This window comes from Hesperophylax consimilis, chromosome 4, assembly GCF_061612785.1.
Source record: "Hesperophylax consimilis isolate HC1 chromosome 4, BYU_Hcon_1.0, whole genome shotgun sequence".
Taxonomy (NCBI): Eukaryota; Metazoa; Arthropoda; class Insecta; order Trichoptera; family Limnephilidae; genus Hesperophylax; species Hesperophylax consimilis.
Genome location: NC_142839.1, coordinates 25,501,337 through 25,770,168, shown reverse-complemented (window position 1 = coordinate 25,770,168; position 268,832 = coordinate 25,501,337). Strand labels below are relative to the sequence as shown.

The 268,832-nt window shown below is 34.5% G+C and overlaps 3 protein-coding genes, 2 non-coding genes and 1 pseudogene across 6 annotated transcripts; 4 read left to right on the top strand and 2 right to left on the bottom strand.

Annotated features, from left to right (window-relative positions):
• Positions 1-7,595: 7,595 nt before the first annotated feature.
• LOC149424428 (tribbles homolog 2-like) lies at positions 7,596-51,256 on the bottom strand. Its single transcript, XM_089631348.1, has 5 exons — positions 51,062-51,256; positions 50,282-50,813; positions 42,404-42,693; positions 11,708-11,899; positions 7,596-9,691 (listed from the first exon to the last, which is right to left on the bottom strand). The coding sequence occupies exons 2-5, from the start codon at positions 50,573-50,575 to the stop codon at positions 9,430-9,432; spliced, it is 1,038 nt and encodes a 345-aa protein (XP_089487474.1). The 5' UTR covers positions 50,576-50,813; positions 51,062-51,256; the 3' UTR covers positions 7,596-9,429.
• A 34,205-nt stretch (positions 51,257-85,461) lies between these two features.
• TfIIB (transcription factor IIB) lies at positions 85,462-96,110 on the top strand. Of its 2 annotated transcripts, XR_016302115.1 has the most exons (6): positions 85,462-85,500; positions 85,789-85,899; positions 86,381-86,681; positions 91,766-92,122; positions 93,055-95,043; positions 95,080-96,110. XR_016302115.1 is itself a non-coding variant. In XM_089631347.1 (5 exons), the coding sequence occupies exons 1-5, from the start codon at positions 85,484-85,486 to the stop codon at positions 93,214-93,216; spliced, it is 948 nt and encodes a 315-aa protein (XP_089487473.1). In that variant the 5' UTR covers positions 85,462-85,483; the 3' UTR covers positions 93,217-96,110. The 2 variants fall into 2 exon arrangements, 1 of the variants encoding a protein (XP_089487473.1); XM_089631347.1 differs by having other exon boundaries at positions 93,055-96,110.
• A 21,082-nt stretch (positions 96,111-117,192) lies between these two features.
• LOC149424423 (uncharacterized) lies at positions 117,193-265,931 on the top strand. The gene is made up of 9 exons (XM_089651552.1): positions 117,193-118,228; positions 137,647-137,923; positions 173,587-173,690; positions 183,955-184,122; positions 191,588-191,785; positions 217,925-218,101; positions 259,508-259,606; positions 261,710-261,794; positions 265,525-265,931. The coding sequence occupies exons 1-9, from the start codon at positions 118,084-118,086 to the stop codon at positions 265,634-265,636; spliced, it is 1,365 nt and encodes a 454-aa protein (XP_089507678.1). The 5' UTR covers positions 117,193-118,083; the 3' UTR covers positions 265,637-265,931.
• LOC149424426 (small nucleolar RNA U3) lies at positions 170,817-171,030 on the top strand. Its single transcript, XR_016302151.1, has one exon. It is a non-coding gene; the product is annotated as a small nucleolar RNA U3 (small nucleolar RNA).
• LOC149424425 (5S ribosomal RNA) lies at positions 184,876-184,997 on the top strand (annotated as a pseudogene).
• Positions 188,324-188,442, bottom strand: LOC149424424 (5S ribosomal RNA). The gene has a single exon (XR_016302130.1). It is a non-coding gene; the product is annotated as a 5S ribosomal RNA (ribosomal RNA).
• Positions 265,932-268,832: the final 2,901 nt, after the last annotated feature.

Below are 268,832 nucleotides of genomic sequence, written 5' to 3'. Positions count from 1 at the left end.
CCGTGAGCGAGACAGCATGATGAATGTTATATGTTTTAAGGAGATAGTAACACAAACATGTCGGTTTTTCATTTTACACACTTCTGTGTGGAACAATGGTTGTTTTTCAATTGGGAAAAGGTTTGGAACACAGACATAGGAATTAATAGACGAGAAGCTAATGGCGAGGGGTAAAATCAACTGTTGAAGAACGAAGGGAGTAAGGCTGACTGTGATTCGTCAATAAATCAATCTGACAGTAAATAGGCATCTCGCATTATAATATCACCATTTAGTTCTTAAAAGTAAAATCTGCTTTTGAATGAATAGACATTTCTACATGGGAGCGCAAATTACTCGCCACGTTATGAACTAATTTGCGAAGTCCAAATTCGGCAAAGTAAGGCAGCTTCTATTTTCAGAGTCGTAGTTAGTTTCAGAGTATTTAGTTAAGACACTTTTACAAATGTCTCATAATTTACTTACCCCAGTAAACAACGATGAGCACACTTGAGAATCGCTACATTGTTATGTGATAGTATATGTTTCTAAAACTGATCCATATAATACGGTGTGAATAAGCTTAAAATAAAGTAAAATAATGCTTACTTATGGAATGTAATACGACAATTGGGTTTATTCTCTTTTTCACATCTATTTTTACAAGTTTTCATATCACAAGTCAACATTTTGCCGTTTTATTTCGTAAAATGAACCGATGATGCCTCGACCATAGTTCGCACAAGAATGATGACGTCACGTTTTCAAATTTCACTTGAGGCCATATGCGAGCCCAGCCGGCTCAATGGAACCGGTATGGGGAGTGGGGATAATACGCTTTTAATCACTTAGGGCAGGTCTACTAATATTCATATGTCTATGGTTTGGAATAATTATTTATGTTTTTATTATGTCTAAATTTAAATGGAATTCATGAGCGTCGCCTCGCTTCGCACCACGGAACCACAATACTCTTAGCTTCGCCCCCAGTATCTTTGGATACTGCGAAACAAACTTTCAAACTCTTATTTTATTTACTTTAATGTTGTGCACTACATCAAAAAGTAATCTCTTTAAAATTATTTGCCGTAAGTGCATGGATTGGGTAGTTATTTCCAATTTACTATATTAACATAATATGTATTTTGAGTCGCGGACACGTGATAGACCTACCTACAAATTGATATAGATAATAATATATGGGTATTTTTCACAATGTCAAATAAAGATTAGTCACACGCCTGGATTCCTAGAGCCGCCTCTGCTGAGGACCTGAATGTGAGAAAATTAGAAAAACTCTGTTTTGGACGCAAGGTCTGCTGTTGTAGACCGTGCAGAACTACTAGTAACTCACAATGAGTATGATGGATTATAACTACTATGGCTCCCTCAAACGAGAACTACTATGACTCTCGGATCGGCAAATATACTGCAGGGCACGCAAACCCCTACTGACTGAAATGAAAAGAATTATCGTGTTTATTATGACGTATTGTGCTTTCTCCTACTTTTACCCAGCATTTTGTCCATTATCAGGGCAGATGGAACTACTGATGGCACTAATGCTGTCCTAAAGAAGAAGGAAGCACAACACGGCATAATAACCCAAAAATCAACAGCGATAATACTTTTGGCCGTGAAAATCTTAAAGAATATCTGAAATGAAAGACGTTTCACATAAAAAAGGTTAAACATACAATCGTTGCCTTAGTAAAAGATAGTTTCCAAATGCCAAGTGATAGCACAACATAACATAAGAATTGGAAGAGGGGCCGTTGAAGTATTACGTAAGCAGATTTATTACAATTATTTACCCCCTCTTCCCCCTTGTCACCAAAAGTAAGCAAAGCTCTTACCCCCCCCCCCCATCCCATGCTTACGTAAAAATTGGTACCTATATGCATTATTCTGTTTTTTAAGCGAGTACCTAAACGTATTAATTATTTGTGGGAATCCCCGAATATGTATTCGGTTTTCAAACATAGATAATGTGTGGGTTGCCAATGTGTAAAAAAAAAATAACTACTGCTGAGCAGTGCTGACGTAATCACTATCTCGACCCCTTCACCCCCCCATGTCATTAAAAATAAGCAAAGCAAAGACCCCCTGCCCCCCTATAGTGCTTACATAATACTTGAACGGCCCCAGAGTAAAAGTAGTCAATTCCACAACACAATAAAAAATAGTTTCAAATTTTTATTTATTTGCTACCGGTGTGGACCGTGTCATTCATTAGCAATCTTAAAACTAACTAAATTATGTAAGTACAGAATGACTTGGATGTGTCGAAATTGGTAGCAAATAAATAAAAATCAAGTAACAAATGTACATGTCAAATGAAACTGTTTAAAACAAAATGTCTAGAAATTGTTACATAGTTAATGTACAAAAAATAAAAAAAGAGTATTCATAAGAGTAATATCACAGAAGACAAAAGTACCCCCTTACTAATAAACGCGGTGTAAATATTATGCGGCGCGCGAAGTCAGAACAGTAAAAACTTTACTTATTACCGTGATGTTTGTGTGGTTAAAACGGCCTTAAACCAGGCGTAAGGCCAGCTTTACCACACCAACGCTGAACGGGCGCATAAGATTGTAATTAGTAAGACTGGAAGTGTATTATCTTTCAGTGAGTTATAAACAGGTGTATTAGGACGCGTCCGGCAAACTTTAACCATTGATTCCAGAGCTTAGTTGAAGTTAAAAATGCAGAGATGTGCAAAATGGGTACCCAAAACCATTTGAAATGCAAAATGGAAATGGGTCGAAACTTTTCCATTTGAAAATGCAAAATGCAAAATGGTTTCTCAGGTCAAACAAAAAAAATAATTATAGAATTTTTAAACAATTTTGTCATTTAATAATGGACATCAATGTAGAACAAACATATTACATGATGGTAAATCCAAAAACACCACGACTACAGATTAGGAAACCACAAAAAATTTGCTCGGGACTAATGTTGCCAACTTAAAAACATAGAAACTGCTATCTAACATTTAATATTACAGCGTCATGGCCATGTTCAGTATTTTTTGTAATGGTATCACTCAATTGCCAGGGCTCCTACCAGGGAGCAACTTGACAAATGTAAATTATCTCTCATAGCGAGGTTGAGGACCGACTGATATTTGGGGCTTATGAAAAAAAGATGAGTGGAGATACTAGGAAGAATGTTGCAAAAAAGCATTTAAAATGGAAAATGCATTGAGAAAAGCATTTCAAATGCAAAATGCAAAATGGTTTTTAGAAAAGCATTTAAAATGCAAAATGGAAAATACCCATTTTGCATTTCCATTTGAAATGGATTTATTTGAAATAAAGCACATCTCTGTAAAAATGTAGATGTCATAATGGTTTAACAAAAACAGAAATTTTTTCACGCATCTTCACCGGTCACTCAGCTGAATAACTGCCCAAACTCCCGCCACATTCAATTCACAAATTCACCAGAGTCCAAAATGCCATCTACATCTTTACGCCAAATAAGCTCAGGAATCACTGGATAAAGTTTCTTGGGTACAATCCAGATATATCATGTTCTGTACACTTCTTTGAATTATGCTTTTAAATTTTAAATATGTAGAAATAACTGGAATGGCCCAAGAGCTCTGTTTCATTGTGTGCAATGTGGATAGTTACGCTATGATAGCAGGGGTCAGTATGCAGTGGCGTGCATAGGTAAAATGATCAGAGGTAGTCAGGGCTGTCCCGATGCAGGCACAATTGGAGCTGTCCGCTCTAGGCGCCGAATTGTCAAGGCGCTGATAATACCTAACACCTAAACAGTTCTAACATTGTCCATGAGATTATTTTTCACAAAAATGGCTCTACACAAAAATACAAATCATCCGAATATTATTGATTACAGTGATCACCTACCTAGGCGTCTATTGGTTTTGACAAGGTGCGTTAAGGGCGCCGTTTGGCTCAGGGCCGGCCCTGGAGGTAGTTTTCAAGTTCAGGTATGAAATATACTGAATATTTGAAAATGGCAATTATATTATCTGCTTCTACTGATTGCTGTGGCCAAGGAATAAATAAGCATAAGTTCCAACCACAAGCTAACGCCAAGGAAGAATAGTATTAAAATTTCAAAATATGTTTACCTTTTGTAAATGCTATTTCATATGCATTTCTTATATATTACATACCTTATTTCTAACTATAAAAAATAATAAATAAAAATTTATAGAGTATACAGGGTGTATCGGCACGTACCCGACAAACTTTAACCAGCTATTCCTTTAATTCCTTAGCATATTTGGAGTAAAAAATCTTATGTGCACTTTGCTGTCCGGTAACGTTTTTTTTTAATAAAAAATTTACTATTCCTATTTTCACCACATGTCACCACTGTTTTATCCTTTGTCAAAGTTTGAAAACCCGTCTGGCAATATTTTATTCGAATTCCGTTGAACAATGTACGTGTGTACCTATATTGGCGCGCTTTTACAATCACAATGAAATGGCACGGCACCATTCGTCTCATTTTTAACTATTATTATTTAGTGTGTGCGAAAGAGCGAAGACGCTTTTGGACATACTTGCTTATAACAGCTGTTGAACACGAAAAGCAATGCCAATGACAGTGATGGAGTGTGGAAATTTTTTTATTTTTTGTTTTTAATTGAAAAAAAAATGCTACCGGACAGCAAAGTGCCCATAACATTTTTTACTCCAAATGTGCTAAGGAATAGCTGGTTAAAGTTTGTCGGGTTAGTGCCGATACACCCTGTATATGTCTTGTTTTGTATTTTTATCATGTTTAAAATTGTACGCTCCAATATTTTAGGTTAGGCTTCGTTCAGATCTTTCAGTTTTAGTTGATCAATCCTTGACTTGCCTATCAACACCCAGACATGCCTCGATCTGATGTTTCAGTTTTGGTTGGTCAACTTTAATTGAACAACAAAAATTCCGAAGATTTCGTTTCAATTTAAATTGAACCGATATTGTTAATCGAGATGGCATCAAGTGAAATAATTGGTGTGCTAGTCTCTATAATTTCTGACATTTTTTATTCTCATGTTCAGAATGAACATGAGAATATGTTGTTGAAAAAGCTCAAAAACGTTGTGTTGAGAAAATGAGTTCCAAGAAGAATTGAATTAGGTGCATCTAAATGCTATACAAAAAAACGTTTCATTAGGATATTAGACGATTCTGAAGGGTATTGAGATCACTTAAGAATTACGGAAGAATCTGTTATTCTGTTATTCAAGATAAATTTCAAAAACAGGATAAAGTTATGCGAGCAGCTATCCTGGCAAAAACGAAGTTACAAATACCATTGAGATATCTGGCAACAGGAGATACATTTTCAAGTCTCCACTCTTTAGACAGGGAGGATGTATGTCCCCAGTACTGTTTAACTTATACACGGACGAATTAACCCACAGGTTAAACAATGCTGGAGTGAGCTGCCACATCGGAGGTCTATGTGTTAACAATATGAGCTACGCAGATGATATGGTTCTGATGGCACCGTCAATACGGGGATTAAGAATTCTCCTGAAAATCTGTGAAGAATTTGCTCACGAAACCAACATGATCTATAATGCGAAAAAAACAGCACTGTTGGTCATAAAACACGGGGAAGGCCCAAAAAAAATTCCCCCAGTCTTTTTGAATGGTGAGATTCTGAAAACAGTAGAAACCACAAAATACCTAGGACATGTCATCAACAACAAGTTAACGGATGATGAAGATATTGACAGGCAGAGGCGTGTACTGAGTATAAAATGTAACATGCTCAGTAGAAGATTTCGGCCTTGTAGTCCACGAGTGAAAAGGACGCTCTTCTTAGCCTTTTGCACCACCCTGTACACATGCGAGCTCTGGGCTAATTTCAAGAAAAGAACAATGGAAAGGCTTCGGGTGCAATATAACAACGCTTACCGATTGATGTTCGGACTCCCCAGGCACTGCAGTGCCTCCTCAATGTTTGCAGAAGGGCGAGTTCCAGGATTTACAGCTCTGTTAAGAACCAGGATTGCAGGACTGAGGGAAAGGATAAACCATTCCAGAAACATTCTTATCATAGAATCCTGTCTGACTTCAGGATCGAGCATTGAAGACCATTGGAGAAAGATACTTGCTCCCACAATCTTAGATCTGATGGATTCCCGTGCTTCTCTGCTTTTATTTGATTTTCAATTTAATTTTTAATTTTTTAATTTCTTTTTATTTATTTTACTATATGTAAATACTATCTGTACTTATATCCTCTATGGGATGTGTGGGATTGCACTAATCTCCCCACATCCTGAAATAAAGAATTTATTATTATTATTATTATTATTTCATTACTAATCCTAATTCCTTCTTGTACACGGTTCTGATTGTTTTTATTTTATTTTTCATGTCTACTGGAGTCAATCCCGCCATTTCGCAACAGCCATTATGCAATTATGCATTTCGCAACAGCCGTTCATGTATAATTTTTACTTTTGACCCCAAAGACAGGAATGGCTTGGGTATAAATTGTAGATGGACAAATCTAAACTTATCCGACCTGATGATATTTTCATTTTTCCATTGAAGAAGATGTCATATTGGTAGGTATTTCTAATGTCTTCTTTCGCCCGCAGGGAACTAAATATCACAAGCGAGTTGAAACATGTGTTCACATGTGCCGATTCAGTGTGAAACCTGAACGTTGACTCATACTTGAAAAACTAAAGTGACGGGCTTTCAACTTTAGTTGTTTTACTAAAAACTTGATCAACTTTGTTGAAAGAGGGTCACACTTGCCGTTAAGCTTTCAATCTGTATAATCTAGCAAGCTAGTAACTCCAGCTAAATGTAAGCAGAACTAGCTTTGTTTTTACCTAGTGAACTAGTGAGGAAGCCAGTAGGTTAGTGTGATGTATGGTAAAAAGTTGGGTATTCAAGCGATAGATGGCACTAGTCAGAAAGCTTACTCCAGAGTCCGACAGATGTCGCTAGAGTGTAGCAATTGCCTGTGGGGTATCATTGTCAGACTTCAAGCTTCTAGAAACAGAGAATTACCAACCCTCGGGTAATGAACAGTGTAGCTAAATCCAGACTAATTTATTGTAACATAAATAAACACAATTATTGTAAAGAACCTTTTACTTTATCAAGAGTTCCCAACACAGAAATCTGCAAGTAAAGGCAGAGATATAACATCTCAAGCAGAATAGTTTCAATAGGATGGTGTTCCATTATTTGAGCTAGTAGCACCGCCCCCCACCACTGAACTTACAGGCCTGGCTTTGTGGCCGATGAAGCCAGTGCATGATTGGCTAGTGTAGTGTATTTTTCTCTAATGTGTTGTTACTTTAGTCACTGCAACGATACTAACATAAAATTTCCTAGCATGTAAATCACTCTAGCTTGATCCGAGCCATGAGTGTAAGCAAGGATCTTGATAGGATAGGACGTCGGCATAGTAGCTTGCTATCCCGGCTTGAAATACTAGTCTTCTGTGGATCGGGTATTATGGACTGCATAGTGCACGCCACTGCCAGTTATGTGTAGGTAATTTCAGGATGAAGTTGCATAATTCACCATTAAACTGGCAACTTGCACAAGGAATAATAAGATGGAAAAAAGTCGTAATATTTCATTTTAAATAGGTTTATTTTCATTGGTTTTTTTAAACAATATCTTGTCTAGAATTTTCATTCTCACAAGGAAAATAATGCTATGTACAACTTAAATGTTTTAACTAAATATACAGAATTAGGAAAAAATCAACTTCTTACAGTCAATTCATTACACTGGTAAAAAAACAAATCTAAAGACAGCGAAGTAATTGCAAATAAATATCTAAATATAATATTAATCTGTTGACACATATTCAATTATCTAGTAAATACAAACAACCTGAGTTGTTCCATTAATTACTGACAGTTCATCTGTTGACACATTAAAACATCTAGTAAATACTAACAACCTCAGTTGTTCAATTAATTACGACAGTTCTTCTGTTGACACATTAAAACATTTAGTAAATAACCTGAGTTGTTCCATTAATTACTGACAGTTCATCTGTTGACACATTAAAACATCTAGTAAATACAAACAACCTGAGTTGTTCCATTTATTACTGACAGTTTATTTGTTGACACATTAAAACATCTAGTAAATACAAACAATGTAAGTAATTTACTTTAAGTGTTGACAGTTAACCTGTTGACACACTCAATCACCCAGTAAATACAATTCCTTTCATTACTGACAATGCATGCAACGTAACTTTATGACTATTTTTCTGCATCAAAATGGCAATAATACAAATAATAATATATCCAAAAGACCTACAGTAAGAAATCATTCGGTGGAGATCAAGATACACATTAAATTATAAATATACAAAAGGTACATTTGCAAACATTAGCGATTCCTGATCCATGAAAGCAAATTAGCACATAACATTTCATAAATAACTTAACAATAACATTTGGAACTCCGAACCTATGACTCGTTAGCTCTTGAGTAGCGATGGTTATCTGCCGGCGGACACTTGGTGGCCTGACGTCAGTCCACATCTCTCTATCCAATAAATACCAAACCAACTCTGCTTAAACCTAACTATGTACATTACATCTATCTTATCTGTCTCACTCTTCTTAACAATAACTAAATCACAAATTATGGTGTAATAAGGCATCTCTCTCAAAATGCCACAGAACAATAATTTTTTAACAAAAACATCAATCATACTGTGACGTGTCAAGCATACTTATTTTTACAATAAATATACATTTTTGGCCAATTTTCAAAAACCCTTCCGATTCACAATTTATTCAATAATTTCACTTAAAAGTTGTAAATTTATTTTATTACTGTAGCTGATGGATTCAATAAAAAAAAATTAAGTTATAAAAAACATTTTCAACGATTGTGCTGATGACAAAATAATGCTGATTTACAAAGGTATAATCAATAACATGATCTTATTCAAAGAGTTAAAACACTTTGCAGTCTAATAATAGTAATAAGTACACATTTATCTGAGAACAAAAAATAAAAGCATAATTTGTTTTGATTTTTAGTTAATGTAAAAAGTTTTAAAAATAAAAATAAAATAATTAAACGAGTGGAAAAGTTGATTGTTACTAATATCTAGAGTTTGATACTGTACTCAGAAATTTTTGATATAGAAATGTTGTATGATAAAAAGTTCCTATACACAATAGAAATTTAACACATCGAAAAAACTTCGGACAATCATTTGAAATTAAACATTTTTATCGATCAATGTTATTAATAGTTTATCATAATAATCAACATGCTTTTTATCGAATGGTCTTATGGCGTAATTAGACAGAATCTTTCAAGTGAATTTATCTTTTTCCGATGTCGGTTCTTCATCTCGCAGGGAGGGGAGTGGGTAGCTGCATCTCGAGGGTCCTCTGGGATGGGGCTCAGGGCGGCGGAGGCTAGTGGACTATTAGCGGGCAGCGGGGAATGGGGCTCAGAGGTAAAAGTCTCTGGGCAGCTGCACCTGGGGCACGCACTGGTCGGGCGAGCGCGAGCGCGGGGGCTCGGGCCGCTCGGGCTGCGCCAGCCAGGGGTGGCTCAGTACCTCGTCGGCCCCCAGCCTCTCGGAGGGGTCCCTCCTCAGCAGGGAGCGGATGAGACACTTGGCGCGCGATGACAGGCTCTCGGGTACCACAAAAAAGCCTCGAGAGATCTTCGCAAATAGGGATGCGTGCTCCGAATCGTTGAATGGATATCTGAGAAAAAATAAAAAATAATCGTTAGTTACAGTAAAATACATATTATTACGAATCTCTGAATAGAATTAAATTAAATTCGCTTTCCGCGTCTCTCTGTTTGTGCGCTTAGTTCTTCTAAACTACGCAACGGATTTGTGGGGTTTTCACTATCATTTAGAGAATTCCTTCCGGAAGGTTTGTATATATAAAACATGCATATTACATTTATAGAAAATAGAGAAAAGTCGATGTTTTAATATCAAGTCGTAAAAAAAATATTTCGGGCGCTTCCGAAATATTACCAATGCTGGCTAAACCTTATAAGATACATCAAAATAATGTACTACGGAATTGTATATAAAGACCTACAGAAAAGTCTCCTAAGGATAACTCCCAGCAACTCCAGGTTCACGACAGCTAGTTGTACATAAATTGACCACAGAAAGATCATGCTTAATGGATATTCTTTTCGCGAAATGCTGTGGTTGCAGATTACTCCGCATTTAAAAAAATAACAATAATGGAATGTCTTTAAAATATCGCCAGTTAGTCATGCTTGGCGCGCAACGATAGCAAAATATGAAACCGCTAACGACTATTCCCACAGTCCCGGTAGCCCCTCGAATTATAAATTGCTCTACAAGGATCCAATAATTAAGGACGAGGAAATGTAAATTCCATAAACAAAACAACCCCTTTGTTACAACAGGTGAACCCTTCTCCACGATCGAATTGATTTGCCAGTCCTACCTGCCGAATAATAAATATACAACACACTGCACTGCCCTATGCGAGTCCACTAAGACAAGAATACGAAAAAAAAGACGACCGCGGCAGGTGAAACGTTTTTTTATGTACGAAAGTTATCGCAGGGTATTTTTTTTAACATTCGCCCGTAGTCCGTACGGCCGGGAATGCGGGGCGGAGGTTATAATGACGAGTGTAAGTGTAGAGGTAAAGGATCCTAAATAAAACGTCTTCCGCACATGTCGTGTCCCGCGGCTGGCCACGCGAAGCACGAAGGACAGGTGCAGCTGCAGATATCAGAAAGGGTGGCAAGATTCCTAAATAATACCCGCAACAGGTCACCAACGTCTTACCCGTATGCCCTTTCGAGCGTAACGAACGTAGCAGGTGAATCGATGGGCTTTTGATGTAATTATAATGATTTTATTTTTCATTGCGCGGCCGCGATAAGGATCTGACGGGTGAGCTAGCGGAAGCGTCCCTGGGACCGGATCTTCCGACTACAAAAAGGAGAATTCGGCGGCAGGTGCATCCCAAACATCGCCACAATCACCATCAAAAACACGGACCCGTTTACCCCACCCGTATTATATTCCACCTATATGTATCAAACGCGCCTTTAAACTGGATTATTAACGATCCCTCGAAAATATTTGGAAGTTGATTGGTTGTTATTCGGTTGATTGGTGAAACAATTGATTATGCACACGGAGAAAAATGAATAATGCTGATTTAGTAAAAAAGCTCTTCAAATTATTAGTAGTCCTGTTAAAAACGGGACTGCAAGCCGCTATCTGATTAAATGTTAGTAAATTCGTAATCATATCGGAACACGTGTTCATACACCTGCGTTTGTCTTAATAATATATAATGACGAAATGCAAAAAAAATATGAACACGTGTTCGGACACCGTGACAAAGCATTGGTATTTTGCTTAAAGTTTATCAGGATACCTATCAATTCATTTGAAGAGATTCTTAATAAATTAGCCATATTTTGTTATCAGGAAGTTATCTCCATGCAGAAGCATCGCGTGCACCTCGAGAAAATCGCTCACGTTAATGCTCCCGAAGGCGCTCGTGTCTCATTACCCGACACGTGCTGCAGCTCTTCTGCGGTACAAATCGATATTACGAAGGTGGTCGCTGGTCGCTAGTTGCTAGGCGCTACCTGAGAAGCTGCGAGTTTAAACAGAAGCGACAGAACTTTTTTTGGTGAAAGCCATCTTGATATCGTGATTTAATTAAACGAAATTAGTGTTAATATAGGATGGATGGATATCTTACCTTCCAACGAGCATCGTGTACAGAATGACTCCGAGGGACCACATGTCCGCAGCCTTCCCTGAATAGGTATGGTGGGCACGCAGGATCTCGGGGGACACGTAGGCCGGGCAGCCTCTCTTATCTTGCAGCAGGTCATCTGTTGATTTCTCTAACACTACGGCATCTTCTAATGATTCCAATTTCAGGGTGGTTCTGTGGACAAAGGGAATGAAACGTTAATTCACAATGCTAAAACTTAATTACAAAAAGTTTATTTATAGATGCGCTAGATAGCGTTTATAGATCGGAGCGTATTGTTTACCTTCCATAAAACCTGTTACGGTAGCAAGCTGCAGTAAACGGCAATAAATACACCCTGCCTACAGAGTATATAAGCTACCTACATAGTAGATATAACAAGATACGTAATTTTGTTAACTTAATATGTTGCTAAAGCTACTCGTACGTAGGTAGGTACAGATGTTAAAAAGACATGTGGCGAATAGTAGCTTTAAAAATAATGTCGAACAATTGCGAATAACAATTCAAGGTGGGCGAATGTGGTGAAATGCATTATGAAACTTCTATGGAACAGCCTCAAACGCAGGAAGCTTTTGTAGCAACTCGATGCAGATATGTAGGTACATTCTGTTTGAGTTGAATTAAGACAATCGGGTAGTGGTAATTTATATCAGTAGATTTTGCGCGCCTCCGCGTGGCCCCCGCCAGAAGTTGCTGGTGCTGACAATGTAGGAACATAATCATACGAAACAATACCACACAAAGAGGAATTAGCAAATAATGTAGCACTAGTATTTGCAATAGCATTCCGCCAGTTTTAGCTTGGAGCCACAGTTTGGTTTCGAAAGAGAGCAAGCAGGTGGGTGTGTCGCGGCCATTGCTACAGAAAGCCATTGATAACAACTAAGCTGTCGATTGAGAAAAATCTTGCGGTGGCGTCATATACTAGGTAACTAGGTACCACCCACCTACATAGAATACCAACACTTAATCGCACTTTGTTCGAGCAAGACGACAAAACGGTAGTAATGATCGAGGAAAAAGCGATATTGACAAATCTTTCTTCAAGCAGACGTTTACAAGTTTAGCAAGTTAAATCAATGCAAGCCATTAACTCACTTTGGCAATATGGAGTTTGTACGAGGTATGCTAATTATTATTATACTTCATGCAAATTGCTTTACCAAAATTATCAAAAGTAAATGTTGAGTACCTTTACTATACGAAATTACGACATTGAAAAGCAATTCGACGAGGTCAGTGTTGAATGGCGCAACTGCATCGATCATTTGCCATGTCAAGTATAAAAAAGTATTCAAAAATCGACTGCAACTCGAGAGGAATATCGAGTTACAAAACAGGGGAGTGTCGCATGTCGGTTGCATAGCTTAAAGCATATATGAATAACACAATTGAAGGCGATATTGCAACAAATACACGTTAAGATAGCCCTCGTAAGGTGATCCAGTTTTGAAACAAAACTCAACATGATCAACGAGCAACAAATAATATGGTTGCACACACTTTGCGCGGTGCACCTGACGCAATCGACGGGTAAGACGACACGAAACATATTTTAATACATGTTCAGGCCAGTACCGAGCAGCTGGCATCAACCAACCAACCCTGCAGTAGACAGGGGAAACCACGACCAGGACATTCTAGAGGAAATGCCTCTGACTCGTCTGTCTCGTCTGATTTCTCGTTGAGGAAAAAATTTAAACCACGGTTCTGCTCTATCGCAACTTTGATACGATAATGAAATCATTTAATAATTGATGCATGCATTACAGCATTGCACACTTAAATATGAAGTCATTTAAGAACTCAAGTTCAAATCGACATCCCAGCATCGTTACGAAAATTAGAGAAACGAAACACTCGAAGAGTTGGGAAACCCTCGGATGATGGTTGACAAAGGCATGTGTATGAAGCGGTCTTTAGTATTGTATCGCATTGAGTAATTGGTTAGTACGTTGAAACACAGCAATCGCCGACTAGTCACTAGTACATACCCAGCAGAAGTACGACTTCTCGAACGATATCTCATATCACCTAAACGGATGATAATACAAACGTAAAGCCACGTTCATATTTCACGAGAGAGAAAAAAACTAAAAATATCTTAACGTTGCGTTGATCCAAAATGTAACCTTGATGGACAAGTTCCGAAGGAGACTCGCTTGCAGCTTGCGTCACAGACGTGGTAACGCAACTAGACAACATTGTGTTTCAAATCTTCTAAGTGGTAGATACTATTACCAACTATTTCGACACAATCCATGACAACTTTTCAAATATTGAATACATGAACTTTACTAGTGATGGATAAAATATTACGATAGAGCGTAGTAGACGCGCAATCGAGTATGTTAAGAAATGTAATTTATTCCTGGCGTACGTGAGCATCTTCTGACGAGATAGGTCGAACGGTGTTATCCGCAAACGCTGGATTATTGCTTTAATCTTCTCAGATATATATTACTACATTTACTTCATTACTAGAACAGGACGCAGTTACAGCATTGATTTCTTCAATACGTTTTGCCAATGTAGACATCCTCGAAGCAAGCGCATTACAAAATAAATATGCTCGACTGTAATTTTAAATCGAACAATTTAAACCACAGTATATTTTGTTAATTTATGCAAATTAATGTGACTACCCAAAAAGGTGTACATAAACGCCGGAGAAGTGAACAATATGCAGTTGTAATCAATAATAACGGCGTGGGATGTTCCATTGTGTTGGTTTGCTTGCAACAGGAAAACAGCGCATTTATCCCCATCATCCAGAAATGTTATAAATGTCTGAGTTAACCCATCACTACAGCAGACGGTTAAAAATATTATTTTCCTGTAGACAGCAAGCCTCATCATACTAATGAGGAAAACATTCAGAAACAAACGCACAGGGAAGGACGCCTGCAAATCACTTGTGCTAGATTCTTTGAAATAAATTAGTAAGTAATGAACGCATTTTGTCACAGTACGGTAAAAATATTCAATAATTTATTAATCAGAAAGGTATAATTATTCAAGGATTTTAAAAATCACAATAGGGCCTACGTCACTCCGGCGGAGTTGGGGAAATAACAGAGTAGAGTCAGTAACGGGAGTGAGGCAAGCTGGCGAGCCGGCGAGCACAGGCAATGGCAGGCGGGCTTATGTATTTTGAAACCAAAATCTATGAAACAGCATAGCTCGCTCACTGCGAAATATGGCAGGTCAAGTGTTGCGAAAATGCAAATGCGTTGTCTGTTTGCTGAAATTTTGAAACGACAATTGTGTTACATGCTGACATTATGTATTGGGTCATATAGTGTTTCCCTGCAATGTTCAACTATGTCAGATGATATATTGCCTAAATGAACACGTAATTCATTTCAAAGAACAAATAATTGAAAAGCATGCAGGGAAAGAATGATATCGATATACGCAGAGTCAATGGACCGTAGGTGCATAATATAACACGTAACAAATCAGCCGTGACAAATAAAATGCAAAACCGGAAGCTGTCGGTGATGGGGCACGTGATTGGGTTCGTGAGATAGATGCAACTAGCATCAGAGGCGGAGATGGTCATAGCTCATAGCTCATAGCCGACTACAAGGGTAATGACCTCGCTACTTCGTATTCACTATTAAACCACATCGACACCACCAAGCAAGCATTTAGCAATCCTCACAGCTTACTGATTACTGCCCACTGCCCACTCCTCAGTGCTCACTGCTCATTGCTCACTGGACAAATACAGATCTGATGCCATTGCGATATTAATAAAAAACAAAGCCCGGCAAAAAATGCAACAGGAAAAATATCACAAACAGCGACAAAAGAAAAGTACGATTAATCTAACAATAAAGATTTCTCAGAACTTTCTCCTATTCAGTATCGGAGCTGTTTAGGTAACAAATATGTACGTAATCATGTTCGTTTCCATCGCTCAATAATGGCACTGTAATAAGGTTGCGAAAGTATTCCTTTGTGTACTAAGTATTTGCAATCGACTGTCTTTCAGCTAAAACAACGATCAGATGAAATCGTTACTTAGAAAGTAAACATGCAAAAAACTTAAAGCATTTCGATTGCATTTCATTGCATGCAAGTTGCGCCACTGGCCGTCCCCACTAGCGCCCGCAGTACCTCAGTACTCCTACTAGGTGTAGGTACTAGGTACTTCTTCTTCACCAGTGACGCTGATTACTGACAGTGATAGCTGATAGCAGAGATAGACGATAGGAAGAAAGCGACTAAGGGAAGCCGAGCGTCTGCTGTCTGTTGGCAGTTGCTTGTTGCGCTAGCATCTACACCTAGCTTCTAGCTCCAAGAACGCGTTCGCATACGCACTTATGTCCCGGGTACTGCTAGTATTGGTGTCAACTTCTATGGTACTACTGGTATATCATAAATTAGTCATTTGTTATTCTTACTAATAGCATAGTGCACACCAAACTAATGTGCATACACCTAACTACTTCCTGTGGAGATAGCTGTACGCAGCGATAAAAGACAAAAGGAAATTTTTAGGTTCGCCGTTTCTTCAATTTTTATGTCCGCTCGTCGAGGGCCGTAAAAGAATCATTACAAAGAATTATCGAGAACGGGCTGTAAAATCCTGACAGGGTAGATTTATTTATGGCTCTGAAGAACTAGGGACCCTTTAGGATGGCATTAAATATGGACTATTTAAGGGACGTTAATTGACAGCTCGTTAAATGGACACCAATAGGAACTCTATTCGCTATTGTAGATTCAAGCCAGTAAGCCGGTCTCTGGCCGAACAGGTGCAAGTTCCTGCATTGTGCTTGACATCTCCGAATTGCAATATTATACTAATCAATCCTTTTACTTTTACGAGAAAACACGAATACGCATAAAGGTAATTTTTTAAAGAAAAGTGTCGCTCACGATCCATTTATTTGAATTCTAATTATTTACTTTCTATCCGAGGGCAATGATCCAGCGATCTTATTTTTGTGAAATCGTTAGAAATGCAAAACTCCCTCCTCCCTACTGCATAGCTCCGTCTCGCACGTTCCTGCGATGTTACTCAATTGGTTTGTACAATTTCACCTTTCTCGTGCTCTTGCAACAAACGACAACAAATCGGCGGCAGCGGCTGGTACGTCCCGCGTGGGACCGTGGTGGAAGAAAGCGCGCGACCTCCGCGCGCCGGCGCCGTGCGTTGCACTCGAGGTTTTGCAATAGAAAAAGCGCTCGATCGCTCGACTGCGAGAGAAATGCGATAGAATCGGACGAGATCCGCACGGGGGAAAGCACGGGGGCGATGATCGGGTCAACGAGGAGCAAGATCGAAGCCGGATGGCGGATTGACTGATGCTGGTGTCCGACGCGCCGCCCGCTGCCGCCCGGACGAGAAGTGTGACGCCCGACATCCGAAATAGACTACACGTCGTTCTTGAATGGCATTCCTTTGGCGCATGTCGGACGCCAGACTCCGAATCCTTATTGGGCTAATTATTGCTTCAAATGAAAAACATCCAACGCTCGTCACGCTTTATTTACTATCACATCGCGAAACTAATACCTAGCTCAACAATTTCCGCATTTCTCGGTATAATTCCGTTCGTTTCGAAGTTACAAATTTCACGAGAAACGCGACAATCGGAAAGAAATAAAGACCATCTATCTGATGCCCTCATTAGGCAACCTACCAAAAGTAAGAAATTCAACTAAGACAATGCCATATAAAACGGGAACAAGCAAAACTCTAAATACCGACAGTGAAAGATTAAAAAACTTCAATCTTTTTTTCTTTAAATGATGTATATTACAGATCAGTATAAAGATTTAATCCTATTACACATGACATAATTTACATAACACCAAATAAATAAATGAAAAATATATTGTAGAGTCCATATGAAGAGACCTAGAGACTTCATTTAGCAGCACCATACCTCTCGTCATGCTATGCTAGGCCAGAACGTCCGCTCTGCCATGTGGAATATAGAGCATGCCGTGATGTCGACCCTGTCGGTAGTAATTTATAGAATTCCAGGAGGTATGGGCAGTCCAAATAATAGTTTATTCTTTTTGAGTATTGCGCAATCAAATAAATCTGGTTGTCACCAGTGAGTTGGGAGTTGGTCGTACAGAAACCCTTCCTACTTATGACCAAAAGTGTGTGCTGCAACCAACATATACATATGCGCCTTAGTAAATTAATTACCTTTTCGTTTAAAATACCAGTTAAAAATCGGCCGCAATGTTAACGGAACTTAAGTAGGTAGGAACGTGGATAGAATGAGGTAAAGAAACAGTAAAACGATACGTGGGATTGATAAGTATGATGAAAATATGGCGAGGCAGCGACCGGTGAGACACGCCGAGTAGGTACTTCCGTTATTTAAGAGAATTAGGTGAAATGGTTCAGGAAGAGGAACGACCGCCAGGTGATGAGGCAATAATTTGTCTATTTGCGTCCCGCGACTGTTGCCGTAACCGGAGTGCTGGAATGCTGGAGGAGTTGTCGCCAGTCGCCACAGTAACCAGTATGCAGTAAACAGTAGGCAGTCCCACTGGTAAATATGAATATGGGTCTATTAATACGAGTCAGGGGGTCTTGGGGTGTTGCGGCCCAGCTTACGCTTGTGGGAAGCCCTTAGCCCAGCGTGGCGCCCGACAGATGGAAAAATACTTCATCCGAATCAGAGATTTGGCCTATTTGATTACTTCAACGCGTCACTCACTCGGATTTGTGTCATGAAAAAACCTAACTTTTCAGGAATACGTCCTTGTTCAGAGATCGTACTTGTAGATATTGTAGATCGACAGGAAGCCAGAGTGCAAGCTGGTCGGGAAGATAACATCGGATTTGGTAAAAGTCTTTCGATGAAGATTCAAGATTCACATTATGAGAGTGTTAAAAGCCCAAGGGAAAGCTGTTAGAGCAATGGTAGAGTGCAATCTGCGTACTCTCCTCTGCATAAGTGTGGTTGGGTGTGTGTGTGTATGCGTGTGTTGTGTGGTGGTACAGTAGGAGTGGGAGGGTGGATGGATGAGGTGAGGGGTGTTGGTTGGGTAACCCGGTGCAATGCGGAAAAGCTCGCCAGTTTTGCACGTTGCAATAGCAAATATTCTAACGCGTGCGATGTTATAATCCGTGTCGTTAATATAATTGCGAAGGTTCCCAGCGAGTGAGTTACGAATCAATCTCTTGCCGATGTTATTATACAACAGAGAAAAGCGCAATCTGCAGTCAATGCGAAATCTAAAATGCATTAGCAAATAGCCATCTCTCGTCAATCGTTAAGTACTTACAATCAAGCTACTCCATTATAAAGAACTCAAGGTTGAATGTGCATTCGTCTCCGGTATTGCGTCATAAAATGTACTAGCAACGACAAGTAAATATAAACAAGGAAATAAACTTTTGTATGCATTATTATTCCAGTATAGTGACGTAGAACTGGGCAAGTGATGATAAGATACACTGATGACCGTAAACAGGCGCTAATGACATGTGGAAATTGGTTTAGAAACAACAAAGCAATTGCTCAATGAATGGGTCGTAATGTCATTGTGTGGGCAAAGGGTAATGAAGCCCACGCAATGAACTGTCCCTGTTGCCCTATTACTAGTATTTAAATTAATAAAAATACATATTACTTTGACTGGGAAGACTTTATTGGGAATTTATTACAAGATAAATATTGATAAATTGTAATCGCGAGACGAACAAATGATTCTCTCCAGATGATGATATCAATGCCCAAGTCGAGACGTTGCAACAATTATCAGGTGCGACATGATCACAGAGATATAATATTCCGCAACTTGCACCGTTACATTCTCGGTACGTTGGTAGTTAGCTTTAGCTTGTAGTCGCAACCACGTCACGAAGTGATGTAAGTGATCGCGTTATACAACCGAAATCCATCGATTACGGCTTCAAACTCCTGTCGATCTCTCAATGATCTTACAATGCAATTATTGAATAATGCATGCTGTCCTACAAAGGCCCAAAGAAACCGCATAATATAACAACTGAATATGTTGACGCGGATAACACTGGATGTACGCAAATCTCATCGATTTTACAGCTTGTGTAACTTGGCATGTTGCCGTTTGCCAAAAACATGGGCGACAAATTAAATTGTAAGAGAAATATGTACTGAGAAAATTATTTTTTTTACATCATAACAAGTACTTCAATGTCAAAAATCTTATTAGGAATTGTTTATCGGATTCAATGGGAATGGCAAATATAAAGTCAAGCAAGTGTGCCTAACTCGTAAGGAGTAATTACTTGCAATTCAAGACATTGAATACAGCATAAACACAGAATTATTATTATTACAGTAATAACGGGCGATGAGAGCAGTGACCGCACGAAAGGTTACATCAATAGGATGCTTTAAAATCATTGTAAACATAAATCACCAGTAATATATGGAGTATTTATTACATCAGTTTTTCACTAGAAACATATTCAAGGGTTAACCCCGAGGAGTTAACCTATGTAATATATACGTAATAATATTTGCGCAGTTCTGTAGCAAATCCCGGTACGATTATTCTGAATGGAGTTAAAGGGAATGAAAGCATAGATTTGAGCGAAGATAGGCGCAACCGAGCTCTTTGATATCGCCGTCAAAGGAACAGGCGACCTATTCAATAAGATCTTTAGCGCATATAAATGCTAATCTAATAGACTCTGTCAAAGCTTCTCGAGCGTCTTACGAAAGCTTAGACATTCATGATGGCGATACGAGAATGTATCTTTATTTAAATAACTTGATAAATAGCTGAGGATATTATTTAAACACCATGTGGATTGATATTACACGCGTATCACAACTCAAGTGAAGTATTTACATTCGTGGCGTCTTCTCGAAAGCTGCCCGGCAAATAAACACACGATTTCAGAAGCTGAAACAATCGTAGCACGTCTGCAATAATAAGAGGTAAACAATAAATCGTGGGTGCATTGCTCGTATCGTCACACCACTTCCACGGTGCACACTGCACACTGCATGCTGCACTGCGAAACCAATTTGTGGACACTTGCCTTTAACTTCAGAAAGCCCCTTCAAATTGATAAAGATATATGTTATGAACAAAACACCGATATATTATCATATTATCTCTTATCAAACCACTTCCCGGGCAGGTTGTTTTAATGTTTTCGTAGTACTGTTTACGTTTTCACAAACGGAAGTGTTTGACGCAATATTCTCACGAAATTGTGAAATGTCAACTGTGTTAATGTAATATTTTCAGGCTTCCTGGTGCACTAAGTATAAACAACCGTCGCGTTCTAACTAACGCTGCATTATTCAATTCCTGTTTACGGTATTATTGCTTTATCACTCGTTAGAAGAAACCAAACAAACAATAGTCATGTTGTCAACGCTCAAATTCAAAATAATATACATTTTCTTTCTCCAGCGAATGAAAAAGTTAAGCAATAATAATATTGTATTTGATTTCAATCCCTTTCTAACGATTACGGAGAAGCGATACCTAAGTAATTGTTATTAGTTATTATGAATACGATAAGAATTCGGAGAACTAAAATGGTAATACTTTAGTATTATAAAGGTTTAAAAACAATACATTCAAAATATAATGTTAGGAACGGATTAAAGCCGATGGTTTTAGTCATTATGATTTCAAAACGTTATCAAATACACATAAAACTAAGTAGGCTACCGTTTAACGCTCAGGGGTAAATACAAATTAACCCAAATATTGTTCAAATTCTCGGAAGCAATAACCATAAATGGGTTAGTGTCATATAATTATGTCACTGCAATTTTAGAAAAACCTGTGGAGGTATATATGTATAAATATTTTTCTGTGACAATAAATAAGCCCTTGGTAACAACCCAACAATCGGGTGAATTGCTATTCGGAACAATTGCTACTACAAGTTAAAAGCTATACTGAAGGGTTTCTCTGATAAGAGTTCTCCGCTGTAGCGAGACGTGCGCCCCAGCCGGCAAAGGACGACAAAGGTCATTCAGGAGGGCCCCGGGTTAGTACAGTCTTAATAATAATATTACTCGCTGCTTGTTGTACCAGTGTTATTCTCGTGGAGTAAACACTGTGACAACGTGAAAGAGAAATGGGACGCAAAAAGAGAAAAACCTGTTCGGCCTTTGCGACTTACTACGTAATTTGTTGACGATAAATTTCCCAGAAACTTCCAGGCTTCATTTTATTGTTTGGTAAATCAGTTAGTTAATAATATTTATGACTCAAGAGGAAAGAACGAACATAACATTATTGTCTGACGAATTATTGGAAATCATTCGAAGTAATAATTTCTTGCCGAGATTTCTTTCTAGGAGAAAGCTGCGCACGATACAAGAGATGGCGTGAATGTGCGGATAATGTAATACAATCCGATACATTTCCTCATAATTCCCTTTCGTAATGCCCCATTATAATCGCGAATAATCTATTTCGAAAACAAACATGTACATAATTTATCAAAACATATCGATCAGTACGTAATGCATCACGTTATACAATACAACCAGACCGGCTGCTGTAAATAATAATATTTCAATATCGTTACTCCAAAACCTGAATTTAGAGCCGAAAAAAAGGCAATATTAGAACGGGAGCACGAGCGTGGAGATAAATAGGCACCTACAGGAAGTTTCCGTGACGAATGAGATTTAAATACACATCAACAAGATGTAATATTATGTTATATATCTTAATGAAAATACCTATTATTAGATTAGACTATTGTTAGATCAATCCACCGAAAAAGTGAAAAAATGTGTAGGTAAGTCTGAATCAATCGTAACACAGAAGCCGATATAATACCTATACCTACTCAGAGGAAACTGTAAACCCGCGGAGTCAAGCTCGGTCGTTCACCTAGTCGGCAAGAACTTTCTTGGTCCCCTTCTCCGCTCCAATCCGAGTGACAGAGGTGTTGCGCTAAAAAGAAAGTCTCGCTAAATATCGCAACACCTCGGCACAATAGGAAGTCAGTGGACGGACATGCTAGTGAGGTACTGGCGATGCGCGTCCTCCGGTGTGGGTGACCTCTCCGGTGTCCTCCCCACTCCTCACTGCCAGAACCTCGCGACACCACACGTCCGGTGTGGGTGACCTCCGCAAATCCTTACTCTTACCCCCTCTGACCTCTCCCGATATAACTAGTCTCGTGGATAACCTCCTGCGCCCTGGGTCCTATCCGGATGGCATAAGATTTGTGTGTAATTTTTTTGGGTAAACATCGTTTGTCTTACGATGTACACTGTAGTAAATACGATAAATACAGCCGGTGAGGCTATTATTACGGATAAAAAACTGGCATTACGTACAACGTACACTCGATGATTGGAAGGAAATACCAAAATTAATAGAGTAAACAATGATGAACTTTTTTCTCTGAAATTATATATTCTAGAGACTTGAGAACTAAAGTGGCGGATAATATGAAGTATACATCTCCGAGCTACAGTAACGTTATCTCAATTAAAGGTTGACTAGACAAAGAAGAAGAAAAAAAAAATACAATGTTTAAGAGAGATTATTAATGTTGAGTGAACTTCGGCTATTGCTGGGGCTATTATTAAGTTACCGAGTTCAATATTTTTATCTGAACAGTAATTATTATTCAGAAACATTAATGGCAAAGATAGATTTGGAATGTTTTCAACTTGTTTTTCTCGACATGGGGGGGCCGAGTGTCCTTTAGTCCCAAGCGAAATAATTGAACACGGCCAGAAAAACGAACTGTTAAAACATTTTCGTAAGCTGAATGCTAAATCGATTGCCAGGTGGATATCCGGTGCGCGTGTCGTCAGAGCTATAAGGTTAACACCGACACTGGGAGGTGGCGAGGTGGTGGCCGAGTACACTACGGCGGCAACTGGGTTAAGGTTGAATGAGGATTTCCCAACATCTCATGTGCAGGACCAACTCGGGCCACTCTTCCACTACAGGCACAGACTGTGCAGTCAGCGGTGCCACCGTACAGCTAAATATTAATTTATAATCACTCTGTATCGCCCTTATGCCAACAATCGGCTGTTCCGTGCGATCGGCGGCCAGATAAGTAATTACCTCGATGCGTGCGTACCTACTAACTAGTACCCAGCGTCGCGGTTCACGTATGGGCCGAGGTTTCCTCTCAATGACACGAGCTATAAGCGGGTCTGTTTCAGCGAGGCTTTTCATCTATTGTTAAACAAGTAATTGTTAGTAACGTGAATTACACCATAAATACACTCCACAGATCGCAGCAAAACTCATACGCTACTTGCTTACATCCGATTGCAATTACCTGATCATGCTAATCGTCAGCCGATGAGTGGGACATATTACGTTAAAATGTAAATAACGCACCGGGCACGTAGGAGTTTATTTTTTATGTTGTCCGTAGCCTTTTTCGGTCATCGGAAAACAACCTGCGTGTAGGAAGAAGTAAATCACTCTTTACTAATAAGGCAACAGGCTATTTATACAAAATTATATCCTTCGGCGACCAGCGGTGTTCGAAAAAACGAGGATACCCTATATCTATAATAAAGACCTTTTTAAGGATGAATAAAAAAAGTTTGCGTAACAATAATTTAGCTAAGCGAAATATAATAAGTCCCTCCACAAATTACACGTTCGGCCTTATCATTTGGCAGAAATAATAATGCCTTTGCATGATAACCTGCGCGAGCACATTGAACAAAGATAAAATCAAAAAATTTCTACTAAATGACTAAAATATTATTAATTTTCTTTGTGCTTATATTACACCATAACAACTAATAATTATAACGTTTGAATTATAATTAGTTGTTTATCTTGTATTGCCATCATCCTATATCTCACATTGTTATTGCAATAAAACGTTATTAGCGGTCAAATTGTTTATCCGAACGAATAAAGACAAAACGCGAACACTAGCTATTTTAATATTATGAAACTATCATTTTTACTTGTGATGATTTCAAATTTCATCTGCCTATATTCTATCCACTCCCTACTCACTACCTATCTAGCCTGAGATGGCATTATGATGATAAACGATGTGGTTTCCTTTCATAGGAGATAAAATTATTATTCTCTCCAGTCGACGAATTCGAGGTAAAAAAATGTTCGTATTCCTTAAAAATTTAAGATAATCAAAACGGCAGATGCTTGATTCGAAGGATGCACCTTGTGTTGATTTAATGGGAGATCAGGAGAGCAGGTAGCAAAAAGGACCGGGTTTCGCCGACGTCAGTGAATTCTATAATAAAAGACCTCTCGATAAATCCTGGCCGGGGATCATCTCGGGTAGTGCGAGGGAGAGACAGATACACCCACGGGGGATTTCTGCAACGAAAACCAAGTGAAGGGATGCGTGATATGACCGTTCGCCTATCTAATCGCTCACGAAGAGACATACAGAGTTAAAAGCAGATGTTTTGCGATGTATTCACTTTAGCTTTTGTGCAAGGATCGGAGCTCTGAATGCCTTGGCCAGGTAGGGGTACCTTATTACCCAGCTTTAATAACACGAATCAGATGCCATTTGACCCGAATTCAAAAGTTTCACTATTTTTCCAACTGGAGACTTCATTCACTGCAACATTAATCAAAGACAACAAATCCCAGATTACTAAAACAACACGTTTTAGTTATCATAATTTTGAAATTTCTGTTAGTCTAAGGGGTGTTTTGAGTTATGACAGATTTTTAGAAGTCCGAGACTGATCGGAAATGTTTTTATAAATCTGGAAAGATATCGAGTTACCGGTCTATTGACTAATGTTATGTGAATTAAATACGTACGTCAGCTGGCTCGGGAGTCTGTTTAAATAATCCCCGGTAAACTGGGAGCAGGGACGGGACAGAACGCAGGACGCCAGGTGAGAACCATAGCAGTTGTCATCTGCATGCGCTTTACCCACCCTCCGCCCTACCCACCCCACCACACCCTATCACACCTAAATATACATTCTGATTATGGAGTAGCTACTTAGTTCTAACGTGTTATAGACAGCTACAGATACATATTTTCGGATACAAAAAAATCTCACCGAGTGACTGTAAATAATATTGAAATCCAATTGTGGAAGAACGGTGGCAAAGATCTAATGTGTATACATTTGATGAATGGGAAGAATATCATAGAGTGACTGTAATAATAATTCAAAGCGTGCACATATTAAATTGGGGACCAAATGAAACGAAGTTGTTCCGTGCTATAGTCGGGTTTTTTAAGTCGCCGCCGAGGTATAAATCAAGATTTCTGCCAGACAAATAAAAACTGACAAAATAATGAACTAGCTTTATGCGACACGTGACAGCGGGAATTGTGCATGTGACAAAACCGAGAATCAACAGGTAATCAAAAGCCATTTCAACAAAGAAGTTTAAAATCATAAATTCTGTCCAAGAAAGACTGACGGAATAAAAAGATAACGCAACAATGAAGCATGTCCCATTCGCAAGGCCAGGTAATTCTTATTTCGCAGGTGATGGAAACTGGGAACAATGAGCCGCGGGGTCCATTGTTACCGCTTGCCGCCTCACCCTCACCCTTCTCGGTTAACTTCTCTTCACTCGGGCTCGGGAGGAGCGTAATCTATACAAGCCACTGCGCTGCGTACTTTATACCTACTAGCTGGCAAGTTGCATTTTTTGCGGATAATTCTCAAGGTGTTTGCACAAAAATTGTAAGGTCCGTCTCGATTCGTTTTTTTTGTCTCGCAAGTTGTCCCGAAGCTAAAGAAAATAATGACACAATAGAGGTGCAGCGTAGGAGTAATATTCGTATAACATTTGTATATATCGAACATCTGCCAGCTTTGGCTTTTCAGTTTTTGTGTGTAAAAACGTATTCTCTCCGGCGGGTACGGTTCTATCTGGCAGTTTCGATAAGGACAAAGGATTTTGCTGGAAATGTTGTGTAAAGGTCCGCCAGGTGACGAGCGAGCGGCTAGGTACTAATGTAATGTACCAGTTATTCTGTATGGGACCTTCGTGTACTCCTGCGTCCTAGCGTCCTAGCCAGGTGGGCGCTGTGTCCTTTCCTATCCGACAGGACCTAGGCTAGGATTGAGACAGCGAGCAAGGCATGCCACATGTTCATTTCAATAAATTATATCAAAGCATTTAAAAACATTCAACATAAATTGTGTATAGGTTTGTTTTTTTTAGAGGCAGTCGATTAATTGACAGAACCGACTGAAATAAGAATGCATATTTAAAAAAATAAATACATTATATGATCGAAGATGAAGAGAAATAGATTATCAACCGCAAATAAAAAAGTATCTTATTTTTTATAAATCATCACATCATCAAAGATAAACAGATTTTATTTAAAAAATGGTGTTAATTTAGATTATTACAAATATATCATTTTTATATTAGTATAATATCTTTTAGCAGTCCAAAATTGCATTTATTAAACAGGATCTTATTTTACTTTGTTATTTACACAAGTTATTTAAATGGGGCAATTTAGCTATAAATATCGTGGGTAGTAATTTTTTTAAATTTATTACCAGAAAGTATCTGAAATATAAATAAAAATTAATATGTTAAACATCACGTTAAAAAACATACTTAAAATACAAACTGTAAATTATGTAACATTTTTTTTTTAAAGTTTTTAACTTGTCTTTACTATCCTTTGGTGTTTTACACGCTAATAAGGGCCATTTATTATTTACGCATTTTTAATTTCTCATGTTATATAGTTTATGTCTTGTACTATAAATTATATTAAGTAAAAGCCGAAAGGCGTTGATGATGAAAAGAAATGTACATTGAACGCTACAACACGCACATTGCCAATACGACCGGCAAAGGTGTTCATTACAGCGAAGAGTATTTGGACAAGCATTGCGGATAGCATCGTGCGAGCGTCATTATTCATTAGAGAGGATGGCGGGGTACACCGGGTACTTGGTTACTTTGTTGGCCATATTATTGCATCTCCGGTTAGCCTACTGTAAAAAGATGAATAAACAAGGGACCGGATATAACGGAGCGAGCGGAGGCTGCTTACTCCGAAACGAAAAAGAAATTACAGAACATAATAAGTAGCGGAACCATCTGGCAAACGAATGGTTTGTTCGCGGATCAAGGACCTAAAACACGCCCGGCCTATTGTCTGACTGAACCGATGTTCTTTTTTTTCGCGCAGGAAATAAACCAAACGCTTAACTCTTATGTGAGAAACAGGAACTGAAAAGCTCTACATATCGAGCGGCTAAATTAAAACTAACAGCTGGATACGAAGGTCCGCACTTAGCATAAAATAGTCGTACAGCGATTAAAAACATTATCTGCAGGGTTTTAGAGTGGATGGCGGGCTAAAGATTACCTTAGTAAAGCATTTCGAAACATTTAAGATAATACGATAAAGGCCAGAGATTACCTACCTGAAAATATATATGCGCTAATTTACGACTGGCAAATTTCATTCTCAGATAAGTGAGCAGATTTTGAAAGTTGGCAACAAATTCCTAACTAATGGCTCGGGTACACTAATAATAAAGGCTGGTCTCAGTGGTCTAAGTGCAGCACCGTCACAGTCACAGTCACCGTCAGCCACAGTCACAGCCGTCAGTTCGGGCCGCGGTGAGACGTGACGCAATGAATCACGCCGAACCTTGAAAATGATTTTTGAGAAGGTTGCCTCGTGGCGCTCGCGGCCAGCGGCGCCGCGGTAACAGAATCCGTGGAAATCACGACGTCCCGAGACTTGTAGTAAAAATTGTAAAAGTGCCGCATTTGGCAAGTTCAAAATAACTTTCACATCGCCTGCTGCCTTAAACATGAGCAAGCAACTTAAAATAGTCAAAGCACGAAATGTATTTTGGCGCTGGAATGTTTTTTTTAACAACCGGATCGTGAAACAAGTTTACGAGAAACGCAGAATTTGCCACTCTCAATGAAAATGTAATTAATATAATATTTCGAAGGTTAATTGACTAATTCGTAAATTATTATCGCCAAGAGCCACTAAACATTTTTTAAAGATAATGTAAAAAATAATAATAGATCAGGATTACAAGTATAAATATTAGTAGGTAGGCAGGTACCTGCAGCCGCAGTGAGATATCGGGCATCTCAAGGCTTCGCACACCAGAACACGAATGTAATCAGCCAGTGTTGGCTTTTCGCATTTGTTATAGAGGACATTGTGAGCGTTAACTACAAATAAACGATTCGATCAATAAACATCTCGTATAAACCAAGGTCAGTTTTAAGAACCACGACACGGAAATCGCCGCGGAATGAATTATCGCAGTAACGAAATTATTCAGACGCGAAAAAAATCCCAAGAATCAAAATATTTATACTGAAGTGCGTCAGTCTCCGACAAATGGTGGTCACGTCGTGAAAAACAACATATTTCTCGTGCCTCGTGCGTCACAGCAGGTAAAACACGACAAGCAACAAAACATCTATTCACGCAAATTTTCCGCCAATCGTTGTGCGGTTTGTATGGCCTGAAAAGGGGCCTTTTTTCTCAATGTCATTTTCCTTGCCCAACGATTGCCCATAAGGAAAATGTGAGAAAGATCATTCACGAATGATGTTACTATCAAATTAATATAACACATTCAAACATTACACTAAAATAATATGTTGATGGCCTCTAGTAGGCGATTGTGCAAAGAATTCTAAAGCAGGTACTTCTATATTCCTACAACTTGATTCCGTTAGTTTCCGCGTTATAAGACAGCCACATAAGTTCACTTAGGCCCGGTAGGTCAGTTAGTCCGTATCCTCGCTAAGTGCGACATTCCCCACGTAAATTTAAGCGGGCTAATCAGCCGCAGAATAGTTTCCTTTTTAGAGACGCTAGCTGTAACAAATATCAAATATGACGTTTATGTAAAAATGTACGTACTCAATTCTCACCGAAATATACGTAAATTGTATAATTATATCAGTATGGACTGTTACATTCATCGAGCGATGGGGTATTTTGATTTTATTAATTGATAATCAATCTAAAATAGACAAATAGTCTGGTAAGGTAATACCTAGTGTTTTTCGGCGGTTTGTTTGTCATACTACTTAAAATTAGTATCCTCGAGCATAACACCATGCTGATAGAAGTGGGGAACTTTATCAAAAACTCAACTAGTAAATTAGACCCCCCCAAAACATTTGACATTTTGAAAGCTCTCGATCTCCCGATGACGTAGGAGCATAGATATACCATTCACGCAGCATAGAAAATCGAGTACTTTCTTCTAATAAAATCATAGACAGTACGTGATAACATTGCTGATATATAGGCTTCCGACCTTTATACGGATTATTTCAAGAATAAACTTAAAATACACTTTACCTCAAACTAATTTGGTTGTGTGATATAATATTGTATACAAAAATCAGTGTTAAAAATATATGTATATGTACACACATAGGAATTTTATTTTCTAATATAATACATTTTTTAAACTTTGTAATATTTAGCCGTTATTTTTTACACATATTTTCATAATTTTAAGTTAATGTGTATGGTAGTAATCTAAAATTATTAATAATTTCCCTCCCTAAACACGAGTTGTTAATTAACAACTTGGAACATATTTTATATACTTACTCTAAGCAGACCTTATGCAGATCATTTGAAATGACTTACTATTGTACACTGTCATTGGACGGTTGGTTGTACTTTGTCATTACTTTGTAATTTTCTTAATATTGACCCCTGTCTACTGTACACTTACTGATGTTCTTACATACTTACTTTTATCAATATTTATTATTTGTTATCACTTTGTTAATAAATAAAAATAAAATATATATTTTTTTTTTAGTTCCAAGCCGCGCTAAGCTCCACATTCCAACCAAGCCGACCTTTATTAAGTCAACCGATATACCGGACCTTAGGAAATATTGATAGTTGGTAGCTAGTGCAAACGAGTACATGTACTTAAAACAATGATTGCGTGATTTTTAATTATTTACAGTTAGGTAAATATTATCTCGATTCAATATTAACTATTCTTCGTTCAGTTTCTATCCGACCAATCCGGCTATTATGATTTCTCTATTCTCGGTGTTCTTGATAAGATCGGAGTTCGGTGAACAATAATATGTAGGTAGGTATTTATTACATCAATAATCTACACACAAATAAATAAAAGATATTATAATATGTCTGTGGGCAATGAATATCTACAATATCCCATAATTATTGTTATCGGTAGCAAATTTAAAATGCTATTCGCGTTGCATCTAATCTTTGATTTTCAACCAGATGACCTCTGGGCGTGTAACGAGCAAAGGACACGGTGTGAATGTAGATTTTTCTCGTATGTAGCTGGCGTACGAAGATACAGTCTGTGAAGACATGTTCAAAAAGCCACGGCCGTTCAGATTCTTGCTGCTTTTTCTAGGTTGTTCTGCCGGGTGAAGTCAAAACAAATCACCTTGCGGTGTTCAAAAGCACAACTGTAGCGAATCAGTACAAGAATGAAGAAATCAATATTTTATTATTACTTTGTCAACCAGAAATTTGTCTTGGCAACCAACCACATAAGTCGGTTGGTAGTAGGTACACACTCGAGCGGTTGTTTGTGAGGGGTGGGTGGGTGATTGTGTACTGAGGAGAATTGCACCGAATTGCGGGAGAATGTATTAGCCTATTAGCGTAGTAGTTTGGATTGCAAATGTATCGCCCGGGGCACAAGGTTGGGACACGCCGGGCGTGTGGGGTGTTGCGAAACTGATCAGGCAAAAAAAATGCTCAGCCATTCTGCAGCGAGGCGACGCGGGTTCTTGCCGAGCCATATCATGTTGCTAACCCCCCCACAAGACAGACGATGACCGGGGATGTTACGTATCATAATCCTTTTAAAAACATTATAAAAATAAACATCTGTGTCGATACTTAAGCTATTTCGTAAAATTACTTAAAACACACAATTGAAATACTCATCGCTTCGAATATTGAATAACTTTTCCGGGTTCGGTGTTTTGAAGCCAGTCGAATACGCTGCGTCTGAAGGCGTGGGCGGCACTTATTACTGTCCGAGTAGTTGTACCATCAATTAGATTACATACTTAGCTTCTTTCTTTCAAACAAAGGTGGGCCTCATCTATGCAGTAACAAGCGGAAGAAATTAGAATACTCTTTATTTTAGTAGTCAGAGCACAAAGACTCGCGGTCATGCAACAGTTATTATTTATCGTTTTACAATAATTGTTTATTCACCCTTTATCGGGTTTTAAAAGTTTAAAACAAAACAACAAATTATGGCTTTACCGATAACGAAAACTCGTGCTATTAAAAAGTGTGATTGTTGTGAAAATTATCTATTAAACTTACCGACATGTCGTCATAATAATACGTACCGATACAAATCACAAATAATATAAAATAATTCAGTAGGTAGTTATTTATCATGATATGTCATGTACAGTGTGTACGAAATATAAAATGTTGCCAAAGGAACGCTCATATAACATTTTGCTCGGTTTCGACAGAAACTCTTTTGTAATGGTTTCAATTTATAATTAAGGTCAAATTTATGGACACAGTCTTGTTCTTAAATTTAAATTGAAGTCTTCTTAAATGCAATAGCTGTGAAGCAACGCCAACGTGCAAACGTGTTTTTGTTTTAATTTCGAGTGAGAAATAATAATATACATGGGTAGATAATAATGGCGAAGTTGCATTGTTGGAGTAGTGGTTAGAGGGCATCATTTGATTAGATCTCTATTTCCTACACAGTAAGTCTTCTGGGTAAATCGAACAAATAAAACCGTATAGCTGCAAATATACGTACTATGTATTGAGTGCGGTAATCAGAACCGCGAACTCGGGCAGCGCCAGCGGTCTCACTCGCTCCCACTTCCGAATCATATTATTTCCTCGGGAGGATTAGCCAAAACCTCCGTTCCCAGATTCTAAGCAGTTTGCTCAGTTTGCTGGTTCCCCTGAGGTGGCGGTGGCGGGCGGCGTTGGGAGGCGGTTTCGGCTCTCGCTCTGGCTCGGGCGGCAGCAGCGGGCCCGAGGGAGAGATGAGGATGGAAGACTGTCAGTGCTCTCCGAACTGGAAGTTCGGTGAACTCTCCCACCGAATTGCGACATGGCGAATATTGCATCACTGCACGCACTCCGGGCCACGGCCAACCGTATTATATGTACCACTCGTGCATGTATTCAAACGCTTCTTCCGAACGCTGATCATACATACTCCCAATATACGCTAAAATATACTTCTAAATTGCTTTGTTCACAAAGCGCAACAAATAATTATTTGCACTTGATTCTGTGCTCGAGTTTAATCGGTTCGCTGAAATGAGAACTGCGCTAGGAGGTTCCTTAGTGTTAGGTCTATCATATTTCAGAAGTGGTCTTGTGAAATTCAAATCATTTGAAAAATAGACTATGCAGTATAATTGTAGCGTGGCAGGGCTTGTAATTTGAAAGGGCAGTGTTTCGCAATGTCACTCGGCGTGTTTCTCACGTTGCACAATATGGGCACACGGTGCACGGTGCACGGAGCGCAGAGCATGAGGGAGTGATAGCGCTGCAGCCCGCAGCCATGGACCATGGCCGGTGGTCGGTTCCCGTAGCCAAACCGAACCGAACCGAACCAAACCGAAGCCAGTCAAGTCGGATGACCGACCGGAACAACGCAAGGCAATTTCATCATTTACTATTTCAGCAATCATTATTATTAACCTTCAGCATTCGGATGGCCCAGAGAGGGACCTGGTTTGTTTCATATTTAGATAAATAAAAATATTACTTGTAATGAATATCGTACCTATAATACTTGATATAATGGCATTGAAGGATACTAAATCATTGAGACACGTCCCGACAAATCAAATCACCTACAACACACATTCAACATTCGCATGGTAGAGTGGTACCAGGTTTGCCTTTCAAAATACATCACAATTAATAATATTATAAGCACGACTTTTAATGAATAAGCATTGAACGTTCTTGGCATTGAAGGACATAAAATGCGCGACGTTTCACAGAGACCACATCACCTAGTCACTGCGGACTCGCATCAGCCTCTGATGGATGACGTCATCCTTCTCAGTAGACATTCCACAGACACCACAACAGGTTATCTTTTATTTTATTTTATCCCTTGAATGATTCATGCCAGAGGCATCCGGGAGGATACTTCCTTACACGGTTTATGCGGGGTTCAAAAACCAGAGTCAATTGAATGAGGGACAGGCAATGCGACGGAAATAACACTCATACCTTATAATCTGTAAATACATGTTTTAAGGCGATGCACTACGTCGTGTAATATTTTAAATTGAGCCGCTATCAATAACAACCCTTACGTAGATGGCGATAAGGTTTAAATTCCCGCTTAACACCATCCGCCTGTTTTGATTTATGCAAGAAAAAAACATGGCCAAAAAGTGCCTTTTATTTTATTTAGTGGATGTTCAGGCATAAATATTTAATTTTTTCCGATCATTTTATAAATAACTTAATTTGCCACATTACACAATAAAATCATAACCGAAAATGGGTTCGTAAGTGGGAGATTTTGAACTTTAAAGCAGTTTTCATAGGCCTATTACATTATTTTTTTCTGGGCTTATAAAAAGACTTATCTAAAAAATAGTGGATTATTTCAAAGGCCAAGATGTATTCTACTCGCAGTATTTAATTAAATCATCTGAAACATTTCTAGGCGACCAAATTTTCAAACCAAAAACACACGTATGGCATCGCCTTAATTCGTTTCTCAAGTCCACTTGAGATTTGGTTTTTAAGGTTTGTTTAATGGTAGTTAAATTATCTCGGATAGCCAACTTTGTCAGGTTTTGCATTATCAGTTAGAAAAAAAATAACAAGAATTGAGAAAATAAAATATGAGTTGAAATATTATTTCGTAACTTGCATCCTTGCTAGTTACCTTCAGATAGAATGAATCGTTTGATTCTAAGGTTGATTTGAGTTTGAAAACCGTTAAAAACAAAGCGATTTGACACATGACCATCGAACTGATTTGAGTGTGTCCATCACCGGATCTGACTATAAAAAGTATAGTTTCGACACGGCCAGGCGAGAACCTCGCGGCTCGCGGCTCGGGCAGAGTTGGGCAATCCTGGGCGACCAACGCGCGACTTGCAACACAACACCAGGGCCGCACTCCGCATCGTTCTTTCATCATCTCCCGAATATCATCCAGCCAACCAGCCAGCGACACTGCACTGTGGACCAATGTCCCTCTTGCAAAACCCCGGCAAGCAGGCCTCATAACCATAAGCTCACCCGGTGTCCGAGCAAAGACACGAAGACGAGAGGAATTGGGAAACACACCAGCCCATACGCAGAGTTAAGTAAATCAAATAAAACGGTACCATACGCAGTTAACCTTACTAATCGAAAGATAAGAACCAAAAATGATTATTATTATATTATAAGCCGTTTGTTTACATTGTTGTTGTTGCGATTGTCTTTCAATGATTATACTTTATCGAAATTAAGCAATTAGCGACAAAACAAATATAGCACAATTTTTTTAATATTAAGTTAAAAGAAATATACATATTTCACGTTTTAACTTAAGGCGTTGCACTACGTCGTGTAACATTTTTAATCCAGTCACTCACAATAACACCCCTTATGTAGATAGCGATAAGGTTTAAATTCCCGCTTAACACCATCCGCCTGTTGTTATTTATGCAAGAAAAAAAACATCGCCAATGTGGCTTTTATTTTATTTTGGGGACGTTCAGGCACAGATATTAAAATGTTTTAAGATCATTTTATAAAGAACTTAATTTGCCACATTACACAATAAAACCATAACTTTACTTATGCTGGTAGGATGAGCTATTCTACAAAATACACCAATTAGTGGGATATTTTCTTTTTTTTTTTTTAATTTTTGTATGTGCTGCTTAAATGACGAGTGTTGATCGATATGAATTATTATTATTAATTACTGAATGCATTTTTCACTATCTGAAGTATAATTTGTAGTTTTTTCCTTCTGTTTGTAATAGTTTTGAGACTTTCCAAACTTCATAATATTTACAATTAACTAAAATTGTGAAACTGCATTTCAGTGAATATTTTTGGCTCAGCTGCTTTTAGCTTTATAATTCATGTACGTGCATATTTCAATAATAAACAAATATATTATATACGTAGTGGACTTGCCAACAAATTTTATATGTACAAACACTACGTATAGGTATACCTCCTCAGCGAGTAACACATTTTCGCAATATTGTATGTACTCACTACACTCGATAGGTGACACGACGGCGATTAAATTAAAAATAATCTTATCGCTTAAAATATTAATTTTGAGGCGCAATAAAGCGAAATAAACGTGGAAATAAAAATATTCGAGGACAATGACAACGGCCTACCTTAATCCTTTGTCATCTAAAGCCCTGTTCAGGTTGGCAGTAAAAAGACTCTACGCGTAGTTTATAGCTTTCGGGGGTAAATAAGTGATTTTTAAAGTTTATGTATACACGGAGAACACTTTCTGATCTCTTCAAATTATTCGTATTCCTGTTAAAAGCAGGATTGTAAGCCATTAAAGAATGAATAAATGGGTATCCTAAAAACCTTAAATAAAATACGATTGTTTTGTCATGATGTCCGAACGCGTGTGTTCATAAAAATCCTAACATTTTTGCATTTCGTTATGACTAATTCCGATATTATTATGAATTTACTTGAACACTTTATCAAGAAGCGGCTTGCAGTCCCGTTTTTAATAGGATAGCCAATAATTTGAAGAGCTTTTAAATAAATCAAGACTTTGTAGTTGGATATGCATGAATATGAGATGTCGGCCATGAGACACCCCGAGCATTCCGCAAATCATCCGTGACGCATCGCCTGCAGCCCCGGGTTAATAATATAATAAAAGATATTCCAGTAGCCTTCTAGACTTCTAGAAGGAGGCAGAGAAGAACGGAGGAGGGGTGACGTAGGACGTAGCGCAGTGCTCATCCAGGATCGGGACCAGGTACCGACTGCGACTACCAACACCCACGCGGGTAGACAGTACCAAACCGGTTGGAGACGCTAATCCAGGGGCGATAATACGCAACCGTGCAAATATACATGTACTCTCGTATTTGCTGGAGGACGTGCGAAAGCAGCCACAGTGTTTGCACGGCATCAGCTGTTAGTTACAATACGCTGTTTTACACAATTTTTATCATTAAAATGTTTTGTTTACATTAGTGCGCCAGAGATAAGATACTAAACATCTCAAGTACCTACTCATGAAGCAATACGCGATGGCAATGTGTATTTTGTGATAAAATATCAAAATAACAACCTTGTGGTGTAAATTGAACCTGCATCGTTACTTGTTACAGACTTGAGACAGGTTATCAATAAATTATTTTCCCCTAAGAACCCCACCTTAGTTGCAATACCTGCATTTCTTAAGAGCGCCAAACAAGATTAGAAATAGCCGATATATATATAGGGGTGACTTGTAACAATGAAAGGGGCTCTTTGTGACGCTTGAACTTCCGAGGGAATGTGGGAACTTTTCCTTTACGAATGAGGGTTGTTGCTTCATAATCCACTTTGCCCGATATAAGGGTAGGTTAGAGGTGCATTTAACCTGTCATGTGTCAGGGTGGCACAAGGAACCCTTTCATCCAAGTGTGGCTACTCCCTTCCATGCGTGACCCCAATACAGACAAATATTACCTTCAAAATGCAGTTGACAAGATGTACAACGAACACAAATGTAAGTATATTACAGCGACACAAATAAGGTATGTCTCTCAGTGATCAGAAATCTCGGGTCCGTTTTTTGCTTCATTGGGTGTTTATGTAGAAAAAGGTGTTGCTTAGAATTTTAAAGAGATTACGATTTTCATTCAGGCGAGAATTTCCGTTCCATTGTAATCAACAAAAGTATCCTTTTATGCTACCCAAAACAAACACGACAGAGATGATGAGGGAGGGAGGTAGGTAAGTACCTGCTCGCCGTAATATCGCAATCTCCCAGTTTCCTAAACCCATCCGTCATCCTCGTGTCTTTGTCCCTTACAAAAATATTTCCGTCACAAATTTAACATCCGCTTTCCGCAGATTGCATTATGCATTTGTCAATGAGCTGAATTGCATGCAACTGGACGCATTTCCGGCTCGGCCAAAAGCGGTCACATTCAGGAATAAATCACAATAGGAAGTTGGACAATTCGACCAATCATAAACACCGTCAGCAAACGGCATTTCAAATGTATTTTTTCAATTTGGAAATAATGTACAGGAAGAAGCGTTCGTTTGAAGGTCCGAGAGCCGCGAATATAGCACGTTCAGTAAACAAGAGCGGTGAATCACAAATTAAATGTTGCAACTTCCACAGGGCAATGTTAGGAAGCGCAGAAATATTCATAAAACAATGAGCCACACATCCGAGCAGCCAATTTGTTCACCGCGTCAATCAATAGATTTAGATCCGGTCGGGAGACGTAATGTCCGGTTGGCACCAACCGACCCAGACCCGAGCCAAACGAGATCAATCCACTAACAATTTAGACTTCTATGACTGACTATTTACTGGGTTTGTATTAAGGCTTAATTTGGTACGGAGGTACTCTTTATTAATATATGCATAAATCGCATTTGAAGTCGACATATGAAGCGCGGGGAGCCAACTACAAACAGGTTTGCAGATAATAAATAATACAAGCGGCAAAAAGAAACAAAACAGCTCGGGCGCAATACCAGAGCGTGTTGCGGGGAAGTAGGCCGGCTCCTTTGAGAAACTTATTCCGCTAGAGAAAGGCTTTTATCCTATTGTGAGGCAACAGTCGTATTGTACGGGTGCGTCTGCTATAGTTGCTTTGTTTGTATACGTTCCTCTTCCTGAGGTCCTCGGGAGATCAAAGGGGAGAGGGTCGGGGCGGCACTAACAGGCAGAATTGTCCCTTTGAGATAATCCTCAGGCTCTTAAGACTTCTCGAGTGCCCTCCGTCTCCGACTTCTCCAAGAACCGAGTGACGGCGACACGATGAATCAAAATGCCGACTCAAACGTGTGACACATTATTGCTTTTAATTGACAACTGATTGTGAAACATAACACATGCATGACGTAGGTATAACGAAATAGATCACAGAAAAGAGGATTACAAAACACGATAATAGTTGAAAATCGAGGTAATTGGTAAGCTACTGCCCAATTTCTCCGCCTATTAATGTCCCACAGGGCACCAATTCGAGCCGGCGCAAAACATGACGGAGCGAAAATATTCAAAGTTTTCGATGAATGAGCACGACAAAAGTCAGCATCCAAAACTCCCCATGAAAGAAAACAATTAGCTCTACGATATTAAATGTGAGTTTAATGAAGACTTTAAGAGTTAAGTGAGACGTTTGGGATTATTGGCATGCGCGCCTATGGAGACTTCCGGCGGATAACCTCCCGAGTTGTATGGGAACTTGGCGACGAATCAGCAATTCTTAATTCTTACGCTAATATCGTGAAACGCCGAAAGATAATGGAGGATGACTAAGGTTCAACAAACCGACAAATTGTGCATGACATTGAACTCGAATAGAAAGCGGATATTGAACTCGAGAAATTCGTGTGACGGTGTGGTAATCAATGATTCTACAGTCAACACGTACCAATAATATGTTTGAATAATTTATCAATAATGAAAGCGCTGTTCCTTTTTTTTTGCTTTTAGTGTTTCAAAACCCATAGATGTAAGCGATTCCTACATTAATATCATGTGGAAATTTAAATGAAACATTATTCTGTTTATTCTCATATTATCAAGTTACAGTAGTTTTCACTGGAATTGTGCGCATATTTTGCATCATCAAACTGAAGCTATGTTTAAAGTTTCTAGAAACACGATGAGAGCGTTTACATTTCTCATACAATATGAAGACCACATTATCAACAAGAAATATGACGAATTGGCGGGAAACAACGTCACTGCGCGACAGTGGAATTGTCTTCCATACGTCTACTGACGAGCGTGTTAACCTCGCGATTTCCTGTTGCCCGCTCTCAGGATGTTTTTAAAATTAGGCATTCGGGATTCATCTGACAGACGCATCCGCCGCCAAATTTACCGCAGAGATACGAAACCCGCGGCGGGGAAAAAATTGACAATGAATTAGTTCAGGTTGCACCGACCGCGTTCATCAAGGTTTCAACGATTATTGGGCAAAAGAGAGAATGAAGCATTGCATACACACATTTATTATCAATTGAGTTCAAGTTAAAATTTAAACAATGGAACAGTAATTGGTTGTGAGCTTGAATGGAGACAATCGGCTACGTAATAAAATGCCATCGGTTATAATAATCCGAGATATAATCAGCGCGAATTGCGCCAAGGTAGATCTGATATGGCAGCAGCCGCTGAGGACTTATTCGCGGCAGTTTTCCGACAGCCGCGGCCGATTAAGAAAATCTCACATGAAACAATGAGACTATTTATTGCACGTTGCACGGCGCGAGCTGTGGCCACCAAAATCGCGGTAATGTCATTTACATTGTACAATTCCGACAGCCGAACGGAATTATGCGTTACGGTCCCGTGAACAAGTAGCAGACAGGTTTTATGAAAACGTCACTAAGAGATCTTGGCCTCCTTACCCAAATCTAATAAAATAAATCAATAATTACGTGGAACAGACCTTGCGTATTTATTTTTGAACTCGAAAATTTGTAAAATTATTTGTGCCGTTTATAGAAACTTATACACAAGAGTGATGTTAGAAGCTGACTTGTGTTGGCAGAAGAGAAGTGGGCGCCGAGAGCTGTGACATTACATTGACATTCATTTGAGATTTTGAATCCTAAAATAAACCACGGTTCCAAAGTAATTATCTATAATAATTGCGTATTAATTTTTCCCAATAAATATATTTTGTCAATATTTGACTGAAAAGTGACAAAACAAACGATAGCGAGGGACTTTACTCTCTTCGCTGTTCTGCAGCATTACTATGCAGCGACGACCTCGTTTGACTTTCAACTTGAATGGTCTGTTTATTTGTTTACGCGTTGATACAATATCCACACCAAACCAAGGCATTGACAGAATACATTAACGGCATTTTATGCTAAACTTCTGTATGTAAATAGAAATAATCAAAATGGCTGAAGTCGAAGTTCGGCCAAAGGTGGAAGGATGGTGTTATGTAGTCGGTCACAACTCCTCGCTAGAGAGACAGAGGACCCGCCAAGAACCTTGGCAGCCGCGGAGGTCACCTAGGCCAACTCGTTTAGGCAGACACCCGGACCTAACATTCATCTCATAATGCGACTTCTCTTCATGTATCACCGGATGCTACGGAGAGTGCGGATCTCGCAGTCTTCTCATAATGCGACTTCTCATCATATATCATTGGGTCTACATGCTGCAGATAGTGCAGATGAGTGTGGAGCGGGACAGTAGCAGCCCGATCTCGCAGTCTTCTCAGTAAAATATAAAACAAGAACTGTTGAAAGCCGAGAAGGTCGGATATCGTGACCTCGATTTCATTCAATGGACGAGCGTTGTTGGTGTGCCTATACAAAGTAGCGTACTCCACCGCGTGCTTTCACAAAGGTAAGGTGAACCGACAAGTTTTCCCCTCCCGATCCCAAAACGTGGGTACCTAGGACCTACTCATTCTTCTCCTCGCCCTTGACCCTAAATAATTGATAATAACTCTTTGAAAAGATGCGCGATGGGGAGGATGTGCTATGAAATTTTCCCATGCAGGTAGCTCTTCCAGCATTTGTCAGAATTCGATATCGAGATCGTGAAAGGAGAAGCAAGGTATATTAAAGGCAGCTGTAATTTATTATAATAAGATGCGTTTCGGGGGGTGCATTTTAATGAGAAACTAAGCAAACTTAGTATAAATATTGAATCAATATTTGTGACACCATGTCTTGAGATATGCAACGTGAAACAATCTATACTTTGTTCGATGTAGAAAGTCTTCCAAATCGAAGCAAAATGTACAATACATATTGGTAAATAATACTTATGCATATAAACAACAAACCCTTCGAGTATAATATGATATTATTAAAAAAACGGCATTATGTAATACCACAACGTGTTTCAGAACCAAGGTCTCGCCTGAATTACCGAGGTTACCAATTCAAGAGTTATTGCAACACGCCTCTGATCAGCGAATGGGCTGACGTCACCTCTAGACATTCAAAAATAGCGACGATTACTGGTATTTTGCTAATATTAAGACCTACGAAAGGAGCAACGCCGTTAAACGTAACCTTTAGATGTTGAATATTATAGCAATACCGGGCTATGTGCAAGATCTCTGACCGATGTTGGAACTCATTCCGCAACGATTTCACGAGAATATTAAACATTTCCATAACTACCAGCCAGCACATGCCAGACTCAGAGTGCAATAGTTTGGGCTGAATAATTCACCGGACAGCATTTCATGGACTTGAGCAGTTTTAGAACGGGAGCCTATTACCTGCTGCCCGCTGCCCGCTACGAGCTATGGAGTATAGAGTACATATTTATAGAGTACGGAGGGAGCCGATCAACGGCCGTATGTGTGCCGCGTGTGGCAATCGTCCCTTGCTCAAGATTTGTTAATCGGTCAAATTCTCGCCAAGGAAAATAAAACGTTTTACAATTGAGAAATATTATGCTGAAACGTGTGAATACAGACCGACAGCAAATTAATATAATAAAAGCGCGTGGTAAGTAGAGTTGCGAACCTGCGAATAAAACAATACAAACGTGATGAAGAGTGAAGTCTTACCTTTGAGAGTCGGCGAAGACGAATTTTCTTAGTTTGAGATCTCTGAGGACGATGCCGTGGTCGTGGCAGGCGCGGACCGTCTCCGCCATCTGTCTGAACAGTCGTCTCGCTTCGGGTTCGCGCAATCGCTTGCGCGCGCGCACGTGCGAGTGCAGGTCTCCGTGCGCGCGGGGGAACACCAGGTACGTGTGCTTGTCTCCCACCAGCACCTCGTGCAGCGGATTGACGTGCGGCTGCGCGTCCAGGCGATAGTGCGCGGCCAGCAGCGCGCTGCACTCTCGCCCAACAACCTGCAATACAAACAAACGCATCACAATCCCGACTTCCCTGAGAATTTGCCCAATACGTCACGTTTGGCCATGTTTAGATAATACAAATGGATTTCCTTTTCAAAATGAATCATTCTCCTTATCGGTAACCTGGGTGGGTTATCGATACATTATGCGGAAACAAAGATATACCAGGATAGCTTCACGGCTTGGTTGACTTTTTCAAATGAAATTCCAGAGTCAAGAGTCATCGGTGAAAAATAGGTCGATTTTTGGCTGCTCTTCATTCCGTATTCGTGTCTGCCACTGGGTTGCTTACACGGCAGAATCTCATTGGAAGCGTCGCTTTGGTCACAAAGGAAACACTCTGGAAATAAGTGTAGATGATGAATCCGAGATACAAATATATTTGTTCAATTCGTGATGTCATCAGTCTTATAATATACGTAGAAAATACTTTGATCTTAAGCCAAATGAGCCCTTAAATAAATTATGCTTGCCTTATTAGATAAATCAATCCTCTCGTTCTAATCAATGATTTTCCTTTTATGCACTACATACTTAATTTTATTGCGGATCAATGGAGACTTCTTGTGTAATGCTTAATAATTAGTAGAAGAACTTAAAAATGAATAAATCGCTCTAAAGATCACGTTACAAACAAGGATACGAGTAATTTTAAGATCAATCCGACAACACCTACACGAAAATTGTATAATGTTATAAACGGTAACGAACCATAAACAATAAGCAATCAGTGTGTAATAAGGTACCTATGCTGTGATTTAGCAAAACACTGTTGGTTTCATACAACAATCTATCTAATAAACCTGTTCAAATATTATTTCAGAATAGTGTAGGATGGCATCGCGATCATGTAACGAGATAAGTTGCGAGATATTTGGACGAACAAGGAGGCATCCAGATATTTAAACATTTATTCTGGCTGCGCTAGTTATCCTACACACGAAACTGAGGCAATCTGCTTTACATTTGCAATAATGATTAATCTGTGTCGCTGATGACATTAGTTAATGCCATTACACAAGATCAAACCGAGCATAAGCAACTGTAAACAGTTGCAAAATTCCATAAATGGAGTGTAAGTCACGTATTGCGCTATACGGCCAGAAGGCGCTGCACTATTTCCAGGATAGTTTAGTTGGCCGATGTGGCCATTTACTAAATAAGGTCGTCGGATCCACTGTTCTTCAGCCCTGCCTCTCTACTCTGTAGTCTGCAGTGTCCTCATTCCCATTCGATTGGCACACTTTGTTCTGCGATAACGGCTCTTTGCTCAATATGGCTACTCGTTTGCTCGTTGACTCACTTTGATAGCAAAACAGTGCTCATCCTGCCCAACCTGCATCGGTGGAAATTTATTTCAGGGTTATCCCTCGACTATAGATAACCACATGAAATACCACGCATTCGCGCATTTCGTTATACTGGCTATGCAATTAAAACATTAAAAAAGTTAATGAAATAATATATCGTGTTGGAAAATATTACGAAGAATTATTGTCCAATGGTTTCATCGCGGGTGTTCATAATATTGCAGAGTATGTTGTAAAATACATATTTGCTCAAGAGCCCGAGTGGAGCCGAGTGAGCAGTGAGCACTAAGCTGGCTAGCTGGCCGGGAATTATTGCGCAGCGATCGCTTTACGAAATGTGCTATACACTATACAGTACTATACACTCGGGCCGCTGAGAGGTGGGCTGTGGATTTGTATCATGTAACCTTCCGCATTAGTGGCAGAGTTAATAGGTATCCGATCTGTAGACTCTATAAACGGCATGCAGAGCAACGTCTGATAGAACTTCCGTGATTGTAACATCTTTAATAATGATTACATATTAACTCGGGAGCAACACGCGACCCTTGGCGGACATGCGGCAGACAATGATAATTTCCCGTGTTATCACGAAGAGCGACGCGTCTCTAGCGAGAGTCCGGTCTGCAATCTTTACTACATACTCTGCTCTGAAGCGAGGAGCCCGCGGCGAGACCATCCGAGTAGGTATACGATATACGAGTGACTCCACAAGACCGGTCAAACAAATCGCGTGTAAGCCAGATTCGCCGGAGCCGATCAAATTTTGATTTTAAATTGAGGTGTGCTGAATTACGCACCACCGAAACGAATCCCCGTTTATAAAAACTCTTCCCAGACGAGGTATTTGCATTAATATTCCATATAGCGTGGGGGTTTTACTGTATCGTAATGTTTAATGCCCTTATAAATGAGCAGGCACCTAAAATGATCGCTTCAACTGAGCGGAAACAAAGGGAAAATAAATAATGATATTAAAGTTGCATTCCAACAGGGAGATGGGTTTATGCTCACCTATTGAAATAATCACTGAAGAGGAATAGAATATTACAGGCGAGCCCGTTTTATTGCCGAAGCAAAAGATGAAATGTGCATTGATACTGGAGAAGGGTTGAATGACTCGCTGGTCGGTGCTCGCTGCTAGCTATATGCATGCTGGCTGGCCATGGCGGCTGTCTGTTGCAGGACTGGTGGCGCGGCGGCAAGCACTCCGCACTGGGAGTAGGAGGGGGAGGGGAGGAGGAGGGAGGCCAGTGGGCGATCATATTATATCTTATACCTTGAAAAAGAGCGAGGGCCGGTCTTTAAATTTCGACGCGACATGACATTGAGAAGATGCTGGTTGACATTGCACACCGGTGTGTGCGGAATATCGTATGGTCCTCGGACAGTAACGTACACTTCACACTCCGGCAGCTGATTTGCATAATATTGTACATTATGTATAATACACACACAGACAGACAGACCGGCTCGGGGATTTGTGGCGCCACGGACACTCACCCATACAGACAACCGAGTCATGCAAATAATCCCGACATTATTTTACTTCTTCATAAAACGTCATCGATCTTAAGCGACCGATCCAAATATAAGTACCGCATTAAGTCAACCTCGCCATAAACCAATGCAAGTTTTAATAATGTACCTTTATTGTGCCGGCACGTATCCACACATCATGGAGTGCGGTATTTGGTAAAAACGAGTACGCTTTTTATGCTATTTCAAAAAACCTTCAAAGCGAAACCACTTCAAGGTCCAAAGAGAACGAACCGAGCGTGAGACGAGATCGTTACCGTTTTTTTTAATGACTCCTCCGTAAGTTCACATAATTGTATGTATCGAACTAGGATGAGTCTACTGCATTTAATGAGAAAAGGGCAAGATGGTTAATTTATTAAAGAAAATGAAAAATAAATTGCCGCATGTAAGAGCAATTTTATACAAATCCTCAGACATTCAACATAGCCGAGCGAATAATAAATAGTGTAAAAAAATTCAATCTTATTGTGTTTCTTAATAATTAATTATCTGATCCTTTATGTATAAAGTAATCATTATATTACTTCTAGTAATTTAATAGGTAATGAAATAATTATTGTTCATAAGGCACAGCTCGCAGAGAGTTAAATTCAGAGAAACATTTAGCAACATAACATTACCAAATAACCTTATTGCAAGTTCTCACATTATATATTATGATAAGTATTTATAGTATAGCTAAGGTAACACGGGTTTGATAATTCTCGATACGTGGGTCGCGGCGGAAAGCAACCACCATGGTCACGGATAGCCAACAATGTGAACATACCTTTATATTATTATTTCGTACTAAAAACCAATTTTATCAACTTCCTTTACTTTTTTAATTATATATTTTTAAATGTGTGTAATACTAATAAGTCAGAAATATCAACACTGAATTATAAAAGCTAACCCTCAGTTTCAGGTTAACCGGTCAGTACACCTTGAATGTGAATTTCTCGCTAACTAGGTTCACCATACAATATTCATACATACACACAAAACAAGGCCAGTGTATGTCGGTATTGGTTTCTCTTATACCTTTCCATACATTTGTATTATTATGTAAGAAGGATCTTTTAACTAAAAATTATACACAACATAATGAATTAAATTAAAATATCGCTAAGTTTACACATTGAAAATTAACTCTGTCGAAATTGCACGATATCTTCGCACGTTTCATTTCAATCTTCAAATTATTATACCACATCTGATTGCCAATGTGAAATTAAACCACAAAATTGACAATACGCATTGTAATCTAGATGTAATTTAAAAATATCGAAAGATATTTAAGCAGTGCAGTCTTCTATATTGACCAGTATGATTAAATAAGTACCTAAAATGTAATAAAAATATCATTATAAAATTTGGCAATTTCAAAAAAATGAACGACGAACTGTTGTTGTACTCGTATACACGTTGTCTCAATAGATTTGTTGAAACATAAAACCAAATTATAGAATAAAAAAAGGAATGATGTAAGATCGGTTATGGAGAGGCATCATATATTCAGAAAGGGAGTTGTAATGGTAGACCATTAATCGAAGCCGGGGGATAAAAAACAGAGCAGTTAATAAAAAGGTGTAGAACAGTAGCAACCCAATGAATAAATAATATCAGACCATGAAATTAAATTACATACATATAGGACATTGTATTATTTTATGTCATGGTTAGATTTATGTATTTAGGTAGGTACCGCTTATAAATATCTTAATTTTAACGTGTAATGCCATAGATAACACGGTATAGATAGATATAAAGCAGGCTCGATTAGGTAGGTACCCAATTAAAATTATGCACAAATTACTAGCCTCACCAATGTTGCTTTTGGCAAAGCGCTAAAAACGAATGGGTTGGTAGGTACCTACTTGATATTATAATAAAATTAATTCGGATGATAAATGAGTAAGCGAAATGATCTTTGTATCTGAACTTTGAAATAATTCACAAAAAGAAAGGTCAATGTCGAAATTACGAGAAAGATTAACATAAATGTTATTTTAAAATGAACTGGTAGGTGCATTATTAATATTGCGGTAAATAATAATGATCTCCAAAATATATTAGAATTCTTTGTGAATTTGTATACCTGGGCCGACCCTTATTTCGGAATAAATGGACGGAGAAAAGCAGGTAATTTTGTACACCTACATTAATAATTTCATTCAGTAAGCTTTTCGCTACTGTTCCACTGTGGGGAGATCGCCTTCAAGACTATAAAGCGTTCTGATATGGGTATGGTGACCGGTTGTTGTCGGGGCACAGGGCCGTAGATGAGGAGTTTTTTTTTGCTGAACTTCATTATTATTGAAATAATTTAACTTTACAAGAAATGCGGACAGTAAACAAACTAACCACGTGTCCCAATATTCAATAGGTAGGTTCAACGGTACCTACTTTCTTATGCCGTCAGCGAGATGATGTCAGGGGTAGGCAGTGCCCATCATGCTTAATCGCTATTTCGATATTTCAGGTTTGTTTTATACAATTTTGCATAATGACTCATCGCACTTCATGCCACAAAGACAACACGGTGATGATGATTCATAATATATGTGATAAGTGATAAATAACCCAACGTCAAAAAGCTTTCCAAAAACATAAACGATCAAATCAAGATAGATAATAATATTGTGTCGGAATTTTAGAGCCGTAAAGGACACGAATTATTAATTTGCTGAATAAAACGATTGCAATAGGTAATTTAATATACCGTTATAATGTTAAAGGCAACTTAACACCATGATACCTCTCACAAGTCGCTTGCAAGAGAGGAGAACCGACCGCAAAGGCCGTGACATAAAAACTCTTCAAATCAGTGCTAAAGAACTGCGAGGTAATCTCAAGCCACTTATTCATTGCTATTCATGGCGGATTACGGTAAATGAATACTTGCGACTACCACCAACGATTGTCCAGCCGATTGTCCAACATCTAGAGAAGTAGATTGGTCAAGTTTGGCCAGGTCCAGACTTGTAGGCATCGTTTTGAGACTGGTTATGGCTTATCCTGCGCGTCACCACAAGAGTTTTACCACCACTTTACTATGTTTTCTCCCCGTTGTTTTATAGCTATTATAACTAGCTAGGTTCGTAATTCGCTTCAATGAAGAACATAAATCTACAGCGCACCAACCAGCCAGATTAGTTCGCTTACAAACAGCGCGAATGCAAATTGGAGAATGGGATATCAGCTCGTCAAGTTAGCGTTTGAACTATGTCATTCGAGCTTGAAACAGTGTCATTGACCGAAATTGCTTCAATGACAGAATGGAAGTTAACCGAGAATATGCGTCGGTGGTCACTGGACGGGAACATTACTCCGCATTCTACCAACTGAAGTACTGAATTTAGTACTGCGGGCTTGAGAATAAATTGTGAACCTGTGTCCGTGGCTCGACACGGTAATGCCTAATTATAATCATTGTGAGAACCAATTAGGACCAAATTGTGTATTTTAAATCAATTAACTGGATTCGTGCAAGGCATGGGAAAAGATCAACTGCATAAAGGTACATTTATAATTAATCTGATGAGGATAAAATAGCACTTACTTTAAATAAACATTACTGTGAGAAGTTCAACGAGATGTCTTCCATAAAAGGCAGTGGTCAACAGATCATTATGTAGGCAAGGCACATAAAGTGCGTGGCTTGGGAATTCGAACATAAAAAGTTGATCATAAGTCAAAGCCGAGATGTAGACCAAAGAATAAACCGGTACAACAATACATACAGACGGTCAGGGCCAACCCTTCGGTCGAATCATTTGGGATACTGGGAGTATTCCGAGATTTATCCCCGATTCGCATAATACGGCAGGACGTGTTATTTTAAAATAAGAATACAAAGAATAAATTAAGCGATAAATCTCTCACGAACTTGAGGCAATTCGATGCAGCAGGCTGGACAAACCTGCTCCGGTGGGGCCACACTAACCAACCAGGTGCTTTGGGAACAATCTCCCACGAGACTCCCAAACAGTAGCCCCCTACTTGTTCCCCGTTCCCCAAACTCATTAATATTAATAATACTAAATAATATGCATTTTGTGAAATGAGAAATTGGAATCACAACAGTACTACGGGCAAGGCGTAGTCAACAGAAACCCCTGCTGGGTTAACATTGGAATCATTACTATACAAAAAGGGCAGCTCTTACAATATTGGTATTCGAGGACCATTGACTATTGGATACCCCTAGCTGGGCTAACTTTTCTCACAAAATCAACACGTGGGAAAAGGCAAAAGCAGTAATTCTAAATTATATGCACAATGCAATATAGGTTGGTAGGTATTATATCGTATTATTGTTTTCCACGTGTCAGGTTCTTCTAGAATAATAAAACAAATTCCAGCACGACGACGCAAATAATATTGTTAAATTAAAATTTGAAACCTGGTAAAATGGAAAACACACGGAAAATTTTATACAAACAACGTAATTTGTAAAGAAATAGATGCTGTAGATAGAGATGATGATTTATTTGATAGGTAGATATTACAAATAATGTGTAAAAGACAGCAACTTTTACAATATGTTTATGACGCTTCTAATCACTAGGCAGGCGCACAAAGTAGGTACCTAGCATAATGACAATGACACGATACGTTCTAATGACAATGTCAGTATTCGTTGTAATCGTTCTCTAGGAAATCGGGAAAAGGGGAATGGAAGAATGAGTGAACAAGTGAACGTATGGAATAGGTATTATCTGACGGTGATGATATTGTATTCTTACCTTGCAAACATATTCGTGTTGTGTTCTGACGTCCACGCAGCGACAGAGGGAGGAACCCTCGACCTGCTCCAGCAGCAGGTACTTATCTGCCACGAGGGAAGCCTGGAACGGGGGCTCCGGCAAGCAGGGGCTGTGCGCTGGGCTGAGTCTGTCCAGGGGGCGCGGGGAGCCGGCCCTATCCTCGGGGCACAGTACCCCGGGCTCCTCTTCCCCCTCGGGGTGCTTGCTGCCACCAAGCCGGGCCACCAGAGTGTTCATCCAAGAACCCTGATTAACTTGAGTTACGGTATCCATTATTATTATTCGTTTTCACGGCACTTCGCACTTCAACACTTGATAGCACGTCACTGTGTTTTATTCTGTACTGTTCACTCGTCACGTATTGAAGTAAAATTATTGACACAGTTCACGAATTAATTATAATAATAGTAAATTCACTTTTAACCAACTATTGTCAACGGAGCTGCTTTACAAACACAATTAATTACTTAAAGGAACCTAGGTATTTGTTAATCCTATAACAAACGTCAGTCTGAAACAAAATAAAAATATATTTTTAGCATTTTGTAGTAAGGACAGGAAAAAATTGCGTAAGCTACTCACGTTGCGACAAAATAAATGTGTAACAAGAATCGTGTTAAAGATTCACTAATGAAATAATATGTCGAAACGGATGTTCATCCGATGATTTCAAATCATACGAATACCCACACGACCAAGAATGACATTCAAAAAGTGGCTTAATAATTAAATTAAGATATAAATTTAGAAATGACAAACCTTCGTTGTTTCTTTTTGAGGGATATCGAACCAAAATTTGACCGTCTTTTCCGAAAACGGTGATAAAGACGACGAGTTGATAGAGCACGGAAACTGATGAAAATTAAATTCGATCAGTTGACAGGCCAATATTTTGGGCCGGTGTCCGCTCAAATCAAAACTAGCACTGACAAAACACACAACCAAACGCGACGGCCGCCATTACGATACTGAAATTTTAAATAAGCTGAATGTGTCGTCACAGAATCGTGCGCGCAACGTGAACTTGCGTGTCAGAATGAAGCGGCATCGGGTTCTATGCTTGTCTCTCTCTTGAATGCTTCCTAAAAGCTCGGGTGAAAATGAGATGGCGCTACCTCGTTGTAATATCGAAATGTAAAGAAAAAAAAATCTTTTGTCAGTGCTGAAAATAAAGGATATAATAATGCATAGAATGTCAGGCCACGTGGTTGATAATAATAATTATTTACCTGAGAAGATTACCTAAGTAATAATAATATTGGCAATTATTTTATTGCTTTATTTTTATTTTCCGATAGGTACGAATACCTAGTTGGAGCAGATTTTGTTTATTATTTAATATTTTAATTTTAATTACACAAAATATTATTTATATTCTTCACTTATGTATGTACCAAGTGATAAACTAAAAGCTTATCATTCCATGACGTGTCGCTCGGGGATTGGAAGAGAGGATATAGAGCCACGGTTCTGGCAAATTCTTTTATCACTTTAAATTTTCTGATGAAATAAAAATTATAATGTCTTACAAGTTTACAAGACCTACAAGAAACACAATAAAACACACACACACAACCTAACCTAACCTAACCCACCTTTAAAATAATACTTATTTATTTATTTCGCCCTTAGGATTTTTACAAAATATATGTATACAAATTTATTCTACAATGTATGTATGTACTTTACATAAATATTTTTTCTTTCGGATATTATTGTAAATTATATACTTGTTGTATTGTACTTAATTACGGAAAATACCCAAACCATACAACCTGATTTGAAGAAAATAAAATAAACGCTAAAATATTACAGACAGTTACCTAACCTACTACCTATCTATAAACATAATCATAATGAGATATAAATAATAAAACAATACAGGAATTATAAAGTCCTATATGGATTGCCTAGTTTTGACCTCATCTTGTTATATTTCTTTACCATTTTCTGTAATTCTAATCTTTATTTGGTTTTCCCAAGTAATAATGCGTCCCCGAGTTCCTGGTGGAATTTCCCAAAACAATAACGAATTTATTATGTTTTCTAAAGTAAGTAAGGACTATCCGATACTACGTACTCGTCTAGTACATACCCTATCCTAGATAGTAAAAAAAACCCCACAATAAGTAGGTACCCACTCATCTGATATTCTAAATATTTATCTCAGTATCTACCTAGTTAATACTTAAATAACACGTTAACAACCGCGTTTTATGGCATATTCGCCAAAGTTTGTAGTTACATGTTTTATGCATTCCGTTCCAATACGAAAGTGGAATTAAGTATTCCACTTTTGTTTGTTTTTACTGATATCATGGAATAAAGAAGAAAACCATAAGTTTCTTCCCTACTAATTTGAATGGAACCAAATGTGCTACTGACATTTAGCACGCGGTCTCTCTCACACATGCCTGAAATTGTATATCGTCATCCCATCTGAAATTCGTAATCATGGTGAAACACAGTGAAATATATGCTCAAATTGGGCTTATATTTAGATCTCCTTAGATATTCTTTATTCTGTGACCCGTAAATAATTTCGGAATGGAAGTAATGGACTCTATATCAGAAATTATGTTAAAATTGATTTTTTCAATGTTGGTCCTAATTAACGTAAAAATGTATACCTTCGGAAAAATATAGAATGTAAGCTATAAGGCACAACAAATTTTATCTTACACACCCAAAATTAATTATTGCGAAATCAGACTTAATTGAATGAATGCGAAAATTTAATTGAGAACTGACCAAATAAAGTACAGGAATATATTTGCCTGTTTTAAAATATATAACTTTAAAATATTCTATAATAACCATAAAAAAATCAAAATCATGGGATACTGATGACAAACAAGCAACGTACAAAATTTTATCAAAATGCCCCTTAGAGATTAGAATCATTTTGACGCTCAACAAATAAAAAAGTACCTACTTAAGTATTACTTTCATTACACTACCTTGACCAGTTTTTACAAGGGGTGAATTTCCGTTCAACGGGTGACCTTTATAACTCTATATCAAATGAAAATACGAGTGAGATTGTTCCTAATCTCTTTCGCAATATTATGCAATAATTTAGATGGCATCTTCAACATCTACGCTACATGCTATCATTTAAATCATTCCAACAACCGATTTGCTGGGTATTTTGAATCATAATGTAATTTATTAGTAAAAAAATAAATCATTTTGCGTCACAAGCTATAAACAATCTAAAGCTTTTTCCAAAAATGAATGTGCGATAGACAAAATTTATTTTGGAGAAATTTTTTCCCGCGTGTGCATTACAATAATTTTGAAATAATGTGAAAATATATTGTTTTACTTAGGACTTATTTTTAAGAGTTTATATATTATATCGAATTCTAGTTTCTGTTACCTGGGCAGGGTGTAGACAAGGTGATAGTGTATAGAGTCCTCTCGCTGTTCCTCGGGTAGTCTCATCTGCGCTCGCTCCCGTGTCGGTTTTTACTGCCCAAGAGGACGGAGAGCGAGTGCCTGCCACACTATCCCCACCAAAAATAATCCAACCATTGATATTTAATAATTAATAATTACTTGGTGGATGAATCACAAGAGTAATGACAATAGAACTCGGGCTGCCTCACCTCGGAAAGTGTAAAATAAAATTGTTGATAACGGCACCACGGCAGAGTGTGCATTATGTTTGCTCAAAATTTTTTATACTTAAAAAAATGTGAACTGTGTACATAATCGGCCAATGATTTTAATGGCTTGAATACCACGTGAAGGAGGAATTTGCAGTAGGTTCAATTTACACGCAGTGCATTTATCAGATGCATCAAAATAATTTCCAAAAGGGGGGGATGTCCGTAGAAGAAATCAGAAAATTAAACATATCCTTTGGTTTTGTCTCTGAAAACAGGTACCTATATAATATGTGTTTTACCATATCTAATGAAATTTAACAATAAAATTATAAAGGTTGCAACAAAACTTGCAAATATTATGCAATGTTATCACGCTGTTATGTGAACTTGGTCAGGGGAAACACCATTACCACACAGAAATGAAACATAATAAAATTGATATTATCTTTATATTATAAATAAATTTGACCCCTTATTCTGCGAATTTTACATTAGATTGGGCTACAATTAAATTAATTAATTAATATTATTATTATGCCGGCACCCACCGAATAGCATAGATTTATCCTTATTTTTGTGGCTTTGTGTTCTAGCCAATAGATTAATTCAAAATAAATAATATTTATGACGTGTTGTACATGTAGGTACCTACCCTCATTCGCCAAATTAATACAAATGATGACATTATGCAGGTACGTATCTTTCTTTGTTCGAATGTCAATTTTGTAAAAACCGTTTGCTTCACTCTACAATAAAATTCATTTTAACATTTAACAATATCTCGGACCTACTACATGACCATATGAATTTCATTCGAAATATTTATTGGCTAAATCCTGAAAGAATATAAGTCAGATTTAAAATTGTGAGGGTACCTACCTAGATAACAGCTGATTATTTCCCCCTATTTTGTCCCAACACTATTCTAAATTCTACAAGTGAGTGCTTGCTTATCAAATCCGCACCCATGACTTTGTGCTGCTTGAAATGTTTAGATTCATGATTTGAAATGTTTTATTATTTTGCATTGTGGTGAAATAGAAATACATGAATAAGACATTCGATTCAAGTTAATACGTGCACATAGTCATGTCCATGGATGACCATATTAAACTATTTATTCGTTTAAGCTAACACTAAGCACCTGAACATGCAGATTTCTCAGTACCTACCTATTTCACAATGTTGCGTCACATCAAATACTTTGTGATTCCAGAGTTATTTTTTTATCAACAAAGCATTGTCATCGTGATATCTACGATTTTTGTTCGCTCTACGGTTTTCCTTTACTGGCTACGAAATAAAAACATATACATTATTATTATGTTATTGCGGTGCGAATGTGAAATTCATTTAACTATTATGAGCTGGCTCATCACATTGATTATAAAAAGTCTGTAAACTACAAAATTACTGAATACGTATTTTTACGTGTATGAAATTGATTAATATTTTTGTTATACGCTAGTAGTTCTGTGAATAGCCAAAAAAAGTGTGTTTCCAATTTTCTCTTATTTAATTAATTAAAACCAAAATTTCCTCTGAAATCATAAGATTTATAAGTTGGTAGGTACTTTACTAGTATATATTATTAGAAACAAGGATTTTTACAATTTGTCCAAGGAAGCGACACTATCTCTTATTTTATTCAGGGCCTCCTGTGTGGAGTTAATATAAAAAAAATATATCTCTGTGATAATTCTTTTTTCAAACTTTCTTCTGGCAGGTAGGTACCGTAATATTGAAAAATGTAAATAAAAAGGTTGAAATAAACACGACGATTTTACATTTGAAAACGGATCTTTACTGCCATCTTGAAACGAAATCGGAAGATACAAAAAAATTTCGAGACAGACAAAATGCAAAACGGTCGAGTTAAAACAGGAGATCGCTACGCTCAGTCAACAACAAAAGTAATAGTTTTCATAGATTGAATATTCAACATTTAAAGACAACTGTAAACACCTAACGACGGGTTGTTTCATAGAATTTGAACAATTCATCAAATTTTAAAAGTTAATTTTCAAGTAGGGAAGGGAGCAGAGGCGGTCCCTGCCTTAGTGCATTTGTGCACTGCACTGCCAAACATCGATATACATCAGAAATGTAAATTCGTATATCCACTCACGAAGAATTCCCGCCAGATAATTATAATATTCTTATTTTATTTTATTTTTATTTTTTTTTTTATTTATTTGGGAAAATCAACAGATTATTTACAAATATAAGAATAAACTAAATAATAAAGATAAAATCCAATAACAGATTTTCACTTAAAATTATAATAATAATAAAGAATATTAAAAAAAAAACTAAGGGTTCTGTACCCGTGGCCTGAAAGATTTACAAAAAAATACAATATTGTAAATAATAAATAAAAAATAATAACAGATCTAGGAACACAAATAAATAAAAATTTAAAGTTAACTGATATACTAATAACCAGCTAAATTTCAAAAATTTAAATTTAACTGATATACCAATAACCAGCTAAAATTAAAAACATAATGTAATGTAAAATTTCAACACAGCAGCAATCAATAAAAGCACTACACAATAGCAATAATAACAATATAATAAATGTATACCTACAACTAAATTGAACACATGAGTATAAATTGGAAGGTAAGTAACTGGAAAGGATTCAAAGCAATAACATGATAACTTCCAGTAGAATATTTAAAATTATTTAATGTTAGTTATTACATATCTTTTAAAGGTTCCTAAATTACTTGTGAATATGTCCATATCATTAAAATTCTTATTATATATACTACAGGCTCTGAATATAAACGCATTTTGTCTGATATTAGTAGAACATTTATGGAGATGAAAAAGTTATTTTTCTCTAGTTCTAACGCTCGGGACTCTAAAATTAATTTCAGACAGAAGGGGAGAACAATCAATAAAGCCATTGATAATTTTATGGAGATATATTATATCTGCGGAGTCTCTTCTAGTTTTTAATGGCTTAAGTCCATAAAGGTCCATCGAGCTGTTTACGTCAAGGTTTGAATTTAATTTGAAATTTAAATGGTGGACAAATTTTCTTTGGATGGCTTCAATGCGATTTATGTAAATATTATATTGAGGATTCCATATGGGAGAAGCGAATTCAAGATGACTGCGAACATAAGAAAAATACAATATTTTAAGTGTTATGATATTATTAAATTTTTTCCAATACGGAATAAGAATCCTAGCATTCTAAGGACTTTCTTAACAATCATATCAATATGAGCCTCAAATGTAAGTTTACTGTCAAGTATAACACCTAGATCACAAATTTGTGTAATTTTTTTGAGTAGTTGGCCAGCTATATGATAATTATGGTCAAATTTAATTTTATTTCTAGTGAAGGTAATTACATAACATTTAGAAGTGTTCATGTTGAGACGATTGCGGATACAATAATCATTAAGCCTATACAGATCTTCTTGTAGTTTAAAGCAGTCAATTATAGAATTAATAGGCAGGAATATTTTCATATCATCAGCGAAAAGTAGAACATTTGCATAATTAAAGCATTTTATAATGTCGTTGATGAAAATTGTAAACAGTAACGGTCCCAGGTGAGATCCTTGGGGCACACCTGAGGGTATATTTACAATCTCAGAGATGAAGCCATTTATTGTTACTCCCTGAGTGCGCCCATTAAGATAGGAGACTAACCATCTATATAAATCCCCATGAATTCCCAAAGCTAGTAATTTGGACAAAAGAAGACTGTGGTCAATTTTATCAAACGCTTTTGAGAAGTCTGTATAGATTACGTCAACTTGGATTTGATCATCCATTGATTTAGTAATATTTTCAATGAAAATGGCAAGATTAGATACAACCGATCTTTTTTTCATAAAGCCATGTTGGTTCACGAGTATTACAGACTCGATGCAGTTATATAGTTGTTCATGAACAATTTTTTCAAAAATTTTACTATAGATTGGTAATTTAGATATCGGTCGATAGTTCTGGACATCATTTTTAGCCCCAGACTTAAAAACAGGTGTGATGAGAGCACTCTTCCAACGATCAGGAAAGATACCTTCTTTCAATGAGGATTGAAAGAGCAATAATAGGGGCTTCGAGATTACCTTGCTACACATTTTGATAAAGAAAGCCGGAATTTTATCACTACCCGCACCCAGTGAGCTAGAAATAGTATCGATTATTTTTTCTATTTTTTGTTTTGAAACTGATACCGAGGAGATATTAACTTGATTGTCAAAATGATAGTTGGTAGAGTGTACATCGGAAATAGTGTTGTAATTAAAGGTGGAGACGAAATGCTGTGAGAACAGGTTACATATTGCGAAAGGATTTTCAGCAGTCACTTCGCCCAGTATCATAACATGAGGTAAACCAGAATTAATTATTTTTCCTTTAACATAAGACCAAAAGTTTTTAGGGTCACGAGATATATTAAGTTCAGCCTTTGTTATAAATTGTTTAAGACATTCTCTAGACAATTTCTTTTGCCTTGATCGAAAGATACAGAATTCATGGTAGTCTAAAGGATTGGACCACCTTTTCCACATTTTAAACACTTAATATTTTTCCTTAGTCAGTTTTATTAGGGCTGGACTAAACCAATAGGGATAAGAATTATTAATATGAACTTCCTTTGACGGGACGTTTAATCGAATGATTTCATATAAAATTGCATAAAAGCGGTCAATAGCAGTATTGGTTGATAGGTTTAAAAATTCTGCATCCCAATCAATACTACTGAGGACGTTATTTATTGTTTCAAAGTTAGCTTTCCTAAAAAGATTGATTGTTCGTTTGTTGTCCACCATAGGAGTTTCCAGAGATATGTTAATGTCAACAAGAATGCTTTTATGATGTTTACATTCAGGGATGAGATACTGGTCAGTATTTGATACATTTACAGGGATCAAGCTAAAAACAAGGTCTAGGTATGTATGATTATTATTTGGAAAGGTGCAGTACTGTGATAGATCAGTAAATGAAAGGGTGTCAGATAGTTTGGAAATAATTTCAGATTTAGAGCCATTCGTAATTTGCATACTATTACCATTACTTAAAGACCAGTTAATTTGAGGTAAGTTGAAATCACCCGATATGACAAAATGATCATCGTGATGTAGTCCTCGAAGTTCACATAATTTATCCATGAATTCATTTATATTTTCTGAGTGATTGCCTCCTGGAGGTATGTAAACACAGCATAAATGAATTTTTATGAAATTATTAATCGTAACAGTCACCCAGATGTCTTCAGCATTCGTGTTAAAATCCTTACGTTCATGAGCTATGAGGTGCTTCTTCAACGCAATCATTACACCTCCTCCCCGTTTTTGTTCATTACGGTCACGCCTAAATACCAGGTAACGGTTGTCAAATAGCTCTTCACTGGCAATGCTGTCGACAAGCCAAGTTTCTGTTATCATAATAATATCATAGTTGCTATTGGTGACATTAAAATGGAAACTATCTGTTTTTGATCGCAGTCCGGTTACATTTTGGTAATAAACATTCAACATTTTAGTTCATTTTGGTAAAATATATAAAATATAAAACTTTTAAAGTTGTAGGTATATTTAAGTAAATTGAGTTGTAGTAAAGCAAGAAAACTATTAAGAAGATAATATTGATTAACGTTGGTAGTGTTAGAAGAGTTATTTGTTGAGACAATGTACAAAAAGTGAAAGGATTGCATTGGTTGAAATTTTAAATTAGAAGAAAAGACATAGTAAATATGAAAAATAAGTTGTAAGTATGTAGAAACCATAGGAGACGGTGCTAAAACTAAGAGAATGATCAGCAAAAAACCTTACTTAAGTCAGATTCAAGTGTCACTTGAACAATTGGACTAGTTTCATTTTTGCGTATGAATATTTTACCATATTTAATCCACCTGAATTTGAAGTTTTTTTCTTTGCTTAAATCTCTTACTTTCTTGAAAAGTGCACGGGTTGCAGCCGTCAGATGCTCGTTGACATATATGTTATTATCACCTGGAAGCTTCAGGTCACCAGAGTTGAGGCTGCCTTTTTTCCTAATAGCAGCAAGAAAGTTGTCTCTGCAGCGGCTGGTTGTGAACCTCACTACTACTATTCTTACCACTAAAGTTTGTAAAAGACTCCCGCGCATGCGAAAAACAATATAATTTATCAACCCGTGCATCTTTCGCTTTGCCGAGACATTCCATGTACCTTCTATAGGCACTGTCTCTAGAGGCCGGAACCGTGAAATGAGCGAGACAAGTAGAGACCCATAACGGCTGTTTATGTGTTAGAGCAGTGGAGATAGAAGATGGTCGGTGCATTATCGGCGTATGCGCCGAAACATCATGATCCATATCAAATACCTTAAACATGCGTAAAACGTTTGGAATGCATTAGTTAGGATTGACAGATTTCGAACTAATTAACAATGTTATAATATTCTAGCGTTACCGGCGCGATCTACATATCTGCAAACTTGACAGTATTCAGTATTGGCGATTGACGTGACGTTTTAACGGTTTTTGCGAGTTTTTCTCTGCAAAAAGCTTTTTATAAATGAGTGCTAATGAAAACATTGCGGTTAACATTGATTTTATCAAAAGTAACCGAAGTTCATTTGAAAATAAATTGTTTTTGAAAAATAATGGCCCTCCCAAACCATTGCTGAACATAATACAAGTTTGTAAGGATAAAGTGAAACTTCCAGAGATGTGCTTTATTTCAAATAAATCCATTTCAAATGGAAATGCAAAATGCAAAATGGGTATTTTCCATTTTGCATTTAAAATGCTTTTTTAAAAACCATTTTGCATTTTGCATTTTAAATGCTTTTCTCAATGCATTTTCCATTTTAAATGCTTTTTTGCAACATTCTTCCTACTATCTACACTCATCTTTTTTTCATAAGCCCCAAATGTCAGTCGGTCCTCAACCTCGCTATGAGAGATAATTTCCTTTTTTAAGTTGCTCCCTGGTAGGAGCCCTGGCAATTGAGTGATACCATTACAAAAAATACTGATTCAAATACTGAACATGGGGCCATGACGCTGTAATATTAAATGTAAGATAGCAGTTTCTATGTTTTTACGTTGGCAACATTTGTCCCGCGCAAATTTTTTGTGGTTCATAATCTGTAGTCGTGGCATTTTTGGATTTACCATCATGTAATATGTTTGTTCTACATTAGGTCCATTATTAAATGACAAAACTGTTTAAAAATTCTATAATTATTTTAATTGTTTGACCTGAGAAACCATTTTGCATTTTCAATGCATTTTTAAAATAGGTATTTTGCATTTTGCATTTTAAATGCTTTTCTAAAAACCATTTTGAATTTTGCATTTTCAAATGGAAAAGTTTTGACCCATTTCCATTTTGCATTTCAAATGGTTTTGGGTACCCATTTTGCACATCTCTGGAAACTTCGAAACGAATTACGTGTCCTTTACTCTAGAGATGCGAATGCTGACGGAGCAATATCAATTTTACAATTATTTTACAAGTGTAACTTGGTGGAGTGTTTTAGTGAAATAGTGAAACTGTTAAAAATAATTTCTACTATTCCGATGACAACTGTCGAGTGCGAAAGGTGTTTTTTACGTTGAAACGTGTAAAAACATTTCTGAGGAATACTATGTCCCAAGATCGTCTCAATGCTTTATCAATGATGAGCATCGAAAAAAGTTTGATCTCGGCTATACCAGACTTTAATAATCTTGTAATTGAAGAATTTTCTCAAATGAAAGAGCGAAGAATGGATTTTCTATACAAATGAATTATTTGTACTGGGTATGTAGATCCCTTTAAATCACTTTATTTTCCTATTTTACATGTTACCATTATTTGTGAAATGCACTGCTGGCAAATTCTGTCACGAGCCGCCTCTGGAAGGGAGGGAAGGATGGAAGGCTTAACTTTAAGGTGTAAAAAAATTAGAACAACATAATATTAATCCTTTATTTTAATAAGTCTTCAGAGAGATCTTACATGCTTATAAAATTGCGCTATTAAAAATAATTAAAATTGAGTATAAAATCTGTTAAGACTCATAAAAGAAAAACAGGAATAATTCCATCTTGCCCTAACCCTGAGGGCAAAATGGAAAGCTTATAAGGGCAAGATGGAATGAATAGGATATCCTTGCATTTTACAATTGACACATAAAAGACAACCGTTTTCTATTTCTGAACATAGTTCAAGTGCCCAACCACAACACTCTGGACATTGCACCCAGTCCTCTGTGGGCGGTTCCACATATGCTTCTCCACATAATACACACAACACATCGTCTTGTGTTGACTGCTCCGGATGTTGTAGTATATTCTCATCTTTTCCTGTCCTTTTCCCCTTTTCTTTACCCTTTTCTTTGCCCTTTCCTTTGTTTTTCTTGCCATTGATGACCGGATTAAGGACTAATTTTGGTTTCGCTTTCAGCTCCTTATTTTTTTCAATAGTTTCTTTGATTGGAGAACTAGTTAGGATTTCTGATTTTTGACATCTCAATTTTCGTTTCTTTATTGTAGGAGTAACTTTTGGTGATGGAAGTATTTTAATTGGAGAAACTAAGTACGAGGTGGATGGTTGTACCAAACTCTTATCAATAACACCTGAACTTGTTTCTTCTGACATCGTATTCTGTGTATTATCAAAATTAAGTTGCACTTCTTCATCCTGTATTTTTTCATAACCATCATGGAAAGTAGATGTTTCATTGGTAATATTGTCCGCAATATTGACGTTGACGTGAGATTGGTTTTCAATTGCTGAATCATTTGTGTCGGTATTTTTGTCTCCCTCATCAGTCACATGAGGGAGACAATGGAATTTTGTTCGCCTTCAATTACTGGAGCGTTTTCATAAACAGTGGCCGGTGCAAAGTCTAAATCTGTAAACAAATGTCTATTATATGGGAAGATGCCAGCCTTTCTGAACCCACTAGTGGCATTTTGCACAGTAGCATTTTTTTAGGCGATGCATACTAGCCTAGCTATATCAAACTGATTTACTCTTCTTCCAGGATGATTATTTTGAAAAGTGTCAGGGCTTACTCAAAAGCCACTTTGAATGAACGGTAAACCGAGACGTCCAATGGTTGCAGCTTGTGGCTTGTGTGGGGGGAATACTGACCATGATTATATGTTTTTCTCGAGCAAAATTTAAAGTTTCTAGATTTTGATGAGTAACATGATTATCTAAAATTAATTAAACAGGCCTATCTTCTGTTGGTCTTGTTTTCTCAATAAATATTGAGTTGTTAAAGGTTAAAGGTGTCATTAGTTATCCAGCCCGAATCAGAACACCAAGCTTGAGAGCCATTGAGAGCTCCACCCAAAAGACGTTCATTCATTCTCTTATTGTGTCCAAATATAAAGAAAGGTGGAATGAAGCGACCAGTTGCACTGCAAGCACAAATCATTGTGGTAAGTTGCCCTTTTTCTGCTGTTGCTACAACGCCTACTTGTGTTTTGCCTTTTGTAGAAATTACTCGAGGAGGTTTAAAGGCACTAGTATTAACACCAGTCTCATCCATATTATAGATGTCGTCGGGTCGTGACATAAAGGTATTTTCAGTAATAACCATTCATAGGTTATCATAGAACCGATCCACTTGCGTGCGATTAAAAGCAGAACAACGAGCTAAAGCTGTGGGTCCCGGTGTTCTGTAAGTTAGTTTGTGATGCCTTTTCATAAATCCGTTAAGCCATGCTTCCCCAGCCTTCTCACATGTAAATGGATGCGGTATTTGTTTTTGTACCGCCACCTCATAAGCAAATTGCTGTAGGGTGTCCCGTTCAATGGCAAGGTCACAAATTTTTCTCCCAAGTTCTTTCGACAAAACAGTTTGAAATCTACCTAGGTTTTTGGACGCGATACCTTTTTTGATATAGCGGTGTAAGTTCCGATCGCAATTACATATTTCTATGAAGCTGCGCGTATTGTAGTAGTTACAGCTTCGTCCATCGCTATCTGCCAAGTCAAGATCCAAGATCCTATGTTGCTCTTTCTAATATACTTGAACACCATCTATAAAGAGAATCATTCTCAATTAGTTGAAAAAAATTAAAACAAATCAAAATAATTGCACGCGGGCAAAATGGAAACTATTCCATCTTGCCCTAAAATGCAATTTTCCATCTTGCCCATAAGCTAACTGCCAATAATAATATCAATATCTTAGAAAATCCTTTAATTTTTTTCCTCTTTAAATATCAATTCATACAATCTATCCCTTATAGTTAGTGTTTATACAAACAAAATGGTATTATTACTTACTTTGTATGAGTAATCACACTTTTAAGTCCACTGATTTTGTAATAATTCATCGCGAAAATACAAAACACGCGTGTAAGTCGCTTGGTGGCGCGAGCCGAACCGAGTCACCGGACATAAATATAACATGGGCGCTTATATCTGTGTGCGTAAAGACACGGGCACTTTGTCGCGCGGTTTGCGATAGGTAGATAGTTTCCATCTTGCCCGCTCCTTCCATCTTACCCTCCCTTCCCCTACTTTAAAAGACCTATCCATGTTCGGTTTAATATCGTTATTATATAATTATTGGCCAGTTGATTCACAGAACTGAATAATTACAGAACTTGAATAGAACTTTCACAGAGCTTTGAAATTAACATTTAAATTTTATGAATTGTTCAAATTCTGTCCTTACAGTCCTAATACATTGCCCCTAGGATTAATTTTCACCAAAACGGCGCTACACAAAATTACACATCGTCCTAATATTATTTATTACAGTGATCACCTACCTAGGCGTCTATTGGTTTTGATAAGGAGTCAAAATTTTACTCGCGCCAGGCGACGTTTGGCCAGGGCCAGCCCTGTTACTTCCTCACTGTCCCCTTCCTTATCTCCTTCCTCTTTCCACTATTTTCAGCTTTACAAGATACCCCAATTGGGGATGCCATGGTTCCAGACGGAGCAGTTGGAATTCTTGTGCGGTTCTTACTAAAAAAATACTATTAACTGTGACAGTTGAGCTTTATTTATGAGATGTATTATAGATGTAGGTATAGGCGTAGAATAAAGTTGTATTAATTCTTCAATACACCCATAAAGAACACTTTTCATTGTTCATAAAAATGATTCAGAAATCGTGAAATTCTGGGATTACTTTGATAATTGACTGAGCGTAGTTCTGCTTTGACTCGACAACTTTGCCTTATAAGTCTGTAAATTTGTTTTGTGTGTTCCGTGTCTGATAAATCCTTCCAAGATGGTAGCTGTGTTTGTTAATACCTTTTTATTCCGCCAGAGTGCACGAGCGTTGCGACTGTTGTGAGCTTTCAACTAACAGCGCGTTGAGCTGCGAGTATCCAATATACGAACAAATTTTGAGAACATTGTTGATTGCATTCGAAGTTATAATTTGTTTTGACAGCATCGCAATTCCATTGTAAGAATATTATGTACTAAATACACAATTTGGCTGTCCTGAAACGGGAATCCTTCCCAGTTGGACAGACAAAGGATCATTTTGTTTGTAATTTAAATATATAAAATAAATAAATTATTGTATATACCTTCTAACAAGAGTACAAAATAAGTACTCAATGTACTATGAAAGTAGTTGCAGAGCAATGTGTAGTAAAATAAAGAACAGTTTGTTGTAAAGCATGTTTGAATTTAGCAAACCTTTATTACGCCAGATTGAGTGTTTTACAGAACATCGCTAAATTAATACAGCGATGAAAGGTGCACATGAAAAGGTGGTTCGACAATGGAGTTTGGTAAGTGTGTGTTTTGTATTGTAAGTTTGTTATCATAATTATAAAAATAAACACGAACAATTCGTTGTAAAGCACATTTGTAATTAAAAATACCTTTTTTCGCTCGTATATTGGATACTCGCAGCTCGACGCGCTGTTAGTTGAAAGCTCACAACAGTCGGCACAGTCGCAACGCTCGTGCACTCTGGCAGCATCATGAGTTGGTTCGTTGGCCCATTGCCGGAGTCCAAAACTATCCAGTAGGTCAATGAATTTGATAGCGTTGGGTGATGTGTCGCGCTCGAGGTGAATATTTATATCACCCGTGATGATGAGAGTTTCGGAAAGACCCACTGCCCATTCCAAAAAACACAAAAACTCCTTAAAAAATTCTACACAGATCGTTTTCGAACCGGGTCGGTACAGTGTTAATAGTATAAATGACGATCCCGCAGAAGAAACACGGCAGCCAATGTACTCAAATGTACTGAATGTGCCATTTTCGACCCTGGTAAGCCGCAGTCCTTGTCGGGCCATTATCACGACACCCCCATGATTTACGTATGATATACTATTAGAGTGTTCCGTAGCTCTGGGTCGAGCCTGCTCCAGAACGACATACCCAAGAGCTTGAAGTCTTTTGATTGAATAAGATTCACTGTTTTCATGCCAGCTTTCTGTGATGGTGAGTATGTGGAGTTTTTGATCTTTAAAAACATCATCCACCTCCTCTAACTTGTTGTTCAGAGAACGCGCATTCCAGGAACCCACCGCAAGCCGTCTGCTTCTAAAATTCGCATGTCGTTCTGATCGAATTTTATTCAAGTTCAGATTGTCACATTTATCAGAATTGCGCAGGGCTTCAGAAGCTAGGATGCTCCGTTTGTCAGATGGTATGACCACTTGAATACCCTGTTCTGATAGAGAGTTAATATTATTAGAGTTATTGTTAGTTTTAAGGGCTTGTTCCTTCCTGCATAGATATTTTTTCCTGTTTTGTCCTCCACGACAACCCCGGTACCTAGCTTTCACATTTGGGTCACGTTCAAGGTTGTACACTTGGGATTAGCTGCTAGGTCCAGCCACGTGCGGTATGCACATGTGTCCAGTTGACCATCGGATGGAAGCGGACTGTGTTTTAAGAAACGAGAGTTTTAATATAATATTGACTGTCCTAAAACGGGAATTCCTCCTAGTTGGGCAGTCAAAGTATTTTTATGTATTGTACATGTGTATTTGCATTTCTTTCAAGGATAAAGAAACCATCATAATTTATTACCATTTAAAATAACCATTTTTTCTGGCGCTCTCGAAGCTTGCCGGCTGCTTTTTTCTATCGCTCCTAGATATATTTTGAAAATATTGGGAAGTCCTTGTTTGTTAAATTGTGTAAATATCTAAAAATAACCGTAATCATTTTTAGGTCAAGTGTACATAGTCAAAATAATTTTAATATCGCAGTTTCTAGCTTAATTGAACTTTTAATAAAATAACTCATATATTATATTAAAACTCTCGTTTCTTAAAACACAGTCCGCTTCCATCCGATGGTCAACTGGACACATGTGCATACCGCACGTGGCTGGACCTAGCAGCTAATCCCAAGTGTACAACCTTGAACGTGACCCAAATGTGAAAGCTAGGTACCGGGGTTGTCGTGGAGGACAAAACAGGAAAAAATATCTATGCAGGAAGGAACAAGCCCTTAAAACTAACAATAACTCTAATAATATTAACTCTCTATCAGAACAGGGTATTCAAGTGGTCATACCAACTGACAAACGGAGCATCCTAGCTTCTGAAGCCCTGCGCAATTCTGATAAATGTGACAATCTGAACTTGAATAAAATTCGATCAGAACGACATGCGAATTTTAGAAGCAGACGGCTTGCGGTGGGTTCCTGGAATGCGCGTTCTCTGAACAACAAGTTAGAGGAGGTGGATGATGTTTTTAAAGATCAAAAACTCCACATACTCACCATCACAGAAAGCTGGCATGAAAACAGTGAATCTTATTCAATCAAAAGACTTCAAGCTCTTGGGTATGTCGTTCTGGAGCAGGCTCGACCCAGAGCTACGGAACACTCTAATAGTATATCATACGTAAATCATGGGGGTGTCGTGATAATGGCCCGACAAGGACTGCGGCTTACCAGGGTCGAAAATGGCACATTCAGTACATTTGAGTACATTGGCTGCCGTGTTTCTTCTGCGGGATCGTCATTTATACTATTAACACTGTACCGACCCGGTTCGAAAACGATCTGTGTAGAATTTTTTAAGGAGTTTTTGTGTTTTTTGGAATGGGCAGTGGGTCTTTCCGAAACTCTCATCATCACGGGTGATATAAATATTCACCTCGAGCGCGAGACATCACCCAACGCTATCAAATTCATTGACCTACTGGATAGTTTTGGACTCCGGCAATGGGCCAACGAACCAACTCATGATGCTGGTGGAATTATAGACATTTTTGTATCCATGTGTAATAGCCCACCACTGACCACTAAAGTCTGTGATGTAGGCTTATCAGATCATCGACTTGTCCGCACCGATATTCATTTCAACCCGCCAAAAGTGTCATATAAAACAATAGAATCGAGGGAATGGCGTAAATTTAATTTCGAAAATTTCTTTGAAGATCTCAAAAATTCTTCTTTATGCATAGAAAGCAACTGGGAAATTAAGACGACGACAGAACTCATCGAGGAGTATAACACCACTCTTTCAAATTTATTAATAAAATATGCTCCAACCACCTCGAAAACGCGGAAAGTTCGGAAGTCTGACGGCTGGTTCGACGAAGAGTGCCGAAGCCAGAAAAGGCGAATGAGGAAACTAGAGAGGTCACACAGAAGAAACCCAGATGTTACTACACGAGATGAGTGGATAAAGGCTCAAAATGAGTACAGAAGCAAAATAAGTGCCAAAAGATCCGATTATTGGATCAATAAAATTGACTCTGAGCGGAAAAATCCACGACGTCTCTGGAACTCGGTCAAAACTATCATCGCTGGTAATACTGTTCCAACTGCTACAGAAATTACACCGCAGGCCTTTTCTAAGTTTTTCTGTGAAAAAATAGAAACCATACGCGCCTCCACATCTTCTGCCCCTCCGCCAAGATTTGCAGTCAATTCCACAAGGATACTGTCATCTTTTGAACCTACAACGCTGGAAGAAGTAGGAAAGTTGATCCTTAGTTCGCCAAACAAACAATGTACTCTTGACCCTATCCCAACGTGGCTTCTCAAGAAATGTTGCAACGTGTTATCCCCTTTCCTGGTTCACGTGTTTAATAAGTCCCTAAGCACAGGTGACTTCCCGGAGCCACTTAAGTCTGCTTTAGTTACCCCAATTATTAAAAAACCACAGCTTAATGCCGACAACCTGGGTAATTATCGACCTGTATCAAATCTGCCTTTCGTAGCTAAACTACTAGAAAAAATTGTGGCTTCTCAAATAATCTCCCACTTAAATCTTAATAAATTAATCATCAATCTACATATAGGAGGTTCCACTCAACAGAAACTGGGTTACTTCGTGTCCTGTCAGATATAACCCTTGCCATAGAGTCAGGTAAGTTAGCACTTATTTCACTTTTGGATATGAGCGCTGCATTTGATACCATTGACCACGACTTTCTCATTAAGAGAATAGAAGTAACGTTTGGTTTACATTCTAACATCAAATATTGGCTAGAATCCTATCTATCCAATCGCTCGCAAGCAGTAAAGGTTGGAAATAAACAGTCCAACTTCACAAAACTCTCTTCAGAGGTACCCCAGGGATCCGTTTTGGGTCCACTTCTCTTCATTCTTTTTACAAATGACGTCGCAAAAATTATCGAGTCATTTGGTCTTTTATCTCACTGTTATGCTGACGATCAGAAAATATACTTTTACTGCTCACCAAATGAGATCGACGGCCTAAAAATTCGCACAGCTGAGTGTCTAGAAGCAATCAATCTCTGGATGTCCTCAAATAAACTTAAGCTAAATCCTTCAAAAACGGAGTTTCTCTGGGCAGCCACACATAAACGCCAACATTTAATAGAAAACTCACCAATCGCTATTTCCGGCAACGACGTAACTGCTAAAACAACCGTCAAACTTCTGGGAGTTTATCTGGATTCAGACCTTTCTTTAAAAAGTCAGGTAAATAAGACCGTTAGCACGGGGTTCTTCTACCTTAGACAACTTAAGTCAGTTCGTAGGAACCTTTCAACAGGGGCAACTAAATTACTTGTGAACTCATATATAGTATCACGTCTTGACTATTGCAACGGCATTTATGCAAATCTTCCTAAATGCGAAACTGATAAACTACAATCAGTGTTCAACGCCGCAGCAAGGCTTATCACCGGGGTACCCAAGTTTTCGCACATTTCGGAACACCTCCGAAATCTTCACTGGCTGAAGTGTCCTGAAAGGATCCAGTACAAGCTATACTGGATGGTGTTTAAAGCTATCAACGAAATGGCGCCATCGTATATTACTGAGGTATGCATTCCGGAAAATACTGGTCTAAGGCAGTCAACTCTTAGATCAGCGACATCATCTGCAATTGGAAGGTTGAAAGAGCCTAAGCGAAATCCGAACACTAAGTTTGGTGATCGTGCATTTGGAGTATCCGGCCCCAAGGCTTGGAATAAACTTCCTATGGAATTGAGATGTATAACCAGCCCAACAGAATTTAGATCCAAACTAAAAACTCACTTTTTCAGACACTCATTTCCATAAATACGTCATTATATCCAAATATTTCTTTTTTTTTCTTTTTTTTTTATACCGTAATTGTTACATTATCTAGCGATTCCGTTCATTCAATTTTGCTATTGACTTGACCAATGGACAATAGACAATATCAGCGGGAACATAACAAGTCTAAACAAGTTTAAGATTGATGATTGATTGATTTTATTCATTAATTTAACATATATATCCAGCTAACAATAAAACCACCCTAATATAATAGAACTTCCTTCTTCTTCTGGCGTTAGTAAGATTAGATTGTTAATATTAATTATAGTTGTAAGTTGCCAAATATGTAAATACTCGTATATATGTCGTTGAGATAGTAGTTATAGGCCTTAGTCGTAAGTAACTTAGAGATAAGTCAGTAGTTCTAGTATTAACTTTTTGAGAAATATATGTGTACAGCGCCCTTGAGGTGATTTCTCACGAAAACGGCGCTATATAAATTAGCCAAATATTATTATTATTATTTTTAAACTTGAAATAAAAAGTGACTTTAGATGCTTATCTCTCATAAGTATAATATAGCCTTTTGAAAGATAAAAAATAAAATTTGACATAATATTATCAACGCTATTATTTTTTTTTTCTATCTAAGTACTCTCTTATACTAATTTTTGAACTCTTTTGTACAACTATATTCACATGTCTGTGGTTATGTACAATACTATTTTTATTTTACTTCTGAACAACTTGCCTATAACAACGTATACATGTTAACTTCAAGGCGTGAATAAATAAATAATAAGTCAACTGTTCACTTCTAGTAAATGTAATATATGTTTCTGCCAGTGACTTACATATTCTTTGACTCATTATAAAATTAATCAACAGTGTGAATTCAGCGCCATGACTGAGCGCTATCATGCATTCCAATATAAAATTTACATATCTTCGGGCGAGAGTTATATTATTATCAAATCAAGAGAAATAAATCACAATGGTAATAATTTATTACATGTGGCATGCAGGGGTGGTGCAATGAAATTTCTTGCAAACTTTGATAGATTCAAAGAATAACTGAAAAGTACGTAAGTATTATGTAGGTACTGTGTATCATTTGAAAAGTGGTATGTACTTAATAATATAATGCAACAGCTTGACACATTGACACAGTTAATTTTGTGGCTAGTGGTGTCGCAAGGGTAGGTTTTGAGCACATAATCTATATAGCTATATGCTACAAAAATTAACTTTTATTTACATTATGCAAAAATATTTGCATTTAACATATATTGTCGCGAAATTAACGAATTACCTATATACCGCCCTAGATTCTAATGAAAAATGTCTAGAAGAAATTTTAGACTTTAAAAAGGCTTTCGAAAGTATATCACATGAAAACCCTAATAAATATTTAAGAATCTACAGGAATACATGGAAAAGTCTTAGGATGGATAACTAGTTACCTAAATAAAACCCAAGAAGTTAAATTAATTGATCAAATTAGTAACTCTGAATGTAGTGAATTCTCAATACCTCAAGGTACATTATTAGGCCCTTTGCTATTTATCATATGCATCAACGAATATTTAATGTCTCTAAATATGGAGAAATTCTCTTCTATGCAGACAACACAGTACTACTACTAAAAGCCAATACATGGATGGAAATAAATAACACAGATATCAATGAACAAAAAAGTTGTTTGAAATGAACTTAGTAACAATAAATAAAAATAAACTTATTATTTACCATTTAGCATAACAAGAAACAAGAAAAACCTAAATAAATACAAATTATTATTTACTCCAGGACAAATAAATACACAACAACATAACTGCAATATCTAGATATAAAACAAAACCGAAATAAAATACCTAGGCACTACAGTAGAAAATTCATAAAATGGTCCACACACATAAACATACTCAAAGACAGAGTAAGGAAGCTAACATAAATGTTAAGATGTCCATATCCTAAATAAAGAAAGATATACTTTGCCTTTTGCAAATCAATAATACAATATTGTATTATAGGTTAGGCGGAACCTAAAAAACGCACACAACCGTTTTTTACAAAACACAAAAATGAATATCAAAAACAATTCATCAGAACTTCTGTTTAAAAACCAATTTCATTATACTTCTACCATGCAGCATTACAAATTTACATAATATTCCAAATAAAACGGCACAATTTAAAAAAAAAACTCAGACAAACTTCAATTTCTCAACTCCAAAATGTAAAAAACAAAGGGGCAATTTTACCATAAATATGGAGAAATTTTTAAAAATTCATTACTAGAAAGTATTAGAAATATAACAGCAAAGATTTTAATCTTCATCTGAAATTGAATAATTTGATTTATGCCTATACGTCGATACCTAAGTATGAGCTGAGTTGACATCGCGTTTGTCAAAGTCCTCCATCACAACACAAGCAACATTTTCTGCTTACTTTGGTGGTAGTAGGAAATTTTCAAATATTGAAAGGTTATTCGCAACACGCTACGCCTGGATGGGACCCAAACGCGATGTCAAGTCAGCCACCGACAGGTCATTTTTAATTTTTTGTATTTCTTGGGCATTAACTATGTAACAATTTCTAGACATTTTTGTTTTATTGAGTTTTATTTTCCAATGTACATTTGTTACTTAAATTTTGTTTACTTTGCTACCGGTTTCGACACAACCGTGTCATTAACTAGCAACCGTGTCATTTATGAAATTAATAAGTTTTAAGATTGCTGATTAACGACACGGCTGTGTCAAAACTGGTAGCAAGGTAAACAAAATTTAAGTAACAAATATACATTGGAAAATAAAACCCAATAAAACAAAAATACCCTTTTTAAGCCCCGAATAGAAGACGAAACCCGAAAATAGCCAGATAATAAAAATAAATGCTAATTTCAACAGAATTTTGTTCATTTTGGAGGTAAACGTATTTGAGGGGAATTTGAACATAATATTGTGGGTATTTTAGAACATATGCATTGGCAACCCTGTACATGTCATAACAAAATTATGACTCATCACCTGATTAAATCACTCTCTTAAAAAATTATAACTTAAACCTTCTATAAGCATTTAATTTTATATTATTATATTAGCATATTACTTTTCTGTTGTAATCAAAGATTTGTTTTATGTAAGTACATAATACAAAAAATATAAAATACTTTTAAATTCTGTGTGCTTTACTGACTTTAAAATAATCTTACAATGTTGTGGATCACAAACGAAGGAATAATTATTGAACAACAGCTTGTTAAAATAACTGACGTTGATGAAATTAATAACCAAGTATATGCAGTGCCTATGCATATCAGTGAAATGTAATGTACATACGAAGTAGAGGTGAAGCGTATTTACTAGAACAGATGTTTGGAACAGATATTTCAAAGAGACTTTCGTACTTAGTATTTGTTCTTAAGTATTGCGCGTCTTGCGAGTCTTGCGCGTCTTGCGAGTATTGCACGTCTTGCGAGTCTTGCGAGTATTGTACGTCTTGCGAGTATTGCACGTCTTGCGAGTATTGGACGTCTTGCGAATCTTGCGAGTATTGCACGTCTTGCGAGTATTGGACGTCTTAGGCTAAGGACTCACGGAGCGATTTTTACCCGCGCCCGCCGCGGTTGCGGGCCCGCAGCCTCTGTAGAATGCAGATATGTATGTAAAAAATTAAAGCACATTTCACGACGCGTTATACGCCCGCGGCGTGTGCGATTGTTTGCGGGGCCCGCGGCACCCGCGGTTATCTTGTACCGGCGGGCGCGGGCGCGGCCCCGCCGCCGCGGCGGGTTGCTCCCGCGCGCTCTGCGATCGGTTGGCGGGCGAGTTGTGGAACTCAAGTCTTGCAACCGCCCGTCTTGCGATAATCAACCGCCAAGATTGCGGGCGATAACCGCGACCGCGGCGGCTGCGTCACCGCAAAAAAGAGCGGTCTCGTGAGTTTTGAAAATAAAACTCCATCCCGCCACCGCAGCGGGCGCGGGTAAAAATCGCTCCGTGAGTCCTTAGCCTGGGGCTAAGGACTCACGGAGCGATTTTTACCCGCGCCCGCCGCGGTTGCGGGCCCGCAGCCTCTGTAGAATGCAGATATGTATGTAAAAAATTAAAGCACATTTCACGACGCGTTTTACGCCCGCGGCGTGTGCGATTGTTTGCGGGGCCCGCGGCACCCGCGGTTATCTTGTACCGGCGGGCGCGGGCGCGGCCCTGCCGCCGCGGCGGGTTGCTCCCGCGCGCTCTGCGATCGGTTGGCGGGCGAGTTGTGGAACTCAAGTCTTGCAACCGCCCGTCTTGCGATAGTCAACCGCCAAGATTGCGGGCGATAACCGCGACCGCGGCGGCTGCGTCACCGCAAAAAAGAGCGGTCTCGTGAGTTTTGAAAATAAAACTCCATTCCGCCACCGCAGCGGGCGCGGGTAAAAATCGCTCCGTGAGTCCTTAGCCTTACGCGTCTTGCTAGTCTAGCGCGTCTCGCGTATTCATACCGAGGGCGGGGCATATGTATAGGCATCTCGTTACTCGCTTACATAAGAAGAGTGTTTCCCTAATCTTTGAATATTAGGGAAACACTCTTCTTATGTAGGTGAGTAAGCGAGAAAGGATATGATACTGAATTTAGTAGATCGCAATCAGCGCGATCTCGACTGGTATTGTCAATAAATTCCGACAGTATGCGTCCACCAGTTAAAAAAGGTTTTAGCAAGAGTACAAAAGCATCGCCGTAGACGAGGTCCGGCCGGGCGCTTCCTACCTAGTGCACATAATTAGTGCACGGCTAATGTATTATTTCTCGCTTTCGAAAATTGGAAGCTATCTTGTGCGAACTGTGAACGAAAGTGGCGCCATCTAGAAATAAAATATTAGGGCTTTATAAAAAAATATTTTCACTGTGTTCTTTGTTGGCATTTAAAATCTTTGTTGTTGAGATGCACCACCATAATAAAGCTTGGCTTGTGTATGTGGGGGTGTAATATTATGTTCGTTATTTTTACTATGAGTATTCTGTTTATATTTTCAGTGTATTTTTAAGGTGGTATTTAAAATGTTTATTGTTATTTCTAATACTTTCTGATAATGTATTAAAAAAAATTCACTCCAAGATATTTATAGTTGAATTGCACTGTTTTTTTAATTACTTTTTCGAGTTGTGAGAGTTGATGTTTATCTGGGGTTTCTATTATTTTAAAAGGTGCAGTTTTATTTAGACTATTTTCTTTGTAAATTTGTAAAATTACGTGATATAAAAATAATGCATTTAGTTATCTGACTTCTTTAAACAGAAGTTCTGATGAATATGTACCCATATGATTTAAGTGGAATTATTTTTTAATTATAATTTTTTTGAATCTATGATGTATCTTAAAATATGTATCTTAATCTTATCTTGTATAAAGACATGGAAAGTGATGAAACAAAAACTTTATTAACTTTATTAGGTTAGGTTAGGTTAGGTTTAAAAAAAATTCATCGTTTCTAATGACTTATTATAATGAAAGTTAGTTAGTTAATTAAATGAGTTAATCATGAAGTAGCTTGAAGTTCATTTTCCATCTAGAGATTAGAATTTACTGCAATACATTGGCGTCAAGTGATTCTGAATGCATTTGCAAATGATTAATTTAAGGTACTTTGGTACTATCCCACTAATGATTTACGAATGTTCGGAATAAAGAGGAAAAATCGCAAGAAAATTGACCGGTCGGTGGCTGAGTTGACATCGCGTTTGGGTCCAACCCAGGCGTAGGGTGTTCAATTCTAAGCGAAGTCCTTCATCACAACACAAGCAACATTTTCTGCTTACTTTGGTGGTAGTTAAGCTATTTTCAAATTTGGTTAAGTTATTCGTAACCCGGGCATGTTTGTCTTTCTTTAAAAAATAAAATAATAATTACAGTGGTACTTCTACCAAATACCCTTTAATATTAATAATACTTCTGAGGTTTCCCATACAATCTGATGGCAACATGCTACACTAGCGCCTCCTAGCACCTTGAGTTGGGCGCCTGGGTTTTCTCGCATACATTAAAATAGATTTTATGTGAAATCATATTCTGTATTTTACTTTATTTGTCTTAAAAAATTATGTTGAACCGCATAAGAGTCCCAACTGCTCAAAATATTAAATCTCCCAAAACTCTGTCTTTGGTTTAGAAAGGTAATAAAATATTTTTATAAATTGTGAGAAATTCTATAAAAAGATTTAAATGTATTTTTTAATATTAATTTATAAAAAATATTTGAAAATTTAATTTAATACAAAATTCTGTTTTCCTCCTTCGTATAATCTGGGCCTCACAAGGCTACCCAATCGGGTGGCGAAATAGCTCCCTGCCTTAACACTGTGCAGACAGGGGCACTCTTGTGCGGTGTCACATAAAAAAAATACAAAAATGAATACAGACTTGAACACAAATTGCTACATGGAACCAGAGATGTGCAAAATGGGTACCCAAAACCATTTGAAATGCAAAATGGAAATGGGTCAAAGCTTTTCCATTTGAAAATGCAAAATGGTTTTTAGAAAAGCATTTCAAATGCAAAATGCAAAATACCTATTTTCAAAATGCATTGAAAATGCAAAATAGTTTCTCAGGTCAAACAATTAAAATAATTATAGAATTTTTAAACAATTTTGTCATTTAATAATGGACATCAATGTAGAACAAACATATAACATGATGGTAAATCCAAAAACACCACGACTACAGATTATGAAACCACAAAAAAATTGCTCGGGACTAATGTTGCCAACGTAAAAACATAGAAACTGTTATCTAACATTTAATATTACAGCGTCATGGCCCCATGTTCAGTATTTTTACCAGGGAGCAACTTGACAAATGTAAATTATCTCTCATAGCGAGGTTGAGGACCGACTGATATTTGGGGCTTATGAAAAAAAATGAGTGGAGATAGTAGGAAGAATGTTGCAAAAAAGCATTTAAAATGGAAAATGCATTGAGAAAAGGATTTAAAATGCAAAATGCAAAATGGTTTTTTGAAAAGCATTTAAAATGCAAAATGGAAAATACCCATTTTGCATTTTGCATTTCCATTTGAAATGGATTTATTTGAAATAAAGCACATCTCTGCATGGAACTAACACAGCTTTGCTGAATTAACCTTGAAATGTTTATAATTATATTTTCATGGTGTAATCCACGTTTTACTTAATCAAGCAAATTTTAATTCCTAGGATTTAATGAAATCATTTCTTCAACTATACGTAACCTGCCATCTTTTTTTGGCACCTTGAAAAATGACTTGGGAGTGCTTTTGTTGTTTCTTCGTAAACTGAATCATAGAACCTACCTTTTGAAACATTTTCATATATTTTTATCGATATTGATCAAAACACAAATTAGAAAGCGCAAAACACCATGTAATGATCTGCCCTTTCGTACTTTTCCTTCTCTTCCTTCTACGATAAATTTTCTTTAAGTCCCATAGGTAACTTTTCCATAAGGCTTTGGTTATGTATATATCCGGGGTAGGAATATCCTCCCTGACGTCTTTACAAGCCTTTGCTCCTCTCTTTATTACACACTCCTTCAAGTGTGTACATCCTAGTTTGTCCACGTGACGTACGACCTTGAACGTACTCATTTCACGTGACGGTTCAGTATAAAAAGGCTTCACCGAACGTAGTGTTGGTTTTTTGTTTCTCGGTATAGAAACCTAGTTATCTATGTATGTGTGGTATCCCTCGGTTCTTTTGAGATAGAGTGAGTTGAATCCATTACCGCTGTGTTTTAAAGCTATTTCATAAACCTTATTTTCTAAGTCGCCTGCTCCCCAACTAGCTACGCTATTCTATCTATCGTAGGGTAATGTGAATATAATAAAGTGTTAGATTTTATATATGTGATATACATACGATAAATTTATGGTGTTAGTTGTCGGCGCCATCCATGTATATATTTTGGGAGGGAAGGGAGAGGAACGGGAATGAATTTTTTCAAATTAAAGTTGGCTTCTCCTCTTTACCAAACAAAACCGATGGATGATAATTTGAACAAGGCGATCGATATCTGCGTGTCTGGATATCACAACCGGCCGGGTCTCCCCTTGTTCCAAATCGGCAACCGTCACGCCAGAATAAAGAAAACCAGGTCTCATCACCAATTTCAGCATTGCCCCAACCTCATGCACCTCCAGGAAAATCTACTTTACTGAGTGTAGAAGGGGAAAACCATGACATCCCTTGTCACGAATCTAGTCGCGAAAATGTGACACGTAAGGTCCTAAGTTACGCGCCACCTCCAGAAAACGTTGTAACTTCCTCGTCGTCGGGAATTCACATCCCTTTCTAGGTCAATAACATAGATAACACACGACGATCTTGTCGACATTTAGCCTGCTTTTATCGATAGGTTGTGTGCCTACCCATTCAGCCAATTATCATGTGAGATATATGTAAGGTTTACTCGAAATGCCAAATTTAGGATGAGGACTGTCTGTATTTTAATATTTGGTTCCAGTAATTATTTAATGAGGTTACTAGCATCCTCGTGTATTAGGTATGGGGAACTTCTACTGAATACCTATCCTCTCAGGTAGGTATAAACGGATAATTGGTTTGATTTTTGCATTTAATTTAAAGAGGCTGCCTACCTCTCGAAAGGTACCTGTTGAGAAAAGTTGTTCGGTTGGTAGTTTTATTTCGGAGATTACCATCTCCCTCTTTTGACTCTAGATTTGTTTTTGTGCATCCCAATTCGTAAATTAGAAAGTCAAACAATAGATGAAAAGTATAAAAATTTTTTCTGTCTGGTTGCATCCGATCGCTTTATATTCGGGCGGTCATACGCTAGCAAAACTTCTCCTTCGACTGACTGTACACTGCCGTAGCCTAAACGCCTCTATCCCTCATAGTGTTCGCTGTTTCAATTGTACGCCAGTGTTGTGGTAGGTACCCTGTAGATAGGTATTTTTATACTGCGAATTTATATTGGTTGGCCTAATTTGTAATAGGTATTTAATGTTTCGTCGGCGATTCGATACCTACCGCAGGGACAACGTCATGATTTGATTCGTAATGTTTTAAAAGAATAACAGATCGGCAAGTAGGTAAATTCTCGATATGACCCTCGGTCCAGGGCGTTCCCCTAAAACAAAAGTTATCGGCCTACATGTGAAAAGGTCGTTGGCTCGTCTCTCGCTCACAGCTGATTGACAGTTCGCCTAGCACATTCCTTTTAATGATAACATTATTTGGGCGGCAGGTGTCGTAAACTTAGTTCCCGTACCTCGGTTGTATCCGTCTTTTAAAAGGGTCCTCTGGAATTTAATAAATAATATTAAAAAAAACTCACCCAGTTAGTCATCTCTCATTCTCAGCGTGAAGCTTACCTGGTTACACTATATAGCAAAATCAGTTTAATTTTCGATCTCCTCCCTATCGGCTTCTTTCCTCATTTTAGCGAAATCCTTGCAATCTGTTCAATTTTGGTCCCCTCCCTAAACCTATAAAAGGGTAATTAAATAATTCTGTAAATACAATTTTTATCTCCCTAATCTCTGTCAGGATTCGAACCCGAGTTTTATGATTTGTTTGATCCTCTGGTTTACGGTCTCCGTGGGTAGAACACCATCTCGCCAATCACTAACCCCCCCCCTAATCTGATCACACTTCCTGCCTTTAAATACGTTCACTCTGTTTTAAACGCAATCATTATCATTATTTTTTCCATGTTTTTAAGACCAGCAATCTAGTTCGAACTGTATACGAAATCACGCTTAAATCAACACAACTTTATAACACAATCGCGATTGCACAACACCTTGCGCCCCTGAGGTGATTTTTCACAAAACGGCGCTCTACAAATCATCCAATTATTATTATTGTCATTATTATTAATTGTATTCTCACTGAGTCCAATCACTTTTTCACTTCACCGGTTCAACAATATTTCACTTTAATTTAGTATTTCACAATTTCTTAATACCATCTGAATTCACTGACCGAACGTAATTTCACACATTATTTTAAATCACCAATCATTCTAATTCATTTCTCGGAGCTCTCTCCATCTCCAAATTCAAAATCCAACTGCCTGTATTTCTTTCTTCCTTCCCGTGGGAACGTGTTTACGGCCTGCCTGTCAATAAATCTTCTCATATTCTAAACAAAATTTTTTTTGGAGTACGTTTGTCTCGTTTATTTTATGTGAGTATTCAATTCATCACAACCACCAATACGTATCAAATAAATTCAACTTACCACCATTGAAAGGAATGTCAAAGTAAACGTGCTACATTTGCTCCTTCTAGCGGCTAGAGTTGTTGATATTGCTACTATTTCACTGGAGTTGAACGTATTATTAAAATTATAAGCTATTTGCTTCTGCATTTCTGGCGTAGAATTGAAGTAATTATGTATATATATGCCCTGCCTTTATAGACATTCAAATAAAAGTCTCATATAGGAATCTAATATGACAATGATATGACAGGGAAAGTAATGAGAGTAATTTTTATTCATACAAAGAGTCGCACATGGTAGTAGGTACTGTTGGAAGTGAACTGATTTGCCTGAAATGACTTGTTATGAGTTGCCCATAACCTCCATTAATCAAGCTTCCCCACTGCCACAAATCATAGAGGACACACCACTACATCGATCATGTTTATTTTATTTATTAATTTTATTTCAGTAATTTGTACATTTAAGTTTACAAATTACTGAAATGAACTTGAATTTTCCAATTGTTACGCAGCAATAGAGTGTAAAACATGACTGGGTCACGTGCTATCAGAAAGATCACCTTATATGGTGATAGACGATAAACAGCAGTAAGCGCTAACGCAAAAATCTTGCCCATGAAAGGAATGATTAACTACGGACGAGGGGGAAATAAGAGAGGCAGAGACAAAACACCAGGGGAAGGAGGAAACAGAGCGGGAGACGTAACAATTCAATTTCAAAAACCCGACACTTCAGTTCCGAGAGCCGTGAACTTCATTTGTGGGAGTGAGGCTTAGAGTAATAATATACTTTCTCTATATTATTACTCTAAGGAGTGAGGAGACGAGCCGCCATCCGCTGTATGGGTGATCACCCACATATAGCGGCAAGGCCAAAAGCTGTTAGATTTACTCTAAACTCGAGGGTTGAACCACGCGATTGAACCAGAGAAGAAACCCAAACGTCCCACATGGTTCACAGCAGTAAGAGCTTTAAAAATATATGGTATCTTTAACAAACGTAATGAAACAGAGCCAGTAACTTCCAGCATACAATTCTTCCGTGCAATAGTTTTAAGATAATTTCGTAATATTATGCATAAAGTGTTTTCATTTTGATGGTTCCTTGAGAGATGGCCTGAACTAGCAATCCCTGAGATAACAATAAATATGGCTAGCGTGTTGTACATTATATATTTTTTTAACAGACTTTAGCCGTATTTGGTGGCCATGTATATACGTAGTCAGGTACTTACCCACATTCCTCTTCCACATTAAATTTCCTCCCTGTACCGAAATATCTCAAACTCTTTTCACAGCTATATGGAATAATACTATTTATTTAAACCAAATTTTAAAACGGATAAAGACATACGTATTTTTTTAAATCAACTCCACGGGGGTTGCTGTGTTGAGGGTCTTTTTGGGAATATGTGGTTGTGAACATGGGTCTTGAAGAAACCCATGTTGTAAGAGGGAGGAAACGAACCTATCTCATGAGATAAATAATGTCAACCATGTCTAAATGTTGGGCACGAAGGAATAAATGAAACTAGTTTCTAGGAGCATCTTCCATCGAAATGTCGTTAGAACTGCTGCCAAATTCAACAGTGGTTAATGTTTTTTTGTTTTTTGTATTAGGCAATTCACCCTAAAAGTGTTTAATGTTGATATAGCTGACGTGTACCCGGCGTAACTCTGGGTTATTAACGATTTGGAGTAAAATTTTGAGGTTGTGAATTCAAGTATATATGAAAAGTGGGTGTAGTTTGGTGGAAAAAGTTTTATTATTAGAATTGAAAAAGTTTATTTAAAAAAAAATAAGAAGAAAAATATAAAATTACAAGATTTTCAAGAATTTGATTTTTTGCGGGGAGAACATTTTTGTGTGGCTGCCAAAATCAGGGTCATGTTTTCAAAGTATTTACAAACCCATGTACCTAAGTGCTTGTGAAGATATACCAAAAATAATATTTAATGGCTGAAAACTGGGTCTAGCTTTAAGAAAAGTGAAGAAATTTATTATTTGTATTTTTGCTTTCGGACTCCAACTGGACTTAGAGGAGCTAGACAAAAGCTCACGAGTTTGTGAGCGGTTTCTATACGTTTTTCTCTCCAAAAAGTGCCTATATGAGCGAACCTTGTTCAATATAAATATTTTCTACGAAACTCGATCTCTCCGGACGTAAATAGTTGTATTTTATAGTAATTCAGTTGAATGGAAGCGTTATTTAAAAAATCTTAATAAGCGTGTCAGCTACTCTCAAGGATTCCCAATGAAATTTATGTATACAAATTATTAATTACCTACTCTAGTAATGAGTTTAGCCCCCGCCATATTTATTTCTGTAGACTTGACGGGAACAAAAAATTAAAAGTAAAGAGACCTATTTACCGAAGAAGGCAAGAAGTAAAAACAATATTCCAGTCTCGATTAGATTTAAATACAAAATTTTGGCGAATTTAACTTAATTTAGACTGCATGAGAGCTGCATGGTTGTAGACCAAGTTAAATGAAATATAAGTTTTGAGATATAGCATTTTGAATGTATGGATGCGTAAAAAAAACTATTATTTTATTTATCATTGAACTTTTATTATATGAAAATACAAAGTTATGTTAATTGTAGAAATATGATTTGAAACAAAATAATTAAACTTGAAAAATTGGAAAAATTTTTGGTCATAATTCTTTACATCAGGGGTCGGGAACTTTTTGCCGTCGGGAGCCATTTGGATGTTTGTATATATCACCCGCGGGCATAGAAATATTTACGTACAAGTGTACCTAGCCTTGCTCAGGGTTAAGAACAGGGCTATTTTAAGCCGCGAAGAAGCCGAAAATATTCCGTTTCATTTGGAATGGTTAAATAAAAAAATTATATTTCTTTTATTTTATCTAGATATAAAAAAAGACTTGCGAATAGTGCACATTAGTCCCAATTACTCAATAATCTCAGAGCCCTACAGAACTATGACATCCCAACTGGAGTAAGTGTCGAGAGCGATGGGAGTGGAATTATTGATTATTGATATTACGATTAGTAACTCCCACAAACAAATTTTACCATTTTTTCCCTTTAGGGTAGGAATGTGGTATGTCTGAAGGGAGTGGAGTATGCATGTATTGTTATGTATGGCAAAAGCACCGTAGGCGAAATTTAAAAAAACACTTTATATCAGATAAATAAATAGTGCGTGATACAAAATAGTGGCCATGAATCTATTTGCTTAATACAAACCTATGTATAAATACAGTAACATTTTATTATTATCATGTATTCAACTAACACACATATTAGAAATATTAGATTTCAGGTCCAAAACATCTATCTATCTAACAAGCAACTAAAAATACAATATTTGGGCAAAAAAGCTACCTATACTATGGTACTAAACTCTACAATAAAATCCCACTCTATTTCAAAAATTAAAAAAAATATTTTAACTTTTAAATCTTGAATATAAAGCTGAATTTAAAACATAGGGATATCAGAAATAGATAATATACTGATAACAAATAAAAACTAAAAATGAAACTTGTCAATTGAAGAAAAAAAACACAATGTGAAAATTTTATAATTATTTCAGAAAAAAACTATTTAATACGTATATTTAATTATTTCAGAAAGAAATACTCTTTAATACACATATTTATAATTATTTTATATTATCCATACTACTAAATTTTCATAAAACGTAAATGAAATCCTCAGCAATGTAGATCCCAGTGAGGATATCATTATATCTATTTGTTACAAAAAAAGAGAAAATAATAAAACACTTATTTTTATATTCATATTGTGCCCTCTCCACAAGGCGGTTTTCATTGTGTCGCCATATTGAAAATATATTATTTGAGGTGCAACACCATTGCAACACTGTTTACGAAGGGCTAGGATTTGCCTAGACCTTGATAATAATCGTTTCTCTGTGGTAAAGTTCTCCCACACAGGTGGTAATAAAAACAAAAATAATATGTTAAATGATTAATTTGTGTTTGTTTACAATTAATTCATTTAAAATAAAATAAACCTAGTATATTCGCGGCACGTTCCAGAGTGAAAGATACTCTAAGTATTGTCCGGGTTTTAGACCACCATTCAGAATTGAAACGTTGCATGAAATGGCTTTGGGCTGTTTGGTGACCAGATCTGAATATTCGGGTATTTTACCGTCTCCTTCTCCTCCCCATTACCTTCAGATTCATAACATACCCTGATAGGGGATGCCAAAGTCTTACTGGCTCCAGATGGTTTTGTCGTATTGGTGGCTTTGAAACCCATAGACTCACGAAGCCGGTGTTAGGAAAAGGGTAATCGGTTCAGTTTTTATATAAAGATTTATTACGACTTCTTTCTATGTTTCAATGTTTTCGCTGTGCCGATTATGATGAATAGTATCACACTGATCACAATTTGTTGCAAACGATTATTGAAAATAGAATTTTCATAAACATCAATCCTAGATCTCATATTTCAATAAGTTTTAGCCCGTCGTCCCACTGGCTTGGTAAGAGTACCGAATCGTCAAAAAACGGAGACTGCCCAGAAAAGTATAGTTCACTCCGGCTGGCGGCCATTGTGGGACTTTTCTGTACTGGTGTGCGGTTTTTTTCGATTCGGTACCGATACCGAACCAGTGGGAAGGGTTAAATTTCATCTAAAGAGTAAACAACTGTAATTTATTGTTTTTGAAATTGCATTCATAATATTACAAAAGTAACGGCTAAAACTAACTAGTATATAAATTGGTTTGTTTTTTGTTACTTTTTTGATAAAAAAATTAAGCCATAAATAGTACCGTGTGTGGATCTTTTTACAAGTTGGTTAAATGCGGGTCAGTTTTGTGTGGCAACATATATTTAAGATCATTTCAGGTGTGTTTTTAGCTGAATCTGGTGATCATGTTTTGCAGCCGTTAGTTGATGTGCCAATGTTGCATAGAAAAACAATCCATTGCAAATTTTTAACATGGCTAGCTCATCAAGGTCTGTTTCGATTTTTCACATATTTTGTTAGAAACTCGTGTTTCCTCTACTACATAATACTATCCGAATTGAGTTTTCGACCTGCCGAGCTGAATTTATGTCTTTGAGTTCAATTTTGGGTCACCTGTCTCATATTGTCAAAAGTCAAAGATTGTTTTTCACAGTTTGTTTATTGTAGGATGATGTCAAACATTATTGTGTACATATAATAGTTAACATCAGAGTCTCTTTGTTAGAAAGGTGAATTTTGCTTCTAACTGATATTTTTTTTGTACTTTTTCTTTGTAGAACTGACACCAATAAGGTGTGTTGCTATGCTCACCCAGAGGCCCCTCTCATCGAAGATTACAGAGCTGGAGACCAGATATGTTCTGAGTGTGGCTTGGTAGTTGGCGACAGGTATTTTAAAATTATTTACATAATATTTAGGGGCATTTCAAACTTACCTAAAATTTTACACTTTCTAAGATTTGCTATCATAAAAAAATATTGAATGCTGTCATAGTTTGATTCACAGTTTGATAATGCTATGTGAATAAGTATTGAATGCTGTCTTACAGTTTCATAATGCTATGTGTATAAGTATTGAATTCTGTCATACAGTTTGATTCACAGTTTGATAATGCTATGTGTATAAATAAGTATTGAATGCTGTCATACAGTATGATACACAGTTTGATTATGCCATGTGTATATATATATATATATATTTTTTTTTTTTAAAGCGGAGATGGTTTACATGTAGTTCCCGTGAGCACTTAGGCCATAGGCCCATTGTGCTATCTCCCATTTTACCTCAATCCTAACAACAACCCAGTCCCTTTAATAAAGCTATGTGTATAAGTATTAACTACTTATAATAATATGTTTCTCTCTACAGGGTTATTGATGTGGGTTCTGAATGGCGAACCTTTAGTAATGAGAAAGCTGGAGTCGACCCCTCACGTGTTGGTGGTCCCGAGAACCCGCTGCTTTCCGGAGGTGACCTATCCACCATGATCGGCCCAGGCAGGGGAGACGCATCCTTCGATAGCTTCGGAGTCTCCAAATATCAAAACAGAAGAACCATCAGCAGCTCCGATAGGGCGCTGATCAACGCTTTTAGGGAAATTAACACTATGGCTGACAGAATCAATCTACCCAAAACAATTGTGGACCGGGCAAACATATTGTTCAAGCAGGTAAATTAATTAATTGTCATATTCTGCTGCATAAAAGCTCTTTCAAGAAATAACATTTGATTTCAACTTAAATATCTAATGGAGACAACATAAGTCAGGGGTTTAAGTAAACATGCACAGCAAATAGGTGTTTAAGGTCTTAGTTTGGGTTAGTTTAATAATTTACGCGTATTTCCTAACCTTCAAACTTAACTTTCATTGAGAAATAATGGAATTTTATTTATTTTTATTTTTTTATTGTATAACAGAACATTCATTCCAGTTACAGTACAATTTTACATCATATCAGCATTTAGCTAAGTGACTTTTCAATAATTGTTTTAGGTCATTTGGAGAACAGTCACTTACATCCAAATTCTTTGCTAGTTCGTTCAACAGCATAACTCCCCTCTGAATAAGTCATGGTATCTACTTCGTCTGTAGTGGTCTGGTACATATAAATCATAGCGTCCCAAGAGGAATGGGCTATGGATAAAATTGTTCCAAATTTTGAAAGACATAATAGTTAGACTTGCTTTCCGCCTTCCGTCTTACCATCTCCCATGACATAAATAGTTATTTCTTGCAGTAATTAAGTTAAAACCAAGTGCTATTATTATTTTTTTTTGCATATTAAGTGTGCAGTGGAATTCGACAAGTTTATAAATTTATTATTAGATTAAAAACAAAATTATTTTAGTGGTTTAAATTTGAATTAATCTAATATTATGGTAAGCCACAAAGTTTAGACCAGTGACTGGATTTTCAAAGTAACGTGATAGATTGATGATAAATTGGTACTGTTTTTCTGTCATTTTTGTTGTTTAGAGCAGGTTGACAAAAAAAAACATTTTCTATGATCTAGTAATATCAGCTACGAGTAAGTTGTTTTTAATCTGAACTCCTGAACAGTAAAAAGTGACACTTAAGGCGATGCCATACGTAGTAATGCAAAATCATGTGTTTTTGGTTTGAAAATTTGGTCGCCTAGAAATGTTTCAGATGCTTTAATTAAATACTGCGAGTAGAATACATCTTGGCCTTTGAAATAATCGAGTATTTTTTAGATACTCCACTGGCTCCAGACGATTGGGAGCAGTTGGAACTCTTCATATATTTATTGTAACCAGGTACAGACAGCGCACGATATGAATCAAACCAGCATCCTCCAGAATAAAATGTACCTACTTCTTAGCTAGACTGTTGGTCTTTAATAAATGAATAATTCATATATTTTATAGGAAAATATTTTAATTATATTCTGTTATAAAACAAACATATTAGCGCTACAATATAGCGCTTGATTTGAATCAGAAACTCCACAACAACACGACATACGTAACTCTAAAAATATTTATCCATTATTAATTTGTTTATTAACTTTACCGTAAATAATTCTTGAAAACAACAACAACAACGCTTCAACTCAACGGAAATATTTGAATTATTAAGCCTTCCTTCTTAAGGCCCTGTAGTAATCGTTCAAAGATGGTGTGAAAGAGAGATGTAAATACGAAGAATATATGAATATGCGCGTTCCCTCTAATATTTATTAGAGAGAACGCGCTAAAATTATAAAAAAAACGATAATAAGGTGAAAATATTTTATAAAACACGACTCGTTTGAAATAGAGCAAAAATCTCTCGAAAAAAGGCTTTAGTTGCATTTAAAGATGTACTGTGAATTTGTTCATGCCTATAACATATTAAATAATAGAAAAAAAGGTGTTTTTAATAATTTCCGAAGCTTACTTTGCGATTTTTTTATTATCGAGGAAATTTCCGAATGGAGGTCTTTCATTTTGGGATTAACGTTTCGGCATAACAAATATATAGATATTATCTTTAAAAATGACTTTTCGTTTAAATTTAAAAACTTAAAGACTTAAGGCGATGCCATACGTAGTAATGCAAAATCATGTGTTTTTTGTTTGAAAATTTCGTCGTCTAGAAATGTTTCAGATGCTTTAATTAAATACAGCGAGTAGAATACATCTTGGCCTTTGAAATAATCGAGTATTTTTTAGATAAGTCTTTTTATAAGCCCAGAAAAAAATTATGTATAAGGCTTATGAAAACTGCTTTAAAGTTCAAAATCTCCTACTTACGAACCCATGTTATGATTTTATTGTATAATGTGGCAAATTAAGTTATTTATAAAATGATTGAAAAAACTTAAATATTTATGCCTGAACATCCACAAAATAAAATAAAAGGCACTTTTTGGCCATGTTTTTTCTTGAATAAATCAAAACAGGTGGATGGTGTTAAGCGGGAATTTAAACCTTATCGCCATCTATGTAAGGGTTGTTATTGATAGAGGCTCAATTTAAAATATTACACGACGCAGTGCATCGCCTTAACGAATATTACCGATGCACAATAATGTGCTTTCCGTAATAGACTTCTTTGGAATATTGATCGATGTGACGAGATAGGAGAATCTCTCCTATTAGCCTATTATTCACGTGGCATTCTTTTCGTTGATGAAATGAGCATAATTCTAAACCTGCATTGTTAACAGTAAGCTCTAACGATTGTTTAATACAAGCAACAAACAAGCCCAGGGAATACACATTTTATCAAGACTAATGCTGATGTGACAATGATAAGATAACATAATAATTAGAGTGTGATTGAGTTTTTTCTAATTGCTGTCAATGAAATGTTGATATTCAATATAACATATTTTCTGCAACAATGACTTTCCAACTGAACTGTTTTGGCATTGAACGGGTATTGTTGGATTGGAAATAAAGAAGATGCAAAACCAAATACAATTGCTCATAACATGTGTCCCAGGAGTATTATGAATAGATTATTATGGATCATTAAAATTACCAGGTCACATACACTCACTGCTTCCTGTTATATGATGTAGCATAAACTGTTTATTATTATTTTTAATATTTTACATACTTTGTAACTAATATTGACAACTACTGTTACCTGTTTATGATCTTGCGTTATTTTAATATTGGTTAGATTGCTTGACGTAAGGCCCCGTATTAATCGTTAAAAGATGGTTTGAAATGGAGATATGTAAATACGAATGTTAGAGGGAGCTCGCTAATATTAATAAACAATAACACGTTTGATAAACACGTTGAAAACATTGTCACCAAAGCATCAAAAAGTCTAGGTTTTGTACTGAGAACATGCAAATTTTTCAAACATACTAAGACATATCTGACTCTCTACAATTCACATGTTCGTCCTCACCTGGAGTACTGTTCACCGGTTTGGAACCCGCGCTATATTGTTTATGTTAACAGGTTAGGAAAAGAGTTCAGGAACGATTTCTCAAATTCCTCAATTTTAAGTCATTTAACATATACAACTCTTACGACGAAATCGAGAAACATTTTCGAATCACGAAACTACTCGACAGGAGGATTGTCGCTGATCAGATGCTCTTGTATAAAATTATTAACTCAAAAGTTGACTGCCCGGAGTTGCTGAACAAAATAAATTTCCATGCGCCAATTCGAAATAGCAGACAAAATACCCTTTTCTACATTGATAGATGCAATACCAATTCCAACCAAAATGAATTTATGCAAAGGACATGTAACTACTATAATAATAAATTTGCAAATATAGACACTCGTGCTGACATATTCACTGCTAGTTACTATCACTACAGAATTTCATTGTATCACATTCTAACTCATATTAACGACTGTTAAATTGATTGTACCTAATATTTTAATATTACTTGCGTGGCAACTTTTCCATATCCCTCTCCTCCCCTTTCCCGTTCCAACCCAAGTCCATTTAAGTATAGTTATAATCACTTTTATTTATTGCTGTTTATGGTAGGCATATTATAGGTTTATCGTTTACAGGTTAGTTTTATGTTTCTGAATATATATCTGTGAACATTAATAATTGGTCTGTTTTTTAGTTATCCTCTTATGTACATACATATTGTATTACTAAGACTGTTTATGTTCCTTAAATAAATAAATAAATAACAATTAAGCGAAAATGGTGAAAATATTTAAAAAACAGATTCGTTTGAAATTTATTTTAAATTTCACAATATTTTAATGTTTTAATATTTCATATTTAGTTGCATTTAAAGATACACTGTGAATTCTTTCATGCCTATAACATATTGAATGACAGAACAAAACTTGTTTTTAATAATTTTCGGGGGTTACTTTGCGAATTTTTTCTTTCAAGGGAATTTCAAATAATTAAAAATGCTTGGGAATGAGCTTAACAATTTTATAATATGAAAGTTCAGAAACATAACTACTTCAATTGGTTGCTGCTAATAATTTATACCACGCTGTAATTTATGTTAATTCATAAGATATATGGTATGTGCATAGACATATGAATATTAGTAGACCTGCCCTAAGTGATTAAAAGCGTATTATTCCCCACTCCCCATACCGGTTCCATTGGAGCCGGCTGTGCTCGCGTATGGCCTCAAGTGAATTTAGAAAACGTGACGTCATCATTCTTGTGCGAACTATGGTCGAGGCATCATCGGTTCATTTTACGAAATAACACGGCAAAATGGTATCTTGTGGTATGAAAACTTGTAAAAATAGATGTGAAAAAGAGAATAAACCCAATTGTCGTATTACATTCCATATATAAGCATTATTTTACTTTATTTTAAGCATATTCACATCGTATAATATGGATCAGTTGTAGAAACATATACTATCACACCGAGATACGTCTGGACGCGAAACATAAAGCTGGTTGGTTGCTGGGAAGTAAATTATGAATATTTATAAAAGTGTCTTAACTAAATACGTAGGCGAAATATTCGACTCTGAAAATAGAAGAAATTTATTTTGCCGAATTTGGACTTCGCAAATTTGTTCATAACGTGGCGAGTAATTTGCGCTCCCATGTAAAAATGCCTATTCATTCAAAAGCAGATTTTACTTTTAAGAACTAAATGGTGATATTATAATGCGAGATGCCTATACATATACTGTCAGATTGATTTATTGACAAATCACAGTCAGCTTTACCCCCTTCGTTCTTCAACAGTTGATTTTACCCCTCATCTTTAATTTCTAATCTATATATTCATATGTCTGTGGGTATGTGTTAATTTTTAAATTGTATTGTTTTAGGTCCACGATGGTAAAAATTTAAAAGGCAGAGCTAACGATGCAATCGCCTCGGCGTGCTTATACATCGCTTGTAGGCAAGAAGGTGTACCCCGTACCTTTAAGGAAATTTGCGCTGTGAGCAAAATAAGCAAAAAAGAAATTGGCCGGTGTTTCAAACTCATTCTGAAGGCTCTGGAGACTTCAGTGGATCTCATCACAACGGCAGATTTCATGTCCCGTTTCTGCTCAAATCTTTCTCTCCCCAACATGGTCCAGCGTGCGGCTTCACATATCGCCCACAAAGCCGTTGAGCTGGACATTGTTCCTGGAAGAAGCCCCATCTCTGTGGCGGCTGCAGCTATTTACATGTCATCACAGGTATGTTTCATCTCATCATTCATATTTTTTTCTTACCGGCCCCTTAACCACTCAACTGGTTTGCAACTGTGCTCGGCGCTCGCTCACATGTGAGCGGTCTAATGACATCCATGCTGGAATTTTGGCTTTGAAAACTGTACAGAATACAAAATAAGAATTGCTCGCGCTAACAGCACAATAGTTGCTACTTTTCTTAACTTAACTGTCTAAAAAAAATTTTATCTGTGCGTACAATGAAAATTTTAAATTTTCAAAGGAGTATAAACGTCATTATTTCTTTGAAAACACCTTATGATTATTGTTTTTCATGAATGTTATCTATTCAAGTTTAGGTAGAAATAATAATACCCATTTATATATTCGTACGAATACAGTTGTCTTGCAAATAGGAGATTAACAATTTTTTTTAGATACAGTTAGCTCTTCTGGGGAAATGTTTTACAATATAAACATGAAATATATATGAATAATTAGATATTATTATCTGGTAAACAGAAAAAATTTGCAAAGAAAATCATATGTTTTATCCCGATGTTTGAACGAAACTCATCAAGGTAATTTTCATGCAGTTCTGCAAATTTTCGCCCGACAGTTGGGGTACTTTTCAATTTTCCTTCTCCAACGTTCAAGAGGTTAAAAAAACATTACAAAAAAGGTTTGATTGCATTCTAACTAACTCTATGCCTCAGCCTTGCAATTTAAATTGAATCATACTACCTATTCACAGAAGTATTACAGTACTGCTTAAAAATTACAAACTGTTATTGTAAACACAGGGTTTACTTTATTTGAATGCATTAGTGATTAAAGGTCGTCTACGATATCATACTACATATAGGCTTAAAAATAAGTTGTTTCAGTTTCTCAAACCGTACACAACATGTAGATCTATATCTATGTAATACTCATGTGAATTTGTTGACCTGTTCCAGGCATCCGAAGAAAAACGAAGCCAGAAAGAGATCGGAGACATAGCAGGTGTGGCAGACGTGACCATCAGGCAATCTTACAAGCTCATGTACCCCTCTGCCGCCAAGCTGTTCCCCGAAGACTTCAAGTTTGTGACCCCTATCGACGAGCTGCCGCAGATGTGATCAGGCAGACCGCAGCCCCAGAAGTTTATAAATTTATTCCATGCATGGTCGCTATTCCTCCAGCAAACTAAACTAAGTGTCTTCATTGTCTCGTACATTGCATATTTCGTAATACATAATTACGGGAAATTATTGCTCTATACGCGAAAAATATGTTAAATTGATAATTTTTATGGCATGGATTTGGTTTTTATAGATTCTCCCTAGCGGTAGCAAAATGAACCACAGATCTCTTGAGATGAAAAGCAAACACTTGCGCAAATCTAAAATGTTACATGTGCTAATAAAGGGACCAAGATATAGGGACTGATTGCCAAATAGGCTAAGGCGAGCGCTCCCTTTTATGAAATTGGTACTTGCGCTGCACTCAGTGCTTCTTTACCAACTTGCAGGGTTGTGGTTGTGTCAACCAGTCAACCTGATGCCCTATCTAGGAATTCTATATCAAGGAGTTATGGTATTTAATGTTGCCAACAACAAACTGTTAAACCATTCATTTAGTATATTTTGAGATACTTTTACCAACATTATTTTTTTAAATTTTCTTATGGTATTATTATTTATTTACGTTTTATAATAGTAGAACCTCACATAGCATAAAAGTATATTTGCTGAATTTTCCATCTAAATCACACTTAAATACATAGTTAGGCATGTCAGTGAGAATAATAATACATTTCATTGTACTCAAGTTGTAAGCGGTAGGAAAGGGTCCTTGTTGAATTTTAACATGTTCCTAGAGTTTGAACAAAGCTCACTTAAAGTGCCCTTTCTTCATAATTATATTATCATTATAATATATATATGACTACTTGAAGTAATGAATATACATAATAATTGTTTTTTATTAAATAATATACAGAATGATTAATACGCATATTTTTCATATTGAATTTTATACCGGTGAAACATTCTGATTATAAGTAAATTGCTGACCTGCGTGAGAACTATCGAACTTCATAAGTAAGTTGTGCATGAGATTCTGGTATGTATGGGATTGTGATACCAGAAAGTGGCCATGTAGCCTTGGCTTGATCAAATCATTTTGAAACATTATATTTTGTTGTCATGTAGTGAATTCTAATGGCATCCCAACAGATGCAATCAAATTAGTTCAATGTACCAACCGATTATTGATATATCATCCCTTCACTTGATCTGACTAATGGTGGTACATTTTATATTATTTAAAAGCACATTATACCTACTTAGTGTAATCTTGTTTAAAGTAATTACTACTGAAGAAGTGTGTGATTGTTAACTTCTCTAATTATAAATAATAATAACCTAATGTTCATATTCAGATAAATTTTTTAGTTATAAATTAATTAGTTTTCCATGATTTTCTTCATCATATATTTGTTGTATTAAATTAAACCATCTTAACCCCTTCAGTAATCATTTAAAAATTAAAAATGGAAAAAAAAACACCTTTTTTTATCAATGAATTTTATTTACTCAAAATATATATCCTCATATAAAAGCCATTTCGGGCCCAAAATGGGACTGAATATTGATGTTGTGGTGCATAGTGTGAAAAAATAATTACAAATTTTCTTTAGTATGAATTCCGAATTCTGGCACATAATAGCCGCCCGAGTATACTCGGGCGTGGTCCTTAAGAGGTTAATGTTCAAATTGATGTTTATGAATGTCTGTGTAAGTGGAAAATGCACTATCAAAGTAATCCATCCTTGTGTTCAAAAATGCACTATCAAGGTAAACCATCCTCGTGTTCGAAAATGCACTATCAAGGTAAACCATTATCGTGTTCGAAAATGCACTATCAAGGTAAACCATTATCGTGTTCGAAAATGCACTATCAAGGTAAACCATCCTCGTGTTCGAAAATGCACAATCAAGGTAAACCATCCTGGTGTTTGAAAATGTTTTGAAAAGTGAAAAAGATGCACAATATAAATTATTCACACATATTGAAATTGATGTTTATAACTCTTTGTAAAGTGTAAGTGGTAAATGACACATTGTAATAATGATTATATTGTATTATGTGAGATTCTATTGTCTTATTGTTTGTTGCTTTTACTGTTGAATTATATTATGAACATTTTGTTTTTATGTTCATGGTATATCTGCAGTAAATAATGTATTAAAACAATTTGTTAAATAAAATATTACTTTAAAAGTATATGTTTGAAGTTTGAATTAAATGAATAATCTTATGCAACTGTCTCTGGGCAGTAAATAAATAAATTGCTATTTTTGGCAGTGATGTTATCACAAAAATTCCTTACAGGTGACAATTTGCATGCAGACCTTTTGGTTATAACTACCCCATTTAATGTAATGACATTGAAGCACAGTTTTGTATTGAAAATGTAAGACCCGATTGGTCAGACTTTTGGATAACGAAACACATCCTCATCGCATTTCTTGTGTTCTTTTTTATTCTGTGGGTAAAAAGAACTGTCAAATATGTACAGGTTTTTATTAATTTGAAATAACTTAGTATGAACAGTGGTGGCTGAACTACATTTCATAATATATATGATCTAGATTAGCGAATCACAGATTTTTTGATGACGGATGATACAATTTTTGGCTATTTCTGCTAAATATTTTTATGGAATGATAAAAACTAATTTCCAAAGTTCATGCATATGCAGCAATGCGGAAATAGAACGTAAGTATTAGTTTTTAGCGTTTTTACAGCGTGTTCATTTTTCGTGAAAATTGAAAACATTTTTTTTACATCCGTATTAATATATTTTTTTTATTGATTAATTATAAAAATTACAATTTTAGTGATTTTCTCAACTCCCATACTAGGCTGGAAACAAATAATAAAACATAAGGGAAAAGGACACATTATGGAAAAAAAAAAAAAAAATTATATTATTATATTGAAATAAAAATTAAATTGATCACAGACATATCGTCGCTGTGAAATCAAACCGGCATATCTGCAAAATGCTTGTTTTTCACCAGAGCGCTTTAAAGATTTCGCATATGATATTTTCCTTTTAACGTCCGTTTGGTTCACCTCAATGCCACCTTATGAATGAATAAAATTTAGACGAATACTGCTTATTGAAGTAGTAGTTGCAAATAAATCGAAAATTGCTTAAATTAAAAGTAAAATGCAGATATGCCAGTATGGCTTTAAAAACAGTGTAATATTTGCATTTGTGTCACAGTGGCTTCTTCTTTTGGAACCTGTTTAAGGTATAAAAAAAGACAATGTTGTCAATGAAAAAATAATTTATTGCTTCACAATTTTTTTTATAAACAAATAATATAATACTGCTTTTTCCTTTGCTGGTAACTTCAAAGTTTCCCAATCGTTTATGGAAATCTGAATAAATTGACGATATTATCCCGGCGGTAACTAACTTTAGGATACCATTTTTCTTCTTCTCATCAATGGTCTCTTGGAATAAGCTTGCATCAGAACAGGATTCTCGCTCCCATTGCCCCGTTTGTTCCTTTTCTTCTCCTCCCAGGCATGTGATCCGTAGGAGGTTGTGAAGTAAAAGTTGCCGTCGTAAATGAGACAAACATCACACTGATCTTTCTTCGGTGTGAAAGTTTGTATGACTTGAAAAAACCTCTGTACTGGTAGTAGCTGATTCCTGCAAGATTTGACTCCTTTCTTTCTTTTAGATAATCTCTGTGATCGGCGATAGATTTTCCACCATCGATATACTCCCGAGAACTTTGAGATCTGTAGTAATGACTAGGAACACTTGAGTTTACAGTTGTGGCAAGGAGGCTTCATGCTTCGTTGGTTCACTCTTTCACGGGTTTTAGACTCGTATTCCTCACCGCAGTTTCGCATCTTTCAGTTTGCTAAAGTTTTTTTTATTAAATTTGCCTATTTTAATTTATTTTTTTAACCGGGAGAAATTTTACCCGGGTCAGACATTTTGGCATATATGCCGGTTTGTTTTAGTTGAGGCTGCTATAAACGCTTTTGTTAAGTGCAAACCGGATTATCTGCCAATAAGTCATATCTGGGTAGTAATAAAAATGTACTATTGTGAGATAATCCAGTTTTACTTACATGATGGACGCATTTCCCCCTTGAAAGTTTTGAAGAAACTGGCGTATTGCGGAATAGGTCTGTCTTCTGCTAAAAAAAATGGCAATTCACGCCTAAATGCATACCGGCCCAACGCCATCTGACAGATTTTTATTCAACTATACGACATGCCGGTTCGACATAAAAATAGAAGGGAAAAAAAGAAAATTTTTGACACCAATAACTCAAAAGCTCCATTTTTGCATATATGCCGGTTTGATTTAACAGCGACGATATGGTTCATATGTCTATGAAATTGATTGATTAATAGATATTTCTAAATCAAAATATTTAAAGTTAGTTTAAAACACATGGAAAATTATATCAATTCTTTTATATCAAAAATTTTAACACGGGTTGATCATGGTACGTAACTTTCTAGAAGTGTACATGTTTACGGTCACATTTGAATTTAGTGAAATGAAAAAAAAATTTTAAATGACTGACCGAATTTTTTCTTTACAGTATTACGAACTCATGTATTCTTTAAAAAAGCTTGTCTCCTTTCAAGTAGCTAATGTCAAACACGGATAGTAAAAAGGGATATTAAATAATTTGACTTTATATTGGTACTCAATGCATTATTCTCAGATTGTGTTTTTATCGTGAAAAAGTAATTCAATAAATTATTAAAATATTTTTACGTGTTTCAATTACAGTTGACGTAAATTTTTTTGATGATGTACTTTTGTTAAATAAACTCACCTGTATAGAACTTAAGGTGGTCGTTTGAACGGTGACCGGGTATGTCGTCAAAATGACAATTCAACACACCTCAAAAAAATGATATAAAGTCATGAAAAGTGATGAAAAAAAAACTAGGTTACATAGGTAACTATTAAACCTACTTTTTGTTTCATCACTTTTAATGACTATATCACTTTTTAAAGGTGTGTTGAATTTTTAATTTGATGAAATATCATGGAACCTGTCTGAACAAACAAGCACGGAAAAGCTTGACGTAAGTTGTCTCATCTCCATTCCACTGTGTTCAATCTTCTTATAAATAATTCTGATGGTGCATTTTTGTTCAATCTCCATTTTAAATAAAGCATCAAAAATGATAATTAGTCACTTTACTAAGAATTACTTATACTAATGTGACCTTTACCTTGACTGAAATAGCTTCATCTCAAACACATAATGTTTCATTGAAATAAATAAAGAAAACCTCCACCTGTAAAACTTGCAAATGGTCATTTGCACAGTTAAGATGACTTGGAAACCTTGTAAGTAGAAAAATGCGACATCCAAGATTATGTTACATTCATAAAGAAGACATTTTCTAGATTTTGATTATAATTTCCGAAAAAGTTTGTGGATCTAGTCTTCCTAAATGCAAAACTCACGTAAGTACTTACTCCAATCATTCACCAAACTAATATACTATGTATTTCAATTATTTATCCAACTAATGTATACAGGGTGTTAAGGAACGTACTTGACTTACTATAACAAGTGATTCCCAACGTTATTTGGAGTAAAAAATGTAAATGAACTTTTGGTCTCCGGTGACTTTGACAATTTTTTTTTCTTTCTACAAAACATAGAAAATCAATAGGAATTGAATAGCTAGGGTCGTTGTGAGGGGTTGGGCGGTTACTCGGCTGAGTGTCGATATGTGGAAGAATTTTTCTAATAATTGTTTTAAAAACAAAAAAACCTTAAATGAGTAACCGGAGACCAAAATTTCAAATACATTTTTACTAAGATTCCAATCATTCACCAAATGTAATCTCGTCGACTGAATAAATATAACGATTCGTGCAAGATTCACCTTATTGTTAGATACTAATTGACATGCGCTCAAAGGATAGCTAGCTGATAAAGATAATAAAAGCGATACTCTCGGGGGATATAAATTATTGAATGAAATTGTTCTCTTATTATGTTTATTTTTATAAAATCTTGTTCTGTTTGCAAATTGTTGAATTTAACTACGTGGATACTTCAATTACTAGGTGTAGTTATTGTATAATTGGATTCATTTTGTGTAGATCCCTGAATAAATGATGAATCTTCATAAACATATTTAACCATAGAAGACTAATTCTATTTTTTATATGCTGATGACACTCATAACAATCGAAGGTAAGGATTGGAATACTGTTAATAACTTGGCAAATGCTGATATTAATATACTGAAAATTTGGTTCGTTAAAAATCTTCTCTCCTTAAACACAGAAAAAACAAAATTTATCCCATTTTCAATCAATAAATTTAAATCAGAACCAGAGTTAAACATTATAATACACCATCGCACATGTGGCAGAACTAACTGCAATCAAACTTGTCCTATCCTTAGTCCAACATCCAAAATCAAATATCTTTGTGTATATATAGATCAATATTTTAAATGGAAAACACATATTTGTGAACTCGTCAAAAGGATTAGGAAATGTATTTATATATTTATAAGACTAAGAAATATTCTTAGACTAGAAAACCTAAAAAGAGTGTACTATGCGATTGTTCAATCTATATTACAATATGGTATTATTGGTTGGGGAGGAACATATATTATAATAAAATTTTGAACCCACTTAAAGTAGTTCAAAGATTGGTAATCAAAGTAATTTTGAAAAAACCGTCAAAATTTTCTACCGAAATTCTTTTTACAATTTTCAAAGTACCTACGGTAGACAAAATATATCAAAAATATTCAATACTTCAAATTTACAAAGAAATACAGTCAAATACTCATAACTTGCGATTCAATACATCAGCAAGATACCAGAAAACTATTAAAATCCCAAAATTTAATACTAAGCTCATTCAAAATACCTATCTTTATCTAGGCATAATTTATTTTAATAACCTTCCATTAAATTTAAAAAATATCGAAAACATTCAGGAATTTCACCTTAAATTAAAAAATTACCTTAAACTATTATAAGTCCAAAATATGTTCACTACTTTTACATCTAGAAGTAATATTGTTTAAATCTTGTGTTGTTTCTTAAATACTAACATGTACATAATTGAACTAGAATTCCCTCACCAAACACAAGAGCATTGTCTCTTTATGGTGAGGAAAGGCTACTTTAATTTCTATTGTTTTATATCTTGTTAATATCCTGTATTTATCTATGTAAAAAAAATATTTTTTTCAAATATTAAATAAAAAAAAAAATTAAAAAAAATGTAAATACTAATCGTTTGCCAAATTTACTAACACTGCTGACCCTCACAAAATGCATATTTTGTTATTTACAAAAGTTTCAAATTAATATTGCTTTTAAAAATAACTTTACATCAAGTATAATAAATAAAAACATAGATGTTTGTAGTTTATGGTATTTATTTAAACATTCTTTAAAGTCTCTAAATTTTTTAGATCAAAATTATTTGTTCCTTATTAATTTCACATTATCTATAACTAACTTCATTCTCTCAGAAAGTTCATTCTCTTATAAAGTATATTTTAAATCTTTGGTGCAACTGACACATTCATGTACCTACCCTTTGTTCTTCACAGACTGAACTAAAAGGGGTGTCTTATACCTTATATCTTTTCACAAACCTATCCCCATAGTGCGGTCATTCCCTGCAAGACCTTGTCGGCGACTAGCCTAAACTAGCATTCGTTAGAGAGATACAACACAAGATACACGCAGTTTTAGTCGAAACGACTGAGATTAGTATTCTATGGTTAATAATGGTACCGCTATTCAAATAAATCACATTTGCGATGAAATATAGCATTATTTGTTTTTATTAGACACTTTTATACACCGCCGCTCATTTTGGTGATATTATACAGATAAACTTTTCATGTTTTTCATTTGATTGTTGCTTTTTTGTATAAATATGTTGTGAATGTTATTTTAAAGACTTTTGCGAATCTTGGATCTTCTGTCATTTAGTCCAGTCAGTGGGGGATAAAAAAGGGCTCCACCTTGCAAAAGGTTAGGTAGTAGCGATTTTCACATATGTTGTTAAGATTGGGACTCTAAAGAAAAAAAAAAGTTTTCGACCTTGAGGGGGTCGAGCTCGACCCGCCATCTTGGATTGAAGGTGCCAAAATTTGGTTTTTTCAAAATAATTATGAAGTGGTTGATTTTACAACCAAATTTTTTAAAGCAAACTTAAAGACAACTAAATTACCTACATTTTTTGTGGAAAATTTTTTTTGTAAGTCTAATAGGTAACGAGTTACAGCGGTTGAAAGAAGAAAATTTTGACAAAAAATTGTAAAACTCCAGTTTTCTTGATAAATTTTGTACGAACATATTTATCATTTTAACGTATTTCTACGTTACAATATACTTATATAGCATCATCCGTGTGCTCGATGACGTTGATTTGTTATAGTGGGATCCTAGTCTAAAGCTTTCTTAAATTCGAACTCGCCCCATTTCCTTTGTCGCTTTTCACTGAAGAAGGAATGCGCAAAGGTACGAAATCATCATTTTATGGTGTTTTCGAACAACTTCCAGAAGGCGTGCAACTTGAAGGTAGCAAAATTAATGTTGTGGATGAAGGATATCTTTTACATAAAGTTGTATGGAATCCGAATGATTATTTTGGGTCAATTTGCGAGAAGTACGTTCACTATGTAAGAAATCACTATGGATCACATGCAGTCATTGTTTTCGATGGATATCCGCTTGATGATGGCGAAAAAAATACGAAAACCGCAGAAAGACTTCTCCGATCGAAGAAGCACATGTCTGCAGATGTTCTTTTCGAGGAAACAATGCCAGTTCAAGTTTCACAAGAACGATTTTTAGCCAATGAAAATAACAAAGTCCGTCTGATTTCGATGCTTACAAAGCAATTTATACAGGATGATTTTACAGTTAAGCAGGCTGAAGAAGATGCTGATGAGTTGATTGTCAATACTGCGATTTCCTTGTGTTCATCATATGACGCTGTTTTCATTATTGGCGAAGACGTTGATCTCCTAGTTCTGCTGACAGCATTAGCACCACCCAAAAGTAGTATATATCTTCGCAAACCCGGGAGAGGCAAAACTTTTGAAAGACTGTATTCCGCGAATAGTGTGAAATACAAAGAGGCGGCTGAGAATATTCTGTTTTTTCATGCCTTTAGCGGCTGCGATACAACATCGTCCTTCTTCAACCAAGGAAAAACAAAATTTTGTTTGCTTGTGCAAAACGACACAAGACTCAATGCCATGATAGGAATCTTCAAACAACATGATGCAACACCAGAAGACATAGCAGTTGCAGGAACACGCTTTCTTGTTGCTATGTACGGGGGTGACATGGATAAGGAAACCTTGGAAGAAGTCCGCTACAAACGTTTCGCAAAGTCGACAACAAAAAGCAAATTCAATCTTGCCTCTTTGCCACCAACGAACGACGCTGCACGATACCATGCATTTAGAACGTACCATCAAGTCCAAAAATGGTACGGAATTCGAAAAAATCAGAAAACTGGGGCTGGAAACGTGACACCAACGGGCTTGTTCCAGTAAGAATGACAAAGAAACCAGCAAGCGAGACTTTATTAAAATTTATTTCATGCAATTGTAAAAGAGGATGCGGCGTTGCATGTAGCTGCAGGAAAGCTGGATTGAAGTGTTCTATTGTATGTAAGTGCTGTAATGGTCACACATGCCGAAATTCGCCAGAAGTTCACATCGATGTCGAGGACGAAGAAGAAGAGATTTTTTCAATGGAAGCCCAGAATCTCAGTATCACAGGCAATGAGTTAGATGATGACATTGATGACGAAGACTGTTATTAAGTAACATAATTTATAGTAACATTATTCATAGTAATGTAACATAATTTTGAAATCTACCATCGCTGGTATATCTGTGAGTAGACAATAGCACAATAAAAAAATGCGCCATGTTCTTGACCTCATGGTGGTGTGGAAATGAGTTAACAAAATTATTATAATTATGTAATGAATATCCTGAAAAAATTACAAAGTTGGGAATTTCATCATTTTTTAGAAAAATATTCACATTTCCGCCACTGTAACTCGTTACCTATTAGACTTACAAAAAAAAACTCTGTGCAAATAATGTAGGTAATTTAGTTATCTTTGAGTTTGTCTCCAACAATTTGGTTGTAAAAACGACCACTTCACAATTATTTTGAAAAAAACAAATTTTGGCACCTTCAATCCAAGATGGCGGGTCGAGCTCGACCCTCCCAAGGTCGAAAACTTTTTTTTTTCCTTAGAGTCCCAATCTTTACAACATATATCAAAATCGCTACTACCTAACCTTTTGCAAGGTAAAACTCCCCACTGACTGGACTAATTTAATTCTATTGATATTTATGGTCCAATACTTCGTCGCAATTTTTTTTTCGCCTTGTTATAAATAAATCTATGTAAATGGTATGTTTTTATATAATTATTGTCAAATTTAGTATGATAGCCTATTCATTCAGGCTTTGTTATTTAGTGTGTTAGCGGTGGGGTGAGTTCACTTGTTTTGGGATTTTTTTTGTAATTTGCCTTTAAAACATAATATTTTTATTTATTTATTTTAATTTCGACATTTGCTCGGCAATCTATGTAGGTAAAACCGTGCATCACTTAATATTAGAGCAGGGGTGCCCAACTCAAGTCGTTTGGTAGGCCAAACAAAATATTACTGAGCTTAGGTGGGCCACGGACCAAACTAGTCTAGGTACTCCTACCAAACAATGTACCCACTCAATTTCACAAAACCAAACTAATTATTCTCAATCAATTATGTCGCAGTTCAGCTCATCACGGAGTATTTAAATGTTGGCAATTTTCAAAACCAAAAGCATCCAGCAATTTTTTGCTCGATATTATTAAATTAAACACCATTAAAATAATAGATAATAAATATCTTATGTAGCTGTGTATTCCTGGAAACTCCAACCTCGAAGTAGCATCCAAAATTTAGCCTAAGCTTGGAACAAATAACAATATTTATATCTGCACTGAAGTAGAAATTAAATTAAATGTTTCAATACAGAGTAATGATTCGGAACTCGGATGATAGGGGTACGTAATGTCTATTACAAAGTAATGTAGGGTGTCTAATGCTATTTTTTACACTAATGCACACGCATTTTATTTTATTCACAATCAACATACTTGTTAAAAATTGTAGATATGTAGTAACACAAATAATAACGATGTTCATGCTCCACGCCTGTCGCATAAATAAACCACTCACGCCTGTCGAAATTAGAATCCGTTACGTATACAGCTCCCATGTTATGCAGATTGCCAGATTGCATAAGCAAAAGCTTTGCGCGGGAAATTTCATCATCCTGTCAAAATGTACCTAGGTACTTTTATTTATTTCTTAAGTACTTATAAAATACTATATATATTCATAATCCACCACGGTACATATTACACAGAACAATCGTGAAAAGACGAACTCGAAATATCTTAATAATCAGGTTCGGTCGGGCGCAGGTCGCGCCACGCGCCAAGGGTAGCATTATTCGCTGACTGGGTGGATGATTTATTATTATTGCCACCCACACCTTCACCTTTCTTACTGCTACTGTCTTGAGTTCGAGCATTGCTACTAAACGCTATATGGCAGTGATTTATTAATAGATTGTCTGTTTTATGAGCTAATTTATGACATAATCTCTTCGATTATCATGTTTTAAAACCTAAGAGGTTTTCCCATTTATATACATAAATTAAAGTAGGTACCTACTTTCAAACGCGTAATTTTCTGGATCGCACAATTAGAGTTGTGGCAATTAACACTTACATTACTTACATTAAATTACTTTACTTGGTAAATATGTATATGTTGCAGTCAAATCGTTTTTTATAGTTAGAACGCGTTATCTCTAGTTAAAACTAGGTTACAGTGGAAGCCTTTGTTATAACTAGAATATCCTAGTTATAACTAAAATCTACTGATATACATCTTCGAATTTTAGATAAAACTAGTTTTAGCTAGAAAAATTTGTTTGGGGGAAATAATTCAATCAAAAGCAATTAAGTGTTGATTGGGATTAAAAGCTAAATGAACCTTGATCTGGGTCCAAACAGTTTTAACTGAGTCATTTTGTCAAAACGCGTCTAGTTAAAACCAGTTTTAACTGACATTCATTTTTGACCAGCAGTAAATTCTAGTTGTAAAAAAGTTATTCAGTACAATCTAGTTTTAACTAGAAAGAACGTGTTCTAACTAAAAACGGGTTTTCACTAGAACATATACACTGCCGGCCTTACTTATGCCTACTTCGAATTTGAATATTCTTAAATATTATTCGTGCTTCTCTGCTTTAATTTAATTTTTAATTTTTTAATCTCTTTTTATTTATTTTACTATATGTAAATACTATCTGTACTTATATCCTCTATGGGATGTGTTTTGTTTTGAATCTTTATTTAGTTGTACGCAAATTAATTGGATTGCACTAACCTCCCCACATCCTGGAATAAAGAATTTATTATTATTATTATTAAACCTTTTTTTCCTTTTAATATGAGTTTTAAGTATCGGTAGTTAGGTAAATATTATTTTAATTTCGAAAAATATAATATAAAAATATAAAGGTGAATAACAAGTTTGAAGCAATTCATCTGCGTTCGCATCAACTCTCGCTGTAAATAGGAACTTTTTTCAAAAGGTTTAAATGCTCAGAAAAAATACGCCCCTGTTTGAAATTAGGAAAGTAATTAACAGAAAATATTTGCGTTTACCTACAAAATTTAAATAAATCTGTGCAAATCCCACGACGCTGGGGCCGCCATTCATGGCGTTTCGCTATTTCACCCTGATTTAGAATAAAGATTTCCGAGAGAACATGCTGAGAACGCGAAACTTTTTAATGTCACTCTCATAAAAACCCAATGACCCAAAAAAGTTGCGAATAATAATTTGGCACAGGGGAATTTAGGAAAATCAATGAAATATGTACATATAGGGTGGGTGGCCTTATTAAATATGGGTGAATGGAGCCAATGCCAGTGCCAGTGCCAGATGCACCCACCTATGTGCATATTGCCTACGCGCCTCTGCACTCTGCACTCTAGGCAGCCTGGGCGCTATGCACGTGTTTATTGTGTATTGTATGCAGGCAAGATTATAATAAAATTATACAACTACAGGGTGTTTCTAATTAATAGGAAAATTATGTTCGTTAACGTAATGTTGGTTTTTAAATCTGAAAAGTTGCAACATCCATCCATCCACAACAGGAAAATCGATATATCTTTATACAGAATCACTAGTTTGTCGGTTATGTCGGCGATGCACTACGTCGTGTAATATTTTAAATTGAGCCGCTATCAATAACAACCCTCACGTAGATGGCGATAAGGTTTAAATTCCCGCTTAACACCATCCGCCAGTTTTGATTTATGCAAGAAAAAAACCATGGCCAAAAAGTGTCTTTTATTTTATTTTGTCGATGTTCAGGCATAAATATTTAATTTTTTTCTGATCATTTTATAAATAACTTAATTTTCCATATTATACAATAAAATCTTAACCGAAAATGGGTTCGTAAGTAGGAGGTTTTGAACTTTAAAGCAGTTTTCATAGGCCTTTATACTATTTTTTTCTGGGCTTATAAAAAGACTTATCTAAAAAATACTCGATTATTACAAAGGCCAGATGTATTCTACTCGCAGTATTTAATTAAATCATCTGAAACATTTCTAGGCGACCAAATTTTCAAACCAAAAACACATGATTTTGCATTACCACATATGGCATCGCCTTAAACCTTTTTTTATATTTCGACCTTTAATGAGTTTTGTTCTAATTTAACATTATAATTAATTAAATGATGAACATATTATTTTCACCTAACACTAATTCACATTTCACCCTTAAGGTTGCCATTAAAAACATTAAAAAGAATCTTGTGTGAGTTGATCCAAAAGCTCTAATGTTTACTCAACTTTATATTTTTGTGGTGTTTTTCAAATATGAATTAAATCAGATATGATTTGAGATTTTCATGGCTAAAAGTATTACAGTATTTATATATTTACAGCAGATATCCTGATGATGAACACCGTAATGTTGTCAGAAACGTTCGGTAAAGAAGGAGGTAGCGTAAAAAATAAATCACCATAATGAATCAAATCGTAAATCCTTTGCTTCAATAAACGTAATTTTTGTATTTCTTAACTCTTTACTCCAACCAAAGCGTGTCTTTGTTTACTAATTGAAACCTTTTGTTACTCTTCCCACATTCTCATCGCATACAGGTTATGTGTTTTATTTTTTTTTGTATTTCTTTGGCATTCACTATGTAACAATTTCTAGACATTTTTTGTTTTTAATGAGTTTTTATTATTCACAATGTACATTTGTTACGTATAAATTTTTTTATATAATTAGCGAGCGGTTTGGACACGTCCGTGTCATTAACTAGCTATTTTAAAACTAAATTTTTAAGTGCAGAAATATGGGGTTTTATTTAGTTTGGTTCTTTGGTGGGAGGGATTTGAGGGAGGGGGAGGGGGTTGAGAGGGAAACGGAGGGAGGAGTCAAAATAACGGGGAACATTGTCAATAGAGGTGATTTGCAAGGTGCTATTATTTTATTTACTATATTAATGCTTGAATTAATTTTTTTGTTGATTTCTAATGTTTCTAATGCGCACAAATTAAAATATTTATTAATGTTAGAATGTTTAAACTTAGTTTTATCCCGGTTGAAGCTATGTGTTTTATATTTTTGATTCCAGAAGTTTAGTGTGAACGATGTAAATTACGCTGTGAAGCTGAATCTCTTCAATCTTTGTTGAAAGAAATCAGTAATCTGGACTTTTATTTGTAAAGGACATACGACATGATGCAGTATTTGAAAAAAATGCAATATCAATAGATTGATTGTACTTATTTAGTTAGTATTAGTTAGGTAGTGGTAAAACTTACTTTTTTAAGCTGTCGTACCCTTAAATTAAATATACCATGTAATGTTTCACCTTTTTGGGTGTGAGAGTAATTTTAAATATTTCTTTTTTTTTTTTTTTTTGTTTAAAACAATATAGAATTTTCTTCTCTCTTGGCTATGATCGATGTTTAATTTTTTTTTTTCTAAGGCTTTGCATATGTGTTCGCAGGGATGGAAAATTCCTCCCCTACAACACATAAGCCTCCATGAAAATTGGACCCTCTTCTTTGATATCTACAGAAAGCTACTTAAAGCTCTCTTGTACTATATATCTTTATAGACATATGTACTTAACTAATTAATACGTTATTTACGATCTTGAACGCAAATATACCCGTATTTATATTGTAATTAAATTCCATCAAACGTTGTGTAATTTTTTTGATTTATGATATAGGATTTTAATTACTTTCATTTTTGTGGTAACCCCCTTGGTTCTGATCGAGGTGTTGAGTTCAAAGTTGAATTAGTCTTTCTATTGCAAACCTAGACTTAAATGAATTTTCTGAATGAGCTAACTTTCCTATTGTAATTATTCTGATTCCCTGCACCCTAACAAAATCGTAGTTAAACGCTGATAAAAGATATTATACATGTTTATTTGGACAGGTAATTTAATATAACTCAAATGGTTAATTGTTAGTAAATTTGATTTTGGTGAACTTTTGTGTCTGTGTGGTACCACTCCTTTATGATTCTGCTGCTAAAGGGTGATTTTTTAAGAGCTTGATAACTTTTTTTTTAAAAAAAACGCATAAAATTTGCAAAATCTCATCGGTTCTTTATTTGAAACGTTAGATTGGTCCATGACATTTACTTTTTGAAGATAATTTTATTTAAATGTTGACCGCGGCTGCGTCTTAGGTGGTCCATTCGGAAAGTCCAATTTTGGGCAACTTTTTCGAGCATTTCGGCCGGAATAGCCCGAATTTCTTCGGAAATGTTGTCTTCCAAAGCTGGAATAGTTGCTGGCTTATTTCTGTAGACTTTAGACTTGACGTAGCCCCACAAAAAATAGTCTAAAGGCGTCAAATCGCATGATCTTGGTGGCCAACTTACCGGTCCATTTCTTGAGATGAATTGTTCTCCGAAGTTTTCCCTCAAAATGGCCATAGAATCGCGAGCTGTGTGGCATGTAGCGCCATCTTGTTGAAACCACATGTCAACCAAGTTCAGTTCTTCCATTTTTGGCAACAAAAAGTTTGTTAGCATCGAACGATAGCGATCGCCATTCACCGTAACGTTGCGTCCAACAGCATCTTTGAAAAAATACGGTCCAATGATTCCACCAGCGTACAAACCACACCAAACAGTGCATTTTTCGGGATGCATGGGCAGTTCTTGAACGGCTTCTGGTTGCTCTTCACTCCAAATGCGGCAATTTTGCTTATTTACGTAGCCATTCAACCAGAAATGAGCCTCATCGCTGAACAAAATTTGTCGATAAAAAAGCGGATTTTCTGCCAACTTTTCTAGGGCCCATTCACTGAAAATTCGACGTTGTGGCAGATCGTTCGGCTTCAGTTCTTGCACGAGCTGTATTTTATACGGTTTTACACCAAGATCTTTGCGTAAAATCTTCCATGTGGTCGAATAACACAAACCCAATTGCTGCGAACGGCGACGAATCGACATTTCACGGTCTTCAGCAACACTCTCAGAAACAGACGCAATATTCTCTTCTGTACGCACTGTACGCATTCGTGTGGTTGGTTTAATGTCCAATAAAGTAAACTGAGTGCGAAACTTGGTCACAATCGCATTAATTGTTTGCTCACTTGGTCGATTATGTAGACCATAAATCGGACGTAAAGCGCGAAACACATTTCGAACCGAACACTGATTTTGGTAATAAAATTCAATGATTTGCAAGCGTTGCTCGTTAGTAAGTCTATTCATGATGAAATGTCAAAGCATACTGAGCATCTTTCTCTTTGACACCATGTCTGAAATCCCACGTGATCTGTCAAATACTAATGCATGAAAATCCTAACCTCAAAAAAATCACGCTTTATAAGGTACATGTAAAGATTGATTTAGTAGGTTAATGTAATTAGTTAATTGCATATTTGACGAACTCGGAATAGCCCATTTGCTGGCATAATTTGGCTCCAATCCTCCATCAAGTAAACGAGATGATCGGGGGTGGACTAGAAATTTGCACAATCCTTTGACACGGCTCCTTGATTGATACCTAAGTTATCGTGTCCCAAGAAGCCTTCCACGTCATCATGTACTGCATTCAAGTTTCCCCTCGAGTCCCGATACCCCCAAATTCCGACCCCTCCTTGGACTACAATTTACTTAGGGCGAACCGGTTTCGTCCTATATACAATCATATACTCACGGTTGGTGTGGACTTACGGGTCGTGAATCCTCATTCCACGTCTAAGAGAAGATGCGAGAGTGGTCTACCGACCTAAATGCAAGCTGTATGCAGGTCCGCATCCTCCAATAGACAGTACATACGAATAAATATATGTATACATACAGTTTGGGAAAGGTTTATAACTTGCAATACAAGGCTATTTACCTCGCATCCCAAGCTCGGATCTCGCACAAAGAATTCTGCACAATTCTTAGCTTGGTAACCGAATATATACGTACTAATAAGGTGATACTAATAAATACTAGTAGAATAAGAAATTATTTGATAGTTTGTTTTGGAGAGCTATCGAACTCCAGGCTTTTGTTTGTTTGGTTTTGACGTTTTTATTTAAGAGAATCGCCATCTCTATTGGATTTGGTTAATGGTCTTGTTATAGGAGCGACCACTGCCTCCTATTGATGAACTGTATTTGTTTTAAATTTTACCTCCAGGGTTCAACATTAATTTTTGTTCATCCTATCCCGTGATTTTTCAATTGTTTCAAGTAGTTGATCGCCACATTAGAGAGTACTCGACCCTCAAATATCTCAGGCAACTGATGGGGTTTTGTATGAGCACCCAATCAATAAAATTCAAATGTTTCGTATAATTATTCGATATAAATCTGGCTAACCCGTGATTTTTCAATTGTCGATTGTGAATGATAAGTATTTGTAAGCACGCAGCTTCCAGCTGTTTCAGGTAACTAATAAAAACTGTGCGATTATCTAATCAATGGTCTTCAAATGTTTCATGTAATTTTTTGATATAAATCTGGCTAACCCGTGATTTTTCAATTGTCGTTTGTGATTGATAAGTATTTGAGAACACGCATCTTCCAGCTGTTTCGGGTAATTAATAAAATCCTTTGTGACTAACTAATTAATGGTATTTAAATGTTTTATGTAATTTTTTGATGTAAATCTGGCTAACCCGTGATTTTTCAATTGTCGTTTGTGATTGATAAGTATTTGAGAACACGCATCTTCCAGCTGTTTCGGGTAATTAATAAAATCCTTTGTGATTAACTAATTATGGCCAAGGTCGTTTTCAAACTATGCGGTTGACCCAATTCTCCGGTGATCCTTTGTTTTGTAAACAAATAATATAAACATCTCCTGACACACTAACCTAAATGTGAGATTTGTTTATTTTAAAATTCCTTAGAAGTCATTTGTGCCTCTTTACTGATTCAGTTATGATACCGTTTATTGTGCATAGTTAATTTAAATATTTTTAATTCCTTTATTGAAGTTAAACTATTTATTTCATTTTCCGAATTTAGTAAATTTACTAGGTTAAATGAAGAATAAATATACATATATAAGTACACATATCTCGATTATCAAAATATGTTAAATAAGATTACATATATTAATAAATAAATATAAGGTATATGATTCTACATGGTCTTGAATATTAATAAATACATATTTTCTTTTTCAATAATATAGATATGTCCATGAGTAGGTATTAAAATCACTACCATTTCGATGCTTCGATTAATAAATAAAATACATATATATAATTACATTACTCATATATATATTCTTTATATACAATATATTATTTTATATTTATAAATATATATACAAATATACAACATACATATATTAATGTGTAATTCTTTGTTTTGTTGTTTTAATTTAATATTCAATTGATATACTTCCACTTCACAGCCCTTCTGTGTCTCCTGGGACCTGAAAATTATTTATAAAAGGAAAACTCACCCACGTCAAGGTATTTCCGGTCGGGTAGTACACAACAACCTTGATGAAGAAATCCTACCTAATTAATTGTATTTTTCAACTAATTTCAAAATAAATCCTTTCGACTATTTATTCCTATTTAATATTTTATTCTCGCTTGAATCGTATAAATTAGCTGATATTTAATTTTTCTTCCGAACGAAATCCTAATCCAGAAAACCCGTTGATTTAATAACACCTTTCTAGTTTAGGCTTTTGAATGATAGCTGTTTCAAATTCTTTTTCGAAATGATAGACTGATGATTAAAATTCCGGTTAGAACGACAAACACTTTTAACACTGTCGCTATACGCACGATGGATTTTAATTGAACAATTTATTAATTCTAAATTTCTTTTTATATAAATTGATAAGAAAATTTATTCCGAATTGTGCAAACTTTTAATTAACTTCTTAATAAATTAAATTTTTTTCCTCTTACTATTAATTTTAGAACAAAGGTTTAAACGTTTATTATTATCGAATCCTTTTTTTTTTTGTTTTTGTGTTTCTTTTAACCTAAGATGAAGTATTTATTACTATTATTATTATTTTTTAACCAAATTGACGTTAAATTATAATCTATTTTTAAATATCAATACGCGATCACGTTCACTTTAGATTAACGATAACAAACTCTTAAATTTAATTTGAATGTTTTCACTTTGAATGAAATAATTATTTTTAAATTTTTAATTAATTCACAATTCACTTTTTGCACTTCACTTAACACTTTTAAGCACTGAGTTTAAATTATATTTATTTTCACTGTTTAACCAAATTAAACTGATTTAACAAAACTTCACTGGTGGGGTTTTCAGAATTTAAGAACTGAATTTAAGACTTTTTACAAAACTTTCTAAGTCCAGGTACTTGTTCAGAATTTAACACTTAGATTATTTCACTAGAATTTTACCAATAGACGTAGTACTGCCATGTAACAACTTTTCAAACCCTCGGCGCGACTGCCCTCCTGACTGATGAGTTCCATCTTTTATACCCCTCTCAGGTTCCAAAAGACGTATCTGAATGTCTCTTGATGCTTAATTCTATCTCCTATCAACTCGTAAATCCAAACACCCCTTCCATCAATATCGAATGTGCTCCCATAAGATGTTCTGCTTTCCGGCTCTGGGCGGTAGTTAGTTTTTATCTCACAAATCTAAGTCGATAGGGTCCGAATCGGGTAAGTCTGTGTTAATCGCCCAAGCTTCCTTTGTCCTGTGTTCATACAAAATGTAGTTAAATTCTCATGATTTTGTGTTCCTTTTTTTTCTCAATTTGCGATAGGTCCGTCCTCAATAATATATATATACATCTCAATTTTACGCATCTCGTGTGAAAAATACCTAAATCCATGTTGAAATCCCTACTATGCAGTTTAGAATTTCGATTTATCTAAATTCTACTCAATTTTATTGTCACCTATATGAGCTTTTCCATTTTCACCAGTACTTTCTCTCTTAATGCCGCAGATTTGAATTTTTCCTTATCTTTTGGATTTTCTTTTATCCGCGACGTTTTCTTGCACAATTTTCTTCTTTATTCTTATGTCATTTCTCATAACTCTTTAACTAGTTATTTTCCAAGTCGTATTTATTTATTTCACGGATAAATTTGAATTGTATCACTTTTCTCCACTTGGATTATTCTTTATCTCCGTTCTTTACCCTTTCTTTCATCTTTTCTCCACTTTTCCCGATGTGTGTGGTCTCCAGGAAAATTTCATACTTCATCTATTATTAATTAATATATAATTTTCCACACTTCTATGGGAGATATACCTAATTAGACTCTGGGATATCTGTCACTTTTATTGCCTGATCCAATCTCCGCCCCATCCTCCATCCCTCACTTACAAGATTTCACATAAATTATATGTCTGGACACCTGTTTACGTTTAAAATTTTTGTACCAGACTCGTAAATTTAGTTTAATTTCAAACCTATTAATTTTTATCTCTTTTGACTAATCTAAATACTTCATAAGACCAACGTTAAAGTTAATCGCTTTTCCAATCGTTTATTACCTTAACGTAAATAAAAATCATGTTCGGATTTCGATTGTTTACCCTTCAAAATATACATGAGACCGCCAACCTTTTGTCTTGTTTCGATCCCTCCGTAATATTGGGTAACTCTAATATATATCTAACCTAATAATCATGAAAATGTCTACTTTTCCTGAATCTAATCTATCGATATATGTTTAATTTTACTGTCTTCTTCTAATACTCAATTTTCATTTTCCTAGAACCTTCGTAGCAGTCCAAAATCCCTGTACTATCCTTCCATTCGATCGCCGCACTTTTCTAAAAGTGTATTTTTTTGCGAGATTTTTCATTCAAAATTGATTTACCAATATGTCCGTTTCATCTTAAATTGATAACGATTAATTTCCATTGTTTCCAACACTCACTCCTCTCTTTAGTACGAATTTTATCGAACATGACACCCTCCTTCTATCATAAATAATTGCACTACAGTTGAAATTCCGCCAGTAACTTTCCTTCGCTTTTCCCGTCCCTTTTTTATACTATCACGTTTATAAATTTTCCATTGCATTTTCGTGCGTGTGTTTTTCAATTTGTAAAATCTTCAAAGCACTCGATTTCAACGGTTCGCCATCACCTAAATGTCTCGGTTATTGTAAACATTTCCTAGAGTTTGTCGCCTTGAACGTCAGTGTTTATGCCATAGTGCGTTCACCTCTAATTTTTGTGGGAACGGAAATGCAATTAATTATCTTTTTTAATGTCGGGTCCAAGGTTCAATCCTTTGTCTTTCGTAGACACACCCCCCTTCGTTCACTGATTGGTTACTCAAAATTTTTATAGCTCTTTGTTTAGATCTATTGGTTGACAACCTTCATTGTTTATTTTTAGGCCTAGAAAAGGGGAAGCCCTGTCTAGTCCTAGACGATTTTACGACCTCTCTGCTTTCGTCTTAGAACCTCGATTTAATTTCAACTATTACAGGTGTCTACTGTAAGCAAGCTGGATCAATTCTTTCTCCGCCAGATGTCGTTAGCATGTCCGTTTTCATAAATAATTTGCATATTTTTTTTTGCAGCTATGGTTTATCTGTTTTTCTCTCACTGTGATTTAAAGCCTTTCATCACAACCATTCCTAAGAGAAAGTCCAGTTATATTCAATTTTTCAATTAAGTCCTAAATCCTGTATCTAAATTTCGCCAATAAACAATTAGATAATGTTAATTGAGTGTTAATCTCAAGTGACCTACCAGGTAAGTATTGTACTGTATATTTTCTCCATAAATAGTTAAGTAATAACATAGATCACTGTAGAAATGTATTATAAGTTTGTACAGCGCCCTTGAGGTGATTTTGCACAAAAACGGCGCTATACAAGTCATACAATTATTAGAGCTTGTTTTGATTCCCCTCACAGGCAGATATTATTTTTTTAATATTCGTGCTGACAATTTTACAATTTATGAATTTCGTAAAACAAATACCCAATCTTTTGTTTAATTTCCCGGTGGGTGATCTGTGAACATTTATACCGAAATGTTTATATCATCTGCGACCACCCTGTGCATAATATCAAATGCATATAAATTGCATTTGTATATGTTTCTGCATCTGTGTAGGTCCCACGTGCGAAATTCCCAAAGGGGATGGGAATTCGGTTCATCATTAATTTTATAACAGCGTAAGTGAAGATCCGGGGTCAGTGGATTTTATTCATCGAAATACATCGGAGTGAGTGAGCCGGAGGCTGATAATCGTCCAGAGGGATGGAGATTTTGACGTTTTGAATATAATGAAGATAAAGGGGCTCGGATTTTCCTGTTTCTTTGTGTTGGATGCTGGAGCCACAAAAATTGAAACGTCATTCATTATTGAAAAGTTGTGGTTTTCCATTGAAAAATGTTGATTTAAAAAATCATTATGAATTCGTAGGCACGTTTGGAGTTTGTTGTTTACCTACCTACATACTTACAACTTTTGTGTTTTGGTTTCAATATTAAAATTTTCAAAATCTCCACAAATAATGTTATGACCCGGTCTTACCAGAAATTCTGCATATTTTTTCTTATAATTGAAAATATAAAACAAGCCAAATAACGGCGTTTTTTTACTAATTTATGGACAGTTAAATAGACATTCAAAGCTCCTTAGCTCACGATGAAAATAAAATTCCAAGAGTAAAATAGTTCTATCACTTACCCCAAAATTCCAGATGGACAAGCTGTGCAAATTTAGTGACGCCAGAGCTCACCGGTCAAGACTTTTATGCTTTTACAAACAGATAAACTTCTCCATATCTATTATAATATTAGTGCAGACCCGTGAGAAATCACGGGGTATTATAGTTACAGGAATTGTGATGCGTCTCAGGTTCACTGCCTTTCAAAATAAAAAAAAATGCCTTTCAAATGTTAGTAAACTTGAAAAATTACGACATCTTTCAAACGTTCAAACAAAAGAAATACAAATTTCAAACAAAGAATTATCAATTTATAAAATAATTTTGGTAGTACCTGTACTTAACTGCATGTCTGATATGATTTAAACTTATCAGTTCCATTTTTGAAAACGAACAGTTTATGGAACTTGAATAATTTTACTCATTACGCAGAAATAATTCACATCAGTTCACGCATGCATTCATGCACCAACAACCGAAATTAGTATATGTATTTGATAATATTTAGAAAGGGGTTGAAAAATTGAGTTATTTCAATGACAGCCATAAAAAAAAGACAAATTAAAGAATCGGTTTATTAAGTCCATAAACCTACAATTAGTGTGAAAAGCATATTTCCCTATTGATCGCCAGAACTATCTAGTACTAGTACTGCAGAGCTTCTACTCGTATTATTCGTACCTAATGCTACGTACGCTAGGTGCCTGCCTATTGCCTATTGCCTATCGCCCTACCGCTCTCATAGTGCCTCTATGCTTCAGCTTTAGTTCTATGCTTTTAGTTAGTTCTATGGCGGGAGTGTTGGCGGTAGGTTCGGTTGCCGCGCTTTCAAACAACTTCCCGCGCGATACGTGTTCCAAATTTGAAATGAGCTGTCATCGTAAAAAGAAAACCCTCGAAACAAATTTAAAAGAACTGTGAAAAAAGTGCTTTAATAGTTTTTAAACTTGTGTAAAACATTTTGACAATTAGTGCAGATAAAAGAACTTTTTAAAATGTGTTTCAACTTGCGGTTTTTTAATGCTGATAAAATGAAAAAAGCATGATAATATTTCTGAACTGTTGATGTTTATATAATAAGCAAGTTCGCGTACTATGTGTATAATAATATTTGATATAATACCGAATTGTGTAAATAAGCGAATCATGAAGATATACTTGAAATAATGTTTGTTTATATACCTGAGATAGAGATGTTTAGCGTTCACATAAATTTGAAGTGTTATGCTATAAAGTTAGAAGTGAGCGGCCAAACAGTATTCCAGCTGGAAACTTGAAGGCTACGGGATTGCCTGTGGAAATTGAATACGAAGAATTATCGCTAGTGGAAAAAACGAGGTACCCATGCAAACTAAAGACAGAAAACAAAACGAGGGTGACACAAAATATCCATGTTTTAACAGTGCGTATTTACGCTTTGTAATTTGATCTACGGGATAATTAGAAGACAGGCAAAGTGTAAGCCGATAAGGGAAGTGAAAATGAATTACTATCGCGTACTTTGTTGGTTTCTCTAGAACAAAATACTTTATCCAATAAAATGTTTACCTAAAACAAAAGATACACGAAATGGCGAGACAGAAAAACGCATGTATTTTGGAATGTTTCAATAAACATTGCATTTTTTGTTTATACATTTTGTTCAGAGAGTTTTCAAGAGCTTTTAGTGTGTAATGTGACATTTTAAAATGGTTGTGGAGTTATATGTGCAAAGGACGACCAGAGACTGTGGCAGGACAGCTAAGTTTCCCTCACAGTCCCCTTTCTTCCGTTGGCTGGTTGGATGGTGTCTGCTTCTGGGCATCTGCAATATTGTCATTTGTGGTTATATCGGTGGGTAGCCCTATCCCTTTTGTTCTTAAAGGTGTGCATATCATATTGCATTACTTTCATAATAATGGGGTAATTTAACACAATGTTCAGAGTGTTCAGTTTGTTAAAACTGACAAATAACCAAATAATCAGTCGTTTTGAAAGGAAAATCCTGAAATAAATTGGAAAGTGAACAAATATGTATATAATAATACGTTCGTTTGTAACACATCTAGCGAGAAGTTTTTATTAGTAGGTACACAAGCATTATGTGAATTTGTCATTGTCCACTGAATCATATATCTGCAGATAAGAAAAAAAAAATAACAACAAAACAACAACATGTTATTATGAATTGTTGTGTAAATCAATACATTATGTAACTTTTAAGTCGAATTTTCGCCTCGCACATCTCATTAACCGTGGGTGCACTACGACATATGAATTACCTTTTCTGTCTCTTTATTCAGGATGGGTAATGTGTGAACTCATCTAAAAATACAAAATTCTTTCCCGTAAGTTTCATCACTCAAGCAAAAAAGAAAACATTTCGATAATATTTTAATTGAAAATTATGAACTAAAGGGTAACGTTATTTTTTGAATGACTGAGAAAATATGGTAATTTTATCAAATATATCTGTACCATACGGTTATACCATGTTATGCAGTCACTTGCTATAAATTGGTGATCGCGAAAGCTGATGAAGATGGATGTTCCACTGTTCCCGTTTTCATTTTATTCACCGGCTTTTACAGACCAATCGATTCATCAGATGGTACTTCCTTGGGACCTATCTATCATTTATCGACTGTCAAATAAATGCTTTAAGATTCCCGGGACAAATAGACTAACTAACTAACTATCACACCGTTTCCCCGCAGGGGTAGGCAGAGAGGACGGACCGCCAAACAACTCGGACTTGGCACACACTCCTTGCCTCATTCACATTCATACATCGTCTCATACATACTCTTCTATTATTCTGACTCTTGACATGGCCCGACTAGAGTATCTGATTCACTTGATCGTGCCATGTCTTCCTCGGGCGTCCCATAGGGGACAAATAGCATTACATAATATATAATTTGTTGTTTAATTTTTGGGGTATGAGGTCGTATTGCGTTTCCTTATCCTTTTTGAGTCAACTTTCTGCAATGACAGCCTTGTAGTGGCCACAATCAGAGCATCTCCACTCTTCACATCTGCACTGACGATAAACACTGCAAGGCGATCCGAAAAGTTAGCTGAAGACTTTAGGTAAGCCGTTTTGCGTTTTCTCCTCTTTCTTGAGCCCACGTTTCTGACAGCCTTGCAGTGTCCATCTTGCACACTGCAAGGCTATTCGAAAGGTTAGCATAAGTTATCGGGATAGGCTGTTTTGTGCCTCCTCTTGTTGAGATCAAATATCTCTCAGCCTTGCACGTTCATCACCAGAACTTTTATACTTAATGGAGCTGTGACGAGATTGAGTCAACACATTTTCCTACACATTTGCCCTGATGACCTGATAATGAACACCGCAGGGCTGTCAGAAAAAAAACACGATAAGCTTAGTAACTTAAAATTCAAAAGACGAGAAAACAACAAAATTACAAAATTAAATGCAGCACACATACAAGTGCAAAGCAGTATATTGTCTATGTTTGCTGCATTACTATTTACTTGCACCTTTCCATTGTCGAGGTAATCGAATGTTTCAATCTGCCGCGGCGCGTTAATGGATCTGTCCTACGATTTCGTGCACTTTGTAATTCAGTCAGAAGTACAAACATCTGTACGTATGTATATCAGTCCGTCGTTATGGCAACACAGAGGGGGTGAAGGGTGGGGGTGGTTAACGCACCCCTGCGATAAGCGCCGCTTGAACCTCCCCCTGAACTCCCGCGCAAAATTCTCCGAATTTATATCCCTTTGGTATCAGTTTTATGATTGTCAGGAATTTGTACTTGCTCGGCCTGTATGAAATAAAAATATCCCAAGCGTAAGAAGAAATGAAAACTTTAGGATTTCCGTTACCAAGCTTTTGGTAAAAGCTTTGTGTTTTTATTAAAATACCAGATTTTTCTTCTTCACAATTACAATGAAAAAACTTTTTCTAATATTTACTAGCACTTAGCTTCGCCTGAGTTTCGACACTATTCTTTTAAATAAGTTTTTTCTGTCTGCTGACATTCAAATGGATATACAAACACCCATTACCCGTGGTATTAATGAAATTGCGAAATAAAAATAGTTATGTTGACTTAGAAATTCCAAATAGAAAAAGCTATGCTAATTTCATGACGCTGGAGCTTATCGTTTCGTGAGATATAATGTTCAAATGAAATAATAGTGTTAAAGATATTTTTTCTTGCAGTGGGAACCGAAACAGTAATTTGAATCGTTCAACTTGTTCAAGTACCTACTAGCTGGCGTGTACCCGGCGATCCTCGACTTTTCTCTACTTTCAATATATATATAACATATAGTATTATATATAAACCTTCCGGAGTAAATTCTCTAAATGGTAGTGAAAACCTTATTAAAATCCGTTGCGTAGTTTAGAAGAACTAAGCACACAAAGAGATATATGCAGATAGCGACATTGCTTTATACTAGGTACCTACTTAAAAAATGTTTAGAAGGTGTCATTTTAATCCGCATTTAAATTTGATTGATATATTTCAAACCACAACGAATTCTAGAACGAAAAAACGAGACTCGGACAAACGAATTAACTATTTTGGACATGTCTATTAGGGTGGAGTGAAATCTTTTTTTTCACTGGATGGTAATGTAAGAGTCAAAATTTGGTGCCTTTTAGGTTTAATTTAAGCCATGTAAAATATTATACCATTTGGTTTAGGGTAACTGCCTCCGCAACGGCATCGAATTTATGAAAATAATCGGCTTTACACTCTAATTTGAAGTAATGTTTATGTACTATATTTTTGAATAAACATACCTACCTATTTTTATCAAGAAAGTTTACTTGGTATAATATAGATTTGACACAAAATAAAAAGAAGTTCGAATTTTTGTTTTATAATTTAAATAAGGGGAGAGAGGAAGCGCGGGAGGTGATACTGAGCTTGCTTGCACTTGTCGCGTCTCGAGTCGCGCGTCGTCAGTGCTCTATCGTTCGTGCTCGGATCAGTCGCACGCTCGTTTATCGTTAAAAATACGTTCGATAATCTTTCGTTGCAACCATGCAAAGAACTCGGAGTGTATTCAAATGTCCTCTATTTGGTGATGTTTGTGAGATGAAAGAAAACGTTCTACCTACTCATGAAGATGTAGTGAAATACTATGAGTGGACGAGACATCAACTGAAATTGCAATTAGAAACTGCAAAAGAACCAATTTTTGGCGAGATAGCAGACATAGTAACGTCGAGAATTGAAAATATATGGCAAACGGCATCTATTCCTACAGTGACGCGAACAAGGATCATTCAAATGTTGAAAGCATATCATCTAAAGTGCAAAAATCTACTCAAATCTATCAAGAGGCTCTCCCCGGACGAGTTAAATAGTTTTCAGCAAAGAAGTAAGATACTTTTTGATATTTCAGCATGCAAGTGCAAAGAATTCGCTCAATGTATCCTTCCTAAGGATAAAAAGGTTCCTAAACGAGAGCAAACTTTTTTGACCGATCAAAGAACGTCTCGGATAATGGTAATCAGCGGAATCGACGTAACTGCTACAAAGAACATGCAAAAAACTCTAAAAAGGAACCATGAACGAGAGAATCGCCGAAACACATCCTTAAGCACTTCAACGTTAGCTGATTTAAATGCTAGTATTTCTTCAGCGACATCATCAGAGACAGAAAAATCTGATTGCTCCATGATCAAAGGCGTTATTAAAAAGAAAATAAAAAAATCGACGCTTAATTTTCCTACGTTATCGAAGACATGTGATAGGTATGGAGTGTCTGACAGAGCAGCAGCAGCAATAGCATCATCTGTTTTGTTCGACATTGGGTCTGATGTTGAGGTCATTGATCGGCACAAGTTACGAAGAGAGAGAACTAAAATTAGAGAAAAAATAACGGAAAATGCAACAATTACAGAGCTCTTGGCCTTATACTTTGACGGGAAAAAAAGACAAAACTTTGAATATTGTTAAAAAGGGCGGTAAATGCTACAGGACTATGGTTGTGGAGGAACATATCTCACTAATTCAAGAGCCGGGATCTATTTACATGGGATACGTGGTACCTGATGTTGGGACAGCAAAAGGAATAGAAACCGCGATAACAGGGTTTCTGTTACATAAAGAAGTTTCCCAAGATAGAATTATGGCAATTGGTTGCGATGGTACGAATGTAACTGGATAGTATGCTGGAATTATAAGACTGCTAATAATTTGTTTGCTTCACATGAACAAACTGCCTTTGAGACATCTGTTTCTTCATCTCGATGGGTGTACTTCGGGACCTAAATCTTATTTTGGTCCACTGGGAAAATCACTGGAAACCTGTGAAAAGCTGCCTGTTAAAAATTTAAACGCATCGAAGGTCAAATGCTACCAGAAAAGGCCAAAGATCTGAGTTCAGACCAACAGTACTTGCATAAAATTGTCTCGGCGGTAATTTCAGGTGAATTTCCAGAAGACCTAGGCAATAAATCTCCAGGAAAACTATCACATGCCCGTTGGATCACGCGTGCTAACCGAATTCTACGTTTGTATGTATCTACTGAAGAACCATCTGAAAATTTGAAAACTCTGGCTACTTTTGTGGTCAAAGTTTACGCACCGTCTTGGTTCTCAATTAAAAATAAACCATCATGCAAAGATGGCACGCGTCATCTGTTCAATATCATTAAGGCCTCCAGATACCTGCCAGAAACTCTAAAAAAAATTATAGATCCTGTTATCCAAAGAAACAACTACTTTGCGCATCCTGAAGGGATTCTACTTGCGATGATAACAGATGATAAAAAACATGTTAGAGAGCTGGCAGCCCGCCGCATACTAAAGGCACGCAGTACTGCTCAACCTCCAACACCTAGAATGTTTCAAGTGCCATTGATAGATTTCAATGCTTCTACATATATTGATTTAATAAATTGGCAGGAAAACTTAACCCAACCACCGATTTTAAAAAACTTATCGGACCAGGAAATTCAGAATATCGTGGAATCTGGTGGCGAAAGCGAACTATTGTTTATAAGGCTTCCCTGCCATACTCAAGCTGTTGAAAGAGCTGTAAAGAATACGACAGAAGCTTCCATTTCTCAGTGCACAAGAAAGTCGCGACTAGGTGCCATAAATGCCAAGCTGGAATCGCGGAACATAATGCCTAAATTTGAAACTAAAAAGGATTTTAAACCTCAATAAAAAATGTATAATTTTTCAAGTTTGTTTCAAATTTCAAGAGCTGTAAAGACTACGACAGAAGCTTCCATTTCTCAGTGTACAAGAAAGTCGCGGCTAGGTGATGCCAGGCTGGAATCGCGGAACAAAATACCTAAATTTTAAACTAAAAAAGGATTTTAAACCTAAATAATAAATGTATAATTATGTTTCAATTTTTTTTTTTTTAGAGCGATGCCTTAATAAACATCTTAATTTATATTGTTTATCATTTAACACCTACTTACCACTAAATTAATCATAATGTATCGCCTTATAAACTTTTAACTTTTTTACCCTAATTTTCAATTTTTGGGGTCACTGCGGAGGCAGAAGATCTTAATTAAATGAAATGAAAAATCCCACGTATTTTTATTTTAACATAAGGCACAAATCCCCCCCTCTTAGAACTCTGAATCATAAAAAAATTTTTTTTTCATACATCCGTGCTCCAGGCTAATGTCTATATGTCTAAGTATATTTCGTCTTGTATAATACCTGCCTTACACCACGATTTTTTCATCCAGTTATCTATTCCTAAGGATTCGGGATGAAAAAAATAACGTGTTCTATTTTGGTACCGATTTTCGTACAGTTTAAGATGGAAGACATTGTAACATCGCAACATTTTCACGTAACTGTATTGCGTGAAAAAGTTGAACGTTAATTCAGTTTTATGTTTAAAAATAATAATAAAAAAGACTACGAATATGTATTTATTACTGATTATGAATTCCTATTACTATTAAGTATCATATATACGAGATCTTTACATACTGTTAACTCATAGAATAAAGATTATTGAATAGAATGCGTTAGCTTCATATTGTAACATATTTTTATTAATTAATTAATAAAGACAGGATTGTGACAGCTATTGCGTTGGAATCTGCGCTGCCGTGTTTGGGTGGCTTTACATCATAAATTAAAAGAATATTGTATCAATCAAGATACAGTGATCAGGTATGCAATTTTGCCAAGGCATAGGCACCTATAAAAATCATTATGATATAGGTTCAATCGATGAACGGGTAAACAAAAACGTGGAATGTTTATAACGACCAATCACGTGACATAGCTCGCAAATGAACGTGACAAATGCTTTCATGATTGAAATCTATGGTTATAATTATACAAGTTGTTAACATTTTTTTGACAATTTTGTACCGTCCCAAAATACTATTTCTTCTCTAATGGCAACTATCTACATGAAATCGTAAGTATGAGAACAACGAACGTATTAAAGCGAATATTTTTCATATGTGTCCCGATATGGGGAACGGTGTGAAAAAGGTATCATTTTAAACGCTTATCAGTGTATCTTGGGTTTCGAACATTTTTATATTGTTTAAAGTATTACCAAATAAAGCCTAGCTACCTCGTTTTTTTATCCAAACCCATTTATTAGGTTAATATAAAAAGTGCAAATTGGAAGGTTACCCCTTTGGATAACAAGCTGTATCATTAAAATAAGATTAATCTGTTTTTTCTAAGGTATCGGATACCTACATACTCTCTCCTCGTTATGACAATTATTAAATCTTTAACCTACGTTGTAAACCACCTCTCCACATAATACTATTATAGTTTGTTTTTAGAGCAGTGTCGGTTTTCTCTAAAGTGCGTTTGAGCAGTGAACTAAAATAAAAAATATTAAAAATGAGAATAATTTGTTTTATTATTTAACCACATTTTAATACGACGCTGGCCGACAGCGAGTCCGATATGTGTGTATAAGTGCGTTATCAATTCAGCGACTATGGGGCTTTCTACTCTAAGAAATAGCTCATACAAAAGATACCTACTCGTGGCGCTTCAGAGGTAAACTACACGAACGCAAGCGTACAAACCTTAGTAATGTATTAGCTGCTCGGGTGCGCAGGGACTAAGATAAAAAATATTACTTTTGGAAAAATGTATTTAAAAAAAAACTTCGAATGTTTTTTGACTAACGAAAATTTTAAATCACAATCGTTCTGCATTGACGAATTGTTCTTATATATATAACATATTTAATAAATAAATGGCTATTTTGTTATCTTACTTTTCAGTAAGATAACAAAATAGCCATTTTCAAATGTTAATTATACAGGGTGTCCGGAAACTCGTAGTACAAGCGGGAAACTGGTGAATCTACATCACATTTGGAGTCGATTTTGTAGTATATTTTTTTTTTATTTGAGCTTTCGTTATCGAGTAAATCGAGTTTGAAGTTGATTTTTTTATTTTTTTAATCAAATTCTTATAAATTATTACTGAAGATCAAAGTACCCAACTAATTAAAACTATTTGAAAGTAAAACAAATGAAGAAACTCGGATTTGAAGCATCATTTTGAAATCACCCTTCATTTAACCCGGTGTAATCATAAAATATTTCTGCTCTGCAGGGTTAAAACATCTGTTATTCAACCCTAAACACCAGAAAAAACTTTAACCCTAAAATAGCCGAAAAATATTTTTTTTTGGTTTTTTTTTTTTTTTTTGAAAATGCTCAAATCAAAAAACTTTATGTTTTTTTGGGTTCCCCATGTGGTGTAGATTCTCCAGTTTCCCGCTTGTACTACGAGTTTCCGGACACCGTGTATACCCGTACATCAAAAACGACACACTTTGGGCATAGATACCTTGGACAGAACGCTCAGATAAATATTATGTACCAAGCGGTGGAATAGGAAATCAGGGACGCTCCAGGAAGAAATTGAAATCAAGCGAAGTAAAAACTTCAGTCGGGTCATGCAAATATTTAGAATCAAACGTATCTACGAGACGATTTATGGGTATGAATGTGATTGAAGCAAGGAAATAAGACGCCGTTGGTCAGTTAGCCTATATAAATATATTTGATTAGGTCTATTTTTATATCACAGATGAGGAGCAGAAGAGAACATATAATATCATTTTTATCGATTTGAATTTCGACAAGGATTGATGAACGAATTGGGATCGGCGTGAATCAGCGTTTTTATAAAAAAAATCCGGGGGTTTTAAAACAAAAAGTTACCTTCCTACTATTTACAAAGTCCTTTCTACACTTCAAACCTTACCATAGACGTTTATAGAACGGTCAATTTACTAGCGAAAACTTTAAATATCCCCGCTCCAAACTTTAGTAATTGACATGGTTGGCTACCTGTATTTTGGTGCAAGCTGCTGTAAAATTGGTATAAGAGGGAACAGGAGTGCAGGATGCCAAAGAGGAGTTTAATCTTCGGAGGGGTCCTCCCCTTTTCCATTGCCCCCATTTCCAAGAGAGGTAGGTACTCCCAGCTTCCGCAATCAATGGAAACAACTTGGGTTCAACTACCAACCAAGTACCTACTTCGATGCACCTCTTTGTGTAACTTGAATATTATATTGAATAACCTAACAAAGAAGAGACGGTCGTCTTACTGATTTCCGAGATGGGGGACAGAGTTTAAGTCAGGAGATACGTTGTTATTTGTTAGGGATAATAATATAACAAATAATGCAGGAGATTGGTTGGCTTTCATTGATATTATCAGAGAATGAAGAGATTGAAAGTACAACGTTTATTTTACGATGGACGTTTCTAATCCGCTCCCTAAATTTGACTGCGATCTGGTTTACGATATAAAACGAAATGAATATTGTGAACTTGGAGGGATTCGCAGAGGGATTGCTAAACGATAAAATATTATTATTGTCGAACTGTTTAATTGATTGTAGGGTGGATAAAGTAGCCAAATATTCCCCTATTCGATGCGCAAAAGCAAGTATTATTCTAACTTCTGACCATTTATAACGAAATAGCGAAAATACAACATTTTTATTACGGTGTAGGGTTATTGACCTAAGTAAAAATTTCAAGTGTGATTCTGAAGCACCTCTTTCAACATGTTTAAATAATCCAGCTTTGTAAAAAAAGATATTTTTAATCTATCAAAAAAAAATCCTAACTATAAACAGCTTCAGTCCAAGTCTAGCAATTTATATTACAAAGTAACTTATATCTATCTTCACAGCATAAATATTTACCATCAGAAAATGGGCCACAGAAAGTATTTAAATTGTTATTCACTTTAAAAATATCTTATGTAAATATCTATCCAAATATTATTTAAAAGCTAAACACATTTGTACGTTTAGTACGTATACATAACTATATACTATTTAAGGTATCTACACCACATACTTGAAGGGAATACAAGTAGGTACCTACTTAATTTGTTTGAGTAATATTTCATACCTTTATGTATTATCTAGCTCAGAACCGTGAAAAATCGCGGGATAATAATAATAATTGGATGACTTGCATAGCGCCGTTTTTGTGCAAAATCACCTCAAGGACGGGATATTATAATTGTAGGATTTGTGAATCGCATTGCCTTTCAAAAAAAAATATTGTCATTTTTATTTATAATTTAATTTTGGTCAAAAATTAGGGAGATCTAATATACATTTCGAATACAGAATTGTTATATTTTTACATATTTTTTATTTAGCTTGTATGAACAAACAGTTCCAATTTTGAAAATGACAGTTGAATTCCACGGATATTTTAGTTCATTACACAGGAATACTTCACATCATGCACAACATCACAGACAACCAAAATTAGTATGTTTGATGGCCTTCGAATGCAAATCATATAACATGTACCTACCTACATTGTACACGTAACGCACATTCGTTTTTTTTCGCCCGATACAGAATGAAAAAAAAATTCAATTCATTTATCAAATTTTCTACTTAAACATGTTTCTACTACAACCATATTTTCAGCACAAAAAATGTAGTTTGAACTCAGTACCAATTATTATTATTACGAAAATATTCAACATTTTACTTGAAAATATCTTACATTTATCTTAATCCGGAACCCAAAATGCTGTCAAAGCGATTACTTTTACAACTTGTTGACATTTTGAACGGTGAGCTTCAGAAGGTCGGATGATGGATGCGTTTACTTCCCCATTCTGTCAAACTTCATCCCGAGATCACATGCGGAACCGCGCAGCTTCTTTGTCTCTTTCAATAGATCTAGATATGACCATGAATACATTCTGAAAATAATATCCCAGATCTTATACATCAAGTTTCCATGCTTTGCCGATCGCTTTATTGTGTAGAAATTGCCGAATGTGGGAAACACTACTTGAAGGTTGCTTTTTGGCCTATATATGAGCAGTCATGCTTTGCTTTTAAATAATGGTTCACGGGTAATGAATCCATATTCTATACAGTAACAACATGATTTCCTAGTCAGTTAGTAGACGACATTATTTGACACGGTAGATAAACCCGACAGGGACCTTTGAAATCACCGATATATTTTTGATAGATGATTCGTCTATTTGGTAATCGTAATTAGATACGTTGGCACCATCGATGCATCGGCAGGTAGTTACAAAAAAATTAAAGAATGTAGGTAAATATAAAATAATCATTTCGAAAAAACTATTTTATTCCGAACATCACAAATAAATTCACTCAATTTATGATATAATGTTAGCAATAATCAGTGGCGGCTCGTGACTTGTGTGTACTAGAATTCCAATATAACAAAAATGGCATTATTTACGTTGTTGTAGCTGAAAACGATTTTTTAATTGTTTTCGAAAATTGTATTTTTTGAACGAAGAGTTTCAGGAAATTTCAATTTGGCCGTGCGTCACATGGATTTCTTGAAATTCTTCATAAAAAAATTGAATTTTCGAAAAAAAATAAAAATCGGTTTCAGCTACAACAACATCAATAATGCCATTTTTGTTATTTTAACATTCTAGTACACTCAAAAGTCAAAGCCGCCACTGGCAATAAGTATTTTAGGTAATGGGTTCGACATGTCGATTGCAACAATAATCTTTGCAAATTTTTTTATTATTCCATATTTATGATAACTTAATATCGAAGTAAGGGGGTACTTCAATATCCTCTCGATAAGCTGTCAGTAGCACTGTCCAAAGGAAAACGTATATTTTTGATTTATTTATTTAAAAAGACCGACTTTACCATCCGGTACTTCCACCCAGGAATAGTGGCTATTTGGTTACTATTTATTGATTTATGCCCGTTGGACTTTTACTTAAACAAGTATAAATTAATTACATTACATAGTGCATTCCAAATAACACAATAGTTTTATTTTTATTTTTTATTTTATTTTTATTATTATTATTTTTTTTAAATAAAAAAAATAAACACCAAAACAATAAATAACACAATAGTAATTAAATATATGGTAATAATATCAAAGAAATTAAAACAATAAAATAGGAACAAAATGCTCCTTTCCGGGAGTAAGTTAAGTAATGAGTTGGTTAAGGAGTGAGTTTTTTTTACATAAATAAAAAAATATATTTTTTTATTAAATTTTATGATAGTATGCAAAATAAATAACAGCTGATATATCTGTCGATAATGATGAAAAATGTTTAAAATTGGTGTAAAGCTACAGGAATATGCCCATAGATGACAATACTATGCATATTTACAGAATATGCATCGAATATGAATATGCGAGCCCAGTCGTCCATAGCCGTCCATACTCCTTTGGCAAAAGTGTGTACCGTCGTTCATTAGCGTCCATACTCCCGGAAAGGTTAACATAATACATCAGTACAAAAAAGAGAGAAAAATGTATTTACACATGCCTGGAGTAAATAACAAATATCGAAATTTAAAAAAAAAATATAAGCTAAATATATTTACATAAAAAAGTAATTTATAGATTATATAATTTAAAAATGTTAGCGAAACAAAGTGTGAGAAAATTCTGATTTAAATATTAGTATGAAATAAATGAAAATATCAACGGAACTAAAATTATTTCCAAGAGTATCAGCATTCTGACTATGTATATATCGTCGACGGCAATCCATCACCGCGTAAATCATATTTGGCCACTATTCAGGAGAGACATAAAACCACTTTTCTTAATATATTTACATCGAAATCGCGGCAAATCATTTTATTTTTCATGTTCAATTGTCTTTACAATTATGTTTTTAAACACATATACGTTTTTAACCGAAAATAAAATAATAAATGACTTAAGCGGTGATGTTCAGTAAAATACGGCAAAAGTTTAGACTTACGCGGAAATTTATTCTTGTTGGGAGTTAGGTATATAATATCATTATAGTTTTAAAACACGGGAACGTGGAAACAAATGTTATTTATTTTTTTTTTTTAATAATAATGATAATTTTACAACAAAGTAATATTATGTTACATGACATTATTTAGACAAATAAAATAGTAGATAGGTACCTTATTATAAAAATACACAAAATTATTAGTTACTCAATGACACCGACAATCATCAACGTAAAAATTTAGCTCATCAATTTTTTTATTTAAAAAAAATAAACTTACACTGTAGGTACCTCGTGTAATGTTAAAAATATAAAAAATAAAGTTATTGATATAGTAATGAATTATAATAGCTATGACAATCTTGCGGTATTACAGATTTCAGTTCCTGTAAATGTTTCCACTTGGATTCTTTTATTTTAATTCTATCTTTGTAAAGTTTTGGAATCTATATTATCTTAATGTGCCTTATTTTTACGTACGATGTGTCTTTTCCAAACCTCATCGCTAATATTCCCAACGTCGTGACCACAACATGTGTCACACCGATCTTTTTTGGGCATAAAAATACTCATGTTTTCTTTTTTAAACACATTTTCGAAAGTTCTGCAACTCATGGGACTTCCTACATTTTCCTTACAATAATCTAAATAAATATCCTACAGTTGAGCCAAGCTTTTGATTATTGGTTCTAAGTACAGCTTTTTTGTAGATTTACGACAATAGTGCGATTCGAGTTTTGGAAGATCGTGAAAAAACTTCAGTAATAACATTTTTTTAGAATTTTCTCCTGTTGTTCGTCATTTGTTCTGATTCGTCATGGATGACATCGGAATCATTGCAGATTCTGATTTTTCTGCCCAATACCTAACGGTCCATTCCTTAATCCCCAGGGTATTCAAAAACGACATTTTGCAAACTTGGGCTGTAATATTTTCAATGGGCAAAAAATACACCAACGTGCCTTGTCTACGAGAAGCACTTGTTTCCGATCTTCTTTGTTTGGGTTCTTTTTTCATTATGCAACAAATTGTTTTCTCTGATCCCAATTTAGTTTTGACCAAAACATTTGGAAAATAGATTCTCTAGAACCTTGGTTAAGTTTGGTACAGTTTCGTAGTTTTGATCGAATGCACATTTTGGATTTGCAAGCTGGACATATTTGACGAGCTTCTTTAGGCACATCGTGTACCATGTTGAATTTCCCATCTTGCAGTAAACTTCTTCTGTAGCCTAAATAATCTTTCCCTTGCATCCTCAATTTCTTTTTTAATAATCTTGATGAATCTGCGTGTATGTCGCCATCACTCGGCCGATTTGATGGGGATGCTATTATTTCCGAGGGAGATAATATAGTACCTGGTGTAGGAGTACTGTAATCCACCACCTGCATTTCAATTGAAGTTGAATCAACTATAATCTTTTCATTATTTATTATGACAAAAGATGTTGAATTATTATAAATGCCATTAGGTAATATGTTGGCATATGTATTCAGGAGATACCATCGAGATCAACTCCGCACTGTCTTCTGTTGTTGGTGGCTGATTTTGGGAATAATCAAGAAAATTCCAAATTATTTATATCAATTTTTCTATATTTTCATTTGTAGAACATTCACCAACTTTTTTTCCACTGCCCTGTTTGTCAGATAATGTATTTATTCCGAGTTCTTTGCACATGGCATCAACAAATAACTCATCATCGCTAGAATCGAACATTTTGTTACTGAAATAAAAAATAAAAAAATAATTAATATATTTGTTTCGCTATATACTATTAGTAAAGTAATAGTAAAGTATAATATATAATTATTAGTTAAGTCACAAAAATTAAAAAGGACATATCAAAAAATAATGAATCAGCGCGTATCTCACGTTTTCCGATACAATGAAACGAATCATTGCGAAGTGTATCAACGCGTAAGTTCATAATGATTAATAATAACGTCTACCGTGTGCACAAAACAATGTTTGCAATATATAATTACTTAGTCTCATAATACATACCTTTTGTAAGACATCCGATGAACAGAAAACTCATAAATTTAAAAAAAACTGTTGTAATCAGCGAAATAACGCGTTGCGGCAATGACGGTTGGTCAACGACTGAGATAGGCGATGATTTTACCCAAACGGAAGGCAAATGAGATGCGCGGTGATACTATTTTCGTTGTAGGACTATTTCCTTACATTGAAAAAATCCTATAATAATCCCAACGATATAGGTTTATGACCGCCTTCGAATGGCATTTCAGGATGACTTACGCGGTGATGTTACATACGCGGTGATGGAATGCCGTCGACGATATATCGGCTAAGTTAGCCGAGTTTTCTACCTATTGCGAGTATTTGGATAGTTTTCGAGAGAATGGTGAAATATCCCCTAAATCCAATAGGATGTACACAAAAAAGAGTTTTTTGTGGTCATCGGTACTATAGTAAAATCACACTTTAACTGGATTAAGAATGAAACCAAACTTACAAAATCGATTTTCACAACACACATGTGTGTGTTTTCCTTTTAGAATGGCGATATTTGGAAATGAACTACTGAAGATCGATAATAATTATGTACATAAGTTGAAATTAGTGTATTGAGAATGTTGTACCTTTCTTTCTCTAAACCATGTATCGAAAATGGAGTATTCGACCCTTAGTTCTGTCAAAATCATATTCAGTTTACCTGGCACGAGCTATTGTGAGATTGTGCAGTTTTTCTTCTTTTTGGTGAGTAATACAACTTTTACAGTGACGATACAGTTCACCAACGTTTTATGTATTGTTCCTGTATATTTTTCATTAGAGGATTGACCACATTTACGCATTAAGAAAATAAAAGTACCTGTTTCAATGGATTTTAGTTAGTTTTTGAGCGGTCAAAAATTGGTATTTTTAACGAAGTGACTATATTGATGCATCTTTCAATAATCAAGTTCATATTTCTGACCGGTATTTCAGAAACGGAATTTTATCATAATTTGAGGGGTTTTAATTCTAACACAATAAAAAGCGAATAACTTCGGAAATCAACTTTAAATATTCGCAAGAGTCCTTAGAAAAGGCACTTGGTGAAATTGAAAATGGAAAATCCATCAGTAGATTTTGGAGAATCTGGCATTCCAAGAACAACACTGATATATAGCAGGCGGGCAGTGTAAATTTGATTTTTATACAAATCTACTGTTTTATTCCGAGATTGATATATTTTGAAATTCATTAATTTTTTTTGTCATGAATAGGGTGTTTTACCTTAAGCAATATCGTTTCAAGAACTGTGGAATTTTATGTAACGTACCGATTCTTGGATATCAGTATATCTTATATTGTTATCTAAACCAAAAAAACACTGTAATTGATATGTCCCATTTGCCTACGATTGACACATTATCCGTTTGAATACACAAAAGCCCCACAAAATAATGTTGTCATTGGTGTGGAATAGGGTTTAAATTACAATGCATCACAGTTATCATTTCACACCCTATCAATTGTTAAATATCAGTGTCCGTACAGCTCAGGAAAAGCACAGCCTTTGAAAAGTAAACCACGTTGCGGTCAGGACATTGCCTATTACCTGTAGGTACCTGTACCTGTACAAGTACTGAACGGTGAAATCAATACTCACATTATTATATTGATGAAGGAGAATACTAGATTATATTATGTACATCGAAGTTTGTCTTTCGGTGGTCACCTATTTTGCTTCTGACTTACCTGAGTGTAGTAATTTAGTTGTGCATTCCAATTTCGCTGCTAATATGCATAACTTCCGTAACTATTCGTAATAAACGCTTTTGATATATTTAGACCGGCTGATTTTTTTTGCCGTTGACCAGTAACGGCCATTGATGAAATTTTAAAAGTCTAGTATCTGTATCGAAATGAATTATTTTTATTCTAATTAATTAAGATTCATAGTATAATAGTGTATTCACAGTCTTCCTCATTAAAGATTCCTGTTCCGAGACGGATTGTAAGTAATTGTGTTGGTGTTATATCATTTATGATGTCCTCATCTTCATGTTTGTTGATTTCCTCGTCTTCGTGTTTGTAGACCTCATCTTCATGTTTTTTAATTTCCTCGGCTTCAAGTTTGTAGACCTCATCTTCATTTTTATTGATTTGCTCGTCTTCAAGTTTGGGGACCTCATCTTTACTTATTCTGAATTTAATTCCACATAAACCGCGTTTAATAATGTAAATGATATTCTATTTAGCACGTACCCTTTTATTACTCAGGTAGACGCGATTTCTTTGGCATTTATTCTCGGTGTCATTTATTTATCTGAGAATTCTGTTAATCAATATTTTTACACAACCATAATAATAATACCTCTATCATAACGTTTTGGGTAGAGGGTGGGGGTTCACACGGATGGTATTCAATGATTGTATTATAATTATATGGATTTTACCATCTTCGTTGGTTTTTGTATCATAATATCATAAGCTCCAAACAAACAATAAGAGTCTTCATCTTAAACAGTGATGATTTATTGGGGGCAAAAACCATATTCACACTCAACAAAGCCTGTGTTAGAAGCCTTTGAAATTTATGTTCAAGAAGAAGGGTTTGAATAGTCAGATTATCGATTATGAATACAGTTTCCAGTTTCCCCATTAGCCTGGAATGAAAATGACATCCTTTCTTCTGGAGAAAATCTTACAATATTCAGAAATTTCTATTCTTTATTTTTTCATCTATTTGTGTTTTTCCTACTGCTTTTGACGTCAGACTCATTACTCTACTGGCTAACGATGCGAGCAGGATTACAAATAACAGTTTTTAAACCGAATTTCCTGTGTGTTTACGCAAGTTATGTGAAAAACTACATAGTGACATTGACACAATTTGGCAGTAAGCTTTCCGCTCGATAGCACAGATGAAATTTGCGGCGGAGTAACACGAGAGATTTGACATTACGTACTTAATATTGTTATTGTACCCTGACACCACATTTTCATCACGACGTGTTAACATGTCAACGAACCGTGTTATTTATCACAGTTGTAATAATTTAATGTTCTCAAAAAGTCAACCATTGTCAACTTCCCAAACGCTAGGGTTTCATATAATTTGAACAATTCATCAAATTTCAAAGTTGATTTTCAAGTTCTGTGGAGGTTCTATTCAAGTTATATTATTATATCATTATTGGCCAGGGACTTCACAATACTCAAATATAAATGAATATATATAATACCCGTTCTTAACCTAGGCTTTTGGAAGTTGACAATGGTTGACAAAGTTGACAACGTATTCACATTTTTTGAGAACATTTACTTATCATGCAGGTCATCGCCGAGGTCATTTGGGCCATCCGTTTACTACCTTTATACAAATGGCTACCGTAAATCCCTGCCAGAGAAATCTCTATAAAGGATTGTCTTGAGTTTATATTTCGTTAGCTCCTTGCCTTGTTTCGTAATTGACTTTCGTGCAAATCCGTGCTATTCCGGGTTATTCCCTCCTGGTGTTAGGGGAAGATTGAATTTAATGACCACAACCAAGACCATACTTTTAATGAAACAAATTAAGTTGTTCTAGAAAAATTCTAAAAGTTTCAGCTAATTGAAATAAAATGTTTCGGTACGGTGGTTAAATCGTGACTAGAATACTTAAACGTTTTTAAGCTTTTACAGCTTGATAGCATCACTTTTACACTATACAAACGAGAGAAGGAAACTATCGACCGTTTGCTGGAACCTTTTCTTACTATTAGTATAGACGGCCGGCATAGTCCAGTGGTAACGCATTGGACTGCCATTCCGAAGGTCGCGGGTTCGAACCCGGCGTGCGCAAATAAATTTTATTTGATTAATTTGTGTTATTTCACAATTAATTAATTAAAATACTAATTTGCGGCACGTTCCAGAGTGGAAGATACTACCAGTATCGCCCTGGTGTAAGACCACCATTCAGAATTGAAACGTTGCTCCAAATGGCTTTAGCCGTGTTTAGTGACTAGATCTGAATAGCCAGGTACTTCCCCACCTTCCTCTTTCCCTTCCCCACTTACCTTCAGCCTCACAACATCCCCCAATTGGGGATGCCATAGTCTCACTGGCTCCAGACGGGAGCAGTTGGGACTCTTGTGAGGTATTCACTATAAAAAAAAAAAAAAAGTATCTTCTATCTAACCTACCCATCTGGATATATTATTATTTTCATGTACTGTTATGTTCGAAGATTGGATTTCATGCGATATACATTACCTAAATGTACTAGAAGAGCAGTAAACAAAAAATAAGATCAAATCAAAGATATGCGTGATCAGCATTAAAATCATTAAATACGGAATACACCAGGGAGTGGGGAAGGGAAGAATATAGTTAACAAGAAGATTGGGAAGTACTAGTTATTCAGATCTGGCCACCAAACATGGCCAAAGCCATTTCAAGTAACGTTTCGATTCTGAATGGTGTTACCACACGGAGAAAAAGGAGTACCTACTGCGGATTTATTAAAATCTTGTTTAAAACAAAATATCAGTAAATTCAGAATATATCGGAACACGTGTTCCGACATTCTCATAACACATTCGTATAGTTTCTGATAGTTTTTTTGGGAAGCGGTCAATTCATTCGTTAAAGGCCTTCTGTCCCGTTTTTAATGAATAATTAGAACAGATTTTCAATAAATTATCAATATTTTCTATCAGTAAGTTTTCTTCGTGAACTCTGAAGTCTCTCGATTAGCGTCAGTAAAGCGTTACTTTTATTCTGAATTTTAACTGAAAATTTATTTGTTATTCGCTAATAACTGTAAACCATAAATATATAACAATTTACATTATTTGGAATTTTATCTTTGAATATATATATTTATTAAATTAAGTGTTTTCAATCACATACCCAACCGCAATGCTAGAAGTAGGTATTCTTAATTCCTTTTCAAAATGAAGCACATTTTAATAATTTAATAATGAAACGGGAAGAGCTATAATATAGAATAATGGTGGAATCTTTAAACCGTGTCTGGTGTCTATATTGTAATAATATGTATTTCCATTACAAACTTTCCTTTTTCTCCAACAGAAATAGTCGAGCAGCAAGCGTGCTACGACAACGAGTTTCGCCTCACGTGTCCGTCGCTGGACACCCACGTGGCCATTCTGGAGGCCACCTTCACCCCTGAGAACTCCACCGAGGAGGACGATGGCTCCCTGGACTCCAACTCCACCAGGTCCTGCAGCATCAGCTACTCCCAGCTCAGCTATCCTCACACGGCGTCCGAGAGGTACACCTTCCCGAGGAAGATCATAGCAGAGGATCGGAGCACTGAGAGGAATCTAAGAGGCCCTATAAGTCATAGGTAAGAAATTTGAAACGTAGGGTAGAGGGTTGGTTATATCGGGATAAGAAGGAAATATTTTTATTAATTTCGGTGAAATATAGCTTTATTGATAAAACATTTAAAAAATAACACGATTTTAATTTTTTTATTCTTAGAGTAATGTGAATCATACATTCTCATATTTATCAACGAGACAACTTCCTCCCGACCTGCAGAACCACCCCTACTAACTTTTTCCTTCCCAGAACTTCCTTTCCTAAAAATAATATCCACACAGCATCCCAAAGATGACAAAGGCCCCGAGGGGAAGTATTTTCGTGAGGGCCTCCGGTGTAGAGCTAATGTAAAAAAAAACAACTTAATATGTACATACTGAGCAATATCGCGATATGTTGCCAATATCGTACAATAAGGACTACTTATAAATATACATTATACAAGGCAGACCTTGCTGTTTTGAGTGGTCCAGTCACCATCATCACTAGACTATATTGTCACAACCGTCACTAAGAAAGAAAGTTGGATGACTTCCCACACAGGACTGGTGAAAAAAAATCCACTTTGAATGACATTTCGTATTTTATGCTTTGAATAATTTGTATACTGACAAAATATTCAACCATGATGAAGCGTAGCTACAAGCAAAGTGTGGGCGGCGTCCACAATATTTAAAGCGAATTTTATTCAATGCTTTTGTATTATTTATCATTTGTTGATCCAGCTACATTCCCAGAAATCAATTAATAATAATGGTGGCTTAGTATTGATATTGCTCAATAATTAAATAGATTATATTCAGATAAGTGGAAGCAATGAACTTGCAACACATTGAAAATAGCACCGTACGTTTGGTTAAGAGGAAACTGCAAGCCAAAAATGTGTATATTCTTGGCATACCTTATATTGTACGTAATGGGCATTAAAATCGCTTGACAAACGGAGTCTAGAAAAGTTCGATTTCAAGCAAAAAACTGGTTTTTATTTATTTTGTAAATAATTTTATAAGAAAGCAAAAAAGTTAATCAAGTGAAACTGTCACAGATAATCTTAGCTATAATAGTGTATTTTTTAAAGTTGTTTCCTTTACGCGTTCATACATTTCTAATGAAAAAATATTTTTTTTAGTAGTTTACATTTTTTCTCGAGTATTTTTATTATTTTTATTTGTATTCTACTCAAGCGAAACGATAGGAAAACCTTCAATTTATCTAAATCATATTTTTTGGAATTTGTAATGTACACCAATTCGTTATTAAACTAGTGATTTAGCATTAATCTTCGCCTAAACCTACCTGAAACGGAATGGTAAATAAAAATAAAACATCAATACAACGATAAAACGTAATTTTTTTAAAGCATATTTTATCTAGCTATTAAACATTACACTTTATATCTAGTGTATATCTATTCTAAAACTACTATAATGAAATTATATTATTTACCTACGTACCACTGTTGAACTTTACAATATTGAGACAACCCACGAAAAACTGTTTTTACTTATTGTAAAACTAAAATGAATACTTTGGAAAGTTTTACTAACACTATAAGAACTAGTTTTTTTTAACCTTCTGTTATAATTTTTTTGCGTAAATATTTTTAACGATTTTTACCACCATTTGAAGCTCATTGCCTTCTCGTGCCCGTATCAGATCATAGAAACAAAAATGCCCTTATAATGGATGATGAATGTGCAATTTAAAAATAGTAGCCACAGTAAAAGAATGTGCACCGTTGGTTAAAATTTATCCAACCTTGGTAATATATTTTTACGAACTCTTTTGGTCGGAAAAAGGCAGATTGCTCCATTAAGCTTAACTGCATATTGTAGTAACACTACTCTCACTCTCCATGTACAGGGTATTCCAATAAGAGGTGTTATTTTGAATAGCCCGCTATTTCGGTAGATGTTACTTTTGAAGCTGTCATTTTTTGACATTTGATAAGTAGAAACTACGTCATTAATAAATATGGAACGATACACGCTTCAACAACGCATTGAAATTATTAAATTTCACTCGAGTGAATCAAATGCAAATCATTTTGAGTAATGAGGCCCATTTCCACCTCGGTGGCTTCGTCAACAAGCAAAATTGTCGCATCTGGGGCTTGGAAAACCCAAGAGTTATTGTTGAAAAGCTTCTCTATCCTCAACGTGTGACTGCTTGGTGCGGTTTATGGTCCGGCGGAGTCATTGGACCTTACTTTTTCAAAATGATGCTGGAGCAAGAGTTACGGTGAATGGATCGCTATCGAGAGATGGTTTATGATTTTTTATGGCCGAAAATGGATGGTATTGATCTGGACAACGTTTACTTTCAACAAGACGGCGCTACGTGCCACACAAGCAACGAAACCATTGATTTTTTACGATTGAATATCAAACTAACACCTCTTATTGGAAAGCCCTGTATTTTAGGGTCAGAACGTTGATGTTATTTCGGATTTATTGTGTTTTGTAAATATAACAATAAATAAAATAAAAAATTAAAACGTTTTAATTTTTATAAATTAAAACGCTGAATCGAATTTTAATGAACAAACTCAATTAGTCTTAGTGCTATTCCATAAAAAGGTTTTAAAGTGAAATATTTAGTTATTTTTTTCCAAAAATGGTCCTGCCAATGGCAGGTGTTTTAATTTTTTGATGACGTAATTAATCAATTAGAGTAAAATCACTTTGTTTCCCACTTAATTTGATACAAAATCAACGTTTTTCAAGTACAATGTTCTCTTCATCACGATGAATCGTATACTACATTTGTTAAATATAAATTAACTTCATGAGAGGCGGGTTAGAGAGCGAGGCGGAGACCAACCTAAATCGGCAAAACGATTTTTTTTTTTTATAATTTTTTTTATTAAATAATTAATCAATTTACAGAGTATAATCAATAATTTTAATTAAAATAATTCATACAATTAGTTTTCACTGCTTTTGATTTTTTAATGTTCCTCTTCTATAGAAGCTGGCGCTTGTGTCTAGAAGAGTGGTGATCACCAAGATGAAGAATATTTAGTGTTTGTAATTATGAATATTAAAATTTATAATTAATTAAAAAGGTTGTTTCATCATTTAGGTATTTTTAATTAATTTTAATTTTCTCTTTAATTACTTTTAGTAGGTATTTATCATTTTCTATTGTTCTGATATTTTCGGGTAGCTGTTCAAGCATTTTTTCCCTAGATTTATATACATATAATGATGTTGAGCAAAAGTGGTGTTACATTTTTGTGTTGGAAATATATGTTTTTAAAGAGTACAACTTTCAGTAAAGATGTGATTTTGTTTTTCTTTTATTATTTGAGTTATTATGTTTTTTTGAACAAGATCATTAAATTTTAATACTTTAAAAATGAGGTGTGTTGGATAATCTCTTGGTTTTTTTCAATATTATTTTTATAATTAGACGTTGTACAATTGCAACAGTGAGTAGATTTGTTTTGTATGCAGCTCCCCAGCTGATTACAGCGTATTGGAGATTTGATTGTACTAAAGCGTCGTAGACTGATGTCAGAAAATTTCAAATGAGAGCAAATTTCGAATTTTCAAAAATATTTAAAATAATTTTCTTATTTTGTTGACGGTTTGGTTGATTTGATCTTTCCAGTTTAGATTTAGATTTTCAATTGATGAAGGAGTGGAATGCATCGGGAGGAAGGGGGGGTTAATTAATTAATTACCTGGAAGAAACATGTAGATTTTGTATCTAATATGGTGTAATTGGTGTAAACAAAAACAAAAAAACTTTGGATTTTGATGCGAGATAATTGGAACATCGGGAACAGTGAATAGAAGAATGATAGAACAAATAAAAAGGGTCTGTGATAATATGTTATGGAAACAATGTATCGATGTCACGCTGTATTTCCAGATACAATAAAATAGAATGAGAGGAGGAATTTCTTTGTATTTTTACAACCGCCATTTATGCCACGCTTTATTTTTACCACGGTGACGTTTCGTTAACATGTTATTTAGAACAAAATGTACTTATCTATATTGTCATCGTCTTTCTAGTGTATTAATATCTTGGTATGTTTTGTGCCAATTTTTTATGTTTTTTGCCAAATTATTTTTGTAAGACCGGTATGAAGTACGAACTCAAAATAATTCACGGAGAAAAATGAGTACGGATTTGAAAAAAATAAAAATTCTGTTAAAAATGTGACTGCTTAACCATTTCATTGTAAAATATTAGTCATTCAGAACATAACATCAGACGAGATGCGAAAGTATTACAATTTTAAAGAACACGTGTTCTGACTTCCTCATGCAATATTCGTGCTTTACTGAGAGTTTGTTATGAAATATGATAAAAAATATTGCTAATTCATTAAAAATCTGGTCAAATTATACTTATTCGTGTTAAAAACGGGACTGCAGGCCTTTAAAGAATTAATTGACAGGTTTCAGAGACGCTTAAACACTTTTATTAGGATGTCATTATATTTATCATAAAAAAGCGCAGCTGCATGAACACATGTTCAGATATATTCTAAATGGAGTAATATTTCATTAGGAAATAGATTTCAATCACGTTTTTAACAGGATTTTAATAAATCAGCCATACTCATTTTTCACCGTGTAGCATGGAACGACATGCACTGACTTCATCTAGTATTGCGAGATACACTATAAATACTCGTATGTCACTTTCCAAATATATAGATATAATTGTATTTAACTGGAACTCGTTAAGAACGTGTTTACGGCAATCTAAAATTTACGCTTAATTTATTTGAACTGTTTTCCTTAATTGACAGATTACTCACCAAACTATCGCTTTTCTGTAAAGTGGAACTGTTTCAGCTTCCGTAAACACAACAAAGCCATTGGACCATGGCGTGTAGCATCAGACTGGAAAATTCAGAGTAAACACTTGATGAACGCATTTCCAAATTAAACAAATCAAGGCTGACGTCACTATAAAAAAAGAATCTTCCATCCTATTTGTTTACGAAATTGTTTGATTCGGGGAAGTTGCGTAAAGATCGATATTATCTAGAACTGTCCGAGTCTGGTCATCGAGACTTTAGATTTTATACATCAAAGCTTCTCATTCACAGGATGTAATATTATTTCGAGGAATGATTAATACCAACTGAATGGTTATACATTTTTAATGTGATGTTTTCAGATGATTTTTACGATTAAATAATTTGAAGCTACTGAAGATGAAAGAAGAATTTACTGCCTTTCGGAAATTTTTATTTTCTATGCACATCTGGATAAACTGATACAGAAGAGCTGCGTATTAGACCAATGCATTCTCATTATGCTAGAAATACCGATTACATTGAAGGTAAAGAATATTGCAACTTCCTCAGAGAGAAGTGGAGAGACGGATTTTGATCATCAGGACAATTAGCGACTGAGATGATAAGCTTAGGTTCAAGATGTGACTGAAAGCATAATTAAGATGATGCAGGGTTGGGTTTACTAAGATGTGCAACTTCTTAATCAACCCAATGACAATGATCGATGACTGAAAGAAAATGCCAAAAACTCAGTAGCTCTAGCTACTGCAAGATCAAAGAGGTATAAGGAGTCACCTTACAAGATGCTTCTTTGACCATGTTAAATCCTAAGCTGGGTCCCAATGGCAAACCTGACCAAAGACTCAAAAATAGACACACTCAATGAAACTAAACTTATGTTAAAAATTTTAGGTCCTGATAAAAGAACGATAAAAGAAGATACCTAAAATTTTGATATATTCAGTCAAAACGTAACATCCACAGTCATGCTTGAGTACACGCGTATGTACAGGTACTGTATCTGTATGTGTGTCAAATTACTGGATGATTACAAATACCTGCCATTGTAACGGACTGATTGTATAAAACCGCCAACTAATTTAGATGTAAATTTTCGTTTTCGAATCTTTTATTCCACGCGCTCTACAATAAAACTCCCGATTTGAGTCAATTACTAGTTTGAAATTGAATAATTGATTGAATGGTCTGTTGGTCTCTGTGTACGGCAGAACAATAACTTATTGAGATTGCCTTGAATATACTGTTACAAGTTTTACTAACATTGTTAAATATTTTATTTGTATAATTTTCGTTAGGTAATCTTAAAATCCATGTAAAAGCCCGGCTGGGCGTAAAACTAAATAAAATATAAAATGCTATCTAAGTTCGTTTTTACTTGGCTGGTGGTATGTAGTTTCTTCAGTTTAAATGGATTCTGAATAAGACTTTTTTACATTAGCTCCACACAGGAGACCCTGAGGAAAATAATGGACGATGTCATCTTTGGAGATGCTGTGTAGATGGTCTTTTCAAGGAAATAAAGGAAAGGAAGTTCTGGGAAGGAAACGTGTTTTAGGTGTGGGTAGGAATCTGAAGCTTAGTGCGTCCAGGAGTGACGGACGTGTGAATCCTTTTCTTCCACTGCGGTACAATGCGATGGGTCGATAGAGTCCTGTTGGAGAGGTCAAAGGGTCTCTCTCAACCCGTGTTTCCCTATCCGGCCTGTCAAGCAGTAGATGAGCAGTCGGATTCGCCGCCAAGACCTAGACAAGCCTCAGCCCATGAATCACTTGGGGTGGGATATGGTAGAGGTGTTGGTTAACCAATAAACGGTTCCTGGGGCGGCGGTACCCATACCCACCTCTCAAATTGAGACATAAAGGTGTCATTGAATGTATATGTACGTAAGATTAAAAAAATAAATAATTCTTATTATTTTCAGTGCATTTGATAAATTTATGCCACCGTTCTTAGAATAGCGTTCTTAGCAGTTGAAAGGGGTTCGATTTTCGGCAGTGGCAATTTAAAAAAAAAAATTTCATTCTGATTTATTAAAAAAAAAAAAATCTTTTCGTCACTTTCTTTTCGTTTGGCTTCGGATGTAGTTATAACTTCTACAGAGCACATTATATCGACGCTGCAATTGATAATTTATGGCTAAAGGTCCAAACTGATATAGTAATAAGCGTTAAAAATAATAAATTAATAAATAATAATAACTTTATATGATATAGTAATAAGCGTAAATACGTATATAACGATAGAGATCATTATATAATCCTAACTTTCAAGTATCGTCATGTGAAAAGTCTGAAGTAACAAAAACTCTCTAAACGTTATTTCTGGCTTCATAATATTTGCACAGCTTTTTCTTTTTAGAATTTGTAGGTCAACATATTTTAACCTATCAAAGTTATTTTTACTAAGAAGCTTTTGACAGATTCCTTGGTCGAGGGAGGCTCTCGACTAGCAAGTGGGAGGTCGCGGGTTCAAATCCTGGCGTGCGCATATAAATTTTATTTCATTAATTTGTGGTATTTCACAAATTAATCATTTAACATAATATATTGTATATTTGGTTCCACAAACGGTTAAATCAACAAAACTGTTGCAACCGTTTTTGAAAATAAACTGAACGAAAAAACTGTTTCACGTTATTTTACTCACCTCTAGTGTGATTTTGAGAAGCAGTTTTTGCCTCGGTCTAGAGTTGAAATTGGCCAATCAAAGAAACTGCTTGTTCTTTGATTCACAGACCAGGCCATAAGTATAATAACATAACAATAATATTGTTATTGCATGTTCATACGCTTACGAGTATCTACCGAATCAAACAGAAACTGAGCTTTGCAACGTTCTCGCATGTTATGTTACATCAGAGGTCTACATTGATGTTGTATTTATGTATAAAGAAATATATATCTAGTGTCGTGGCGATAGTCCCAGGATATTAAATTGGTCAAAATTATTAATTAATTGTGTAATTTAAGCAAATTTGTACCTGGTTTGCAAACTTTTTCTTTGTGGTTTTCTTGACACCTACAATTTTCGCCTACGGTGCTATTATTCTCATTCATCTTTACTCATCTGATTGTAGGCTCAGATAAATGCATGTTATACGTTAACGCTCCGTTGTACGCATTAAAAAAGAAGAAGATGGTTTGAAAGGGAGATATGTAAATGCGAATGTTAGAGGGAGCCCGCCAATATAAAAAAACGATTGTAATTAATAGGTGTAAGCGAAAATATTTCATAAAGTATGGCCTATTATGAAAGTAACATTTAAAGAAACACTTTGGTTTTTTTCATACTTATAAGAAGTTAAATTGGGAATTTCAAGTGATTATTTTTTCGACTCGAAAAATGTGTAGAGATTATCTTCAAAAATAACATTTTTTTAATAGCTTCAAACAACCCTTAGAAACCGGGTAATATATTGTAAATATCTCAAAGCCAAATATAATATTGAAAATTATGTGTGAAATAATTGACAGACATCTACAATATCAACATTTTACTTTGGAATTTTCATGGACAGTATTGAAATGCGTTCAAAACTTCTAAAACCTAGTTCTACACACTGCACATTGCAGTGCACCTGAAGGAAGTCATGATTTCACTGAACTGCTATTGTAGTTGGTCGGATCCTAAGGGTTTTAAAGTGTTCAAGGGGAATGTGTTATTAATCGGTAAAAATCCGGTAAATATATCCGGTATATAGATAAAAAAAAAACGCTGATTCTGAATATTTATATATTTTATTTTAATTAATTACACGTAAAATTAATAAATCGTCAACGATTTAAACCGTGAGACCCTCAAACGCCCTGTGATTGGTCAGTGGGTTCTGACAGCACTCCATCATTCTGAGAGCATTGAAGTTTCGTGTTCTGACTCATACCTAGAGATAAGGATTGCATAATAATTCTGTTCAGTTATGTCAATATGTAAAAGTTCAGATGAAAATAGGAAAATTCATGGGAAAATCTAACAAACGTTTGCAATAACTATTCTATGTAGGTACCTATACGTTCGTAATAACTATTCTATGTAGGTACCCATACGTTTGTAATAACTATTCTATACGTTTGGCTATATTTATAAACCCTTTAACGTGTTTATTACGTAAGCACGAAAACTTGGCTAGTGGTGTGTTGAAAACTGAGCAATTAAATAATCTATGGGTATTGTGAGTATTGTCGTTTTGCGTGCAAAACGCTCACAACTTGTGCTTTGATAACGAGATTGCGAAGGTATTGAAGTGGGCAATGTCAGTGTTTATGTACGTATAAGTAAGAAGTAGCGTGTAACAAATACTTTTCTACCGCCTTGAAATGTAGGTTAGTCCGTCTGTTGAGATAAAGTAGAATGAAGTCTAGGCGCCAGACCAACTCACCCTCGTGTTCTAAGGGTTGCTAATCAACCCCTTAGCTCGCGGGGCGAAAATCAATATTGGGGCGCATTTTTCTTATTTGCCAGCTACGCGAATTATTTCAAATCAGGGGTGAGTTTGGCATCAAGTGCAAGTGATGTTTGTGTATCGGGGCCACTGGGTTAGACGATCGATATAAACAGCGATTATTCTAAATAAGTATGGCGTCTCTATTTCGTATTTCATTGTGGGGGGCAGAATAAATTACACGATCTCGCGAACATAATAATCATATTTATTTTCTTTATTAAAATAATTACCAACGGCGAATATAATATTTAAATATATGTGAGTTTTTATAATATAGATTATACTCTAAGTTCACGATATGCACGTAAGCTATATAAAGATAATATAAAACATTCTAGTAGCTTCCAAACTTTTTGAGGTTGACAACTAGTTTTTAATTTACTTTGTACGGGGATGAAAATTTCTTGCTTGTCCTTTTTTTAGCTCTTTGACCATTAAACCGCTTTATTAACAGATAAGCACATACATTTTTTTATGCATGGTGGTATATTAAAAAAAATAAAAATAGAATAGGCCATGCCCATTTATGAATGCTTACATGTTGTATTCGCTTACATGTACGCTTACTTACATTCGCTTACTTACATGTACGCTTACTTACATGTTGTATTCGCAGTGTGTAAATACTTTAGGGAGCAATAGAAAAAAGTCCCTACTCGTTACCTATGTATATCTAGTTTTTTAAGGCGATATAGCATTTATAATTTAAAAAATAAATAACCTATACCTCGCAGACTTAAAAATATAATTTTCTTGTGCGAATATCGTAAGATGCGATTTTTGAACGTATTAAAATCAAACCTTTTCATTTTCATTAAATTGAATGGTTTTATATTAGATATAAAGTATATACACATACCTACCTGTGATTTATTTCCAAATTAGTTCTTTAGTGATGGGCACATTCGAGACATTTTAACTATTTTAATAAAATATCTTATTTCGAAAAAAATTATGTGCATGGAGAAAACTTACTGATTTAAAATACTGTCAATTTGTCAAATCTGGTCAAATTATTCGTTTTAATGTTTAAAACGGGACTGTAGGCCTTTAACGAATGAATTGACAGAGTTCCTAACAAAGTATCAGTTAAAAGCGAGTATTTTATGAGGACGGCGGAAAACGTGTTCATACAAATACTGATATCAATATTGACATACTGATTTTGTCGCATTCCGTCATTATATTTATTAGGAAAATAACACGTGTTCTCGATATATTCTGAATGACTAATATTTTATCAGGAAAGAGGCATGCTGTCAATTTTTCAACAGGATCATTATTCTCCGTGCGGCAACCTTAAAAGTATAATATTTTAAATCTTGTAGAAATATGACTTTTGAAAATATTGTAGGTAACGGATTTATTATTTTTTTAGGAAACGAAATTTTTCGATTTAAAAAATATTTTATTTCGAAATACATCTTTCCCATCCCTATATTCTTTAAGAAAAGTGGGAAGGTACCTGTACCTTGGCGGATTTTTCACGGGTGTATTCGCGTGTTTCACTGGACTTTATCTAGAATATAAAAGTGAATTCATTACTTATATTTCATACTTCAAAGATGTGTATCTTTGGTCTTGTAAGTTGGAAATAAAGCTCCTAAAATAAACATTTAAAATAATTTTGTGTGCCAGAATTTTAGAAAAAAGTTGTCGGAATGATTCGACCTTCTGTGTACATACGGGTAGGAGGTACATTCATTACTAATTATTATTACGACGGCCTCCGTGGTAGAGGAGTAAGGCTATCGATTGGCAAGCCGAAGGTCGAGGGTTCAAATCCCGGCGTGCGCAAGTAAATTTTATTCTGTTAATATTGTCTTCAATAATTACATTTTATTTGATTAATTTGTGTTGTTTCACAATTTATTAATTAAAAATAATGTATAATAAAAGAGTGGATGATACTCTCAGTACCACCTTGGCGTTAAGACTACCATTCAGAAATGGCTTTAGTCATATTTGGTGACCTGATCTGAATAGCCAAAGACTCCCCCAGCTTCCTCTTCCCCATCCCTTTCCCCTCCCCACTACCTTCAGCCTAACAACATACCCCAATTGGGGATGCCATAGTTTCACTGACTCCAAATGGTCGGGAGCAGTTGGGGCCCTTGTGCAGTATTCATATAAAAAAGATCTACACATGATAATAATGACCGTAGAGTAGCGTAGTAGCGTAGAGTGTACAATTCCTCGGCTGTCCTCCGCCAAGCAACAAGCAACATTTTCCGCCTACTGTGGTGGTAGTAGGAGATTTTCAAATATTGTCAGGTTGTTGGTAACCCAAGAATCTATATCAATCTTAAAAAAAAATATATATTTATATTTCATGTTGGTTTTCAATTTAGTTTCCAGATTTTCTGAATTTTGCTACCACAATATAATTACTAATTTACTTGGCCCTAAAACACTAAAAAGGTCACAAAACGAATTCGCCTACTAAAAGGCTTTTTTGCGTTCAAATAATATTTCAATTTACTTGTTAAGGCCAAACCCACACCAATCATAAAAATTGTATTAAAGGCAATTTTAAATGATTTAATTTTTATTTCTGTTGATGGTTTCAGGAGATTCCACGCATTTTTTTTACCCAGATTGATTTTCGTCGAGAAAAACATTTTGTCACTAGGTAGAATTTCTTTTCACAGATTTTTTTTTCTAAATGGAGATACAATATAGCGTCGTGTAAAATATTTATCATTTTTATTGAAGTTGCAAAGCTCGAATTAGACAGATTAAAATGATGTTTACACATACTTAATAGATAGGTATAACAACCAAATCATTTTGAAGATGCCCGAAGAAAAATTATATGGCGGAAAAAGTTCCAAAAGATCCAGAGCAGTACAAAGTGTTATTAAAATAAAACCAGCTGTTTTTTTGTAAATATGTGTAGGCACATAAATGACTTTCTGAGAGCGCATTTAGATCTTTCAAAGTAACTTTTATTGCATTGATTTGTGAGAATCTGGTATTTGGTTTCTAATAACCTTCGGCAATTAAAAGTCTTCCAAATATTTACAGCGTATCACCGCCTTATAATATTCGTTTACGCATTGATGTATTGCGTTAATGTATTTAACAAACAAATATAAATAAATTCATACGCCGTATGCATACATGTATACATGTATGCAGACATGTCTCAGTACATACACATTTTCCATTTAAATTAGGGCAATGGAACGATCCTTTTTTAAAAATATTAATACCTCATGTGAGAATAATCGCAACTGCTTCCAAACGTTTGGAGCATTTGAAGGTAGTGAGGAGGGAAAGAAGATGGGAAAGAAGAAGGTGGAAAATACCTGTCTATTCAGATCTGGCCACCAAACACGGCTAAAGCCATTTCAAGCAACGTTTCAATTCTTAACACCAGGGCTATACTGAGAGTATCTTCCACTCTGGAACGTGCCTCAAGTATATTGTATATAATTTTTTAAATGTATTATTATTATATTGACTGATTTCTGTACAACTACTATTTCAGGACTGATTGATTTCCTTGTTTGTTATTTGAAATTGTTTTGGCTTCTCTGATATAAGACTTCATTACGTTTGATTTGAAACAGGCCTCGCCGTAACATAAACATATACCAGCTAGTATCTAATCTAGGTAGGTAAATAGTAAACTAGGAGTTATATAACCTTTTCCGGACCTTCATTTAGGCCCCTTCAAAGTTTTTTGTTTTTTTTTTAATGTAGACGATAAAAAAATAATTAATTCGTAATAGTAACACGTCAAAGGTTTTCATCGACGCGTCGATGAAATGCATAGTTACGTGCGTCGATCTGTAAATGATTATAATATAAAATGATATCTTCAGTTTTAAAGCTCCATTTTCATTCAACCATTTAGGTAGGTATACAAAATGAAAAGTGGCGCTTTTGTGACAAAGAAATTATTTTTATTCGAAAAGTTAAGTGCCTGAACTTTGATCTAGAGCGGATGACTGTAAATCAGAACTGTTACCGAACATTTTATTTGGTGGGAATTGAACGTCAAATTTATTGCAAGTCAAATGAAAAAAAAAACGGAAGTAACTTTTGAGATTTAAGATGCGATTTTTTTAATGTCAAAATTGAATTATTTTATCGAGGATACGGATTATTTGGATTTCTGTAAAACGAAATTATTTATTTTTTTAGTTATAATTTGTGCTGTGATATTATTGAAGCAAAATTAATAATATTCGAAAAATACGAAATATAAAAATTGACAGATATTATAAAAATTAGTCATGACCAAGACACGAATTCGTGACCTCCAGGAATAACGCATCTACCAACGGTGGTACCGAAACCCTGACAAAAAAATAAAAACTGAAATTTTTTCAATCTTATATTACTTATTTCAATCATAAATTATTGAGACGAGACAATACCCTTAACGTTAGTGAAGAAGCCATCCACGAAAATGTGTGGCCCTGGTGTATTGCACAGACCTGCGGTTGAATTTGGCTTAATAAATCTTTAAAATAAAGTGAGAATCTTAACGACATAAGTGATGAAGTCGTGTACAAACATTACGCTCACGGCCTGGCGTAATGGTTAGACCTACGGTCGAATTTTCCCTGGCAGTCCTAGAAAACGATTTTTTCCGTTGGGTTTATTTTAATTATTTCTGATGAACTTATTACTAAAATCTCAGACGTTTCTATAAGAAACATTCCCTTGGGAATTTACTAGTTCATCTTCTAGAAAACTAAAATCTGGTGCTTATAGCTAATTTCGTAGTTGAAAAACGTTTTATAAAATTTTCAAATCAGTAATTTTAAAATATTTTAATGGTAAGGTACTATTTTTATTAATCTTAAATACAAATAACTTACATCCGTAGGGATCGCTCTAAAAACATAAATATATATTATCGATAGGAATTCGTCGGAATTAATTAAAATGTGATCTTCGAGCAAACCTCTGTTTTTAAAGTCTTGTGTCTCCTTAATGTTTATACTAGATATAAAAATGTAATTAAATAGAATAAAACATTTGAAAAAATTGTTGGTTTTCCTTTGGGGTGACCGTATTGCGGTTTAACCTCCTGCTTGATCCAACATTTCGGACAGCCTGGCATATTCATCGTCGGGGCAGATGTATGAACCCTGTAAGATTGGCTCAAAAAGAGAAGAAAGCTAAAAAGAAAAAAAAGCCAATTAACATTATTCTATTCCTTGTGATAATCTTAAATCACAATTGACAAAATGATTTGTTAATAAATAATTATTATCTATGCCAATCAATTCGAGTACCTTCATATTAATTTATTACAATCTGATGATTTATCGATATATAATATTTATATAATATTATCATTGACGCGGAACAAATATTAACCGATTTACTTATCGATATGACTGTTTTGGAGTGTAAGATACTCTCTGTTTTCGTAGCTTACGTTGCGTCAAATGGTACCTATCTACTTCCCCTCCCCACTACCTTCAACCTTATCACATTCCCCTATTGGGGATGTCATAGTCCCACTGGGTCAGGACGATTGGGAGCAGTTGGCATTCTTGCGTGGTATTGACATTGAAAAAATAAAGCTTCTTCGGTACCGGCTTCGCTCAAGAATTTATTTTTCTCTCTTTAGATTTCAACTCTCTTTATCCGAAACTTGTTTTTTTTATTGAAAAAGTTACAAAAACAAGCAAGCGTACGTAATGTCTTATTCTATAAATTAAAAAAAATGAAACTTTCAAAACTCTGCAGCTCATGATGGAAATCAAGTCGATGTTCTGCTATGCATCTAAGATTTCTGCCAAACTAAAAATACATTACTATGTTCTTACGTTCTTACGGCGTGCCATTGTCTTTGTTGTTCATTCGGTTATTATATTTTTCGCTTTCCGTCCATGTCTGAGAACGAAGTGCTTTTAGAAATAACTTATTTATATGTGATAACTAGACATCGGATTATATGCATTTGCATATGCAAATGCATATAACTCTCTAATTACGACGTTAATGCATATTTCAGCCTTTTTTCCCAAATCGTGCATATTTCGTTTAATAGCGGGAGGTATCATCTGATGAAAAAATCTGCATGATTGTTTCTGATGCTGCGCCATGCATGGTGAAAGCTGGCCAAGCCTTTTTATCCAAATTTACTACACATTACCTGCTTAGCTCACGGGTTTCATCGCCTTGCAGAAGAGATACGGCAAGAGTATGGGAATGTTAATAAATTGATTTCTTCTCCGTCGCATGTGCACTATGTGCAGTCTTATAAAGAGCAATTGCCAAATCTAGCATTGCCGCCAGAACCCATAATTACTCGATGGGGTACTTGGCTAAATGCAGTATTATTCTATGCTGAAAATTTTGAGGCCGTAAAACAAGTAGTTGGGCAATTTGACAGTTCTGAGGCTATTGCAATTCATTCAAGCAAGCTAGCATTTGAAGACGCATCCATTAAACAGAATATCGCCCTCATTTCAACACATTTCCACAAGTTACCAGATACCATAAAAAAATTGGAAACAAAAAACCTTCCTCTAATTAAAGCAATAGAAATACTGGAAACAATGATCGAACTCGCCAACGCTCTTCCTAATTCAATATCAGAAAAGATTCGTAAAAAGTTAGACTCTATTTTGCTTAAAAACCCGAGTCTTGAAGATATAAAGAACATTAATGCCTACATCAACGGCACAGGTCATCCTTGCCTAAACAGATATCTCCAGAAATGGCGCCAAATTTTAAATTTTGTCCAATGACGTCAGTTGACGTAGAGAGGTCGTTTTCGGCGTACAAATTAATACTGGGTGACAAACGTCACAAATTTGAGCTCGAAAATTTGGAAAAATACTTAGTTGTATATTGTCACAAAAACTATGCATAATTTTAAGAATATTTCGCTGTTTTTGTACGGTCTTTAATTAAAATATAAATGGTTTTTAGATTTTGCATTGTGCATATTTTGGGCAAATCAAGAGTTTTTAGTGCATATTTCGGCCTTTTTTAGTGCATATTTGCATGCATATTTTGGCACTTTGTTAGTGCATATAATCCGATGTCTAGTGATAACATATTTTAAGGCAAGCGTTATTTTATATCAGTAAGTTTTTCAAATTATTTTACGGGTAGCCAGACTTTGTAAAAATTTGTAATCTGTTCATCTTTTTAGAACGTAGAAAATACCGGCGTGGCAGTGGCGTGCATTGCACCTGGACCATTGCAGTAGCTTTTCAGAACTCTGAACATGCCTGTGGGGCAGAGGCGTGCACCTGGACCATTTCAGTAGCTTTTCGGGAGTTGTTTATAAATTAAAAATGATACCCCGAACATCTTAAAATCAGGTATTCTGGCACGAAGAAAAACGAGTTTTGCCAATATATTAAGAATCTCTTCAAAATATTTGTGTCCTGATAAACTTTTAGTAAATTCCTATTATATCGGAATACACGTTCATGAACCTGCATTTGCCTTGATAATATACAGAGTGTCCGGGGGTAACTTTTTAAGAAATTCTAACGTTTAAATTAGTTACTTTGGGTTAGTTTTTTGGTAAAAAAATTGAATTGTTTGTATAGGAAAATAAAAGTTCTTCCATTGAAAAATAAATATTCCTCTTTGTGAAAATATTATATGTATGGGAAAATAACATTGGAATTATGAAAAAAGTTATATTTCTTTTATACTTTTACTATCATGTAACACCCTATATACTGATGATATACGAAAATATTAGATTTTTATGAACACATGTTCCGACATCATAATAATACAATCGTATTTTACTAAAATTTTACCAGGAAATTAATCAATTCATTTGTTAAGGGACTGTGATCCCGTTTTCAACTGGATTACGAATAATTTGAGGAGATTCTTAATAAATTAGCAATACTCCTTTTTATCCGTGTACTATCAGTTATTGCGCTATTTGTTGCCACTACTGTTAATGTAGCTGTCAAATTCACTAATTCATCTCTTTGTGCAAAAATCTGAATTAATTAAAATCACTTTTAAAGATTATCACCCCGAATTTGGTTAGTGCGGGAAACTTATAAAAAACAATAAAATGACCACTTTGAGGGAGCAGAGGATTATATTCAAAGTAAAATTAACAACTCTTTTGCAAAATTACTAGCTTTAAAAATCTGAATATTTCTAACTATCAATCAAAATACATAGATCTACTGTATTTACTATACATATATTAACTATCATATTTTGTATGTACAATTTTTAAATAGTCACTATAATTAATTTTTAAAAAATCAACCAATAAGTTTGAGGCTTTTTAATACGTAAACGTCTAAAGTAAAGTCTTCAAGAAGTTTAAACGAAAAGGCGTTCACGATAGATGACAGGGCTGCACGCTGCACGCCACTGACTGCCGTGTGGGGACGTTTTTTCTATCATCATCATTTACGCTTTCAACACATAATTTTCTGATAGACGTCCATCGTTTGTTTACGTGACCTGCCTAGAAAGTTATCTTATTATTATCTATGCGAGAGGTGCGCACGAGCACGTGAAATGTCAATAGGGGAAGGGAATGAAGGGAAGGAAGGAAACGTGAGGTTTTCTCGAAGGTTTCTTCTGACACTTTATGCATCCATGAATCACTCGGTTCGAGCGTTTTACGAAGCCCTTCGAAGGATTCAATTGATTAGATTCTGATGGTTTCTATAGTATTCAAACCACACGCAACATCCAATTAAATCAAGTAAAGTAAATAGACCCGAGAGGTTTATATACACATATATACTAAACCTAAATCAATACATACATGGTTGCAAACTAATAGTATATTTTTTAAGTGTTTTATAATACAATCCGGAAAAAATTGAACGGAATATAAAAACATTAAATTAAATTTTATTAATAAAATTAATTCAAAAAAATTATAATACACGTTGTCGGAGAGTTCGTGGTACAAGCGGCACGCTGATGAATCTACATCACACGTGGAGTAGATTTTGTGGTACCTACCAACAGCATTTTTGATTTCAGCTTTTATGTTCTTGTAAATCGAGTACCTACGTACGTTTTTGGTCTCTTTTAATTGTATGGTCGCGACTGGGTTCCTATCTGCAATTTATCGGCTCCAGCTTCAGCACTATTTATCCTAAAGTAGCCGAAAAAAAATAAATGTAAAATATTCATATACAAATAATCTCATTTTGCCATACCACACAAGTTATCTTGAGAGGTTCTTTAAATTAAAGAATTTCCATTTAGAATTACTCCTCACTGACGATAAGGAAAATTTACCCTTCCCACTACTGGTAAAACCTTTACTGGTAAAACCTCTGTAGTCAGAATGACTATGTGGGTAAAACATTGGAAACTACGTTCTGCGGGTAGGAAGATAAAATATTCTAAGCTGACGCTGTATTCGATAGTCATCAGGAACAGTTTTCTAAACAACCCAGACAACTGCGGGGTGGTGGCATATAGCATACTCACCTCTTCTTCTGAACATGTTATATCTTATCCACTATATTGTCATAAGATGTTAGCGTACTCGTACATCAAACCGAAAGAGGATTATTTTCTCGTAATAATGATAATTATTAATTTATACGGTGCCATATTTTACCCAAAGTTCGATTTACTATGATTGTCCAACCCTAAACTATAATTAGGCACTTTCGGGTGCTCTTCTTATTTAAAATTAATCCCTTAGTGAAAATGATAGTTATATATTATAAAAATAACATTTATTTAAGGTAATATGAGTAAATGATGGAAGCTAACTACAATTTTAATATAATTTTTGAATATTATAACACTTTTTCAGTGTATCATGGGTTAGTTGAACTCCAGTTTTGATTACATATGTAATATAAAACCATCAAGACAACTAAATATGAAGCTACCTTATAATTCTTTTGAGATTTATTACAAAAAAATGTAAAAGCAATGTTTGCTATTTTTGCAATGGATTTGCAATTTCGATGTTTGCTCTTTTTGCAATAGTTTTGCAACTTCGATGTTTGCTCTTTTTGCAATGGTTATGCAATTTCGATGTTTGCTCTTTTTGCAATAGTTTTGCAATTTCGATGTTTGCTCTTTTTGCGATAGTTTTGCAATTTCGATGTTTGCTCTTTTTGCAATAGTTTTGCAATTTAGATGTTTGCTCTTTTTGCAATGGTTTTGCAATTTCGATGTTTGCTCTTTTTGCAATTTCGATGTTTGCATTTTTCGCAATAGATACTGTTTTCACAAAAAAAAAACAGATTTATAAGGGAGGGGATCTTCGTACGCGAATTTGTCTACCCATATATTTTTTTGTTACATAACACCTTTATTACTAAGCACAATGCCACACGCGAAAATGACAAATTTAATGTGGACTAGGGGGGAATTTTCTTGACATTGGGTTTTTTTTTAAGGTGATAAATAAAATATATTTTTCTAAATTAAATAGAAAACTCAGTATATTCGTAAGTTTGCATGTTCTACTAGGACCTAGATGTTATTTTTGATAGACGTTTTCGAAGCCAAAACTAGGCACTAGGCACTACATAAATATACTAATACTATACAAAACACTAATTTACGAAAACTATACATTTTTGTAACGTAATAAAATCAAAAATACTAATTTCGGTTGTATGTGCCGTCCTACGTAACACTGGTTCAATAAACTGAAATTTGATTTTGAATTTAAATAGAAACTGATGAGAACAGACGAGGCATAAAGTGCATATTTCTAATATAATATTATATAACAGAAAATTATTTTAATTGTGAAATTTTCAAAAATTGGAAATTAAACATAACAGAGGAATTTCAACCAATGTTTCGTTTCTAAAATGTGATAACTAACAACGGCGATACTGAGAGTATCATTCTCGCATTGCGAAAAACACTTTATTTTTGTTATTTATTGTGGTGACCTCAGTTGTAAAAAAGTTGAATTGTTAGTAAAGGAAAATAAATGTTCTTCCATTGAAAAATAAACATTCTTCTATGGAAAAACATTATATGTATTGGAAAATAACATTGGAATTATGAAAAAAGTTATTTATTTTTTATACTTTTACTATCACGTAGAATCACCTCCCGAAGTTAGCGCACTTTACCCCTGACACCCTATATACTAACGAAATATTAAATTATTATGATTTTTATGAACATAAGTTCCGACATGATAGTTCAATCGTATTTTACTAAAAGTTTATCAGGAAACTAATCCATTCATTTGTTTTTTTTTTTTTTGTATTAGGCAATTCACCCTAAAGAGAGTGCTATGTGACATTCATTTGTTAAGGGACTGCGATCCCCTTTTAAACTGGATACTGGGTTACGAATAATTTGAAGAGATTCTTAATAAATTAGCAATACTCATTTTTATCCGTGTACTGTCAGTTATTCATCCATTTGTTGCCACTACTGTTAATTTAGCTGTCAAATTCACTAATTTATCTCTTTGTGCAAAAATCTGAATTAATTAAAATCACTTTTAAAGATTTTCACCCCGAATTTGGTTAGTGCGGGCAACTTATAAAAAACAATAAAATGACCACTTTGAGGGAGCAGAGGATTATATTCAAAGTAAAATTAACAACTATTTTGCAAAATTACTAGCTATAAAAATCTGAATATTTCTAACTATCAATCAAAATGCATAGATCTACTGTATTTACTATACATATATTAACTATCATATTTTGTATGTACAATTTTTACGTTTTCGAAGCCAAAACTAGGCACTAGGCACTACATAAATATACTAATACTATACAAAACACTAATTTACGAAAACTATACATTTTTGTAACGTAATAAAATCAAAAATACTAATTTCGGTTGTATGTGCCGTCCTACGTAACACTGGTTCAATAAACTGAAATTTGATTTTGAATTTAAATAGAAACTGATGAGAACAGACGAGGCATAAAGTGCATATTTCTAATATAATATTATATAACAGAAAATTATTTTAATTGTGAAATTTTCAAAAATTGGAAATTAAACATAACAGAGGAATTTCAACCAATGTTTCGTTTCTAAAATGTGATAACTAACAACGGCGATACTGAGAGTATCATTCTCGCATTGCGAAAAACACTTTATTTTTGTTATTTATTGTGGTGACCTCAGTTATATATAAATAGAGTCTACATGTAGAATTGCAATATCAGTGTGAAATATTGTTCCCGGGCGGGAAGTAGGAAATGAAGTGTGGCGGCTGTCGATGTCACCCGAATCCTCGAGTCGAAGGTGACCGTCGCCTCGCAAAAGCTCCACTAGTTTTTTAACATTAATAATTCAATTTACACCACTACTGATTATGGTAAATCCCAACTTACCAATAAAAGGACCTTGTTTGTACCTTGCTTTCCATATATTTTCCAGTAAGAATTGTTCAATATCTCAGCATGAATGTCGGCAAGTTATCGTCAGAGACCTGCGCCCGAAAAGCGCTTGTAACGGACTATGATCCGATGTGCGTGGCCCGTGGAATACATCAATGAAAAAAAAACACATTTAAAAAAAAACTTTCAAAATTTTGAACAACGGTAATATGTTTACTCATTGCAATGGGGCAACCGTGTGAGTGTATCTATGGTCTGAGTCAAAACCAATTATAAAATTTGATAAATTCGATGTTTTTAGTACATCGACACGAGTGCGGCCGATGAATGACGAATGCACTTGGCGTGGTGATATTAGCGCGCACGTGTGCCTACATTGGCCCCCTGGCAATACGGCCCCACTATTTGGCAAGTTATTGGGGTAACACGCGGCACGAAGTTCCCGAGCGTGACGAATATAACTAATTTTACCAAAAACGGTAACCGCAAGAATACTTCATTACACTTGACAACCATTCAAAGTAATGTGCAGAACGTTCACAAAAAAGGACGTATCATTACCACTATCCCGAGTTTTAACATGTGTTTTCATTTTGAGCTTTTGCCTTGTAGCCCTCTTTGGTATATTAGCATTGTTCTACGGCAGGGTTCAGAGACCTTTTTGGCTGTTAACCCTAAATATTTTTTCGTAATAATAGGATAATTATTAGTATTAAACCGTTTTCGTGAAAAATGACTATGGCGCTATCATATCACAAGCTCGCAAGGCAACATTACCCTATTGTCTCGAAAATGAGGAAAACGAAGTGTTTGCTTTTTAAATAACTATATTCTATTAAAATAATGAAAAAAATCTTAAATTCCGTGGAACTCGGAAAACGAAAAGAGCCTGAAATATATTTATTATTTATGTGTAGGACATTATCGCTGTAAGTGTTCATATTTATGAAAAAATAAATAACTTAATTTATCATACGTTTAAAAAAATATTATTAATAAAAGTGAATTAAAGGATGTGCTATTTTTATTTAAAAATATGTTATTTACCGAAACCATTTGTACGGAAAATATAGTCACACAAACTTGATAATTAATTAAAAAATCTTTTCAAATTATTGCTAATCCGGTTAAAGCCGGGACTGCAGGACTTTAACGAATGAAGTAACAGGTTTCCTGATAAACTTTTAGTAAATATTGAATATGGGTATTATATTTATCAAAAATATAACATTTAATTAACAAAACGAAAACATAAAAATACACTGCATTTAATAAGAAAAAACGTAAAAAACAACATGTCAAATAAAATAGATTTTAACTATAAACATTTATTAATATTTTGGTTTTCATTTCGTTTTTGCTACCACGACATCAAAAATAGGGTTTTTTTATGTTAGTAAAATTTGTATACACACTATTTAGGCGTTCAACCGTTTCTATAGTTTGCTGTTAAGTTTACAAGAGTGAAAAAAATCTTGTTAAGTATTGTCGCCAAGATTTAATTTTTTTCCATCTTGGGTTAATTTATTTCAGTTCCTCACCCCTGGTCTCAATTTTATGGTTTGAATTTAACAAAGCGAGGATTTATCGTTGTTCTCTGTTGCAGTCCCTGTTTCCCACCGTTGTTGCACGTTGCTCTGTTGTTGTTAGATGCGTTCCCGATAGGTTAATTGCTCCGTGTGGAGTCCGAATTCAATTATATGCATGTAGAATGCACATGGCCGGTATTGTGTTGTATCATCAGAATGCACGTAAATAATACCGGACTTCGGTGGGGTAAAAAATACAAGCATTAGTGATAATAACAAGTGTTAGAGTTGGTCTACCCTATGTGGCTTTTAATACATTAGTTTTAATTTTACTAGCACAGACCTGTGAAAAATAATGGGAAATTGTAATTTCAATTTTGAAGAACACAATTTGATGTTAAAAAATTATAATATAGGTAGGTATCTACTTTATCGCTTGTCTGAATTCTTGACATACCAGTTCCAATTATTGAAAATAACAATTAAAATGATTTCTGTTAAAATGTTCTATTGCAGGTAGGTACTAACGAAAACAAAACTTGAAATTGGGTTCATAGAACCATTACAGACAGGCAGAATCGAAATTAGTATTTTTGATTTTATTTACTAAACAGTACCCATAATATAATAATAATAAACATATACCTAGGTGGTATATGTTTATTATATTTCCATTCATAATAATTCTACAGTCAAGGCTACAAAGCGCTACTTTCAATTAAATGTTTGATTTTCTACGGATATTAAAGAATCCAAAAGCAACTTTTCTTGGGTTATGCCGAAATGCTATAATGGATAAGTTTTGGATGTAATGTAAAGTGTGCCAAAATGTCATACAAATAAGTTGTTCGTTGTTAGTAAAAGTTTATACTAGATAAAAAATGCAATATCCTATAACTAAATAAAAACATACAAGAAAATACTGCACTAGATTTTTATTTCTAATCGGATCAAGTTTCATCACTTTTTTCGAAATCGTTTTTCTAATCAACAAAATAAAAAGTGAATCTAAAAATTGTATCATGTTATCAATATTTACTGGCTATTCTGACATAAGAATGTAATAACGGGGATTTGCTCAACGCTCTCATTTTAATTATTTGTAATGAACGTATTACTAAAATCTCAAATGTTATTTAAATTTAAAAGTAATAAAAACAGGACCTCACTATTAAAATATTTTATGTGAAACGGTTTACCATTTTAATTTTTATGTTAGCGGTAAGCACCAGATTTTATTTTTCTAGACGATGAATTAGTAATATTCCGAGGGATTCAATCCCTCTGCTAGCTAAGTCGTCTTCCACCATTGTACAAGCACCTTTTTCAATTAAAATGATGGTTGTAGTAGTTTCTCAAAATTTGTTGGGTTATTCGTAACCGGTAAATGATTGTCTGAATAATTTAGTTATAGGTTATTAGTAACCGGTGAATGATTGTCTGAATAATTTAGTTATAGGTTATTAGTAACCGGTGAATGATTGTCTGAATATCATTGTTAGGTTATTCGTAATCGGTGAATGATTGTCTGAATAATTTTGTTAGGTTATTCGTAATAGGTGGAATGATTGTCTGAATAATTTTGTTAGGTTATTAGTAAACGGTGAATGATTGCCGAATATCATTGTTAGGTTATTCGTAACCGGTGAATGATTGTCTGAATAATTTTGTTAGGTTATTAGTAACCGGTGAATGATTGTCTGAATATCATTGTTAGGTTATTCGTAACCGGTGAATGATTGTCTGAATAATTTTGTTAGGTTATTAGTAACCGGTGAATGATTGTCTGAATATCATTGTTAGGTTATTCGTAACCGGTGAATGATTGTCTGAATAATTTTGTTAGGTTATTCGTAACCGGTGAATGATTGTCTGAATAATTTTGAAAAGAAAAAAAAGTTGTACAAATCATTATTTTTTTGAAAGTTACACAACCTTTCACACAGTATGATTACATTAACTGAAAATAATAAATAGAATTTTATAGGTACTAACTAAATAATAAAATAAAATTTTATCGTTTTGTTGCTCGTTTCACCCGTTTCAAACTTTAATAAGCGCGGACAGAAAGCACTTTCGAATTTGTATTTTAGTTCCCTTGGAAGCTTTTCAATGTTTCTCCACTTGGAGACGCAGAATATTTCCCCTGAACATATGGTACTTTTCCTGGCTTACGATCCACGAAAGTGAGCCTGCTGCCTTGAGCATTTTAAATACATATTCAAAATACTAACGTATGGGTGTTTTAAGTTTTAGTTTAACCTCCGTTTTTATAATTTATTTTGTTCAACATTTTATTTGAGGGAATAAAACGGGACTGCAAGCCTTTAAAGAGAGAAGTGAGTAAAACACGAATGTGTTATGAGGATATCGGAACACGTGTTCATAAAAATTCTAATATTGTCGCATTTCGTTATCAGCAGTATAAGCACAGCTGTATGAATTTTAAAATGTTTTACAGGATTTAAAAAAATAACCACACTAATTTTCACAATCACAGTCATGTTTTCTTTGCACCGTGAATTTAGGTAGGTATATCATTAAATAACTGATTTATTAAAAACGTTATTTTTGGAGTATTTATTTTATAATGTGGTACTTGAAGAGACAAATAATTTTGTCAGTGGTACTCTTGTTACGTGCACAGTTTTGTGATGTTTTCCCTGGAAACAGATTTCACTGCATAACAAAGTAGTTTTCAGCTAAAAAGGTTAAAATAGGCTCTAACTACATCATTTTAACGAGGAACGCTCAGTAATTTGCATCACCGGCAAAATATGTAGGTGCACGTATTGTACTTTTTTAAATATGGCAATGTTACCCTTTAGAGTCAAAGTAAAAAAAAAAAATTGTAGCTTACGAACTCATTACCAAAATGTGGAATTATTTCCAAGAATCAGAAAAAACTTTCAGTAATTAAATTAATAGTGCTCATTAAAATTAGTCGTGTACATACATTTTGATGTCTCCTCATCTATGATACATAATTTAGGAATAAATCTATCCATTTTTTTTATAATAAACTCACAAATCTGACACAAATATTTTGTGTAAATTACAAGCACTTGATGACATAATTAATATTATAAATTATTAAAACTCAGATAGACGACTTGTTTCTTTTATTTAAAAAAAAATTAACTATATTATAAACAGCCCTGATTTTTTTTTATTTAAACAACAATGTCAGGACTGAGTCATTTACATACTCGCTTGTACGTGATTGTATGCAGTTGACAATACTTTCTCAGAAATAGTAGATGTGTTAAACTGCACTTCATTTAGTTACAAGAAGGCCATAATAACCATCCTCATAGATAAATATTCGCTTTTATAATAATACTACTTAAAATAATACTTTTCCGTTTGTTATATTTTATAATTTCTATAACAAACATAACTTCTTTAATATTGTTCTACTAGATTATTATTTATATCACATGTTTGTAAAAGCCCATATGGGCGTATAGTAAAAAATAAATGTTTAAAAAAATTTTAAATGCTAAAACTGAATAACAATATCTACGTGTTTTATTCGACATCCAGAAGATTGTATTTACACCGTTACGAATATAAATGAATGGATACACACTAAACAAAAAAACGGACAAAAAACCACGTATTCTCCGTTTTATTTATTTGGTAAATATTTATTGGGAAACAGCTTTAACCGTGAAACGTGAAATTCCCCGTTTATTTGTGTTTTAGGATCGAGAACTAATGTGTTACACGGATTAATAATAATGGGTCGGAGAAACTGAATACAGCGCCGGATCGACAAAAGCTATTGGTGCATATAAAACGTGTAACCAGATGGAAATCATTTCTCCAAAAATAGGCGTGGAAATGCATCAGTTCATTCTATTTCCCCTCCGTTTTTTTAAATAGGTACATTATTAAAACCGATCACGATATATTATATATGTTGACGTTTTTTCGCGAAGTTTGACTGAAGTTGACGAAGTTCGATCTATCGCTTAATGAAAATGTAAAGAAAAACAGTAATACTCATTTGCAGCAAATGCAGAAGAACCAAAGCAAATAGGACACATAATCGAATTGGCCGGATTTCGATTTAAATAGAAAAAACCGTTTCAATGACATTGCGAATATCATTATATCGTGAAGTTAACAACAAATCGTGAAATGTGAAAATAACGTTTTTAATGTATGGAACAAATTGATGTCACTCTAAAAATATCTTGCATGAATATTAATAAAGTAACTATTTTAACCCGAGCAGTATTTGGCCTCCTTTCTCGTATATTATTACTGCTTCGTTTGAAAAAAATGAGGATTGCAGCGGTTCCACTGTTGAATGCATAGGTAGTTGATCGAAATTGGCTTGGGCAGGTACAGCAGAGTTTTGATAATTCTTTTTGTCGTTCTTTAATCTCAGTTTTAAAGAGATGGCTATTGGCGATTGTATTGAGTTCCCCATCATTTATACTTTCTGGACCGTGCGCAAAATTTTATAGTTCCGGTCCTGTCAGGAAATTCCAAATGACTGCAAAGCTTAATTCAATAAGGGAATGTGAAATAGCTTAGCAGTTGGGGTTAGACATTTATATCGAGCACATTCTATTGTTTGCTTCTTTGTAACTTAAACCTCTGTAGAAATGGAAAGCATTCCGAATGGTCGCAGCCCTAATCCGGGAAGTGTGTTATAGAACAAAGCATGCCCTAATTCTTATTTATGGGGCTTCTTTACAAAACTAGAGCAGGCATACATTTTTCTGATATCGTTTTGCGCTTCATGCCTATTGAAATTAATACATTGGTAGAATGAAACGGAAGTAGAACAATACTCAAATTGTTCAATTAAATTTTAATTATTGGCTACGTTGGTAATGGAAGGGTAATCCAACAGCAACCGTCTTTGATGAATTAGTACTAAGGAGGAAATGGAGTTAGAGGATGGATTAATTAATCTCGCTGAAGTTGTTGGGACTAAATTGGCGTATATTTCAATAAATAAAACTTAAAAGCAAGGGTTGCAGCGGCGATGCTACTTGAACCAATATAAATTAAGTTGATTAATAAAAATAAATAATGAAGCACATTTTTTATCTCCTATTGCGGTTTTATATTAAAAAAACACTTCGCCCCCTTGCATAATTCGTAAAAAAAAACCACCCCAATATATTTTTTAATAATTCAATAAACAGATTAACTCAACTCTCTAGAGAATTGCATGGTATAGTACCTACAACAAACAAATTGTTTACATCTTTGAATTTGAAGGTAACAGGGGAAAAATGATGCCAGAACCCACATACCTACCAGTATACCAGTAATGTCGTGGAAAACTAAACTGAAAAGTACAATTTTTCACCTCGTAATTTGTATCGAAAATCGTATATTGTATGGAAAGCCTCTGTACTAATTCTATTCCCATGTGGTTATTAAAGATAAACATTTAATCAGCACAAACAAAAACTTAAAGAAAAAATTATTCCACTCATTGGTGTATTTGGTAGAATAGGCCATCTTACACAAGTAAAGAGGGGATTATACTTTAGTTTAATCCAGTCTCATCTAAATTATTTAATTTAAATACATTAATACAGAATAAAGTTTAAAAACTTTTAAATTATAACCTAGATAACCCCACCAAAAAATTAAACCAAGAAACGTAATTGCTGAAAATCAGAAAACTGTACGAACATAACATATGCTTATTAATCTACAAAATCCAAAATGGATTTATACACACGAACCCAACATTTAAAATAACATCACAAGCACAAGACAATATAATAAACCATACACAAATTCAGCAAAGACTGAAAATTGTAAAAGAAACTTAGGCCACGAGGGTGTACACATATATTATACAATCTCCTTCCGAATAGCCTGACATCAGTATTTACTGATATACCTATATTGATTCTATTTAGAATCAATATATTTAAGAAAAAAACTGTTTGCTCAGATCAACGAGCTAAATTAACATGTACTTTTATGTAAGTGAATAAGTTGGTAGTAAACAATAATATTTAGATTTATTATTATTTTTAATGTATACTTTAAAACTTTGAATTATTATTATTTTCACCCCGGGATACAAAGGCCACTGCATTCTTTTGTATGCAGAGCCGATGTGTTTCTGTGGACTGGGTTCCCCTAATGTTTAGGTGTTTGGTTGTTGGTTATTCCAATGTTCATTCTCCATTGAGAAAAGAACTCAATAGTAGTTACCGCGTTACTATTATCACACTCTGTGCCAGATTTCGGGAATGACGTCGCGTTTTATTTATTGTCCTCGTAGGAGAATAGAAAGAAAAGGCATATTATTTGTCAGCACTAGTGCGTCGTTCCTCCAGCCTTTGATGGATGGTGGAATTAATCTGCGATGCAGTTTAGATGACATTATGCAGGGGTGGTATTGAGATACAAATGTCGCTGTTAGAGAATTATTATGCAACGGGGTGTTAATGTAGACGCGTTGAAAAGTTGAAAGTGAAATGCCATAGTCAGCATTGCGCTTTTACAGCTAACGGTTGAATTTATCTAAATTCTCTGTTCTAATAATGAAATTATCTCGAGCATATCGTGACCTTTTATCAATAAATTTACAGCATTTAATTTAATCAGCATTAACAATACATCATCAATGTAAAATAATGTCAAGATCAAACTGTTCATGACAATACAAATATTTCCTTAAAATATGATCAAATACAAATAAATAGGGCTTAAGAATAATAATGCATACAAAAGAGCATTACATTTAGTAAAAGGTAGGTGACTGGATAAATTTCAAAGGAGATGGATAAACAATAGATTTTGGAAGAGCAATTTGTAACACTATCTGAAAAAAGATTGAGCCAAAAATTAAACTGAAAGGGTATAGGAGGGAAAGAATCGAATGGTTTCAAATTATCAATTTATATAATATAATAAGAAAAGAAAGCAAACAACAAAGCACACCAATTTAATATTACTACATCGTGATAATAATCCATTGTAGAAATCATTAGGGGTACTGCAAGGATCGATAATGGGACCGATTTAGATAGTGCTCTATTTTATGAAATCGATTGATTGACATAGCAACATTTTTTCGGCCGAGCATACTATTTATTACAATGCACATTTTTATTACGTACAATTTCAAAAAATATGTTGTCAAATGTATAATCAATATTCAATCCCAGGACGAAGAACGCAAAATGCATAAGAGTGGTGATTAGAAAAATATCAAACATGCTGAAATAGTATAATATATTATGTACCAGAAAAATAATAATTATTGATTTCTGTGATCATTCCTGTGTTAGGCGTATTGATTTTTTGTTATTAATTTAGGCGTATTAGATCTGTCAAAGAATTTATAAATAAAAATGCAAAAATCAGTCATTTTAAATACATGTAGGATTAAAGAAGATTTTTTAAATATTTATATTGAGGGATCAGTAGGGTTTGTAGGTTCAATTAGAAGTTCTACCGAGCCGAACCCTCTGATATGAAAATATCTGGAGTCGGTGAATTATTTTCTCATCTGATCTCTGGTGATTTGACGTGTTGTTTTTGTATGTATTATGCTTATTTTATTTATTTATTCCTTTAGATTTACACACAGTACAATGTGATTCAAGATATAAAATATTTTTAGTGATTATAGATTATTGTACCTTATCAGGTTATATAATGCACTTGCATAGTGTGGATTGACTAGATTATCATTTGTGGAAAAGTGTGTGGAAGGGTTTAGTTTTTCCTGTGGGGAAGACTTAAAAAATAAAAGACATTTTTTTATTTGTTGTACCTACATTAAAGACGCAATGTTCTTTATCACATGCATTAAAACTTATCATTTTATATTTACCCAGATGATGTTCTGTTTACTGACTTGCATTTCATGTTAATGATTTTACCATGCGTTGGGTTCGGTGACATTGCATTGGGTATCGTGATGCATGTTCCTATATATAATTTAAACATTAATTTATGAATGTAAATGCGTCCGTGTTACATGAAACGCGTAATCTCGTCAAACAATCACAGTATCGGACACGTTTGTACTTGGTACACAACTGACACAATGCAACGCAAGTACATGCACCCTGGACAGTGAATAGCCAGACATTGTTAATTGACTGAGCTTAGCCAAGTCCTGTTTTAACTCGATGATTTGTCATTTCATCTGTCTGTAAATTTATTTGTTACGTTCCGGTTCAAGATGGTGGCCTTGTTGAATATTACCTTTTTATCACGCCAGAGTTCGCATGATCGTGGTTCCTACTACGAACTATCAAAAAGAAATGGCAACGAAATGGTGACATTTGGAAAAATTGTATAATCCCTTATACGAAATAAAAAAGCTACGTAAAATATTTATGGTTTATAATTTAGGATTTAAGTGCCTACTTACAAATCTTATGAATTTAGAGGAAATTTTAGTTTTAATTTACTAATTTTTCGAAGAAAATTTCTTCTGAATCTTATCACTTTGTGATGTCATTATTTATTATATTAAAACACAAATAACTTTGTTTACATCACTTTAATATATAATCTCTAATGTTTTATATATAACCTCTACATGTTTCATGAACAAAGTTCACCTCATCAGGAGCAATTGCTCAAACAAAGTTATTTGTGTTTTAAATTATTGAATAACAGAACATTTTAAACATTTTTATTATACGCGAGGGGTACTGTTGACAGAACTACTAGTTGGCATGGCATATTTAAAGCCCAAAAAACGGAGTCCTTAAATTTCGGAATATTAATTTAAAATAATTAAATTTTGCTCACTCAATGTGGACTTTTCACTGAGTGCTGAATATAATTATTCTACTTATAACGGCGGCTCGAGACTTTTGGGCGTTTTAGAGTGCTAATATTACAAAAAATGGCATTATTGATGTTGTTGTAGCTGAAAACGCTTTGTATTTTTTTCGAAAATTAGATTTTTTTGTATGTAGATTTTTAGGAAATTTGTGCGGCGCAACTGCCAAACTGAAATTTGCTGAAAATCTTCAAACAAAAAAATTTAATTTGAAAAATAAATAATTTTTTTTCAGCTACAACAACATCAATAATGCAATTTTTTTGTAAAATTATTACTCTAGAACACCCACAAGTCACGAGCCGCCACTGCTTATAATACCTGAAAAATACTTCCGGTGAACCTATCAAAATTTTATGAAGCTATGTCATGCAGTAAAATACTAACTAACTAACCATCTGAGTATCTGATTCACTTGATCGTGTCATGTCTTCCTCGGGCACCCCCGACTTTTGCTACCATGTTTTTTCCATTCGCATCATATATTCTCCTTGCACTCCTTTCTTCGCTCATTCGCTCTACATACCCAAACCATCTAAGCGTCCCTTTCTACGCTTACATCAGCCGTGCACTTTTCTTGATCTCCACATTTCTCACACGATCATACATTGTTTTAACACACATACACCTCAAATAAAATATATATTTTTACGGTAATTACGTACGTAGGTAGGTATCTGATGTTATACGTATTATACTACATAGTTGTATTTATTTTCTTTCTCGAACGAAAATCGATTATTTCAGTTTTCAATTTTATGAATTTGAAAATGTATAGGGAAGTATAACTTCTGAAAACGGAAAACCTCGCTTACGCGTAAGAAAAATGAGCACGGTGAAATGATCTTTAATCATAATTTATTTAGAAAATACGGTGAGGAAAAATCAATTTCATGCGACCACGTTTTAAATCGAAGCGCGAAGCGCGGTACGCCACGTAGCGCCGCGTTGCGATGCGCTGCGTGGCTGTATTCTGTACTACGTGCTTCAGTCATTTTAGAAGAGGTGGCGCCACTTCCGTTCGTAGCTCTTTTACCCATAATTCCAATAAACCAATATATTGCTCAAATTTTCTTGTAACGGTAGGACTGTACTTCACAGGATCATTTCTGTAGTACTTCCTCCCTCGTAACGTGTACACTCTACCAGAGTTACACCCCGCGATGAGGAGATGTGGCGCGGTTCTTTGAGCGTGAGGCAGGTTTTGAGTTAGCCTTTGGGCAGATTCTCGACCATCGATGATCGTTCGCCATCTGAGTTTTCTCAGGTGGTTAGGGAACCGTCGCTTTCTGAGCGGTCTTTTTTAATTTATTTTTAAATTTGTCGAATGTTGTGTTCCTGTAAGAGGTGGGTAATGGGGGTACTTTTCTTTACTGGGTAGGTGGGTAGGGTACGATGAGAGAATGAGTTCATCAGTACAGGTATAAGGAAATACCGGTAACAAAATACTCGGAAGTATTTAATACCGACCTGTGGATTGATTTAGAGGCGGGCCCTAGGTCCTATGACGTCCTGACTTGAGGCGTGCTGAGACTGCTGAGCAGTGCGAGCACTAAGCAGGGAAGTTGAGGGGTATCGAACCGAGGGGAGATTACTGGTCGATCAATCAATTACAAGGAAATTTTCGAGGAGGTACTTGATTGTCTTGATTTGTACTTGTACGAAGCTCGGCTACTCTTCCTACAAAAGACCGACTTATATTTTACGTTCTGGAACTAAGGACTGTGCAGTATGTTCCTACAGAAAAAATCAGGGTGGAAGAAAAGAAACTCGATTGTATTGCGAAAGTAAACCTGGACTTCACATAGGGGGTTGTTATGTAAATATAGTTTAGTATACAATACAAAGAAAAACTTCGAATAATCATTTGTTGTGTTAATTTATTATCTTACATACCTGTTTTACTAAAACGAAAATAATGAAACAATTTTAATTTTGAAATTTTTGTATTTCAATTCAAATGATTTATTTTCTTAAAAGTGCTTCGATTTGGCGGGATGCACATACCAAAAATCATTCGAGTGCAAAGGGTACTAACGATATAATTTGAAAGATAACCAAATTTCGAGGATTTTGATTTTCTAGTTAAATTTTCATGATTGGTATCTGAAATCTTTTCAGGTTTACTGAAAAGTTCCAGTTATGGGCCACTACGCCCACTACTACATCTCCACGATTTAGCAACCTTGATATGGATATTGTAGACCATAGATATATTATTCATGTAGACTGGTTGTGATGAATCACCAGTTCAGTAGTACCAAACAAAGCCAGTGTTTTAATGGGATGGTGTTTTTTTGTTTATAATATATAATAAAATGTATATATCCAGAATCATGGTTTGTCGATCAATATAATAATAATAATAATACCTGGATGACTTTTATAGCGCCGTTTTTATGCAAAAACACCTCAAGGGCGCTGTACAAACTTATAATACATTTCTACAGTGTTATTACTTAACTATTTATGGAGAAAATATACAGTACAATACTTACCTGGTAGGTCACTTGAGAGTAACACTTAATTAACATTATCTAATTGTTTATTGGCGAAATTTAGATACAGGGTTTAGGACTTAATTGAAAAATTGAATATGAATATATGTTTAACAATAATATTTTTCACTGGAGTACCTCATATAATTATATTTATATAATAGGTGTTTTGCGGAAACATAAAAAAATACATATTTATTATAACATAATTAGCTTTATATAGGTACATATTGACACACATAAAGTTAAAAGTAAAATAAAGATTAGGTTATTAGTTGAAATAATTACGTGTATATCATTTAAGGAAGTCGAAACAATAAATTCATTTTTAAGACAAAAATGTAAGTTATCTATTTTCTAGTTTTTCATACAGTGATTTTTGACAATTTTTGTTGTTGTACGTTAGACGAAGAAATTACTAAGTATGATTTCCATAATTTGGGAAGTGATTTTTACTGTAACTGTCGCGTTTAAGTCTCATATGTTTACAGGTAAGTAGACATTTATAAACTCCATAGCTCGTGATGGAAATGCTTATGGAAGATGAAAGATAAAAATATTTGTATATAAATAATTATATATATATACCGTTTGGTAATACATGTCCCCCTTTCTTACTTCTTGACTTTTCCCGTTGTAATGCGTTTGAATAAAATTTGATTAAATTAATTTGAGTTTAATTTTTTTTTATTAAATTAATTAACTTTCCAGAGTGGAATATAATCCCAACTCTCAGTATCGCCCTGGTGAAAGATCACCATTCAGAATTAAAATGTTGCTTGAAATGTTGCTTGAAAATGTTGCAGCCGTGTTTGGTCTGAATAGCCAGTTACTTCCCCAATGTCATCTTCCAAATCTCCTTCCCCTCTCCACTTCCTTAAGTGAAATAACACAGCCCAATTGAGGATGCCATTGTCTCACTGGCTTCAGATGCTTGGGAGCAGTTGGGGCTCTTGAGCGGTTTCACATAAAAAACCAAATTCATCTTAATTTGCAAAGCTGGATTTGAGTTGAACACTTAAAAACTCTTGTCGCTTGAACACAGCAAAACCACGCACAAAAAGTGTGACCTAAACTACTGCAAATCGCCTAATCTACGCATTTTGTTCTTACCTTCACACCAAACGCATAACTTTCATTGGCCCCGTTCGGTCATAGCTCATGTCATACTTACATGTCATATTTCCATTTTGTTTCTATTATCTATTATTCTTGTCAACACCGTGTGTCCGTGTGTTTGCTCGTGGGATGTAGCCTCTCATTACTGCTACAACGATCTCAAACCTTATCGATAAAACTAGTTTTTTTTTTTAAATGTTGATGCGTCTGTTTCAACTTTTATTATCATTATTCCAGGTGCTCGGGGGTCAACCACTGCAGTTTCATCCTAAATTTGGATCACAAGGAGTCTAGATCTTGGGGACCTGGATTTATTTATATTAAATACGCCTGCATGGATGGTAAGAAAACCGATTTTATTTAATAAAAAAAACCTTCGAAACATTATTTTATTTTATTTATATTGTACCCACACAACAGACAGAAGGCACACATTGCAAAAAATAAATACCAATCGTCCAATAACGGTGCATAAATTATATACTTATAACATATAGTTATATGTAAGAATAAAACTAGTATGTTAAGAGGAAGGTACAAGCCAAAAATCTTGGTATACCTCATATTGTAGGTAATAGGCATTAAAATCGCTTGACAAACGGAGTCTAGAAACGTTCGATTTGAATAAAAAAGTGGTGTTTATTTATTTTGTAAATAATTTTACAATAAAGCAAAAAAGTTAATCAGATGAAACTGTCACAGAAAATCTTAGCTATAATACTGTATTTTTTTTTTAATTGTTTCCTTTACGCGTTCATATATTTCTATTGAATAAATATTTTTTTTAGTAGTTTATATTTATATTTTTTATTGAGTAATTTATTTTTTTATTTGTATTCTACTCAAGCGAAGCGATAGTATAACCTTCAATTTATCTAAATCACATTTTTTGGTATTCATAATGTACACCAATTCGTTATAAAGATTAATCAAAATACTGATTTAGCATTAAGCTTCGCCTTAAAGGACAACAACAACTAGAGACAATGAAGTTTCGGTCAAGTGAAGTCAAGTGAAAACAAGAGATTCGAGAAATAAAGTTCTAGGGGCTATCGCTAAATATGTCCGGTATCTTACCACTTCAGTGGACGTTATATATACATTCGTAGATTCGCACGAGAGGCTTTGAGAAGATTTAGTTTATTCTTTGGAAAGGAATATGGTAAGTTTCGGGGTTTTAGACCGTGATTTTTATTAAGTTTGATTGTGGCCAATAATAATAATAATAATAATTGGATAATTTGTAGAGCGCCGTTTTTGTGAAAAATCACCTCAAGGGCGCTGTACAGTTTATTTCCTAGGATCTACATTTGTTATTTAGACCAACTGTGCCAGCACGAGGTTCGTCATCCGTTCAGGTATGTGTCTGCCGCCAATATAGCGCTGACATGTGTCTGCTGCCAATAAAGAGCGCCGACACAACATCCTCACATAGACAACAAACCTTGGCAGCACCGCTGTGTCGCTCGACAAAGACAGAAGATGGAGACTCTGCTGCAAGAGTCCTAGGTAGCGAAGGAACTGTACCAGCTGCTGCAGTCCCGTTCTACTACCCCGTCCACCAACTGTGCCAGCACGAGGCTCGTCATCCGCTCAGGCATGTGTCCGCCGCTAATATAGCGCTGACATGTGTCTGCTGCCAATAAAGAGCGCCGACACAACATCCTCACATAGATAAAAGACCTTGGCAGCACCGCTGTGCAAAATCACCTCATCCTAGTCTACCCTAGTCTCTCCAGTCACCTCCCAGCCTTTCATGCCACCTAGTGCATCCTCTCGACCCTTTCAGACTCCTTCCTGGCTCCAATACCTAAATAAAATCCAGCAAAAAAAATAAAAAAATAAAATTCTTTCTATTGTCGTGATCCGACGATTTCACACCTCTGTCTCAGACCCTTAGGGCTCGCTTATCGCAGGCTATCATAAACAAAATCTTGAACCAAAGTCAAAGTGAAGTTTATGTGTGTCATCTGTAACAAAATACATAAACAAAAACAGAAAATAAAAACAAAAACTTTCAACAAAATATGGCTTATCTGTCCTCCAGGCAGACATCCTCGGTTGAAAAGGTCCCGTAAATCCCGACACCACTTGACACTTGAGTCAGGTATAAAATCTTCGACTGCATGAGAATCTTTGTTCTAGGTTCACTTTCAAAATTTAATCGGTTTAAAATGCTATAATAATTGCAAATTCCGGCTAAACGGTAGAAGTTACGCGCATTTCGTGAAATAAGAAGGTAAGCGTGGGAAGATACTACACGCACGAAGAAAAATGAGTATGGCTGATTTTTTTTAAATACTTTTAAAAACGTGACGGCAAGCCGTATTGTGTAAATGTAAGTGGAATTTCTCCACTTAAAAATTACAAAGATTATAAAATCTTTTTTAATTCATTGTAAACAACGACGCGACTAAATAAAGTGGTGTTCAAACAAAGTATTTTTATTCAAATTATATTACGTCTAACCATAAACCCCCTTACATAAACGCGGTGTAAATATTATGCCACGTATACATCCGCGAGCTGAACTGCCGAACTGAACCTCAACTTATGGGAAAGAAACGAAGCAACCGCAAATGGCGCGAAACGCCGCTTGCAGTTGATTCGTTCCTTTCCTGTAATTCGTGGTACGGTTCGCGATTCGGTTCGCAAATGTATACGTACCCGTGGCGTGTATGTTCAGAACTGTGAAAAACTTGACTTATTACAATGGCGTTCTTTTGGTTAAAACGGTCTTAAACCACGATCAAGAACGACTTTACCACAACCAGAGATGTGCAAAATGGGTACCCAAAACCATTTGAAATGCAAAATGGAAATGGGTCAAAACTTTTCCATTTGAAAATGCAAAATGCAAAATGGTTTTTAGAAAAGCATTTCAAATGCAAAATGCAAAATACCTATTTTCAAAATGCATTGAAAATGCAAAATGGTTTCTCAGGTCAAACAATTAAAATAATTATAGAATTTTTAAATAATTTTGTCATTTAATAATGGACATCTATTTAAACAAACATATTGCATGATGGTAAATCCAAAAACACCACGACTACAGATTATGAAACCACAAAAAATTGCGCGGGACTGTTGCCAACGTAAAAACATAGAAACTGCTATCTAACATTTAATATTACAGCGTCATGGCCCCATGTTCAGTATTTGAATCAGTATTTCTTTTAATTGTATCATTCAATTACCAGGGCTCCTACCAGGGAGCAACTTATGTAAATTATCTCTCATAGCGAGGTTGAGGACCGACTGATATTTGGGGCTTATGAAAAAAAGATGAGTGGAGATAGTAGGAAGAATGAAGCAAAAAAGCATTTAAAATGGAAATGCATTGAGAAAAGCATTTAAAATGCAAAATGAAAAATGGTTTCTAGAAAAGCATTTAAAATGCAAAATGGAAAATACCCATTTTGCATTTTGCATTTCCATTTGAAATGGATTTATTTGAAATAAAGCATATCTCTGACCACAACAACGTTGAACCGGCGTGCAAGAATCTAATTAGTAAGACGGAAATTGTGCAAGGATATAATGTAATGCTGCATAATATATTCTATCATATCTCCGGAGCCAGAAAAAATTAAGTAAAGTCACATAAAAAAATCTCTTCCTTTTAGTTACAGTATAAAGAATGAGAACACAAAACAGATTAAGAAAGTCAGGGTAAGATTGGGAAACAGGCTGTTTCAGTTATTTTCGTAGCCTTGCTGATAAGAAAAATTGTTAATAATAAATTAGATTTGCGGATAAGAAAAATTTTCAACGTCACTATGAATAAGTAGGCAGTTTTTGGACGTCTTTGGACGCTAGGGGTAATCAAAAGCCCTGACCCTTTTTAGGGTCCGTGATTAATGACAAATTTCCGGAACCACGCGAAAAGCGTCCCTTTAGAATTTTGTGAATAATTATGTTCTACATTCTGTCTCGGAGTCTCTTAGGATTAATACGGGACATAAAACCAATGATTTTTTCAGCAGCGAACGGAAAATGTTTTAAAAACAAATATCAGCAATCTACTAGGTACCATAAGGTACGGAATCTATCCCTTAGTTCTTTGGATACCGGTTCTTAGGGATATCAAAACACAAAATACATACACATTTCATTTGTGATGTGTGTTTGTTAGCCTGGTTCAATGAACTCAAATTTGCTTTGAATGTAAGTTTATTTTTCAACATTGTTTTATAAATTGGAACTGATTGTTTGAAGAATTCAGACAAGCAGATAAAGTACCCATTTATAATGCAATATTTTGAACAGAAAATTATTTTAATTGCCAATTTCAAAGTTGGAACTGAATTGTCGAGAATTCAGACTATCCTATGACTTTTCACGAGTCTGCGCTAGAAAATAATGATAATTAAGTTTTTTTTTTTTTTTTTTTTTTATTTATTATAAATTTTTAAAGATACAGGTATATGCAGTCCCACAAAGCTGTCACACATGACGGCTTGTCTGTAGGTTCTACAAATAATATATATAAAACATTTTTAATTTTTAATACATGTATGACACAAGTAATCACTTTTATTGCGCCATTTTTTTAAATTCTCAAAATTTTATTGAAAAACATCAGGAAGTTTTATGAATATGTTGTTATATGAAAATTAGACACATGTTATCGTTTTATAGATTTTAAGTTTTTAATTATTTTTTTACATATTTTAACATTTTGATTGATTTACGAGAAACTTTGGCAGACGTTTGCTACATTGGATTACACCAAGAGATTTCAACTTCCAGCTTACCTACCAAACTTTAAAGCTATTCTCCGTAGTTTGAAATTGGAATACGGTTTCAGCATATTTTTGGAAAATTTTGCCACTTTCTCCTCAACTATGTACCGAAACACATGTGTACCGGACAGCAATGGATGTACCTAATAATTATTAAATAATTAAGAAAATGAATATTCTTATTTCACACATTTTACGATGTCGAATCCTTTGAGGCTTATCTCACACGATGGGTCACATTGATAAGATTTTAAATCACCTTACACGTGTCACATCGCCAGTTCAAGACGCTATGACGCTTTATAATATTCTGTTTAGATATAAGAATAATTGCTCCACATTAACACGTGTAGAAACTGTATTTTAACCCAATAAATACGCAAACAACTTGCCCAACTTGTCAGTTGTCCGACGACATTCGCGACATTGCAAATCCTTACCCAAGGTACCCCCGAGAGGAAACCGGCATTTTTACAGTAAATGTCAGTGGGTAGGTATGTATGTATAGGTATATCCAGTACAGCATGCTTATTTTTGGAAAATAAAATTTCAATAATCTTACAACATGCTAATTCGTGGAAAATAAAATTTCAATAATCTTACTACAAATAATATTAGACGGAGGTATATTTAACGAATAAAACAATTGATGGTTTCTAGACTATCCATTGCACTCTAGCCTAATCACAACTGTAATGTACATGATATTAGTGTAAGACCTCATCCATAGATGGCGCTAGTTATTAGACTATAAGGTTACCCATAGAAGGCGTTTAGTTGTGAAGTATTGTAGAGACTGAGCGTATAATCAATGAGTTGGGAAACTCAATCCTCATTATTCCAACCGCATGCTGATCGAAGACATCAGAGCCCATTGTCAATCTATCACATTAAGTTCAAGTGATTAGTTGAGTCGAAGTTTTATTTAGTAAGAGAGTTTGTGATAAAACCCGGAGACACAACAACAACCACAAAACTAAAAATAAATAATTTCATCCTCATCACCGAGTCACTGTGTTCGTGTTCACATTTCTATTGTACTTCTTTAACTTTGAAGCAAACATAGTTTAACTGAGCAAGTTTAACTGCTATCTAAATATTAGTCAGGTGCTGTTTAGTTATTCTCTTCTTCTCAAGACTAAATTTCTAAGAAATGAATTGTGCGCGAAGTTCAAAATTCTCATGTTTTTAGAAAAGCGCAACTTTTTTTATTTTAAAACTTTCGGGTGGATTGTTACAAACTTGGTCTTTCATCGTCCCGAGAGCGATTATTTAATATGTTTTATTATTCAGCAACAAAGTTTTCTGATTTAACGCGAAACTTTTTGTTTTTATCAAAACCCGAATCAACAACATCGCATTAAAAGTTTATTCACAAAAGGGCCACGTGTTTTTACATCAAGTTTTTGTTTACATTTTAACAAAGAAACAAAGGGAATTAGTCATGCCATGTTTAGAGGTGGAAATAATCGAACTTCCGATTATACCTACACATATCTATCGATTTTTCGAAACAGCCGCTCGGACATGTTGGTCAAACCAACAACGAAACCATAGTTACTTCGTTAACTTATCCTAAGTGGAAGATTCTCTCAGTATTGCCCTGGTGTTAAGACCACCATTCATAATCTAAACGTTGCTTGTAATGGCTTTAGCCGTGTTTGGGGACCAGATCTAAATGACCAGGTACTCCCCCACTTTCATCTACCCCATCTCCTCTCCCTCTCCACTACCTTCAGCCTCACAACCTAATTGAGGATGTCATAGTCTCAATGGCTCCATACGATTGGGAGCAGTTGAGTGCGGTATTCACATAAAAAACTAATAACGGGCAAGTAAAATTTGTACAACGCAAAGGAGGTGATTTTTCTCAAACACTGTGCTGTAAAAATTATACAATCATGTTTTTTTTTGTTAATCTGTTAACATTATATGCTATTTATTATTAGGGAGAAATATTTCGTATGAATTTTAATCAATTTATGTAGAATACTCTGGAGAATAAATATCGTAATGATGCCCAATGCCCATCACTAGCCATGATGAGTGATTATTCACAGAAATCTAAACAAAAAGTGACCTAGAAAACAGTCATGGGGCCAATATAGTATAGTGGGCCCAATCGAGATAAAATTCATTTATTTCCGCTATCGTGGTGTCTTAAAAAATCAAACAGCAAAATAAAAATGTTGTTTAACTGATTTTAGAAAACCGATTTATATTTTTAATAAAATTGGCGGTAGTAATAGTACCAAAAATGTCGTTGTTGTTTTTTGTTGTCATTTTTTGTTACTCGTAGGTACCTTGTTGTATCGTTCGGCATGTTCCGATTATACCTACACCTCATCAATCATCATTAGGCATACAGAAATAATGCAGGTAAGCAGGTAGGAAAGTCGTTCTATGTACAGGACAGGCGTACCACAGAAATTATTAGTATGGAATGGTGGAATTATTATGAATACCTCTCGAAATAAATACCCATAATATAATTTTTTAAAATAAAATTCGGGAAGGATTAGGTACTATGTTTTGATTTCCTAAAAATAAGTAATACCTACATACAATGGTTTATTTTTGTTCGTGCGGCTGAAAGTCTTCTAAATTTTTATAATGATATATTTTTGGGGTATTATGCCGTGTTGCGCTACCTCCTTCTTTAGCCAAAGTTTCGTACTGGATTACGGTGTCTATCGTTGGGGCAAATATCTTTATCGAGTATTAAAACAGTACTTTTATTACGGAAAATTAAAAAAATAAGTGTATTTAAAGCATTTGAAATACATAGAAAACATTGCAAACTGAACAAATGTGATAAAAGTGCTGGAGAAAATGAGGGACCGCGGTAATATAAAAAAACGATAATAATCAAGCGAAAATTGTGAAAATATTTAATAGAACACGAATCGTTTGAAATAGATCAAAAACTTCTCGATAATTGCTTTAGTTGCATTTAAAGATACACTGTGATTTTTTAATGCCTATAACACATTAAAGTGGAAGAACAAAACGTGTTTTAAATAATTTTCGGAGCTTACTTTGCGATTTTTTACAATCGAGGGAATTTCATATATGTAATTAATGTTTCCGCATAACATATGTATAGATATTTTCTTAAAAAAATATTTTTTTTTTGGAACTTAAAACTTAAAGGGTTAAAGAGAAACTTGTTTTAAATTGGTATAGATTGGGATTGCGGGACCTTATAAAGGGAAGAAATTCCAAAAAAAAACCAAATTAAAACTCAAATCTACAAACTTGTAAACCGCAGCGGACATACACATAGTACAAGCTGGAAACTGGAGAATCTACATCGCGTAAAAAGGCCCTTCACACGACATCTTCAAAGATGACATAGGCCCTGAGGGAAATTATTTTCCTCAGGACCTCCCGTGTGGAGTGAGTATACAAATATATATAGATAACCCAAGAAAACTTTTTTTAATGTTAAAAATGTTAGACATTTCGAATTTCCTTTTACTTGTTTTAACTAAAGAGTTACAAAAAACTTTTGGACCCGGGTCTACACATAAACAGCCGATATTAACAACTGGGCAACCGATTAACCTAAAAAATCCAACCTCGGACTCGATTTACTCAAAAACTAAAACCCAAAACTAAAAAAATTATTCCACAAAATCGATTCAAAATGTGATATTGTATATTCACCAGTTTCCCGCTTGTTCTACGAGTTTCCGGACACCGTGTAGTATAGGTATATTTACTGTATTTCTTAATTATTATGGCACTGCTTTTTTGGTTTCTCAGTAGGTACTATATTTTTGTATTCTATATGTAATATATTTTTTTAAATAATTAATCCAATAATTAGACTAAGGACAAAGATAAAAGGTGGTCTCATTCCTAAAAGGGGTTAAAACAGGCACATAATATAATATATGTATAACTTTCTTTAACATTTCCCTTTTTATTGATTGGTTTTGTAATGGTTCACGTTTGCATATTCCAAAAATGTCCTTATCTCCAAATCGCCAGCTAATTTACGGTTGGATTAAAACAAAGGTCACAAATAAAGAAACACGACAACTGAAACCCTAGAGAATTCATGAATATTTAATGAACTTACAGGAAAATCATTTTAAAGGGGACTTTAAATGTATTTGTGCACACCAATGGAATCGAATATTTCAAAAGAGTTTTTCGACCTAGTTTGGAACAGTCCCCCCTCCCCAGTCCCCTCTTGCCCCGCAAATGCCCAGAGATACTCTGCATAACGACGTTTATCAATCACGTTGAAATATTTTCGCGATTTAATTCGACATTGTTCTTTTTATGTTTTTTTTTTATATTTCATTGTTCTGCTTCCCAACAAAACCAAAATTATTATTAAATAACTATAACTCCGGCGTTGTCCGGGCTTCACAAAGAGTTGTTGTATTATTAAATATCTGAAGTCTCACGGGGTTTATATAGAGTTTTTCGAAATCAGACTTACACAGTGACCTTCCTTTTGTTTTGAAGGTCAGGTGTGCAATCAATCATGTTTCACCAGTCTCGGAATAAAACTGTAAATTTGTGTAAAAATCGTACAAACGGCCGATACATGCTGTCCACCCGCCCGACACAGATATTACTATTTATATAAATATATGAATAAGATTGATATACATAGAAAGATAAAATTATTTTTTATCCATCCAGATTCAGGACAGCACTACAAAAGCAAGGGTTCCTTTAAAATGATTTGCCTGTACAGTCGTAGAAATACTTTCGTAGACTATTCGTTATATAACTAATAGGTTACATTACAAATAATTAGTCTTATAAAAGTGTTTTCTTACAAAACCTGCTTTTTTAATTGAATTTTGTTCATTTCGCAGATAGTGTTGGGTAGGACACGATATCAGTATGTATGAGATACTCAAATATAGAGGTGAGGTGTGGCAATATTTTTGTATCCAAGGGGGAGGGGGATGGCTAGAGTGTTTCAGAGAAAAATAAACTATGCGTCAAACGGTAGTGCTACGTCCCCCAACTGCCTCCAGGAGGTTGTGAACAGTTAGTACTCTTGTGCGGTATTCACATACTTGCCCCCCCCCGTATCCCCACTCATCACAACGCTCCGTCAACGACCCCCCACCCCTCGGGAGTAGTTGGGACTCTTGCGCGGTGTTCACATAACCTCACCACATCACCTCACGGCTCTGGTACAAAAAAGTAACACACACGAAATGTAGTGATGTAGTGCTAATACACCGATCACCTCATCACCTCATTTGTTGTCATACAAAGAGGTGGGACAAATACATTTAGTGAGGTGTTTTTTTGCGTTTTTGTACGGGACATTTGTAGTGCATCTTGAGTGAGGTACTCAACACTAATCATAGAGGTATGATTCGAACTTTGGGTAAAGCATACTATTCTAGAAATGAAAAGCTGTACTCATTTTTCATTCTGATTATTATATTAAAATATACAGTAATATTTCAGAGGAACCTTATTTTTAGATAGAGACTTTTTCTAATCGATTATCGATAAACTATTTTCACGAAACCAGATTTCAAAAACTTTTTATAAACTGATCTAAGGGCATTATTGACTTTCGTGCACCGAATAAATAATTAGAAATAAGCTAGAAATGCCCCACATCTGATTATCACCTAAACCGATTTTCGGAAACTGTTAAAAAAGCTGATTTTCAAGACGCTGATTTTCAGGAACGTGATTTTTCAGAAGTCTTATTTTCTGGAATGCAATTTTTCAGGAAACTTATTTTCTGTAAGCGTATAGAATTTTAACTGACAAATTTTTGGTTACTTACTTATCATTTTCAGCTGATTTATACATTTGTTTGTTGCCAAGCAAACGATTCGTTGTAAAATAATCAATTTTTCAGGATCCAGGGTGACCAAGTTCTGCAACGAGGAGGTGCAAGTAGGCGAGGGGTTCGTGCAGACCCCCGGCTACCCGCGATACTACGTGGGGGACGGGGCCTGCCGGTGGCTCCTCAGAGCTCCAAAGGGACAGGCAGTGAGGCTGTCGGTGTTGGACCTATCGCTGAGAAGTAAGACAATCAATGTACACAATTTCAGTCAATGTATTAAATGCAAGTATAATTAAAACAAAAATCTATTGCCTACTAAACTGAGTTATAATACTTACCTTTATGATTTTTACGCACGTTAGGAAAATAAAATTCGATTTCCTTGACATTTAATAAATTTAATTAAACTTTACTTTTAACACTAAAATTAAAAGGGAGTTAATTAGTTCTTGAGGTCTTTTGTTATAATTTATGACTAACAACCATTGTATCTCCGACTTGGAACGGAATCAATAATGGATCGCGTCTTAGATGAATTAATTAAGTCTATGGATCGTGCTTACGATTTATTTCAATTCTAAGAGCTTAGTTAGTTCACCTCAGACAGTTTATACGACTCATTGGAGGCCGCGCTAGAAGTAGCGCAATTGTCTACCGACTGTCGGAATCATATTCTAACGCTAACTGATCATAGATGAAGGAGTTCGTCAATATCGTCTTGACATAAGGCTTTGGCCATCGTCCGTGCTCGACCTCCAGGTAAGAGTGTAAATATACTGAAGGAAAATTAATGACGATACAAAGATCAATTTTGTTCAGGTAAGTAGTTTTTTTAGCATTATAACTGAAAATATCAATCTCTTATCAGTCTGTTAAGTTTATTACCTGTAGCTATTACAGCTTTATTACCGTTATGAGCAAAATACTTCTAATCAAAGCCAACTACTTTCATCTTTTTGTTAGAACTTATTCAATATTAAACTCCCCACGTTCGCCAACGACCATACCATGTTGAACACACCGGTTCTCGTCCGATCACCGAAGTTAAGCAACATTGGGCGCGGTCAGTACTTGGATGGGTGACCGCTTGGGAACACCGCGTGCAACGCTTGGGAACACCGCGGCCATTCTTTTTTTGCTGCTTCATATTGAATTTATTTTTACAAACGGTTCATAAAACGAATCGAATTTTAACATTATTCCATTTTGTCACTTGGTAATACCGCATGTGTTTTTGTGTCTACAACCTTTTTTTGTTGCTTATTCAATTTTCTGGCAGTGTCAGATTTTCTTTAATACCTATAAAGTAATATTTTTTGTATTAGGCAATTCACCCTAAAAAGAGTGCTATGTGTAAAGTAATATTACTAATCCACAATATCAAACTTTTACATTTTCCGAACAACGACAACATGTTGAACACATCGGTTCTCGTTTGATCGCCGAAGTTAAGCAACATTGGGCGCGGTCAGTAGTTGGACGGGTGACCGCTTGGGAAAACTGCGTAGCTCTCTTTTTTTTATATCTTAAATTTTCTTAGTACCTATACGTCAATATCAACAACGCTGGCCGCTAGAGGCGCTAGGGTAGTATATTGACTTTGACATTCCTTTCAATGACGGCAAATTGAATTTATTTAGTAGGTACTTGGTGGCAGTGTTTTGTATTTTGATCAATATTAATGAAAAATACATAAAAATGTCCCATAAAGTAGATTATGTGTGTACAGTTTACGGATATTATAACTACAAACACCAAAAACGTTGAGTAACGAGTTGGAGTAAGAGTAGGAGTAAGACAAATATTTTTTTTTCTTACAATTAAATAAGTATTTTATTACATTTCTAAGCCGTCAAGGACATAGGTACCTAATAGCCGCATTCATATTTTTTTCAAGGGAGCAAAAAAGCGGTAAAATCGTCTCTTAATTTATAAACGTAAAATAAAGTAGGTATTTATTACAGACACATAAAATCCATAAATTTAGAAATAAAAACTAAGGCTCACAGATCATCACGCCGCTAGGAGGCGCTAATGTAGCTGTTGCCATCAGAATGTAAGGGAAATGTTAGAAAACATTATGGGTTATTTGTTACTACATAGATAGAGTAGTGTTTCTCAACTTTGTTTCTGACAAGGAAAAAAAAACTATTTTAGCAGCAACATTTTTTGGTTCGGATTAAAAAAAACAAATATTATGTATATATTATATTGAAAGCTGCATGTTTGCAAGGGGGATCTCACCAAGCGTTTTACTAATTAATTAATTAAAAAAATATTTTAGATAATATTACATTAACTCCACAGTTTGATCTATGTGATGCACCCAAGCTATTTACGCTGGTATTGCCATTTTTTCCAGAAATTCAGGGACGCACTCTAAAGATATTTTTCAATTTTACAAAATCGTTTGCCCATTACCTCTCAAAACATTTAATTTCCCCTCCGGTTGGGGCGTCAACGCCCACATTGAGAAACACTGAAATATATGTATATTATGGTTATATTCTTAACTGGCAAAACCACAAGGCTTAAAAACATCTGATTTTGAACACAATTTCCAACACCTTTTATTTTGAATACCTAAGAAAATTGACAATATTCCTCGAATCACGCGAAACACTGAAAACCGATTTAAACTCCGTCTATGGTCACACTGTAATAATTTATGAATATAATTTATTTATTTAGTTGTACCTGTATAACAGCGATGCCATACCTACCTACCGAAATTTCGATTTTGGTAAAAAAACTACCGATATTTGCAGAAAATCTACCGAAATTTGTGAAAATCAACTGAAATTTTCCGAAAATCTAACAAAGCCAGCTTAAAGATTTTGAATTGTGGGCAATTTTTACCGAAAATCGCAATGTGGGGAATTTATTCTTTTCGGAATTAACTACCCATGGATTCGAAAAAATGTGGGGAATTATTTCTCACGAAATTCCCTAGCCACTCCCCCCCCCATGAATTCTACCGAATTTCGTATCTAATCTAAATCTACCGATTTTCATTTTCACGGTATGTGTCATCACTGCTGTACAATAAGGCATTTGAAATTTCTTGGAAATGCTCCTTTACATAATATGTAAAAATATTATTAGGAATTGTAGTAACCACCATGGCAGATACCTAGATAATCTTCACATGATTAATAATAATAATGAGAATGCATGTGTTATTATCCTTTTAATTTTCTAAAAGACACGTCATTTCAACGTTATTATAGTAAATGAGTTTGACGGAGTTTGTTCCGTTCCGTTCTCTTCCGCCATCTATCTCCAGAATTTAGGTTTGCAAGAATACTTCATAACATAGTTCAAGCATCTGCGTATAGATGGCGTTGACCAGCCAAATATTTTTCAACGCAGTGATATTATTATCAATTTCATTATTAAAAAATAACACGCCGCGACCTAATTACATTTATAAATTTAAAAATGTTAATGTTGCTTTATTTAAATTGATTTAAAGAAAATGTTGGTGAAAATATCACACTTAAAACATTTAATTTAAAAATGTGGAAAATTGGAAGTAACAATTTTTTGTGATTTGCAATCAGTAATATCAGGTATCTCCAACTTCTGACATTTCCAATATATATTATTCTTATAGCAACATGCTACACTAGCGCCACGTGGCGGCATGAATTGTGCGCCTTAGTTTTCTCTAATACATTTCAATGGATTTTATGTGAAATTATAGTCTTTATTTTACGTTACTAAATTATAGAAACAAAATTAGATGACCCACATACGATCTTACTGCTTTTTTACTCATACATAAAATATATTAAAGCGGCTAGTAACTCTGTTAAGAAAGGTTATAAAATACTTGAAATTAAAATTTTAACATGTAAAAATGTATTACTTATATTAATATTGTATATAAATATATTCAATAATACATTCAGAACATCAACATTCACAATGATTTATAACTTCAACACTTTCTTCAACATGAACACAAAATGCTGGAACTTACCTAACACAGCTTTGCTGAGTTATATTTTTTATGATTATATTTTCATGGTGTCACATTTTATAATTATATTTTTCATGGCCATTGTAATGCATGGAAAATGTCAGAAGTTGGAGGTATTATTAATATTTTAGGGTATTGCTGTAATCAATAGACGATTTGTATTTTTTTGTTGAATCGTTTTTTATGAAAAATAATATTTTCCTTTCCCCGCTGTGTTCAGTGCAGATCACAAAATTAAAAAAATGTGTAACCAAATTTATCGACTGCAAAATACATGTTATTCATAAATAAAATAGTGCGTTATGTAGATTGTATTATTTCTTTGAAATATAATAAATAAAATAATAGTGTCAATGTCAATCGATTTCTTAGCTTCGAATTACAATTCAATTTCACCCATTTGGATATATATTCAGTTTAATCATTTTTAAAAAAATATAAAAAGTAACAAAAGAGGGCCAACGGCACGCGGTGTTCCCAAGCGGTCACCCATCCAAGTACTGAACGCGCCCAATGTTGCTTAACTTCGGTGATCGGACGAGAACCGGTGTGTTCAACATGGTATGGTCGTTGGCAAGCACCGAGAGTTTAATATTGAATAAGATCTAGGAAAAAGATGAAAGTAGTTTGTTCAACATATTTATATCTTTTTAATTTTGATTGGAAAGATTTTGCTCACAACGATGCGACCGTAGGTAATAAACTCAACAGATTGATAAAGGTAGACACACATCCATATGATGTTATTCTTGAGTTCATGATATCTGGACGACTTACGATCCATACATTTTCTATGCTTTGGAAACACACTTGTCACACGCAACGCAATCCAACGCTCCCCACGCAACGCTGAACTAAGCTGTTCAGTGAAAGGAAGTTGGTATTGATGCAAGCCTTCCTACGTTCCAACGAGTTCATTTAACGGTTAAGGTTTTGTTTGTTTTGGTTTTGGCGTTTACTGACATTTTTGCTCGTTTTTAACAAATAATAGATTTAGTAAAACGAATAGTACGAAGCGATTTATAACATAAAATAAATTGAATATCGCGATGCCACGATTCGAATTTACGTTGCGAGCATAGAACAAGAATGTATGATGGTCTGGGAACGTAGTATGTAAAAGGGTGCATACATGGGCCCAGTGTGTCCTTACCTTAAGAGTTTGAGGTTTTCAGTTCAAATACCAAATAGCTTCTTACCTATAGAATTTCTAAACATTGATGTGTCCTTTCATCAACAATTTTTCATCACTATACTTTACGCTCTCACCTAATTTATTAATCATCATATTTAAAAATCATAGATGTGATTCATTATATAACTCAATGCTAAAAATTGGGTTAAATGGTGGCAAAATTCTACTTATTGTCTGGCAGCTGGGTGAAAAACACTAAAGGATCTATCATAATTATTACACCGAAAATTTATGTTGGAAAGTTGTAAGATATTTGATGTTTAAGAGGTTACTCGTAGATGGTACTAGATACAAAATACACATACAAAAAATCGATGAAATTTTTTGACGCGATTTTAACCCTTATGTACAAAGGAACTGTATGAAGAATAAGTCCAGAATCGCTCGCGCTAAATACTGTTTTAGAAAACACTTTTCATTTGATGTATGCAGCTCCTCTGACGGTTTTGGAATAAATTATGTAAAATTTTTCGGCGTGTCAATTTTCTCCAGGCCACGGACGTCACCACAATCAACTGTGTTACAAGGTTATCCATAGATGGCACATTGCGATAATGCAGTGATTGAGACTATAATAAATACTATTACAACCTCAAAGTCAAGACACAGAATTTAAAAAAATTGACCCAGTGTTTTTTTTAAAGAGCTGTGAGTCAAACCCGGAGTCACAACAAACTGACGTAGTCGGTAGTATTCGAACCTAAGCTCCCAAAGGGAATCTGATTCCAATCAGATCAATTACCTGTCGACAGCGTTGTCATCCAATTTCCATAACAACGTGATTCAATAAAAAAGGTTCCCTTGCACTCACCCTGAAAAATAATTTTCGAAATGCATTCTGCTGTTATAATTATCGGGCGAATGTTGTTTTGGATACCGGATGACAGAACACGATAAAAAAATACCATCAACATGAACATGGTTAAACAGAACAATGATAAAACATAACAGCTGTAAAACAAAACAATGGAAAAATAACACTGCAGAAAGAGAACCTTACCTAACCGAATTAACCATTTATCACAATGTTTCTCCGGAGGTGAAGGCTTACCCGAGTTTCAAAATCAAACTTTCCCGAATACTTAAATTTTGAATAAAGGGGTCGAAAACCCCTGAAAACTCTACCCCACATTTCTTGAAAAAGAAAATTTCTTCTTCTGCTAGATACTTTATTATGGGTTGGCTATCATCATCAGTGCCCTCTCAGCAGCCCAGAACACCAACACTGCGGAACTACGCTTTGTTGCTCCCAACTGTTTGGAGCGAGGCCGGAGATAATGGGGAGGGGAAGGAGGTGGGGAAGAGAAGGTTGGGAAGTACCTGTTTATTCAGATCTGGCCACGAAACAAGCAAACTCTATTTGGAGTAAGGTTTTAATTCTGAATATACAGAAAGTATATTACAATGGAACATTGCGAAACAATAATAAAAAAATAATTTAATTATTGAAGACAATACAAGAAAAAAAAAACAAAAAAGACACCCTCGCCTGAGGATCTTAGGTTAAGTCCTAGATGCGATAGTATCTTTTTCTGTTTCAGAATTTCGCTTTAAGAATCGCTAATATGGTCTTTAATAATTGAATACTACAATTTGAAGTTTTCCTCATTTGGACCAGCCAACTCAATATATATTTTTTTTCTTTATTCAGTGTTTTTATTGGTTTCTACAGTTTTTAGGTATGTTAAAACCACCAAGCTAGGCACATGCCCGTGTTGTGGTGCTTGATTAAATATACAGCACAAAAAAATAAGAAATCAAGTATGAAATATAAAAAAAATTAAAATAAGTATAAAGAGTATATAATTTTGAAGAAAATAAGGAGTATATAGTTTGAGATAATATATGTAGTATACTATATAAAAATAAATATAAATTCAGTTTACGAAATCAATGTACGAATAAGAGAAAAAATTCTGTTAATATCTTATATGTGCGAGATAGTGTTTATGTGAAATACATTAAAATAATTTGAAAGAATATACCAAAAGATTGAAAAATATAATAGAATATTTAAAAAGAAAAAAAGCAGTATAGAATATGAGACATAGTAAAAGGTAAAGAATTTAAAGAAGAAAAAATATATAAAGAAGTTATTAAAATTATATACCTATAGCATCAAAGTGAGTATGTATTGAGGTAAGCAGATGTAAAAATATGGAAAACAGTTGATAAGTATGTGCGAGTTACAGTGACATATATGTGGATACATTATTCTTCAGCATTTTAAGTATAGATTCTTCTCTGAACTCCGGCTAATAATACTAGAGTGAACAAAATATTGTCACAATATTGTTCTTAACAAATAACAAATACTGAAGCGATCCTAAAGTACATGAAACGTATTAGATATTGGTAGTCGGTTTCGAAGCCATGAGATGCGGCGTCTTTTGTAAATTCCTCCCCTCGGTTTTTAGTTGACACCTTGTTTGTATTACCTTAGATGATATATATGTCAATGGGTATTACTAGATATTATTTAACAATTTACATAATTGAGATATATTTAAATGATTCTTTTTCAGGTATAGGCCCCTACGAGGACGACTGCCTTGACCGCCTCAGCATTCAGGACGGTTCCTCGGGCAGGCTGATCCTATCCACGTGCGAGCAGGTAGATACGCCGCTGGTGCTGATCTCCGAGGGAGAGACCCTGGACATCCTTGTCAAAACCAAATCCAAGAAGATGTTCCCTAAGAGGGGGGTGCTACTGCATTATAAAGGTAGGTCTTAGCCCGTCATACAGGTCGGTAAGCAATCGACATAAACCGAATGCTGCAAAACTCTGCGTAGAAAAGTTCCACACTGAACTGCGCTCCAGACCGTTACCTTAGGTACTGTAGCAAACTTAATTTTCTGCGCAGGGTCTTGCATCATTTCGTTTATGTCGAGTGCTACCGACGCATGGGACGATGTGTTTATACTTTAAAATTACGTCATAATATTTCTTCTTTAGACATGGATGGGTGACCGCTTGGGAACACCGCGTGCCGTTGGCCCTCTTTTTTTACCTATGCAATGTTGGCCCTTTCTTTTTTTTACTTATGCCACGTTGGCCCTCTTTTTTTACCCATGCAATGTTGGCCCTTTCTTTTTTTTTACTTATGCCACGTTGGCCCTTTTTTTTCCTTATATTATGTTGGCCCATTTTTTTTTTCTAATTCCATACGCATATTTACTTGAAGACACTATTTTCGGGAAATATTAGTCAATTGCTAAACGACATATTCAAATTGTTCATTTTAAATATTATTCATCAATTTTAAGAGAAACGGCTGAGCGGCCCTTTTCATACAAAACTTATATATGAATTTAAGGCCTAGTTTCAACTAAGCTGAGTAAAAGAAAGACAAACATTCACGGGTTACGAAAAATCTGACAAAATTTTAAAATCTCCTACTACCACCACATTAAGCGGAAAATGTTGCTCGTATTGTGATGGAGGACGTAGCCAGCCCAGGAATTGAACGCACTATGATTTTGGGTGGGACCCAAACGAGATGCCAGCTCAGCCACTGACCGGTCTATAATGTTTTTAAAACAAAAGGGATAGCAAATATCTAGTGCGTATATGTGTTACTTTGTTATTTGTGTTTTAAATTGTTAAATTTTTAAATTCATTAAAAACATTGATAATAATTCTAGAGGCAACTTTGGCAAAAATTTAGGATTAAAATAGAAAATAAAACATTTTTTAACTTATTTCCACTTGTTTATTTTACCAGTACCGGTTTCGTCCTATTATGGACATCTTCAGGCTGGCAATTGAAATTCCTTTGTTACAGAATTTATACAAAATTAGGTACACAATGTCAAGGTAGGTACATATGTTTGGGTTATTAAATTACAATGGTTCTTTAAGGTTCATATGTCATATCTAGTTATATTATCTATGGAAATAAGTTAAAAATGTTTTATTTTCTATTTTAATACTATATAATTCCACCACGTATAAAAGTGTAATAAATAAACTCATAAAAATTTAGGAGTTAATGACAATTATTAAATATAATGAAAAGTAAAATAAAAAATTATAAAAAGAGCATTTTAATAGTTGTAAATTTTAAATACAAATTACAATGTAAATCACATTGTAACACAAATTTAAGTAAAAAATACAATAGCACATATCAGAACTAGATATTTGCTATAAATACAGTAGCACATTTCAGAACTAGATATTTGCTATAAATACAGTAGCACATTTCAGAACTAGATATTTGCTATAAATACAATAGCACATATCAGAACTAGATATTTGCTATGAATACAATAGCACATATCAGAACTAGATATTTGCTATGAATACCGTAGCACATATCAGAACTAGATATTTGCTATAAATACAGTAGCACATATTTGAACCAGATATTTGCTACAAATAAAGTAGCACATATTTGAACCAGATATTTGCTACAAATACAGTAGCACATATCAGAACTAGATATTTGCTATGAATATATAGTAGCACATATCAGAACTAGATATTTGCTATAAATACAGTAGCACATTTCAGAACTAGATATTTGCTATAAATACAATAGCACATATCAGAACTAGATATTTGCTATGAATACAATAGCACATATCAGAACTAGATATTTGCTATGAATACCGTAGCACATATCAGAACTAGATATTTGCTATAAATACAGTAGCACATATTTGAACCAGATATTTGCTACAAATAAAGTAGCACATATTTGAACCAGATATTTGCTACAAATACAGTAGCACATATCAGAACTAGATATTTGCTATAAATACAGTAGCACATATTGGAACTAGATATTTGCTATAAATACAGTAGCACATTTCAGAACTAGATATTTGCTATAAATACAATATCACATATCAGAACTAGATATTTGCTATAAATACAATAGCACATATCAGAACTAGATATTTGCTATGAATACAATAGCACATATCAGAACTAGATATTTGCTATGAATACCGTAGCACATATCAGAACTAGATATTTGCTATAAATACAGTAGCACATATTTGAACCAGATATTTGCTACAAATAAAGTAGCACATATTTGAACCAGATATTTGCTACAAATACAGTAGCACATATCAGAACTAGATATTTGCTATGAATATATAGTAGCACATATCAGAACTAGATATTTGCTATAAATACAGTAGCACATTTCAGAACTAGATATTTGCTATAAATACAATAGCACATATCAGAACTAGATATTTGCTTTGAATACAATAGCACATATCAGAACTAGATATTTGCTATGAATACCGTAGCACATATCAGAACTAGATATTTGCTATAAATACAGTAGCACATATTTGAACCAGATATTTGCTACAAATAAAGTAGCACATATTTGAACCAGATATTTGCTACAAATACAGTAGCACATATCAGAACTAGATATTTGCTATAAATACAGTAGCACATATTGGAACTAGATATTTGCTATAAATACAGTAGCACATTTCAGAACTAGATATTTGCTATAAATACAATAGCACATATCAGAACTAGATATTTGCTTTGAATACAATAGCACATATCAGAACTAGATATTTGCTATGAATACCGTAGCACATATCAGAACTAGATATTTGCTATAAATACAGTAGCACATATTTGAACCAGATATTTGCTACAAATAAAGTAGCACATATTTGAACCAGATATTTGCTACAAATACAGTAGCACATATCAGAACTAGATATTTGCTATAAATACAGTAGCACATATTGGAACTAGATATTTGCTATAAATACAGTAGCACATTTCAGAACTAGATATTTGCTATAAATACAATATCACATATCAGAACTAGATATTTGCTATAAATTTTAATTAAAAATATATTTTTCTGTTTGGTTGAGTATTTTGGCATTAAATCCATATTTAAGTTTTGTATGAAAAAGGCCGCGCAAACCGTTCCCCTTAGTGATTTAATTTTTTCAAATGTTTGTAGCAAGTATGTACATGTTACAGTCGGTATAATTTTTTGGCTCTCTGAATAGCTCTGTTTTTGGAAACATGTTTTGCATTACTTGAACATTGCGTGCCCTCTTTAAACAGAATATAACTTTAGTATTAAAAAACCCTTGATTACGAATAATTAAGTAATCAAATGTGTCTTCAGTGAAGTGTTTCTTTATATTTCTCACGTAAAATAAAACTTTTTATTTTGGATTTAGAATAATATTTTCAAAATAATAAGTTCTTAAAAGAAATCTAAGCTAAAATCAATTTTAGCATCTTTAGGTTGTAAATAGTTCACGGATTGTTATTTTTTGTAAAGAATTGAATAATCAACACCCCGAAGATTACTGGTTAAGGAAAAAGTTTTTTTTCCATAAAAAAATAATTTCCAATTTTTAAAAATATAATAATAATATACTTAATAACTATATACTTATAATAATATAATAATTTGTAATAATATAATGATAATATCCATACACTATTTTAGATATATTTTTTTTGCCGTTCTACTACAATTTTGATTTTAATTAGTATTTACAAAATAATTTATTAATCTTGAGAAAAATTTCTTTTCTGTGTTATTACTTAGATGAAATTAAGGTTTGATTGCTTTGAATTCATTCCTTTCACATGGTGAGATACCCTCCTATGAACTCGAAGAAATTAGATGAATGAAGCTTTCAAACCGGAACGTGACATGCACATAATTATATGAAAGGAACGAGGAATACACATAATATAATATGAGTGCGCTTCGGAGCAATAAACAACCGTGAAGCACAATTCCAAATAGTCGACCTACATACGAGTACATTCCCGAGTCGTTTATCGTATCCGTTTCGTGGTTCCACCCGTCCCACCCTGTACCACCCACACCACACACCCTGTTACACCCCTTCCGCCTAAGTCACCTCTCCGACCCTGTTCATTTATATTTCCACTTTTCCAGATAGGTTAAGTATGTCTTATTTATTCATTATAAGGTTTTCAACGGGTATATGTACTTCAAGGGTCAGGTGAAATAGTAATTCTGAAACAATTTTATTTCAGGTAGGTATGGGTTGAAATACGAGCTGACATCCATTCAAACAATTAAATATTTAATTTGCTGCCAACAAATTTGTAAACTAAAGTCCAACTGCCAGGAACACCAATTAAACAATCGAAAAGTGATGTTATTTTAATTCTTTTGCGATAATTTTGAAATGATATCTTAAATTATTGACTAATTAAAGTATTATAAAAAGCGAACGGAAGCAAAGGAGAGAGAGATGAGTTGGGAAAGAGGAAGATTGGGAATTATTTGGTTACTGAACATAACTCCTTTGGGCTTTACGCAGAATAACACCACTCTAGAGTTAAGAGCAAATATGCTTCAATTTAAGAATAATTTCTGATGATAGCGTAATTTTAACGAAATGTTTGCACCGTCAAGTTTAAACCGCGACCTCTGTGCCCAGCAGGGCCGACCATATGCGTAATTGGAGCAATCCGCTCCTGGCGCTGAGTTGCCAAATCGCTGAAAATACCTAACACATAACAGTCCTAAAGCATCACCCTTGAGATTATTTTTCATGTAAACGGCGCTACACAAAAATACAAATCATCCTAATGTTGTTGATTACAGTGATCACCTACCCACTACCCACTACCCACTACCCACTACCCACTACCCACTACCCACTACCCACTACCCACTACCCACTACCCACTACCCACTACCCACTACCCACTACCCACTACCCACTACCCACTACCCACTACCCACTACCCACTACCCACTACCCATATATATGTTTAAATGTATATTCCTACAATATATACATGAATGTATGTAATTTGTTTTCTTTTTCATTTTAATTCTTTTTTTTTTCTCTACAGATGGCCTAGTCTTTAAGCAGCTATTTCGTCCTTTATTATTTTTAGGCTTGTTTTATTTGAACTATACCTGTACATATTTTAATACTCTTAATTGTGTTTTTTATGTATATTGTAGGCATACTGCAGCTTAACCACTATGCAGGGACATTGGAGGTCTAGATTATCTTTATAATAAATGTAGAGTCGTTTAACCAAAAACAAAAATTAGAGTCCTTGTGAGAGCCCTGAAGGAGTAACCATTTGTTACTTATACCAGGGCGGGTAAGCGGTGGATAACCTCCAGTGTACCCACTGCCCACTACCCACTTCCCACTACCTAGGGCTTAGGCGTCTACTGATTTTGACAAGGGGCGCCTAAATTTTCTTCGCGACAGGCGCCTTTTGGCTCAGGGCCGGCCCTGGTGCCCAGAACCAAGTATCTGCCACAGGGGTCATAATTTTCAACAAAAGCACAAAAAATACATTTTATTGAGTAAACTGCCAAACATGGAAAAATGAGAAATGAAGGAGAAAGATAACACTGAAGGCAGAATGAGCTTTCGAAGAAGTAACTATCAAAGCGAAGCAAAAAATACTCGTGTAAGAGAGGAAACGATAATTTCCACACAGGGGCGGACTGACACACAAATAAGTATTTAATATAGACCTACAGGTTCTGGAAGCTTCCAAGATGGAAATATATTTCGTATTTACTACCCAGTTTTGTCCAAGTTTCACCGATCTTTTTATAAATTTTTTTCAAGTTGAAAATTTGAAATTCTTGACAATTTAGGTTAAAAATTATATTACAAAGCAGTAATTATTTCGTTGCTAGTTAAAAAGAGTTTTCTTCGCCTAATTTGGTGTTAAGTGCCTCACTTTTTTGCTTTTTCCTTTGCCAGGAATCCATAAGAATCGCTAACTGAGAGGCACACAGCAAATCGGGACGGCGAAATAGGGCACTTCAATTTGTTTTATGTTTAAAATTAGTTAAAGATTATTACATCTTTTAATGAAATATTAGAATAATAATTACTCACCCTTGCCTATACACTATTCGTATGCCTAAATACTCTTTCTGTGTAGATATTACTGGCAAAAATTGAATTAACTAATTTTATATGGCTGGAGAGATTTTTCATTGTCGTATTACCATTCTGACATTTTATCACCCGCTTGGCCTGGAACACCAATTGGAGTTGTACATATTCATTACATAACCCATCCACATCAATTCTGGGACATTTTGACGTTCATATAGAATTCTGGACGATCCCGGCCAATCCAGAACGGTTGGCAACCCTAGTCCCAAAACATAAATTTACAATTTCCTGCTACTTGTCAAACTTTAAAACAATATTTTCCAAAATTAGCGTCGGGAAACTTTTAGATTTTAAAGAACATTGAATATTTTTGTCTTGTCAATAGAAAGATTTACGATCCGACACTGCTTCCACATTTGAAGAGAATTTTGTAGAATAAAAAAGCTTTAGGTGGTATGTAATGAATAATAGATAAGATATGAAAAATGTTTAACATTATAACAGATTAAGAACCCGGCGAAGTGGGAAGTGGAAGCGTTAAGCGGTTGATTGATGTCGTTGAGTTGGGGATTTACAATATGGATACAGCGGTAGATTAACGAAATTTGCGTTAAAACTTACTCTTTGGAAAATTATCTATCATATATAATTTTACTAAGGAAAGTTTTGTACTTAGTTCAGATTGAAATATAATTTATAAAAACTCATCAGATATTCTAAATGTTTTCATATTTGATGTTTTGTATATTTTTCTCATTTTATGCGAAGTTTATTATCAGTATTGTTGATTTTTTAATTTCGAGTACTTTCAGGCGTACCGTCATGAGTTCAGTTCCTCTTCAAGTCCTCCATCACAACACAAGCGACATTTTCTACTTACTGTGATGGTAGTAAGAAATTTTCAAATATGGTTAGGTTATTCTTAACCTATCATTCTTAAAAAAATAATATTTAAAAAGATAATATCAACAAACCATTTTAATTAAAAAATACAAAATGTTACAGAGATGTAAGTACGCAATAATTATTCTGTACAATTCAGGTACGATGGAGCGCTATACAATCTTTTCATGCTACGTCCTCTTTTCTTCATTTAAATTCATACGTCTTCCTATACAAACTCGTCTACATAGACTTGCCCTAACATGAAATCTGGGTTTCATTCCGACGAGCTGGAGGCAAACCACGTGACCATATTTTTGGCACCAGGAAGGTTCGACAATGCTTTGAAAATACTTTAATATCGGTCGTGCATTGACTACAGAAGAGCGAACATTGAAATAACCAGACAATACGCAGAAAAGTAGGGTAGATTAGGGGTAGTTGAAACAGTTTTACTATAACATCGTGTAGTGGAGTATATTTTGCAGTTACAGGTAAGATGTTTACACAAGTTCAATTATTATGTATCCAGTTCCTAAATAAAATTTGTTGGGTGGCTATAACTCGTACAGGTAAGCTATAATAATCACATAAGGTAGATCGGGAAGTGTGGTTCAATTGACCCTATAGCGTGGTCGATTGAAACATATAAATTATTGAAGTAATATTAATTATTTTCGTATACATTCAACATAACATGAATATTTACTATCAGTTCTTCTTATTTCGTATTGTGATCACTTTTGATTGAGATGTTCCCTTAATATTCAGGGACAATATTTTTCATTGTTCCCTGATATTTAGTGATTCCCCTTGGCCGGGAGATCTGTCATTCTTCGGCACCTTACATAGTCGGAGGCCCATTTATTTTGAGTGCCGCTTTACTCTTAAGTCACTAACGTCAATTTAAAATGTGTATCCAGGATGAAGGGCCTACCAACTTTGACGCGCCATTTTCTCTGATGGGCTTCTCAAAGACTCTCTGTCTCCAGAGTGGTCCAAGGTATGAAAGTTAATGAAGTCTTGGAGAGCAACCAGCTGTCATTCAGCACTCTAGATACAGCCAGTTTCAATGTTGTTACATAATAGTTGCGGCGTTTACATCCCGGCATTCGAATTTAATTAATCACTACCCCTTCATTCATGTAAGGAGCAATATGATTTTCACACACTTTTGGGTATTAAATATACTTTGGTTATGACTGATATTTTCTAACAACATTGCTAATAATTGAAACGTTGCAATCAAACGTACCTACGCGTCATTTTATACTGCAATCTAAAAATTATACTTTACATAGACACTAAAATCACGCAACGACATGATAGAAATATTCGTATATGGAATAATAAGAGAATACAATAAAAAAATGGTCAAGCTACATGATTAAAAGAAGTTTAAATTAACTAAAATATCGTAAATACTTACTTCTGAGCGCAATATTCAATAAGGTTTCCTATGCATGACTGTGTCGCTCGAAGGCTACTGATGACATTGGGACAGGTCCCAAACTGTATAACGTAGTAGTGTGTTGCATCACACTCGTACGTTGCGTATCGTAGTTTTCATGACGCGTTTCAATCGTCCCCAGTCTACCTTTAGTTCGTTTAAGTAAGGCAAAGGTTTGCAGCGAATTGTGGGACTTTTATACGCGTAGCGACGCTGAAATCGAGTAAGGTGGGTAAATTAAAACACATTTGTAAAAGTGTCTAACTATATAGTGTAACAAAATATTAAATTTTGTGGTTAAGATTTTACGCAGCCAGCAATATGCGCATCATTGTGAAAAGGAACTAGTAATTCGAAGCAGATTGTCGAGGACCAAATGGTGATATTACAACGCGAGTTGCCTTTACTATCAGTTAATAAATAACAAATAAAATAAATTTATTGACAAATCACCGAAAGTGGGACAGTCACGCCGCCTCCCGCGCTCCGCGCATTTGTATGTTCCCCTTTCCCTGATTGGCTCGTCTAATATTTCGAATCTTCGCTTTTGTTCTGTATAATAAATTCCGAGAAATGTGTTGAATACGTTAAGAAAATATAATTTTCTCGGCGCCATTTAAAATGTGTAACGGAGAGGAATAATTTTAATTATACTCATAAAGAAATCATATTTTCATCTCAGGGTCATAATTAAAGAAAAAGAAAATGCTCCTCGCATCCTGGAATAATGGATTGTAGCTGTAAAACATGAGAATTTTTTTAAAAATATAATTTAAAATTTAATCTCGCTCGGGGCTATCTGAAAAAAAAACGCTCGTATTTCCGAGAAAAAAAATTAAGATTTTTTCCTCAAAAAAGAGAAAGGATGGCAAATGAGGGAAATGAAAAAAGAGGGGGAAAGCAGTGGACTCTTCTTTAATTATTCAGGTTAAGAGGGTTCTCTCATTGTTCTTACCTCCCAGTAATTTTCCTAACAACTCCCTTTCTTCTCTCATAATGACACTTGTAAACCGCGCTTTAGCCGTCTCCGCTTTTTCACTCTCCTGCAATAAAATTACCCGTCGCGTTTTTTAATGAAAAAATAAACGCCCCGAATGAAAAGAGATACCAGAAAAGATATTTCCTACATTTTCTCTTTTAAAGGTTATTCAGAGTTTATGAATACTAAACTATAACTCGAAATTTAATAGGTACTATTAATGTTTTTATAATATCGGGCCGTTAACGGCGCTAAATGCTCGAATCATTATGTTTTTAAACTTTGTTTATTAAAAAATTCCCTTAAAAAGCATCCCTTTGTACAACATTATTTACGACTTCAGTTGGTTGTTATAATATATGCATCGATATGAGACATTAGTGGTTAAAATAATACAATATTATGAAACTATAACTTAATGTATTATAATATCTAACGGATCTGAAGTGTTAACCTCCAACCCTACAACGAATTACGATGAATTTTTAAGGTATTTTAAACGTGTTAATTTTCTAGTATATTACTAGGATAATCTGTTAAACTTTTCTTATTTAATGTAAAATGTGATGTTCAAAGGTTGTTTGAATCGGCCAGTGACGAAAATTTCCAAATTTATATCTAGAGAAATCTTTGAAAATAAAACAAAAGTATATTATTTTCAAGGTATGGCCATAAAAATAATCTAATTGTAGTTGGCCTCTCAGAAGCTGGGCGTACTGTACAGGGCCCGCAGATACTTTAATAGTACACAACTGCTGACCCTGTACAAATCGCAAGTGCGCCCTACTGTCGAATTTGGCAGCCATCTTTGGTCCGGAGCCCCAAAATACCTGAAAAAAACCCTTGACTCGGTGCAGAAACGGGCGGTCCGTTTGATAGATTCCCCAATCTTAACAAACGAACTGCAATCTTTAGAGCACAGGCGTCAGGTAGGTATGCTGTCCTTGTTCTATCGGTATTACAATGGAAGATGCTCTGAGGAACTAGCGTCAATGATCCTTTCGGCACCGGTGCGTAGTCGGGATACACGCCAAACACGCGCCCAACATTTGTACACGGTTGACATTTGTCACATGAGAATGGGTCGCTTCTACGATTCGTTCTTAAGTTCAACAGCTCGGCTGTTTAACGAGCTGCCGGCCTCTGTGTTTCCTCCCTCCTACAACATGGGACTCTTCAAGAACCATGTTCACTCCTTCCTCTCCACAAAAAGACCCTCCACACAGCATCCCCAAAGATGACATAGGCCCTGAGGGAAATTATTTTCTTCAGGGCCTCCTGTGTGGAGCTAATATAAAAAAAATAATAACAAAAATGTAGTAGATTATATTTGAAATGTTGGTAAAAGTATAATTGTACAACATTAAGGCCCGGTTGTTTCGCAGAAATTCACGTGTGACAATGTTATCAAACGGCCACTCAGCGCCACTTTTTAATTTTTTTTATATTTATTTCAAAGGTTCCCGTTAAACGCCGATTCTAATTGCGTTTTAGCTTTCCATCAAATTGTAATAAGCTGATAGTTGTCCTCTTCTGATGATCACAATTTGTTCAACAACTTATGTCAACGGACTTATGGGCGCTACACACCATTCAACCATGAGGGAGTGCAAATGATAATATCCTTAAATCACTAATTGAAACCCAAAAAGTCAAAATGAAACATATTCTGGATGTCCCTGTAAGAATTAGCACTGACGAAATCTTCAACAATCTTAACATAATGTCAATTGAACTACTCTATTCTAAAACAATACTCCTTTACATTCATAAATGTATAACACAAGATATAACAACTAACACGTATATTAGAAATACTAGATATCAGTTTTTTTTGTAAATTTAATATCTAGCGTAAAAACTCTCATATGAGATGTAATAACCAGTATGTATTTAATTTTTTTTTAAATTATGCAGAAAATATTTATGATCATAAATAATTATAACTAGTACAATCTGCTGTCTGTTCGATTTTTGCGATTTGTAAAAAAGCTCTTCTAATAGCAAACCTTTCAAATTATTAACGCTCCCGAGATTAGGAAGTACTGAATCAAATAATTTGTTAAAGTGCATCAATGTGTTCGAAGATTGGGTTGTCATCCTTCTTCCTTCTGTGGAAATCTAATAACCATAATCCGAACGTGCCACTTTTGGTGTCGGCAGGTTTATTCTGAATCCTATAAGGATAAGTTCCTACTGATTCCCTTCAATCTTAATGGATTGTCTTTTGATATTTGCTCCTATCTATGGTATCGTAGAATATATAAAATATATAGATTGTATCAAATTATACGGTCGGAAATATTGTTGGGAGGGTTAATTGTTTCCTTTTGGTAAAAAAATATTAGGATCTTCACGGATATCATTGGGTATATTAAAAATGTATTCCCCATCGACCATAGCTTACTTTAATATAATATTATTATAACGATGATGTACCCCGATAAAAACTTGCAGCATTGAAAAAATTAACATTTCTTCGTTTATCAATTTATTTGATGTTTGTAAAAGCCTAAAGGCTGCCTATTATTTGAGAAGCTAAAGTTTTCAATAAGATTCCTTATCTGTCCTGATGATGGACATTCAAATGCCTCCCAAAACGTTGGATAAAGCGCAACACGGTTTAAAACCTCAAAAATAAATCACGGTACTACTTTTGGCCGTAAAAATTATTTTGAAATTATTTCTTAATTTTGATGTGGGATTCTTCTGACATGAAGTGCAGAGAAAAAAAGAGTGTACAAAGAAAGGGTTGACTTAATTTGCTTAAGATTAATTTAATGATAAATTTTAATGTTTTCATGCCAATCTTTCTTCATCATAAGTGCTACCAATGTTACACTACACTTACAATAAAACAAATGTTTACAATAATGATTATTTTAACAGCTAAAGTTACCTGGACTTTAGGCAGAGTTTTTCGAAATCTTATGCAGACAGTGACCTTCCTCTTGTTACGATGGTCAAATGTGAGAATTTCATCATTCTCGGAATAAAACTGTAGATTTGTTTAAAAATCATAGCCTCACCGCCCGCTCGCCTGCATACCACAGGCTTTTCTTTATATAAATAGATGGATGTAAGATAGATACATACTATCTGTCTTACTTTGCAGATTTAAGGGTTGGGAAATCTTTGTTAAAAAGTAAAAGGTTCTACTTATAATTGCGTTTATTTACGTTATAAATAATAGATCTGGATTTAGCTACACTGTTCAATACCCGAGGGTTGGTAATTCTCTGGTTCGAGAAGCTTGTTGCCTGTCAATAATATCCCACAGGTAATTGCTACACTCTCGCGACATCTGTCGAACTCTGGAGTAAGCTTTATGACTATCGCCATCTAACGCTTAAATTTTCAACTTATTACCATATATCACACTATCTATCTATGATAGACTAGCTGTCCCCGGCGTCTCCCGGGCTTTACGTAGAGTTTTTCAAAACCTCATTTAGACAGTGACCTTCCTCTAGTTTTGAAGGGCAAATGCGAAAAATGTCATCAATCTCGGAATAAAACTGTAGATTTATATAGTTAAATAAATCAAAGCCACCCCGTCCGGTTATCCTGTTCGCCCGTCGCAAGCGACAGACACTCTCCTTTATACAGGGTGTATCGGCACGTACCCGACAAACTTTAACCAGCTTTTCCTTAGCACATTTGGAGTAAAAAATGTTATGGGCACTTAGCTGTCCGGTAACATTTTTTTTCAATTAAAAACAAAAAATGATAAAAAAAATCCACACTCCGTCACTGTCATTGGCATTGTTTTTCGTGTTCAACAGCTGTTATTAGCAAGTGTGTCAAAAAGCGTGTTCGCTCTTTCATACACACTAAATAATAATAGCTAAAAATGAGACGAATGGTGCCATGCCATTTCGTTGTGATCGTAAAAGCGCGCTAATGTAGGTACGTACGTATATTATTCAACGAAACTCGAATAAAATATTGCCAGGTGGGTTTTCAAACTTTGACAAAGGATAAAACAGTGGTGACATGTGGTGAAAATATGAATAGTATATTTTTTATTAAAAAAAATGTTACCGGACAGCAAAGTGCCCATAACATTTTTAATTAAAATGTGCTAAGGAATAGCTGGTTAAGGTTTGTCGGGTTCGTGCCGATACACACTGTATACATAGATAGATAGGTAGAAGGGTATAAGGCAAAATAATTATTTTATTCGCTTACCAAAGTTTACTTTGAAATTCTAATGAAAGTTTTTCACCGGATCTTTCGAAAATCAAAAAGTCCTTCAACATATTTGGATTTTGTTATCTTAAAACACCCTTCCAACAACAAAACTTCGTTTGTCGTGCCTTTCAATATAATTAAAATTCAACGAACCGCTCGAACCAGGCTCCCGATATTATTTGAAAACAAGTTGAAATTTTAGTTCATAATATGAAGTTTAATGGCATAATTGAAAATCAAACGATTGTTTTCATAGAAATCGACTTTCATGATACGGCAATTTCAATAATAGTAAAACTAACGTGCTAATGAAAAAAATTAATTTAGCTTTATATGACAGTTTTAATAAATTTATTGTTGAATAACTTAATGAGTAAAACCTCAAATTGTAACATTTAATTATTGAAGACCATCTTAAACGCGTATTTTAAATAGAAAAATCAGAAAAAGATTCGGTCATATCACCCAGGACCCTTGCCTTGCCTGGGAGCTGCTCTACTAACTGAGAAAATGATGATAATGTTGGTAGTTCTTATTCGAAGTATGGTTCAGTTAAATATGACCCAAGGAATTAGGGTACCGTTAGCTGTTTTAATGTTTTTATTTTATTTTATATATTAACCCTTATACAGGAGGTCCTGAGGAAAATAATGTCACCGGGGAATATGTCATCTTTGGGGATGCTGTGTGGAGGGTATTTTTTAAGGAAAGGAAGGAGAGGAAGTTCTGGGAAGGTAAAAGGTATGAGGGTTGGGTAGGAATTTAGGGATCAGCACAGGAGTGACGGACATATGAATATATCAAAAACCAGTTGGAAAGGTCAAAGGGTATCTCCCGATCTGGCATGCCACGCAGCTGGAGGGCAGGTACCTACTGAACAGTCCTCAACCGATGAACCTGGACATCCCTGCTAAATCAAAAAATATTAAAAAGTCACCGGAGACCAAAAGTTCGTTCACATTTTTTACTCCAAATAACGTCAGGAATCACTGGAAAGAAAGTCAAGTACGTTCCTTAACACGCTGTATACATACCCGGCCTATTATACTTATACTATTAGTTTAAATTAAACATTGTATATATGTAAAAGCCTCCATGGCCTGAATAAATAAATAAATTAAGTACAAACACAAATTTAAGTATTAAAGTGATCTAACAATATTTATTTATTTATTTAATACATGTTACATTATTATGAAATTTACATAAAGTAGATATAATGAATCACCATACTAGGCGGCTGCCTGTTTCATGGTGACCAATTGAGTGTAATTAATTTGTATGAAATATGAAATCTAGTGTAAACATATGAAATTAGTAACTATAGATGAAGCTAAAATTTTGGAAAAATTGTAATAAAAAGTAGAAGATAGAAATAAGAAAGGAGAAAGAAGTAAATTAGCATTAGATTGTAAAAATGTACATAATTATATATATAATTTTTAATATGTGTGCATGCAAGCACACATGTGTATATAGCAGCAGACATACCTATATACATATAACAGCACATGTATACATACACCCATATGACGCATCCTCACGCATATAAACAATATATACACCTCTATCTGAGTACTTGGAATAGGCTACTAACACTATAACAATCACACATCAAAAAATCCCCGAGCGCTTTCCTGAAACTGTCGTATTTGGCTATTGATTTTATTTCTAACGTTAAATTATTGAATATTTTTGGAGCAAGAAAGTTAAATTGTCTTTGTGCCATTGAGGTTTTTATTGGGGGAATAGTATAATTCGATTTGTTGGAATATGTTGTATTATGGGTCGATTCAAAAATATATTTTTTTCGTATGTTTGAATTTATAGTAGGAGGATATGTTTTTGACGTATAAGGATTTTATGTTGAGTACTTTGAAGTCGTTAAATAAGTCCTTCGTGGGGTCAATATAGTGTACTTTGTAAATAGTCCGCATTATCAATTTTTGAGCTTTAATTAATGGATCTAATATCGTGTTAGAGCATCCTCCCCAGACTATTATACCGTAAGATATAATTGATTGGCATAAAGAAAAGTATACCGTTTTTAGTGTATTTTTATTAAGAATATTTCATAATGACCTGAAGATATATGCCAGTTTCCGTATACGGTTTGTAACATTTATTACGTGATCTTCCCGTCGTAGTTTATTGTCAATTATTACACCCAAATATTTAATGGAATCTACTCGTTCTAGTGGATTGCACAGACAACTAGAGTTATCTCTACAAGAATGTATTTTTAGTGTATGATTGATTGAAGGCTGACTCGGAATATTAAGACTAAACGTTATATATTTCGTTTTAGTTATGTTTAAGGTGAGTAGATTATCATCCAACCACTGTTTAATAATTTGCAATGTTAGATCCGCTCTGTGAAATGTTTCTTCCCATGTCTTACTTTTTAGTACTAGGGCAGTGTCATCGGCGAAAGTGATTATATTGCCATCAATAATAGATAGTTTACATAAGTCATTGATATAAATGAGAAAAAGTGTGGGACCGAGTACACTGCCCTGTGGCACACCAAAGTTAATGCTAGTTGAATGGGATGGTTTATGCGATGGTAGCTTAACACATTGCTTTCTGTCTGTGAGGTACGATTTGAACCAATCAAATGCCTTATTCTTTATTCCGATTTTTTTGAGCTTGGCTAGAAGGATTGGATGAGATACTGTATCAAATGCCTTAGCTAAATCCAGAAATATTGCCAGACATTTATCACCTTTGTCTAAGGCTTGTGTTATATGTGATGTTAGTTCTAAAATAGCTGAATCTGTATTGAGTCCTTCTCTAAAGCCATACTGGTTTGACGAGAGTATGTTATATTTTGTAAGATGGTCGATAAGTCTTTTTTTTACTATTTTTTCAATAATTTTTGATAGTGATGATAATATAGAAATTGGTCCGTAGTTTGTTATGTCAGTAGGATTTCCGGACTTAAAAATTGGTTGAACTAGGGCAAGTTTGAGTTTGTTTGGGAATTCACCTTTAGTGAGACTGAGGTTTATGATATGTACTAATGGATGGATTATAAAGGGTTCAACTGTTTTTAGTATAGTTGAGGAAATTTTGTCATGATTGCACGAATGAGAGGGCTTTAACTGTCTAATGGTTTGAGAAATTTCATCGTAGTTGGTCGGGTTTAAGGTGAGTATATTATCTGTTTCACTGGCACATTGATTGATAATGTCGGCAAGGGCATTTTCATCGGTTGATGTCTTATTTAAAATCTTTGATGCTAGATTTTTACCGATATTGCAAAAGTATTCATTTATGTGATTGGTCACAGTGTCTGGATGGTCATTTAGGGAGGTGTCTTGGCCGTTGATGTTTAATTTATTGATTGGTTGTACTGGGTGATCAGTGTTAGATATTTCTTTGACGATATTCCAAATTTGTTTGTTATTATTACCGACTCTGGACAGTTTTTCTTTGTAGTAGTTTTCTTTTGTGGTTTTAATGATATTATTACATATATTTCTGTACTTTTTATAAAATATTTGGGCTTGAATGTCTGGATTATTGAGTAAGTTTTTGTGAAGCTTGTCCCGTTTTTTAATACAAAAAATTAGGCCATCTGTTATCCATGGTTTCAGTTTTTTATTTTTTGAATTATTCACATGGGATTCTTCAGTGACATCCTCAATATGTTGCAAGAGAGTTTCAGAGAAGGTATTAAAAGCAATGTCTACGTCTGTGGAGTTTAGAGTGGAGAGCCAATTTTCTAAAATAATTTTAGAAGTTAGTTTCTCGAGATTAATGTGTTTCTTTTTTATATTACTACGTGACGTTCCGGTAGTGGGTTTATTATGCATAAGACCAATTGCTATTGAGAAATGGTCCGTTATGGTTGATTGATATATAATTCCCTTTGCATTTTTTTTTGTTCGTAGAAAAATGTGATCAATACATGAGTTACTAGTATCAGTTACTCTAATAGGAGCATTAATATAAGAAATAAGCCCGTGTTGAGTCATGAGATTTTTATAGTCGAGAGTTTGTGATGCTTTTGGTTTAAGTAAATCTATGTTAACCGGTCAGCAACGTAAGCAGATATACACGATAAAATAACGATAGCAGTCAAGGACAATAAGCGTGTTTACACGTCAACGCGTGTGTTTCCACAAAAATCGTCATAACTCCGTTATTCTTCTAGTGACATCCCTAAAACAAAAAGTAGAATATTCGTATTGAATGAAGCTTCACATCTCTATTCAAAGTTATCCATAGAAACCCGTAAAAAGACCTACTCAGTGGAAGCAAATTTTACCCGCCAAATCGTAAAACGACGCCAAGAAAGCCGTTTGACGTGCCGACCCGCCTCGCAAGTTTAATTATTTTTTTAAAAATATATTTTGTATGAAATGGTCAAAAAGTGAAGTGACAGAATTGTTTATTGTACATTTGTACGATGAAATAAGTGTTTTTTTTTTACATTATCCGTGATTTTAGTATCGTTTTTACATAAAACATTACAGGTGAGTCATTTTTACAATTTTTTCATGTTTCCATTCTAAATTTAAATATTTACAAATGTTAATATTTATTTATGATACAACAATTTGAAAGCCTATTTTGTAACCTTTCTAAAACAGTTTTTACTATTCGGCTCCGTTCAGTAATGTTTCATTTATAGAGCTTTGATTGTGAGGCGGTAATAACACAACGTTTTCGTGAAATTGACATTTCGGTAAAGACATCTTAGCTTCAAGTTCGCGAAAAGTCGGAGGGGTTAATGTCACCGATCACCATTAGCTCTTCATTTGGTGTACAGTTAAATAAGGCCAAGTCTAAGGATTTAAGGAAGGATGAAATATTTTGGTGTTTAGGTGACCTGTATAGTGCAAGAATTGTGGTTTGGATGGTTTTTATTTTAAGGCAGTTGGCATTATCAATGATTAATTCAGAGATAATCGGGTCCAGCTCAGATTTTACATAGACAATTACTCCATCTGACTGTGTCTTATTATTTTGTGTATTGAAAACTGTAAATCCTGTAATGTTTTTGTGAGTGTAATTTGATTTGATCCAACATTCAGTTAAAATTATTATGTCAAAAATATTATTCAAATCGGCAAGTGTTACAAGAAGGTCATTATAGTTCTTATCAATGCTTCGAATGTTTGTTGAGAATATTTTTAATCGTTTATAGGGTTTTAGAATATTTATGCACTTTGAGGCATCATTGGTTTCAGGAGAAATCACGTTACCGTGGTTTTCTATTTGTAGATTAATATCAATCATTTCGTTTGACTAGTACCAGCTAATTGTATCACGGGCATGTATGAAGAGTATGGGTAAGTGTGATGAATAGATAAGAACAAGGTTAGTGAACAAAGATGTAATTAAAACAGAGTTAGAGCATTTCCAGCAACTTTCTTTCCAAGATTTAAATAGTATTGAGGTAAATGTATTAAGTGTTGTCAAGAAACAACCGCAAATATTAATACTGGTGAGAAATATTCGTGTTAATAAAAGTGGTATTATTTGTTTATATGGTGAGAATGTCGAAAGATAGGGTAAAACATTAGAATTTGTGACAGTAGTTATGTCAAAACTAGAGGAATCTGTTAAGGAAGGTATGAACACATTATTTTGGGTAAATACATTATTGATGATGGTGTAAATCATATAAAAACATGTGAGAAGGACAATACGTATGGAATGATCTACTGTTTTCTTATAGAATATTAAAGAGTCTTTAGTTTTTATCAAAATTAATAAACTATGGTAAGAGTAATTACAAGATAGATTAGCAATTTTTGCAATAGTTATGCTGTTACAAGAAAGTACGAATATGTTAATTTGAATGGTTAATAAATGGAAAATAGTTGTATGGATCATACAAAAACATGTTAGGAAAAAAATATTTACAGAATGATCTATTTTTTTCTTGAATAATGTTAAAAAATAATGTGTTTGGATGATAAGAAGTAAAATATGGTGAAAATGTTTAACAACAATATTAGCAGTGATTACAAAAATTATGTTCATACAAGAGAAATCTACAAAAGAAGGTAAGAATACATTATTTAGAGTATTTAAATTGTTAAGAGTGATACGAGACAAAGAGAAACTTGCAAGGAAAATAATATTTACGGAATGAACAAATTTTTCCTTAAAGGGTACTGAAAAAACTCGAGTTTCAAACAAAGGAGATAAAATATAGTAAGAATAGTAAGTAGCAAGATTAGCAATTATTACAATAATCGTTCTGTTACAAGATAAAAATACTAAAGACAGTAAAGATGCATTATTTTTTGTATATACTTTGTTACTAGAGATCCGGCACATATAAAAACTTGCGAAAAAAAAAGATATCAGCCGAATGATTATTATTATTATGTAGCACAGTAAAGAATGAAATACCTTTTATCAACCGTCACAGTGATTGACGTTTTTGTCGATCGAGATCAAGGACATTTTTTATTGTGATGATTTTGGAGGTGTCCGTTTTTCTCAGCAGAATACGCCCCGAAGCCGTCCAGGAGTGTTTATAATCGTTTTCTTTTGAAATTTTTTTTGTTTGCGAAAGTAGATATTTTCCTTTTTGTGTCAGGTGTTCGGACACATAAATACGTTTGGCTTCTTGTGACAGTCCTAGGTCCGCTGTGTTTAGTTTATTTGTGGTGGTCGCAGTGGATTTTTTATATGCTTTAATTTTGTTAAGAAAATCATCACGTGATTTAATATTATTGAAAGACACTATTAATGATCTGGGATTCTTCTCGGACAGTTTCGGTCCTAGCCTATGTATCTTCGTAATTTCAGATTGTAAGGGTAGTGCGGTATCTCCATAGTTAATAATTTTGGATATTTTTTTTAGTGTTTCAATAAGATTTTCAGTGTTTGATTCTGGAATACCTCTTATATCGATATTGCATATTTGGTTTAGGTACTCCAGTCGGTCAATTTTGTCTTCTTGTTGGGATATGGTATTTTGTAGGATAGAATTACGCTTATTTAATTCCATCATATCAGTATTGACTGTTTTCTGTGATTGTTCAATGTCAATTATGCGCTTTTTTAAATCATCCTGTTGTTCCGATATAAATTGTATTGATTTAATAATTTCTTGATTTTGTAAGATGATCGATTCATATTTTTGGGCATATGAGTCTAGTTTTTTTTCAACAAATTCCATTATATCAGTTTTAAAATTTGATAGTTCATTAATAAATAATCCTGAAGTAAGAAGCCCATTGCCATCTGTGGTTGTAATTGATAAACTATCTGTCCCTTTTGGCTGGACGGGTGCAGTTTTTGGTGATTCACTCATCTGTTTACCTTGTTTGACGATAGATGGCTCTTCATCATTTAATAATAAAAAATCATTTTTTGTCATCTGCTTCAGTTTATTTTTTGGATGTTGAATGCATTTTTTACACTTCCATTGTGTATTTCTTGCACTTCGACGGGAGGATTCCACAATTTCCGCACAGCCGAGATGATAATTGCTTTTACAGAGACAACAGCATACAAAGTCTGATGGGGTGTCAATATTTCGTTGACATATGATGCACTGAGTATTCATTTTGGATGTTGTTATAAGCGAGATCTACGTAAAAAATGATTTTTAGATGATAGCTTTCAATATAAGATGCTAATCACTTTAGTTGACACTTGTTTACTTTATAACGGCAGAGTTTTTTTTTCCGAAAAGATTGACACTTGGTGACAGTTTTGTACTTGGGGTAAAAACAGTAAAAAACGCAACTCCGTGAGATAAGAATACACAGGTGTGATGCGCGATCCTCAATTTATTATAAATTAAAACTTTAAACTTGGTACACTATCTTTTTGTTTGTTGATTTTGTATTTGTTTAATGTGGAAATAGAGAGACGTCAACACTAGACTGGGTGGGTATGTTGATTCGATATGTGAATTGGAATGAAGCCGGTGATACGCCTTAGTGATTAGTCAGTTATAAATTATGCCAGGAGTCGTAATAAAAGACGACTATTCACGATACAATGAATGAATTAATCAATATAAACCTTGTCTTTCTAAAAATTCCTTCAAATCCAAATCCAGTGTTTTTATTATTCTCTTTTCCGTCGTATTATATATATTCTTTAAAAAATATTGCTTATGTTTCTTTTTATATCCTTACATAATTATTTTACCAGTTTAATGTAAATGTTTACTAGCAGAAATGCCTAACTGAAATTTCCTGAAAGTTTTCATACAAAAAGCCGAAACTTTTTGAAAAAAAAAAACTGATTTTTAAACTTAACACTATCAAACTCCAAAATCATGAACCGCCACTGCTTACATATACCTCAAATTTGTAATCTTCTCAGTAATATATTGGTGCAAAACCGTTTTATCGAAACATGCATAAATAAATAAATAATACCCTTTACCTACGTTTCGCTTAGAACTTATCACAAAGCTTCCAAAAGGTTGTCGGTTAAGCGAAAAGAATTGTAAAGAATTGCTTTATACAAAGCGGCTTTTTATTATTTGTTTAAAAGTAAGTGGTTCTAACAAATACAAATTGAGTAATATTGTATTCTACAGAGAAAGGTTTATGAACAATAATTTATCGAAGACAAACTTTTCACTACATTTTTTGAATTAACTCGGAACTCTAACGGGAGGCCACGGGGAAAATAATTTTCCTCAGGGCCTATATCATCTTTGGGGATGCTGTGTAGTGGGTCTTTTTGAGGAGATGAAGGAGTAAATTTTGTAGAAGGGAGGGAACACAGATGCCAAATCCTTCCACAGCCGAGCTATTGAACTAAAAAACGAATCGTAGAAACGACTCATTTTCATGTGACAAATGTCAACCATGTACAAATGTCCAACTAACTAACTAACCATCACGCCGTTTCCCCGCAGGGGTAGGCAGAGAGGACGGACCGCCAAACAACTCGGTCTTGGCACACACTTCTTGCCTCATTCACATTCATACATCGTCTCAAAAATACTCTTCTATTCCAAATGTCAACGGTGTACAAATGTTAACCGTGTACATATGTTGGACGCGTTGTTGGCGTGTTGCCCGACTTTGAACCGTTGCCGAAGGGATCAATGATGCTGGTTTCTCGGAGCATCTCCCATTGAAATACCGGTAGAACAAGAAGATCATTGCCACCTGACGCCTGTGCTCTAAAGATTTCAATCCGTTTGCTGAGTATAAGATATTTTTATTATTTACATAAGTACATTTTTTTCCTCTTCAATTAATGTAAAAAAATTGGCTTAAAGGCCTATTAGTATTATTTTTAACAGCGGTTAAGTTAATCTGTGAGAAATAGTTAGGATGCTTGCTTTTTACTGTCTTCTTTATTACTGTCTGTATCTGTATTCTCTCCATTAAAAAAAAATAAAAAAAGATCTATCAAATGGAACGCCCGTTTCTGAAAAGAGTCTATGGTTTTGTTCAAATGCCTTCAGGCTCCAGACCAGAGGTGGCTGCCAAATTCAACAGTGGGGTGCACTTTGTATAAGGTCAGCAGTTGTGCACTGGGTATCTGTAGTATCTGCGGGGCTGTACACTGTACAGTGCGCTGAGAGGCTAACTTGACATCGATTGAGCCACTTAGAGTTACGCCATACATATTGATAAAAGCACGCCTCTTAAAATGTACTGAAATTATAAGTAAAACATTAATTTTTAATTTTTATTTTATTAAAAGTATACAATACAGAATATAGTATATTATATAAAGCATTGTACTCCCAGGAGTTAATAAACTCATTGCGGGAATTAATATTTGCTGTAGTGCCAATGTGGATAAATTGAATTGCATATCCCATTCATGTGGCTGGGAAAGAAACTATTCACATTCAGCTCCAACAGTTGCAAAATTACTTTGTGGCATAATTATCATTTAAACTATTTTTATTTTTATTGATATTATATTAATTTAAATTCACTTATGTATTTAATTAATACATGTGTAATAAATAAATAAATTCACATTTTAACGTCGCTGTAAGTATTAACATAGATGCTTTAATTAAAGAAAAAGGGAATTGATCCATGGGAAGCATAATTTATCTATGTCCGTTACGATATCCGCAAAGCCGCTTTTGAATATTTTTTTCGCTTAGTCAAATCTGAATAGCCACGTACTTACCAACCTTCCTCCCACTCATCTCATTCCCCCTCTCTTCAGTCAAACAACATACCCCAGTCGGAGATGCTATAGTACCACTGGCTCCAGACGGTTGGGACTCTTGAGCGGTATTGACTAAAACCTAGCTGCAGCTCGAATCGACGTAATTATGTTTCGACAAAGATTTCGATAAACTACACAAATTCTTACACAATTCTTGTATTTATTACGCAATTAAATAACATTATGAACTCCACGTGAGATGTAACAGAAATTTAAATAGCATTTAGTCACCTACGCAAGTACGTAAGAACCTACCCCACCCTCTACGATTGCCACGATACGCCGCGACGTCGTGGACGCCTGGCGTCGTCTGGTGACGTCACACCCTCACGTTGTTTGCCGAAGTTTGGCGGACATGCACGAGAAACATTTTCTTTTTTAATAGCGTCAGAAAAAAAACAAGGTACAATCAATATATACGCTACTAGGTACAACATAGATCGATATCTTCTGTGAATGTTCTGCAATATTCACGCTCGATCCTTCCACATGATTTTGATACCTACTCTGAAATTTTGAATTACCTTTCCTTATGCTGTAAAAAATTAGAAACAACCATACTACTCAACCAATGCGTTTTTGATAATAATTTAGTTTTTATGTTTCGTATGTGTTTATAAAAATCTGCATTTTAATAAAACTGTTTTTTTTTAAATTTCAAGGGTGATATTCTCAGAAAAGTTTCAGACTTTTAGAATTAATAAACTGTCGAGAATGTTTAAAATTTACCAATTATTGCTAACAATTTGTTTTTTAGTGTTATATTATTTGAGGGTACTAAGGGTTATATATATTCATATACGTACATTTACAAACGCTGATTCTGAATATATAAGCTTTATTAAACGTTGAATTTATAAATCGTAATTTAAAAACGTATAAAACATGATCCCATTGGTATGAATGAACTGCTAATTCATCACAACCAGTCTACGTGCGCTAAATATCTATAGTCATCAATATCCACGTCAAGGTTGATTATTCCTAAAATTGCGAGGATTTCTAAGATTTTTCAAGAATTGGGTTTTTATCGTAGAGAACCCTTTTGTGCGGAAAACGCATGGATTCTGGGTACATCTCGACTATCCAACCATACTGAAAAATAATATTTACAATAATTGTGAGAACGCCCCATATTTTGTACGAAAGAGAAAATCCGAAATGACTAGATAATAAAAAATAAATTTCAACAGAATTTTGTGAACTAGAAGAACTAGTGGAGAATTTGAAAATCTCTTCATCTCTTGCTTATTTAAAGGCAATTCTGGTCCACATTCACCTTTGAACCGATGAATATGTTTTAATGCAGGTTTTTAAACACCGGTTAATTGTTTATCAGGTGCGGTCATGGATGTATTTTTGCACTTTGGTTCAATACAATAACATTAGTGGCGAGATACTAACATTTTACGTTCTTCAACGTTAAAAGTGGGTTATCTTAAAAATTAAAAATGTCTCGATTCCCACACAAAAATACAGTGCCGGTTGAAAAAAACGTAGGCTTTTTGAGACTGGTGACTGGTGACGTCACAGGTCACGTCCTAAAAAATACTTTTATTTAAGATTGGTAAAAACACAATAAATGGACTAGAGTTCCTTATTGCCAATTTTATTTTTATTAAAAAAATACTCAATTTGATTCAAAGATTGCAATTTTTAAATTTAAAAAAATTAGGTAAAATTTTCTAATTACGCAGTACTCTTTTTTAAAAATAACAATAAACTTGGTTTCAACTTAATTACTACAAGAAACAACTATGTGGGTTGGGGGAGATATTTTTCTAAAATTAAGTCTGAAAGTATTTTCTAATAAGCAAAAAATATTTAAATAACCTAATCTGAGAACCTAATAACCTATTTTTTGGCATGTCTTCCACCTTCCTACACATACACTGATATTTACAGTATAAAGTAAGTTGAAATCAAGTGTTATCGAAAAAAAATCGTGCGGCACGTGCGTATAGTGGAATTGGGCAACTTAACTAAAAATAATTTAGATTATACGAGCCGATTTATTTATTGGCAAAGATGACGAATTTAAACTTCAGTGTATAATGGCGGGAACACATTTGAGAGCCGAAACGCGTGCCGAACCTCGAATTATGAGAAATGGCCGCTTGCGGTTGCTTCGTTCTTTTTTTTATTAACTTTAATCTATAGTTATAATAATATTTTACAGATCACTGATTCAGTGTTAAATTTTCATTATTTCATCAATGCATTTCATAGTTTCAGTGATTATTTCATAACCACACTTTCAGCATTTCACTTCATAGTCTCACTTTCAGGATTTTTCACACTGATTAAATTGGCGGGAAATGTGACGTTTGTCTGTTATGTTTGCAGCTCTGGGCTGCGTGTCGCCGCCAGCGCCGCGCGACGGCTACCTCGTGTACCGCGATGGCGGCCGCGCGCAATACATGTGCTGTGTCGGGCACGCGTTCCCTGACACGAGGCGGCGGGAACGCACCCTGCTCTGCCTGCGAGACAACGCTTGGGACGACACCCTGCCGGACTGCATCAGTGAGTACCTACCCTACAATCACATTCACAATAATGTACACTACATAACGTTATCGTGAAATGTCCCTTTCATTTCATCAATGTATTGGTAGAATTTTTGTTTACCGCGCGGGAAACAAAATATATGCACCTAGTGAAAAGTGCTGACTTAATATATCGTCATCGTTTTGTATAAGTATTAATAAAGTGACACTTTTTTACTTTTTGTCGTTTTGCTAATTCAGTAAAATTAAAATAAAATCACGCTTTTCTCTTTTTTTGATATTGAGACGACTCGACGTTCTAACCATTTCTACGAATTTTATTTTTATTATTTACTATTTTTGGAATATGTTAGAAGTGGATGCTAAAATAGGTTCAATATTGTGAAAATATTACTTTTGAACTCGTCTAAAAAACGCGCGAGATTTCGCGATTTCATTTTTTGAATAAAATAATATTCTACAGAAAAATGAACAGATTTGAATTACAAAATTGTATTTTAATACCCCTATTCTGCCAAATATTGCTCTCCCCTTGTAATAATAATGAACATGAAGCTAGGTACATAATGTACTACACTTTTCAGTGCTGTTTTCAGGACGCAATATTCCGCTGAAACGCGCCACTCTGTAAAAATGATTAGGACTCACAGAAATCGGTGTATCTAGATAATGAGCCGAATTCAGCCGAACCGACCCTTTCGACAAGATGGCAATAAATTCCCCCTTCCCCTTACCATGTACCGCATGGCCCTTTTGTCTGGCTGATTGTTGCTCTCCTAGTTCGGCAAGCAGGACGCGTCTGGAAAGCATCGTTGTGCTCCCGAGTATCGGTGAGTTCGTTGATTCCAATTTTGATTTATTTTTCAAACGTTGCTATTTAATTTTTAAATGCGTAGAACAACATAAATTTGTTTTTATTTAATTTAACGATTCCATTTTTAAATACTTAGAATATTTAAAAAAAAATCTGTAACCTTTTTCGTCCTGCGATTTTTTAAAACGTAACTATTCCATTTTTAAATCTAAAGAACAGAGATTTTGTTTCATTCGTACTTTAAACATAACAATTCCCCTTTGAAATAATATAATATTTAGAACAACAGAATCTCTCTTCTCATTTTTCGTGCGTGTGTGTATTTTTTTTATAATGTTTTTAAACGTAACAGGTTCATATGTTGAATTTAAAAAAATATAAAACAAATAGCTATTTTGTTTTTCTACTTGATTTCGTAAGTATTTCGTCAGTAATTTGATTTGTTACATTGTCAAATTTGTAAATTTTAAAATTAACGACATTATGAACACACCTTTTCGAAACTGTCTAATTATTTTTGAAATACGCTTTTTTAATATTATTGAGTGGTGTCCCAGACAGTTAAGTTAACTTCTGTTTTATGAGGAACGGATTCCGGGATCGATGCCAATTCAATTTGCCTACGAGACTGAGCTTTATGGCAATATAAATTATTTACCTCCTCTACTAAAACAAATACATCTTTTGGGCAATATGATTTATAACCACGAACATATAATCATAGCCATAGCATTTAGAACATGTCGTAATAATAACTAATTTTCTTTGACTTCTGTAATAAATAGTATAAAACGAAGTCGCTATCCGCGTGTGTCTGTTTGTGCGCTTAATTCTTCGAATTTTGATAGGGTTTTCATTATAATGTAGAGAATTTCTTCCGGAAGGTTTATATATATATATATATATGATACCTGCACATTATATTTAAAGAAAGTAGAGAAAATTCGATGTTTTGTAATTAAAAAAACCCCTCTTACATTGCTAACGCTGGCTAAAACCTCACGAGATACATCAAAACAATGTACTAAGAAATTGTATATTTTAAAAAAAGGCCTGAAAACCTCAATACTTTAACCCAAACGATTTATAAGACCCCGTGCAACGCCGGGTACCCGTCAACTAGTTATATAATATTTAAAACTTATTAATGTATGTATTTATTGAATATGGAACACAAGATTATATCGTTGCATAACAAAGTTTGATCACTAATTGAAGATAAACTAATTAGGTCTAATAATGCTCTAGAGTTATTAACTAACTAATTTATTATCGTTCGTCAATGAATTAGGACGCGGTAGTCATTAAAATACTATTCTAAATTGGGACTATTCATAACTTTTGCACGATAATGACGTATAATTATTATGTTGATGTTAGACACTGTGATAACAGACTGACTTCTCGTACAATGCTGATTAATAATTTGTTGTAGCTATCTATATTACAAAACCACAACATTTGATATAAAATATTATCGGATATATTTTATGCCATGGACTTGCTTTGTGAACTTGGTTGACAGTTCGACACATTAATATTTGTAAAAACAACTAGGATCAATATATATTATACAACATGTTATGAAATATCTAAGAAATATTTTAAAACGTAATGGTTCCGTGATAACTTAGCACAGTGACAATTCAAAACACCCTGAAAACGGGATATAAAATCATTAAAAAAATATGAAACCGCAACAGAGTCCCAACTGCTTCCGACCGTCTGGAGCCAGTGAGGCTATCGCAGCCCCAATTAGGGTGTGTTGTGAGGCCGAGGGTGGTGGGAGGGGGAAGAATAAGGTTGGGAAGTACCTGGCTATTCAGATATGGTCACCATACATGGCCAAACCAACTTTTCAATTCTGAATGGTGGTCTTACACCAGGGCCATACTGAGAGCATCTTCCACTCTGTAACGTGCGGCATATATATAGTATTTTTTTAATTAGTAACTTGTGAATCCCCTCGATCACGGAGGTTTTCAAACTTATTTGTAAACATTTGTTAATGGAGATTGTGCACTTTCGCATATTTTTAAATTAACAGTTGTTAATATAACTTACTTCGTAAAGGCTAATTATTATTATTTTTAAAGGCTGCCATGTTAATCTGTGAGAAATATTTAGAATGCAGGCGAATTCTCCAATTTATATTTCTTTTTACTGTCATGTTTATTACTGTCTGTATTTGTGATTTCTAAAAAAAGCATATGTTTAAAGTTTAAACCTAACCTATTTTTAACCTTTTCGTATCACTTTTTAAAGGTGTGTTGAATTGTCTTTTTGATAAGTTATCCAGTTACTAAACGTAGTTTTATGTTATAATGGTGCACTCACATAATTTGCTTTTTGAAAGTAGAGAAAACATAATATTTTTGCTCTTGTATTTTACCCATTTAGACTTACAGTGTGAATAATACTAATTTCTCCGATTATCACGGACTCGAAATAAGTTTTCGCTTCGCATATTTTAGCTTTCATATTATACACATATGTTCTTGAACTTGTATACAATCTGACATTGTGCAAACAAATATACTGATATTGTTCTTTGCAGGGATATCGTTTATAGATCCGTTGTAAACTTTTTCTATTTCTCACGAACGACGCATACGTAATATAAAGAGAGGTTTTGTAACCTCAGTTGTCCGAGCAATCAGTTGCACGACCGTATTTTTTATCAATGCTACTTGTAATTTTTGTAACTTATAAAGATTAGATAATTGTAGATTACAGGGAATTCTTATCTAAATTCGTCTAATTTTACTCCAAAATGTCCGATAATTATAACAATCATTGGCATATTATTAAATCAAATAAGTATATATCAATCATCCTATCAATGATTTAATGTATACTATCAGGCGTTGCGCGACTTTTCTCTACTTTCTATAAATATAATATGCATATGTATATAATCCTTCCGGAAGAAATTCTCTAAATGTTAGTGAAAACCGTTGCGTAGTTCAGAAGAACTAAACGCACAAACAGACAGATGAGGATAGCGAATTTATTTTAGTTTAATAGAGATAGAGATTTTGGTAATCAAAGAGTTTTGCGTGAAATGTATCGATGGCCTAGAGCACACATGTGTTGTGAAATATCATAATATAATTTATAAGAATAGATTAAAGCCTGCGACAGACAGCGCCATAAGCGTGCTATATTTTCGTGGCTTGGCCTAATTCAGCGTATCGCTCGCCATTCATTCGCATTGGTGATGTGTGACGAGAGAGCCAAGCCATAATGCGTTCAGCGTATAAGACTTAATTCGCCTACCTAATTGTAAAACGTATAGCTACAACATTCATGTAAATATCCGCTTTTTATCCATTCTAGATGAAATAAGTGATGTAAATTTCCCACGAAACTAAGTATTCTTAATAATTGCTTTACAAAATACTTAATTGCTTTTACTTAAAACTGCATGTGTGTGCTAGGACCTCGATTCAATCTTCAGTGGATAGGACTTTTCAAAAAACTCACCGTCTTCTAAAAATAAGTTCTTTTATTGATAAAATATATTTTTTTATTTAATCCACGCAGAAATTATAACTTTTCGTCAAAGAGAAAACTTCATACATTCATTCAAATCGTTAGTCTTTCAACCGTCTTCTTGACCGTAAATAATTTCATCAAAGATGAGTAAATGATCACCTAAGACCGTAATGAGAATAAACGTTACGTTGTAATCAACTAGATAGTGTTAGAAAATCAGGGGAATATAATAATACGAAATAATATAATTGTAGGATTTGTGAAGCTGAAAGTAATTATAAAACATTTGCCTCAGGATCACACGATGCCTTTATAGATACGGGATAGTATAATAGTAGGATTTGTGAAGCTGAAAGTACATGGAAAATATTTGCTCAGGATTACATTGCCTTTATAAATACGGGATAGTATAAAAGTAGGATTTGTGAATCTGAAAGGACATGGAAAATATTTGCCTCAGGATTACGTTGACTTTATAAATACGGGATAATATAATTGTAGGATTTGTGAATCTGAAAGTACATGGAAAATATTTGCCTCAGGATTACGTTGACTTTATAAATACGGGATAGTATAAAAGTAGGATTTGTGAATCTGAAAGGACATGGAAAATATTTGCCTCAGGATTACGTTGACTTTATAAATACGGGATAATATAATTGTAGGATTTGTGAATCTGAAAGTACATGGAAAATATTTGCCTCAGGATTACGTTGACTTTATAAATACGGGATAATATAATTGTAGGATTTGTAAAGCTGAAAGTAATTATAAAACATTTGCCTCAGGATCACAATGCCTTTCAAAAACAAAACATGTTGCCAATTTTCTTAATAATGTAATTATATATTTTTTTGATAAATCAGAGAGACTTCACTAATTTACCTTTCGAATGAACACAGTCAACTTGAAAATCATCTGTCAAAAATTTTAACCAAATAAATTTGCAAACTTGATTGATTAAATAAAAAAAATAACTACCTAATTTCGTCAAAAATACTAATTTCGGTTGAAACCAATGATTACGACATGATTCGTTGGCATTTACATTTTACGTCTAAGCATAATTTTGTCTTCGCACAATCATCAGTTTCTTTTTTTATTTAAATATCAAGACAAACGTTAAGCAGGAATATTCGCATCACAGACAACCGAAATTAGTACTTTTAATAAATGATAGATCTAAATTTACAAACATAATCAACCTTTTTTCTTAACATTTCCATCCAAAAAAATCAAGATTTGAATCAATATTTTCCCATTTTATTTTCCAATAATCTCATCTCGTATTGAATTAATTAAGAATAATGTATTCAGAAAGTATGTAAATTTATTTATCTCTGAATTTGTTTAGGATGGATAAACCGGTACTCTAAATCCCCCTAGCATCCTCCCAGTACCTACGTAATATAGGTACTAGGTACCTACATAAATTCGAGGTTCCCTTAAATAATTGAAAGGTTTTTAGGCATTCCATTTAATTTATTTCATGCTTTCTATCAGATTATTTCGTTTAATTACAGCAGTATTATTGTATATGATCGATTCAAGTGTTATAAAAACGATTAAGAAAAGAATGCTGAGTTTGCAGAGGTGGTTTGGACAACCTGAGGCGATTGACAAAGTAATTGAGAGTGCTGGGAAAATATAATAAAATAATAATAGGACGCGCAAGTTGATGAATGACAGAGTCGACGACACCTTCAGGAAGACGGCGGAATTATGCGAATAAAAAATGGTATAAGTAGAAATAAATCATTATTTATTAACAGTAGTAAGCGTCTTAAAAAAGTTGCCAAACGAAGTTCAAACAGGGATAGTTTTTTTCTTAAATAATGAAAATCTGTTCTTATTGCGACAATCCGAAGAGAAATAGTGTGTCAGGTTTTTCCCATTTGTGGCTCTTATAGGCAATATGTAATCAGTCCCCGCTCGACTACAATATTATAGGTACAATGCGAGCTGAAGTGTATGGCTTCGGTTGAGTATTTACGTTGGTGTATTTCTTGTCTACAGCCACGTAGACGTGAACTTAAGCCCTCCACTTCGGTATGGGACTTACGTGCTCTGGCTTACTGGGACTCCCGCACGCTCACATGAAACTATGGGGAACACAGTCCCATGGGAAATCCCCGAATCGTGTCCGTTACGTTCATGAAGGATTAATAAAAGAAGCTTCCCTGTCGAATTCGCTCTCTTCTGCTCTCACGTGTTCCTGCGCTTGTCAAATATTCATTTCGCCTTTCACTTGGACGCCGCGCTGAATATTGTCAGACGCCAGTGCCACAGATATGTTGGGTAAGCACCAGTGGCTTGTTCTACATAATAACTGATTCCTATGTGCGTTGTTTTTATTAGATACAATAAATTTACATATTTTGATACATTATGTGATAATGTGAGCACACTGGGTGCTTTACCCGTGCTGAGGCCCCCTATTTACAATTTAATAATATTCAATAAAGAAAAGAACTAATAATATTTCCTTTAAGACTTTATTCCTTTTGAAGTGAAAATGTTCATTTCTAGTTTCGCAGTGAAAAATACGTAAATTAATGACTACCTTTGTTTGACTCATAGAATATATAATATAGTGATGGAATTTGAATATTTACAACCTTGCTTTTGCGAGTACCATTAACTTCCTTCGTTTCATTCATCCTTCCATTCCCTAAACTTTTATCTCCAACATTTATATAATAAGAATTCCCATGTAGCGATATAACATTCTACCATTAAGTCAAATATATATAATATTTGACTGACACTAATGCCACCCCTAACTAGAGTGGCGTTATTTCGATTGAATAATATGGTAGTTTTCTTAAATGAAAAAGTTCCTAGTGATTTCAAAAAAAAAATCACGATATTGTGTCCTTCATTTCCGTTTCAAGAAATATCGATAACTTCCCATTTGGTTCACCTTTCACCTACTAAGGTCTAACTAAGTGACTGATTTGAGTATCTATGTACGTTGAATGTAGTTAATTTGTTTTCATTGCTATTGGATTTTCTTTATCTTTATCCGTTTTGCTTTTGTCTTTTGTTTTCGATAATTAATCTTATTTTTTGTGTTATTGAAAATTAATCATATTTATTATAAAACTTTCAATTATGCCCAAGATTGGATGTTACCGCACACCACTGGAATGTACGGAACAAAAACACGAACGTGAATAATATTAAAAAAGGTTGAATAGGTAATTAGTTTTTCTTACAATATAAGCCAATTTAAGTAGACATCATATAATGTTCTCATTAAACACTGCGTAGTGCGAATACCCAGGGAAATGTAATAAAGGAGACTTTGTGTACCTTCTGTTTACTGTGTCTACTTGTCACTTTATTCATTAATGCTATTGCCATCTCGTTCGTCTCCTTAATCACAAACAATGCCTCAACTTCTCGAGTATCGGAGGAAACTTTTTAATGATATTTCTTGAGTTTAGAAGTTGACGATTTTTGGAACATGAAATTTGAGAATTATGATCGCTGTATAATAATTTATGAAATATAGATTATTTAGAGAAGTAATATACATTAATCAGACATTAATTTTACATTAACCAAACTCAAGAAGAACTGAGAAAAATAATTTCCGTCAAGGCCAATGTCATATTAATTTGTGGATACTGTGTGGAGGGTCTTTTTTAAGGAAAGAAAGTTCTGGGAAGATAAAGGGTATGAGCAAACCACTTAGGGTGACCTATAGCAGAGGTGTTGGTTATCCAATAAATGGTCCCGAGGCGGCGGTACCCATACCCGCCTCCCAAATTAATTCTTAAAAAACTTTTTTAAAAGGTTTCCTCCTAATACACTTTCAGTAAAACACGAATATCTGTTTCAGTAAATCGCGATGTTAGAACACTTGTTCATAAAAATGATTCATTTTTATGAACAATACATAGTCATTGTATATTATCAGGACAAACGCAGGTGCATGAGCACGTGTTCCGATATATTATGAATGTACTAAAAGTTTTTCAGGAAATGGCCTGCTATCCCGTTTTTAACAGGATTTTAATAAATCAGCAGTACTCCTTTTTTTCATGTTAATAGTTCTATTAAAACACAAAACCCATTTTATGACAACCCACATATAACACGAATACGAATATATAATATATACAAACAAGAATATAAATACGACGGTTTGAATACTTGAACCATTTAAACGGCCATCATCTTGAGCCGGAAACGGAACGTACAAATAAATTTATAGACAGACTAAATACAAAACGTTTTATCAATTAAACAATTATTTAATATTCAAATCTAAACCAAAAAGTCTTTTAAAAATTTTGCACAGATGTTTATATCTGTAATTTAGAGGTCAACGCAGCTTTCAGCTCGAAAAGTTATTTCCATTTAGAGTTATGTAATATTTAATTAGAAAAATAATTATTTTTAAATAGACTCTTGATCTCTCGGGTGAAGTCGGGTAGGAAATATCTAGTGCTTTCATAAATCTAACTTTGTTTTTGTTTACTTTGACCGACTGTAATAACACTGTTTTGATCCGACCAAATCATAGACATCCTCTGTTGTTTGTCTCGTTGGTGATGGAACACTTGAACAAACATTGATTTCTGACATACGTTATGCTTAACGTTCCTGTAGAAAATATGAATTAAAAAGGTATGAAAAAGCCAATAAAACATCATATTTTTATTATGTTATGTTACTAACGCCGTTGAGTACCTTTGTTGTTACCTACCTGACACTGTATACAGTTTTACAAGAATACATATAAGCAAATAGTTCTTATATTAGTTAAAACTGTATTATGTGTCAGGTAGTTAAAAATAATAACACAATAACAAATAGATATTTAATATAATAAAGTTACAAATCAAGGCGTGTTCATTAAGTTATTAATTATTACATTACCCATCTAAAATACATTCTCCGTCACAAAGTTACTACTTTTCAAATATTCAGTTAAGCAAATAAAGATAATACTAATAAATCTAAGCAAAAGATGAAACAGACAAAAAAATAGATAACGGTCACAACTAGGAATCGAACCCAGGATCTCTTGTCTTACCGGGACAAGCTTCTTAAACCTATCGACCATTTGGACCTATTTATTAAGCGTCATATTTGTCGATCTCATATTTCTAAATCAGAATTAACACATTCTTTGCGGGAAACGAGAAAACTCGTCATACGCCTTTTTAAAGTAAGACGCGGGAGACGAGTTTACTCGTTTTGTTGCGCAAAGCGGTAGGAGCGGGAAACTGGTAAACGAGGGGTTCTAAATGGGTGCGCGGTCATGTGTTTTCTATTGTCAGCGGTACCCGATCTATCTACCTGTCAATACAATAAGTTTAAAACATAACAAAAATAATAAAATAGTTGTCGCGTATGTTCCGCTTACAAACTACGCAGTGAAACACGGTACATGTGCAAGTTTTGCAATTTGCCCCTGCATAAAGGAAAGTGTTTCGAACGCTATCACACATTGAAGCACTATTAGGTTATAATTTTTTTTAATACGTATTGAAAGTTTCTAAATAATCTTCTAATTTGTATGAATAAATTTCGATATGTTATTTCGATTGTGAAATACCTTTTTTTCTACGATTCCCAAGAAAGTAGAAAGTTTTTGTTCATAAAACAGGAATCACACATACATTGCTAAGTAAATAAATAGACATCTTTTTAAAGTAAAACACTGAAAGTTTCATCGAATAATATCAAATAGATATGAATATTTTGCGGAAAGTCTAATTTTGGCGCTAAAATTAAAAAAAAACACCCGAGCTTCGCCCCCAATTTGGCGGTAATGCCCGACCATATAGTGTTAACAATATCGTCTTGCAACTATATTTCTATAGTGTCTCGGATAAACATATCCGATTTTTATTTTTATGGAATACCTTGATTTTTTAAAACTCTAAATAAATATTGAGGATAAACAAATAAATGTTGTCTTATAATTTTCACTAACGACAGTCCAGTTAGAAGAACGCTTACATAGCTAGAAGTCGAATGGATTGAGTTAGTAGGTAGGTACCTACTTTATTTTATAAGTTACTAAAAAAAATAATGAAATAAAATTAATCATTCTCATCGAATGCTTTCTCAAGAAAAACCGTGTCGTAAAGTACCTACTTTAATCTCACAGTAGAGCTATTCCAACGTCGCATGTCGGCACTTAAACTCGTATTATGTCCTCGCTCTACAACGCCATAGTTCAATGACAGTTAAATCCAGCTTACGTAGTTGACATATGACATACAACTAGCATCAATTGAGCAGAGGCCATAAATTCATTCATATAACATTATAATGTTAAATTGGTGCAAGGGATTCTGCTGCACCGCTATCTATTATTATTTAATCTTCTTCTATTTTTTTGTTCATACTGCCTACCTATGTCACTTTGAAATGTTTTCGTTCTCAAGCAACACAAATATGAACAATAATTGCCGAACCGTTGCCTATCTGCCTAGTACTTAACTTATCTAGAAAATAACATGCTTGAGTTTTAGTGCTCTCCCCCTGGGCGATTTTGGATAATTGGCGAGATATTCTTCACAGACAGCAAACAACTGTAGAGTCATTATAGTGATATTTTTAGGATTTATACCATCTACCTGCTTCTATAGCCAATGTTTCGGACAGCACTACAGTGTCGGAAGATGTGTGGCAGGACACATCTGCCCTGATGATGGACACTGTAATGCTATACGAAATGATATGATTTGATTGCCACATATATGTGAAATTCGTCCGCGGTGGCAGGTATCTATGACGTCAGACCAAAACCGTAGCTTTTAGATTTCTTGGTTCAATCATGTTTCAAGATCAATTTATTAGTGGTTGTATTCATATTGAGTGCTCGTTCTAACACTTCTAACATTGTCATTTGACTATCGTATTATTTCTCGTCCTTTTCCCGCCACATGATTTGTTACTAATCATAATAATAATATTGACAAAACTGCTTACTTTTGAGATTATTACCTAGACAAGGTTATGTTCTGCCTTATCTGTATTGATGATGAGTAATAAGCACAAGAGAAATACAATTTACAGATTGTAGTCTAACTAAATGCTCGTGAAAATATACTTACATCGTAACCCGCGTGAAAATTATGAGGTCATAATTACAATAATTTCTATTGAAGAAGATTCCATTTTGTTAGAAATTTATGTATGATTTTTTTCTAGATTGTGGAAAAAGTAAATTACGTACCTACTTTCACTTCGAATATCTTCTGCATTTAAGCTTGACTAAATGGCCAGCTTTGGCTGAGCCTTTAAATATTATGGTACCTATCTGCAAGAATAATGTTTGAAAAAGTATTGTTTTAAGATAGCGACGATTCTTTGAACAAATAGTATAATTCGAAATAAAAAAACAATGTTACGTAAAATTTTATATGATTTATAATTAAGTAAGAAGGTATTGAAGTATCCACCTACTGATAAATATAATTTAATAATGATTTCAACGGAAATTTTGATTTTGAACTCAGGCCCATTTTGTCAAGCGCGATATCCACCGCGAACATAGCTATGAATGTATTAAAAAGACTCATTACGATTCAAGTTAAGCTAAACTAAGTTTGTATTAGCTCTTTTATATAGCTTCGTTCGAAAGTTGGAGTATTTCGGCTTTGCAATAAAGTCCAAATAAATTGATATATATTTATTATTTGATATTTCGGAACGTATCCGAAAACTGAAAACTGTTTTTGAAAGGTGAAGAAATACGCTTTCAATTTTTATTATTAGAAATAAATTATTTTTTGAATGTTAAAACTTAGAAAGAAAAACACAATTATTAAACGTTAATGTCATCTCACTTTTTTGTCGTTTCATTTAAAAATAATTAATAAAACATCACGAAGTCTCTTAACCCTTAAATGCATGATTTATTTATTTTTCTGGAAAAATATATATTTTGTAGATATTTACATGCATATGCAAGGAAATATAAAGAATTTTATTTTTTTTTAACTTTTTAATGATATTTGATTAAAAGAAAATTGTTGCAGGTTTACAACACCATTTATTTAATAAAAATTAATATGAATAATTTACGTATGAAAAAAAATAAAAAACCTAAAAAAAAATCTCAAAACTAATAAGTGTACCGGAAAAATACGAGTTATTACATATAAGTATTGTATTATTGTATCTACTTACGTAAGAAAATCAAAATAATAACAGTAAAACAAAACTGTAATTCTAACCTGCAACCAATTTTCGAGAATCTTCACTTTGTTAAAGAAAAAGTGACATTCGACATTCGCGAAAGAAAAAAAAGGTGATGCCACTCGATAAAATATATTACCGTGAACTTGTAATTCTAAAACGGCATGCAAGTATACACCAAAGAGTTAAAGGTGGTTTGAACGGTATGTTGCAGTTTTGCAACAGTATGCATTTAAGGGTTAAGTTTTTTTGAAATTGCGTTCCGACCCTTTGGTATTATAAACATGCACATTCTTCACTCTTCCTAACAACGTTTAGATATTTTTCATCACAACAGTAAGTATTTTTGTGAGATCATTTGAGTTGCTCCCAAAAAACAATTTAGCCTGAACGGTTAAATAAGGGAACATTAGAAATGTACTTTTTAGGACGCGTTCACAGAAGTTATTAAAGTGTATTGCATTGCATTATCTGCTTGCCTAAAATACAAAACAATTCAATAAACTGTAATCTCAGTTGTGATTATTCACAGCTATATAAACATAACGGCCTCTATCGATAGTTCTATCGGTATTACAATGGAAGATGCTCTGACGAACCAGCGTCATTGATCCCTTCGGCACCGGTGCGTAGTCGGGATACACGCCAAACGCGCGCCCAACATTTGTACACGGTTGACATTTGTCACATGAGAACGGGTCGCTTCTACGATTCGTTCTTAAGTTCAACAGCTCGGCTGTGGAACGAACTGCCGGCCTCTGTGTTTCCTCCCTCCTACAACATGGGACTCTTTAAGACCCATGTTCACTCCTTCCTCTCCACAAAAAGACCCTCCACACAGCATCCCCAATAATGACATAGGCCCTGAGGGAATTTATTTTCTTCAGGGCCTCCTGTGTGGAGTTAATATAAAAAAGCCTGTTCGAACATATCACATAATCGAGAAGCGATTGATACATTTACCTACGTACATTTTTTTCTTCCGTTTATAGGTCTGTTATAACTTTTCTTTCTGTTACATGCATCGGTTACGAGAGATGTTACAATGGAGCTATCAGCGGTATATCCTTAAAAGGGTTAGGTACAATCATATATGCATCATCTCACGATCTCTATTAAAAAATTATAAATTATATAGGTTACGTTATGAATTGGTTTTGTAATATAATATAAGAAGACATTATGCAGAGATAAATTTATTTTAGTTTTTTTTTTTTATTTTGAAAAATATATTTACGATGTTACATATTTTATTATATGTGTAAGGAATAAAGAACTCACTGTCGAAATTGATTTATTTTCTTAGGTATAAATAAACAGAAGTTATGTGTCATTATTACTGGACTTGCCGTCATTCAAAATTATTTCCAATGTAATCATTTTAATAGCTTATACACTGGAATCCCTTTGTCCACGTTTATTTTTATACGGTTTCAAAATAACACGGTGCTATATTCCTTGCATGGACTTACTACTCAGTATTATGTATTATGCGCAGAGAGGTATGCGAGTATGGAGTCCCAACTGCTTCCAACCATCTGGAGCCAGTGACAATGGCATCCCCAATCGGGCTATGTTGTGAGGCTAAAGGTAGCGGGAGGAGAAAGAGGAAGGTGAAGACGTACCTGTCTTATTTAGATCGGGTCATCAAACAACGTTTCAATTCTGAACACCAGGGCGATATTCAAAGTATCTTACATTCTGAAACGTTCCGCAATACTATATATTAATGAAGAAATTGTGAAATAACACACATTTTTTAAAATAAATTTTACTTGAGAACTCTGGTATTCGAACCCGCTACCTTCGAATTGCTAATCGGGAGCCTTACTCCTCGAACACTTAGGACCGGTTGTTTCGGAAAATTTGAACAATTCATCAAATTTCAACGTTAATTTGCGAGTTCTGTGAAAGATATTTTCTAGTTCTGTTATTATTTCAGTTTTGTCAAGCAACTAGCCTATAATGATATAATATCAGAACTTGAATAGGACTTTCACAGAACATCACAACGTAGAACGAGCTCTACAATTTCAACGTGATTTTACCGCTTTTACGGTTCGTTATCAAGAGTCATATAAAGAATTCACAAAAAACAGTCACAGCGATCGATAACAGAACTTTTGTTTAAATCCTGTAAACCCAAACATATGATAAGAAATACTTTAAAGGCTCAGGATATCTGAGTGATGAAAGCGATGTCGTACCAAATGTGTTCAAACGGGTCCATCTATTATCTGATAGTTATAGTGAATACTCATTGAAAGGATTTTTATGCAAGGATACCTATCTACCAGGTGCGGTCCGTCTATCCATGCTGTGGATGCTCTGCATCCTTTGCTTTTTAGAGTAAAAAGATTTGGACTTCTAGGCGTAAACAGCAATACTGCAATTTAAATGTGATTTTTTTAACAAAAACGGCACTGTAAAAAATCATACAAATATTATTATTATAAGACATCATGCATCGTATATCGTCCCGTTTCTGTGTACGCACAACGAACGACACGATACAAAAAGCGCGGGCGAGTCTAAATACACATACCTACTGTGAAACGCGTAAAACACAAGTATACAAGCAATAATACTGTGGCGTGGAAGCGATCTGTAAACCGTATCCAAAATGATAGAACGTACGTTCTTTCCGCGCATGTGCACTGAGACCCGCAAGCCAATATCTTCGTCAACTTTATACGATATTAATGACAGCATCCAACGTACAAAAACCGTATTTAATGCTCATATGTATAATGCACAGAATCGTATTACTAATCCATTGGATTGTATGCGCGCGCTGCTTTGACAGTTTGCTTTGAGCTTGAATACTGAAGTCGAATTCCTACTGAATATTATTAACCTGCAATTTACTTTTTAATCATAATTTAAATAATTAAAAAATAATACCCAAAATAAGATGGATACTTCGCTAACGTTTTCTAAAAAATAATAGTGAATTGTGTGGTTGTATAATTGAAAAAGACATATTCTGGATACTGGAAATATTGAGTTATGGAGCTTAATGGATTTATGGAGATAATTTTAGACGGTACCTAATTGTATCTTATTCGTGGGCTAGCATATTTGATATCAAGTACGTATTAAGTACGAGTATATTGATGTCCAGCCTTCTACAGAAAGTCACCGACCGCCACTGGCGCCACTTCTATCCACCATTATTTTAATTTAATTTTAATATCACGGTGTTGCGTGGAAAGTATCCACCGTGTAAAAAGGTAGTCCAGTGTATACTTATATACAGGGTGTATCGGCACTAACCCGACAAACTTTAACCAGCTATTCCTTAGCACATTTGGAGTAAAAATGTTATGGGCACTTTGCTGTCCGGTAGCATTTTTTTTCAATTAAAAACAAAAAAAAATAAAATTTCCACACTACATCACTGTCATTGGCATTGCTTTTCGTGTTCAACAGCTGTTATAAGCAAGTATGTCGAAAAGAGTCTTCGCTCTTTCGCACACACTAAATAATAATAGTTAAAAATGAGACGAATGGTGCCGTGCCATTTCGTGCGCCAATATAGGTACACACGTACATTATTCAACGGAATTCGAATAAAATATTGCCAGATGGGTTTTCAAACTTTGACAAAGGATAAAACAGTGGTGAAAATATGAATAATAATTTTTTTATTGAAAAAAAAACGTTACCGGACAGCAAAGTGCAAATAAGATTTTTTACTCCAAATATGCTAAGGAATAGCTGGTTAAAGTTTGTCGGGTACGTGCCGATACACCCTGTATATACGCGTCATATTTCTTTACACTGTTTACATTATGAAAAAGTGATAATATTGACAAATAATGTCCTCGTTTTATCCAACTAAGCATTCTACGTTTTAGGTTTGTTCTTATCAAACAAAACTATGTTAAATTAAGCAGTAATATAAAACGATTAAAAAATACGTCGTAAGAATGTATGAACCTGAGAAAAGTTATAGTTTTTTTGCTTGAATGCTTTTTAATCTAGAGCTTTAACATGATCCCTATGAGGAAAGCAGCTCAAAAGTTTTTCAAAACGTTAACGAGTGCATCCTTTGTTCTAACCAACTTGAAGAAGATATGGTAGGAAGTACAAAACAGCAAACTTTAGATAGTTGTTATCTACCAGCTTCTTCACAAAGAAAACTTATGAAGAGGTTATAATCTTATTTTTAAAATGTTTAATGAATTATCTTTGTATTCTCGACGGTGCACTTTATCGAATAAATTCTTTTGCTTTCATATTTCTTTCCTCGGCCCTGTAGTAAGCGTTCAAAGATGGTTTGAAAGGGAGATATGTAAATACGAATGTTAGAGGGAGCGCGCTAATATTAAATAACAATAATAATTAAGGCGATGCACTACATCGTGTAATATTTTAAATTGAGCCGCTATCAATAACAACCCTTACGTAGATGGCGATAAGGTTTAAATTCCCGCTTAACACCATCCGCCTGTTTTGATTTATGCAAGTAAAAAACATGGCCAAAAAGTGCCTTTTATTTTATTTTGTGGATGTTCAGGCATAAATATTTAATGTTTTTTCGATCATTTTATAAATAAATTAATTCGCCACATTATAAAATAAAATCATAACCGAAAATGGGTTCGTAAGTAGGAGATTTTGAACTTTAAATCAGTTTTCTTTAAAGACCTTTACAGTTTTTTTTTCTGGGCTTATAAAAAGATTTATCTAAAAAATACTCGATTATTTCAAAGGCCAAGATGTATTCTACTCGCAGTATTTAATTAAAGTATCTGAAACATTTCTAGGCGACCAAATTTTCAAACCAAAAACACATGATTTTGAATTACTACGTATGGCATCGCCTTAAGCAAAACTGGTGGAAATGTTTAATAAAACAAGACTCGTTTGAAACAGAGCAAAAATCTCTCGGAAAATGCTTTAGTTGCATTTAAAGATACACTGTGAATTATTTCATGCCTATAACATATTAAAAAAACAAAACAAGGTTTAAATAATGTTGGAGCTTTCTTTGTAATTTTTTTCTTCCGAAGGAATTTCATATAATTAACTTTTCGGCATAACAAATGTATAGATATTATCTTCGAAAATAACGTACACTTTTTCAAAACTTAATTAACTTGTTATAAATTGGTAGAAATTGGGTAAGCGGGGGCTTAAGAATCTCCTCAAATTGTTAGTATTTGAACGAATAAATCCCGTAAAACTTTAAGTGAAATACAAATGTTTTGTCACGATGTCCGAACACGTGTTAGAAACATTTTTGAATTTCGTCATGATATTATATACACGTGTTCCGATATTATTATGAATTTTTCTGGAATACTTTATCAGGAAGCGGCTTTTAGTCCCGTTCTTAACAGGATTACCAATAATTTGAAGAGATTTTCAATAAATCAGCATTGCTCATTTTTCTCCGTTCAAATAAATACGCCAGAAAAAAATTATACCATTCCAAAATTATACCCTAGAATGAAATGCAAACACTGAATGCTTCAAATTAATTAAATATAAATAAAATATTTTTTGTAATCGAATTTTACGGGTGATTTTTAGGTAACGTGGGTATTAGGTATCTCTACCGCGAAGAAAAATATTTTTCTTTTACGAAAAAATTAAATTGATGGTTTAATGAAGAATACGTGTAATTCAATGTGTCAAATTAAAATTATGGTTTAATGAAGTATACATGCAATTCAATGTGTCAAATTCAATTGATGGTTTTGAAGTATACATTTAATTCAATGTGTCAAATACAATTAATGGTTCAATGAAGTATACTTGTAATTCAATGTGTCAAATTCGATTTTGAATGATATTATTAATTTTGACATGTAGAATTTAGTCATTCGCTACTAACATAACACCATCGCAGACTTGGCAAACATTTATGGTCTTGCTGCCAAGAGTTCCGTTGTTACCTGTCCTGTTATATGAATATTATATGGGATAGAGGGAGGCGTTAGTGATGTTACAACGAATATAATATTAACAGCGATGTGATTATATACATAGGGACCGGTAGGGTCGACAGGAATCACGGTTGCCGTTATCCAACAAGACATCGGATTAACAAATTTATCCCGGGCTACATTATCATACGGTTCATCCTGCGACATTTTAATATCCATATTCTTAGATCGTACCGCATCGCGTGACTTATATATTTTCCATTCTTTCACCTCCGCGTTCCACATAGTGGTCTTTACTTAACATATCCCGGGAGAAATACGTGAAAACTCACTAAAAGTTTTCAGACCGCTGAATCACTGGAGTACTCAAATAACCATGAAATACTATGGTGTTTAACGAATCCCATGAAATATTGTCAAAGTTTAGCCCTTTTACTTTACCATTATTTAAATAAAGGTTTAAATATATACATACTTTGAAAATATTTTGTTCGTCAATAAAACCTCCTTCCTCGTCGGTTTATTTAGAAACTCGTATTTATTAAGGCATTTGCGGACTGAACATATAATACAGGGTGTATCGGCACGTACCCGACAAACTTTAACCAGCTATTCCTTAGCATATTTGGAGTAAAAAATGTTATGGGCAATTTGCTGTCCGGTAACATTTTTTTTTAATAAAAAAATTATTATTCATATTTTCACCACATGTCACCAATGTTTTATCCTTTGTCAAAGTTTGAAAACCCATCTGGCAATATTTTGTTCGAGTTTCGTTGAATAAAGTACGTACGTACCTACGTTGGCGCGCTTTTACAATCACAACAAAATGGCACGGCACCATTCGTCTCATTTTTAACTATTATTATTTAGTGTGTACGAAAGAGCGAGGAAACTTTTTGACACACTTGCTAATAACAGTTGTTAAACACGAAAAACAATTCAAATGACAGTGACTGAGTGTGGATTTTTTATTTATTTTTTGTTTTTAATGGAAAAAAAATGTTACCGGACAGCAAAGCGCCCATTACATTTTTTACTCCAAATGTGCTGAGGAATAGTTAGTTAAAGTTTGTCGGGTACTTGCCGATACACCCTGTATATTCGAATATTATAAAAATCTAAATATGGTTTTTTTCCGTGCTTTCCTTACATCAGTTATCCCCAATTAAAATATAATATAATGCCATTTGTTCAGTAAAGAGAATAAGGTGATTAAGATAAGAAAATCTATTTGTTTTACCAAAAATTTAGAAAAGAATATAGAAATAACAGCCAACGTATTTAATTTTTGGCGAACCCCAACGATATAGTTTCTCGTTAGTAATTTCTATTTTGTGGATACTGTATTTTAGATTGGGACAACCATACACACAAACAGTACCTATTTGGTGGATACTCATAGACATATGAATATTAGTAGACCTGCCCTAAGTGATTAAAAGCGTATTATCCCCACTCCCCATACCGGTTCCATTGAGCCGGCTGGGCTCGCATATGGCCTCAAGTGAAATTTGAAAACGTGACGTCATCATTCTTGTGCGAACTATGGTCGAGGCATCATCGGTTCATTTTACGAAATAACACGGCAAAATGTTCACTTGTACTATGAAAACTTGTAAAAATAGATGTGAAAAAGAGAATAAACCCAATTGTCGTATTACATTCCATATATAAGCATTATTTTACTTTATTTTAAGCATATTCACATCGTATAATATAGATCAGTTTTAGAAACATATACTATCACATCGAGAAACGTCTGGACGCGAAACACAAAGTTGGTTGGTTGCTGGGAAGTAAATTATGAACATTTATAAAAGTGTCTTAACTAAATACTTAAACGAAATATTCGACTCTGAAAAGGGAACCGAATTTTTTTGCCGAATTTGGACTTCGCAAATTTGTTCATAACGTGGCGAGTAATTTGCGCTCCCATGTAAAAATGTCTATTCATTCTAAAGCATATTTTACTTTTAAGAAGTAAATGATGATATTATAATGCGAGATGCCTATTTACTGTCAGATTGATTTATTGACGAATCACAGTCAGCCTTACTCCCTTCGTTCTTCAACAGTTGATTTTACCCCTCGCCATTATCTTCTCGTCTATTAATTCCTATGTCTGTGTGGATACTGTATTTTAGTACCTATTATAGTATATGATTTGAGAATTTCGCGGCCAAAATTATTATAGTGATTTAGATAAACTAGTCGAATTCCGCTGCACGCTAAATACGCAAAAATATGTAAATAGCACTTGGTTTCAACTAAATTACGACAAGCAATAACTAATTATGCGATGGGAGATGGTAAAAGATGCATTAAAGTTCAATTTTTTCTTATTCAAACTTAAGTTTTCAGGTTCGGAAATACGCATAAATTATTAAAATAACCAAAAATAAACCCTAAAAAACTTTTTAGTGCATTGCGACTTAAATACTTGTAAGCATTAGATATGTTCAAATCAAGTGTTGTTTTTTTAAAGAGCCTTTGCATGCAGCGGAATTCGACAAGTTTTCCTTGATTTATTTTTGGGGATTATATCATGTTGTGCTATTTCCTTTTGCCAACTTTTCGGACAGCATTACGGTGTCCATCATCACATCTGCCCTGATAATGTACACTGTAATGCTGTCCGAAACGTTGGCTAAAGAAGGAGGTAGCGGAACACGGCATACTACCTCAAAAATAAATCACTATAAATAACTATTTATTGTGCACTGCCAAATATCAAACATTCTACGTAAGATAACTTATTTCCATTTTCGAAGCAATCCTGGAAAATGCAGTGTATTAATTTAAACGCTGTATACATGATTACTGTACACCTGTGCATTACAGTATACGTGCTGTATTTTAATATCAGACAATAACATCGACAGACGGTAGTACCGGCGCTGCTGCCTGCCTTCATTACTTATACAAAATATCCTCCTCCGCCAGTATGTTCTCTCGTGACTGCCAGAAACTAGGCACCGGGGAAACAGAAAACAGAAAGGGTCTGGAGTTATTTAGTCTGGGGGCAACCCTTAAAAGGGTGTAAAATTATTGAAGAACACGCTTGCCAAATTGTCAGACTGAATTTTCAATGGTCTACAATACCTGAATTTCCAACCTCTTAGATGTTAACCGAAGCTTTTAGGTTTGACGAAATCGGGTAAAGTGGTTGTTATGTGACATTATTCAATCGATTTCGCAGTGGGTTTCTTTATTCTGGTTTACTTGCGTCAGGATTTGTCGGGAGTTGGACCGATTTATTAGTCTACGAAGAAAGCGGAAATTGCCGGCGACGCGACAGCAGAGCTAGATGAAACGGAAATTACTACTGCCGAACTGACAGCTAATAATAGCACCCATGAAAAATACACTTCCGGGTAATTTATTTCTTGTTGGCAGTTTGAATGGTTGTCGAATAATACTTTTCTTTTAAATGCACCCCGCGGAAGCACCTGAAGGGAAATTTGCACACAGAATAAAAGGCTTGTATTATTCGTGTAATACAGTTATTATACCGTAAACAAAAAAAGTAAAACTTGTGGGAGTAAAGATAATCACACGCAAAGCACAAGAATTAAAACTCACAGTAAAAAACGTAATGGTGTACACCTCAGATCGTGAGTATACGCTATTATATTGTTAACAGTTTAACAATAAAAATAAATACAGCAATTATTACATGCAAATAATTTAATTGAGGGAATACTCATAATATGATTCAGCGCCCTTGAGGTGATTTTTCACGAAAACGGCGCTATATATGTAAGCTAAATTGTATTATTATGTATGTACATTTATCTAAAAAATAGATCTGTATTTGACCATTGAGATTAAACGATAAAATTACTTCTGGTTTCTTGAAGTACTATCATAAATAACATATTATTTTTAAGCAATAATTATTTTTAAGCAATAATTATTGGCCTGAAACACATATAAATTGAAAAAATCTTCCGAGAAAAATATATGCCGCCGTCGGGAATTGAACACGCATCCTTCTGATTGCTAGTCAGGTGCTCTACCAATTGGGCTACGTCGGCTTATTCAAAACCCGCCAAATTATTCAATATGTACTGGTATTTTTCATTAAGAAAATTATTGGTTATATTAGTTTTTTTTAGTGGGCGGCATGTATTTATTCTCGGAAGATTTTTTCAATTTATGTTTCAGACTAATAATTATTACTTAAAATATGATCCTTTGTGCTATGCATAAAAACATTATCTCGTAAACATTAGTTTATCATTAAAAATAATACTATTATAAATCTCCATTGCCTTAATAATAAATAATAATAATTGGATGACTTGTATAGCGCCGTTTTTGTGCAAAATCACCTCAAGTGCCTTGTATTACGTAACCATTTTATTTGGATATGTTTTCTCTAATTTTTTTTTCGGGTAGGTTTATTTTTTAGAATAGTTACGATGAAATTATTACATTCTTCGTAAGTATTGATATTTTATTTTTAATAATTTTTTCATTGAATGTATTTAAAAAATGTATATTTTTAATAACTTCAGTCAAATTTGGCTTTTTTAATGGAAAAATATCCTTTAGTTAGTTAGTCTCAATAGGGCACAAATACAATAAATACTCTCTAGGATTATAATAATCTTCAGTGCATTTTCATTTATAAGCGTAATAGGAGCGGACGCTTTTAGCCAAAAACGCTCCTAGAAATATTTGTTGGCTTCGAATGACCATTTTATCGTTCTTTACTCCGGGTGATTTCGTGGTCACATTGATGTTGGATTAAGTTAATATAAACCTCCATAGCATTAGCGTTATTTCGGTTTTATTGCCCTTTTATCGTTGACGTTTTTTTACGTATCGGGAACGTTCAATTGGAACGGCCCAGTGTTTGGAATGGCACATATTATGGGGAATATATTGCTTTAAATACCTCGTTCCGTTGGGAAATTTACAGATAAAATATCGTAATGGTATAAGACGGTAACTGCTCTTTTCTACATTACAAGAGTAATAATACACATCGCCATGTCTCGTGAAAAAAAAACATTACAAGTGAGCTTTAATTTTTAAAAATAAACTAATAACAAACTAAGTCACAAGGAGGACATCTTTAATTTATTGGTTTTATTTTTGGTGTACTCCACATGTACAGACAAAATGTAGTGACCATTTCCCTATAATAAATAAATACCAAACTTAATCTATCATACAACACGGAGAAAACTTACTGATATAAAATATGGCTAGTGTATTGAGAATCTATTCAAATTATTTTTAATCCTGTTAAAAAAGGGACTGCAGGTCCTTAACGAATGATTTGATAAGTTTCATGTTAAAATTTTAGTAGAAAAGGAATGTATTATTGCCAAGTTGGTATACACATGTTTATAAAAATCATTTTATTTTTTAATTATATCATTATAACAGGGCAAATGTAGTTGCATGAACACGTGTTACGATATATTTGGAAAGTACACTTTTTTTTAGGAAACGGCCTGCTATCCCGTTTTTAACAAGATTTTAATAAATCAACAATACTAATTTTTCTCCGTGAACCTATAACTAATTATTTTTAACAAGTGATTATTTCTTGGAACTTACATCTTACGACTGACTTCTGCACTGAACTTACGTATAACAGACTGTAATAATTACATAAAAATACCATAAAATTGTGTTTTTCTTACACGTCGTGGGTAAATTTTCTGTTGTTGTTTTTGTTATAAATTTAATTTGTTTTATGTGCATCTTGTTGTCTTATTATAATAGTATGGTTTTTGTTTTATAAAATTCTGTTCGTTTCTTAACATAAGAAGGATCTCTATAACTGGTATAACATTATTGGTATAATTCAACTGTTGATTTCCCAAAGGTTAATAAATAACATAAAATGACATGCAAGCAATACAAATTTAAAAAAGTTTATAACTTGCAACTGATTTCTAATTTCCGACTGATACGTATAGCTTTTATGTAATTTCCGACGAATACCTACAATCAAATCTTACATTTTACATCTAAGGACCATAGAGATTGAAACAAATTTACGAAACACAAATAATGGAAAGCATTTTCATTTGAAGTTTATTTTCTCTTCAAAGGCTTTTCGCTACGATCTTCTTTACATTATGGGCTTTGCAATATGTAATTAGAATGCTCAAACCAATAACATTCTCATTATAAGAGAGCCTATTTATTCAGCTCCCTCATGAGAAATGAAGCCTTCTTTTGAATTTTTGAATTATATTATTTCTATCTTTCTTCATCCCTTCTCATTTCTTATTAGAAACGTTGAAAACCAATAAGTTGTTCGGGCGAAACTTGGGGTAAGTTTTCATTGAAAATAAATTCATAGAGTATCCATATAAACCCCGAGGGATATCTGAAATAAGATGATATTTTCACTGAAAAAAATCTTTATACGTGTTTGAGGAAAATCGAGTGAAAAGCGTCGTGTACCGATATAACCAACCACTCGCAATAAAGTATTGACTGCCAGATAAATGATATGTCCAAGTTTCTTAGTGTTTATGTCGCTCACTACGTTGTTGGGCGGAATAAAATATATCTAATATATTATAATATATCTAATATATTATAATTATAATATATCTAATATATATATATATTAGATATATTAGATATATTTTAGATTACACACATATTTCGAAGGAGATATATTTTATTCACTTTGATATATTTTTTTTATGATCACTTCAAATGCCATGATTTAACAAAAACCATCCATCATGTAGGAGCCGGCACAACTCTGTCTTGGCTCAGTCTCAAATCAGATTTTTATGGTGACCGGATAGTCATCAAAATGATAATTCTTCACATCTTTAAAAAGTTATATAAAGTCATGGAACAATGACTAAACATATAAAATGATGAAACAAAAAAATGATTAACTGGATTATGTAGGTTGTTACGTTAGGTTAGGTTAGATTTTAAAAAAAATCATCGTTTCTAATAACTTTATATCGCTTTTTAAAGGTGTGTTGAAGTTTCACTGTGTTGAGTTATCATGGAACCGATTTTTATATACTCTCAGTATCGCCCTGGTAAAATATCACTAATTCTTAATCGAAATTTTGCTTAACCACTCGAGCGATTTTTGGCATGTTATGCCATGTTTGCAAAAGCGTTTTGAGCGATCGCTTGCCATAATGTGCCAAATTTATATAACCTCAAAATATGGGATAAACGGTGAAATCTAGGTAAATTCATTAGCTTTATACCAAGCTAACGATTTAATGTAAGCAGTTTTTATATTTATTTAGTATTGAAAAAGTTTTGGATAATACCTACCATTTTTCCCATCAAATACCTACTATCCATTTCCTTCCTTAAAAACAGTCTTGCCCACATTGAAAAGAATAAGATGATTTTGTTGCACTGTAAATTGTCGCAAGTCAGTATTCGTATTCGTGTCGTGTGGCAAGAAGGTGTAATCGTCGTGTCCTTGTCGTATATTAACATGCTTTGTGCTCTGTTTGCAAATATCAAAATCATATCAAAGATTATCTCCTTTTGGAGGAAATTTCACCCTGTGAACAGTGCAAGTTCGTCGAGAGACCTATTGCCGGGATTCATGGGAATTCAAGACTGTTTCCATCATTCAACATTTTCCGTGATTTTCAAACCCAATTGAATAATCTTTATAATGTCGTATTCTTGTGGATTTTATTTACAGTTCCTTTCCGTGTAATAGAACATGGTACAATATTAATATTTTAAGGAATGGCATCATTTAACCCTTAAATGCATGATTTATTATTTTTTATGGAAAAAAATATATTTTGTAGATATTTACATGCATATGCAAGGAAATATAAAGAATTTTTTTTTGTAATTATATGATATTTTATTAAAAAAATTGTTGCAGATTTACAACACCGTGTATTTAATAAAAATTAATATGAACAATTTACGTATGAAAAAAAATAAAAAACCTAAAAAAAATTCTCAAAACTAATAAGTGTACCGGAAAAATACGAGTTATTACATATAAGTATTGTATTATTGTATCTACTTACCTAAGAAAATTAAAATAATAACAGCAAAACAACACTGTAATTCTAACCTCCAACCAATTTTCGAGAATCTTCACTTTGTTAAAGAAAAAGTGACATTTGACATTCGCGAAAGAAAAAAAAGGTGATGCCACTCAATAAAATATATTACCGTGAACTTGATAATTCTAAAACGGCATGCATTAAGTATACACCAAAGAGTGAAAGGTGGTTTGAACGGTATGTTGCAGTTTTACAACAGTATGCATTTAAGGGTTAAATAATAAGGAAAATGTATACATATGACACCAATCTCTCGAGTGGTTGGATGGCTTTAGCCGTGCTTAGTGACGACTACCATACGCCCATATTATCATCTCTTCCCCTCCCCCCTTTATCCTCACAACATTCTCCAATTTAGGATGCCATAGTCCCACTGGATCCAGTGCAGTTCTGTATCTTGAGAAATATTCACAAAAAAAATCTTGTTTCATCCTCATTATATTAATATCCATACTGACTTGTATACTAATAAACTTAATTGAATGAATTAACTCGTCTCAAGTATTCGATTGTTGAAGTACCTGACTTTTCCATCAATTGACTCATAGACATTTAAATTGATATACCAGCTAATAAGGGGAAGGGGGACAAACCAAGATGTGAAGAGGGCTAGAGGCGGCGTGAATGTCTTCTTTTATATGATTTGTTAATAAAATTGAATCTGACTATCGGTATTCAGTCACTGCTTACGAATTACCAGTCCTTTTTATAGTGGCGCGCAAAAAACTATCTACAAATCCGGTAAAAAAAAATCGGGTAAACAAAAGTATGGGCTTGTTTACAAAATTAAATATTATTTTACGCTGTTTAGTTTGACATTTTTACAAATGTGTTATAATTTATCCACCTCACTCGTTTTTAACGTCGCTACGCCAGGCGGTTCGTTTAAAAACGAACATAGATCCTGCGCAGAAAAGTCGCACTCTGGACTGCGCTGCTAAACTTAGCCTTATTTTATTAAACTTTACTTTTCTGCTCAGGGTCTGGTTATTTCAATGTGAGATCTTCGGCGGTCCCTATATGACTGATGTCGTAATTTATTCAAAGCATTCTCGAACCCCCAAGATGTTAAAAATATGCTCACGTGGTTTGCCTCCAGCTCGTCGAAGTGATACCTAGATTTCATGTTAGGGCAAGTCTATCAATTTTTATGTCTGTGAATCCACCCCATTCTTCGTTTATCCGCGCTACACGTCTTAAGTCGTAGGTAACGAACTTAATTATATTTTTTAATTGCCACTGTAATCAATGAAAATAAATATTGCCACCAGGAATGTAGACTGAATGTAGTAATTTCTGAGGCATGGCGGTAAAAACCTGTACGACTGTAATGGGGAGATTTTAAAATAAAGCTAGATCTAAAATTCTAAATCTCTACTATACTGCGTAAGCAATTAAATTCCTGTACACTGGTTCAACGTTGGTATGGTAAATCCGGCCTTAAGCCTGGTTTAAGGCCGTTTTAACCATGCAAACGGAGTGGTAATAAGTCAAGTATTTCATTGTTCCGACCCTACGCAGCGCGTTATATCTACACTGCCTTTATAAGTAAAGGAGTAAGCGTACATAAATACTAAAATGTCCTCAAATGGAAAAGGGCCAGTGAAGGGAAAGGACTTTTTACGTCCATCAAGTTGCTCTCTGGTAGGAGCCCTGAAATGGTAAGCCGACTGACACCATTACTAAAAATTACTGAAATACCGGCCCTAACTGTGAGTTGGGGTATGAAAAGCTGACCGGATTAAATACGGACAATCTCTCAGACGTATCTCGTGATGAAGGAATCCAATAATTTAATTATGGTTTTTAAATACACACGGTGTCGGGAAACTCGTAGTACAAGCGGGAAACTTGTGAGTCTTCATCTCATATAGAACTCAAATTATTATTATTTTTTTAACTTTTTAAATTATTTTCAGCAACCAATGAAAGGGTTAAATTAATGAAATTAATCTAACCATCTACAACGGGCGTGACGACGTGTAGGTACATGAATTTGCTTTTGGAGAAATAAAAAATAATCTTGTAAGGCCGGGAAAACATGTCCGATTTTGATTTAGATTTTTGTCTGATCAGACTATCGGATCGGATGAATCAATTATACGTCCGATTCTCGGGCCCAATTTTTGTGGTCTCAGTGGTTTCCGAACTACAAGCGAAACACTACATCACCACAAAATATAATCTAAGGCGCAATTTATTAACAGACTTCCTAGGACAAATCCTTTATTTCCTTGTCATGGTACTCTTCCCTTACGTTACACTGGCATTGATGAATATGTGAATACCCCACAACAGTCCCAACTAGTCCGAACCATCTGGAGCCATCCCCAATTGGGGTAAGTTGTGAGGCTGAAAGTAGGGGGAGGGGAAGGAGATGGGGGAGAGGAAGGTCGGAAATCACCTAGCTATTCAGATCTGGTCACTAAACATGGCTAAAGCCATATAAAGCAACGTCCAATTATGAATTGTGGTCTTACACCAGGGCGATACTCAGAGTATCTTGCACTCTGGAACGTGCAGTTAATATACTGTATCTTATTTTAAATGAATAAATTGTGAAATGACACAAGTTATTAAAATAAAGTTTACTTGAGCACGCCGGGATTTAAACCCGCGACCTCCAGATTGCTAGTCGACAGCATTACCCCTCAACCACAGAGAAAACCAAATTATATTATATTCTCACAATTATTGTGAATTTTTTTTTTTTCAGTATGGTAGGATAATGAAGAAATGTTCAGAATACTGCATTTTCTCCACAAAAAGGATCTTCCTGCAACATATACAAAATCTTAGAATTCCCCACAATTTTGGAAATTCCCTACGAATTGGCAACCCTGCTGACGAGTCTAAAGAAACAGACGGACGTGGATTATTTTAGTTCAATGCAAAAGTAATAAAATAGGACAAGCCCTTCCGATTCGACCGTCCGATTCGACCGTCCGATTCGATAGTTAGATCGGATGTTTATGGACTGTCAACAGATGTATGGCGCGAAGGTCTTCCGATAGTCTGATCGGACATGTATTCCCGGCGTAAGAGACCTATTTTTAAATTGCTTCCTGAATATTGTAGAGCGTTTATACTGGTCTTGATTAGTTGTAGGTTTCAAGCGGTAATTTCCACGTTTTGCACGCAATTCCGAAGTAAAATAAAATCTACGCGGAAATCAAACGAACATAAAGCGTCGTTACTCAAAAACTGAAACTAATAAAAATAACAAATGGATACTTTTATAACGCCGTTTATGTGAAAAATTACTTCAAGAACGGCCGCTTTAGGAACAATTAGTCAAACGGCCAAAATAAAATAAATTAAAACGAAACTTTATTTTAAAACCTACCTACTACCACCTGTAACAAAGAATTTATACGTGACTTCCAACTAATGACTAAAACCGACTTCAAACATAAATTTCTGTTTACGTACTTCCACTAAGTGTATAATATCGTTTTGGTAATGTTTCTAACTGAAGCTTATCTGCCTGGTAAATCTAACATTTGATTGACTGTTGAGTGTTGAGTGCTGAGGTACACAGATATGGGTGATGAATGTGACTGTTACTTATCACATCTCTAACTGTCTGGAAAGATGGACATACGAGTCGGATAGCACAATAATTGTGACATTCTGCCCAGATAGTAGCCGTAGGATTGATAGCAGGGCCCAACATCAAGTATAAAGTGAAACTAGAATAAACATTATTAATTCTCAAGCGGTCAAACGTTAATTAATTATAAACCATAGTACTAACAATGAATCTGTTTTAAAACTTTCTTCATACGGATAAGTAGGTACCATCTCGTAATAAAATCCACGCTCTTGCGAACTCTGACAGGCAAAAGGTAGTTCCACCATGGCCATCAACATGACACATACAGATTAAATTCCAATCGGGAGAGTTAAAGCAGGACTTCGCTACGCTCAGTGAATTAAAGATTTCAATTGGTTTGTAAATTATTTCATTAGGTTGATTAGCCTTTTGGTGTGATGTTATGTCGGAACATCTGTTCTTACACATGGTATCCTGAACAGGTTATGGCTTCTAGTAACTACTATGTTTTTATATACCTATACCTAAGTTTCATAAGATGTATTCCACATGGGCTGTCGATTAAATACTTAAATGAGAATGTAAGAATTTTTAACGCAAACATAACGAGTGCGGCATTTCGCCGTGTGCGAATGTGTGAGTCCAGTAAATCTGTGTAGTAGGCACATATAAACTTTGGGTAAGTTAGGATAAGTTTTCACTAATTTCTGTAAAAGTCTTAATAACTTCAGTGATCATGGCAGTCATTGTTTCTGTATTAAATTGTTTGCAAATGCTGGAGTGAGCTTTCCTTCAATACATTATTATCAAAATATTCGTAGTTAACTTCATAGATTCGAATACTCCTACATAAATCCTGAATGGTCAGAAGATTTATTTTACCAATTATTTTATTTTGAAACTATTGAAAAAATCGTTGCAATCAATCGTGGAAACTTTGGTCTGATTTATAACCGTCGGCGTCGCGACGTGGCGGCGTCGATGCAAAATCTAAGTCTTGAATTCTTCCGATTCGATACGTCGCGTGTGGCGCTGCGCGTCTCGCCGCCTAGACTTATACAGCCCGGGGACGTGCGGGAAATTATGGAAAATTGGGATATTTCAGGGTAAGGGGAATGATACAAGGGAAGTCTTATTTCGAGGACGCTATGACGTAAACTTCCGTGTAGGTATTAAATCATAAACCCTTTCTAAGCACACCACATTTAATTTTTATTCGGATATTCAATCTATAATTACAATTTAAATTGCGCAAATTTCTTACGCGCCCTTTTTGACAATTTTTACCAGAATCCGTAATTTAAATAAAAATGGAAAGCCTAAATTTGCAAACTGGCAGATACAGAATCTTGATATTATATCGTAACGTCTGGGAAAATGTAAAAGTTGCTTCGAGAAACCTGAAAAAATCATTTAGTTTAAAAATGTCTATATTGTAGCCTCCGTGTTATATTTTGTCATACTACCTTCTATGCGAAATTCGAACCATCATTTTTAACTCCCCGAGGCCGAGCACTAATCTTTGTGAATTTGATCTATCACTATCATCGCAACCCACCGCCGTCCGCCATTATGGAGCGAAATAATTGATTACTCTAATCGCGTCATCCCTGATTGATGAAGGCTAAAGTTGCGTGAAGCTTTCGCTTCTATGTAAGATATAAAGCGCTAATCTGAAACCTTACCTTTTCCCGGTACTTAGCGTTCATTTCAAAGATTATTACGTCAAAAAATTCTTACAAAATTTTGTGTAATTTAAAAAAACTTTTATATTAAATATTCTCATACGAATATAAATGTGCGTGAGGATTTTTACCGGGAGTTAGTAGATTTATTTTATGGTGAACAAATGCGGTAATAGCGAAGTTTAAATTATTTATGATCTAATCTTTTTGTAAATTGTTATGTGAAAGCGGAGCGGCTAATGCCTACTAAAATATACTTATTCCTGATTAAATTTCACATCACATCGTAATTTCATTATGAGTACTTCTCCATAAGCTCGAAGGCCTGAAGATTTAACATAATGAACTAATCCGAGTACTTGTACTTAGGTACTCACTAGTTCTAGATAATATTTGATATTATTATAAACGGGCATATTGGATTTAGCTTTTTACTTGGTATTTTATCAAAATAACTTGTTAACTTGTCGTCAATATTCAATTTAATTTGTTAACTTGTCGTCAATATTCAATTTAACTTGTTATCCTGTCGTCAATATTCAATTTAACATAGTTTAAATAAAAGAAAAACTATACTCTATTAACAAAATTACGTTAATTATCAGTTACATAATCCGAAATAATACTTTGATAATGTTAAAATTAGATTTATTTTTTCATAAATTGTATGTATGTGTTGCTTGGTGATGTACCTTTGTAATTTTTTCTTTAAGCTAAAATGTAGGACTTTAATCAAAACAAAAATAGCAGAAAATAAAAATATCTATTGAAAATTTTCAAAATTGAAACTCAACTCCGATAAAATATTTAATATTGATATCCCTGTAAACATTATAAAAGCTAATGTTTATAAGACAAGGTTTTTATGCATAGCACAAATGATAATAATTTATTATAAGCAATAATTTTATAGTAATAGTTGATTGAAGTACTAGTACATATTGAATTATTTGGCGTGGTAGAAATAAGCCGACGTGGCTCAGTGGCCCAGAGCGTCTGACCGGACATCAGAAGGCGCAGGTTCAATTCCCGTCGGCGGCATTTGTTTTTACTCTGGAGATATTTTCAATTTGTATTGATATTACATTATATAAGCCTTAAGCTGTAGAGAGATATCTAAATAACCCACACAAAACAATCATCCCCTACTATTTCCATTCAGTATCGTACTACCGTAGTATCGAACCACCCGCACCCCTTTGTTGTCTGGCTTCCGAATCACAGAGCGATATCGAACTAGAATATTTTTCTGCGAAATTAAATACGTCCAGCGAAATGTCGACGAATAATAATCCTATAATTCCTATGACGAGTATTTTATGATTTTAAGAATCTTGTCAGGATTATTATTTTTATCCAGCTATCCGATATTCAGATTACTAGAAAATGTTTCTGGCATTTCCTGTGCTATTCTTTTCCATATTATTCTTTCCTACAGCCTGTAGCTATTAATATCAATAATCTAGCGGTAAAGATAACCGCACTAAAAATGTGGACACACGAAAGCGTTTTCAAAGTATTGTGAATGTGACCAAAGTAAACGACGTTTTTTACAAAAATATAGATGGACGCACAAGAATTTGATATGAACTTTGTTGTAGAGGTATTAGTTACAGTTTATCTCTTGCGCTCTTGATATCAAAAAATAATAATAACTGAACTTGCAATGTTATAAAGACATCCGAGACATATTTTGAAAAAAAAACATAAATTTTAATAAAGGCAAATAATTTCAATTTTATCTTTTTTTCATTCTTGTCTCTTATAAAATATTTTAAGCATATACTTTTATATAGACTAATAGCTGAATTCCCCGGCGTTGCCTGCGCTTCCCGCAGATTTTTTCGAATTATCATGTAGATAATGACCTTCCTCAAAAAGTCAAGTCTCTTGAAAGTCAAGTGTGCGAAATTTCATCAACTTCGGAATAAAAATGTAGATTTGAATGGAAATCAAATCCACGCCGCCCGCCCGGCCGCCAGCCACACTCTCATTTATACATTAGTTTTCATGTCTTATAATTCGTAAGTTATAAGTAAGTTCATCATAGTATTACTATTTTGTTGATTTTAATAAGTTTTACTATCCCCGTGTGACGCTATGCCATGTATAGGTACTACGGTTGCATTAAATATCCTGTTATACTTACATAGTATGTGAGTACATAGTATTACTGTTACTATAACTAAATAGTCCATGTAAAAGCCCAATAGAGCGTTAAAAAATAAGTTATTGTTACTATAACTAAATAGTCCATGTAAAAGCCCAATAGAGCGTTAAAAAATAAGTTATTGTTACTATAACAAAATAGTCCATGTAAAAGCCCAATAGAGCGTTAAAAAATAAGTTATTGTTACTATAACTAAATAGTCCATGTAAAAGTCCAATAGAGCGTTAAAAAATAAGTTATAGAATCATCATTCGACGTAAACACAAATTTGACCCTATGCCATTATAATTATAGTGGGAGAAAGCAAAGGTGACAATTTTGTGATAAGCGTGTCGGATCGTTCGGTCGGATGTTTTATGCTCTTTCATTAGTTGAACTTTGATAACTCTATCTCATATTATACACAAATGGTACAAAAAACCAAACAGACAACTCATTTTCAAATGTATATTTTGTTATATTTTTACAAGCATTTTGAGGCAAATCCATTTCTGAAATTTCACCATCATTCAAAAAACGGTTCGAAATCCCGGTATCACGGAATTATTTTCGGTAAACAATGTAAAACAAATTATACCTTCGTAATGTTGTTTCCCCATTGAATCCTAATAACTGGATGCTGGAGAGAGGGACAAGGTCCGCCTGCGATGGATTCTAGTAATACTGTTCAAGTCGGGAAACCGATTGAAAACTTTTGAATAATTGCGAATAACTTTTACCACTCGGGAAGGTTTTATTACTAGGAACCTACGTGTTTTAAAGTACTTTAGCAAGCAAAACCTTTTATACTGAGCGGAGCACGATTCGAGTAAGCAGGCTTTTGTAATTTAATTTTAGATGTAATTGATGTATACAGTACAGCTAAAAGCGAAAACTACTGAATACAGATCAAAGTTTTATATAATCGACGAGAAACAGCTGTTACAATGCCTACTACTATTAATTGGTAAGGAAAATAGCTTTCCGTTTTCTGATAACTTTAATATGAATATATTCCAATTGGTTGTTTTATCGATCGACCTACATTGAGATTTGAGACCGTATAATGTACAACACAATTTGGGTAAATATGGTCCCGCCGCTAAGAGCTCCGTTGTAACCTTCTTTACCAAGGTTACAAAGGAACTATGTAACAAAGCCTAATACCTATACATATATACCCACCTAACGTAAATAAACCTTAACATTAAATAGACGTCATAACTTATTGTAAACGAAACAAAGTTTTCCATATTACCGAATTGTAATTATTTTCTTAGCAATTTTCGAAGACTTTAATTTCCTATTGGTTGGCCGGAGATAACATAGATTATCGATAATAGGCATGGCAGAAAGTTTAGTCCTGAATTAATAAGTAGGTTAACTGCGTAATTGAGAGGTCGCGGATTAGATCTGGGGGGAAAGGGATGAATTAAGGTTTACGGCCAGTTATATGATTGTACTGGGATTGACGTGAATGATGAAGGGTGAAATGAGCCCGGAGATATTACGTAATACAGAACGACATAAGCTTCCCATAAAGTGACCTGCGCGCTGTCGGTACATGCCGGATTATTACACTTCCGCGAACCCTCTTGCTTTAAGGGCGGCCTTATACACCATTACATAACATTTTGACCATTAGGTCTGATAATAAATTCATTTGAACAGTTGTCGAGAAGTTACTCCTGCAATTTTTACTCAGTTTCAGTCCTATGTTTCAAACTCGATTACATCTGATGATCATCAAAGCGCCATGTTGAGTTTTCGACATTTGAACGGTACGCTAAACGACGATTCTCAACCCGTCTAACGTATGGTCAAATTAAGCTTTGGTTCAAAAATTGCCGCTATGCCCGATAGCTTGGCATTATTTGATCAAAAGCTGAAACGAGTGTAGTGTATAGTATAGTCACTGCAAACGATAAAATAATGGTTTTAAAATACTGGAATTTTGTTGACACCAAAACAATATTCGTCTTTGAACCTTTGTCGTAATGATTTTTATATGTACCTTTTTTTCTTTGCAAAATATTAAAATTATTTAGAGAATTTTTTTTGAAATTGTTAGTTATTCAAGAATGTAATCCGTACACCAGAGTGAACCTTTGTTTTACTGGACAGTGTTTACAAGTGCTTTTGGGAAAACTGCGGGATTTTTATTTCCGTTGGGATCCTGTCCCGGGTATTGAGAATTCCAAAAGCACATAAGTACTTTGTGGCCATCTGTTGTTACCTAAAATATATACAGAACATTTCCTTAATGGTTGAATGAAACACGCCGTTTACCTCGGTTCCGGTGAGATAAAGAGAATTTTAAAGCTTTTTGGATCTTGCTGGGATTTCCCGGATAAAAGTACCCAGATATATCGTATATTATTTTTGTCACGCTCAAAGCTACATATTATGTAGACTTTCAAACTACCGGTTTTTACGGACGTTTTTACTAACGGATAAATTAGTGAATAGCGCCGTTTCGGTGAGACCGTTATTTCTTCTAACCAAGTAGAGATTGAGCGTGTGTGTATTCTAAGGAATAGGCTGCCAACTTTACCCTATTACTGTGACTATTTACGGTTTGTGTAAACCTTGAATCGAAAGCTTTCATTTTTGTTTACAAACTTTATCATTCATTAAAATCATTACACAAAGCTTTTAAAAATAGTAACTTCTTTCAATACCAATTTCAATTTGTCTAAATTTAATATTTTCTTTTGACAGAAATAACTTTTTGAAGAATAATTTTAATCATTGTATAGATGTTTGAGTAAGTGCGTAAATTAATTATGACTTTGGGTTTTCCGCGTATAGCCTTGAGTGTTCCGCCTGAAAAGAAAGCCGGGTGTTACCATAAATTTCACTTTTGTTTAGTTCTCCTCCCCTTCGTAAGCAGGTACCTATGCCCGCCAACTACCTATCTACCCTCTGTACAGACAGCTGAAAAAATATATAAACGTTGGTAAACGAGGTTTCTTCAAAGTCGGTGTAGTGAATATGTGTAAAGATTTTGCTTTTCCCGGCGACCAGTAAGCACAATACTGGCTTTTAGGTACGATTTTAAGAAATTTTTAATTACTACGAACCCAAATGTTGGCTGCATCTGGAGTTTCGCCATACTATTTAATATGTATTTTAAAAAAATCTTAAAGACAGCCCTAATTTACTTAGCATAATTACCTTCCATATACCAACTAGAAATGCTTTATCAAAAACTCCTTTCAATTGCGGCAACAATATCAGGACTAAGTCATTTAGATACTCGCTTGTACGTAGATTGCATGCAGTTAGAAATACTTTATCAGAAATAATAGACGTGTTCAACTGCACGGAATTTAGTTACAAGAAGGCTATAATAAAATACCTCATAAATAAGTTTTTATGTTAGCTTTTATTGTTATTTTTCATGCGTTTTTATTTTTAATTTCTTTAACAAATTTTACTTATTTAATAATGTTCAATTAATATTTCTATTTTTGATACTGGCAATTCGTGGTGGAATTCCTTTATAATAATATAAGAAAGAGTTTTAAAACTCTCTTCCACTATATTTTGTTTTTGACCGTAACCGGTTTCAGACTGTTAAGGCCATCTTCAGTCTGGTACAAATATTTTTTAACATATGGCTTATATAATACATTGCATTTGGGAGAGGGGAACAGGGAGTGTCATACAATCCGTTTATTCAAATTATTTGATTTTCCTATCTTCATTGTTGAGTCTTGCTTTCCAATAATATGATATCATAATGTACTCTATACAAAGCTAATTGCCTATTAAATAAATGTATAAATTACATCGGTTTGTTTGCTTTGTAGATTAACCCTTCAGTACATTCATCACATTTATTCAGTTTGCAATGTTTCTGTGTATTTTATTTTTTTAACTTTCTGTAAAAACACATACTGTTTTAGAAACTAGATAAAATAATATTTCCGGTGTATGCATTTAAAATAAACATAACTATTTCTTAATAATAAAATTTTAATATCAAACATGAAAAATGTTGTCAAAAACGCTAACCACATTTTTACTTAAGTTTTTACTCCAATCATAGAAAAAATTAGAAAACTCGATATTTCGAAGACATTCGTATTGTTTGGGAAAATTGTAAGAAAACTGTGCCTTCACTTTTATCTCGTTAATATAATAAAAAAAATAAGAAATAATTTTTAAAGTTAAACTGATTGTTACGATAGCGGCACAAAATATGAATAATCAATTCAGTTTGGTTATTTTTAGGATTTTATTAAAATGGTCACAGTATAAATATTTGAGGCAAATTGAAAAGAATAATTATTTTCTTTCCAAATTCAAAAAAATATTTATTTCTGCATAATAGAAATAAAGATAAAACTACTTTTATAAAAATGGACGCCCGGTCATATATGACCCTAAAATGCTGGAGGGGTTAATATTTATTTGGGGAATAACTTATTTGAAATATTTACTGATTTTACTGATGTCAAGTAAGTATATATATATTTTTTTATCTTTTCCGATTTTATGTCCGGGTTCAATCTTCCCCATAGGAAAAACCCTTCCACACATTTTTCCACAAATGATCATCTGTCAATCAACATTATGCAAGTGCATTATATAAGCAAAATAAATACAAAACAATACAAGAACAACACGTCAACTCACCAGAGATCAAATGGGAAAATTTATTAGAAATTAGAATTTTCATTTCAGAGGGTTCGGCTCGGTAGAACTCCTAACAGGGCCTATAAATCCTACCGATCCCTCAACATAAATATTTAAAAAATCTTTCATTATCCTACATGTATTCAAAACGACCGACTTTTGCATCTCTAAATATATTATATTTAAATTATACCATACTATTATTATTATAATTATGGTTTCCTGGAATTCTCGGTTGATGGATGTAAAGTTAGATTTAAAAGGGGCACATATTTCAAATAAGCGTAGACATGATATTGGAATGGACTCGATATAAAAGGTAATACATATTTAGAACGGTGACCGGATAAATCATCAAAATCATAATTTATCACATCTTTAAAAAGTTATATAAAGTCATGGAAAGTGATGAAACAAAAACTTTATTAACTGGGTTAAGTAGGTTAGGTTAGGTTTAAATTTTTTTTTCATCGTTACTAATGACTTTATATCACTTTTAAAGTGTGTTGAATTGTCACTGTGTTGATCATGGAACCATGATGTGATAACATGTGATAAAAATTACAATGGTTATGGGAGCGGTGATTTGTCATATGCTTCTAATTGTTTATTTATGACAAAGATTGGCTATATGGATATATTTTTTCAATCTTAAATTAAATAAATACATGTACCTATATGTTTGAAAAATATAAATAAAGGATTCAGGATTGTCCCATTTCAGATTATTTTTCTTTATGTGTACACAGAAAGTGTATTTAGAAGACTCTGAGTTTAGTGTCTTTTCTTATACGAGGTAGTGAATAATATCTTCAGAACATTTTGTAGAGGCGATTTTTCAATCATTTAATGTGGTTGTATAGAGTACAATATAAGCACATTAAAATGTACAGTTAATTTATAGTATAAAACCATACTTACCTTACAATGTACATTTATTGCGTACGTTGTTGTTACCTATTTAAACGTAGAATAATGAGTATGGCTGGTTTATTGAAACACTGTCGCATTTTAATGCGATGGCAATTAATTTCCTGATAAAATATCCATAGTTTATTCAGAAATTTATTTAAATATTATGACATGCGACAATATTAGTAGTTTTATGAACACGTGTTCCACCGTCCTCATAATTTGAAGACAATCACCTGCAGTCACGTTTCTAATGGGAATACGAATAATTTGATCAGATTCTTTATAAATGAAATATTTTTATAATAGTAAGTTTTCTCCGCGTATGCATAACTAACTTGATGGAAAACCTTAAAAAACAAATAAACAAGCTTTTACAGCAATATTATTTTCATGGATTTGACACGATTCTAATCGTTTTAGACCGGATTGTAATCAGATATTTCTTCGAATTTATTTATTTTTGCGGTCTTGTAAACGTTCATCTTTCTTTGCAAATGACTGTCGCAGGGGTAGGGGGCGACAGCCAGACGCCCTTTGTTCCATCAAAAAGAAATTCGAAGTCTAATAATTCTGTAAAAACAAGCCGGAATAACATTCCCGTACTTATCAAATTCACGGGGTTTTCATGCGAGCTTCAGATATTTATCAGCGGGTTTCCATGTTCTCCTGCTTTTTACTTTTTGTTTTTGTATGCGGACCGTTGAACGTGAACATGCCCCGGGTAGCAATATAAAAATGAAATTTTATTATTATTTACACGACGGTAGGTCACGACTCCCAAAAAAACGTGAATAGATCATTAAAGATTTCATAGGTTACGAAGTTACGATGCCTTGTTTGAAATCTTCGACAATGTAAAAAATACTGTACAGATTATTATTATTTTTTTTTTTTTTAGATTTTTTTTATATAAATTTAAAATAAATCAAATTTAATAATGTTATAATAATTATTACGGCTGTTTCGGCTTTTGAGGCCATTATCAAACTGTAAAAACTGCCTCAAAAGCCAAAACAGATGTCACATTAAAAACTGTAAAAATAACAGAAATACTTGCAGAACTTAATAATTATTATAACATTATTAAATTTGATTTATTTTAAATTTATTTAAAAAAATTAAATGGAGTTCTACGAATTTAACACCAAAACAATAAATAAAAAATGTACAGATTATCCCTAAAATTCTGATCTACTGACATTCGACAGGTACCAGATATACCATCCAATATATACTATACAATCAGATTGATTATTTTTTCGAGAAAGATATCGATATTAAAAAATTCAATTCCACAAAGTACGATAAAATTGACATTGCTTCTGGCACACACACACACCCACGACTTACTTTTATCGGTTTATCTCTTCAGTGTACTCAAATAGTAGTTCATGAGCTCCGTCAAAAAATTAATTACTAATTATTCCCAAAAGTCGTTGGTTTAAAATCTGGCAAATTTTACCAATGTGCGGTTAAGGGCGTATCTGGGCGTTAACAGGTTGGACGGGGGGATTTCTTTTTATTGGCTGTTAAGTCTTTTCAAGTATTTTACAATCCCTCAAAAATGCCTGACCCCTTCCGATTTAAAATAATTTTTGACTAGTGGATCGCCTTAAAACAAGTATTTTATTAGCATTGTTTCGGTTCATAGTTGAATTGAAATCGAAAGAATCGAAAAAGTTGAAGAGTCTGTCATATTTCATTTCCGCCGAGGTCTGTAGTCATAACTTTTGATGTCCTCTAGTTGCTCTATAATACATATATTGCCTTTATTATGTGGTATCATAAAAATTTAATTTGTTGCATCTTAACAGCCATATAATGAGAATTACAAAAATATACGTAAAAAAATATAGGATGGTCAATTATAAAGTCGCGGTTAAAAATCGATAGGATCATACATTTGAAATAAACCCCCAAACCCAATATGCAATGGCTCTGCAATCTGTTTTGTTAAAAACACTTTTTACAGTAATCCCTCCGCGTAGGAAGTATTTTCGTTAAAATGAAATTGAACGTTTATATTTTGTTTTCGTTTCAGAAATAAGCGGCAAAATTTGGGACGGAAACGGAACATACGTGGTGGATAACACCCCCCAACATTCCAACACTAATAAGAACCCCAACACCATGCTGATCGGTAAGTAATAAATACCTACCAAGGGAATAATTTTCCTTATTATATTATTATATAATCTACCCATCTTGCTACTTTATAGCCAAAGATACATAATCTAATATCTTTGTTTATAACATACATATATTTTAATTGTGACTCACTAGTTTCAATCATTTTTATGCCTTTATCAAACTCAAAAACTATTATAATACTGACTTTCGATCTCAAGAATTCAAAAACATATTGCGTGAAATTTTCAATGTCTTTTTATAAATTCATTTCTTACTTACTGTCAGAAGTAATAAGACCGGTGAGATAGTGATTTTATTATTTCTAACCAGTGTTTCAAAGGCTGCATTCCAAGAATAGCAGAGATTAGAGCAATAAAGGCCAAACATTGAGATAAATTGACTTTAATAGTATGACACTATATATCACTTTCAAGTTAGTAATAAAATATTAAAATTTTTATGACATTCTGACCAAATTTAGATCATTTTTAATGTTATAATGTGCTGAGCAATAAAGCTTTAATGGTGAGTATTCACAAATTTAACAGAGGTTCATTGTTCTGTCTTTGCGGAATTCTTTTGTGTGTAATCTCCAGACATGAAAAATACATTTATCAGTGAGTTTTACCCACTGACGAAAGAATTCCTACGAAGTTTTATAACATTTTTTGATATGGAGTTTGTGATGTAACATTTAAAAATAAATGTTTAGTGAAACTTTGTTTTGGAAATTTTATATTTTAAAAATGTACCAAACATAATTGTGCCAACCACATATTATTTAATTGGCTCTACTTCTTTCTAGATTTATCTAATACATATATACTATCCAAGGGCGACCAGGTAATTTTTCAGGAGGTTTCAAACCTCCTCCTCCTTTTTTGTTGTTTTAGTTTTTTGAACCCCCCCCCCACCAAAACTGAACCCGGATGAAATAAATAATAAGTAATAAAGCCCTAAAAAGAGTTGTAATACACGATTTATTAATAATACACGGGTTGTATTTAAAGATTAAGCAAACTTTCATAAAATATTATAATCTCTTAACCCAGCAGCTAAATTTAGAAATAGCTAGCAAATACATTTCTTTTGACCTTACATATACTGGCTTATTTTTATAAAAGAAAAAAGAATATCATGGGATGTTTTTTGATGTTGGTCCATAAAATTGTTTTGAACAATACTTTAAAGGAACAATTTTTTTTTCTCCGCCGCTCTATAAGTAAAGTACATAATACATACATAGATGGATTATATCGAATATGGGGTTTCTTAGGTGTTTTATGACAGAAGCTACCATATAAGTAATCCAAAATCACCGCTTTCAGCTAGTATTGAATTTTTGTCAATTTTCTTGAATAGATCCAACGAACCTACAGTTTTTTTTTATATATTCACTAAGCATATTATAAAGCAACGGAGCTTTATAAGAAAAACCCTTTGTCCAAAGGATGTTCTGATATTCACCGGCTGATACATTAAAGAAGAATCCAATCTAGTGTTGCGCACTTGTTTGCGCAATTTTTCAATGATTTTTCAACCTTTACTCTTTATTCACGCGCAATGACGGGTTAATAGTTCCGAAATTTAATAATAAATACGGACAGAGAACGTTTGAATACAACATACCGAAGATATTTAATTTATTACCTGACACTATAAAGCAATGTAAATCTATGAATAAGGTTAAATATATGGTGAAAAATTGGCTATCGGAAAAAAAAAATTTATTTTAATATGTATGAAAAATTGTATGAAAAAATTGTTAATTCTGTAGATATAAGATGTAAATTATAACTTTAAAAAATGTATTTGAAACTAACTTTAAGCACCTGTTGACAAGCCAATTCAATCGGCTTAGCAGGACTTGTTTGTTGATATTATGTATTAACTATTTATTCAATAAAAAATAAAAAAAAAATAAAAAAAAAAAAAAAAAAAAAAATTATTGTATTACTTATTGAAATCAATCAAAAATCAAATTTTTTCCCCCTAAATTACTTTCGCTATCCAATCTCATTGTTTTATCTTGTATGTATTAATATATTGGTGTAATTATAAATGACTAAGCATCCAAAATAGTGAGATGAACAATCTGTCTCTTTGTTTTCAGATATAGTGATACCTTCCATAATCATCGCCGCCCTCTTCATAGGAAACGCATTCATAGTACTCATCATATTTAAATACAGGAAAAGGTGAGTAACAATCATTCAAATATTATTATTATTATTCAACAGCCATAGTGCGGTACCATAGTATTGAAAAATATAAAATATTCGGTTCTTTGTTACACATGTTTATTCAGAAATGATTAATAATTTTTGTTTGTGGCTGGTGTTTTTATGAAAAATATTTTCAACAAATACATGCACGCGTTAAGAAAATCTTGTTTATGCAAATCTAACTCAAATGTGTTTATTAACTGTATTTTATTCTTACACATAAGTAATGAATTGATAAATTATAGCGTCGTCCCACTGGCTCGGGTAAGGAATCGACAAAAACTGGAGACCTTGTAAAGAGAAGTCCCACAGTGGTTATGCTCCAAACCATAGTGAACTTTACTTTTCTGTGCAGGGTCTTCGGTTTTTGTCTATTCCTTACCCGAGCTAGAGTGACGACGCTATAATTTATCAATTCATTACTTATGTATAAGAATAAAATACAGTTAATAAACAGATTTGAGATAGATTTGCTATGGACATGCTCCAAACCATAGTGAACTTTACTTTTCTGTGTAGGGTCTTCAGTTTTTGTCTATTCCTTACCCAAGCTAGAGTGACGACGCTATAATTTATCAATTCATTACTTATGTATAAGAATAAAATACAGTTAATAAACAGATTTGAGATAGATTTGCTATGGCTATGCTCCAAACCATAGTGAACATTACTTTTCTGTGTAGGGTCTTCGGTTTTTGTCGATTCCTTACCGTTACCGAGCCAGTGGGACGACAGGATTACTTTTGGAGCTTTTTGTAACTATATTATGATATATAATATAAACCCATCGATCAACAATAGAAAATCATGTACCATGTATCCTTTCCCATAACTCGTAACTCAGCTCGGCGGTTTTCTCATGTGTATACGCAGCATAATATTTACATGCAAATTATTTTAAAGAGGACATGTTTATGCACACTGATAGTATTGAAAGTTTTCCAACTAGTTTGAACATTTTAAATTATTATTGCTGACTTCTTACTGTAGATTTATTTTTAAATTTCATGATGTCGTTAAGAAAAAAGAGTTATGTTTGAAATCATTTTTCTGTTGCCACAAATAATAAAGCCGAATGCGCTACTGTTCACAGCTAATTAGTACAAGTGCTGGTTTGACTGGAATATGATAACTATTCTAGGGAATATGAAAACTAAGCACCCCACTGTTCAAATCCTCAGGCAAAATCTGATAAATCAAGATTGTTTGTGGAGATAATTGGAACAATCCCGATTCGTTTGTGAGTGATGTTCCAACCATAACTTCATTATCTGTGGACCAACCAAATTCTCCTCAACATTTTAAACTTCAACCAGAAGTATTTTAAATGGCACCGGTAATTGTATATGTTTCTACATCTTCAACTATGGAAAAATCTTCAATTAAATCCATATTAAAGTAAGGTGAATAATGAACTAGGGAGCTGTCAAAAATGTATGAATCCCGGTATGTGTTTTATCAATCCCGATTAGTAGTGAACCGCCATCCATGAGAGCCGTCGAACGATCACACAGATCTCTGTTCACCGGGTCACTGGGTTCGCAGACGTTCACGAACGACTCGGCTCACCAGCTCTCTCGTTCACTCGTTCGCAAAGATCCGCGAAACGTGAAGATCGGTCTTTGTGAACCGGATCTTGCGGATCCGTATCAAGATCTGGTTCACCAAGCCGAGTCATTCGCTAACGACTAACTTATATCACCTAGAATCAGTACTGAAGTACTTAGAAAAGTAAACTGTTTATTTATTGACGTAATATTTTTAGCCATCCAATTCACCACTACACAAGCAAGGGTCTTTTTGAAATGATCTTCCTTTACCTTGTTGATTAATAAATGTTATTATTACATTATCTTCCATATAAATAAAAAAGTAAATGCTCGTTTGTTCAAAATCTTAAATCTGCGAAACTTCTTCACCGATTGCTTTGAAATTTTGACACAACGTTGCATTCAAATACGCTTGTGTTTTTATATATCTATATTATATAGATGTCACCTGTAACAGGTAAACACATGCTTTTTTATTAAAATTAGTGCCATCTGTTGGACAATCATGATTTTTTTTAAAACAGCGCCAGTAAAAGCAGCGTGCGCTATTGTTTCTCTATCTGCATAGACAGACCGAGCCGCAGCAACGCGTGGCGGGGTACAGCTAGTATTCATAATATAATAACATGAAATGATTCCATGAATATACTAAAGACTCTACTATACATATTATGTTAACACATTGTCGTCGGGACACGGCCTTTGCCGTTTTTCGCGGACTGTCGGTCAACTGCGGGACACGGCAAATGCCGTTTTTGTCGACTGTCGGTTTTTGGTGGGAAACGGCATTATACGGGTTTGTTATCAGCGTGAAATACTATGATTCATAAGTGGAATGGGCTCTTTAATTAGGCGAGGCAACCGCAAAAGACTCTTTTTTGACAAGAAGCAATTAAACATATGAGTTATTGAGTGTGCGCCTTCGACCTTAGGCGACACTGTTCAATTTACGCGATCAGATTTCACACATCCAGCGATTGTAAAATTGCGGGCATGGCAAATATATATTATTTATATAATTATATAACTATATGATATGAATAAACATGTTATCTTTTGCATGGAATTTTCAAATATTGAATATTGAATGCTATTTACTGAATTAATATCAGGTTTTTATATTCAGCTTTGAAATGTGGTGAAATTATAATGTAATCAAAGCAATTATAATTTATTTTTGATGATCAAATGTCATATATGATTTCTTTGAAAATTTCAATTGAAAATATTATTTGGTTTAGAAATTGTGTCAATTTTAGGAAAGCGATATATTTATGCGGTAATCGCGAAAAACACCCGCTATAGGCTAGAGTCTATTGTTTGAAGCGCCCGACTACAATGTGTTAATAAATTAGTATAAACGGCCTTGAAGCCTCTGACATCCTCCATGGTCTAGGGGTAAGGCTCTCGGTACTGGAGTGCGCAAATAAATTTTATTTGATTAATTAGTTTATTTCCTAATTTATTCATTAAAAATAATATGTTCTATATTTGCGGCACGTTTCAGAGCATCGCCATGGTGTAAGACCACCATTCAGAATTGAAAAGTTTGAATTTGAAATGAAATTGAAATGACTTCAGTCGTGTTTGTTCTCTACCTTCCTCTTATCCATCTCCTTCCCTTCCCCACAACCTTCAGCCTCACAACATACCCCGATTGGGGGTGCCGTAGTCTCACTGGCTCCAGTTGGTTGGGACTCTTTTGTGCGGTATTCGCATTAAATAAATAAAAATGAACATAATGTAATCTGAGATAGTAGCCGGTGAAGATTAAAGAAGATACAATTTTGAAAATAAATTATTTTCCAATTAATGTTGTATTAGGAAATTTGGAAATATATAGAAATATTTGTCAATTTGGCATTTAAGCAATATCATAACCGAGGTGACATTACTTGTAAGATATTGTGAAATAAATACATTAAGTCACAAGTCGGCAATAATTAAAAAAAATGTTTAAGTAGCATCCCCAGACTAATTAATAATTCGGAAAAACTGAAACATTAAATTTATTGTTAGAGCTAATTTCTTCATTAGACCATGTAAAATATTGTATATATATTCAGAGCCCTGGTTGGATAGATTGCCAACTTTGATTGAATATTTTCATTAGAGAGAAAATAACTTATCTAATATATTTATTTAATTTTCAGAAAAGATGAGGAGATCGGCGAGAATGAGGAGTTCACACTGGTGCGAGAAGGGTCGGTGAAGAACGGGCGGGTGACACACGAATGCAACGAAGACATGACGGACGCCGTATAACCAAAGATTTATAATTAAATGTTTAAGTTTTCTGAGCAATTTACATAGACAAAAGTTTACAGTGGTATTTACGATTAAAAATGCATGAATGATTATTTTTTAAGTATATTTGATCTTGTACCTATCCTGTAAACCTGATTGTCATTTTGTTATTTTGTGAAATTAACAGTAAGTATTTTTTTGCACATTTGAACAATTATCTTTAAGTGTAAATAATTGAAAATGTATCGATTGAATCTTGTGATTATTTACTGATATTCGTGCATATGTATTTTTATTAATAAATATTCTCCAAGTAAAACCAATCTTTTTTTATGGTCTTGAACCGCCCTACTGTCTTTGTTCATTTAAAAAATTATTGATTAAATTTCAATGGAATAGCTCTTGAAGGTTATACCCATCATTGTAATGTTAATCATTAAATAAGATAATACTAATATCTAAAGGAAAACATGAAATAGAACAAGACAAGAAAGTAAAAAGGTACTTAATGGTCGCAGCTGGGAATCGAAGCCAGGATCTCTGTCTTCTGTCTTTTATCTTTCTGATGTCCTGAGTTTATATTGAGGGATCAGTAGGATTTATAGATCCAATTAGAAGTTCTACCGAGCCGAACCCTCTGTTATGAAAATATCTGGAGTCGGTGACTTAGTTTCCCATTTGATCTCTGGTGAGTTGACTTTTTGTTTTTGTATTATATTGTATTTATTATGCTTACATAATGCACTTGCATAATGTGGATTGACTAGATGATCATTTGTGGAAAAGTGTGTGGAAGGGTTTAGTTTTTCCTGTGGGGAAGATTTAACCCAGACAGTGGGAAAAAAAAATAACACAAAGTAATAAATTGAAGAACAATATTGTTGCATTATGCATGTAGGATATGAAGGAAGCTAATTCAATAATGTAGTAAAGATGTAGGGTGACAATGTGTTGATATTTGATTGAAAATAACATATTTTGTAATTCATTTAAAAAAGACAAAGGTGAAAAATAGAAAAAAATTATAATGCGATTTATTTGAAAAGAACAAGAATGCAAAAAAAAAATATTTTGCCATTGATTTAAAAAAGACAAAGATAAAAAAAAGTGTAAAATCTTTTTAAAAGCACACAAGGAATTAGACGACTTAATAATATGTTCTGTAAGGTTATTAAATATAAGTGGAGCCTGATGCAAATAATTTATTTGACTAAATGAAGATTTAGTGTGAATAGCTACAATGTTTATACCAGAGAAAATTCTAGAAGTATGGATTTGCTGTGTTCTTTCTCCAATACTAATGTTATTAAATCTACAAAGCTTTTGTGTGATAGAAAGATGTTTGACATTAAATGTTGTTTGGTATTTCCATTGACGTTATCTAATTTCCTTCTGTAATACGCTTGCTTTTTAAATTTTATAATTTTTGTACACCAGCTACTATATCTTTTATAATAATCCAGCAGATGAATATTATTTAACTCTACTGGACATTTGTAGTGCAATTTGTCACGGGTTCTGAGGCATTCGATAATTCCATCATATAACCAAGGTTTTAAATATTTAAAGTTATTTTTCACTTTGTACAGATGAACAACTTTTCCATTTTTAAACATTTTATAAAATATGTAGCAGCTGAATTACATCTTGACTGTGACTTTTATATTAGTAGCGAAGATAGCTCCCAGTGGTTCAATTTTAGATTTGACCTTAATATGATCGATACAGCTTGAAATGGTGCAAGAAACTCTTGCAGGTGAAGTTATGAGGCTTCAAACCGTGAAAAGCCAAAAGTGAGAGGTATTTTTGAGTTTTCATATTACTCAAATCGAAAGTATTAATATTTATGATTCCATAAAAAATTACTTCTTTATTTTGTATAGATCTAGAGTCAAGCAGTGCACTGTGATTCAAGGAAATTATCTGTATGAGCCTGTGACGGAGATCTATAAATACACAATTTACTCAATACATATCTGAATTCAAAACATCTGAAAACAACTTCCTCCACAGTCGCTTGAACATTTTGTTTTACATAGGCAACTACACCATCATTTTGTAAATACATTGTTATTATTCGTGTTGTGTATAAATGGTGGTCAAATTTTTCAGACAAGCTTCTGTAAAAACTAGTAGTACCTCAGGACGATGTTCAATACAATCAAGCGTAGTTATGGTCTCATCAAAGTTTTTATTGAATCTTCTAACGTTCAAACAAAATAAAGTAAACTTTGAATGTTTTAATAATGTATTTTTGCAAGTTAATCTGTATTGTCATCCAAATCAACGTTTTTTTACTAAATCAATATCCATTTTTAATGCTGTAAATATTTTCGGTGCCTTTTACTATTCAACTTATATAATATTTTTTTGAGGTCATCTTCGTGTTTTACTTCTCTGAATTTTTTGCCTTCATCTTTTTTCATAAGAATGGATCCATTTTTAAACCAAATATATTGATATTTCATTTTTTTTCCCTTTATTTTGGCTTTCCGAAGTAGATCCTTAAGATAGGGAGATAATGATTCTCCAAGGAATGTCATTAATTTTCTCAAGGTTTGAAATCACCTTCTTGTTTGCTAATAATTTTAATCTTTTTTCTGGATTTCTAATTTTTAGGAGAATTTTTTCTGATCTGGTCTTCTCATATTGTCTTATTTCCGAGGCAATATCCTCTGAATCTATTTTGAGATTAGCATTTACTATTAGTTTTATGGCAGTTATTTTGTGATGTTCATCAGTCTTTACCTCAATTCCTGTTATTTCAACACAGTCATCAAGGTTCAACCGTTTTAAGCAAGCCAGTCTAGTTTCCAGATGCTTAATAATTTTACTTTTATTTGCTAAATCATTTTTTAAGATTTCAACTTCTCCTTTTCGCATTCATGGAATCCAAGCAAGTAATCGTATCATTATATTTTTGACTAATAAATTTTACATGTTTTTTGAAATTTGAGATTTATTGTCTCTAGTTTTAAATCTACATAAGACACAAATTTTAAAAAACATCTTCTGGGTTAATGTCTTCAGGTGCAGTATTCACTTTATTTTTGGACCTTGTTATTGTATTTAGATTATCTGGCTGTTGTTTTTACTCAAACTCATGGTCACCCTGGCAGTAGGTTGTTTGTTTGGCAGAAACAATAAGAGCGCAGTCTGAGACAGTGAAGCAAGAAAGCAGTGTGGTCGGTGTTGGAAAGATGGTGATGGTGTT

Bases quoted from the DNA above. Each gene is read 5' to 3' on its own strand.
- LOC149424428 (XM_089631348.1), bottom strand. From the start codon at position 50,575: ATGGATACCGTAACTCAAGTTAATCAGGGTTCTTGGATGAACACTCTG. The intron at 11,900-42,403 runs GTAAGACTTCAC...CTTTGTCCACAG, and splicing joins GTCTTCGCCGACTCTCAAAG to AACCACCCTGAAATTGGAAT. The intron at 9,692-11,707 runs GTAAGATATCCA...ATTTTTTCTCAG, and splicing joins TACACGATGCTCGTTGGAAG to ATATCCATTCAACGATTCGG.
- TfIIB (XM_089631347.1), top strand. The intron at 86,682-91,765 runs GTAAATTAATTA...GTATTGTTTTAG, and splicing joins CAAACATATTGTTCAAGCAG to GTCCACGATGGTAAAAATTT. The intron at 92,123-93,054 runs GTATGTTTCATC...GACCTGTTCCAG, and splicing joins CTATTTACATGTCATCACAG to GCATCCGAAGAAAAACGAAG.
- LOC149424423 (XM_089651552.1), top strand. From the start codon at position 118,084: ATGGTTGTGGAGTTATATGTGCAAAGGACGACCAGAGACTGTGGCAGG. The intron at 191,786-217,924 runs GTAGGTCTTAGC...TTATGTTTGCAG, and splicing joins GGTGCTACTGCATTATAAAG to CTCTGGGCTGCGTGTCGCCG. The intron at 261,795-265,524 runs GTGAGTAACAAT...TTTAATTTTCAG, and splicing joins ATATTTAAATACAGGAAAAG to AAAAGATGAGGAGATCGGCG.